Source organism: Phocoena phocoena, chromosome 15 (assembly GCF_963924675.1).
Source record: "Phocoena phocoena chromosome 15, mPhoPho1.1, whole genome shotgun sequence".
Lineage (NCBI taxonomy): Eukaryota > Metazoa > Chordata > Mammalia > Artiodactyla > Phocoenidae > Phocoena > Phocoena phocoena.
Window position 1 is genome coordinate 66,034,700 of NC_089233.1, and position 288,358 is coordinate 66,323,057.

At 44.7% G+C, this 288,358-nt stretch overlaps 2 protein-coding genes across 2 annotated transcripts; both read left to right on the forward strand.

The window, feature by feature from the left end:
* The first annotated feature begins 37,449 nt into the window (after nt 1-37,449).
* Nucleotides 37,450-206,520, forward strand: CTNNBL1 (catenin beta like 1). The gene is made up of 16 exons (XM_065892012.1): nt 37,450-37,572; nt 66,622-66,810; nt 71,085-71,191; nt 79,821-79,960; nt 90,551-90,648; nt 98,434-98,527; nt 101,027-101,118; nt 109,139-109,211; nt 109,450-109,508; nt 110,981-111,129; nt 143,683-143,864; nt 171,671-171,768; nt 173,173-173,253; nt 194,667-194,804; nt 195,034-195,106; nt 206,324-206,520. Exons 1-16 carry the CDS (start codon nt 37,543-37,545, stop codon nt 206,410-206,412), a joined length of 1,692 nt encoding a protein of 563 aa, XP_065748084.1. The 5' UTR covers nt 37,450-37,542; the 3' UTR covers nt 206,413-206,520.
* A 30,462-nt stretch (nt 206,521-236,982) lies between these two features.
* VSTM2L (V-set and transmembrane domain containing 2 like) lies at nt 236,983-271,046 on the forward strand. The gene is made up of 4 exons (XM_065893088.1): nt 236,983-237,337; nt 258,732-258,901; nt 260,529-260,579; nt 269,680-271,046. Exons 1-4 carry the CDS (start codon nt 237,217-237,219, stop codon nt 269,953-269,955), a joined length of 618 nt encoding a protein of 205 aa, XP_065749160.1. The 5' UTR covers nt 236,983-237,216; the 3' UTR covers nt 269,956-271,046.
* Nucleotides 271,047-288,358: the final 17,312 nt, after the last annotated feature.

Consider the following 288,358-nt stretch of genomic DNA (forward strand, 5'->3'; position numbering starts at 1 on the left):
TACATTAAAAACAACAGGAAGACTGAGGAGGGACACAAAAGGACTTTTTTAGGATAATAAAGATGTTCAGTTTCTTGATCACAGTGTGGTTACATGGGTGTATACATTTGTCAAAACTCATGGAAATGTACACTTAAAATGGGTACATTGTATCATTTATAAGTTACACCTCAGTAAAGTTGATTTACAAAAAACCCCACAAAACCTAAGAAACAGAGCAGTGTGAAAATCATGTATTGAATATTTTGGAGGGGTTCAGAGAAGTTCAGTAACTTGCCTAACATCACACAGCTACTGAGGGGAGGGGCAGGAAATGAGACCCAGGTATGCCTGACTCCAGAATTGGTACCATTAACTAGGGTTAATACACGCCCTTTATTTACCCACATGAACAAAAGCACTTTCATATTGAAAGGCAACATTAACAAACAGGACGAAATCTATCCCAGGCATAAAGGTTTCAGAATTAGGAAGGAGTTAAGTGGTCCCAGAGTTCTGCCTCCTTCCTCCTCTGCCCCCTGCCCCATATGGATGCCCTTGTCTTTGGCCCTAGTTAACCTCTGGCTCCTTGAGGGCCTCCTTGGAAACTTCCATCTATTCTTGGGCTGGTCCAGCCTCCCTTACCATCAGCCTGTCTCTCCTGCTTTCTGCTCTGGCCCTGGGGTTTCTGAGGGTCTGCCCACCTTGGCATATCCCAGCTAAACGTCCTTGTGTTGTCCTATTTGTTCTTTACAGTCTGGAAGTTTAAGAAGGAGCCTTTTGATCTGGGTGGGAGGCAGGGACCAAATTAGAGGGCTTACCGTTGACCCATTTTATGGATGAAACAAGAAGACTCAGAGAGGCACAGAACCTGCCTAAGGTCACACAGTATACATGGGTTAGAGCCTGAACCCACTCAGTTCCGTCTGGTTCCAGATCCTGGTCCCTTACCCAAGAAGGCAGGAGGAGGCCAAGTTGTGAGGATGAATGTCAGCAGGAGACACAGAGGGACTGGGAAGTCCCCTCCACATTTCCCCCACTCCAGAACCAGCTCTGCTGTCAATGGCTGAGAAAGCCCCAGTCCCTGAAGGGACAGGGCTGCCAGGGCCTTTTGCCGAGTGACTGCAAACCACATTTTTCTTAATCTAAATTGAAAACTGCTCAAGTAGAAAAATCATTTCACTGCTTCATCTCAGAAAGGAGAAGAAGAAGGGAGAAGGGAGGGGTCAGGTGTGGGGGGAGAGGAAAGGCTGATGGCTGTAGAAAGCTGGGTCCCAGCCCTGCTCCATCTGGCTGTCCACAGCCCTGGGCCCAAAGGGTGTGGGTTGGCCACGTTGCTGATGTAGTCAGTCAGCAATTACTGAGAGCCCTCTTGTATGCCTGGAGACCCTGGGCCAGGCTCTTGGGACAATAAAACACTGTCAGGGGCAGCTCCTGTCCTTAGGGGGCTGCTAATCTCCCCCCTGGCCTCCTTTCCCTTATTCTGTCCTTCAACAAATATTTATTGAAGACCTACCATGTGTCTGTTGCTAGATGCTTGGGATAGAAAAATGGTCCTTGCCCTCCTGGAATGCGCTGTCCAGTGCAGAAGACAAATGAGCATATAAATAGAGAATAACAAACTGGATTCAGCTCTGAAAGACAGTAAAGAGTAGGGTGAGTGATTATTCCTCTGGCAGGGGTGGGAAATGTAATTTAGGCTGAGCAGTCACGGAGGGTCTCCTGCAGGAGGTGATATTTCAGCAAAGGCAGGGTCGGTAGGAGTTATTCCTGCAAAGGCAGAGGAGGGGCCAGTAGTGGGAGTGGGGTAGCACCTTCAGGACAGAGGGAAGTACTATATAGGGTTGACCCTTAAGCCAGGCTGATTGGGTTCAAATCCCAGCTCTGTCACTAACCAGCTGTATGATCTTGGACAAGTTGACTAACCTCTTGTTGTCTCAGTTTCCTCATTTGTAAACATAGGCTTATGGTGAGGATTAAATAAATTAGCATATGTAATATGCTTAGAATGATGCCTGGCAAATGAGTCTTAGCTAAACAAGCAAACAAAAAGCCCCATTATATGCAAAGGCTCTGGGGCAGGGAACTGAAAAGTGAGTCGTGGGAGAAAGGTCAGCAAACACAAACCAAGTACACAGTATGGAAATCCACAGGGTACAGCAGAAAGGGCATAGGCTAAAATCCTATGTAATTTACATTAAAACCCTGTAATTACATCAGCCATGTAATTATAGCAAACATGCCCCGGCACTTTATACCCCTTTCTTTATATCACCTCCATAACTTAGTGGAGTAGCCATGGTTACCCCCACTTTCCAGATGAGCAAACTGAGGCCCGGAGAGGTCAAGTGACTAATCCAAAGTCATATCCCTGGGTTTGAGCCTCAGTTTGGCTAACTCCAGAGCTAAAGTAGATTCTTACCACTGTGCTCTCTGCCTCAGTATTTGTGTGTTGGATCCTGGGCTACGCATGTCACACAGGAAGCAATTGATAAGATGCAGCCTAGGTAGGGTAGTTATATAATATTTGGCTTAAACTGAGTCACTTTGGACAATGAAAGGAGGCATTTTAATACTTAAACTGGGACAGCACGTGTAAATTGGAACCCAGGGTCTCCCCAGGTGTAGGGGAAGGTGACTAAAAGCATGGGGTTGGGTAGAACTAGCTGGCTGAGTGCCCTTGGGCAAGTCACTTAACTTCTCTGAACCTCAGTTTCCGCATATGGGCATAATAATACCTACCTCCTAGAGTTGTGGGGATTAAATGAGACAATGGGATGACAGGTACTTAGCATAGCCTGCAGTGAAAGTTAGATGTTATTATTGAATATGCAGTCAATGGAATTCTTTCTTTGTTTCTTTCAATCTATCTCTTTGTCCATCTTCCTGTTTCTCAGTTTGTCCCCCGGTTCTCCCCACCTCTTTTCAGGACCCAAGTCTAGTCTGATTTGCTGTGTGTCCTTGGGCAAATCCCTTCCAGTCTCTGGGCCTGCTCCCCCATCAGACTAGATTGTGTTGACCAGGCTGTTGGGGTCCCACTTCTCCTCCTTTCCTCCCTTGCTGGCCCTCCTGCCCTGCCATTCATCCCCAGACTCATTTTACAGGTCAGTTCCCTTTAATGAGCGAGGGTCTGAGCCTTTTCCCTCGCAAAATGAAAACTGCAGGTTCATCAAAATCTCATTAACCTCCATTTCCCCCTGTGCCCCTGTGGGGGTCAGACCTGTCTTGGGCTGGGGGAAGCCACCTCCCAGCAAGCCAGGGTCCAGGTTTTGTCTGAGGTTGGGAGTAGGGTGGGCGTTCTGGCTTGCTGGATCCAGACAATATTCTGGCCATAACCCCCAGCCCTGCCCGCCCTCATCGTCTCGGGGTCAGGGGAGACAGGGGAGCGTTGAGCACTTTAATCTGAAAGCTTGCCAGGGGACCAAGGGACATTGGGAGCAGAGGGAAAAGGCTGACTTCAAGTGAATTAATACTTGGCTTGTAGCCAGCAATTTTCTCCGCTTTCATGTCGCCTGGCTCTTCTTTCTTCTTCTTTCATTATTTTCTTTCTTGGAGGGGTTACATGGTCCATTGCCGTCTCTCCTCTGTCACTAATTTTTAGTCTGGAACTTGTCTGAGTTTGGCTCTGGGCAAACCAGCCCTCACCCACTGGCCCTGCTCATGAGAGCGGCCCCTCTGGAGGAGCTTGAGAGCAGGGTTTTCCTGTGTGGGATCTGGGGGCCCAGCACTATCAACTACTTGCTGTGGGGCCTTGGGCAAATTGCTTAGCCTCTCTGGGCCTCACATTCCTCACCCATTCTGAGGAGAAAATGAGATAATGTATTTACTACCTGGAAATCACTTCAAAAAACACTGTGGCAGTGTCTTGCAGCATTAAACATGCGCTTATCATATATCCCAACAATCCCAATCCTAACATATTTCTTCGAGAGAAATGAAAGCCTAGGTCCACCAAAGACCTATCTGCAAGGGTTTATAACAGCTCTATTCATAACCGACCCAGACTGGAAACAGTTCAAAGGCTCATCAGTTGGTGAATGGATAAATAAATTGTGGTACATCCATACATGGCAGATGGCTTGGCAATAAAAAGAAACAAACTACTGATATCCACAACAACATGGATGAATCTCAGAAATATTCTGCTACGTGAAAGAAGCAGTCTCAAAAGGTTAAATGCTGAATGATTCCATTTAATGACAATCTGGAAAAGGCCAGCCTATAAGCACAGAAATGAAACCAGTGGTTGCCAGGAGCTAGGGCTGGGGGTGGGGGTGAGACGGGTGGGAAGCAACTGCAAAGGGGCACAAGGCAGCTTTGGGGGGGGGGATGGAAATGTTCTATATCTTGATTGTGGTGGTGGGTTATGCTGGTGTACACATCTGTCAAAACTCATCCAACTGCATACTTTAAAAGGGGGGATTTTATTGCATGGAAATTATACCTCAATAAATCTTACTTTAAAAAATAATGTTAGCCAGGGCTTCCCTGGTGGCGCAGTGGTTGAGAGTCCGCCTGCTGATGCAGGGGACAGGGGTTCGTGCCCCGGTCCGGGAAGATCCCACATGCCGCGGAGCGGCTGGCCCGTAAGCCATGGCCGCTGAGCCTGCGCGTCCGGAGCCTGTGCTCTGCAATGGGAGAGGCCACAACAACAGTGAGAGGCCCGTGTACCACCAAAAAAAAAAAAAAAAAAAAAAAAAAGTTAGCCAATAAAAATGTTAGCAATTTCACATTTTATTTTGCTTTTCTATTGAGGTATAGCATACAGATAGTATTGTACTCTATGAAGTGCACCAAACTTACGTATATATTGTGACAACTTTTTGCATTTTCTTACTTCCCATCTACATCAAGATATGGGACATTTCCAACCCTTCAGCTCCAAGACCACGACCCTCAAAGTTGACCAGTATTTTGATTTCCATCACTACTGGTTAGTCTGGGGAGATCTCTGGATTTCACATAAATAGAATTATCAAGTATGTAATCTTTTGTGTTTGGCTCCTAGCTAGTTACTGAAGTCATCTTTTAAAATCACAAATCAGATCATGTCATTTCTTGATTAAAAGTCCTCCAGTGTCTTTCCGGTAAGCTTCCAGTAAAACCCCAAACCCTTACCCTGCCCACCCTGTGCACGGTCTGCCCCTGCCATGAACCCCACTCCCTGGCTTGCCCTCTCTGGCCACACAGGCCTCCCTGTGAGCCCACACAGCTGTTTCCAGCTGCGAGGTCTCTGCCATCAAGGACTCCTCTGTCTGAAATGTTGTCCTGCAGGCCCGGCTCCTTCCTGTCCTTTAATTCCCTGCTTCTAAGTCATCTCTCCTGACCCGCCATCCCCATTCCACCTCTTGATTAGTTACCATCTCCAGGCCCGATGGCCTCTCTATAACCCTCATCGTGGGTTGTAATTGTTCGTTTGGGCGTTGGTCGCCTTTATCCTTGCTTAGTCAGAGACTTCCTGCCAGGGCCAGGACTGGGTCTAATCTGCCTGCACGTCCGAGTTGATTAATACATATTGGAGGAGTCAACACACACATCAGTTTTTGATTTAGAAGTTGGTTTCTGACACATCTCCCCAGATTCTCCTCCCAATAACGTGGCAAGGGCAGCAGGCGGCATCAGCCCCTCCCCAGTGGAAGAACCTGAAGCACTTGATCTGGTGGCCCAGTTCACATAGCAAGTCCTGACAAAGCTGGGACCTGTCACTCCCTCTCCCACCTCCCTGGGCCAGCAGAGCCTGCTCCTGGCCGTCACCCATCTTTTTGTTGATGTTGTTGTTAAAACATAACTTATGTGCCATAAAAGCTTAAGCATACTTTTGATGAGTTTTTACTTAGGTATATACTCACAGAACCCCCGCCCAGACTGAGATGTAGCACAGCATCTTAGAAGCCCCCTCACAATGGACCCCTTCCCAGTCAATACCACCCCCTTCCAAGGGGAGCCATTATTCTCATTTCTATCACCATAGTTTACCGGTTTTTGAGCTTCACGTAAACGGACTCATTCAGTATGACCTCTTGTGTCTCAGTCAACACAACATCTGGGAATTCATCCGTGCTGTTGCTTGTAGCAGTAGCTTGTTTTTTTTATTTTATTGCTGTGTAGGATTCCATTGTATGAATATATCATGATTTGCTTATCCATTCTGCTGATAGGCATTTGAGTTGTTTCCAGGTTTTAGTGATTGTGAATAAAACTTATATGAACATCCTTTGGTAGACGTGAGCACTTACTCTGTTGGGTATGTACCTAGTAACAGACTAGGTATGCAGTTAGCTTTCCCAGATACTGTCAGTTTTCCACAATGGTTGTACCTTGTACATTTTAGGAACCCAGCAACTAGAAGGTTCAGCACTGTCTCCCCTGCAGCCCCCAAACTTCCTGAGATTGGGTAAGTCACAGAGCTACTCCTCTGCCGGATGCTGGGCCTCTGAGCCACCCTGCTCCATTAGCAATCATAGCAGAGAAAGGAGGGTCGAGCTGAGTGGCAGTGCAGACCTTTCTGCTGGGAGGCTGGCTGGCTCCCTGAGCCCAGCACAGGTTAGGCTGTCTTCCATTTTCCCCTCCACTGATCTCAGCTCTTAGGGACAATTAGCCATCAGTAGAGCAGAGAGCTCAGAATACTAACTAGAGCTGGTCTATTCTGGGGAGCATTTTTTACCCTCCACCTGGGCTGAGGCCTCGCCTTGCTGATGGGACACCTGAGTGGAGATCCAAGGGAGGGGAGCATCCTTTGTTATTGCCCCTGTGCATTTTGTCAGTCTTCCGGGACACCAGATGCTCTTTGCTGGGGAAGTGGAAATGGCATCTGGTGCCCCTCTACTGTTGTATGCCTCCAGGGACAGGATACTCATCACCACCCCTGGCTGCTGGTTGCTCCTTCAGGCTGCCCTACCCTGTACTTCTTTTTTCATTGTAGTGATATTTGTAACTGCCCTAAATTGAAAATAAGCTAAAAGTCCATTGGAAGGGGACCAATTAAGTAAGTTATATGTTATATCCAATTAAATATATAATGGATACGCTGCAGCCATTATGTACAGGAGTAAGACATGTCTACATCATGTACCCCTGATGTGATGCCTGGAGAAGGTCGCAATATTACTCTTGTGCCATTCTTACCAAAAATGCAAACTCTCCATCTAATTGTGAGAAGATATCAGACAAATCCAAACTGATGGACAGTCTACAAATTAACTGGCCAACACTTTTTAAGAAGTGTCAAGATCATGAAAGACAAGGAAAGACTGAGAAATTATGACAGATTGGAGGAGACCAGGGAGACGTGACAACTATATACAATGTAGGATCTTGGATTAGGTCCTGGAACAGAAAAAAGACATTAGTGGAAAAACGGGTGAAATTCGAATTCAATTTAAAGATTTCTTAATAACATTGTACCAATGTTAATTTCCTGCTTTCAATAATTATTTTATGATTATGTAACATGTTGACATTAGGAGAAGCTGGGTGGGGAGTACATGTACTATTTTTGCAACTTTTCTGTAAATTTAAAATTATTTCAGAATAAAAATTAAGAAAAAATGTGACAGTGTAGATCAAAGTTTCTTAACCTTTGCTGTGCCATGGACCTTTTAGGTGAGGCCTGTGGACCCTTTCTCAAGAATAATGGCTTTAAACATGTAAAATAAGATGTATAAGCTTTCTAAGAAGACCAATTATATTTAAATACAGCTATTTAAATATTTTTAAATTTCTGATATAGTAGTATTCATGTTTCTTTATTACATTCACTAACAAGATCTAGTGGCAGGCGTAATAGCCATTGGCATTTCCAAAGAGTGATGAGAGTAAACAGTATTTCAAGCAACGATGGTAATTTGCTATGAAAACATCTATGATCACTACCTATGGCAAGGATACAGCTAATGCTACTATGTCTTGTTACCTACATTGAAGTTGAAAGAAATGAGAAACTTCAGTTACAGGTTAGTGGAAATAAGGATATAATTTTTTTCCCATTCAAATTCACAGACCTCCTGAACTGTATTTGCAGTCTGGCAGTATCTATTACATCCCTAATGTAAATGCATATTTTTTGAACTGGAAGGAAGCTCATAATATATTGGTAATGGGGGAAGAGAAGATTATAAAGCAATATGTACAGTCAAGTCCCATTTCTGTAAGTTATAAATGTGGGTGTGTGTGTGTGTGCATTATGTATTCATTCAATAAGCATTCCATGATCATCTGCCTACTCTGGGAACATGACAATAAAAGACGGACACAGTTTACCTTCCCAGCAGGTCATCTAGAAGCCTTAATAACTTGCAACAAAATGTTATGTGAATATGTGGGGTTTTTCTTTCTCCTTGCTTAACTGTATTTTCTAATTTTTCTAAGTAAACATGTATTTGGGTGAAACAAAATATTTTTTTAAAACAAAGAAGCAAATTCATCTTCATCTCAAGCTGAACCCTGCCTGTAGGTAACACACTCCATTGTCCCAGGATCTGTCTTCTCATCCCCACTAAACTCATCCCACTTCAGGGGATGATTGCTCACCCAACATCCCAACATCATCTTGAGTCTTTTCACCATCGCAGTGACGTTTCTCTGGACCCACCCTGGTTTTCCCCCGTTCCTCGTCTAGTGTGGCCTTGACAGCTGAGCTCCAGATGCAGTCTGCCTCACTTAGATCGCAAGCAGACCATCACCTTCCTCCTTCTAGACACCATGCTTCTATTTATGTAGCCTAAGATAATAATCATTCTAAAGACAGTTTTACTGAGCTATAACTGACATAGCATATGTATTAGTTTTCTACTGCTGCTGCAACACATTACCACAAATTCAGTGACTTAACAAAAATGTATTATCTTCCACTTCTGTAGATCAGAAGTCTGACACAGATCTCACGGGGCTAAGATTAAGGTGTCAGCAGGGCTGTGTTTCCGAAGGTTCTAGGAGAATCTGTTTCCTTACATTTTCCAGTTTCTGGAGCTTGCCTGCATTCCTTGGATTGTGGTTCCTTTCTTCCATCTTCAAAGTCAGCAACTTTGGGATGAGTCCTTCTCACAATGCCATCTCTCTGGTTCTCTCCTCAGATTCCCTCTTCCAATGTTTAAGGTCCTTTGAGATTACATTGGGCCCACTGGATAATCCAGGATAATCTCCCTGGTTTATTTGTGTTTTATTCTATTCTATTTTAAAGTCAGCTGATCAACAACCTTAATCCCACCTGCATTCTTAATTCTTGTTTGCCATGTAACCTAACTTTCACAGGTTCCAGGGATTAGGACACAGACATCTTTGAGGGGTTACCACACCATACAGTTCACCATTTAAGGAGTGCAACTTAATGGTTTTTAGTATATTGGCAGAGTAATTGGATACCGTCACCACTTCAATTTTAGAATACTTTCATCACCCCCAAAAGAAATACTGTACCTATTAGCAGTCACCCTCATTTCTTCCCAATTCCACACAAACCCTCCCCTGACCCTGACAGAGGCAGCCATTAGTCTACTTTCTGCCTCGATAGATTTGCCAATTCGAAACATTTCATATAAATGGAATCATACAATATGCAGTACTTTGGCTTCTTTCACTTAGCATAATATTGTACATATATCAGTATTTTATTCCTTTTCGTTGCCAAATGATATTCCATTGTATGCATATATCACATTTTATTTATCCATTCACCACTTGATGGACATATGGGTTGTTTCCACTTTTTGACTGTTATGAATAATGCTGCTATAAACATTCGTGAACACTTTTTTTGTGTGAACGTATGTTTACATTTCTCTTAGATGTATACATAGAGTTGGAATGAATGGGTCATATGGTAACTCTGTATTTAACATTTGAGGAACCTCCAGACTGTTTTTCAAAGCAGCTACACCATTTTACATTCCCGCTAGCAGTGAATGAGTGTTCTAATTTCTCCACATCCACACCAACACTTGTTATTATCAGTCTTTTTTTTTCTTTCTTCTTCTTCTTTTTTTTTTTTTTTTTTTTTTTTTTTTTTTTTGCGGTACGCGGGCCTCTCACTGCTGTGGCCTCTCCCGTTGTGGAGCACAGGCTCCGGATGCGCAGGCTCAGCGGCCACGGCTCACGGGCCCAGCCGCTCCACGGCATGTGGGATCTTCCTGGACCGGGGCACGAACCCGTGTCCCCTGCATCAGCAGGCAGACTCTCAACCACTGCGCCACCAGGGAAGCCCTCTTCTTCTTCTTTTATTTTTAGTTACTATCTAGTAGGTATAAAATTGTATCTCTTGGTTTTCATTTGCATTTCTGTAGTGGCTAGTGGTGTTGGGCATCTTTTCATGTGCTTTTAGCCATTTATATATCTTCTTTGGAGAAATGCCTATTTAGATTCTTTGCCCATTTAAAAAATTGAGTTAGTTATCATTTTATTATTGAGTTGTAAGAGTTCTTTATATGTTCTGGATCCAAGTCCCTTATCAGACATATGATTTGCAAATATTTTCTTCCATTCTATGGGCTGTCTTTTCACTTTCTTGATGGTATCATTTACAGCACAAATGTTTTTGGTTTTGATGAAATTTATCTAGTTTTTCTTTTGTCACTTGTGCTTTTGGTGCTCTAAGAGACCAAGCCAAAGTAATGAAGATTTGCTCCTATGGTTGACTTACTCTTAAAGTTTTATAGTTTTTGCTCTTATACTTAGGCCTATAATCCATTTTGAGTTAATTTTTGCATACGGTGTGAGGTAGGGGTCCAACTACACTCTTTGGGATATGGATATCCAGTTGTACCAGCACCATTTGTTGGAAAGACAATTCCTTCCCATTGGCACCTTTGTTGAAAATCAGTTTACATAAATGTAAGGGTTTCTTTCTGGACTCTCAGTTCTGTTCCATTGATCTATCTCTATCCATTACCATGCTGTCTTGATTACTGTAGCTTTATAGTAAGCTTTGAAATCAGAAAGTGTGACTCCTCTAATTTTGCTGCTCTTTTTTAAGATTGTTTTGGCGATTTGAAGTCCCCTGAGATACCATATGATTTTTAGAATCACCTTTCCATTTTCTGCAAAAGAAAGAAAGAAAGCAAGCTGGAATTCTGGTAGAAATTGCCTTGAATCTGTATTTCAGTTTGGGGAGTACTGCCATCTTAAAAATATTGTCTTCTGATCCATGAACATGTGATATGTTTCCATTTATTTAGATCTTCTTTAATTTATTTCAACGATATTTTATAATTTTCAGACTACAAGCTTTGCACTTCTTTTGTTAAAGTTATTCCTAAGCATTTAATTCTTTTTGCTGCTATTGTAAATGGAATTGTTTTATTAATTTCATTTTTGAATTGTTCATTGCCAGTGTATAGAAATAAAATTAACTTTTTAAAATCGATCTTGTATCCTGTGACCTTGCTGAATTCACTTATTAGTTCTAAAAGTTTTTTAAAAATATGGATTTCCTAGGATTTTCTATATATAAGATTATGTAATCTACAATGAGAAATGGTTTCACTTCTCCTTTCCAGTCTAGATGCTTTCGTTTCTTTTTCTTGCCTAATTGCCATGGCTAGAACCTCCAGTATAATCTTGAATAGAAGTGGTGAGAGCAGGCTTCCTTACTTGCTCCTGATCTTAGGAAGAAAACGCATTTGGCCACATTGAGTACATTAGGTGTAATTTTTTAGTCGATGGCCTTTATCAGATTGAGGGAATTCTCTTCTATTCATACTTTGTAGAGTGTTGTTTTTTTTTAATAATGAAAGGGTGTTGGATTTTGTCAAATGCTTTCCCATCATCTATTGAGATGATCATGTGGTTTTTTTCCTTTATTCTATTGCTATGGTGTATTATGTTAATTGATTTTCATGTATTAACCCAACCTTGTACTCCTGGGATAAATCCCACTTGGTCATAGTGTATAATCTTTTTTTTCTATTGCTAGATTTGCTTTGTTAGTATTTTATTGAGGATTTTTACATCTGTATTTATAAAATATATTGTTCTATAGATTTCTTTCCTTGTGATGTCTTTAACAAACAATTTTTAAAAAGTCACATCACATCGTTGACAGCAATTTTGTTGTCAACCATCTCCTCCTGAACCAGCCAGTATGTTTGGAGACCTGGACTGGTCCCAAAGTTGAGAAAAATCACACATTGCAATCTTGAAATTGCCTTTTCTGGACTTCAGTCTCCTCTTCTGTAATTATAAGATTTTAAACACTTCAGAGTCAAAGAGCATGGCTGGAATGGAATCCCAGTCCAGTGCTCTCTCCCTGGGACCAAGTCTTAAAAGGTTTTCATTGCCCCCAGTGATAAACAAGATAGATCAGTGCTTTGAAAACAAAGTATACATGAGCAGGTATATAAATCACCAGAGAATCTTGTTAAAATGTAGATACTGCTTCTGTAGGTCTAGGGAGGGTCTTGAGATTCTGTATTTCTCACACACTCTTAGGTGATGCTGCAGCTGCTAATCCAGGGACCCCCCCCCCCTTGGAGTAATAAAGAACTAGAATATTGTTTCCCAAACTTCAGTCACATAAGTGCCAACTTCATATTTTTTTGCATATTCTTCTTCCATCTATACTATTTTTTAAAATATTTTTTCTTTTAACTGACTGGCAATTAAATGGCTTCTTTGGGTGAGGTTCAGACTCATTCTAGACATCAAGTTTTACGTGCTAGTTATAGGTTTTATGTGCTCGTTATATCTTTTCTAACACACGTGAAACGTCCTTACTCAAATTAAAAAATTATTCACCTGTGTACTGCCAGAAATTACCTCATGTACCACTGTTCCACACATCCTCATGGTACGTGTTGCACTAGAACTTCCAAGGGACTGAGAATGCGGTTCTTGCCCTTTAAACATTATCACACTTTAATTGGATGCCTTTGACTTACGTCTCATGATTTTGCCCTATTTTTCTCTGCTGCAATTTGGCCAGCGATTCCTGTCTTTTCCTCTATTTTCCTCTCTGATTAACTCAGCCGCACCTGTCGGCCTTTATTCCTGCAATCGCATGGAGCGAGGCATGTTGAAGTCGTTAAAATGCGTGAGTTTGATCAGATTCACTCTTTCCTGTGCAGAGCACAGCGTTGGGAGCTGAGTGCTTGGACTCCACATCTGGGCTTTGTTCCACAGGCTTGGGGTTCGTGGCCCTGGGTGAGGACACATTTGGGAACCAAGAGGACCAACCTGCAGGCTTCATCTGGTGGACATTGCTGGGGGCACAGCTCGGCTGTGTCTCTGAGAGCTTTTGAGTTTCCTCTGGAGTGCCGATGCCACTGGCTGTGGGAAGCAGGGACCACCAGGCTGTTCAGTCATTTTACCTGGATTCTCCAGGAATGGTGCTCATGACAATGGAGCAAGCCTGGCTTAAAGAATTTTGATTCCTCTCGTTTCTGCTTGTTTGTTTCTTTCGGGTATTTGTAGGACAAATCACTTCACTGAGCCTCCTTGTCTTCAACTGTAAAATGGGGATAATAATGACTGCCAGGTGATGTGGGAGGTGCAATAGTTAAGAATTCAGATTTCAATGTCCAATAGGCTGGTTCTGTCATTTACAGTGTGTGTGTTGTCTATTTCCTCCTCTGTAAAATGTAGATAACGATACCTACCTCACAGTGACAGTGAGAGGATTAGTGGTGTTAAGCTGGGGGTTGGCATCTATCATCAGTAGATGATAGCAATTACTACAATCATTGTAATCGTCACCATTATTATTAGGTAAGATATTTAGCAAATCCGGAGCATTTGGGTACTTAACACTAGTTTTCTCTTCCTTCCTCTTTCCCTCTCTTCCTTTCTTCCCACCTTCCTTTCTTCTCCTTCCTTTTCACCTTCTCACTTTCCTAGATGCATCTGATTGCAGCTGTGAGGGGTAGTGGGTACTTAAATTGGAAAAGTGGATTTGTGGTCAGATCCTGGAGGGACTTAAACGTCAGAAGAAGGAGTTTAATCTTCAGCCAAACGGCAATAGTGAGCCATTGAAGATTGCAGAGCAGAAACAGAATATAGTGAAAGTGGGGAGATGAACCTGACAGCACAGACTGGGAAGGAATGGTGAGGGCAGAAGCTGGAGCCACAGAGGTGAGACAACCAGAGGGTCCTGGAGGTCAAGCGTTAAGGGTGGGAGGAGAGTCTGCCTCTCTGCTCAAAGCTTGTCTCAGAGACACAGCCCCGTTCCCAACTTGCGCATAGAACCCAGGCGGAGCGCCCTACCTCGCTGTGTGACCTCACACAAGTGCCTAACCTCTCTGAACCAGCAGTAAAGGAGATCCTAGGCCTGGATGACACTTTCTGGTTTCCCAGCAAAGACACCGCTGGATCCTCCAGGCTTCCATCAGCTTCCAGGCTGCTCCCCATTCAGAGATTAATTTGTTTACTCCCTTGCCTGGAGATGAACTGAGAGAACTAATCGTCCATCAGCCACAGCTCCTACAACTCCGCACCACCCCGCCCGAATGTCCATTTTCTGGCAAAATATGTTCTTGCTGCTGCCAACACTGCTTGGAAAATGCTAATTTTATCCTCGAATTAAAACTCGTTCCTTTATCCTCGTTTTAATAAAAATGAAGCATCCGGAAACATGGCCACAGTGCGGAAGAGAAAGATCTGACATAATTTTTAAAATGCCTTCAATCATGCTGCCTTCTGAACAGTCTGTCCTCTGGCCCTGACCGCCCCCCCCATCTTCCCACCCCCTGAGGCAGCATTTACATTTCTTAATAAACCCTCATTAATATTCATGAGAAGGGGTGGATAATAATGGCTGAGCACACTGCACTAATTCAATTTCTACCGCCTCAGTGTGTTTACTTAATCACCAAGGGACCTGGGTTACTCTGTACAATTATTTATTTGGAATTAGATCTGGAGGCATCTGGACTGAAAACAGGGAACCAGGAGCAAAATGGAAATCAAATTCTCTTTGTCTTTTCCTCCCAGACGCCTCCTCCTGACTGTCTGCCAAGGCTCCAGGCGGCCAGCAGGGTCTGGAGAACAAGCTTCAGTGCTGGTCAGGCTGTTCCTGAAGGCACTGGCTTGTGCTGGGCTTGAATGCATTCCAGGTGCTCTAGCCCAGGCAGGAATCTCTCATCAACGGTGGCCTAGGAGGTATCGTTAAGCCCAGTGGTGGGCCAGGCCATCATTTCAGCCAAGAGTGTGTCCATGCATGGATGGCCAGAGGTGGGGTCTCCGAGGGATGCTGGGAGATTGGCCCAAGCTGGACATGCAGGGCCAAGCACTTGATCACAGGCCCCCGTAGAGGTGAGAGTTTGTGATGTGGAATCTAAATAATGCCTGTCCATCATTCACCCTCAGCTTAACCATCACCTCCTCCAGGAAGCCTTCCCTGCCCCCCAGACTAGGTTAGGTTCTCCTATTACACACCTCCTTTTACAACCAGTATGGGCTTGGTCACAGCACCTTGCCCATTATGGGTGTTCACACAATCATTTCTAATACGTTTTTTAGGGTCTGTTTCTCCCAGTAGACCACCAGCTCCATGGGGGCAAGTCCCATGGCCGTCCTCGTCATCCTTGTATCCCCAGCATCTAGCAACGGCCAGCACAGAGGAGATGCTCCACAAATACTTGTTGGCACTTCATCTGCCTTCCGTCCCTCAGGTCCGGGGGTGGTGGCAGCCACCAGCTGTTACTTGTCTTTGGGCTCCTTCACTATGTCCAGTTGGCTTCTCAGCTCTTCCATCGCCTTCCATTTCCTAAAGTTCTTCTTTTGTAAATATTCAAGTGTTTCCTGGTTAGACTCAGACTCAAATACTTCCCTACCAGGCTGCAAGCTCCTGGTGGGAAGGGCTTCATCTTGTATCCCCAGGGCCTGGACACAAAGAAGCAAACAAAAGGAGAGTGAACGAATGAATGAATGAAAGAAATGAATTTCGATTACACGACTTCTCTAGCCAGGCTCTACTCTTCCTTGGCAAGACAAAGGGAATTTCTCCCTGAGGTTAATAAATGTTTGTATTAAAACAACATCAATAATAGTACTAGTGAATTATCTTGTAAACAGAAAAGGCTTTATAAACAGCTCTAAGCCTGTAAAGTTCTTGGTAAACTAGAAAGTTCTGTAGTCACATTGGGCTGTCCTGTTTCAGCCCAGCTCAGTCTTCCTGCTGAGGTGGCTGAGGGCTGGGGAGGCTGAGAGAAGAAAGGGAAGATAATGGATTGGAGGTAACATCTCAGCCAAAGCACAAAAGGCAGGGAGGAGCAGAGGGACAGCAGATGATTTAATCATTACAGACTTGTTTAGAGAGGCCTTTTCCTCCCTGGCTGTCTCCAAAGCATGTGGACCCCCACATGCCGTGCCAAGCCCCTTCATTGAAACTTCTCAGGATGAGGGCCAGGTTGGAAGATGGTCAAGACCTGCCAGCTTGTCTGCTGGATGGGGGAGGGGCAGTGATTCTCTAGATGTCACCTGGCAACAGCAGGGCTGGTGGAACTTGGGGTTCAGAGAGGAGAATGAGCAAAAGGGAAGTTTTGAGATGCAAGGGAGTGACCCAGCTTGTCTTAGACTGGGTTCCCCCAAAGCAGAGCCTGAGACAAGGACTTGGTACATGTAATTTACTTGGGAGGTGAGCACAGCAAGGAGTGAGGGAATGGGGAGACAGGGAAGGAGGTGGTCGCTGCTGTGGACAACTGGGGCTCAGTCCTGGGAAGACCCTCTGAGTACTATATAGAATCATTCACCCCGAGGATGGGAGGCTGGGGCACTTATACACCAACTCCCATTCCCTCTAGGTGTTAAGCATTGCCACAGGGGGCATGAACTCCCTTGTACTTCTGGGCTGTGCCTATGGGTGGGCTGAGCAAGGGATCAGGGCTCCCAAGAAAGCCTTGAGGTGGAAAAGCTAAGAGACTAAGCGGGCACTTGAGGGAGGATGCTGGCAGTGTGCATGGGTGCTGTGCACCATGGCTGAGGCTGAAAGGTACGATGAAAGGCTCTGGCACAGGGTCCCCACAGCATCTTCTACCTTCTACTGCCCCTGATGTTCTCCAGCCTGAGTGTCCAAGCTCCATGGCCTTTCCTTTCTCCCTTCCTCCTTCCTCTCTTCTTTCCTTCCAAAAACACTTCCCCAGCACCCACTATACACTAAAAACTGTGCTAGGTGCTGGGGAGGGTGTGTGAAAAAGGCAGACCTGGCTCCTGACCTGACAGAACGTGCTGCTTACATTCAAATAGAGAAAACACTATAAGTAAGTGTGTGTGCACGTTAATAAGATTCTTGCCAAGAGTAAGTGTTCTGAGTGGAAGAAACAAGGAGGTGGAGCAGAGAGAAAACATGCGGAGAGGGAGAGGAGCCATTTTAGGCAGGATTGCCAGGAAGGGTCAATCTGGGGAGGTGACAGAAGGAAGAGCCCAAATGGTGAGATGGAACCTCCTACCACCAATGGCTTCTGACTCGGCAGTTTTGAAAATCTGCGGTTTGGGGGAGTGGTATGATGTAAGAAAATTTTGTTTTGAGAACCAGTGTAGGGTTATTAACTTTTTATTTTGCCAAGTGAAAACACTAAAAAAATCCAAACTGTGATAATCATTTACTGTCACCTAATTTCATAAATGAAAGGCCAATTTCATAAATGAAAGGCCATTTTCATTTATGAAATTCTTTATTCCAAGATCATGTAGGAAGGACATGATCTTGGAATAAAGAGAGACCTTTAAGTGAAATAAATTTAACTTTATCAAAAATGCCTTCACTTTGGCCCTGACCCTTGAAAATATCTCTCCATTTCAAGGTCTAACTTGGGCTCAGGACACATTGTTATTCCCTCTGTATTCTTGGCTTGGGGATTTTAGAAATAGGAAATAGATGTGAAGATTGCTTGGATATGCCCGTGTCCATCAGTTTTTCCATTTGTAAAGTCAGAGTGGGTATCTGCTTGAATTCATACCTAAGGTATGGATTAGAAAGGGGAGACCTTGCCAATTCATTTAACAGGCACAGAAAGTGCGTGGAATTCCCCTCCTTCCACCACCACCCCCTCTGCCTGGTGAACTCCTCTTTTACTCTCAAAACCCTGTTCAGATATCCCCCTCCTGGGTTTCTTTCTGTGATCAGTCATCAATCCTCCTGTTTCCACAGAAGCATGTCCTGGCCTGTACTGAGCACAGGTCCCCATACATCGTGATAGGTGATTCTTTCTGGGGGGGCGGGGGGAGGGTGGAATCAGTTCAGAGTCTCCCTTCCAGATAACCTTGTATTTTCCCAAAACTCCTCAGTGTGAATGTGGATAATTTGGAAATGTAGAAAACAGAGAATTGTGAGCAAAAGTGAAAGGGAACTGAGGTAACATTTATTACCTACAATGTGCTGGTCAGATGATTTACTTGTGTTGTGTCATCTGAAGCCCTCACTTTCATAAAGACAGTTCCTCATCTCAACCCTACATACCGTTCTTTCCAGCTATGATACCCTCCCTCTTGTCTAAGTTTCCCGCTTCCTGTAGGGTCTGTTTTTTCCTCCTGTGCACCTAGACGAAGGTGGTAAGTGCCTCCAGGCCACACGATTAGGGTCTGCACTCAGAGTTCTCAGAGAGAGAAACACTCAAATGAAGAGCCTTCCTGGCCCCTTTGGCCTCAAAATACCAGGATCCTTTAAACCAGAGATTTTCTTGTTCCAAGACTCTATAGTATTGTTTCCAGTTCTGTGACGGTCCTGGAACACTGAATCTCCAAGAATCTTCCAAGATTCCAGAACTCTTAAGATTCTACAAAAAGAGGAGGGGGCTTCTACTTTAGGACTTGAGTGGTCTCTGCCACCTCTCCAAGGGCCACCAGGCCTCAGGACCCCAGACAGGCCACGTGGGGCTGGGCCCAGCCTGGAGGAGAGCCCTGACTTGCCTGTCTTCAGGCCTGCCAGCATGTGTTAGGCCTCATTCATAATTGATCCAGTTGCTTGGCGAGCAGGGGGCTGCAGATGCATGGGGGTGGAGCAGGTGTCCCTGGAGAGACCCTCCTCTCCTCTCTGAGGAAGCAGCTGCCTCTGCCAGCCCCAGGCCCCTTCCTCCACAACAGCTGCTTAACGCCTGGCAGTCCCCACACCAGCCTCTGTCGCCTGCCTCAACTGTTTTCCGTTTCTCATTCTCCTGAGCAAGGAGCCAGTTTTCACTCCGTAGACCTGTATCAACAGACTACTAAGTGCCGAGCGCTGGGTGAAGCATTGGAAACATCTATCACAGATTGGGATTTCCATAAGCAGAGTTTGGGATGCAAGATATTTATTAGGGATCAACACCTGTGAAAGGAAGGGGAGAAAGCAGGATTGGATGGTGCGGGGGAAGAGGGGAAATCAACTGATGCAGGTTCTACAAAGCCTCAGCCAGCCCAGCAGGCGGCTCTGGAATGAACACTGACTGGCAGAGTGGTTCTTTTTTTTCTTTTTTTAACATCTCTATTGGAGTATAATTGCTTTACAATGTTGTGTTAGTTTCTGCTGTATAACAAAGTGAATCAGCTATACATATCCATATATCCCCATATCCCCTCCCTCTTGAGCCTCCCTCCCACCCACCCTATCCCACCCCTCTATGTGGTCACAAAGCACCGAACTGATCTCCCTGTGCTATGCGGCTGCTTCCCACTAGCTATTTTACATTTGGTAGTATATATAAGTCCATGCCACTCTCTCACTTCATCCCAGCTTCGCCTTCCCCTTCCCCTTCCCCTTCCCCGTGTCCTCAAGTCCATTCTCTACGTCTGCGTCTTTATTCCTGTCCTGCCCCTAGGTTCTTCAGAAACTTTTTTTTTAGATTCCATATTTATGTGTTAGCATACGGTATTTATTTTTCTCTTTCTGACTTACTTCACTCTGCATGACAGTCTCTAGGTCCATCCACCTCACTACAAATAACTCAATTACATTTCTTTTTATGGCTGAGTAATATTCCATTGTATATATGTGCCACATCTTCTTTATCCATTCATCTGTCGATGGACACTTATGCTGCTTCCATGTCCTAGCAATTGTAAATAGTGCTGCAATGAACATTGAGGTACATGTCTCTTTTTGAATTATGGATTTCTCAGGGTATATGCCCATTAGTGGGATTGCTGGGTCATATGGTAGTTCTATTTGTAGTTTTTTAAGGAACCTCCATACTGTTCTCCATAGTGGCTGTATCAATTTACATTCCCACCAACAGTGCAAGAGGGTTCCCTTTTCTCCACACCCTCTCCAGCATTTATTATTTGTAGATTTTTTGATGATGGCCATTCTGCCTGGTGTGAGGTGATACCTCATTGTACTTTTGATTTGCATTTCTCGTGATTAATGATGTTGAGCATTCCTTCATGTGTTTGTTGGCAACCTGTATATCTTCTTTGGAGAAATGTCTGTTTAGGTCTTCTGCCCATTTTTGGATGGGGTTGTTTGTTTTTTTGATATTGAGCTGCATGAGCTGCTTGTAAATTTTGGAGATTAATCCTTTGTCAGTTGCTTCATTTGCAAATATTTTCTCCCGTTCTGAGGGCTGTCTTTTCATCTAGTTTATGGTTTCCTTTGGCAGAGCGGTTCTACATCAAGCATTTAAACCCTGGCTCCCTCACTGACCGAACACAGGCTGCCCTGGGAAGGGTGTGACCTCAGGCCAGGTGGCTGTCTGCGGCTGAGGCAGCCCTGGAAGGGCTGACGGCTGTTTGCTGCCGCCCCCCGCCCCCCACTGGGCAGCAAGCCCTTTCTTGAAGGGGTGTATGGGCAGCCCCTCTCTTTGTCCACCACACCAGCCAGGATCTAATTGAACCCCGCCCTTACCCCCACCACGCATCTGTGCAGGAGTTAACTAACCTATTTTTCAGATGAGTTCACAGAGGTTGAGCACCTTGCCCAAAGCAGCTTCCAAAAAGAAAGTGAGAGAAGCCAGGTCTGTCCATGGCCAGAGTTTTATGGGCTTCTTGTCGCATCATAGCGGATCTTTTACACTTTTGCACTGGGGATCCATTTTTAGCCTTTTTTTTTCTCAGTTGTGCAACGCAGCTTGCGGGACCTCAGTTCCCCAACCAGGGATCGAACCTGGGCCCACAGCAGTAAACGTGCAGAGTCCTAACTACTGGACTGCCAGGGAATTCTCCTATCCGTTTCTTATAGGCACAAATGGTAGCTAGATGGGGAGCACCAAGGATAATCTTCCCCGAGTTTTACCCCCATAAATTGTCCTTAGCAGCCAGCCTCCTGTTCCCTCATCTTCCCTTAGGACTCCCTCCATCCCCCACTCTCAGTCCAGTGGTCCAAGTGTGGCTCCACCTCCTGTTCCGGGATAAAGCATGTGACCCAGACTGAGCCAGTCAGTGTATCATGTTCCCCTGGTCAGGCAATTATTTCAGAGCTGGCACATGACCCAGGGGAAACCAATCAGAGTGATTCCAGGACTTAAGCAGGGGCGCCGGAAAGGGCTCTTTCTAGTTGCCCTTGAACCTGCAACAATGTAGAGCTGGAGCTGCTGGTATGTCTCAGTTACTCATTGCTGTGTAACAAACCACCCCAAAACGTAGTGGCTTAAAGCAGCAATGATTTATTATTTCCCAAGATTCTGTAGGTTGACAGTGGTGCTTCTCCCCACGTGATGTTGGCGGGGGTCAGTCAAGTGGCTGCATCCAGCTGTGGCTGGACTGGAAGGGCCAGGGAGCAATAGAGTTATGTGTGGGGGGCGGGGGCGGGCATGTTCCACCCCAGGTGCTGGCGATAAGGAGAAGCATTTTTTGCAGAAAGGTTAAAAATGATAACAGCACTAACTAAAAGTCAGTCTGCTTTTTATCACTGGGTGTTGGCAATTCTGAATGATGTTAGAGTTAAATACCTCACACTTCTAGGGCAAATCACTGTTCTCCCCTTATTACAAAGGCATCTCTCTTAGGGTCTGGGACCTTTGTGGCCACTATTAGTTGGGGTACCTCAGTTCTCCCCTGTGTTGCCTTTTTCCCCATGTGGCAGATCATCTTCCTGGATCTTTCTGCATGGTGTCTCCTCTTCAGCAAGATACCCTAGTATTCCTTACAGCATGGCGTCAGGATTCCAAAAGGGAGCATTCCAAGACGTCAAGCACAAAGGCACAAGTGCTTCTGAAGCCTCTTCTTGCCTCACCTACGCTAACATTCCAGTGGTCAAAGCGAGTCACGTGGCCAAGTCCAGTGTTCGCCGTAGGAGGGGACTCAGAAGGGCGCAAATACTGGGAGGCACGGTTCACCAGGGCCACCCATGTTACAGTCTACCACATGGGGCTTACTTACCGCCCGGAGAGGAGGATCACACAGAACCGTGAGCTGCCGGGGTGCATCAGGCAGGGTCCTTGAAGGAAACAGAGGCACTCAAGCTGTAATTTCAGGAGAGCGTTTTCAAGGGGCTATTCACAAAGGTGTTTAGGGAATCCAGCAGACGGTGGTACAGTTCCTCTGGGCTAGACAGTGGGGAGCCTTTGGCACCCCTAGGTCTGAAGGTCAAGAACACTGTGTGGTTACTGGAATGCAGGGAGAGTAGCCGTGGCTCCAAGAGGCTTCTGCCTGGCAGGAGCTGGGGCCTTTGGCAGAGGGAGCTGACAGGGAGGAACCCAGGAAAGAGGAACAGTCTGTCTTCTTCTTCTCCCTTCCTCTGATTGCCTGCCATTGTTTCCCATTGGCTGAATCCACGCCACACAGCAGAGTGGACCAGGGTAGAGAGCAGATCTGCAGGGCCCAAGGAAGGTAGCCAGCGCGAAAGGCTGGCCTTGGGAAACCTGAAAATGAAACAAGACAGCAGAAGACAGTGAGGTTAGGTGGAAAGAAACTGGATCCTGAATATGTCTTCTGGGCCCCTGAATCCAGCAGAGCCCGAAGCAGGCATATTCCTGGGCTCTTTAGCTACATAAGCGAATAAGCTCTCTTTGGCTTAGGCCACTGTGGGCTGGCTTCTGTCTTTTACAACCAGAAGGTCCCTTATTGATATACTCCCATTGAGGAGCTGGCCCTTTAATGGAATGACTACATTTCACCCTCACCAGCATCCTGAGAGGTCCGGGGGACAATTCACATTGCAGGTGAGTAAACCGAGGCTCAAAGAGGTTAAGGGACTTTGGTCTAGGTCATCTGGCTCATTAGTGGCAGAGATGGGATCTGAACTTGGCCCAGTCTCAAATGTTCCAGCCACATTTAGCCGCTCTCTGTCTCGTGAATACTCTCTGGCCTCTGGGGCTGTACTGGGTGTCCCCCTAAAATAGATATGTTCAAGTCCTAACCCCGGGTACCGGCAAATGTGAACTTATTTGGAAATAGAGTCTTTGTAGATATAATTAACTTAAGGATCTGAAGATGAGATCATCCTGGATTTGGAGTGGGCTTCAAATCCAGTGACATGTTCTTATAAGAGAAAGGAGAAGGAGATTTGAGACAGAGACACAGAGGGGAAGCCATGTGCAGACAGAGATTGGAATGATACATCTGTAAGCCAAGGAACAGCAAGGCTTGCCTGAAACAGCCTTCAGCTAAGAAAGAGACATGAAACAAATTCTCTCTCAGAGCCTCCAGAAAGTGCCCGCCCTGCCCATCCTTTCGTTTTAGACTTCTGGCCTCTGGAACTGTGAAAGAATAAACTTTGGTCATTTTGGGTCACCAAGCGTGTGGTAATTTATTACGATAGCCCTAAGAAACTGCTACAGAACTTTGTACATGCCATTCCATTTGCCTGCAATATGATTCTCTTCCCCAGATCTCCACTCCACTCTGCCCTTTGGGGTATAAGTAGACAAACCTGCAGAGAAGAAAGAAAGGGAACCTTTTAAGGAGTTGCTCACACTGTACCCTCACATGTCTTTTCTTCTTATCCTGCAGGTCTCAGCTCAAATGCCACCTCCTCCAGGAAGCCTTCCCTATGTTCCTACCCTTCTCTGTGTGCCCATAATCCTTAGACTGCCTTTGCCACAGTTGTGCGGGCACTATCTGTTGAAACGGCTTGTTCTCCACTCCCCCACCACACTGGGCACTGCTCACGAGCAAGGCCTGTGCATAATTTCTCTCTGTGGCTGCAGCTGTGCGTAACACAGGGTCAGGACAGTAGAGATATTCATTAATGTTTGCTAAATAATTTGGATAAATGAATGAATGTTCCCCTCCACTTCTGCTCCACATCTGGACCCCTGCCTCTCTCCCTCCCGGGAGAAACGCTTTCTGAGAGCACGTGTGAAATAGCTCGAGATCACCAGTGGCAGGTGTGGGTGGGACACCCACCCTTGAGTCCAGCCGTACCTTAGCACAGCCCTCCTGCCTGCGATGCCAAGGCCCTGTCAGAGGCGTGACAAACAGCTTGGCTGATGGCTTATAATGTCAGAGATGATGGAAACAGGGAGGCGACGGCTGAAAGATGGGTCGGAGACGCTTGTCATAATTTTATTTGTGGGAGGTGAGTTCCTGTCGGCCAGGTGATGGATGGCGACAGGGCAGGCACAATACAGACCCTGCCACTGCATCTCCCCCTTCTCTCTAAACCAAATGACTTTGGGGATGAAAAACGACTTTCTTGGGAGAACGAGGGGGAGGGGAACTTCAGGGGAAAGGGACCGTGTGGTTGGCAACTTGGAATGAGTTTTGCTTTTCTTGCTGAGAGCTGAGTTTTGCTTAGTCCGGCCTGATAGTTTCTTTTCTTCCTCCCTTTCTTCCTTCCAAGGAGATTACTGAATAATCCCAGACACATTACCTGCCTTCATCCTCAAAACTGCCTAAAAAGGAATGTGTACTTTACAGACAAGGAAGCTGAGGCTTGAAGAGAGGAAGTAATATACCCAAAGTTCCCTGTGAAGGAAGTGGCAGACTTGGGATATGAACTTGGGTCCAGTTGCTCCAAAGCCTGACCTCTCCGCATAAGGATGTAGTAAAGACCACATAAGTAGCATGTGTCAAGTTCCTTGAAAGCATAGTAAAGAGAGCGATTAATCTGATGGGGAAAAGTCAGGGAAGACTGCCGAGAAGAAATATTTGAGTTGCTTCTTGAGGGGTGAATAAAATGTTAACCGGTAGAGAAAGAGAATTTTGGAGATTGGGAAGAAAAAAGAGAGGAGTAGCATACATTTTTGTTTGTTTACCCCAAACTGTGCACTGCCCTCATTCTCCTTTCTAACAGAGCCTTGATTTTGGGGGGTAATCCATCCTCCTACAAATGGCCATGGGCTCTATCAAACCATTCATGAAGTTTCCATTTCCCCTGTGAATGATTGGTTTGGAAACAGGAGTGGGAACAATTCTGGCCAATAAGGTATAAGGGATGTTTTCTCAAGGGCTTCTGGGAGAGGTTTTCTTGCCCAGAAAGAGAAAGTACCTCTTCTTTTGCAGGTTGTGGTCATGTCTGTACGTGATGCCTGGAGGTGTAGCAGCCATCTTGTGACCAGGTGGATGAACCAACACACTAATGGTGACACCATGGGAAGATGGAAGGGACATCATTGAGCTGCTGAATTAATGACTCCTACAGCCATCAAAATTTTGAACTTAATCTTTGAGTTGATGCACTTTTCTCATTGTTAATCAACTAAATTGGTGGTTTCATTTTTGCAGCCCAAAGCGTTCTGACTGACACAAGAAGTAAAAAGGATGTCAAGCCAAGTGGTTGTTTTCACCACTCAGGCTTGGAGCAGCTTAAGGTACAGGCTTTGCAGTCAGATGGAGACAATTCAAGTCCCAGCTTGGCTGCTACCTAGCTGTGTGACCTTGGACCGATCAGTTAATGTCTGTGAGATTCAGTTCCTGGGCAGGAGAATACTCACATCTTAGGACTTTGATGGTAAAATAAAGTAATGCACGAAAAGGGCTGTTTAGCACAAGTGCAGGGTATGTAATAACTATTCGATATTTCATACTGGTGCTGGCTGTCGCTATGGTCGTTACTGAATTTTTTGCCTCTGTGAAAGCCTCTACACTCTCCCCGTACTCATCCTAAGACTAGACTCATCTGATCTCTATTCGCCCAAATCCAGTTCCCATAACACTGGTGGTTATGTAGGTTTTGAGGTCTTAGAATTGCATTCCTGAATCTGGAGGAGGAGAAGGGAGGTACTGGGGTCAGGTCATGGCACTTGCTGGATCAAGACACTCTCTGGCAGGAGTTATAACAGGTGGAATTGAGGTTCTGCGGCCATAGATCAGCCCCAGGTGGACAGCATCTCCATCCCAGCCTGGGCCTTACCCAGCACACAGCCAGCAGACAATAAAGCTAAGCCCTTGGCCTGCCCCACAGTGTTTGGTTCTCTCTGGCTTGGCTTGAGCCTTCGCTTTCCCTCCTTGATCTGTTTGACTCTCTGGCTTCCCCACCCCCGTTGCGGTTTTCATTGCTGAGAGGTACCCCTTGGACTTAATGCTGATGTCACTAGTTCCTGACGTCAAGGATATCCATTGCTATATTGGGCCTACTTTCATCCTGCCATACCTGCTCCCCTTCCCCACACCCCACCCCCGCTTCCCTCCTTCCTCTATCCATCCATATGGTTCCCGAAGGAGTGGGCATATTTTAACTTGGCTCCACCACTCTGGCCATAGTTGATTGGATCATAGGTGGACAGTGGACTAGAGCTAAACCAATCAGAAAACTTCCGTTGGATTTTTAAACCTAGAGGCAAAGCCAATCTCTTCCCAAGGTACAAGTTGTGGGATTTAGATCTGGAGGCTACAGGTAGTCATGCTTCCCATTATATGGAAGGAGTCAGGATGCAATGTGAGAGAACAAGGAAAGCAGAAATGAATGGAGAGACGGTCCTGGCAGCCTCTGAGCCCATGTGTCTGATTTGCTGAGACCCAAGGGCCCACTGCCTGGCCTCAATCTAGAGTAGCCAATCTTTCTTAGATACCAGGAGCCAGCACATTCTCCTTTCTGCCTTGATTAGTTCAAGTTGAATTTCTGTCCCAATGACAAGACTGCTGCCTGACACCTTCCCAAGCCCCTGGGCTGCCCAGGGCCTGGCTTGCCCTTCACATTTCAGGGTCTCTGCCCTGAAGATGGATTTGTGCAACCACCTCCTTCTTTGCATTTCCAACCTTGTCCCTGAGGCCCTGGCAGGGCTTCTGTCCTCTTACTCCACTCGCTGTCCCTGGGAGGCTCCATTCACTTCTATGGCACAGCCTCGACGGCCCCAGTACACTTATAATGTCCAAACCCCTCGCTCCGTTCCGGACCCCATCTGAGCTTCAGGCTTTGAAACATGGTGGAGACACATTGTTCACTGAAACAGTGGGCGTCAGAATTCTTCCTGAAAACAACTATTTGGGTTGGGGAGATACCTTGATAAGCTTCCTTGGAGGCAGGTGAGCCCTCTTAGGGCATGGATGTGAGCAGGCACTAAGATGTCAAGGGAGGTGGCTAGAAGGTGATGATATGGTTATGGGAAACTGCTGGCTAAGGGCCAAGGGGAGGAATTTGTAATTTGGGCTAGTGAAGGGCTGGAGGAGAGAAATGAAGAGTTTAGGAGAGAGAGAGAACATAACAATGTGTGAGACCAGATGCTATATCAAGGACAGAGAGAGAGCCCTCTCCCTCCAGTGGCATGGGGATCCCCCAACACCTTGAAAATAGGAAATTTCTTATCTGAAGGAGAGTAACATGTGATGGTTAACAGGGCATGTGCAAGGTTCACATCGTTTTATCTGAATTCTGGCTACACCTGGCTGTGTGACCCTGGGCAAGTTACTTAACTCCTCTGAGCCTTGGTTCCATCAACTGTAAAATGGGAATAGAGTCGTTGTTAGGATTAAATAAGTGCTAAGCACAGTACCGGCATGTGCTGGGCCTTGAAACACCACCACCAACAAATTGAAGTTCAGAGTATCTAAGGACTTACCCAAGGTCACAGAGTCAAGCAGTATGGTGGAGGCAGGCTGCAAACCCAAGAATGCCTGATCTCAGAGGATCTGAGTTCCTCCCTGAAGGTAGCTTCATGGAGACAGGACCAAGACCAGAGCCTGCAGCTCAGGGCCGGGTTTCTGGCAGCTGACTCCTTGCTCCCGGGTGCTGGCTCATCCAACTGTCGCTAAGAGTTGACTCTACTTCCCCCACCTTCCCTCCTCCTTACTCTCTTGGACAGTATTTCCCTGGGGCTCCCGTTACCAATTCACAGAGCAAAGGCACGCACAGGCAGTTCAAGGGTGGCGCGAGTTCAGCGGCTCTGGTATTGTTTTTAATTCAATATTTTGTCCCTGTGCGCCAGCCTCCTTTATTGGAATGAGAACACTGTTATTGGATCCTGCCCTGAAGGAGAAAACACAGGCTTCCCCCGACGATGGCAGCTAGGTTGTTCTAGAGTCTGATGAGTCAAGGCAGGGCAAGAAGACAGCAGAGAGTTCCAGAAAATCTGATGGTTTCAAGCTGTTCTGCGACGCACACAAAATTATTAACATATGTATTCTCGACCTTTCCCCTTGCCCTCCCTTCTAGGGGCGACAAAGCCCAGGAGGCAGCCTCCCTATCGCTCTCTTCCTTTTCCTGCTCATCCAGTGTATATCTTGGTCCTGCTGATTTCCCCTCCACTTTTCTCCATGCCCAGTGTCACGCAGTCCAAGCCCCAAGCATCTCCTGCCTGTACGACTGGAGTACCCATCCTGCCCTGCTGTGCTCAGTGTCTTTATGACACACTATCTTATTTGGGATCTCTCAAAAGCCTGAGATAAGAATTCAGATATACAGAGTTTATTAGGGGAGTGACTCCAGGAACCACCGGCAGGACCTCTGGGAACCAGTGAAAAACACGTAGCTCAGTTTTCCCACCTGAGGAGTGAGGGAGCTGCGCATTTATCTACTAAGTCCTAGCAGGCTGAGGGCTATTCTGGAGTGGGAGGATGGGGTGGGCTGTTAATTCTCTGGCACCTCTGGCACCTGCTCCACAGAGGTGCGAAGCTTGTTCCAGTGGTCAGAGCAAGGCCACTCAATTGAATTCTTGTAGATAGCACCTTCCCCAAACCTGGCCTTCCCCAACTTTTCCAGATGATAGAGAAATACCTTGAAATCATTGTCCTTCCTGCAAAATATCATGAAATAGTGACAAATTAATGTTTTAAATGAGTAAATATATAATTTTTTGTTTGTTTGTTTGTTTGTTTAAAGGACAGCTTGGATGTTACTTTATTTATTTACTTATTGGCTGCCCTGGGTCTTCACTGCTGCACGCGGCCTTTCTCTAGTTGCCGCAAGCGGGGGCTACTCTTCGTTGCGGTGCGTGGGCTTCTCATTGTGGTGGCTTCTCTTGTCGCGGAGCACGGGCTCTAGGCGTGCGGGCTTCAGTAGTTGTGGTATGTGGGCTCAGTAGTTGTGGCTCACAGGCTTAGTTGCTCCACGGCATGTGGGATCTTCCCAGACCAGGGATTGAACCTGTGTCCCCTGCACTGGCAGGTGGATTCTTAACCACTGGACCACCAGGGAAGTCCAATAATTTTGTGTTAAAATCAAATACCATCTTGTACTGGGCTCTGCCATAAAAAGTAGAAGCAGTTGCTAAAGTTGGAGGACATGCACTGGAGGAAAATTACCAGTGAAGGCAATTCTACCTATTAACCCTTCCCTCCATGAATTGGCCTACAACCAGCAGTTCTCCACAACTGGATTTTAGAACAGCTGGGTCCAGTTCATGGACGTATTCCACAGGAGCAAAATTTGAAAACTGCTAGATGAGCTGGTTGGAGTAGGAGGGACCAATTAATTAATGGACAAGTTTCTGTCTCCATATTTACTAGTTAGCTACTTAAAACCAGCTAGTGACCTCCCTGGATGGAGCAAGCCAGCAGGACTCTGTGTGGTTTTGTATTAGCTTCCTTTCTATCTCCATGGTATGCTCTTCTCCATGTTTTCTTTTTTTCTTACACCTTCTTTTAAGTTATGTTACCTTGATGTGTTTTATGTATCTTCTTAAGCCACCTTAAATCCTTTCTGGAATAAGGTAGTGGTATAAACAAAAACATATAACATAAATATAAATAGAAAATGTAACAAGCTCTCTAAAAACCTATTCCTAAAATACCAACAGTGGTTATTTATCATGGAGAGAAACAGGATGTTTGGAGGTGTGTTGCGGAGAGGGGAACAGTGTGCATCCAAAACGAACAGGTCTATTTAATTTTACAAAGCCCAAGGTGTGGCATTACAAATAACTTTAATAAATAGCATGGAGATTAAAAATGGTTTTATTTTATTACCTTTATAGATACTTATATATCTTATATATTTACTTTATTATTTACTTCTGTAATACTTGTTCGGGATAGAAATTGAGAAAATACAAATAAACCAAAAGAAGAAAATTAAGGCCACTCATAGCCTACTACTCAGAGAGCATCATCATTAACGTCACAAAGCCTCTGCATCTTTTTCATGTAAGGTGCAAAGAAGGGGCGTGTCCCAGCATATCTAATAGGGCTTAGAGTCTGAGGGACTAAATATATATATGGATATGCATAGCTATTTTTCGAAGTAAAAATTTGAGATTTCACTCTGAGTAGAGGATTTTCTGAAACTTCTGAGGAGGTTGACATAGAGCAGTTTTTCTTAAGGTGTGTTTCCACAGATGTTCCGTGAAAAATGGTTTCTGTAGTCAAATAGGCTTGGAAAACATTGAGTAAAACAGTTAAACAGGTTTTCCCCTGCAAGACTTGCTTGGAGCTTTTAATATACTAACGTGCATTGTGATCCTCTAAGAGGAGTTGTAGACTTAGCAGCTGCCCCTCCAGTAGACCTGGGGTGTGGGGCCATTCTCTGCCTTCATTGATATCTGCCAGGAATGGTTTGGGGAGTCTAATGGGTATTAATCAGATGCTCAGTTTATCAATAGGTCACAGTGGCAGTCAATGCTGGGAATGTCACTCTTTGGCACCTAACCTGCTTCAGTTTTGTGTATCTATTTCTGCATAGCAAATTACTGAAAAACTCAGGAGGTTAAAATACCAAAGCACTTATTATCTCACTCTTTCTGTGGATGAGGAACTTAGGACCAGATTAGATGGACAATTCTGGCGCCACACGTCTCATGAGGTTGCAGTGAAGATGTGAGATGCATCATCTGAAAGCTTGACTGACATTGGAGGCTCCACTTCCAAGATGGACCCAATGAGTCTCGCTTCCTGGCATCCATGCCCTGTGTAGTCCCCTCCCACAAAGAATAGTTGTGACTCGTGCAACCCACAGGATATTGCAGAAACGATGAACTATGACTTCTGAGACTAGGTCACAAAAAAACATTGTGGCTTCCACCTTGATCTCTCTTGGATCACTCGCTCTGGGGGACACCAGCCATCATGGTATGAGAACACTTGGGTGGCCAAATAGATTCACGTGGTAGGGAATGGAGGTCTCTGGCCATCAGGCAGCATCAGCCTGCTGGGCATGTGACTGACCCTTCTCGGAAGTGACTGACCTCCTGACCTTAATCTCAAGAGAGACCTTGACTATCCTGCTAAGCTGCTTCCAAAATTCCTGATCCACACCAACTGTGTGAGATAATTAACGTTCGTTGTTTTAAGCCACGACATTTTTAGGTAACGTGTTACACAGCAATAGATAACTAATCCACGTCCTTAGTGCTAAGGCTGGGTAATAAACAGCTGCTTCAGCTCACTGGCAAAGAGTTTGCTTACTTCCTAAGATAGAAGTGGTCTTGACCAATGTCCTTTCACTGACCCCTAATAGCGACTGCAGAAAGAATTCCCTCCAGCCCTTATTATGAAAGCCTCCGTGGAAGGTGTGACTCATTTGTGTGGGGCATTGATGAGGGGATCCCCCTCAGAATTAAGTGTTTATGAGACTCATTACATTCTTACGAACCATTGTGAGTACTGGCATTCGTGGCTTTTCCAGCCCTACATACTTGACTGGAGAATCCTTTTTTGTGCAATAGATGAAGTTGGTCCCTACCAGCATCCTTTCTTCCTTCTCCTTCCTTCCTAAGAGAAAGCCTTAGGAAAAGATAATCCTTTTTATTCTTTTTGATGTTATTGCGCCTGGAACTGCTGCCAACATTCTGTTGCCAGGAGAGTAATAAAATGAGCTCCCGTGCATCCATCACCCAGCTTCAACAATTATCAACTCACCAATAACGCTCTCATCCATGCTTCTACCCACACCCACACCTATCCCACCTCGGATAATTCTGAAGCAAATTCCAGTCATAATATTATTTCCTACATGGATTTCAGTATGTATCTTTAAAATATTAGGACAGTGTGGTTCAATTCTATTATCATACCTCAAAAAAAAAAAACCCAAATAATTCCTTTTCATTGCATATCCTGGACTATTGAGTTCTTACTTGGCTCACGGTGTATCTAAGAACGTAAATTCTCCTTGTGTCTAATTGAGACCAGTGCCTGCTGGGAGAGATAATTACTCTTCAGCATTCAATAATCAGCTGTGCCTGGATCATAAGTGTCAGTGCTGTTTGAAAGGTTAGCTGAGCCCAAATCCCTACTGTGTAGTGCATAGCCAGGCAGGCTTGGATTGGAATATTGCCAATTACTTATACTACGACTGTGGGCAAGTAACTAAACACTCTACATTTCAGTTTTCACTATTTAAAAATATTAGAGAGGACCTGGAGACCTGGATTTGGGGAGTGAGAGGCAGAGGGAACAGGGACTCCTCTTGAACCCCAGAAATTGCATAATTGCATTCTGCTCTCCAGAAAAATATATCTCCCTTTCCACTGCCTACCCTGCAACTCTTCCCCTCCTCAATCGGTGCCTAAATGGAGGAGCCTGGATTTCTTCGGCACTGCCATGTGTTTCCAATCAGTCCATGGCGGCAGTGTAGGAGCTCAATATTGGTGCTAAATATACTTTATGAGTGTTTTTCTGAAGATATTTTCTTAAAGGCTGTTCCCACAAATAATTTACTGGGGCAATGAAAGATGGAGGAAGAGACTCTGATTACATCTTGGAGCATCTAAAGCTTGAAGTTTAAGGAAACTAGGCAGCCCACAGCTATTTAAAATTTTCTAGAAGGGATAATTCTTCCACGTAAGATCTTTTTTAAAAGGTTACAGCCCAGCAGTTGGTCTCTAGGGTGGTGCCCTTCTGCAATCTCTCTCGTGGATGCCACTCTCAAATCATCATCAATAGCACATGTTTTTGGACTACGTGGTGCATAGCACATAGCTCTTCTTTTTTTTCCCTTAGTTTTTTTCAGGCATAATTTACATCACATTATGTTAGCGTTCAGTGTAATGATTCGTTATCTGTATGTGTTACAAAATGATCACCACAATGAGTCCAGGTAACATCCATCATCATACTTTGTTATAAAAATTATTTATTCTTGTGATGAGAACTTTCAAGATCCACTCTTATAGATACTTTCAAATATGCATACAGTATTATTAATTATAACCATCATGCTATACATTACTATCCTATGACTAATTCATTTTAAAACTGGAAATGTATACCTTTTGATCCCTTTCACCCATTTTGCCCACTCCCCACCCTCTGCCTCAGGCAACCATCAATCTGTTCTCTATTTCCATTGTTTTGTTTTGTTTTAGATTCCACATATAAGTGAAATCACATGGTATTTATTTTTTTTCTGTCTGACTTAGCTCACTTAGCATAAACAAAGCTCTTCTGAAATTTCACCCCCTCATCTTTAAAATTGGAATAGCATTTTGTTAGGAGGGGTGAGGATTTAAAGGTATTTGATAATATTATTGCCAGGAATGTATCAATCAGTTAGTAGATTGATTGGCTTATCTATTTTTAAAATTAATGCCCATTATATAGATTAGCTGTTTAGTCATCGGAAGGGAACAGTCTTCCTTCTCAGCCTCTGATTTTTTGTTTGTTTGTTTATTTTTTGTTTTGGCTGCACCACGCAGCTTGCGGGATCTCAGTTCCCTGACCAAGGATCGAAACTGGGCACCCGTCAGTGGAAGCGCGGAGTCCTAACCACTGGACTGCCAGGGATTCCCTGGCTCATCTATTAAATCAACAACTTTAGGGAGTACCAGTTGAGTGCTAGGTGTTGTGTTAGGTTCTAAGGTTACCATGGTGAGCAATGCAGCAATATTGGCTTTCTGGAGCTTAGAATACGGAAGGGAAAACAGACCCTCCCTGAGCGAAAAGAAAATAAATAGAGAAACACAAGTCACAAGTGTTCTGAAGAAAATGGTCAGGAATGTTGATGGAGAACCTTGTGGGGAGGGAGGGACTGTCATAGATCTCATAGTCAACGAAGATGCCTGTGATGTGGTGACATTAAGCTGAGACCTGAAGGATGAGGGCCCCAAGCTTCATCCCCAGGGAGGTTCCCAAGGAATTATTAATAGACCTTTCCCATCAAGATAAAATCGAAATATCTTAATGTGGTATTCAAGATCCTCCATGGTGAGGATTGCTAGATAAAATACAGGATGCCCAGCTAAATCTGGATTTCAGATAAGCAACCAAAGGCTTTCAGTATGTTACTAAATATTGCACGGAACATATTTATACTAAAAATTTTCATTAACTGAAATTCAGACATAACTGGATGTCGTATTTTTATGTGCTAAGTGTGGCAAGTCTATGATCTTCCCCAGCCACCCTCTCCCGCCTTACTTCCCACCATTTCCTCCACGCACCCAATGCCCTGTCCAGCTCCTTGTCTTTGCTCATGCTGTTTCTTCTGCCCAGATCCCCCGTCTTTCCCCATGTCCTATTGGCAAACTCTTCTCATCCTTTAAACCCCAGTCCAAATGGCACCTCCACTGGGAAACCTTCCCTGGCAACTACATTATCCTTATTGCAGGATGCTCCCCAAACCTGGTTCTCATAGGGTTTTGCCTTATGATTGTATATTTTAAGGCCTGGCATCTACAAACACACAGACATGACTGAATGCCTGCTAAGGAAAGGGTATAAGGGTTGAGCTCATTTTTCCCCTCTCTACCCTCCCTCTCCCCCTATTCCCACTCAACTCCTCGTATTATTAAGGTCAAATATTGATTGAGTATTTTTCTGTGCCAGGCACCAAGCTAAGTGCTTTGCATGCAGCATCTCATATAAATTCCCCATAACCTTATGATGTAAATCCAGTTGAATCTCCATTTTGCAGGGGAGGCAATCAGGCACAGTCACTTGCCTCTGTTTCCACATCTGTAAAATGAAGATGACAACAATATCTTCCTCATTAACATCTTCTCCCCAACTAGAGTGTGGGTTCCAAGAGGGCAGAAACTTTTCTCTTTATAAGCTTCGATATCCTCAGAGCCTAGAATTGTGTCTGGCATTGAGTAGGCACTGAGTAAATACTTGTTGCATGAACGAATAAGTCACCTTACATATGAGGAGACTGCAACTTGGAGAGAGAGAAAGTAACTTGCCCGAGGGCACACAGGTAGTTGTGGTGGAACTTTGGCTAGAATCATAATCAGTGGTGTGTTGGTAAATGTTTAACAACCAGCTCTCTGAAAAACCAATAACCCTGATTTGTAGCATATGTTGATTTCCATAATGTAAATACCCCCTCCATGGCAGATTTCAAGCAACCAACCTGATGTCAATTGGCTCGCAAATTTCCTGAAAGTTTAACCATAGGATCTTGCATGCCTGTCTTACAGGCTGGCTCCAGATACCAAGAACTAGGACATAGTTCTAAAGGGTACACAGTTCCAAAGGGTACACTCCCATCATTGGTACTCTAGCCTGCCTCCCTGAATGAGGCACAGTCTACACTCACAGCTCAGTAGGAGGGGAAAAGACACTGAAATAACTCGGTTCAAAGCAGATTGCATGGGTGATTCTTGAAAACCATAAACCCAATCACAAAACTCCCCAGCTTAAAACCTTTCAATATCTTCCTCTTAGCAGAAAATCCAATCTCCTTACCATGACCCATGAGGCCCATTTGTGGAACCTCCCCCTGTACCAGGCACTGTATTAGGGTTTTTGTTGTAGGATATAATGGTGAACATGACATACACAGTTCCTGCTCTCATTGAGCCTATGTCCAGTAAATGAGGCTGTCAATAAACAAGTAATTAACCGTTAAGCACAGACTGAGATACATGTTCAGTAGAGGAGGTGCTAGGAAAGAGAATAATGAGCAGAGTTTCCTTACTTGGACCGAAGATGAGTAGAGGAAGATTACTCTAAGAAAGTGACATTTGAGACCTGAAGGATGAGAAAGAGTTGGTCGAGGTGTGAGGTTAGTGGCTAGGCAGAAGAGGAGAGGATTTGGCAGTTTGAGGAATAAAAGTAATTTCTGTTATCATTGGAGACAGTGGAGGTGGGATGGGGAAGATGATTATAAATATTATGATGGTCTGAATGTTTGTGTTCCCCCCAAATTCATAAACTGAAATCCTAACTCCCAAGGTGATGGTATTAGGAAGTGAGGCTTTGGGGAGGTGAGTAGGTCCTAAGGGTAGAGTCCTCATGAATGGTTTTATATAAGAGGTGGGAGAAAACTCCCTCACCCCCTTCTGCCATATGAGGACACAGTGAGAAGGCACTGTCTGTGAACAGTAAAGCAGACCCTCACCAGACAAGGAAACTGCCAGCGCCTTGATCTAGGACTTCTCAGCCCCTAGAGCTGTGAGAAATAAATTTCTGTTGTTTATAAGCCAGCCAGTGTAGTTTTTTCATAGCAGCCTGAACAGACTAAGACAAATATCATGAACATGTAAAACAGGGGGCTAATGGCCAAGGGGGCTAAGAAGACAGAGACTTATTTAAATCCCAGGAGCTCAGATGCACTCTGAATTGTTCTCTTCCGATGATGGGCAACTTTCTCCTACAGAAAATCTTTTTACATCTCTTGGGTAGAAACAAGATCATCCAGTTTCTGGCCTTTGCACAGATGAATAAACAGAAGTCCAGACAGGGAAGTGTGATCACCAACAGTTTTGAAGGCAGTAATAGTTATATGGACTTGGACAATACATTTTCTGAGCCAGCACTGTCCAACAGAAATACAATGGAAGCTACAAAGGGAGCTACACGTGTAACTTACATTTTCTACTACCCACATTTAAAAAAGTAAAAAGAAATGGGTGAAATTAATTTTATATTTTATTTGACCCAATATACCCCAAATATTATTTCAACATGTAATTAATAGAAGTCTTAGAAATCCGATGGGTATTTTATTTACAATTATAGCACATTTTAATTCAAACTAGCCATAGCTCAAGCCCTCAGTAGCCACACGTGGTTAGTGGGTATAGTACTGGACAGTGCAGTTCAATGCCTCAGTTTCCTTATCTGCGAATTGAGGATAAAATGAGGGATAAAACTGCCTAGTCACTGAATGGATTATGAGAGCGCAAGGGAAACACCCTGCACGCCAGAGGCGCGTGATAAACCTTGGTTCCTTTCATCTTTTCTCTCACCGCACCGCCCTCCATCAAGTCTCCGCCCCCTTTCTCCGCCCCCTTCAGGCTCCGGGAGGAAGTAGTGCTGTCAAATGCAGCGCGCTTTACGGTAGTGTGGCCGTAAAGCCACACGTTTACCGCAGTGTGGCCGGCTCGCGCGACGCGAGCATTTTTACCTCATTGGCTCTGCGGCCCCTGCTCAAGGCGCTTTACAGCCGTGTGGCTGGAGCCGCCCATGTGGGGACCGCGGTTTGGTCGTGAGTGCAGGGAATCAGAGTAGTCGGTGTTGACTGAACCTGGAATCATGGACGTTGGCGAACTTCTGAGCTACCAGGTATGACGGACGAGGAGGGCTGGGGGGACCGTCCTCTAACCCGGGCAGGAGTCGTAGGACCAGAGTCCCTTCATCTCATTTTCTCCCACCTCAGCCCCGGGTCCTAGCCTCTGATTTCACGTAACTCCCTCGAATTTCTCCTGGGCTCTTTCAGTTTATTTCTTCCCAAGGCCCGGGCCCCTTCTCAACTAAAGGCTGGGCTCCTTCTCACCCTGCCCTGGGGCCTGACTCACTTCAACTATTCTGAAGGCCCCAAACTATCTTTACAACCATCCCCCTTAAACTCTCTTCTCCAGTTATTGAGTTGGTGGTCGTGGTGGGAGAGCACTAGCCCTTCTTGCATTTGAGCCCCAGCTTCTCTACTGACCGGCTCTGTGGCTTTGGGACAAGTCCTGTCGCCCTCTTCGAGCCTCAGCTTTTGTATGTATAAAGTGGAGACAGTAATAGCTACCTATTAGGTTTGTTTCAGGACTGTATCAACCAATGGATGTGAAAGCTGATTTTAAAGTGTGGAAAGCCGGACCCATGTTAATTGCAGTTATTGACAGATGTTTGACATTCCAGCATGGGATGGGTACCTCGGAATCTTCTTCTTGTCCCACTTGCTCGGAGTACTTGTGGGGAAACAGTGGCCCAGAAGGTAGAAAGGACTTGTCCAAAGTCACTCAACAAGTAAGAGCTGGGATTAGAGATGAGATCTTTTGGCTCCCAGCTCAACGTTTTTCCCCCACTTATGACTTCCTAAATGTTCAGTATGGTAGCCACTAGCCACATATGGCTATCGAACGCTTGAAATGGGACTAGTCTGCATTGAGAAGTACTCTTAAGTGTCAAGTCACACTGGAATTTGAAGAATCAGTATTAAAAAAGTAAAATTTTTATATTGATTACATGATCATGTCGATTACTTTGATTATTGATCATAGTGATTAATTATATATTTCACCCATTACCCATATATTAATCATATATGGGTAATGGGTGAAATAAAATATATTCAAAATAAGTTTTACCTATTTCTGTTGACTTTTTAATGTAGCTGCTGGCCTTTTTGTGTCACTACTAAAGTTATATGTATAGCAGGCCTTACATTTCCATTGAACAGCTCTGCAGTAGAGAATAAGGGATTAAGAGCCATGAGTCGGAAGCCCTATGGCTTGGAATCTCTGTTTTGCTGCTAACTGGCTACTGTAACCTTGAGCAGAATACTTACCCTCTCTATGCCTCAGTTTTCTCATCTTGTAAATGGAGGCAAGAAGGTAGCTATCATATAAGTCTGTTTTGAAGCTGCTGTGAAATGTAAAGTGTTTAGCCCAATGCTTGTCAAAGAGTAAACGTTTGAAAAACGTTAGCAATTATATTCATGCAGTTCCCTCAGCCGGTATACATAGAACTGACCTTGGAAACTAGACATCGTGGGAAAGAACTTGTAAGCAATGGGAGGTATATAGCCAGGTGATTTCCTTTTTAAGACAGTAATAGGATGTGAAAGAAGAAAGGAAATAGGAGCGTTGTTGAATGACGTTTGGCCTGTTTGACGTAGGCCTGTTTGGCCTACATATGAGCCCACTGACTCATAGAATATTAAAGCTAGAAGAGGTTCATTCATTTGCTCAACAAATATCTATTGAATATGTACTGCATCTACCGAGCATACAACATTGAACAAAACAGACAAGGTTCTTGCTTTTGTGGCGCTTATAATCTGGTGGGGAAGTAACAAGATAAGAAAGTAAACAAATGGGAAATTCAGATCGTGGTAAGTGCTTTGAAGGATACACAGGGTATACTATAGAGCTGTGCTGTTTGGTGTGGTAGCCACTGGTCACATGTTACTCTTGAACACTTGAAATGTGGCTAGTTAGAATTGAGATCCGCTACACCTGTAAAATACACACTGGATTTTCAAGATTTAGTATGAAAAAAGTGACTGTAAAATATATTAATTTTTATATTGATTCCATGCTGAAATGATAATACTTAGGATATGTTGGCTTAAAGAAAATTATTAAAATTAATATCATCTTCTTAAAAACTTTTTAAATGTGGCTACTAGAAAATTTAAAGTTAAATATGTGGCTTGTTTGTGGCCCTCAATATATTTTTATTGGACAGAGCTGCTAAAGATAACCGCTGGGAGCAGGAGACAGGGCCTATTATTTTAGATAATATGGTCTAGGAAGGACTTTGAGGAACGCACATTAAAGGACCAATGGTTGAGAAGGAGCCAATCGTGAAAAGCGCAGAATAATCAAGGCAGAGGGAATGAATAGCAGGTACACAGGCTGTGAGTTGTTAAAATAGAAGCTGGTGCAGCCTGTTAGAGGATCAGGAAGAGGACTGATGTAGCTGGAACTTGGTGAATGAGCAGGGGAATGATAAGCGATAAGGTTGGAGAAGTAGGCAGATGACAGACTATGTAGGCCTTCCTGTGGGCCACGAAAAGGAATTTGAATTTTATTTTGAGAAATCTTATAGATAACCTCATTCAGCCCACATATTTATAAATGAAAAGTGAACTCCATTTCGGTAAGGGACGTCCCTGAGGTTGTGGGCCAAGGTAGTGACAAGAGTCGAAACCAGAATCCTGATCTTATTTCCAGCTCTGTTCATTCCCCACATGCGCTACTCATGCACTTTTCTGTCTGTAAGATCAGTGCCCACTTTTCCTGTTCCTAAAAGATGGTACAGTCTAGAATCTAGTCCATAATAAATGCTCCCATCCTCTTGTAGAAAGTCATGAGGATTACCTGAGTTAATGGACGCAAAAGCTCTTTGAAAACTAACTTTTTATAGACATGAAAGATGCATTGCATGCCTGCATCATTTCTCTAAATCCTTATAACAACCCTATGAAGAAGGTACTGTTTTAAATCCCTGTTGTACAGATGGGGGAACTGAGGTACAAAAAAGTGCCTGCCTCAGAGTTGGAGTTCCTAACCACTGTGCTGTGCTGAACTAAAGTGCTTTCAGATATGTTCTTACATTAATTCTCAAGCATGCCCTTTGAGGTAGGTGGCATGCCTATTTTATAGAAAAGGAAACTCAAACTAGAGAGGTCAGTTACCAGTCCAAGATGAAACAGCCAGTAAGGAGCAGAGCCAGAACTGGAACCAACCGAATACCCAAATCTAGTTTTCCAATTTCAAAAACTTTTAAAGTTGAAGTATGGTATATGTATAGAAGAATGCATAAATCTTAAGTGCTTTTGATTATACTTGTCATTTACCAAGTAGACTCGATATGACCACTAAAGTTCATTTCTCAGGGACAAAGGTGATCTGATTTGAACATCCCCACCCCCAGAGTTTGAGTCAGTAAGTCTCCCATGGGACCTTAGAATTTGCATTTCTAACAAGATTCCAGGTGATGCTTAAGCTGCTGGTCCAGGGACCACACTTTGAGACCTACCCCTGGTCTAGAATGATCTACATTCCTCTTAAAATCTTCTCTGAGACATTCACCTCCCTTCTCATGGCCATTAGTTCGCAGTATTTTGAGCTTAAGTTATACTTTGCCCCGCCATCTCAGATATTGAGAGCAAATCACTTAATCTTTATGGGCCTCAGTTTCCTTATATGCCTAATGAGGGGATTAGGTAAGTTTCTCTGAGGTCCCTTCTAGCTTTAAAATTCTGTGATACTGATTATTTAGGCGAAGAGCTCCAGAGATTTCAAGGGATAAGAAAAGCTTGATGCAGAAGAATGAATTGGGGCTGAAAATCTGGGAGATTTGAGTTTTAATCCTACCTTTATCGTTATTTATCTGGGTGATTCAGGATAAGCCACTTCCCTTCTCTGTACATCATTTTTTTCATCACTGTAAAATGAGGAGATTGAGCTATATGACTTCTGGTTCTTTCTTTTCCTAAAATTCAGAGACTAAGGTAAATAAAGAAAATATGTAATGCCAAAAATGTTTATTAAAAGTATTTGACATTTTTTTGGATGCCTTCTAAATTTCACTTTTGGAGCAACTTGGTGGGAAGATTCCAGTTTTCTGCTGAGATTGGTTCTTCTAGTAAATAGAGTTAGGCAGCAAGTGCCTCAGTATATGCCTTATATCCTTGACATATGTTAACTATTCATTTGAAAAGACAGGAGAATTACAATGTGGACAGGTGGTGGTGGAAAAAGTCTTAAAGAGGAAACCAGTTATGTTCCCAATATGGAAATGTACTTTTTTGATGCCTTTGGGCTTAGACATCTCATCAAGAAGTGTGCCCAGCAGTGCCTTGGCTGAGAAGTTTCTGCTGCGTAGGCACGTATATGAACTCCAGGGCATTCTCATTAATACTGATTCCACAGATGTCTGGAAAAAGTTCTTACCTTTGAAGTTTTGCAATAAAGAATTCACATTTAGTGCAGTTTGGCTCATTGGGAATGACTTATTTTGTGACATGAGAAGTATTCTCTTTGAGGCAGATTGGGGTCAGGGACCCTTGGTTTTGGCAATATTGCAGGCACCCACTCCTCTTGTCACCTATCAGTCAGTAATATAGCATTTCCTTGGATTGCAGGGGCTTATTGGAATCTATAATCTTTCTCCTTTTCCCTTCTTATTTCTTTCTTTTGAAGTAAAAAATTTTGATGACAATAATCTGACAGGAATAGTATTAAAGTATTCAAGAAAAGGGAAACTGCTACCCTAATCCAATAAAATATTTTTATATTCCCACAGCCCTTATGTATTTTGCATGGCTGTAACCATTGTATACATACTGTTTTGTGTTCTGTGCTTTAATTTAACATTGCCAGAAATATTTTGTGTTTCTACATAGTCTTCATGTTGTTTTTAATGTTTACATACTTGTTGCTCAAGTCATAGACCATCCATTTTTCCCTAAATTGCTCCTCTATAATCGAGTACTTAGGTGGTTTCCAGATTTTGTTCTTGGAGATAATATTGCAGTGAACTTCTTTATTCATGTGGCATTTTTCCCCTCACATCTGTCGTTAGTAATTATCACGTGCCATCATCTCCTGTGCGAAGTATTGCATGGGCTAAAATGATTAAGATACGGTCTTGGACCTTAAAGAATTCATAGTTAAGGAGCGAGACAGACCTTTCAACAACTAACTGCATGAATAAAGTATTATGGGAGCACAATGGATGTGCCTGGAGAGGGGATGTATTGCTGGGAATGGATTTGGTTTGGTCATTGAGGAAAAGGAGATGACATTGGAATCTCAGCCCTGATGAATGAATAGAAATTCTGTGGGTACTGAAGGAGGCTGAGGAGAGTCATTCTTGACTAGGATTAGTGACAGCAAAAGCATGGGAGTGAAATGTTCAGAGCATTGAGTGAATGGAGCGGAGTGGCAGGAGATGATGGGGTGGCCTCAGCTGCAGGTATGTCAGACAATACACAGTGCTCATGTGGAAGTAATCCTTTATCAGTTTACAGCGCTAACAATAGTGTGTGTTCCAGTTTTACTGCAAGCTCGATACTACTAGTTGTCATAATTTAATTTTTTCTCATTAATATAGTAGGTATATAAAGTGTTAGTTCATTTGCTTTAATAAGCATTTTTCCCTTGCATGTGTTTATTGTTTGTACTTATTATCTGCTTTTTTTTCTTAGGGTTGTGTTGTAGCTTATAACTGAGCTTTTCTGTTCTGTTTTTTTGTCAATGGTGTGTGTATAAGAAACATTATTGGAAGCCGGGACACTTGTGCTCAAATATATCTTTCATTCTTTGGTAGCCCCATTTTACCTCTAACTCTGTGGATATTGTCATAATCATGATGTCACTTTACAGCATCATGAAATAGGCTCTTTTGGCATGACAGTTTAGTGCTTTCTGAAGTTACTTATTGTTAGTGGGACTATAAGTAACAAATAAATTGCTATTCTTATTGATATTCCCACTTCAGGGTGTTTTCTGTTTCATCTTCTGAGTGACATTTTTTCTTAAGTTCACTTCCTCCCTTTGCAAACTTATCTTCTCTTTTTCCCGTGATGAGTTCTTTTCATACTCGCAAAATACATTGTATTTTTGTGCCCCCTTGCACCCTAGGCAGTGAACTGAGAGGCAGGGACCAGCACCTAGAGAGTGTCTCTCTGCTAGTTGATGCCTAATAAATCATTGTTTAATGATTGAGTGAATGAACCGGTATGTGCCTTCAAATATGCTCTTTTGGAAAGCTTTTGTTCTAATATCTTGTCTGCTTGCTGGCTTGTATCTCTTTGCTTTCATGTTAGACTTCAAGAAAGTTGGATTCAAATCCGTTACCTCAGTTACTGAATTGTCCTTCCCTGTGCTGTACAGAGGACCTTGTTGTGTATCTATTTTATATATAATAGTTTGTATCTGCTAATCCCAAACTTCTTATTTATCCCTTCCCCACACCCTTTCCCCTTTGGTAACCATAATTTGTTTTCTATGTCTGTGAGTCTGTTTCTGTTTTGTAAATAAGTTCATTTGTATCATATTTTATATTCTACATATAAGTGATATCATATAGTATTGTCTTTGATTTACTTCACTTAGTATGATAACCTCTAGAGCCTCATTTTTTTTTTTAACATCTTTCTTGGAGTATAATTGCTTTACAATGGTGTGTTAGTTTCTGCTTTATAACAAAGTGAATCAGCTGTACATATACATATATCCCCATATCTCCTCCTTCTTGCGTCTCCCTCCCACCCTTCCTGTCCCACCCCTCTAGGTGGTCACAAAGCACCAAGCTGATCTCCCTGTGCTATGCGGCTGCTTCCCACTAGCTGGCTATTTTACGTTTGGTAGTGTATATATGTCCGTGCCACTCTCTCACTTCGTCCCAGCTTACCCTTCTCCCTCCCTGTGTCCTCATATCCATTCTCTTCGTCTGCATCTTTATTCTTGTCCTGCCCCTAGGTTCTTCAGAACCTTTTTTTTCTTTTTTAGATTCCATATATATGTGTTAGCATACAGTATTTGTTTTTCTCTTTCTGACTTACTTCACTCTGCATGACAGTCTCTAGGTCCATCCATCCACCTCACTACAAATAACTCAATTACATTTCTCTTTATGGCTGAGTAATATTCCATTGTATATATGTGCCACATCTTCTTTATCCATTCATCTGTCAATGGACACTTAGGTTGCTTCCATGTCCTGACTATTGTAAATAGAACTGCAGTGAACATTGTGGTACATGACTCTTTTTGAATTATGGTTTTCTCAGGGTATATGCCTAGTAGTGGGATTGCTGGGTCGTATTGTAGTTCTATTTTTAGTTTTTTTTTTTTTGCGGTACGCAGGCCTCTAACTGTTGTGGCCTCTCCCGTTGCGGAGCACAGGCTCCGGACGCGCAGGCTCAGTGGCCATGGCTCACGGGCCTAGCTGCTCCGCAGCATGTGGGATCTTCCCAGACCGGGGCGCGAACCCGTGTCCCCTGCATCGGCAGGCAGACTCTCAATCACTGCACCACCAGGGAAGCCCTATTTTTCGTTTTTTAAGGAACCTCCATACTGTTCTCCATAGTGGCTGTATCAACTTACATTCCCACCAACAGTGCAAGAGGTTTCCCTTTTCTCCACACCCTCTCCAGCGTTTGTTGTTCGTAGATTTTTTGATGATGACCATTCTGACTAGTGTGAGGTGATACCTCATTGTAGTTTTGATTTGCATTTCTCTAATGATTAGTGATGTTGAGCATCCTTTCATGTGTTTGTTTAGAGCCTCTTCACTAGAATTTTATTCTATAACCTGGTTCCTCATCTTAGAGGAATCATCCATTCTTTTGTCTTTCAGCATCTTTATGTAAACTCTTAGCTCACTAGTCCTGATTTAGGTTTCATGTGACTACTGAACATTCTGACTGTATGCTCTGGTATAATTCTCTGCATCTCTCCACCCGCCCCCTCATCACCTACCCCCAATTCTGCTTTTTAGTCAAGGGTGTAGCTGTCCAGCAGACTTGAAAAAAGCCCTGGAGCTAGTTCTCAAAGATGAAGGGGCTTAAAGTTGAAAGGCAAAGTTCTTTTCCTCATGGAAAATACAAACTCTTGAGCAAAGGGCTAGCTCTTTTCTCAGGAGTCAGGAGGGTGTTAGGATCTGAAAATGCGTATGTCACAGTTCTTGCTTTCATGGAGCTTACAGTCTAAGGGGGAGCATCCCACAGATTTGAGAATTGATAATCCAGTACACAGTGCCATTGCATGAGCAAGATGTGGTGGCCTAGAGGCAGGAGCAGCCCTGCCGTTGGGAACTTGGGAAGGCTTTGCAGGGGAATTGTTGCTTCTTCAGGAGCCTTTTCTCTATCCCTTCTTTTCTATTTCAGTTGCCGCCATCTTAGTTTAGACTCCTGGGACTTTGTCAAATAATTAGCTTTCTAGTTTGTCTTCATGTTTTTCTTTGTGGATCTCATATTGGCACGATGAATGTGGGTTTATTTCCTCTGTGTGCCAACAGAACACCCTTCTCTGGTCTAGACTCCAGTCCTACCTATTTCAGCTTCCTTGGAGATAGGTCTTATTGAGATGCCTAAATTTGGAGGTGAATTTGAGGAACACAGCCATACCTTTCTTCAGTCTCTCACTAAGTGTCACTGTTTAAATTGGGGGGTTGCATTTATAAGACCCCAGTAGAGAAGTTTTCACATGTATAAATGACTACATTGGAGAATGTGGATGGTTCAAGATAGCTTGTTAGCACTGTTGGAGAAAATAATTCAAAATACATGCCTTTCTGAGTGTGCCCATTTTAGACGTCTTTTAATGTTTAGTGTAGTGGATGAACAATAACTCTGGGTCAGGCAGACTGCTGCCTGTGTTTGAATCCCACCTCTGCTACTTGGTAGCTATGTGACCTTGGGTCACTTAATTAACCTCTTTAAGCCTCAGGCCTTCATCTTTAAAATGCAGATTATATAATAGTGTCTGTCTCTGCCCCACCATCTTTTAAAAAATCTCCACTTTACCATCTTTTTCTTAAAGATGCAGGATTAAATGAGTCAGTGTGGGTAGTGCTAAGTAGTATAGTGCCTGACACATGGTAAGTGCCCAGTACATGCTAGCTGTCAATTTTTATTATTGATATAATTATAAAAACACATATGGTATAGCAAAAGGAAAAAATGTTTTTCTCGAATTCTGCAAAGCTGCCTTAGTATTCCCAAGGTCACTGGTGTCTTGGAGATTAAGGTTTAGAATGCTATAAAAGGAAGTGAGAACAGTTTGTCACGCACACATTCCACAGTATAGAACTGTTCTCAATAGATTAAAGTATAACCGTATTCTACCACAGTTAGCAGACATTGATATCAAGGATTATGTCATCAACACAGTAATTCTTTTCCCCAGGTCGCTTCAATATTACTAAGATATCTCAGTTTTCCTCTTTTCTAGGGCCAGGAATCTCATTTACAAATTGCTCCTTTCTTTTTCTTTTTTTCCTTTAATGTTCCTGAAGGAAGTGATTGGTTTTGGTCTGAGTCTTGTATAGCTGTAGGGAAAATGGAATTAGGAGAAAGTATAGCAGGGATACTCTTAGCTTCTCCAAGGCCAGCCATCTGATTCTAGTATTTCAGCTGAATAGTTCAAGAACATTTTCTTTTCCACAGAGTTCCAGGAGTGAGTGATCTGAAAGTGTGTTGGCCTAAACTTTGGAACCCCAGCTCCACTGTGGGTTGGTGAACAAACTAGATTACCTTCATCCTGAGTTCAGCGAAAGATCTAGTGAGACTACCACAGTGCATTTTCATCTCTTAACTCATTTTAGATGATCAGTTTCCTGTAAGCAGATTGTCTGCTTTGGCTCCTTAGACTTCCCGTCACCTACCCAGCAGTATCCAAAGTCAGTGACTGAACTGAGAAGGATTTGAGGTCAAGCACAGAGTATTACGATGCCTCTCTCTGACTGCGTCTGACTATGTTCCGAAGGCAGGTGTGATCAGTTATTGAACACTTTGGCATTATTCATGTGCTTATTCTGTTAGTACATAAAATTGAGGATTAATTACATTTTTATTTGACACCCCCCCCCCCCCAGTTAAGAGTAACTAAGTTTAAAATTACTTTTGGAATCTTTAATAGACTTAACCATTAATAGTACATCAGTTCTCTGCTGGTGTTTTGTATGTTTCTAGGGCATTATGACACATGCTCACCGTCAGGCTGTGAGCCAATCCAGATTTTCAAGGGCTAGTAAACTTCATTCAGATTAGTAATCCATATCGAGCCTTTCATTTTTAAATTATTCAACAAATTTATTAAATGCCTACTAAATGCAGGATGTTGTACTAGGCATCAGGAATAGAGTGATACACAAGACAGTTGCTATCCCTTGTCTTTATAGAACTTATACCCAGGGAGGCAAGACAGAAAATATACAAGAAATACAAATAAATAAGAACACCTAAACATGCAAACAAATAGTACTAGAGAAACAAAAACAAGATATTTTAAATAGAGATATGAAGGGAAAAATGGGCTGATGTAATTGAATGATTGGGGATCATCAGAAGGTTCCAGAAGGCCTCTCTGAGGAGGTAACATTTGAGCTGAGAATGAATAATGGGAAGGATCCAGCCACATGAAGAGCTGTGGGAACAGCAATGTGAGCCAAGGGGAAAACCACTACAAAAGTCCTAAGGTGGGACCAAGCTTGTCATGTTTGAGGCAGTATGGCCTAGAGCATGACGAGTGAGGCGGGGACCAAGATAAGGACGGAGAGGTCTGCTGTGGGGAGGATGGGAAGCCCTAAAATGTTTAGATGTTATTGTTGGTACATTGGGAAACCATTAGGGGTTTTAAGCTGTGGACTGACACAGTTTGGTTAAGTTTTAAAAGATCACTGCCTCTGCCGAATGGAGAATAGATTGTAGGGGAGCAAATCTGGCCAGCTTAATCGTTCCAAGGGGATAGAATTCACCTTTGTGCTGTGGAAGGCCGCAGCTGAAGCTGTGCTCTCCCTAGAATAATTGCTTTCCCGCCTAGGCTGTTTTCAGAATTTCCCAGTTCTAAACATTTAATCTGGGTTCTGGCTTAATCAAGAAGCAACACTCTCCTAGTGCCAGGCTTGGCACAGAAAATGTGGGCTTGGTGCCTTTTGTTGAGCACCCTGGCCTGGAGAGAATGAAGAAAGCAGCCTCTGGTAGACCTGAGGACAGTGCAGCTGACCCTCAGTACCTGGTAACTTGTAGGAAGCTTTGGAATCCATAAACTTCATGTGCTTCTGCAAAACAGTTGCAGATGGTCTGGACTGATGATTAAATATCACCCACTGTTTTGCCCAGATCTGCTGTGGCCATCCTCTCTATGTCTGGTTTTACATTACAGTGGGTAGGTAATTAAAGGGGCATAGTCATTTCTGGTTACTTCCAGGACATCTTTTTTAGTTGGCTTGGGGGGAATTTCAGTTTCTGCCAGTTGTATAAGTGACTGCAGTGAGCAGTGCCTGTGAATGGCTACTTGTTGTTTTCAAAATTAAAAAAAAAAATTAAAAAGAACTCTCTCTAATGAAGGGGAATACTTGCCTGCCTTTGCTGTCTGCTGATTCTCCCGTGGGAGTTCTGCCATCAGACTTGTCAGAGTTAGTTGGTAGGGACTTTTTTGTCCTGAGTTAGCACATAGAGATCTGAAGGGGCAGAGATTAACACAAATTAGCAGTGGTACAAGCATATCCGCAGAGGAACAGATTTCCTTCTGACCAGAGGTGCCGTTGCTGGGCACCACCTAATTTTCTGTGCATCTCTTACCACTGATGAGAGGAGGATGACAGGACTTCTCAGCAAATAAAAAGAATTACTTAAGCACCACTTGAGTTGGGCAGTTTTTACAAGACTTGAGAGTTTCAAAGGCCCTCAGTCTGCTTAGCCTGCCAATGTAGTCACTGAATATTATCTCCCTGGCTTCTCACTGGGGGATCCTTACACCTCATTCAGCGTAGTGAACTTGGAGAGACAGAAATTCTGATTCTTGTACCTCATTTTTTTCTTTTTCCAAAGATTTCTTCTTCCATCCCCACAGAACTTATAAGGACACAGAAGGCCCAGTGGCGGAAAAAGAGATGGCATTTGCCTTCTGGCTGACATGACTTGTGCTAGTGGTTGGTGGGGATTCCATAATGAAGATTGCAAATCACTTTCCATATTCCTGGAGCCTGTCCCATAATTAGAGGATTAAACATTTTGTTTAAATTAGTAATTTTCCCTCTACTTTTCTGTGTGCTTCAAACCACCATTAGAGCAAGATGGAGACTGGTTGACAGTCTGATATTGGGCTCCACATTCTAGTTGTGCTGAGGTTGAGGAAGTCTTATTTTAATTCAAGAAAGCAATTTTTAGCCATGGTTCATCTTGTGTGAGGCAGAGGCACTTTGATTGCTGAGTGCAGTGAATATAGCTTTTTTTCAGGAGCATGACACCAAGCCTAACAGGATAATATCAGGAGGTAGGTATGCAGCTGGGCTTGAAGTATTGCCTCTGCATTAATGGCAGATACGCCTTCAATCGACAGATCGTGTTTGTGGGAGAAGGGGTTACTTATAGGTTTAGTATGTTCCTGATTTGCAGTGAATGAAAAACACCTCAAAGAGGAGCTTGTAGGAATTGTCATACTTTTAATGAGATAAAAGACTATGTGTTTTCTCCTCCCTATGTCACCAAGCCAAAAGAACAAAATAGAATGCTGGGGACTACCAGGTATTGAAGCCTACTGAGAGCCAGACATTGTGCTATTTGATTTGATATGTTATTCTGTCTCACCCTAAAGGCAACCCTGGGAAGTCAGTATTCTTATTCCCATTGTGTAGGTGAGGAAAGTTAGTTCACAGAGGTTTAGTGACTTCCCCAAAGACACTCAAGAAGTAGGTGGTAGAATCGTTTTCCTAATAGAAGTCTCCAGTGGATGAAGGTAGCTTAAAAAAAGAAACACACTAGAGAGTAGAATGCAGCAGAATGCTACCATCACCCTACCTTGTACTTGCCTCCAGTCTACCATATATATCATTCTTGTCCAGTAGAACACCGTGCCCTGGTTATCAAATCCAGGGAAACAGAACACCGTGCATCAGTTACCAATCCCAGGGGAGCACTTCAAACACTGTCCATTGCATCTTGGTATTGAAGTTGCCAAGGAAAACACAACACAGACAAGCACGGGATGGAACAATGCTTTACTCACATAGAGAAGAGACAGAGCAAGATCAGCTCCAGTAGTGTACTCAGTCCCTTGTGGCTAGCAGGGCCCTCCCCTTCCAATGCTGGACAGTTAGCCTATGTGCACCCCTCTTTCTTGTAGCAGCAGGAGGACCCAGACCTGAAAGCTAGTGGCATGACTAAGGGCCATTGACATACATGCTTAAGCAGAACAAAGGAACACTTGCTGAGCCTGAAACAGGGAAAGATATTCCTATACAAAGTGATAAGCCAGGCATAGGCTGTATGGGCTCCTTATCTCTTGTACAGAAGTATTGAGGTCCAAGGCCCGTTTTTATGTGACGGAGTGGGGTTTGAAATACTGCATGCATGAGACTGCCTTTCCCAACAATTTTGTATTGGAATTGTTTGGTTACATCTCTTTCTTCCCATTGGACTTTGAGTTCCTCTAGGGCAGTGACCAGCTCAGTACCTGCTGTAAATACTCAATGAATGTCTCTTGACTGAAGAAAGGAAAGAACAAAGGATGAATGAATGAAGCAGTGAATCAATGATTAGGTGGCTGAATTTGGGTTTCTTCCAGGTATCTTTTTATGTTAACTCTTAGCACCTCCACAGTTGTCTTCTTTTTCTTGTCTCTTACATCTTGATGGAGAGGAGATTAAGCTGTGTTTGTGAATGATAGTGGCCCTAGTCATAGGATACAGTGGGTTGGGTGAAACTTGTCTTAAATAGCAATTGGTGATCTTGATAAAAGTCCGATTCCAGTACTTTAATAACCCGAGAGTTGACTGGAGTTGTTTTAAAGACCAGAGCTGTCTCTGACTCCAAAACAAGAGATTAATCATTTATTAGCCAGATTTATACCAACTCTATTGTGAGACATAACTGCTGTTTTCTCTTTACCCAACCTTATAGGCAAAAGATAAAACTAACAAGGTTAGTTTTTATTTCATGTTGGTTATATCTGGCACATGCATTTCCATTTGATTTTTTTTCTTAAACATTTATTAAGTACTTTTTCTGGGTTAGGCACTTCCTCGCTGTGAGAGCTTTTTCCAAGGATGATCTCAGTGTGTGGTGATTTGACCAAGGTCACACACTGGTAACAACAAAGTTAAGTGTCTGACCACTAAAATCCATTTTCTCCTCCCTGCACCATGCTCCCCTATAAATGGGACTACTTTACCATCATTTCTTATGGACATTATGTTTTGTACAGGCCTGGGACACATATGGGTTTCTAAAACAGAAAGTGGTAGAGCTGCTAAAAGTACACTTAAGTTTAAGTAGCCTTGGGAAACAGATTAGTAGTAAGCACAGAAACCAGTTAAGGTGGGGTGATTTCCCAATCACATGGTCGTAGGTAGTATGGTACCCTGGAAAGAGCAAGAGCTTTGGGCTTAGATTGACTGTTTGAGTCCTGTCTCCACTATTTGCTAGCTCTTTGACCTTAGGCAGTTCGCTAAGCAAGCCACTACCTGAGCCTTGGTTTCCTCACTTGAAGAAACAGGGAATGGTATTACCTACCTGGCAGAGTTGTGTGAGGATTGAAAAGATAATGAAATGTTAATTTCCAGGTATATAATAAGCACACAGTTAATGGTCATTGTTATAAAGCTTGGATAATTGCTTGGTGAGGAAGCTGTAGGAAGAATTCTTCATGGTTTCTTTAAATCCTGCGATTCTCTGACCTCAGTGCCTCCTGAGAAGCTCTTTGTAAGATTTATATCTGACTTTGCCTATTGAGGCCCATCCTGGCTTATCTATGCAGCTTTGTTTAAAAGAGGTGACCGAATTCCCTTGTGTACAGGGTTTTCAGCCAGTGACTCTCTGATATTTAATATGTTTACCTGAATTCTCAAGTTTCTAAGTAATTTCAGTCTGAGACAAGTGAGTAGGATTGATGTCAGGCTGCTTTAACACAGGTGTTATAAACAAGATTAAGAGGTTGTTGAAAAGATACTGGTGGAGCTCTGGGGCTAGCTTTCTAGAATCATTCTAAATTGACAGCTAATGGGTAGTTTGCCTTGATGGCTCTCTCGAGTTGGTTGTAACCAACTAGAGATTCACCCACAGGGGAAACATGCTTATGAAAATTCACTTTGCTTTCCTTTATAAAAAAAAGTAAAGGTATTATAACCTGTAAGGATGTCTTTGCATGATGCTTTACACTGTTTTAAGGTAATTTTTTTAAAGGCAGTCAATTCTTAAGTTTTTTTGATGCCAAAAGCCTACCAAGCTTCAAAGAAAACTTTCAAAAGGAAAGAGACGGTTCAAAACAATTATTTTATTCTACTATTTATTTAATTTGTTTCTGTATAAGAGACTTACTTAATTATCTTAACCCTTGGTAGAGTTTCTTCCCACCCAGCGAGGTGTGTGTTTTGGCTTATCTGGTCTATTAGATGCTATTGCTAGGAAATTGAGTATCCTAAAATGTTCTTGGAGTGAGCAGTTATTAGTTTGAAATCACTTTGAAGTCAATTTTATAGTCTTCCTGAGAGAGTTGTGGTGGAGATAGAGCTTGTAGAGGGAATTCGTAGCTGGGCAAGAGGCTACCCAGGCTACCAAAGAATTCCTTTTGATCATATTCCACATGGCCAGGTGGTCAGGGTGCCTTCTGTTCTCTGGGAGGAGGAAATATTTCTGACTCTAAGAATAATTCATTTACCATCCTTGTCTTTATTGGGAACAGAGGTATTTTGCTAACTCTAGTGGTTTGTAAAGCTTCTAGAAATAGTAAAACCTTTGGATTGAGGAAAATAAAATGCACCTTAGAAGAAAACAGACATGAAGCCATCTCTTTTCATTGTTTTTGATGGACTCATCAACAGGCATGTACAGATGCCATAACACTAGATACTTCATTCAAGCTGAGAGAGATAGGTAAGTCGGCACTCTAGTGCTGGAAATTGTGTTGTAAAATCGTGCTACATTTTCAGACTTTAAAGTATTACCCATAATGTTGAAAAATACTCTCTTTAACAAGATACTCAGGGTAAAGTTTCATGTGAGTTCTGTCTTCCTTGAAATAAATGTGGCAGCTATTATGTAACAGACTTATGTGGATAAGTTGTAAGCTTTAAAAGGAATAATGGTAATAGCTGATGTCCTAGGCTCTAGAGATCAAAACCATGTTGGAACCCTTAAGGAATTAATAAGCAACTGTGAAAGACCTAGATTTTGTAAATAAATAACATGACTCGTTTCTCACGTATGATCTGGTTCTCACTCATTTATTCCCAGGCCATTCAGTATGCTCTGAATATTCCGCCCCTTCCCATTTTCTCAAAATATCTCCACTTTTTTCTTTCCTGTCTGTCTTCTTGCTAGTATACTCTGCCCTGTCTCCCCACCACAATCACTCCTGCTGTTTGAAAGAGGAATGCAGTTTTGAGTCTTGGCAATGACCTTAGAGGCAACTTATAGAAAAAGTAGTTAAAGATTTTCTTCCCCACTTTAGTGTTAATGGAATTGTGCATTGCTAGAGGCAGTAGTCCACGGGCTGGAGACGTCTCTGTCATCACGATTACATGTAACAGGTGTGCCATGTAACTTGCAAAGCCATTGTATGGGTCTGCTGGTTGCTGAATGCATACTCCACCTCCCCTAGCCTCTGTGACATGCACTTATAAAATATCTAACCTTTGTGTTAGATATTTAAATAATAAAGTGAATTTCTTGTGTCTGAGCCTTTGGAAATAGTTTAAATAATTTAAAATAGCTTTGCCATATTAATTTGTTATTTAATGTTTAAAGATTCAAAGTGGACTGGTGTTCAAGGTGGGTAACCCCTGGGCTCATTGTGGGTTCCCCAGATGATCTGGCGGAGGGAGTTTTACCAAAATCTCCATATAGACAGATGACAGTAAGCGCTTCTGGTCAGTGAGCTTCCAAACAGGCAAGAAGCAACTACAGAAAAGAGCTTTCCTGGCTAACGGCATGGGCAGAAAAGTGGCAGGAGGGATTTTGGTGTTGGTTGAACGATGATGGCAGCAGGGAGAGATGATGCAAATTATGCCTTTAGATGATAGTTTCTGAAGTTGTGACTAGGGAAAGCTGACTGGGGGGTTGTGTATACTGCTGCTGTAAAAGTGAGAGTTAGATTCCAGACCCAGCTCTGTGGCTTCAGGCTCATCCTTGAGTCTTAGTTTATTCATCTGTAAATTACGAGGTTGTATGGATACACTTTGTCTGAATCTGAGTTTTACTCTTCTTACCCTCTGAATATCACTTGGTGCCATCATTAGAAAATTTACTAAGCTATATAGCCCAGGGTGGCATAAAATGATTAAATATGTAGATAGAACACATAGAACAGATGAATTCTGCTTGGTTGCAGTAATCTAATGATCCAAGAAATTCCTAGAATATGCATACATTGTATACATTTGCTAATAGTGAATTACGATTCTTGGATAGTTCATTGGTTTATCTGCCCTCTTCCCTTGTCTCTCATTGATTTAGCAATGTGGGTTAAGTACCTGCTATGAGCTGGGCACTGTGGGGTGCTGAGGTGTTAGCAGCAAGGGTCAGATCTCAGGGCACCTACCCTTGAGGACCTAGCATATGATTTAGTAGAGAAGATGGAGATTTATTAATGCACGTGTTGTGTGTTGATATGATACATTGCTGAGGAAGCGCAGAGGTCTTACTGGAGCATTTGGATGACTCCTAGAGAAGGTGGCCTTTGAGCTGGAGTTTAAGGCTGAGTAGGGTTTTTCTAGCTGGAACAAAAGGGGAAAGGAAGGTGGTCTGCTCTTCATGGTAGCACTATACGTGCTTACTCCATTCCAAGGCATCATTTGAGTAACTGAAGGTGACTCTTGGGTCCCTCCCTAACTCTTCTCTCATTCCCTTATTGGTTTTTTTCTATGGCAAGGTTTCCAGACCCTGTACTCTCCTGCTCATGCAATATTGAGATTGTAATGCCTCTTTTCAAGTGCGGTAGCTAACTCAGTGCTACGGGACTATAGTCGAATTAGATGTTATGCTTCTAATAGTGCACCCTTAATATGCATTAGATTTTTAAAAAATTAAAGTTGGCCATCCTGTTGAAAATGACATTAACTAAAACCATCAGCTGTTTCCTGAATGAATTATTTTTAAGTCATATTTCCTCTGGCAGGGACTTTATTTGCTCTTTTGAATTTAAACAAGGGACTTTATACTGCTCATACTCTTTTGGTTTAACCTATTACGAATCTATCTCTCTATACTACCATTCACCCACATTTCTCCGTCTGCCCACTTGAGTGACTTTGTGAAAGATCTTGTTGAGATAAAGGTACTCTATAGGTATTGTAAACCCTTAACCTTAATCAGCAGTAACAATATCAAGGGACTACAACCAGTTGGGCATGACTTGTTCTGCATGATTCCCTGCTAGCTTCTAGTGGTCTCCTTTTTCTTCCCCCCTAAGTATGTGCATAGCCATACCATTTTGCCAAGTTTATTTCAGATCATTTTTTAAGAAATAAAATATTATAAATACAGTTGAAGTGTCCTGTGTACCCTTCCCTAATCCCATTTCATTGTGTAGCCGTCCTTAATCCAACTTCTTTATTACCCTTCTTAGAAGCGATCACTATCCTGAATTTGGTGATTATTATTCCCAGTCATTTTTTTAAAATGATTACTGCTTATGTATGCATCCAGTGATCATTGAAATTTTTTTTCTTATTACAAATATGCTCCAGTGAACATTCTTTAAATATGTCCTTGTGCATATGTCTGAGAATTTCTCTAATGTGTATACCTAGGAGTAGAACTGCTAGGATAGTCATAGAATATATGCATCTTCAGTGTTACTAGGTATCACCAATTAGCTCTGTACTCATTTACTCTTCTATCAGCATGTTTTAATTTGTTTCTCTATATCCTCACTAACACATGATATTGCCAGCTTTTAATTTTTGCCAACCAGATGATATTTCCTGGTTTTTATATGCATTTCCCTGATTTCTAATGAGACTGGGTCCCTTTTTACATGCTTATGGGCTACTCAGTATTTTTTCTTTTGAAATCATAGTTGTGATTCTATTCCTTGTCAAAAGCTGAAAAGTCTATTGTATATATAGGACTTTGCAGTTAGCTGTCATTAAAAGAAATTGAATCCTAGGCTCTTTTTTCTTTAAAGTGCTGTATCTTTATTTTATTTAATCTTATTCTCCCTTATCTTACTAAAGACAATCCTGGGAGGTAGCAGAGCAAGGGCAGAGCATTTTTTAAATGCAGTGCTGGTAAGTCAAATGACTTATCTAAGGTCATGTGACTTTTAAGTGATTCACTAGCACCCAGATTTTTATGATTATTGGTCCATTGCTCTTTGCATTGTATACTGTGTTGCTTTTTTTAGGTCAGTGCAGTTCTGTTGTTCTTGGTTTGATGTCTAATATTCCCTCCAACACCTAGTAGAGTGATGTTCAGGTTCTGTTAGCTCAGTAAACACTTCCTGAGTGAATGATCATGGTTCTGATGTAGCTCACAAAACATTCATAATATCTGTTAAAATGGAGATAGTTTACCTTACAATGATTTTACAAGTATCTGCCTCTGTTAGGCTTGATAAAGAAACAGAATCAAAAAAAAAAAAAAAAAAAAAAAGAAACAGAATCAATATTCAGCTGATGCAGCTGTAGAATTAAGAGAAAATGTAGAATCAGAGAAAATGTCAAAGTAAATCATGAATGCTAAAGAATAGTTTGTACTTCCAAAAAAGAAATCTACACACCCTTTGGAAATGAGATGGATATATATTCAGGCTTTAACAAGGAGTAAGAATTTTTTTGGTAGGAAAAATTGATTAAGTAGTGTCTTCATGACTAGTGATTTAAATTATAAATCATATTCATGTTACTTGTCAGCCAGTCAGATTACAGATCATAAGTGAGATCTTTGGTAATGTTAATTTTTGATACATTGATTCCCCCTCACCTCCCCCCACACCGTGGACATTGGCAAAACCCACATTCTCCAGTAATTACTGTACTCTTAGTACCTGTAATTTTTTAAATTGGGAATTAATGAGTACATGAGGGTTCTGTTTAATATTTGCAATGACTTTGCTTGGAGATTTTGAGGAATTTTTGGTACCTGTTTTTCTTCCAGAAAAAAAAGGTGGCATATTGCCATGATTCTTGTATAGGCATAATATATAATTATATATGAATATCTGGAATTGCCACTCAGATATTTCTTTTTTTTAATCAATACATATTTATTGAGCATCTGTTTTCTTAACATCTTTATTGGAGTATAATTGCTTTACAATCGTATGTTAGTTTCTGCTTTATAACAAAGTGAATCAGTTATACATATACATATATCCCCATATCTCTTCCCTCTTGCGTCTCCCTCCCTCCCTCCCTATCCCACCCCTCTAGGTAGTCACAAAGCACCGAGCTGATCTCCCTGTGCTATGCGGCTGCTTCCCACTAGCTATCTATTTTACGTTTGGTAGTGTATATATGTCCATGCCACTCTCTCACTTTGTCTCAGCTTACCCTTCCCCCTCCCCATATCCTCAAGTCCATTCTCTAGTAGGTCTACGTCTTTATTCCCATCTTGCCCCTAGGTTCTTCATGACCATTTTTTTCTTTTTTTGTTTTAGATTCCATATATATGTGTTAGCATACGGTGTTTGTTTTTCTCTTTTTTACTTACTTCACTCTGTATGACAGACTCTAGGTCCATCCACCTCACTACAAATAACTCAATTTTGTTTCTTTTTATGGCTGAGTAACATTCCATTGTATATATGTGCCACATCTTCTTTATCCATTCATCTGTTGATGGACACTTAGGTTGCTTCCATGTCCTGGCTATTGTAAATAGAACTGCAGTGAACATTGTGGTACATGACTCTTCTTGAATTACAGCTTTCTCAGGGTATATGCCCAGTAGTGGGATTGCTGGGTCGTATGGTAGTTTTATTTTTAGTTTTTTAAGGAACCTCCATACTGTTTTCCATAGTGGCTGTATCAATTTACATTCCCACCAAGAGTGCAAGAGGGTTCCCTTTTCTCCACACCCTCTCCAGCATTTGTTGTTTGTAGATTTTCTGGTGATGCCCATTCTGACTGGTGTGAGGTGATACCTCATTGTAGTTTTGATTTGCATTTCTCTAATAATTAGTGATGTTGAGCAGCTTTTCATGTGCCTCTTGCCCATCTGTATATCTTCTTTGGAGAAATGTCTATTTAGGTCTTCTGCCCATTTTTGGATTGGGTTGTTTGTTTCTTTAATATTGAGCTGCATGAGCTGTTTATATATTTTGGAGATTAATCCTTTGTCTGTTGATTCGTTTGCAAATATTTTCTCCCATTCTGAGGGTTGTCTTTTTGTCTTGTTTATGGTTTCCTTTGCTGTGCAAAAGCTCTTAAGTTTCATTAGATCCCATTTGTTTATTTTTGTTTTTATTTCCATTCCTCTAGGAGTTGGGTCAAAAAGGATCTTGCTGTGATTTATGTCGTGGAGTGTTCTGCCTATGTTTTCCTTCTAAGAGTTTAATAGTGTCTGGCCTTACATTTAGGTCTTTAATCCATTTTGAGTTTATTTTTGTGTATGGTGTTAGGGAGTGTTCTAATTTCATTCTTTTACATGTAGCTGTCCAGTTTTCCCAGCACCACATATTGAAGAGGCTGTCTTTTCTCCACTGTATATTCTTGCCTCCTTTATCAAAGGTTAAGGTAGCTATATGTGCGTGGGTTTATCTCTGGGCTTACTATCCTGTTCCATTGATCTATATTTCTGTTTTTGTGCCAGTACCATACTGTCTTGATTACTGTAGCTTTGTAGTATAGTCTGAAGTCAGGAGCCTGATTCCTCCAGCTCCGTTTTTCTTTCTCAAGATTGCTTTGGCTATTCGGGGTCTTTTGTGTTTCCATACAAATTGTGCGATTTTTTTGTTCTAGTCACTCAGATATTTCTTAAAAACATGATAATGATATACCCTTACACTGCCATAGCACTTTATAGCTTACACAAAACCTCTTTGTAAGATGTTTTAACCATCACAACAACCCTTTGAGTGGGTAGAATTTTCTGTCTCTGATCCCTAATTATGAACTTTGGCTGATGATAGTTGCAGCATTAGAGATTGTGAGCTTTTTCAGTTCTGATGCCTTAAGCAAATTTGCAAGGGAGCCCTGATGTTAACTTTGGCAGGTTTTGCATGAAGCCTGCAAATATTGATTGAGCCAGAAGCCCTAGTTGTAAAATGTCACCAGTGAATGTGCAGCCAGCAAAGGCAAGGGAAAACTCATTACTGCAGCTCATCTGTAACTTCTGGGTCAGGCCACTCACTACCATCTGGTAAAAATGAATGTTTGAAAACTCCTTTTTATTCTGACTAAATGTAATCAGGTGAGGTTAACAGCAGATGATTTCTGAGCACTTCGTATTGGTTAAAGCAGTCCGTCCACAAGCTTGGGTTTGTGACATTCCATATGTCTAATCACCTGAAGAGGTATCAGAAAGCTTTGAAATTATGAAATCCCCAAATAAAGGTAGGAAGGAATTTAAATATGTGTACACCTCCCTTAACTATGTTGCATACATTCTTCCCATCTCATATTGAAAGTGTTTATTCTGAAAAAGAAAAGGCAATGAGAGAGGAAGAATGAAATAGGATTACTGTCTTAAAATAATATAAAGTGTTTTTCTTTTTAAATGTGAGAGTGAGATTAAACCTATTTTATATTGCTTTAAGGAGAAAGATTATGGACTGGGGAAGAAAATTATTAAGTTGAAATGTTTCCCCTTAATTGAATGAACTCTGAGCGATCCAGAGATGGAGGGAGTGCAGTTTAGGAGGAGGTTAAGTTTCTGGTCACCGAAAGTGTTAGGAAACCCCAGCCTATGCCTAGCAGAAATATTTTAAAGGGTTTTCAAACCTCAGAAGGATAATTGAGTTAGATCAAGGATTCCTAAAGTCTGGATTGTCTCTAGTGACTCAGAATTATTGCAAGAGGTTTTGAATCCAGATATACACAAGCATTTTCTGTAGAATGAATCTCAATCTCTCAAAATCTCTCTCAAAATTAATCAGTCTCTCTTTTTCTGTTTCTCTGTGTCTTCTCTTCTCTCTTGTAAATGTGGGAGTTAAAAACACAAATTCAATGAAAAGTATTACCAAATACATAGAAATGTATTTGTTTGTTGTCATTGTGTATTTTCTCAATTACTGGATACTAAAAAAGTGCAGCTGGGGTGGGATCTGTCAAATATTTTGACGTTAAAAATGGGATCCTTGTTTTAACACCTATTAATGGTCAACACCCTCTCCAACCTTGAGGTTCTTTGATTTTAAGTCAGGTGTGTCCAGGAGAGATACACGTATTGTCTTCTGTGGGCTAAACTGTGTTTAGCACTTTAGAAACATTGGCCTTTATGTACATACATATATATATATATATATATATATATATATATATATAAAATGTCTGTGTGAAAGTGCGGGTTGTTCCTAGTTTATAGATTGAGAAAACTCAAGCCTGGAATGGGTAAGTTACTTCCCAGGGCTGCTAAGTAGAGCGACCAGGATTTGAATTTAGGAAAATCTGACTCCAAAATTCATTCTCCAAACAGGATATCACCATTGCACACAGGTTAGGAATGACTCGTTAGTATAGCGAAGGAGGAGACGAATTATATTGGGAATTAGAAGGCTTATATTATTGCCTACCACAGACAAGGTGCTTAAACCCACCGAGCTCAGGTTTCCCTATTTCTGTAAAAAGAGGGATAAACTAGATTATCTCTTTCAGCTCACATTTGAGTCTTTCCCATTGTTTGATATTTAGGAAACAGCACTTTATGCCCCCATTGGAAGGCCCTTTTCTGAAGATATGTGACCTTCTTGATGCTAGGTGAAGAATTCATGGTTTATTATAAAGTTAATAGAAGATTTCCTTTGAATTTTTCCATTTCCTTAATAAAATGAATATATTTTTCTTCCATTAACATGAAAGTACATTTTATGAAAATTACTCCACTTCTTAGCCAGGTAACCTGGAATATTGAGCTATATTTAGATGTTCCCCCGCAGTATACATCTCCATTGTTATAGCCTGGTACAAATGTGCTCTTCACATTAATAATTGCACTGTGTGTTTTCATAATTTATCATAATGATACCATTATTGCTTATTATAGAAGTCCCCTTTCTTCTCCCCAACCCCCAAGTCTAATTGAGGTCGAGACAGACCATAAATGCGATAATATAGATTGCATGCTCAGAGGAAATGGGGTTGGTTTCATAGTGGAGTTTTAATTTAGGATTCGTTCTGGTGATGTAGCCTCTTCCTATGGTACATTACTTTGAGCCCAATATAACTGCATTTTCCCACAGCCCCTCATTATAGCTACAGCTTCTCACTGCTTTTTAATTAAAAAGAGGAGGAGGGGAGAGAAATGAAACCTAAAGCTTAGATTGGATATTGTCTGGGTATGCAGGGACTAGTCTAGGCAGATTGCTTATTTAATTTTTTAATTCTTTCAAAGCTTTCATGGAGATGTCTTGATTTCTATTTCTAGGGGGATGGGTATATATATCATCCATCATACACACACAAACACACACAAGGCATCAAGATTTTTGGAAAGTAAAGACATATTATATGTATATTCTTGGAGCTTCCTATAAGCTTTGAGCAAGTGGGAATCCTTTGTGTATCCTAGAAAGGGTACCAGCTGTGTGGTTGGATGGTGGCAAATGCTTAGTGAGCATTTATTCCGCTCACCACCTATTGGGAATAAGGCAGGGAATGTAGAAGATTGTAAAAATCCTTAAAAGGCTGATGTTCTACTACATCAGAAGTTAAGAGTTAATCATTTTTCTGCTGTGGGCAGCAGAAGCAGAGAAATGACTTTATTAAGAACAATTTCTTTTGCCGTTCCTTCATCTTGAGGGATTCCAAACACCTTTCAGATACCAAAACAAATTAATCTCCAAAGGTGACTGGTAAGACTGGCTTAATCCTCTTGGGATTGGTTGTGTAAAACGCAAGGAGAGCTCAGGCCTGAGCTGGTGACCTCTCTGACAGGCTGTGAGTGCTGCCTTTCTGGATCCAGAGTCCTTTGTCTCTTCTGTAGTGAAATCAGTTTGGCAGTTCCTAGGTTCTTCCCCACTTACATATTCTTGCTTTGTTTTGTATAACTGATCACTCTCTCAGTGGTGAATACTGGTAAATATAATCTAGAAGTTTATTTCTGGGGCAGGGTGTTGTTAGCTTCACAGATTTTAATGGGGATCTTTTACAAATAGGACTTCAGCTGTGTATGAGTCCCTATTTCATTCAGTGTTGCCAGAAATCCAATTTCATTTTGACATTATCAGGGAACAGGAACCCCTCAGATGAAAATTCCCTAAACCTGGGATGTCTAGTATGGTAGCCACTCGCTGCACATGGCTGTTGGGCACATGAAATAGGGCTGCTTCTGTGTTGAGATACACCACGAGTGTAAAATACATCTACCAAATTCCAAAGACTTAGTATTAAAAAAAAAAAGTAAAATACTTCATTAGTAATTTTTTATATTGATTACATGTTGAAAAGGTAATATTTTAGATATATTGGATTAAATAAAATATATTATTGAAATTAATTTCATCTGTTTCGTTTTTATTTGGCTGCTAAAACAATTTTAAATTATATCTATGGCTTGTATTATATTTTGATTGGACTGCTATGTCCTAGATTGTTAAGCCCCTTGATAGCAAAGCAATGTTTGTCTTTATGCCATGTGTCCCCAGTCCCCAGCACAGTGCCTTATATATAGTTGGCACTTATTATATATTTGTTAAAGAAATGAATTTTAACCTTTATTACTCAGAATGGTCAAATTTCAGAAATGAGTAGGAACTTCTTTATTTGGAGGGTTAGTATCTGAAAAAGAATTGGGAGTTGAGTAGAGAAGTAAAGAACAGAAGTTTTTAAAATTTTGCCTTGGGAGAGAAAAATGCTGAAATAAAATATATCGGGCCTTTGGGAGGCTTATCCATCTGTTGGAGAGGGAGGTGGGAGCTGTTATGTTTGTCAAGGAACCATGTCAAAGCATCCCAGTGGGATGGGTTCTGCTGTGCTCTGCTACAGAGTTGTCCTCCATGAGGGGCGCTAAAGCCGAATACCCTGTATGAGGGGGAAGGAAATTGGAGATACAGTGGCTAAACCTAAAGGATGCCCTCTTAGGAATGTGCTTAGACTATTCATAAAGATTAGCAAAGCTATTCTTGTCTCAAGAATCCGTTCTAGCCCTGTCTATCCCTGTGTCCCTATTTAGACATTACCCTAATGGAGGCCTGGGACTGGTACTAGGCCAGACTGATTACTTGAGGATCCTTCAAGCCTTGGAATTCTTTAATAAATTATTTGTTGAATGAATGGTTTAACAAATATTATTTTAACTCGGCTAACGTCTTGTATGACTTATGTTTATGGGTATATGTTCTTGCCTGAAAGTCCCTCAGATCTGTCTCAGCTAGGGTCCTGGAATCATGGAAATTGGCAAACTTCCCAGAGATCAGTTTCAACTTTTAGAAGGCAGCAGGTTGTCTTTGTAAGAGTTTATTAAAGGATCTCAGGCATCCTGTCTCCCTGCTTATAAAATAGAACTGTTAACTACTTCTCATCCCCAGAGATGGGGTGAAGATTAAAAGGAGTGCTTTAAGTTCTGCAGAAGGAAAGTGCTATTTCAGTGGAAATTATTAGTGGTAAAAATGAAACTCCTCCTGGACCTCTGAAATGTTTGTTTTACAGAAGTGGATTGGAAGATGTGTTCAAAAGAGACATTGCCATTGTTCTCTTTTTTTGCATTTCTTAACTGTGGCAGCATTTAGCTTTCCCCTTTTAATTGTGGTCCACTGCCTTTTCTCTCTGCGCTGAGATAAACAGTCCAGAAATCCCCTCTCCGTGGAGGACTGTGGAGCTCATGCTTTGATTTGGCTGCTGCAGTAGGCTCACACTAATAGAACCGCAGCAGGGCTTGTCTTAGGAGTCTGAAAGAACTAGTGCTCCCAGAGGGCTGAAGTTCCTTACCTGCTGTGGAGCTACCTCGTTTGAAGCCTGCCCTCCTTTAGGAGCAAGCTACCTCCTCTCCTCACATGAAAACCACTACCTCCTTTTTTTGTACTCTTTGGTTACTGGCATGTTGATTTCCTTTTTCTTTTTCTTCTTTTTTTTAACGTGTAGACTAGTAATGATGACAGCAGATTTGTGTAATTTTTATATTTATGGAAATAGAGTGTGGTCATATGAAATTATAATCCATCCCAGGGAGACTCAGGAACAGAGTGAAAAATAGCAGGTGGTACCCCACAAACCGAATTGTCTAATGTGAGTTTTCTAAGCAATGTCATATGCGTAGACTTACTGAAGCACCTGGTATGTGGAATCAGCAGGGTACATGAATATAGAGGGGAATGCCTTTGTACCACTCGGGTAGCAGAGTTCAGTAACAGTGTGGGTTATAAGTCACAGGGTGAGATGTGTATCATGTATAATAGAAATTTGTCTGTTATCACCAAAAGCAACTTAGCAGGCTGGCAGTGAATGTAGCATTTTCTTCACTTTGGTAGTAACATACCACATTGTACCTAGCACACTGTTGGTGTGTGCAGTTATTGTAACAGATAAAGAAAAGCTCGTTGAAGAGCCTAACACAAATGTTTTGTGTTGGGGAAGACAGAATCATTTGGATTAATTAACTCATAGTAATAATTTTATATATTTGTTTAGTATTGTTATAGTTTAGTGTTCTTTCACTACAGTTTGCCACCATTTGGTACAAACTTCCAGTTATAAGGTAAATAAGTTCTGGGGACCTAACGTATAGCAGAGTGACTGTAGTTAATGATACTGTATCGTATACTTGAAAGTTGCTGAGATCTTAAATGTTCTCACCATCAGTGGTGGTGGGGAAAGGTAATTATGTGAGGTGATAGAGGTATTAGCTAACCTTATTGTGGTATCATTTCACAAAATATATATGAATCAAATCATCATGTTGTACACCTTAAACTTGCACAAGTTATATGTCAGTTATATCCCAATAAAGCTGAAAAAAATTTTAAAATACACACAAAAACATCTTTTCTGAAGTTCACAGGGAGAAAAGGGTGATAACCTCCACTTGCAGATGAGGAGAGTAAGGCTTAGAGAGGTTAAATGGTGTGCCCAAAGTTGCACAGTAGTAACTTGAGCTGAATGGAGATATTGGGCTGTTTGATATCTAGTGCGGTGCTCTTTTTCCTCAGTTCTGAGGCCCATTTCAGTTTTATTCCAGCTGAATGGCAAGCAATCGTAAAAACTCCTCCATGGATTGCATTGTCAGAGGGAGAATGAGACCCTAACAGTGCGGTGGGAAAAGCCCTGGACTAGGAGTCAGGAAGTGCCATTCTATTTTCAGTGCTGCTCCTGGCTTTGTGACCTTGGGTAATCCTTGACCTCTGGGCCTTACTCTCCTCTGCTGTAAAGTAGGAATTTAGAATGTTGTAGACCCTTGGAGGTTGTGTATGTAATATTCTCTGTTTGAATTACTTGTGAGTGACTATAATCTTTTCTAAATCTGAATTAAAACCAGGTACCAAGGGATTGGTGTTGGGGACTGAATCCTAACTAGTAAATTGAGCTTAACCCAGCGTTCCCTTCTCAAAGTAGCCTTGTTCCCCGTGATTTCTGTATATACAGGAACTTTTGTGAAGTGCTAAACTTTGCATACTGAAAAATACTTGTAACAAAAACCAGCTACCTTGTAGGTGACTGTAATCATGTGTTTATAGAATCGTTGCAGGTCTGAAAAATAACCACTTAGAGCTTTACTTCATTCTGTGGGAGAAATTGTGTGCTCTGGTGTTTTTCAGTCAGGGAATTCCGAAAACTTTTAGAATGCTTGGTATGTACGCCCTTATACATATTTTCCAGCTCTAAAATCCTGTGTTTCTTTTTTCTCTTTCTTAGCCCAACAGGGGCACAAAACGTCCCCGGGATGATGAAGAGGAAGAGCTGAAGATGCGTCGGAGACAAGCTGGTACTCGAGAGCGTGGCCGCTTTCGGGAGGAGGAAATGACTGTGGTAGAAGAAGCAGATGATGACAAAAAACGGCTGCTTCAAATCATTGACAGAGAGGGTGAGGAGGAAGAGGATGAGGTAAGGTGGCAGAGCTGGGCTTGGAGCTCAGATGCTCGGCCCTGACACAGCATCTGTAGAGTGTAATTCAGCGCTAAATGCTAAATTTCCCTGAACTTCCCAGCTTAATCTGTAAAATGGGGTTAAGAATACTTATTTCACAGTGTTGACATGAAGGTTAAGTGGAATAATGGAGTTGGGAAAGCATCTTACAAACTGTAAAGAACATTACAGATAGAGTTTTTAAATTATTCTGGATTATATATTATAATCGAGGCCCAAGCACTGAACTGTGGGGCAATTAGTATGGACTGAGGAGGGTCAGAGAGGCTTCCTAGCCAGCACTGAGGACACATAGAGGGCACTCATTTTTAAGTACAGTCAATAGTCTTTGAAAGAGGAGTAGAATTTTGTCAAACAAGTGGAGGAAGGACTTATCAGGCAGTTGAGATGGCCTTCGCAAAGCAACAAAGTTGAAGAAATTAAAGGCGCAGTTAGGGGATTAGGTATTTAGATGTGACTGAAAAAATATGGTTTAGGGAAAGATATACCCAAGGCCCTTTCTATTTGCTGTTCCTCAAGGTGCCTTAGGGCCTTTGCAATGACTCCTGTCTCTGAACCTTTTTACTTCTGTGTCCTCTGCTGGCATGCTCTTCTTCCCCTGATGCTTTTTACATGACTGGTTTCTTCTCATTCAGGTCTCAGTTCAGGTGTTTCTTCCTCAGGGAAGTCGTTCCTGTCTCTGAGGTAGCCCTGCAAGTCGTTCTCTTATTCTCTTATCACTTTATTCTGTATACAGTCTTCACAGCACTTATCATGATCTGAAATTCCTGTTTGTATTTTACTCATTTGTTGTCTTCTCCCCAACCTCTGTTGAAAACGGACTGGCTCTGTTTTGTTCACAGCTGTATCTCTAGCATTCAGAGCAATGCCTAGAACTTGGTGTAGGCCCTTAACAAGTATTTATTGAATGAATAAATGAATGAAGCTGAAAAGAATAGAGGTAAAATATCAGTGATTAAAAATAATGTGACCTTACTTTTGTGTCTCTTTAAATCCTTAAGTGTTAACTTGTATGTTATTTCACTCTGGCATTTTGTTCAGTATGAATTAGATTCTTAAGAGCCAGCTGTTTTTTGGTTTCCTCAAAGGCTTGATGCTAAGTTTGGATTTAAAAAATGAAGCTGGAGTGTGAATCTGAGAAGAAAAAAAAATTGATTCATATTCCAAAAAGGTCTTCATTGTGTTATGACAGTAACTCTCTCCTCATTAGGATTTCTACCAGTGGTAATTCGGTGGTCTGCCCCTAAGAGGTGGTGACACTTTGGAAATTTGTGGTGAAAAACAGTCTTGGATTTCCTCTCTGAGGGCAGCAGCCCTGCCAGCCTTAGACAAACAATGTGTGTAGCACATCCTCCCTCCTTACTAGCTTCTGATCAATCTGTTAGCCCTGCAGCAGCAGTTAATTGGCAGGTATAATTCCCGTGTCGGGCAAGGCTGGTACTGGAGGATTAGCATAGTAGCTGTCATGGGTATAAGGTCTCTAGCCTGGAAGACAGAAATGGGATGTGGGACCAGGCCTTCTGTTAAGGGACAGGGAAAAAGAGGTCGCTTTGTAAAAATGACGCATGGAAGGCCACAAGTCCAGGAGTTATTTTCTCACTGCCACCAAAGTCCCATTTGATGAAAAACAAGTGATGTTTGCCCCTGTAAAGTCAGGTGAACTTGTAAAATATTATTGTCCTTTTTGTGCTACATCACCAGCATTCATCTTTCTGAAATCTCCCTCTGGTTTCTGACGTTGAGCTATTGGAGATACTGCTGTGGCTGATGACTAAGACTGATAATTCGGTTTTCCCCCAGTGTTGGAGAGAAATTAAAGGAGGGAAGGCCAAACCCTGGAGAGGCTAAGACTTTGGGAATCCTATGAGAGCTGTATTATTAACACTAATAAAGTTTTTTCCCACAGGGTTGGCAGGATGTTAGCTAAGGGAAAGAAAAGCTGTAGGTACTGAGATTGCCTGAAAGTGATTTAACCCTTTCCTAGCAATTTAAATTATTTTAGTTAAATCCCAGTGATAAGTTGGGTACATTAACAATCATGCTAATAGTTACAATAACAGCTTATATTAATAGAGTGTCATATAGTTTATAAAACAATTTTATGTACCTCATGTCTTCAGGTCATCTCTATGATGACCTAAAGTAGTTTTCCCCTTTCTCCCTGCCTTCCTTCCTTCCTTCCTTCCTTCAACAGATTTTCATTGGATGTCTCCTGTGTGCCAGGCCCTATCATGGGCACTGGAGAGTCAACAGTGAATAAGCACACATGGGCCACTAACAGAGGTTTGGGGTTGGAGAGATTACTGGGCCAAATCCTGCCAGGCCTTCCTTATACAGGTCATGTGAAGGATTTGGGACTTTATTCTAAATGCCAAGTGGATGAATTCACTTATGAGGTAGAATCAGTTAGACTTGGTGAGGGTTTGAAGATTATATTCAGCAAAGTAACATTGCCACGTGGGTAGTAAGTAGTGAAGCTAAGCTCTGAGTCCTGACTGAGTCAGGGCACTGACTTCAGTTTTTTTACCAAGTCAGGGTACCTCTCCTTAAAGCTGTAGACACTGGGGAGCGGGTGGGATTCCAAAAGAGTACCTCAGGGTCCAGGAGTCATTGATAAAATCTAAGAAAGGTGTCACGCCCAAAATGAATGTATAGGTATCTCCCACTTTAAAACTCAATATGTCGGGGCTTCCCTGGTGGCGCAGTGGTTAAGAATCCGCCTGCCAATGCAGGGGACATGGGTTCGAGCCCTGGTCTGAAAAGATCCCACATGCCACGGAGCAACTGGGCCCATGCTCCACAACTGCTGAGCCTGCGCTTTAGAACCCACGAGCCACAACTACTGGGGCCTGTGCACCTAGAGCCTGTGCTCCGCAACAAAGAGTAACCCCCGCTCACCGCAACTGGAGAAAACCCGCACGCAGCAATGAAGACCCAACACAGCCAAAAATAAAATAAGTAAATTTAAAAAAGAACCTCAATATGCCAAAATCTAAATTTAATAGCTAATATTTTTAGGTACTTAAAAAATTATGAGATGATTCAGTGATTTCCAAAAGGATCTATTTCTGGTTCTCCTTTTTTTTTTTTTTTTTTTGCGGTACGCGGGCCTCTCACTGTTTTGGCCTCTCCCGTTGCGGAGCACAGGCTCTGGACGCACAGGCTTAGCGGCCATGGCTCACGGGCCCAGCCGCTCTGTGGCATGTGGGATCTTCCCGGACCAGGGCACAAACCCGCGTCCCCTGCATCGGCAGGCAGACTCTCAACCACTGTGCCACCAGGGAAGCCCTTCTGGTTCTCTTAATAGCAGTTTCTTTATTGGTTTTGGGTGTGAGTTTTGGTCAACGACTACGAAGCTAGGAGTTGGGAGAGTGTTAGAGAGGCAGAGCGCACTGCAGCACATTACTTTAAACTGGGAACTAAACTGAGGAAAAAACGTTTCTGAAACTTTAGTGTAGATTTTTTTGGGGGGGGGGTGAATGATTCTGTTTTCAAAAATTCACTTTATTTACCTTTGTAGGTATTATTCCACTGTATGAAGTAAGAATATTCTGTATGGTCTGCTAGTTTTTTTATGCTTCCTCTGAGCGAGGTTACTAAATTCTTGTTGCTGTATCGGGATTCCAGGTACCTGTCTGATACCCTTCTCAGTAGCTAGTGAGGACTAGATACAGTAATGTATAATATAAGAAACACAAAGCAGTGACTATTGCTAATTAACAACCATTCTTATGGGTGTACAAAAATAGGCTATAAGTTGAATTTGACGTATGGACCATAGTTTGCTGACCCCCGGTGTAGGGAAAAGATTGAGGGGCACTGCCACTGACTCAGGGTTTGACCTTGAACAAGTTCTTTAAACTTCTAAATGTTATCTTACCTGTACAACAGAAGAGAAGGACGAAATAAATATTAAACAATATTCATTTAGTATTGTTGCTACTCCCTGCCATACAGTATGCTCAAGAAATATTTGTTGAATGAGTGAGTCTTTAATACCTCAAGTTGAACTTCCTGTGCTAGATGTGAGACACACAGAGTGATGATACAAAGTAGCATGTGATGTACACCCTTAACCCTCATTCTAATGGGGGAGATAAAGTATTTACTGTATAGTTAATCCAGAAAGGTGAGGGGCAGAATGGCATGTAAGAGCCACGGGAAAGAAGTAGTGATTAGTGAATAAGAAATCCCTTTGGACTGAAATTGTTGCATTTGTCTCTTTACCCCAGGAAGAACCATTGGATGAAAGCTCAGTGAAGAAGATGATCCTTACATTTGAAAAAAGATCATACAAAAACCAAGAGTTGCGGATCAAGTTTCCAGACAATCCAGAGAAGTAAGTCTCTGTTTTGCTGTTTTTGCCCTTTCTCCTCTGAGATGTTTTGTTTGCTATTTTGTTTTGCTCTTTGTGTATTTTGTGTTCCCAGGATGACCCACATGTTTGGGAAATCACTAAAAGTACTCACAGGACTCGGAGTCAGTGGTACTCAAGGATACACAATATGATCAGCAAGGGAAAAAGACACATCAGGCAGTTTGGAGAAATTCATGTACAGGCTTCCTGTGTTTTCTCCCTTCCACTGGGAGGGGTCAACAGACCTGCTCCTTTTTCCAGCAGTGAAATACATCATCACATGTGCAGTGTTTCTGTTAGGAAAGCCCGTTTGAGACTCTGAGACCAGGGTATTTATTGAAGACAGATCATAGCATTCTCTGCCAGCAACAGCTACCAAAATTCCAGACTCACAGAAGGAAAGCAGATGTTCAGTGCCCCAGATGGGCAAAGCAACTTTATCACTTAGGAATCGTTTCAAAAGCCAGGTTCCCAGCTGCCAGCCTAGGACCAGGCCCTTCTAAGGATCAGGCCTGTTATGTTAACTCTTTTTTGCATTACTCTTCTCAAGGCCCCAGGAAGACTGACCATGGCTGCCATTAGTGATAGCTTTACTGTTGAGAAATGTCAAAGGCTTTGGGGTTAGACAAATATGGGTGTGACTCCCACATGACCTTGAGTAAGTCATTTCTCCTTTCTTAGCCTCAGGTGTCTCATCTGTATAAAGAAATAGTACCTTCCTCACAGGGTGGTTGTGAAGAATAAGTGAGAATAATGGCAAGTGTTTAGCTCAGTATCTGGCACATAGTAAGTGCTCATGAAATGATAGTTAATATGGTTGTTACTACACCAGCTCCTCAGTGCGCTGTGAAGTGCTATAATGAGGAGTCTGATAACTTTGCATCAGTTTTGAATCCTAAGTAAATGGATTTTCATATTTATACAGATTTTAATGTCCTAAATCTCTCTTTTCCTCCCTCCCTCCCTCCTAGGACATACACTTTTAATGAATCTTAATATGCCTAAGGTCCCTAGGCAATTAGGAGTTGAATAGTATAGTCTTTGCACTCAAGTTTAAAGGTTACTAGGGAGACTGCCTATAAATGCATGGTAGAAGGAAGTATACTTTAAAAGAAATATAAGCAAAGTACTGTGGGAGCAAAGAGGAAGAAGCAGTGAATACCAAGTCGGGGGCTATTGAAGGCTTCACAGAAGAGGTGGTATTTGAGCTGGGCCTTGAAGAATGATTTTGATTTTAGTTAGGCAGAAAACATGGAAAGGCATGCCAGGCAATGTGACTAGCAGGAACAAAGGCACAGAGGTATCAGAGGGCATCCTGTTGTCATGGCAACTTGGTAAGGCTAATGTGGTCCACTACGTTCTCTCTGTACCGTGGATGAGGAGGTGGAGAGGGGAGAACCCGGTTACTGGACTTGGGCCACAGCCCCCTTTGACAGTAGGAGTAGCTAGATCAGAGCTCAGCTTTCCCCACACCAGAGTCCTGTCAGTTTTTGTGCTGACCTCTGTCATGCAGCAGTAATTGCATTTGTCATACTGCTCTGTGTGTGTGTGTGTGTGTGTGTGTGTGTGTGTGTGTGTGTGTGTGTTTGATTATATAAGTAATACATGAATAGATTGTTATCGTAAAAAATACCAATAGTGCATAGTAGAATGAAAAATGAAAGCTGTCCTTCACTGCACTGATCCCCTTTCCGTTCCTCTACTTAGAGATAGCGCCTGTGAACACTTCTGTAAGTATCCTTTTTGATTGTTTTCTGTACACTTATTTACATATATATAAATATGCAAATATTTTTCTCCTACCTAAATCATACTGTACATACTCTGCACCTTGATTTTTTTGGTCACATAACGGAAGATCTTTCAATGTTGGTGCATGCATATTTACCTTATATTTTGTGCCCGCTGCATAGCATTTCATGGTTTGGAGATACCATGATTTATTTATTATGTTTCTATAGATGGACATTTGGTTATTTTAAATATTGGCTTTTATGAACAATGCTGTAGTGAACCTCTGTGTACATGTGTCTTAGTGTACATGTATTTCTATAGGATACACATCTAAATGTTGAATTCCCAGATTGAAGGCCACGTGCATTTTAAACTTTGATAGCTACTGCCAAATTCCCCACCATATCCTTTAGTTCTGTCACCAGCAGGTCTCTTTCCCTACGTTCTTGCCCACAATGAATCTGATCTCTCAACATCTTTGCCATTTGTTTTATTGTTATTTCTTTACTCAGCAGTCTTCCTGCATTAGACTCTGTGTTCCTTTTAGTTGGTGTGTATTGTTTGTCTCTGTAGTACCTAGCACGGTACCTGCCATACTGTAGGCACTCAGTAAACAAGAGAGATCTTATATAGTTGATGTCATATTTACTACATCCCTATTGCTTGGAACCCGAGGATACATTATGAGGCAGCTATGCCACAGGTTGATGACACTGGAAATTTAAGAAATCCAATTTACTTCTTGGAATGGCAGTATTACCTTTGCCCGCTTAGTAGGTATACTTGTCATTTTAGAGCAGCGAGTTTCTGCAGCTTATGTTCACCATCTACATCTTAGGTACGACAGATGCTGTATTGTTACAATTCATGAACTGGTTTTAAGAAAACGTTGTTTTATTTAAAAATATCAACAGTGTTTTCCATTCACACAAAATTTATATACTATTTTAGTTTTAAAATCTAAACATTTGAAAATTGAAATTATACATAAAGAACATTTTTTTTTTTTTACATCGAAAAGCAGTTAGGAAACTACATTGTGTTTTAACCTTGAGTTCTTGAATTCTTACTGGTGCAGTGTCTTTTATAATTCTCTAGACCAGCAAGGTGCAATTAAAATGAAAATTGCTAGAGCATATTTGAATGAAACTTTCCGGTTGAGATCAGAAACATTCAAATTTATTTTCCCATATATGCAATTGTCATTTTGATTGCATACCAAAAAATGCCTCTCTTCATTTGGCTGCATTTCAGATTCAATTGACACTTCTCTTAGGCAGCCTCTACTTTGCACTGTGTGATCTTTCTCCCAAACATCACATCTGGTAGAGTGTGCTGTTTCCCTAGTAAGTCCTTTAGTAGTTTTTCTCTTCATTTTTGCAGGGGCAGACTTATTTAGTTTAGTGGTCCTCAAATTTTTTAGTCTCGGGATCCCTTTGCACCCTTAAATTATTGAGTACCCCAAAGTACTTATCTAAGAAAATTCTAGAATATTCAAGTACACATTTCATTAGCCGTTAGGGCAGTGGTATCATCACATTGTTGTATAGTTGTCTGAGAAACTCCACCATACACTCCCGAGAGAATGAGAGTGAAAAAGGCAAATAGTGTTTTGGAGTTGTTGTCAAAATAGTTTTGATCTTATAAACCCCTGAAAGGATCTCCAGCCACCCCCTGCAGTCCCAGGGCCACACTTTGAGAACTGCTGATTTAGCCAGGTGAAGGAAGCATCATGTTGTGTGTGCACTTACAGCTGGTTTTGTGATTGCAGGAGGACTCGTTGGTTTCTGTTGTTCTTATAGTGGTTTTGAACATTGCTGATCACTTGCTAAAATTCACTTTTGTGGTTGAGGGAGAACATCCTGCTGGTCTGAAGCAAATGTACGTGGGCAAGCTAGCAGAATATTCTCCATCCTACCAGATGGAATCAGTGACCCCATCTCAGCCTGGGTTACTGTTTTAATGTGTTGCTCTATTGCTTTCCCGTTGACCTCTAGCTTGATCCTCTCCCCCCAGCTGTGAGTCATCTGTTGCTGAAGGTGTACCTAATCCCTAGGCAGCCGTCTGCAAATACTGTAGTGTGTGATTTTAAATGAGTAGGCTTGTACTTTTGTCAGCAAAAAGAGAATTTTCTTTGTTACAGTGTAGCAAACTTGAGGGTATCTAGATTCATTGACTGTCTACTACATGCCAACACTTGTTAGGCGTTTTATTATCTCTTTTAATCCTCACTATAATTCAGATAGGAAGATCAAGGAAGTTGAGTTTTAGAGATAGGTTAGTTAATATTCTGTCTCCCTTGACAAGGCTGGAGCCCAGTGCTCTGTGTTCCAATGGCAATTTTCTTGGGCAACGCTGGATATCCTTACAATGAATTGTATGTAATAGATTATTTATATTTGTGCTAGGCTAGGAGTTCGGTGAGGACGGCAACTGGGATTATTTTGCTATCTGTTATATCCTCAGTACCTAGCACAGTGACTGGCACCTAGTATGTGCCCATAAATACTTATTGACACACTGCTAATGGTTACACAGCCAGTAAATAATGTTGCTGGGGTGTAACCCAGGTCAATTTCATTCCTAGGTCCAGGCATTTCCCACTATATCTCGTTACTCATGTCACATGGGACCCCAGTGGTATTTTTATGCTGTTTCCCTGCTCACAGTTGACTTTCTGCTCGTTTTGTTGTGATAATTTTCTGACTTTCTAAACTTAAAGATAGTTGATTAAGATTGCATATTTGGAAGAAGGATTTTGAAGTTGGAAGGGACTGAAAGGTACAGTCCGTTTCCCCCTTCTCTTCATTGATTTTTTTATATCACCTTTTATTAATTACCCCCAGTGACAAGGATCTAACTTCCCAGAGAAACCTGTTTCATCATTTGGCAGCTCTGACTCTTAAGATTTCAACTCCGAATGAAAAAGAATTTCAACAAATCCTCCTGTGAGAGGATATCTAGACTCCTTATAACCTCAGTTGCTTCCCCAAATTAGTGTCCATATCCCTTCTAAAGTATGGTTCCCATAACAGATGTCACAGACTTTTATGGTCATCTAATCAGCATAACTATCTTGTTTTCTTTTAAGCAGCCTAAAACCATAACAGCATTTGTGGCAGCTACTTTCCTCTGCTCCTTCATTTGGAAGGCATCTGCTGAACTTCTGCAGTGGACCAGGGAGTGTGCCCAGTGCTAGGTGTCCAGAGATGACTGAGAAATAGTCTCTGTCCTGGCAGAACTGTTTGGTGGTCTGATTTGTATTGTGGTTACAGTTGAGTAAAACCATCAGGTCCTTTCTACACATGTCCTCTTACTACACTGTGTCTTTCCTGCCCCATGTATTTGTACTTGACTTTTTGGTTCAATGCGTTCTCCACGTAGACCCTAGGTAATTTTTCTCCTGTTAGATTTGGCCCATCATCATTGCCTGTCAGAAACTTTTTGAATTGATTCTGTCAGCTGCTGTGTTCACTATAAGCTTTGTGTTATATGACATTTGTTAAGTTTGCCTTTTATATATCTTCACCCAAGTTGTTGATCAAAACATAACAATAAAATAATATAGTTGATCTAAACAGACCTAAGGAGGGAGCCCTGCAGGATACCACCAGAAGCTTCTCTCCAGGCTGACATTCATTCACTAATTATCACTCAAGTCCCCAAATCTCTTCCTTGTATGCAAGATGATTTTGTTTATTACTAGTTAGTGCCCAGTCTCCCTTGCTAATTCTTCCCAGTGAGCTGCAAAAATCTTTTGTCAAGTTACTCTCAAGAAATCAGGTTTTTTGTTTTGTTTTGTTTTAAACTACCCATGTAAGGCAAATAAGCCTTAGAGGTTTGCTGAGCCCATTAGATTCAAAGATTAAACAGATCTACTGCCCCGTGGAATATCTGAAGTCTGCACCAGCCCTTCCATGTCATGATTCTGATTGGGTTTCCACACTTTAGGTGATGGGGAACTAGTGATTTAAAAGGTAATCTGTTTGTAAGCACTGTGGAAGGAGACTTTAAAAAAAAAGTGGTATGGGGGGGGGGGTCTGACAAAAATAATTTTGAAGTTTACTTGGAATAATAAGCAGGTGAGAATAGACAAGGAAGCATTCAAAAAGAAAGCTAACATAGGAGTGTTTTGCAGTAACAGATATAAAATATATTGTAACACTATGAAAGTATGGTCCTGGCTCAGGAATTTGCAGACAAATCAATGAAATGGAGTGAAAAGCCCATGAACAGATTAGAGTACACGTTAAAATTTAGTGTATGATAGAGGTGGCATTTCTTCAAATTTGTGGAAAAGAGATAGATTATAGTATTGGAGCAATTGGCCAGACATTTGCAGAGTATAAAGTTAGATCTTTGCCCTATATTATACACTGAAATAAATTTTAGTTTTATTACTCCTAAACATTTAAAAATGTATAAACATAAAAGTACACCATATATCTGATCTTAGCATAGAAAAAACCTTGCTCAGCATACAGGTAAAATAGAGTTCATAAGGCAAAGGTAATTAAAAGCCTTTATGTCAAAAAGCACAATGTACAAGTTAAAGGACAAATATTTTTCTCTGGGTTTTTTTTTTTTTTTGCAATGTATCACAGAGATTAATTTCATTAACATATAAAGTGCTTATAAATCAATAATAAAATGAACACCCTGACATAAAAATGGGCAAAGAAGAAATACAAATAGCTAGTAAACATTAACAAAATTTTTACCATGGTGGTATCAGAAAAGCAAAACTTAAAAAAGTTACATTTCCCATCTCAATTAGGAGATTTTAAGTAGATAATACTTTTTTTGAAGAGGGTGAGGGGAAACAGGGAGTTCATACACTACTGGTGCCTTTCTGGCAGAATATATCAAAACCTGTTAAATTATGCATACTCTTTGACTTGGTACTTTCCTTCCTGGGAATTATCCTCACACGATAGTTATGAATACATGCATCTTAGTGCCATTTGTTATAAAGGAAAAAATTGGAAACCATCTGAATGTCTGACAAAGGGGGATTGGTAAAATAAATTATGGAGTATCTATACAAGGAAACACCATGTAGCTTTTTAAAATGTATTATTTAGAATAGGACTTTCAGATAGGCCTAATCTGTTCCCTCTCCATGATTGATTGGTAGTCTTTTCTTGGAACACTATGTTGAGAAGGATTCTGAAGCCATGTCTGGGCTCAGCGGGGGAGATGCTGTGCTCAGTGAGGGATTTTGCCAAGGGAGAAGAAGGACTGACAGCCCTATTGGATACTGGCTTTTCCTGCTGTAGAAGAATGTTTAATGATAAGAGGAATTGTTCAGACTATGTTAACAACAACAGCAAAAATTGTATATAGAACTGTATACTGTGTAGGCTACTTTTAGGCAGGGGGAAGGCTATGAGTTGAGAAAAATTACTTAAACATACCAGAGTATTATCAATGGTTATTTCTGGTTAATAAGATTATAGATGATTTCGGTTTACTTTTTGAGGGCTCTTCTTTCCTTTTCCCAGTTTTCTACAAAAAGTGGTGTTTTATAATCAGAAAAAACTACATAAATGTTATGATTAAAAATGGTAATGGAGAAAAACAGTGGTAAGATATTGTCTAAATTATGGACATGTTTTAAAAAATTACAGTGTCCAGATTTTGTTCTTACAGAATCTCCAGAGTTCTGGAGATTTGCCCAGCTCCTCAGCATCTGGAGGTTCAGGAGTCCCTGCTTATGTTCCTTTTCTTTGTGGCCTCAATTCAGTTAAGCAGGCATCTGTGGATACATAGAGACAAAAGATGTAATTCCTGTCTTTAAGAAGCTTACATTCTGGAAGGGAAGATAGACATATTATATGTGTTAGTAGTAGTAATAGAAATGAGAGCAAATGTATAGTGCTTTTTGCATGTCAGACATTTTTTAAGTGCTTTATGTGTATTTGTTCATTTACTTTTTACAGTAGCCTATGAGATAGGTAACTTTATTAGCACATTTATTATACAGATGAAGAAACTGAGGCAAAGAGAGGCTAAGTAAGTGGCGAAGTGAGGTTCAGAGCCAGGCAGTCTGGCTCCAGAGTGTGTTTAACCACTGATTCCTCTCCGCCAGTTATTTTTTCAGTTGCTTTACATGGATTAGCTTATTTCCTTTTCAGAACAAACCTTCCTGTCTTGTTCATCAAAGGCTTAGCGGGCATTTCTTCTATGTCAAACACTGGGGGAGGGCATGCAGAGGTGAATGCAAAGCAGTTCTGTTCTTTGTGCCTGGGCATAGGTTTGCAGAAAGGTGCAGGTGTGGAAATGTGAGTGAAGTATCATGCTACTTAAGGTATGGTGGTGATTACAGGATGCCAGACTTTACTTTGGGATCTTTCTCTTAATCAGCTCATTGGAAGGGGTGTGGGGGAGGGGAAGGTTTTTCTGGATGGCAGCGGAATCTCTGTCCTTTCCTTTAGGTAAGGGGAATAATTGGCTCTTGATCTGAAGTGGTAGGTAAGAGAAGCCCTTTTTGGATCAGTAGGATAACTATGTTCAGGACAGCAGAGTGAATTGCCATTCCAAGGGGTTATGGTAGCTAATCCACAGGACTGGTGGGCAGTTAGAGCATCTGATGCTGCAAAATGCTTTCGAAGCCTGTAAAAGGCAACTTGTGACTGCAAGAGTAAGGGGAACCCTGTAGTGAGATCTGAATCCGAGATTGATTTTTGTAATGAGGAAATCGATCTCCCAAGGAAATTGTGTGACAGTATGATTTTTGGACGAGCATACTTCTTGGTTGGTCTGTTGTAGACATTTTGACAGATTGTCTCTCTGTCTGGATTATGTTGCTGTTTGCTCCTCAGTACTGATTGTACCCCTTCCCTTTCAATAATGCTGTCTTGTTTTCCCTTCCTAGGTTTATGGAATCTGAGCTGGACCTAAATGACATCATTCAGGAGATGCACGTGGTGGCCACCATGCCAGACCTGTACCACCTTCTGGTAGAGCTGAATGCTGTTCAGTCTCTCCTCGGGTTGCTTGGACATGATAATACAGATATCCTTTCAGATCTGTCCTCAGTAGGAAGGCAGACGTGGTGGGGGAATGCTGTTTACTCTCTTCTCCTGTCTGTCTCTGCTGATGTCTGCTGTCACGTTTGGTTTTCTATTTCCATTTTAATTTTCTCCCATCTTGAATCACACGCTGCTCTTTACTCATTCGAAAGTCTGGTTTTTATCTATTAATAAATCTTGGGCAGCCCTTAGCTGTCCTACTTGCTCTTATTAGTGTTAGAATTCATCGTGATGTATCCTGTTCATACATTAACAGCATTAATTTTTCAGGATCTTGATTTGGGGGCCCATTATATAGGCAAAACCAGACAGGATTTACATCTGTTGCTCTAGACATCATTTTGCTAACAGATGGCCCAGTGGAGTTGAACCCTCCTCTAGTCTCACATTTGAATGTCCAGGAAGACAGGGATTTTTATCTACTTTGTGTACTGCAATATTCCCAATTCCTTAGAAGAGGCTGGGTGCACAATAACATTTAGTATTTGTTGACAGCGTTAGACCTAAACAGACAGTCTAAGTTTGATTCCCTGTATGAAATTCGGTGCCCCTCCAGCCCTTAGTATTCTCATCTGCAAAAGTAGATGAGTTATGTCACTGGGACGTAACCAGACCTGGATGCCTTAAGGTCTAACAGCCTTAAGGGCATAGAACATTAAATTACCGAAGGATCTAAAAATTGTGAATTCAGTTGCCACCTTGTTTTCAAGACTTAAATGCTATAGACTCTTCTGTGGGAATGATACTGTGTATATTCGTGGATGGCATTTACTGGAAAAAATATAAACATTCATATATATATATATATATATATATAAACTTTTGCCTTTCAGTGTTGCTGAGAGGATCAAAGGAGTTCATGTAAGTGCTAAGCAGTTTCTGATACATAGTTTCAGAAATGTTAAACGTTACTTTTAACTGAAGCTGAATCATGACTTAAAACCTTTTTATACTTTGTCTTTGCTATCAGATATGAAACAGCTTTAGTGGAAAAGGTTTTTGATGTACCTGTGGTTGGGGTTACGGTCATTAAAGCAAATTCTCTTCCAATAGTTTTTCTGTTTGAATACAGATTTCCGAAGGTAAGAGACAAATGTAGTTAGTCTGCTTGAGTGATATTCATGGGAAATCTGCTGCTGCTTCATGTTATTTTCATCTTTCTGGTAATCTCTCTCCTGAGAGCATGTCTGACTAGGTTCTTTCCTGCCTGATAATTCTCATAGGAATAAATCAGTGAATAATCTTAATGCAGGCTTCTTGAAGGGTGATCTTTTAAGCCATTTCTGATAATTCATAGAATGTTAGACAGTATTGAGAATTTCTGTCAGTCCCTAGATTGATGAGTATATTCCCCATACACATCACCGGGAGGTTCTGGGTTGTACGAGGACCCTAGTCAATTAGCTTGTCTCTGGGTGAGCTTGGTATGGGTCTCATGAATTCATTTGGTAGACACGGCTTTGAGTGCTTATCAGGCACTGTGCTAGACCCCCAGGAACCATAGGCTGCACTGATGCTCAAGCAGTATCCGTCAGTAAACATATTGAGTATCTAGCATACAAATAGCCCTATTCAAGGTACTAACTGGTCCTCACAGAGTTAGTAACCAAGAGTTCTAATTGTGACTTCACATTTCAATTCACCTAAGAATGGTAGATTTTCAGAATCCAAACAGACCTTAGAGTTGACTTAGTCCAGGGCCTTATTTGTTTAGTTAGTAACAAGTCTAAGGTCTAGATGTTGGACCACTAGCTGTTGAGGTTGAGGCTGGCACTCCAGGCCCCTGATTTCCAGTCCAGTGTCATTTCTAATGCACCTTGAGTCTTTTCCCTGTAGGATTTACTACATCCCTGACAGAGTTGTATAGTCACCTGTTTACCTTGTGTATTAATACAGCAATCACCTATTTTGTTTCTGGAAACACAACTCTTATTCTTCTTTTATTCTTGCTAACTCAAAATAATAGTGGCAGCTTTCTGAAGATGCTGACACTTTGCTGATTCACCAACCTGGTTCCTGCTGGGGAGAAGACTGATACAAGATGTGTGCTTGACATCGGGATGTTTGGGAAAGACAATGGCACAGATGTTCCAAGTTGTTACGTTCTGGTCTTTAAGAAGGGAAAAAAATAAGTCCCTCCTATAATAACTTTGACAGACTGCCATTTCCCTCCTGTTTTCTGAGAGCTAAACTGTTTTTTCCCCTTCTTGTCTGCTAACCTTCACCCTGCTGCCCTAATGATATTTTTTTAAATCTAATTTTTAAATTATGCCCTACATCAAGTTTAAAGTGCATTTGAAATTTTAAAAATTACCTCATTTTAATTAGATGCAGCAATTAGGGTAAATGTCATCCTCCTCAAAGTACTGTTTTTCTTGAAAGTGGTTTCAAGAAAGGGTAGGCCCTCTTGACTTGCATCTAACATATCCTCTATCAGTTGGAATGTTGATCTCCCAGTAGCATTGCACTCTGCTTCTTGTCGTATCTGTGATCTATAATGGAAATTTTTCTTCGGGAAACGGTTGTTAACAATTTACTGTTGTACAGCTGTAACTGCCTGAAACACCTTACCATGAATAAACAATTTCGTGGCAGTCAGGACTTAAATTTTTAATTTTTTTTAACTCTTCATTTATCAACCAAGACCATACATGGCTGGTTATGGTCCCAGCAAGCACAGGTCATCTTTGCTTTGTCCTTCTCTGAGAAAACATAAACTATAGGGACTTTAATTGGATCAGAGGCTGGTTTGTTGTAACCTTAAGAGGCAGAGGATGTGAGAAAACAGCTTGTGCCTCATCCTTTCAACCGTGAGAAGCAGCTTCAGAGTTTATTCTGGCGCTCTGCATCACTGCTGCTGGTGAGGGCTTGTCAGCGCTTCTGTGCCTCATCTCCCCCCTTGAGAGGCTGGAGCTCAGCCATCAGTTGGCTGTGGAGAGGAATTCTGGTCCGTGAAGAGCACCTCTGGGGGTGAGGGGCAGAGAGGGAGGGGCACACCCCTCACATGGATTGAAGAGTCACTCTGAATGCATTAGGAGGGAACACAAGGTGGGATTCAACAGCTGCTGCCTTTTAGAAATATTGCTTTTTAAAACAATTTTTCCTTTAAAATAAATCACTTAAACATGTTCAGAGCCCTTTTTTCTGTGACCCTTTTGGAGTGTTTCTTCAGAAAAATAAAATCAAAGGTACATTTAAAGGTTTTTTATTTTATTTATTTATTTATTATAAATTAATTTATTTTTATTTTTGGCTGTGTTGTGTCTTCATTGCTGCACGCAGGCTTTCTCTAGTTGCAGTGAGGGGGGACTACCCTTCGTTGCGGTGCGCGGGCTCCTCATTCGGTGTGCGAGCTCCTCATTGCGGTGGCTTCTCTTGTTGTGGAGCACGGGCTCTAGGCACACGGGCTTCAATAGTTGTGGCACGTGGGCTCAGTAGCTGTGGCTTGTGGGCTCTAGAGCGCAGGCTCAGTAGTTGTGGCGCACAGGCTTAGTTGCTCCGTGGCACATGGTATCTTCCCGGACCAGGGCTCGAACCCGTGTCCCCTGCATTGGCAGGTGGATTCTTAACCACTGTGCCACCAGGGAAGCCCTATTTATTTATTTAGGCTGCGTTCAGTCTTCATTGCCGCTCATGGGCTTTCTCTAGCTGTGGCGAGCGGGGGCTACTCTTCGTTGCAGTGCGCGGGCTTCTCATTGCAGTGGCTTCTCTTGTTGCGGAGCAGGGGTTCTAGGCTTGCAGGCTTTAGTAGTTGTGGCATGAGGGCTCAGTAGTGGTGGCGCACGGGCTTAGTTGCACCGCGGCATCTGGGATCTTCCTGGACCAGGGCTCGAACCCATGTCCCCTACATTGGCAGGCGGATTCTTAACCAGTGCGCCACCAGGGAAGTCCCTAAAGATATTTTCTTAAGGTGTTGCTAAACAGTCAGTTCTGTGGCCCAGTTTAAACCAAATTTACTCAATTTGCCTAAAGGACCAAGGAGGAATAAAACAAGAGGAAGATAGAACCCCATTTGGTGGCTAATCACCTCTTCTGCTATCAGCAAAAGAAAAAAAAAATTAGGGCAGCAAATCCATAAATATCTTATTTTTATATGTCATTTGCTGTGTTCTCAATTTGAGGGAAGAGTCAGTGGAATCCTTTCTAAAGTCCTTATGGCAGATCATGGCATTTACTGGGTTTCTCCTTTGTATGATAAGCTCTGTTGGGTGCTATCAGGGAAACAAATAATAACTCTAGTTGAGGACTTCCCTGGTGGTGCAGTGGTTAAGAATCCGCCTGCCAATGCAGGGGACACGGGTTCGAGACCTGGTCCGGGAAGATCCCACATGCTGCGGAGCAACTAAGCCCGTGCACCACAACTACTGAGCCTGCGCTCTAGAGCCCGCAAGCCACAACTGCTGAGGCTGTGTGCCACAACTACTGAAGCCCACGCGCCTAGAGCCTGTGCTCCGCAAGGAGAAGCCACCGCAATGATATGCCCGCGCACCGCAACGAAGAGTAGACCCCTCTCGCCGCAGCTAGAGAAAAGCCTGGGCGCAGCAACGAAGACCCAATGCAGCCAAAAATAAATAATTAATTTAAAAAAAAAAAACTCTAGTTGATACAAAAACACTCACATTACTATGTGTGGTAAGTGCCCTTGGAGTGTTATGCCCAGGAAGTACCATTGGTGTTCCGAGAAGACGTAGGTCATCTCTGGTTTGGCAGTGATTAGGGAATTGGGCATTGGAGATGGGTAAGCTTTTGATAGATGTGGAGATCAGTGTGCATTTCAAGTTTATTTTCATGATTTCTACCGTGGCAATGGAAATTGCCATTCCTCGCGTGCTGGAAGCTGATGTGCTCACGTAGTCACTACAAACTTACAGGAATATCAGGTCCATGGCTTTATTTATTTTTAAAATCATGACCACTGCTTCTCAGCTGAGTGCCCTATTCTTTAATAAAAACTATTGAATAATATAAACCAGATTTTTTCAAATCTGCTTTCTCTCCACCCGTTTGTGATTCAGAAAAATGAGGTCTCATTGTACTGTTAACTTAGGGCATCAGTACAGTTGGTTGCATGCTAATATGCAGGAAGGGAGAGATTTGTTTTGTTAATTACAGAGTAGATCATTGGTCCTGATGGGACAGCTCTGTTTTGTCTGAAATAGGGAGTGGTCGTTAGCACTATTCTTTTCTAAATTACTGCTTAGTTTTCTCAAACTCTAGAAAGCCAGGAGAACTTGCAAAGTTGTCCCGTTGGATTTTGTGAAGAATTATTGTGGAAATTGGAAAATAAAGGGCAGACAGGATTTTTTTAGACCAGCAGGGATCAGTTGCACTTGAGCAGTTTGGGTCTATACGACACACCATATTATCCCAGAGGGTGTGTACAGTAGTCAGGGGTGCCTTGTGTTCGAGCCCCAGGGCTAATGAGCAGGAGTAGGGCTGGGAAGGGTTTGCACCTCCTAAGGGCTTTCTTCTAATTGGACTGGGAGGGAGTTGGCTATTGCTCCAGTGCTTTCCTGCAAGCACTGTCTAACAAGACTTTATATGTCAAGCTGTTGTTCTGCTAGGAGCTATTCTTGTCTTGATATTTCTAGAATCAAAATTACACTGAAGGGACTTCCCTGGTGGTGCAGTGGTTAAGAATCCGCCTGCCAATGCAGGGGACACGGGTTCAAGCCCTGGTCCAGGAGGACCCCACGTGCCGCGGAGCAACTAAACCCGTGTACCACAACTACTGAGCCTGCGCTCTAGAGCCCGGGAGCCCTAACTGCTGAAGCCCACACGCCTAGAGCATGTGCTCCTCAACAGGAGAAGCCACCGCAATGAGAAGCCTGTGCACGGCAATGAAGAGTAGCCCCTGCCCGCTGCAGCTAGAGAAAGCCTGCGTGCAGCAGCAAAGACCCAATGAAGCCAAAAATAAATAAATAAATTTATTTTTTTAAAAAAATTACACTGAAAAGAATTTACTTCTTTTCCTGATTGGTAGTCTAACTTCCCTGATAATCTGTACTGATAAACAACCCATTTTTTTGGAGCCATTTAAGTATGCTCTGAAGTAAGTCAGATTAGGAGAAGAGTGCCAAAATGGCAATCTAGGAAAAGGACCTCTTAATGTAACTTTTGATCTTGCTTATGAGTTTTAGGTGAATTCCATGTCCTTGGAAGGCTAGGGTGGTGGTAGCCTGCTTTGGACATTTCCCCTGTGGCCTAACAGTGCCCACTGACGTTTAGTAGGTACTTAATAAATGTTGAATGAGGACATTTTTTTCCCTCATATTATTTTGATTAAGGATTGGGGTAAAATTAAGAATCTAGATTCATTCTAGGTAGTTCTGTGCCATTATTTTAAAAGGAGAAAAAGACAGTTTTGTCTGTTTAGAAATTCATCAGCATTAATTGAGCTATATCTAATCACTCTTCTAATCTAGGAATAAAAGAAAAAGAGACTTCTAAAAAACCGCAGATTTGTTCCATTAAATCAGTTACGTACTGTGAATCCAAACTGGTCATTTTTCTTAAAGAAGCATTTTTGTAAGGACTTTTAAAAAAAGCCATCTGCTTAATATATTTTGTTCCTCTTTATCTTTTTTTTCTTTTAATAATTTTGTTCCTTGTGGTCACATCTCACTGGAGATTAATGAAATTGATGCCCCGTTTCTGTCCCAAGACTCTACATGAGATGAGGCCAAAAAATCAAATATCTAAAACCAAAATAAAAGCAAACACGCCTCTTTTTCTAAAAGCCATTGTGTTGTGGGCCATTTTGTACCCAGCTGGTCTTTTCTACTTCGCCTCTTATTGTACTGGCTTATTGCCCCAGCAGTGGACAGGTGCAGAGGGAGTGAGTGGGGTGGCCTTTCTACCCGACATGACAAAATAGGCTATCAAAAACTGTGTTTTAGTAATTCGCAAAGACAGGCTCTCTGTTTTCCTATTGCACTTGGATGGGAGAGCCTTTTACCTTGTGAAATGAAATTGTAACTACAGTGGAAAAACCTATCACCCATGCCCCGAGTCTGCTTGTGAAGAAACGCCGGATGGGTGGCAGACCATGCTGAATTTTCTCATTAAGACTGAGAGTTCATCTGTTTATCTTTAGTTTCACTTCTTATTCCTCTTTCTGGTCTTCAAATGACCTCTATCTTCTGGATCATATTTATATTACTCGGGAGTTGATGATTACAATTATGGACTCATTACTGCCTTGCTGAAATGCTATTTGGTGAAAGTTGAGAATTTATGTAAAATCAGTTAATGGTAGGATTGATGAGTTGTTTACCAGACCTGGTAGCTGGTAGGTGATTTCTTGTTTGACTTCTCAACTGAGGCAGGAGTGTAGTAGGCAAGGAGATATCTACTGGACCATTATAAGAAATGACTTTTCTTGGTAAAAGTTAGACATTTATTCTGTTCCTATATAAAACGATCACCATTGTCAAATTTTCTTTTCCTTTTCCCCCCCAGGTTTAATGTGACCCATTTGTGAGCATGGTATAAGAATAATCAAAGAAAAATATGATACTGTCCCATAAGACCTTAGAGGCTGAAGAAGGACTTGGTCAATCTGAATTTCTGTGGCATAGCTGAAATATAAAATTAGATCTTCCAACCCATTGTGACCCAGAAAGGGAGGATCATGCTGTTGTTAGCTTAAATTTTAGATTTTAGAGGTTTTAGAAAAAATGAAGGCAATAGTGAGGGTTTGGCCATTCTGTGGGAAGAATTGACTAACAACAATCTTTATTATAGTGCTTTCTTATTTTCTCAGTACTTGGATTTACTTGCCCTTTGACATACATGATGTCATTTATTCCTTATAGCTACTGGGTGAGATAGGCTGGGCAGAGATCATTATCACCTCTTAACAGATGAGGGAACTAAGCTGTAAGGAAATAAAGGAGCTTGAGCAAGATTCCATAGTATTAACAATTTGGGGACAGTTTGGTTCACTAAAGATACGAAGCAAAGATAAATATGATATGACCCCCGTCCTCGAGTTTGCTCTGACTCTTCATCTGTTGTTCTTTCATATATGCCCCACCTGTCTCTTGAGGCTAATGTTTAATTAATAATCATAGTTATTAAGTCCTTAGTGGGGCATGATGTTATTCAGGGGATGTAATGATAGTACTTACTGCATGCCCAATTCACATCCTTGTCCTATAGACATCTGACTCTGGTGGATGGATGGATGGATGGATAGATGGATGGATGAAATGTCATCATGCATATTAAATAAGCAGGTGGATAAATAATAAGAATTTTACATCTCATATGTAAGAACTTTTCAAGAGAATAAATATGGGAGCTTCTCAGATGAGGAGAATGAGGAGTTGTTAGCATTTTGTTCTTTTTCCTGGGATTTTAATAATTTATGATGAAGTAAGTGACAGTCCTTTTCTCTGTTATTATAGTAGGGTCAATAGCTAGAATTTACCTGAATCTAGCTGTTTTTAAACCTGGTTTATACTCCCCTGTGCATTAATATGAAGAGTACGGGCAAAGGTATTATTTTTGGAATCAGGTGGACCTAACATTCTCCCTTACTATTGCAGTGACCTTTAGATAAGTTACTTAACCACTCTGAGCTTTCGCTTTCTTATCTGTAAAATGGGGATCACACTTATAATGCTGCTGTGAGAATTCAGTAGCACAGTGCTTGGCATAATGATGACTTTTTAAAAATGGTAGTTATTATGATGGCATCTACAGCAGTGTTTAGAGAGGGAGAACTACTAATTCCTACTACTCAGAATTTCTAGAGGTTAGTTTGGTTAGGCTGTTTTGTTTTTTAATTCAAACAATTTACATATTTTAGTTTACTATACATCATGTTTGATACGTGGTCTTTGTGTCAAGAGCTTTCTGGTTACTTTGTTAATAAAGACTATATACTATACGCATGAAGGAGTTTTATCCAAAGACCTTTAATCTCATTATACACATAGAATTTCATAGAACACCCAAGTTTTGCGTATATATTACTTTAAAGTGTGAAAGAATAAGACACGGAAAGCTTAATTACTTATTCATAATGGTCAGCTGGTCAGGTATAGATAAATAAAACAAACCTTTGAATAATTTTTCTTTTAGCAAAAGATGTTCATAAAATACCTGTAACATCAGTTGGCAGTTAGCAGGTCCTATCATTCTTGTTAATATGTCCTGTATCTTTCTTTTTATTTTTTCTTTCCAGTTTGCATTGAAACTGCCCTGATTCTGACCCTTGTCGTCTCACTTCTGGACTCTTTTGTGTGTTGTAGCTTCGGAGCAGGTCTTCCTCCTTCAGGCCTGGCTTTTCCCCAACCCCCCCATCTACCCACCCCCAAACCCAACACTCACAGTGCTTTAGTGCATCCTGCACACAGCTATTAACATTATTCTTTCAAGATATTATTTTCTTCATATGAGTCTAGTTATCATTTTCTCCCCTCCCCCTGTCCCTAATCCTCTTTCTTCTCCTCTTCATATACCTTTGTACATTCTAATCTCTCTGTGTATATTCCTGATGTTTTGCTTTCTAGCCTACCTGCCTTCATCTATTTAGTGGTCTGTTTTCTGACCAGTCATCTTGTAGCAAATCTTTCCTTATTTCCCAGTTCAGTTTGCTCCTTTTTCAGGATGTGCGCAGTTCAAGTTGTCTGTATTCCTCATTTGTTACATGTTGGTAATTGCCTGTGGTATATAATTTTTTTAAATGTCTTCAGTTACCTTAACTTCCTCATTTTATCAATGAGGAAACTGAGGCCCAGAGTGAATAGGTTTGCCTTTGTCACTATCACAGTGCTTTACTCATCATAAGCATTCAGTAAATGCTGGTTGACAGAGCAAGTGGTGTGTGTGTGTGCGTGTGTGTGTGTGTATGTATGCGTCCAAGGTGAGGGAAGGGAAACTTAGTTTAGTTTGGGCTTCCAGTTTCCAAACATAACTCCTTTTTTCTCTCCTTCATGTTTTCTTTCTCCTGTATGTCCCTGTCTCTCTCGTTTTGCCTTGTGTTTAATCATCATTGTTCACCTTCCTTTTATGTCCAAAGCAACATGGTATTTAAGAGGAAGGGAGGTTGGTGGGGTCTAGCACAGTCCAACGAAAATCCTTCCCTCTACATTTTAAACCTATTTTGTCGTGCCCTGATTTCTGAAGACTCCTTGGTGAACACCAGCCATCTTATCTCAGAAGAAATCATTACTGTCTTTGAAGGTGGACGATAGTTAAGATTATACTGAGTTCCAAGAATTTAAATTATGAGGTAAGGTTAAGGGTGTTGACCTTTTTCTCACTGGAAAAGTGACCTCCCAAGTGATCTATTTGAAGTTTTGAAATCTATGAAAATGCACTGAACCTATGGAATAAGTTGCCAGGAAGGCAGCATAAGGAAAGGAACTAAGTGAAGCAGTTACCAACATTTATTGAACACCCACTGTGAGTAAAACCTCGTTGAAGAGATGTTAATAAAACTAGAGTGTATCAAAGGTAAATGGTGATGAAGCGATTGACCAGGAAATGGAAGGGAACCAAATATTTTAATAAAATGTCAGTTGGGTTTTCATATGTATGTGTTACCCTTAACGTTTTTCACATGTGTCCATAGCTGTGGTTGATTTGCTTCAGGAATTAACAGACATAGACACCCTCCATGAGAGTGAAGAAGGAGCAGAAGTACTCATTGACGCTCTGGTAAGTTACGTGTCCCTCTGGGTTTTGCAGGTGTGTGTGCGGTGTTGGCATCCTCCCCACCATTGTCTCTGTGAGTGGCGCTGGCTGGGTGTCAGGAAGAGCTCTGTGGCAAGGCAGTGGTTGAGAGTCCGCCTGCCGATGCAGGGGACATGGGTTCGTGCCCCGGAGCAGGAAGATCCCACATGCCGTGGAGCGGCTGGGCCCGTGAGTGGCAAGGCGGGACTGAATGAGGAGAGTAAGAAAGTGAAGTGCAACATGTGGGGTACTTTATTCTTTGGAACTGTGTTAGGGCAGGGGTTGTAGAGTCCTAGTATTTATTAAATATGTGCTGTAGGCAGGCGTTTTCTTGTTTTTTACACTTTATTTAATCCTCACTGTAACCTCTCAGAAGGGTATTACTGCTATAATTCCCATTTATAGCCATGAAGCTGAGGCTTAGAGAGGCAAAACAACCTGCCCGTGGTCACACGGCTGGGATTTGAACCTGTGTTCTCTTTGATTCCACATTCCTGCACACCTGCCCTCACTGTGTTGCTTCTGACCTTTTTACAAAGAGTTTTTGCAGAAAAGAGTTTCTTTTCTCCTCTGGGCTTTATAATCCCAAGCGCTAGTAAAGACAGGTGTCATTATTATTTGTTGTATGGATAGGGAATCGGAGAATGTTTAAAAACAAGAACAAACCTTCTAGCTCATCCAGGTCCAAGTAGCAGCCACTGACTGCAGAAGACAGGGTCAGCTGATTTCTGTGTTCCTTTTTGTGGAGCCTAGGCAAGGTCTCAGAATCTTCTTCAGGTATTATTCCAGGAAGCAGCCAATCCAAAGAATTTATATGTGAGGTGAAGTGATGTAATCTCTTCAACTCACCCTACCCTTGAGGAAGCCCAGGTGCAGAAGTGAAGCCTTCCACTGCATCACTGTCAGCCAGTCCCTGTAACAGCAAAGATGAGCTTCTGCATGTTGGGATCCCCACTGCAGTCCTGTCCCACAGCACCAGTTTCCCTCCTACCGGGCATGGGAGAGGGCCCCAGGGCCCCACAGCTGGCCAGTGGCAGGAGCGACTCTGCTCCAGCCTCTTACCCTGATACTGCCTGTGGAGCTCTGTCCACCCACCAAGCTATCTCCCTCAAGTTTCTGTTGATTTTCCATTCTTTCTGTTGTCTTCTGCTGTCTGGTCTTTTCTCTCTGGTTAAGAATGTTAATAAGTACTGGTTTTGATGCAGTTTGCAGAGTTTATCAAAGGTCCATGTAGCCACTTGTATTAGAAGCACCTGGGGTGCTTGTTAGGCTGCTTTCTGGCCCCATCCAAGACCTGCTGAATCAGAATGGCTGGGACAAGGACCCCAAATGATTCTGAGACCCCACTGCTACACTCCCCATCACCTCCTCACCCTTTCTGTCTTGAGGTTCTTGACACGAGAAATTTCCCATGTGCCTTGCTCACAGCTACCACTTGGTGTGAATGAAGGGGCTGTGAACCCACTGGATATGAAGGACTGTCTCTTACAGAGAGCGAGGCTGGAGTCCCGCAGGGCCATTTGTGACTGAGTATGATGAAAATTTCTATGGCCGTTTTTCTTTCAAGCTCCTTCCTAGAGCAAACTGCCACTTTTGTAGAATTCAGGACCTTTATTTTTCCTTTGAACCACTGTGCAGACAGAAAAGGGTGATGTCGGGGTGTCCTTTTGTTTGGAGGGGCATCTGAAGGAAGATGCTTGCCCCTTCTGCATGTCCCCACAGTGTCATTTGTGTAGTCTTACCTTTCAGAGGTTAATTACAGTGGTCCTGAGTGAGCCTTCCTGCCTGGACTCTGGGCTGATTTTAATTATCATCCTTTGCCTGTGTGAATAGAGGAAACAAGAGAGGAACAGCTAGCTGGTCTGCTGCCTGTAAAACGTACCCAGAAACAGCAATTCACACAAAAGCCCCCTTTGTGTTTTCTGTGTTGCCAAGCCCACCAATGAAAGCTGGATCTTGCAGATTTTATTGTTTGTTTGGGAAGAGACAGTTCATCCTCAGTCTGGGGAGCCATTAGGTAGCTGCTATACAGGGTCTTCTGTTTGTTTTGTTTAGTTTCTTTCTTATTATATTATTTTAAGATTTTGACTCTTACAGCTTTATACTGGTGGGGCTGGTGTGAATCACAAACGATTGAACATTTCTAGACTCCCATATATTATTTGCTTATCTGCCGCCAGTCAGGAGCCATCAGTAAATATCAGAGAGCGGAACTGGCAGGTGGTCTTCATCTGTTTTTTTTCTACCCTTGTGCTGCGTTCAGGAAGAAGTTTGATAAGTATTCTCATATTACAAGGGTTGACTTGTCTTCGTAGTTTTAATTTGGGGCCAATATTGGAGGCCTGGAATTGAATGAGCAGAGGCTAGAGAACATGTAGTAGAATTTATTGTGATGTTCAGTTTGCAGTTATTGCCTTGGTCATTTTCTCATTTGGAGGTCCTAAGCAATAGAATAGCACATTTGTGGGGAGAGAGTGCTGTCCTGGTATTCTCAGGGATCTTTGGGGTTTGAGGTTTGGTTTATATCCACTGCTATTACTTATGCAAAAGGCAAATATTTGTGCTTTGTAACAAGTTGATTTGGTAGCCTGGAAAATACACTCTTTTCTGAAGAGCGGGAACACAGGGTATTTGCTTTGATGGCAGTCCTCTGGCATGCCTCTCTTAAGAGGACATTGGACTCCTTGAGAGTCATGATTAGATTACAGTCATTTCCCTACTCACTAGTCCCAAAATTTGCCATGCGCTTGGCAAACCCATGCCTTTGCTCACATCTGCCTTCAGCTTGGCAAGGCTTGCTTCCCCTGGGCTATCTGGAATACTACTCATTCTTTAAAGCCTCACTTTAACCTTATCTCTCCTGAGTCTTTTTCAGACTCATCACTTCAGCAGAATTTGTGTCCCCCTACCACTGTGTATATCCTGGCACTGTTTTTAAGTTTGTCTTCCCTGAGATGTGATCCCGATCAGGGGAGTGGCCAAAGTGGTGGCTTTGTCACTTACCATCTGTGTGACCTTGAGAAAGTTACCTATCCTCTCTGCACTCAGTTCATTCTTCTGTAAAATGGGGATAACAGTAGTGCCTATTGCATAGAGCTGAAGTGAGGAATAAATGAGATACTTAGTAGATCTTTAGAACAGTGTCTGGCACAGAGTAAACACCCAATAAATGTTAGCCATTGTCTTAATAAAGGTATAAATGTCTGGGACATATTAAGTACTTAGTAAATGTCAAGTTAAAATGATGTATATCACATGCCACACAGTGAAATGTTTGTGAATGTTTGTTGACTTCAACAAACATTTTTTTTCATTTCAGCAAATGTTCAAAAAACATTTTGAACAAATACCCAAAAACATCTGAAGGGTGTGGACCTAAATGAGACATGGGGGGATAGATGTTTAGTTTAATAAAAAAAAAAGAGGATGAAATAAGTAATGATAATACAAGGCAGAGCATTAAGAATGACTGTGAGAGATGCAAGCTTCTTTGGAAATGAGGAGGAGAGAGCCATCCCTTCTGATGGGGAAGAACCAGGAGGGGCGGCAGAGCTGTAGGTATTCGCCATGGCCCCTGTAGGGAGGCTTCAATGTGAGGGTGCTTGGAGGGGTCACAGCCAGAGGAGGTGGAAATGTGGCTGGGAGCCACCACTTACTATAGTTTCACAATGTGGCTTTGATGTGGAGAGCCAGGAGATTGCCCTATACCCATTCTTGCCCTCAATTAACCCTACGTAAAATTTGAAGCTTGAGCTGGTGGCAATGCATTTGTGCTGCTCAGATGAGGCTGAAGTTGGCAGGTTTTTGGTTGTTCTAAGGGTACTTACGTAAGTTTCAGGATGCTACCACTTTTATCCCTTCCCATTTCTATTCACGTCCTCACCTTCATCTGTATTTGTTCTCAAGCAGAATTCATTTGGTCATTCATTTCACTGACTGTTTACTGAATGCTTAGTGTGTTCTGGGTTCTAAGAATTGCTTATGTAGCAGTGAGCAAGACTGACAAAGTCTGTTTTTGTGGAGCTCGTATTCTAGTGTCGGGAGAAACAGTAAATAAGTAAACGAGAAAACAGGTAATGACTCCTTGTTACATAGAGAATTAACATAGAATGATGTCCTGTAGAGCAACTGGAGAGTCACATCAAATTAGATAGTCAGGAAAGGCCTGAGTTCTGGGTGATGAGAAGAAGCCAGCCATTCAGAATGACCAAGGGCAAGGAATGAGTTTGATATATTCAAGGAACAAAAAAAGGCCGGTATTGTTGGAGCACAGCTGGGGTGAAGGGAGAGAGCACCGTCAGGGCCAGACCACACTGGGCTTTGTAGGCCTTGTAGTAAGTTCGGGTGGGATTGCCAGTGTTCAGGGGAGTAGTAACATAGTCTGACCTAACATTTTAGAAAGACCACTCTTGGGAGCTGTGTCGATAATGGATTGGAGGGGCAAGAGTGGAAGCTAGAATATATTAGGTTGCAGCAGGCCTAAGTTACATTATGGCCATATTACTATGTGTATTTTCAAAACTTATTGCTTGGTCAAGATTCAGTGGGTGTGTGTGTAGGGCAGGGGGAGGGTTTATTATTGTTTTTTAAATATGAAATTTCCAGAACTCATAGTAGGTAGAAAAGCTCCAGTCAAACTCTTGAGAAACCTTGTTGGCAGATTGTGCAAGATAGAAAAGGAATCCTTCAAATGCTCTCATCTCCCCTCTTCTATCCCTTTTTTATTTCCTCATCTTCTCTTGTATCTACTCTCTCTGGTCAAATGGAAAAATATGACTGATCATGCCCTTGAACCCTGTCTCAGTAGGACCCGGTGGAGTATTGTTTGGGAGACCTGGTAACAAGTGGAAAAAGCCAATGACTTATCAGAAAACATCAGACTTAAGACAGTCATGATTTCCAAGGCCAGGGTTACTCTAGCTGATGCTTTAATCCCTATGCAGGATTTGGTTTTAGTTTCAGAGTTAGTCACAGGTCCAAAACAGGCAGGAAGGTGGTAGACCCAAGAGTTTGGAGGGACAGAAAGCTAATTTGTGCTTCTTACTAGATGATATCTGGAGCTATGCACAATACAAATGTTTTCCTGAGGGTTTTCTCAGCTAAATGTATTTTGACTGCTTTGACCCTCCTGCATTCAGATAAAATTGCATTTAACCCAGCTAAACATAAAGTTTCACACTTTGCAAGCTTAAAAAGGCTGTCTGTTAGAAGTTAGATTTTTGTAGCAAGAAAAAAAGATTTCCTCCAGCCAGACACCCATTACCAATAACCATTCAGTTCTGGGATTTGAATGTGTTGCTTACTGCCACTGTCCCCACCACTCGCCAGACAGCAGACCATGGGTAACATAACTAGGAATCAAGGAAAGCGGATGGGGGGATAATGCACATAAAGCATCAATAAGCAGTTGAAACCTGTGAGGCAGTTTGCAGAACCGACAAGCAGTGTGATACCCAACGGAGTTGCAGTGTCCGCTGCTTTAGGATTCAGAGAGATTATAAGTCAGTCAGGGTGATGTAGGGAAAAACAAACTGTGATATGGTTCATGTTTTTCCCCCAGATGTTTTCCTGTTTTCTCTCACATACGCAAATTGTCCAATTAATTAAGGAAAATATTGCAGTGGATTTCTTCGGTGAAGCTTTTTCTGGCTGTGAGATTTGAGAGCAAGACTGTATATCTCCTTGATACGAGAGGGAAACAGCTCTTTCTTGTATTTACAGGAGTTCTCAATTCTGGCATCAGTATCCCCTCCAATCTGCAACTAGTGTCTTTCATTGCTTCTCACACCAGGGCATAAAGGAGAGCCTAGAAGAATCTGCTTCATTCGTGATTCAGGTATCCCAAATTAGTCAACAACTTCAGCTTTTCCCCCATCCAGATGCTTCCCTTAAGTCTCACCCAGAAAGAGTAAAGATCTTCTTTGAAGATCTGTCCCTCTTGCCATTGTTCCATCCTCAGGCTCAGTTTGAATTGTCCATAGAGTGCCTTATACACAAGTGTTCAGGAGGCATCATTTGAATGAGATCATTTCCTTCTCTCTCCTTTCTTTCCTCTCCTTTCTTTTCCCCTCATTGAAGTGACAGGATATGATGGGAAAAAATAGTCTCGGAGTTGGTCACTTCTGCCACAAGCTTTGTGACTTTGACCAGGCTAATTAACCTCTCTGGACCTTTGTTTTTCTCACCTGTAAAAGTTGTGATGATTACATGAGAGCAAATGGAGCAATGTATATAAAAATATGACTACAGGGCTTCCCTGGTGGCGCAGTGGTTGAGAGTCCACCTGCCAATGCAGGGGACACAGGTTCGTGCCCCGGTCCGGGAGGATCCTACATGCCGCGGAGTGGCTGGGCCCGTGAGCCATGGCCGCTGAGCCTGCGCATCCGGAGCCTGTGCTCCGCAACGGGAGAGGCCACAGCAGTGAGAGGCCCGCGTACCACAAAAAGAAAAAAACAAAAGACAAAAATATGACTACAGTACACAAAGTCGAGTGTTTTGTCAGTTTATTTAAATTTAGCAAAATTACTGAATGTATAGTATTGCACTTGACTTTGAGGAGTGTACCAAGATAAATGATGGTGCAGTGCCTGCCTTCAAAGAATTTGAGTTTTTCTTAGCCCGTGGGAGATATGAACAGTGCATAATCAGGTATCAGAAGAAGTAAAGGGCTAGATTCAAACTCTGCTTAATTTTTGAACCAGACCCAGGGTAAAGTATGCCATATAATTTCATTTAATCTTTACAACTTTTTCCCATTTCCTAAGTGAAGAAACTGAGGTGATGAGAGAGAGGATATACCATGGGTATGCAGCAGATCTTATCTTCCAGTATAGGTTTGCTTATTGTCTATGACTTAGAAATGTATTACCAGATAGATAATCACTTCTTGATTATTAGGTGTTTCCTTAGTTATCTTCCTTGGTGTGCCTCAGGGTTCCCCAAGGCAGTCTCTGTAAGGGCACACATTGTGCCAGAAGGTAGTGGGAAGCAGTGTAAACATTATTTCACCTGAGAAGGAAGCTTGGTTTTTGCTTCTGCTGCCACTGCTTAGTAGCTGTTTGGTCTTGGCTAAGTCACTGATCTCTTGAATATCATGTATATGATGTGACTACTAAAATTTTCCTATAAGTGTTATGTGAATCAAATTCAATAAGAGAAATGTAATTGCTTTCTTATGCATCATGTGTAATACAAACATAAGGTATTTTATTCTGTTAATATTCTTTTTGAGAAGGAGTCAGAAGTTCTTCGAAAGTAATAGTTTCATAAAAGCTTGATGTAGAAACTTAGGAATGTTTTGAGTTTAACCCTAAATTTTGATGTTAGTGTAAATATGGCAAGTAAACTTCCCAACTGAATATCTCTTGGTGCTGTGGTCTAGAAATGTGCTTTTGACTTGAATGAACTTGTGACTTGACTTAAGATGGCATTTTTGTAAGGTGTTTAAATACCGCATAGAAGTAGAAAGAGCACAGGACTTGATTTCAGAGGCCTAGGTTCAAGTGCTAGTATGTCACTCAGTTAAATATGTAACCTTGAATTTTACCTTGTTCCCTTAAGCTTCAATCTAAAGTTAGGGCTAGTGATGCCTGCCCCTTTGCCTCAGGGTCACTTCAAGCCTCAAAAGAGGTATTGGGATGGGAGAGCATACTGTAAACCATAAGTGGCAGGTTGTTTACTTTGTTCATTCAGTAGAGGAGTATGGGAATGACAACATTTTGGAGACTGTGACATGTATCCCATTCTCCTTTTGCTCCCCTGTTGCTGAAGGTGGACGGGCAAGTGGTGGCACTGCTTGTGCAGAATCTGGAGCGTCTGGATGAGTCTGTGAAAGAAGAGGCAGATGGCGTCCACAACACTCTCGGTAAGGGGAAGGGTGCCAGCATCTTCTGAGTTTCTTTCTGTTTGTTTTGGGGTTTGGTACTCATTTCCTTCCTCCTTCATTATAGAGTCAACAGCAGGAGGGTTTTCCTTTTTTCTGCTCCCAAATGAAGACCCTTGTGTAGATTTCATATAACTGCTGCTTTGCTTTGGCTTGCGGTAATAAAAGCAGAATCATTCCTGGACAAAAACTGCTGGCTTCTTTGAGCAGGCCTTTGCCTTTGCCTCCAAAAGTTAGGATGAAGTCTATGCAGGATGAATTCTTTTTTTTTTTTGCTTTGGAAAGTGTATATTTTACCATTTTTGAATCCCCTTCTGTTGGTTCTTCTTCACATTTCCCTTCAGTGGAACTACAAACTTTTGAACAGCTGTATACAGGCATACCTCATTTTATTGCACTTTATCGTGCTTTGCAGATATTACATTTTTACAAATTGAAAGTTTATGGCAACTCTGCATTGTCAGATGATAGTTAGCATTATATACTAATACAGTATTTTTAAATTAAGGTATGTACATTCTTTTAGACATAATAAAAAGGGCCTGATGTAATGGAAAAAGCACTGGCCTGGCAGTCTATGAAGATCTGTCTACTTTCAACTTGGTCCCTTACCAACAGCTCAGGAGATTCATCCCTCTTTCCCTTATGAACCATCCGATGTTTGTCAGGCACTGTTCTAGGCACGGGGTAAATTAAAGATGAATTAGGCACAGTTCTTCTTAAGAGGCAGAGTGATGGGAAAGTCTTGAACAGAAAGGAAAGGTAATACAGGGTGACAAATGGTATAATGGTGGGGAGCACTATGGAAGTGAAGAGGAAGGGTCTCCAAGTTGCTGGGTAGGAGCAGGTAGCTGATTAGGGCTGAATATGAAGACAGGTGCATTTTTAAAAGATTATTCATTTATTTATTTATTTTTGGCTGCTTTGGATCTTCATTGCTGTGTGCGGGCTTTCTCTAGTTGCGCCGAGCGGGCGATACTCTTTGTTGCGATGCGCAGGCTTCTCATTGCGGTGGCTTCTCTTGTGGAGCACAGGCTCTAGGCGCACAGGCTCAGTAGTTGTGGCGCACGGGCTTAGTTGCTCCGCAACATGTGGGATCTTCCCAGACCAAGGATCAAACCCGTGTCCCTTGCATTGGCAGGAGGATTCTTAACCACTGCGCCACCAGGGAAGTCCTGACAGGGGCATTTTGACGGAGAAATGTGAGACGGGCAGGGCAGTATCATTTGTAAAGCCATGAATGGGCAAGGACTTTGGGGGAAGACTAGAAATGTACTGTGGCAGTGTGAGGTAGGTGTGGTGGGAGATGGGACCGGAGGAGTAAGTTTGTCCAGATTATGGAAGACCTTCTAAACCCTGGCAGGATGTTTGGATTTTATCCTGGTGGACAATAGAAAGCCACCTAAAGTGTAAGCAGAATAAGATAAAGGCATTGGAGATTAAAATGAATGAGCTGATTTCTTAGAAAATGTGAGAAAGTAATTAAGCTATTAAAATGATCTTCATCTCTCAGGGGTCTCGTTGCTACTCTGCTCCCACAGCTTTGTATCCACTCCCTGAGGGGCTGCCTGGTCATTCTTTAACTTGCCATTGGTGAGGCTGGCATGAGTGAGGAAGCAGATAGGAGGTGTAGTGCTTTCTTCAGCCCTTTCTCTTCAAGACTTAGACCCGCTGGGCGTTGTGCTTAAAGAGCACAGAACTCTGATCTGCTTTATGATAGATGATAACATATCCTGGGATGGGGAGCGGATGGAGCCCTGAAGGAAGGAAAGCACTGGATGCAATAGAATGAGACTACGGGTTTGGGTGGGTTTTTTTTAATGTCCTTTTTTTAGCATGATAATCATACAATCACTTTCTTTTGCCTCCTCATTTAAAAGGTTTCCCTTAAACAGTAATTTGGTTGTTGTAGGAGATAGCAGGACCAGTTATGTTTGCTTCTGAGTACCTGACGGTTACCTCTGCCAGCATGGTCTTTCCCCTCTGTGCACATTATTTTGTTCAGTTAAGATCATGCTTGCGTCCCTTGCAGTATCCAGAGAAAGAGATCTGAAAATGGATGAATCAGGAGAGGAAGAGGCTCTGAATTCATCCCCTGATTTTTCCTTAAGGCTTCTGCCTAGCCCCCTGTTTCTTTAGTCACAGGTCTCAGGGACTCTAGTACAGTGAGATTAAGAGGGCCTTCTTAGGCAGATATTCACACTGCTGTAGTGTTGTTCCCTGTTAACACAGAAAATCTTTCACTATTCCTTTATTGAATTCCATCACATTCAGTTATGAGTTTTACTTGTAACATAACTTGAAGAGAAAAAAAAACACCATAGCATCTCCCTGGTTAATCTGAAAATGACAGCACAGCATCTGGCTGGGAGGAATACAGGGAAGTGGAAAGAGGAATAAAATGTCTGTCATGGGAAGCAAGCTTGTTGAAGATGGAAACAAAGTTGCCCTCCCAAATTACTGGTGTCTGTCTCCCTTCAGCTATTGTGGAGAACATGGCTGAGTTCCGGCCTGAGATGTGCACAGAGGCTGCCCAGCAGGGTCTTCTGCAGTGGCTGCTGAAGAGGCTGAAGGTAAGTTTGGCTTTGTGGGACTGTAGCTCTAACCTCTCTTTGCTCTGGGCACAGCTCATGCTGGGTCATCGGCACAGATTGTTATTCCTAGGTTATGTGATCTAGTTTGGGAATCTTTTGGCAACTCTTGCCTCTTTCTTTGCTTCTCTTCTTTTGTTTGTTTTAAAAGTACCCTTTAATGCCCCTGAAAATAATATAAACATGTTGTCAACACAAATTCATGTGGTACAGAAGGTTTATACTGAAAAGTTCTCCTCTGCTGATTCCTTCTAGTTCCACTTCTCAGAGACAGCCTCTGTTAACAATATTTTATCTATCCTTCCAGAAATTTTCTGTGTAAATAGGAGTATGTGAGTGTGTTTGTGTGTGTTTCACAAATAGAATGATATATTATTTTCTTTTGCAAGCTGATCTTTTCGCTGAACTAATGGCTGCCTAGTATTCCATTTTACGGTTGTACTAAAGTCAGTTTAACCATTCTCCTGTTTATAATAGTTTTTCACTGTTAAAACAATGCTGCAGTGAATATCCCCATGTACACATGCACATTTTTTTTTCCTTGAACGCTAGTGTTAGTTTATTTGTAGGATAAGTTCCTAGAAATAGAATTGATAGGTCAAAGGGTATGCACATTAACATTTTTGGTAGATATTGCAAAATCTAAGAGTTGAGAGGGTCTGTTTCCCTTACCTACATTGGGTGTTACCAAACTTAAAATTTTGTCAAACTGATAAGTGAAAATGGGTATTTCATTTTAATTTGGAATTTTAAAATCGAAGACAGTGTATTGGCTTTCAGTTTTTTATTAGCCATTTGTATTCATCTCTTTTAGCTTCCTATTTATATCCTTTGTTCATATTTCTGTTGGATTATTCATTCTCTTTCCTTCCTAGCATAGTCCTTTTGACCATCTTTTTAACATTTAGTGCTGTCACAGAGAGTAAATGAGGAAAGGGAGAGGTAAGAGCTTCTCTCAGGATAGTGTTAACCAAAGGTATGATGGAAGGCAGTTTGGAACTGCCTATGTGCTACTGAAATAATCTCGGCAAGCAAGGGTTCCCAACTTTTCAGTGAGAAAGAGGAAGACGTGTTTGTAGCTGGTATGATTCTTTAAGTAGTCCTGGCCTTGCTGTGCTTCAGAGTGTCGTAGAGATGCAGAAAGTCTGAGGTGCATCAGGTCCGATTTGTCCCGCACTGTCTTGGTAGGGCTAAGGAAGAAGATTCTGCCTAAGATATCATAGGCCCCCATGGTTCCCTCCCTCTCTGACAGTCTAGGTCTTCCCCAATCCTTCTTATTTAATCCTTTGTTCCCATTAAATCTGTAACATAGACTTACATAACATGACTTGAGGATATTCAGCTAGCCTGCTGTACATTGTCATCAGTGGGTATGGGCACATTTGCTGGCAGAGGATAAACTTAAGGCATAGTTCGGTAGACTGCAACTTCCTACCCACACACACACCCTCGCCCTCGCCTTTCCTTTCAGGAAAAATCAGGTCTGGTTAATTCATTCATTGTCATTTTTGCAGCTTCCTTTTCTCAAGGAAGGTTGCAGCTTCCTTCCAACCTCCTCTCATGAGTTTTGATGTCCTTTGGTTTCCGCATGTAATTACCTTCACATCTCCCTCGGTTTCTTCTTTCCTCATTATTCAACAAATCTTTATTCTCCAAAGCCTTGAGACATTTTGGGGGTGAGGAGTAGGGGAGAGGAAAGTAAAACACGTAGTTAAGGGGGTAGGATAGATGGCAGAGACCTGAATTGTTGATGGGGTGGCCATAGGTTGGGGCCTTAACCTTAAAATATACAAAATAATCCAGTAGTTTTTATCTTTTTGAAATCAGGACCAATTTTTCCCAGTTACTTGAGACTTGATACTGAATCAAGGATTCTTCATTAAACCAGAATGTAAGGCCTCTTCTGCCTTTTGAAAGGTGTTTAAACTTGCCAGTCTTTTTTTGGATTAGTAACAGGAAGGGAAATCGAGACCTTTGGGTGTTTGGCTTGGATACCATTACCCTTATGAGAGTAATAAAGAGGTCCGTTTGGTAGTCTTGCAAGCTTTTGACTCTTGCCTTTTAGGCATAGTGTTTATGCAATCCTCAAGGCATAAATAGCCGTGTTGCTGTCTCTGAAACAGTTTTTCAAGGCTTTGGGGTATCTAAACATTAAAATGCTGTTTGGTTATTTTACTGGTGAGCAAGTACCCTTAGAAAAATCCTGTGCTGCTCAGAACATTAATGACAGAAGGTTCTGCTTAAGGGCGCGGCCAGTAAGAAGGCATGTCTTTAAAACCAATGCCTTGCTCTTATTTCTCATAACCTAGGAAAGTGCTTATTGTAATCTTCACCCTCATAAATATCATGGTGAATCAGAATGAGTGCTGGACCCAGATCCTTACTTTCACCAGCAGAACTTTTAAAAATACAGATTCCCAGACTTACTGTCTCAAGCCTCTGTCTTCGGTGTATTTTAGAGAAGTTCCACGTGTGATTATAAATGTACAACCCTCACTAAGATCCACTGGTCTCTAGAAATGTGAGCATTTTTGTTCCGCACTGCTCCCAAACTAATTTAAGACTCCATTTTCATTATGCCGTTCCCTATTCAAGAACCTTCCTAGAGTGATGCTACTGCCCTCTGCGTCAGATCCCACCATCTCTGCCTACTTTTCAAGGCCCTTTAACGCGGCCTGATCTTTCTTTTCTCTCCTTTTTCCTTTCATTTCTCAGTTTTGAAACACTGGCCTTATTACTGTTCAGACATCTCTTGTACCTACCCCCTTTGCAAAGGTCAACAAGGGTCAACAGTGTTGACCTCTGTGTCTGTCTTTGTTCATGTTCCCCCCATCCCCCAGGAATGACTCCTGCCTATGTAATTCTAAATGATACACCACCTTCATCCCCAGGAATGACTCCTGCCTATGTAATTCTAAATTATACACCACCTTCATTAACCAACTTAAATCCCTACTCTTCCACATTGCCTCCATCATTTTTTGAACTGAAAGGAATTTTATAAGTTCTGTTGCAGATAAAAAATTAAAAATCAAGACCTGTAGAGATTAAGTGCCTTGCCCAAATTCATGCAGCTAGTTAGAGATAGAGCTAGAATTAAAACCCAAGCCTCCAGACTTTCTTCATGCACCCTTTCCATAGCACTACTTGGCCCCCAGCCCATATTGCCCTCTTTCTTTCCTGAATATCAATCATTTTATTTTTTTCTACTGGTTCTCTTCTGGGAGTTAGCAGATCTGGGTTGTAACATATGCCTATAGCTGTGTGACCCTTACCCTCATGGAGCATCTTTTCTTCATCACCTGGCAGACTTTCCTCTTTTTATGTGTGCTCCTTGTCTTTCTCCCAATGTCCTTAAACTCCTTAAGAGCAAGGACTGGGACTCCATCATATGTGTATCTCCTCCGGATTGTTCTCGGGGTGTGGTTCCCAATGGGGAGCATCAAAATTACCTGGCAACTTGTTGGAAATGCAAATTCTTGAACCCACCCCAGACTCATTAAATCTGCCCAGCTTGGGGTGGAGCCAGCAATCTGTGTTTTAACAAGCCTTCCAGGTGATTCTGATGCATGCTGAAGTCTGAGAACCCTCATCCTAGAGTACTTATGTTTACATTGCTTGATAAAACCCTGCTATTTAACTGATCATCCCCTGTTTATTCAGTAGTCCTTGAGTAACTAAGTGAGTGGCACATTGGTGAGTCTCCTTTATGTACTGGTAGCCTAGCAGTATACAGAGATATTCATGGATTTCTTCATTCACTAAATGAAACCTCACTCATTTGTGCTGCTAATAAGGATAAAACCCATTGCGGAGGATTACATTAAATGGTTTAACAGGTAAGCAGATAACAGTAGTATGAGAGACACTGCGCCATAGTTCACTTTTTAATGGGGAATACAAACTTATTAGCGTATTGTGTACTATTGAAAATAACACCAGAACTTTTTTCTTTTTCAAGGAAACAAAATTGAGATTCTTTTTGTTTCCCAGTTAAATCATTGCTTCAAAAACAGTTGCAGTGTTTGGCGCTTGAGCTAATGAATTGAGAATTGGCTATGTTATACTACGTGTACAACTGGTTGATGCTAAGTCCTTAGCCTCTTATGACCAGGAGATGGGATTTTTGTAGGGCACAATCTGCTTTGACTATTGTCCAGGGCTGTAGCTGTGTCTGAACCTGCCCCATGTGTTCCACGTACCGGAGGTGAGCCGCAGAAATAATCTGCAGCTTCTGGCTGTGGGTGGTAGCATAAATGTCTTGTACTTTCCAAAAAAACAGCAGCTCCAAAAAAGGTGAAGTTTAATTTTATTCAAGGCCAGTACATGCTGCGTACAAACCTATGCTTGACTCTGTAATTACTCTGACAGCTGAAAGATTTAGGATCATCAGGCTCCTGGATAGAAGAGAGCCCCTAAAGCTCCAACTCCTGTTGACTAGCTTTGCAAAATCCAAGAGGCTATACCTGCTACATAAATTCTCCTTCCTCCTGATTTTGACTAAATGTCCTTGTAATTTGGCAGTTTGGTATTTTGCAGGCTTGGAGGCTGTCATCTCTGGCTGAGATTTAAACAGAAATAAAACTTCCATGGTGACTTTTGTTTTTGGCTAGGCATGAAAGATTAGTCTCCTGCTTTCCCATCTAGCCCAGTTTCACTCAACGTAAGAGATATCAGTCAGGTTAGAGAGGCAGAGTAGTTTGGCCAAGATCACATAGCTGGTAACTGTTAGAGCTGAGATTCTAACCTGGATATTTCTGATCCCAATTATCAGAAAAACTTATAGCAACTATTATGTATTAGGTACTTCCATATTATTTAATTCTCAGAGTAACTCTCCAAAGAAGATGTTATTTTATTGTTTCCATTTTACAGATAAAGAAACTTGAGACCAGGAAATGTTACTTCGGTCATAGATGACCATTCTTAATTTATGGTGCCATCAGTATCTCAGTAATTTTGTTTTTACAGGGTTCTATGCCAAAGAGGACCTACCAGTCCCATTTAAAGTAGTTAGGTCCAAACAAATTTAATACATATTTATGTCCTAAGACTTCAGTAGCCGTTCAAAAAAATAATATGCATGAATTAAAATAAAATATATTTTTTATTTCATTCTTAAATACCACAATTACTTACCAGTAGATGTGTGTGCCTCTTGTGTAGTTGTACTACACAACTTCTAAAACCTTGGAATCAGATTGAACACAACCATCTTCATTCCTGTTCCACACTGATTTTCACATAGTTCTTTTATCACAGCAACCACTCAAACCCAACTTCACAAAGAAAAGATGTCATCAAAAGAAATGTACATAATTCAAAAAGAGACATGTACCAAAATGTTCATTGCAGCTCTATTTACAATAGCCAGGACATAGAAGCAACCTAAGTGTCCATCAACAGATGAATGGATAAAGAAGACATCGCACATATATACAATGGAATATTACTCAGCCATAAAAAGGAATGAAACTGAGTTATTTGTAGTGAGGTGGATGGACCTAGAGACTGTCATGCAGAGTGAAGTAAGTCAGAAAGAGAAAAACAAATACTGTATGCTAACACATATACATGGAGTCTAAAAAAAAAAAGAAAATGGTCAGAAGAACCTAGGGGCAAGATGGGAATAAAGATGCAGACCTACTAGAGAATGGACTTGAGGATGTGGGGAGGGGGAAGGGTAAGCTGAGACAAAGTGAGAGAGTGGCATGGACATATATACACTACCAAACGTAAAATAGCTAGCTAGTGGGAAGCAGCCACGGAGCACAGGGAGATTAGCTCAGTGCTTTGTGACCACCTAGAGGGGTGGGATAGGGAGGGTGGGAGGGAGGGAGACGCGAGAGGGAAGAGATATGGGGACATACGTATATGTATAACTGATTCACTTTGTTATAAAGCAGAAACTGACACACCATTGTAAAGCAATTATACTCTAATAAAGATGTTAAAAAAAAAAAAAAAAGAAATGTACCTGAAGCTAGTGGTTAACGTGCTCACTAATCAGCAGATGTGAGATGTCACTGTGCTTTCCTTGTAAATCCTGTAAATCCTTGCAATCCCCTCTGAATTCAATATGATGTCCCAGGTACCTTGGCACACAGTTTGGGAACTGCAGACTTAGTGTCATGTAGGTAGTACATGCTTATGAATTAAATCTAGGTATGTCTCATCCCAGGTTCATGTCCTTTTATTTATTTTTTTTAACATAAATGTATTACTTGATAAAATTAACTTTAATTCAGTGTAATTTTTTAAATGACGTAACAATGGACCAGTTTCATGTCAAATTCACCTCTGTTTGCTGTCACGTTCAATTTTGTGTCTTGCACATAGCAGGTGCCCAATAAATATTTGTTGGAAAAAAAGAGGAAACCTCTCTCCTACCTTAGAGACAGGAGTTTATAAAATCAAATAAAAGACAAGAGGCATTGGAACCACAGAAAGGCTATTGCTCTAGTGGCCTGATGTCTTTTGGCTTCTTTCAGTTGAGTGTATCTTGTTTGCAACAAGAATCCTGACCCTTAAAAAGCTGCGTATGAGTTGGTGTGGCTTACATAATTTAAACTAGCAATACTTGAACTTAAATCATTTGAGTAAGTGATTTTATTAGCGAATCCTTCATTCTAATAGACATGCTCACCCCTTGGCTTTTCACTTTTGTATTTTGATTTGTATAAAACTATTTTTCTTAAAGTGAAAAACGCCACAGATTGCATTTAAACCCTGGCTGTTTTACTGAATTTCTTGAAACAAGGCCTTAAGCTTGTTCAGGGAGCATAACTTGCAGTCAGCACACATAAGACCTTGTATTTACAGATCTTTTAACCTAAGATGGGTCATACCCGGTCAGCCTTCTGAAACCCTATGGGGTGCACTTAGGCTTGATGGGGAAGACATGCAGAGAGAACTGAAAAGATGCTGGGTGTTGCTTCATTAGGGGCCACTCTTCCTTCTTAAGTGCAAAATCAGTGTCCAAACAGAACTGTGAATGGCACTAAGGGGATGGAGGTATTAGCTTCAGTATAAACACTTACCCTGTCCTTTCCAGGTACAGTAATTATATGTTAGTTCAAAAACCTGGATAGGTAGCAAGGCTGCTGCTGATTAACAGTCGTGGTCTTTGTGCCTGCATTTTAAGGATCAAGGGTACGGTAAATAAAAACACATCGATGAGGCTTGCGCTCCTCTCTGTGTACCTTTATCCAAGGGGCATTGTTAATGATGAGGCACTTGAGTCGCACTACTGGGGCAACAATGTGGATGATCATGAAAAATAGGCTCTGCAGTAGATGTGTCCCCTCTGCAACTCCAAGTAGCAGAGCATGCAGCAGGGAAAGAATTGTGGGTAATAATTTGGGTGTTAAAATATTAACACATTTCTGCATATTTTATATGGTTTCCTTTTTAAATAGTAGGCAGATTATGGCCCATGAGCAGTTAGGTTTATGATTTCAAATTAAATTTTAAGCATTTAAAAAAAAATCCGAAAGGAACTACTTTGTTATAAAGACATTCAACTAATCAAAACAAGAGCTTGCTTTCTTTTCAGCTTCTCTGATCATCTGTCAGCTAATTTACAGCCTAATTTTATGATTGTAACTTGTGAATGAAGCTTCATGATGGATTTTAGTCTTAAATGTTCAAAACTTTCAATCATTTATCCAGTTCACATTTGAGTATGTATTATGTGCTAGACAGTAGTCTCTAGACTCAAAATGGGGAATCTGGGAAGGCTTCACAGAGGAGGTGACATTTGCACCTGGGCTTTAGGAGTGTGAGAGCTGTTGTGTACATCTGCTGTTTATGGTTTTACTATGCAGTGCTTGAGTCTGGTCTCTTGAGAGCAGAGGCAGACCTTTTTTACCCTTAACCTGCCCTTTCCCTTTCTAACTTCTGCTTCTCTCTAACTCAGATCCTAGTACTTGTGAAAAAATTTGTCCTGGGAAAGGAAGCAAGGCCCCTTAACGTTTTTCTCATTTCTCCTATTTCCCAACAGGCAAAGATGCCTTTTGATGCCAACAAACTGTATTGTAGTGAAGTGCTGGCCATATTGCTCCAGGACAATGATGGTGAGGCTCCCTCTCGGTATTGATATTCTGTTAGGATAGGAGCCAGGCTTGTTTCAGATCATGACAGCAAGCTCTCTTGCCTTTGGCATCCCCTTGCTCTCCCTCTCGCTCTCTGTGCAGCTTTTGTACTCTGTCAAGCTGTATTGATTTTGTTTGCTGATGTATCAGTGTTAGACGGCTGTAAAATCTGACAGTTAGCTTCATTTTTTTTTCTCCTTCTATTTTTTTCCCCTTTTAGAAAACAGGGAATTGCTTGGGGAGCTGGATGGAATCGATGTGCTTCTTCAGCAGTTATCTGTGAGTAATTCTTATGCTTCCTGTCTGCCGTGAAGATCCATGGCTTGCTTTAAATGGGAGGTGGAGCTGGAAATTGTTGGAAGGAATAAGCCATGTGATGCAAGCCATATGGAATGTGTTGGCAGGTTTGAGGTCACATTGGAGGTACATGGTTTGCCTCCTTTTCTTAGTCATTTGCTCTTTATGACCAGATATCACTGTGTATCTGGTATGGACTTTCTCAGTCTTCTGATATTTATCAGTCCAAAAGAGGTGTGCTTCCTGCTTAAGTGTATATTCTTGAGCCAAGAATGCCAAATTATTTTTAGTTGACCCACTCCCAAGATTATTCACTTGCTTTCCCATCAGTCTGCCACTAAATTGGAGTCTGTTCATTTAGGATCCAGATAAGTAAGCTTCAGGAGTACAAGTTCCAATACAGTGGGACAGAGGTCAGAGAGGAGGATAGGGAAGGATGTGGCACTGGAGGCTGGAAAAAGAAATTAGAAATTGCCATTTGCTCGTTGTAAGAAATGTAAGTCCTGTTGAAATGTTGTTCTGCTGGCATTCTGAAAATACTGTTAAGATTTTTTTTTCTAACAAATCTCATCTGTGCTATTCCAAAACCAGGACTGAAAATAGATCATTTGGATAAAATCTTAAGAGTGTTGGGAGTGTCTGAGATGTCAGTTTGCATACAGCTTTCGTCTTGGTGCCAGCAACCTGAGTGGCTTGGCCTCCACCCCAAAAAATAGAGCTTTGAAATGTGAATCTCCCAATTCTGGGAAAGTACTCAGTCCTGTTCCCACAAGATTATTGATCATTTTGTAGTAGACTGTATGGGTATGCATACACTGTTAAAAGGCTTTCCTCTTAACATGCCATGTATTTCTGGCAAAGATAAAACTGCTTTTCGCTGTTCCCATGATTTAGAGCCACAGCTAGTCTATGAGGCAGTTCAGTAGCCCTGATGGTTAGGAAACTGTTCCTTATATTGAGCCAAGATTTGCCCTTCAGGACTGTGGTTTCTTTTAGAAGGGGAAGAAATGTGGTTGGGTAGCGCAAGTGGAGGGCTTTGGGGGGTAGCTGGCAAAGTTGTTTCTTGATCTGAATGCTGGTTTCAGGGGTGTTCACCTTATGCATTTAGCTATACTTGTCTTTTATAGAGTTTTCTACATGTTAATATATTTCACAATGAAAAGGTTTTGTTGGTTTTTATTAAATTGCCTCCTTGGAACTATCAATTATTCATGGACTCAGTGGTCAGTTGAGTGTTCTGGTTTTTTGCATGAACTGATAGCCATTTATTTAACCTGTGCATCAGAAAGCCCAGTTTCTCTATAATGGAAACTGATGAGAATTTTGTTTGGTAAGCGTCTGTTTCCTCAGTTGTAGGGTTTTTGGAGTAGATGGGCTTTGGAAACTGTTGAGTGCTGGTTGATGAAAAGACATTCTCTTATGATTCTGTGCTTTCTGATATCTTTACTTGACAGGTGTTTAAAAGACACAATCCTAGCACAGCCGAGGAGCAGGAGATGATGGAGAATCTGTTTGATTCACTCTGTTCCTGCCTAATGCTCAGTTCCAATCGTGAGCGCTTCCTGAAGGGTGAGGGTCTTCAACTGATGAATCTCATGCTAAGGTATGCTTCTTATCTCCTATTATCTCCTAGCTCTCCATCTTTTTTTGCCGAAGTCCTCACTGTTAGCCTGGATTCAAGAACATGTAGCTATGGCCTTTTATTCCATTGAGTTTCCTAGATATATAAAACAGTAAAGTCTTCAAGTGTGTGTATGGTCTTTTCTAAAGTTAGATTGGATGAATAAAAAGTATATTTCAGTCTGCTTGTGCCCTGTGGTTAGGTCATTTGGGAATAGGACCACTCTATCAAAGGGAAATGGTTTTTTTGCTCCTTCTTATAGTGTGTTGGTTTTGGGAAATCTAGTCATTAACTTCTCAACATATCCTATGTTAATTTCTAAACTTAGCCCAGTTTTCTTTATATTCCACATAGACCTGTCTATGCCATATGTTTGTCTGTATTTTTATTATTGACAGCAGAATATAATTCATATTTTTCACTTATACATATTTTTCATTATGTGTTATTTTCAATAATGCATTGCGCATGTGCTATGTGGCTAGCATAGGAGATATGAAAATGTGCAAGACAGTTCTAGAACTTTTCTTTATAGTGCTTTCTTGTATATCTTATTATTTATGCTTTAATTTCTTAAAATATTTATAGTAAATATCATGTTAGTATAATTCACAGAATCCTAAAGTTGGAAGTAAATGGGAGATAGCTTGTTATGGATAATTCTTTTGAGAAATCTGGCTTGGAAGGGAAATAGAAATGGTGTGAAGGGGTAACCAGAGAAGGAGTTGTATTATCAATGGTCAGTTTTTTCAATTGAGAGATGCGAGAGACTATAATCATGGGATTATTCTTTATGAAATTGAGCCAGAGTCTGCTGTCTTGAAACATATTCAAGTACACTGAAAATTCTGTTAATTTATTTCATTGAAAAAAATTTTTAATAAATTTGATAGCTTAGAATATAAGACATGCAAAACTACTGTTAGTAGTAGGACTGATAAGGTACTATGTTAAGTGCTTGGCTTATACAGAATTGGAAGACAGGATTCCTGCCTCCAAGAAGCTAAAAAACAGCTCTGTCACTTGAACACAGCCCAACTTTGGGTGCATATTCCTTGTAGTCTTTTTTCCCATAATTGTTTTCTCTTTAACAGCTTTTTAGGCCTACCACACATGTAATTTTCTATACTGTTTTTGCTTGTTTGTTTGTTTGAACTTAACATGCTGTTTCCCATGTTTTGACATAACCTTCATGAGAGTTTTCAATAACTGAATAATGCACCCTTAGGGAATATAACTCAGTCTTACTTTGTTATTGATATTGAGGGTATTTCCAATGTTTTGTTGTTATAAAAAATTCTCCAGTGACAAATTCTACAAATTTTTGTGTTTAAACTATTTTTGTATTTAAGATTATCAAGGTATATGTTACTAAAACCTCTCCTCTTTAAAGGCTTGTGTAGGCCCAGGGGCACAGTAGACCTCTTGGTTTGTCCAGCGTGTACTAGACCTTAGATTGATTGAAGAATCTTCCTTTGTGGAATTGTTTTTTAAAATTTATTTTAAAGTGCAGAGAGGGGCATTGGAATTATTCAGAGACCTTTAGTGTTCAGCTGATTTTTGCTAGCTTTACTCTCTTGAGTCTTTTGTTTGTTTATCTCCTTTACCCTTCTAATTGCTTGTCCTTTTGTTGAAATGACCCACCTTCTCTCAAGCAAATAGCATATAAAGAAGATGCATTTGGCTTCCTGGACCTTCTAACCTTAAAACTATACTCTGCAGGGACTTTTCTCTAAGCTTCTTAAAGGTCTGAACTGCCAGTGTCTTTGGATGTTTGAGTGCAAATATGAGGTGATGTATTCCTGTAGCATATGGCTTGTAAATGTGCAGCAGTGGGGAGCTGAATAAATAACCAGAAATATGGATTATTCAAACAGGAATGCTGAGATTCTGGGAGCCTAATTAAAAAGGAGCTCCAAAAGACTTAGAAACTGTACCTTTGTAGGATCTCCTAACTTTTCATATTTGAATGCTGAAGTTACTATTAGATTAATTCTTTCACATTAATTAACTATATTAGCAGATTCAGCATTTCTTTTTTTCTCTTTCCCATGCTCTTTGTTCTGTGTTATTTTTCTTCTTCAGACTCCCAAATGGAAAGTTTAATTGGGAGGGAATTTTTTTTTCCTACTAGATTCATCCTTCTTGATCTTCTAGCAAGAGCTGCCAAATTGCTCTCTGTCTCAAGGGAACCCATTCAAAGACTATGAAGCTGTAACACTAGAAGTTCAGGAAAATTTCTGTACTTCCATTGCCCCTAAATACTAATCTTTATTTTGATTTAGACGTTCATCAAACAGTTATGAAATGCCCACCTGGAGAGGTGGCAGTATGGTGTAGTGTGGAAGAATGGGCTTTGGAGTTGAGGCAAATGTGGGTTTGGAACATAGTTCTTTCACTTACTAGTTCTGGATATTTGGTGAGTTACTCTAAGCTTTCTGTCCTCTGACCCTCACTTTTTTCATATGAAAAATGGGAGTAATAATGCCAAATTTGCAGGGATCTTTGTGGGTATTAGACTATATATATAAATTGGCTGGGACAGTTCTGCAGTTCTTAAAACATTGGTAAAGTGCTATGTTAACTTACTGTGTTAAGTGCTAGGCTTATACGGACATGAACAAGACAGGATTCCTGCCTTCAAGAAACTCAGTTGCTAGTGATGGAGGCCAACATTAAATAACCATAATATAATTAAATGTGTTGACTATTGAGAGGAACAGTTAATTTTGCATGTCCACAGAATTTTTTTTTTATGTTTCTGATTATTGATAAGGAAAGGTCACCAACAAGATAGTCATTTATACATTTATATGCACAAATTATCACACATACATATATATATTGGGTTGGCCAAAAAGTTCGTTGAGGTTTTCTGTAGCATCTTACAGAAAATCCCAAACGAACTTTTTGGTCAACCCAATACTACCCAATTTAATACTTTTATCACCTTTATTGAGGCATAATTTATATGCAATCAAACACTAATTTTAATTTTGACAAATGTATATACCTTTGTTTTCACCACAATGAAGATGCAAGATACTGCCAACTGAAAAGAATGCACAACGTGAGAGTTGTGAGTTAAGTTTTATTTGGGGCAAAATGAGGACTATAGCCTGGGAGACAGCCTCTCAGATAGCTCTGAGGAACTGTTCTGAAGAGGTAAGGGGGGAGGTCAGTACATATATGATTTTGGTGAAGGGGAATGTGTGCAATCAAGCACACATTTCGGCAGAGGGTTGCTGCTAGTTGCAAGGAGCAGATTAATGATTTTACTGTTTTTCTAGATATGAGAGGTTACAAGAAATTAGTCTCATAAAATCTTCTCCTGCCCTTCCACCATACACAAAAATAAACTCAATATGACTTAAAGACTTAAATATAAGACACAACACCGTAAAACTCCTGGAAGAGAACATAGGCAAAACATTCTCTGACATAAATCATAACAATGTTTTCTTAGGTCAGTCTCCCAAGGCAAAAGAAATAAAAGCAAATATAAACAAATGGGGCCTAATCAAGCATATAAGCTTTTGCACAGCAAAGGAAACCATAAATCAAATGAAAAGACAACCTCCGGAATGGGAGAAAATATTTGGAAACAATGTGACAGACAAGGGCTTAATTCCCAAAATATACAAACGGCTCATACTGCTCAATATCAAAAAAACAACCGAATCAGAAATTGGACAGAAGACCTAAATAGACATTTTTCCAAAGAAGACATACAGATAGCCAACAGGCACGTGAAAAGATGTTCAACATTGCTATTATTAGAGAAATGCAAGTCAAAACTACAATGAGGCATCAGCTCACACCAGTCAGAATGGCCATCATCAAGAAGTCTACAAAAATAATAATAAATGCGGAGAGGGTGTGAAGAAAAGGGAACCCTCCTACACTGTTAGTAGGAATGTGAATTGGTGCAGCCACTACGGAGAACAGTATGGAAGTTCCTTAAAAAACTAAAAAGGGTTACCATATGACCCAGTAGTCCCACTCCTGGGCATATATCTAGAAAAGAGGAAAACTGTAATCTGAAAAGATACATGCACTCCAGTGTTCATAGCAGCACTATTTACAGTAGCCAAGACATGCAAGTAACTTAAGTGTCCATCAACAGATGAATGGATAAAGAAGATGCTGTATATATATATACAATGGAATATTATTCAGCCATAAAAGAGAATAAAATATTGCCATTTGCAGCAACATGGATGGACCTAGAGATTATCATACTAAGTGAAGTCAGTCAGACAGAGAAAGACAAATATCATATGATGTCACTTACATGTAGAATCTAAAAAAAATGGTGCCAATGAACTTATTTACAAAACATAAATAGACTCACAGACATAGAAAACAAACTTATGGTTACCAAAGGGGAAAGGGTTGGGAGGAGAGATACATTAGGAGTTTGGGATTAACACATACGCACTACTATATATAAAACAGATAAACAACAAGGATCTAATGTATAGCACAGGGAACTATATTTGATATTTTGGAATGACCTGTAATGGAAAAGAATCTATAATGGAGCTGAATCACTTTGCTGTACACCTGCATCTAACACGACATTGTAAATCAACTGTACTTCAACAGCAACGAAAAATCTTCTGAAAAACTCTGGAGGCCTGTTCTGCCAGTTCTTGCCAGAGCACAGAGTGCCTCATTCCTGATATCTCCCCCCTGAACTCCTTTCACGGTGTGTTGAAGGTCAGCGACTGCTGTGGTTAGTGACCTAATCCTTGTAGAGGTAGATGGCAAGTGACAGCTTTCAGTTGGCAATACATAGTTTTATATTTTGTAGTAGCCACAGTAAAAAGTTTAAAAGAAACAAAATAATAGGTTTTATTTAATGCCGTATATTATAAATCAATTCAACATGTAATCAATAAAAACATTATTAAGCCATTTTGCATTATTTTTTCTACTAAGTCTTTAAAATCCAGTGTGTATTTTACATTAACATCTGAATTCAGTGCTAAATTTTCATTACAGTACTTGATTTGTAGTTAGATTTCATAAAATTTACAGTTGAAAAAGTAGATTCCCATACTTAGGTTTCTGTAAACATACTTAACTGTTTCCCAATAACTGAATCAAATATCAATTTCTAAACTTAAATTTATTTAAATTAAATTTAAATTTTAGCTCCTCAATTTAAATCTGAAATTTAGCTATATTTCAGATGTTCAGTGGCTACATGTGGCTAGTGGCTATGATATCGGACAATGCATGTGTAGATCATTTTTATCACCCTCCAAAATTTCCTTGATCACTTTTGCAATCAGTTCCCACCAATCCACCTTTGACCCCAGTCAGACATTGTCCTTCTAGAATTTCATATAAATAGAGTCATACAGTATGCGTTTTGTTTAGCTTATTTAACTCAACAGGTTGTTTTTGAGGTTCATTTATTTTGCATGTATTAGTAGTGTGATTCTTTTTTTATGCTTAGTAGTATTCGATTATATTTCTGCATTCCAGCATATCAGTTTGTTTATTTATTCACCTATTCTAGACATTTGGGTTGTTTCCATTGTTTTGCTGTTGTGAATAAAGCTGCTTAAAAGTCTTTGGATAAACATATATTTTCATTTCTCTTGGTTAAATACCTGGGAGTGGAATGAGTGAGTCATATATTAAATAAAAATTTACTATTAGAAACTACCAAGTTGTTTCCCAAAATGATTGTATCATTTTATATCCCTACCAGCAAGGCATGAGAACTCCAGTTGCTCTGTATCCTCCTTAATACCTGGTATTGTCAGATTTTAGTTTTAGCCATTTGAGTGAGTATGTATTGTGGCTTTAATCTGCATACAACTGATTACTCAGGTTGTTGAGCATCTTTTCATGTTCATATTGACCTTTCTTATACATTTTGTTAAAGTCAAACCTTTGTTCAGACCTTTTGTCTAAATTTTATTTGGGTTGTCTTATTGAGTTTTAAGTGTTCTTTACTCTAGGTAGAAGTCTTTGTCAGATACATGTTTTAGAAATATTGTTTTCCTAGTCTGTGGCTTGCCTTTTCATTTTTTAGCAGTATCTTTTAAAGAGCAAAAGTTTTACTTTGATAAAGTCTAATTTGTAAAAACTATTTTTTAAATTGTGCTTTTGGTATGGTATATAAACTGTGTTTGTCTAACCCAAGGTCTCAAACTGTTCCTTTCATATTTTCTTTTACAACTTTCAGTTTTAGGCATTTATAGGTCTGTCATCCATTTTAAGTTAATTTTTATATATAGTGTTAGATATGAATTGAGGTTCTTGGTTTTATTTATTATTTTTGTATATAGATGTCCAGTTCTGGCACCATTTATTGCAAAGACTGTCCACATTCCGTTTAATTGCCTTTACACCTTTGTCAGAAATCAATTATATATGTGTGGGTCTATTTCTGTGCTTTCTATTCTGCTCTATTGATCTGTGTATCTGTCTTTTTGCCAACACAACCCTATTTTGACTTTATGGTTAAGTCTTGAAATTACATGGTGTGAATCCTCAGACTTAATGTCTTTTTAAAGACTGTTTTAACTATTCTAGTTCTTTACTTTCTTTGTCTTTCTGTATAAATTTTAGAATCAGCCTGTTAATTTCTAGAAAAACTCTGCTGGGGTTTTGATTGGTATCATATTGAATCTATGGGTTCTTTTGGGGAGGATGGACATCTTTGCAATAATGAGTCTTCCAATCCATGAATGTCGTATATTTCTTCATTTATTTAGGTCTTTGATTTCTTTCATCAATGCTCTGATTTTTAAAGACAATTTGATACTTTATATTTTCCTAGAAATTTTCAATTTCATAGATTTTCAAGTTTATTAACATGTTATCCTTGTATCATTCTTTTCTATATCTTCCATTTCATTTCATCTTTTTCATTTTCACCTCTTTACGTCTCTTTTATAATCCTTTTTTAAAATTTTTAAATTTTATTTATTTTTTTATACAGCAGGTTCTTATTAGTTATCCATTTTATACATATTAGTGTATATATGTCAGTCCCAATCTCCCAATTCATCCCACCACCACCACCCCCACCACTTTCCCCCCTTGGTGTCCATACGTTTGTTCTCTACATCTGTGTCTCTATTTCTGCCCTGCAAACCAGTTCATCTGTACCATTTTTCTAGGCTTCACATACATGCATTAATATACAGTATTTCTTTTTCTCTTTCTGACTTACTTCACTCTGTATGACAGTCTCTAGGTCCATCCATGTCTCTACAAATGACCCAGTTTCATTCCTTTTTATGGCTGAGTAATATTCCATTGTATATATGTACCACAACTTCTTTATGCATTCCTCTGTTGATGGACATTTAGGTTGCATTGCTTCCATGTCTTGGATATTGTAAATAGTGCTGCAATGAACATTGGGGTGCATGTGTCTTTTTGAATTATGGTTTTCTCTGGGTATATGCTGGGTCATGTGGTAGTTCTATTTTTAGTTTTTTAAGGAATCTCCATACTATTCTCCATAGTGGCTGTATCAATTTGCATTCCCACCAACAATGCATGAGGGTTCCCTTTTCTCCACACCCTCTCCAGCATTTATTGTTTGTAGATTTTTTGATGATGGCCATTCTGACAGGTGTGAGGGATACCTCATTGTAGTTTTGATTTGCATTTCTCCAATAATTACTGATGTTGAGCATCTTTTCATGTGTTTGTTGGCCATCTGTATGTCTTCTTTGGAGAAATGTCTCTTTAGGTCTTCTGTCCATTTTTTAACTGGGTTATTTATTTTTTTGCTATTGAGCTCCGTGAGCTGTTTGTATATTTTGGACATTAATCCTTTGTCAGTTGATTCATTTGCAAATATTTTCTCCCATTCTGAGGGTTGTCTTTTTGTATTGTTTATGATTTCCTTCACTGTGCAAAAGCTTTTAAGTTTAATTAGGTCCCATTTGTTTATTTCTATTTTTATTCTCATTACTCTAGGAGGTGGGTCAAAAGAGATCTTGCTGCGATTTATGTCAAGGAGTGTTCTGCCTATATTTTCCTCTAAGAGTTTTATAGTGTTTGGCCTTACATTTAGGTCTTTAATCCATTTTAAGTTTACTTTTGTGTATAGTGTTAGGGAGTGTTCTAATTTCATTCTTTTACATGTAGCTGTCCAGTTTTCCCAACACCACTTATTGAAGAGGCTATCTTTGCTCCATTGTATATTCTGGCTTTCTTTGTCATAGATTAGGTGACCACAGGTGTGTGGGTTTATCTCTGGACTTTCTATCCTGTTCCATTGATCTATAGTTCTTTTTCTGTGCCAGTACTATACTGTCTTGACTGCTATAGCTTTGTAGTATAGTCCGAAGTCGGGGAGCCTGATTCCTCCAGCTCCATTTTTGTTTCTCAAGATTGCTTTTGCTATTTGACGTCTTTTGTGTTTCCATACAAATTGTAACATTTTTTCTTCTAGTTCTGTGAAAAATGCCATTGATAATTTGATAGGGATTGCATCGAATCTGTAGATTGCTTTGGGTAGTATAGTCATTTTCACAATATTGATTCTTCCAATCCAAGAACATGGTATATCTCTCCATCTGTTTATGTCCTCTTTGATTTTGTTCATCAGTATCTTATAGTTTTCTTTTTTTTTTATTTTTTAATTTAATTTAATTTTTTTATACAGCAGGTTCATATTAGTCATCCATTTTATACACATCAGTGTATACATGTCAATCCCAATCTCCCAATTCATCACACCACCACCCCGACCCACCACTGCTTTCCCCGCTCGGTGTCCATACGTTTGTTCTCTACATCTGTGTCTCAATTTCTGCCCTGTAAACCAGTTCATCTGTACCATTTTTCTAAGTTCCACAAATATGCGTTAATATGCAGTATTTGTTTTTCTCTGTCTTACTTACTTCACTCTGTATGACAGTCTCTAGATTCATCCACATCTCTACAAATGCCCCAATTTTGTTTCTTTTGGCTGAGTAATATTCCATTGTATATATGTACCACATCTTCTTTATCCATTCACCTGTCGATGGGCATTTAGGGTGCTTCCATGACTTGGCTGTTGGAAGTAGTGCTGCAGTGAACATTGGGGTGCATGTGTCTTTTTGAATTATGGTTTTCTCTGAGTATATGCCCAGTAATGGGTTTGCTGGGTCATATGGTAATTCTGTTTTTAGTTTTTTAAGGAACCTCCATACTGTTCTCCATAGTGGCTGTATCAATTTACATTCCCACCAACAGTGCAAGAGGGTTCCCTTTTCTCCACACCCTCTCCAGCATTTGTTGTTTATAGATTTTCTAATGATGCCCATTCTTTATTTATTCTTTTAAAATTTTTGAATTTTAATTTATTTTTTTATACAGCAGGTTCTTATTAGTCATCAATTTTATACACATCAGTGTATACATGTCAATCCCAGTCACCCAGTTCAGCACACCACCATCCCCAGATGCCCATTCTAAACGGTGTGAGGTGATACCTCACTGTAGTTTTGATTTGCATTTCTCTAATAATTAGTGATGTTGAGCAGCTTTTCGTGTGATTCTTGGCCATCTGCATGTCTTCTTTGGAGAAATGTCTATATTTAGGTCTTCTGCCCATTTTTCTGATTGGGTTGTTTGTTTTTCTAATATTGAGCTGCATGAGCTGTTTATATATTTTGGAGATTAATCCTTCGTCCGTTGATTCGTTTGCAAATATTTTCTTCCATTCTCAGGGTTGTCTTTTCGTCTTGTTTGTAGTTTCCTTTGCTTTGCAAAAGCTTTTAAGTTTCAGTGGGTCCCATTTGTTTATTTTTGTTTTTATTTCCATTCCTCTAGGAGGTGGATCAAAAAAGATCTTGCTGTGATTTATGTCACAGAATGTTCTTCCTTTGTTTTCCTCTAAGAGTTTTATAGTGTCCGGTCTTACATTTAGGCCTCTGATCCATTTTGAGTTTATTTTTGTGTTTGGTGTTAGGGAGTATTCTAATTTCATTCTTTTACATGTAGCTGTCCAGTTTTCCCAGCATCTCTTATTGAAGAGACTGTCTTTTCTCTATTATATATCCTTGCCTCCTTTGTCATAGATTAGTTGAGCATAGGTGCATGGGCTTATTTCTGGGCTTTCTATCCTGTTCCATTGATCTATATTTCTGTTTTTGTGCCAGTACCATACTGTCTTGATTACTGTAGCTTTGTAGTATAGCCCGAAGTCAGGGAGTCTGATTCCTCCAGCTCCATATTTTTCCCTCATGACTGCTTTGGCTATTCAGGGTCTTTTGTGTCTGCATACAAATTTTAAGATTTTTTTTCTAGTTCTGTAAAAAATGCCATTGGTAATTTGATAGGGATTGCATTGAATCTGTAGATTGCTTTGGGTAGTATTGTCTTTTTCACAATATTGATTCTTCCAATCCAAGAACATGGTATATCTCTCCATCTGTTGGCATCATCTTTAATTTCTTTCAACAGTGTCTTATAGTTTTCTGCATACAGGTCTTTTTTCTTCCTAGGTAGGTTTATTCCTGGGTATTTTATTCTTTTCGTTGTCATGGTAAATGGGAGTGTTCCTTTAATTTCTCTTTCAGGCTTTTCATCATTACTGTAAGGAAGGCAAGAGATTTATGTGCATTAATTTTGTATCCTGCAACTTTACCAAATTCATTGATTAGCTCTAGTAGTTTTCTGGTGGCATCTTTAGGATTCTCTATGTATAGTATCATGTCATCTGCAAACAATGACAGTTTTACTTCTTCTTTTCCAATTTGTATTCCTTTTATTTCTTTTTCTTCTCTGATTGCCATGGCTAGGATTTCCAAAACTCCGTTGAATAATAGTGGCGAAAGTGGACATCCTTGTCTTGTTCCTGATCTTAGAGGAAATGCTTTCAGTTTTTCACCGTTGAAAATTATGTTTGCTGTGGCATTGTTGTATATGGCCTTTATTATGTTGAGGTAGGTCCCCTCTGTGCCCACTTTCTGGAGAGTTTTTATCATAAATGGGTGTTGAATTTTGTCAAAAGCTTTTTCTGCATCTATTGAGATGATCATATGGGTTTTTTCCTTCAGTTTGTTAATATGGTGTATCACATTGATTGATTTGCATATACTGCAGAATGCTTGCATCCCTGGGATAAATGCCACTTGATCATGGTGTATGATCCTTTTAATGTGTTGTTGTTGTCTATTTGCTAATATTTGTTGAGGATTTTTGCATCTGTATTCATCAGTGATATTGGTCTGTAGTTTTCTTTTTTTAGTATGTTTGTCTGGTTTTGGTGTCAGGGTGATGGTGGCCTCATAGAATGAGTTTGGGAGTGTTCCTTTCTCTGCCATTTTTTGGAAGAGTTTGAGAAGGATGGGTGTTAACTCTTCTCTAAATGTTTGATAGAATTCACCTGTGAAGCCATCTGGTCCTGGACTTCTGTTTGTTGGAAGATTTTAAATCAGAGTTTCAATTTCATTACTTGTGATTGGTCTGTTCATATTTTCTATTTCTTCCTGGTTCAGTCTTGGAAGGTTATACCTTTCTAAGAATGTGTCCATTTCTTCCAGGTTGTCCGTTTTATTGGCATAGAGTTTGTTTTAGTAGTGTCTTAAGATGCTTTGAATTTCTGTGGTGTCTGTTGTAACTTCTCCTTCTTCATTTCTAATTTTTTTTTTTTTTTTTTTGTGGTACGTGGGCCTCTCACTGTTGTGGCCTCTCCCATTGCAGAGCACAGGCTCTGGACGCACAGGCTCAGCGGCCATAGCTCACAGGCCCAGCCGCTCCGCGGCATGTGGGATTCTCCCAGACCGGGGCACAGACCTGCGTCCCCTGTATCGACAGGTGGACTCTCAACCACTGCGCCACCAGGGAAGCCCTCATTTCTAATTTTATTGATTTGAGTCCTTTTTCTTGATGAGTCCTTTTTCTTGATGAGTCTGGCTAATGCTTTATCGATTTTGTTTATCTTCTCAAAGAACCAGCTTTTAGTTTTATTGATCTTTGCTGCTGTTTTCTTTGTTTCTATTTCATTTATCTCTGCTCTGATCTTTATGATTTCTTTCCTTCTACTAACTTTGGGTTTTGCTTGTTCTTCTTCCTCTAGTTCCTTTAGGATGTTAGATTCTTTATTTGAGGTTTTTCTTGTTTCTTGAGGTAGGCTTGTATTGCTATAGACTGCCCTCTTGCAGCTGCTTTTGCTGCATCCCATAGATTTTGGATTGTCATGTTTTCGTTGTAATTTATCTCTAGGTATGTTTTGATTTCTTCAGTGATCTTGGTTATTTAGTAACATATTGTTTAGCCTTCATGTGTTTGTGTTTTTTACGTTTTTTTCCCTGTAATTGATTTCTGATCTCTTATTGTTGTGGTCAGAAAAGATGCTTGATGTGATTTCAATTTTCTTAAATTTACTGAGGCTTGATTTGTGACCCAAGATGTGATCTATCCTGGAGACTGTTCCATGGGCACTTGAGAAGAAAGTGTAATCTGCTGTTTTTGGATGGAGTGTCCTATAAATGTCAATTAAATCTATCTGGTCTATTTTGTGATTTAAAGCTTGTGTTTCCTTATTACTTTTCTCTTTGGATGATCTGTCCATTGGTGTTAGTGAGGTGTTAAAGTCCCCCACTATTATTGTGTTACTGTCTATTTCCTCTTTTATAGCTGTTAGCAGTTGCCTTATATATTGAGGTCCTCCTATGTTGGGTACATATATATTTATAATTGTTATATCTTCTTCTTGGATTGATCCCTTGATCATTATGTAGTGTCCTTCTTTGTCTCTTGTAACATTCTTTATTTAAAGTCTATTTCATCTCATATGAGTATTGCTACTGCAGCTTTCATTTGATTTCCATTTGCATGGAATATCTTTTTCCATCCCCTCACTTTCAGTCTGTATGTGTCCCTAGGTCTGAAATGGGTCTCTTGTAGACAGCATATATATGGGTCTTGTTTTTGTATCCATTCAGTGAGCCTGTGTCTTTTGGTTGGAGTATTTAATCCATTCACGTTTAAGGTAATTATTAATATATATGTTCCTATTACCATTTTCTTAATTGTTATGGGTTTGTTTTTGTAGGTCCTTTCCTTCACTTGTGTTTCCCACTTAGAAAAGTTCCTTTAGCATTTGTTGTAGAGCTGGTTTGCTGGTCCTGAATTCTCTTAGCTTTTGCTTCTCTGTAAAGCTTTTGATTTCTCCATCAAATCTGAATGAGATCCTTGCCGGGTAGAGTACTCTTGGTTGTAGGTTCTTCCCTTTCATCACTTTAAATATATCCTGCCAGTCCATTCTGGCTTGTAGAGTTTCTGCTGAGAAATCAAGTGCTAACCTTATGGGAGTTCCCTTGTATGTTATTTGTTGTTTATCCCTTGCTCCTTTCAATAATTTTTCTTTGTCTTCAGTTTTTGCCAATTTGATTACTATGTGTCTTGGCGTGTTTCTCCTTGGGTTTATCCTGTATGGGACGCTCTGCACTTCCTGGACTTGGGTGGCAATCTCCTTTCCCACGTTAGGGAAGTTTTCGACTATAATCTCTTCAAATATTTTCTCGGGTCCTTTCTCTCTCTCTTCTCCTTCTGGACCCCTATAATGTGAATGTTGTTGGGTTTAATGTTGTCCCAGAGGTCTCTTAGGCTGTCTTCATTTCTTTTCTTTCTTTTTTCTTTATTCTGTTCCACAGCAGTGAATTCCACCATTCTGTCTTCCAGGTCACTTATCCATTCTTCTGCCTCAGTTTTTCTGCTACTGATTCCTTCTGGTGTATTTTTCATTTCAGTTATTGTGTTGTTCATCTCTGTTTGTTTGTTCTTTAATTCTTCTAGATCTTTGTTAAACATTTCTTGCGTCTTCTCGATCTTTGCCTCCATTCTTCTTCCGAGGTCCTGGATCATCTTCACTATCATTATTCTGAATTCTTTTTCTGGAAGGTTGCCTATCTCCACTTCATTTAGTTGTTTTTCTGGGGTTTTATTTTGTTCCTTCATCTGGTACAAAGTCCTCTGCCTTTTCATTTTGTCTATCTTTCTGTGAATGTAGTTTTCCTTCCCCAGGCTGCAGAATTGTAGTTCTTCTTGCTTCTGCTGTCTGCCGTCTGGTGGATGAGGCTATCTAAGAGGCTTGTCACTGTCGTAGTTTTCTGTGTACGGATCTTTTGCCTCCTTAGGTAGGTTTATTCCTAGGTATTTTATTCTTTTTGTTGCAGTGGTAAATGGAATTGTTTCCTTAATTTCTCTTTCTGATCTTTTGTTGTTAGTGTATAGGAATGAAGAGATTTCTGTGCCTTAATTTTGTATCCTACGACTTTACTAAATTCATCGATTATCTCTTGTAGTTTTCTGGTAGCATCTTTTTTTTTTTTTTTTTTGCGGTATGCGGGCCTCTCACTGTTGGGGCCTCTCCCGTTGTGGAGCACAGGCTCCGGACACGCAGGCCCAGCCGCCATGGCTCATGGGCCTAGCCGCTCCGCGGCATGTGGGATCTTCCTGGACTGGGGCATGAACCTGTGTCCCCTGCATCGGCAGGTGGACTCTCAACCACTGCGCCACCAGGGAAGCCCTCTGGTAGCATCTTTAGGATTTTCTATGTATAGTATCATGTCATCTGAAAACAGTGACAGTTTTTCTTCTTCTTTGCCAATCTGGATTCCTTTTATTTCTTTTTTTCTCTGATTGCTGTGGCTAAGACTCCAAAACTATGTTAAATAATAGTAGCGAGAGTGGGCACCCCTGTCTTGTTCCTGATTTTAGAGAAAACACTTTCAGTTTTTCACCATTGAGAATGATGTTTGCTGTGGGTTTGTCGTATATGGCCTTTATTATTTTGAGGTAGGGTCCCTCTATGCCCACTTTCTGGAGAGTTTTTATCATAAATTGGTGTTGAATTTTGTTGAAAGCCTTTTCTGCATCTATTGAGATGATTATATGGTTTTTATTCTTCAATTTGTTAATATGGTGTATCACATTGATTGATTGGCATATATTGAAGAATCCTTGCATCCCTGGGAAAAATCACACTTGATCAAGGTTTATGATTTTTTAATGTGTTGTTGGATTCGGTTTGCCTGATTTTTGCCTCTATGTTCATCAGTGATATTGGCCTGTAATTTTCTTTTTTTGTGATAAATTGTCTGGTTTTGCTATTAGGGTGATGGTGGCCTCATAGATGAGTTTGGGAGTGTTCCTCCCTCTAATATTTCGGAAGAGTTTGTGAAGCATCGGTGTTAGCTCTTTTCTAAATGTTTGATAGAATTCTCCTGTGAAGACCCCTGGTCCTGAACTGTTGTTTGTTGGAAGATTTTAAATCATAGTTTCAATTTCATTACTTGTGATTGGTCTATTCATATTTGCTATTTCTCTGAGCTTCCTGGACTTGATTGACTATTTCCTTTCCCATGTTAGGGAAGTTTTTGACTAGTCTCTTCACATATTTTCTCAGACCTGTTCTCTTTGTCTCCTTCTTCTGAGTCCCCTATAATTTGAATGTTGGAACGTTTAATGTTGCCCCAGAGGTCTCTGAGACTGTCTTCAATTCTTTTCATTCTCTTTTCTTTATTCTGCTCTGCAGCAGTTGTTTGCACCATTCTTTCTTCCAGCTCACTTATCCATTCTTGTGCCTCAGTTATTCTGCTATTGATTCCTTCTAGTGTATTTTTAATTTCAGTTATTGTGTTGTTCATCACTGTTTGTTTGTTCTTTAGTTCTTCTAGGTCCTTATTAAATGTTTCTTGTATTTTGTCTGTTCTCTTTCTGAGATTTTGGATTATCTTTACTGTCACTACTCTGAATTCTTTTTCAGGTAGCTTGCCTATTTCCTCTTCATTTCTTTCGTCTTGTGGGTTTTTATCTTGCTCCTTCATCTGCAATATATTTCTCTCTCTTCTTATTTTGTCTAACTTACTGTGTTTGGGGTCTCCTTTCTGCAGGTTGCAGGGTCGTAGTTCCTCTTGCTTCTGGTGTCTGCCCCCAGTGGGCGAGGTTGGTCCAGTGCTTTGTGTAGGCTTCCTTGTAGGAGAGACTGGTGCCTTCATTCTGGTGGGTGGAGCTGGATCTCATCACGCAGATGGGCAGGGCCACATCACTTGGTGTGTTCTTGGGGTGTCTGTGGGCTTAGTACGACTTTATGCAGCCTGTCTGCTGATGCGTGGGTTTGTGTTCCTGTCTTGCTTGTTGTTTGGTGTGGGGCATTCAGCACTGGAGCCTGCAGGCATTTGGGTGCAGCTGGGTCTTGGATTTGAGATGTAGACCTCCAGGAGACCTCTTGCCATTTAATATTGCCTGGGACTGGGAATTCTCTGGCATTCCAGTGTACTGGACTCAGTGCTCCCACACCAGAGGCTCAGGCCCCAAACCTGGCCTGGGAACCAAGACCCCACAAGCCACATGGCTTGGCAGTAAGAGGGTGGGAAAAAAAAAAAGTGCAGGAAGAAAACAAATGAAAACTGAAGACGGATAGCAAAAATAAAAACAAGCAAACAACAACAACAACAACTAAGAACAAACAAACAAATGAAGAAACAGACAAAGCCCCAGACAGATGGTAAAAGCAGAACCAAACAAAAACAAAGAAACAAGCACAAAACGTACAAAAAAAGAAACAAAAACACGGTAAACAAAAAACAAGAGAATAAGCAGACAAACAAAAGAACCCCAAAATGAAATCAAACAATTAAAAACAAAATTGACAAAAAAATAAAAACCAAACAAGAGCAGAATGCAAACTGAAGGAAAAAGTAAAGAAAACAAAACAAGCACACAAAGATCATTTTTAAAAGATAAAGACAAGAACAAATAGAACAAAGCAAAAAAGATTTAAACAAAACTGAACAAAGGAAAAAAAAAAGAAAAGGAAAAAACACAGAACAAAAAAGTAATGTAGAGAGAGAAATATAAAAAAATTAAAATATATTTTAGAAGTTTTTAAAAACTCAAATAAAAATAAAAACAATAATAATAAAACAGCAACAGAACAAAACATTTTAAAAAATAGTAATCATTATATTTTCCTGGGTCTCAGCTTTCAGCATCCTTGCCCCCCACCATGAGTCACAGCCAGCACTTGGCTCCCCAGGAGGCCCTCTACAACCTCTAGTTAGGTCTCTGGTCCCACTGTGGGCACTCTGGGGGCAGCTCAGGCTCTGACCTGGCCCACCTCCTGTACGTACTAGTCTGCAGCTGCTAGAGCTAGACCGGTTTCATTTGTGGGAACACTCATTGTCCATCCAGGTATTCTGTAGATGCAGGGTTTACCAAGCTGATCACAAGGACTTAATCTGAGGCTTGTGCAGCTTCACAGGAAGACTTTTGTTCCTCTTCCTTAGTCACCCTGCCCTGGGGCTCAACTGTGGTTTTAGCCTCACCTCTGCATGTGAACCACCCACAGGAGTCTGCTCCTGAGGCTGCCCTGGAGCACTTGGGTCTGCCCTAGTGAGGACAGGGTGCGGAGGTGGCATGACTGCCTGGGTCACAAGGGCTCTGGTGGTGACAGGTGCATGGGAAAGCCAGAGGCCACGGGAATGATAGATCCAGCCTTAGCGCCTGGCAGCTGGCGTGAGAAGGTCAGCCCTGGAGGGAGCTTTTCTTAGCCCTGGCCACAGGCGTGAGAAGGTCCTCTTTAACTTTTTATGTCATTTTATATTATATGTGACTCTTGTTAAGAGCATATAGCTGTTTCTTGGTTTTTTAGTCCAATGCGGGAGTTTGTTTTTAAGTAGATGAATTTGATGTACTTGTTTCTATTACAATTATGTTTGGCCCTTTTCTTCTGTTTGTGTGTTTATTTATTTATTTTTAAACATAGTGGGTTTTTTGGGCTGTGTTGGGTCTTCATTGCTGTGCGCAGGCTTTCTCTAGTTGCTGTGAGTGGGGGCTACTCTTTTGTTGCGGTGCGCAGGCTTCCCATTGCGGTGGCTTCTCTTGTTGCGGCACACAAGCTCTAGGCACATGGGCTTCAGCAGTTGTGGCACACAGGCTCAGTAGTTGTGGCGCATGGGCCCAAGAGCGCGTGGGCTCAGTAGTTGTGGCTTGCAGGCTCTAGGGCATGCAGGCTTCAGTAGTTGTGGTGCACAGGCTCAGTAGTTGTGACAGGCTCTAGAGCACAGGCTCAGTAGTTGTTGCGCACGGGCTTAGTTGCTCTGCGGCGTGTGGGATCAAACCCGTGTCCCTGCATTGGCAGGCAGATTCTTAACGGGAGTCCCTCTTCTGTTTATTTTGTTCTGATGATTTCCTTCATGGTTTTATTTTATTTTGTCTTGTCTTTTAGTTCTTTCATCCTTTTCCTTCTTCTGTGAAAATGTGGAAATTATTCTGTTTCTTTTCTATTAGTGAAATTTACTTTTTAAAAAATGAAGCTTTATTTATTTGTTTATGAACGTTCAAAATGCTACCAAGTCCCTTCACGATCTGGTCTCTGCCTAATTCTCCTGTGACCATGTCTTCTCATTCTCCCTTTTCCACACATTTACATTCTACTGTCTAAACCAAACTACTTTAGATTCCTTAACACATTGCTGTATTCTCTGGGTGATTCACCCTTGATGTTTAAGCTAAACTTCTTTAAGAAGCTTCTGCCCCTGTATCACTTCTCCTAGGCCTGTCCTTACACCCCTACTCACCCTCTAGATTGTAGAGCTTAGGTTGTGGTATCCCTTACATACCTCTGTGGGAGCACTTACCACTGTGTGTAACATCTGTTTGTCTCTGGCTATACTATAAGACTCTTTTTTTTTATATATATATAAATTTATTTATTTTATTCATTTATTTTTGGCTGCATTGGGTCTTCGCTGCTGCACGTGGGCTTTTTCTAGTTGCGGCGAGCAGGGGCTACTCTTTGTTGCAGTGCACAGGCTTCTCATTGCAGTGGCTTCTCTTGCTGCTGAGCACAGGCTCTAGGTGCACGGGCTTCAGTAGTTGTAGCATGCAGGCTCAGTAGTTGTGGCTCACGGGCTTAGCTGCTCCCCTGCATGTGGGATCTTCCTGGACCAGGGCTTGAACCCATGTCCCCTGCATTGGCAGGTGGATTCTTAACCACTGCGCCACCAGGGAAGCCCACTATAAGACTCTTGAGAGCAGAGACCAGGTTTTCCATTTTATATCCCCAGAATCTAGCAACAGTATACATTAGGCTCCCAGTAAATATTTTCTAAATGAATAAGAAAAATCTGAGAAATATTTTTGCTGTTTAGAGTCATTGGGTCATAGAATTGCTGGCAGACCCCATAGATAGGCCCAAAGAATGAGGAGTGACTTATTAAAAGCCATGTAGCTGAGAACACAATTTTCTGCCAAGAGATATTTAGTCCTATTTTCCCATGTGAAATTTTTTAGTGTGTGAAGAACATAAAACAGTCTACACGATGGTTGTGAGCCTGATCTTCAAGGTTCCAGGGAAGCCAGGCATCAGCTCTAGGCCTGGGCTCACTGCCCTCTTTGGCCTGTGGCCATGCTGGGCTTCAGAGCAGAAGCCAACTCAAGTGCCCGCACTTCAGTTTATCCCCCTTGGGAATACTTCACCCTTTCAACTCTTCTTCCATCATACTCCTAGGTGTTTCAGTGTTATGGTTTGGTTATTCATTTCTTATAACCTTTCTACTCAAGTTTCAAAGAAGTCCTTCATGTAGATTTGTAGTTGAGTTTCAGCTTTTGTTTCTGGGGACTGTTCAGAGGTCTAGTACCCCTTACCTCACAAGCTTTTCCCCTCTGGTTTACCCTTCCACCCCAGTGTCAGTTTAGTTGTCAGGTGACTTCTTTTCATTCCTGTGTTAAGAGTGCCTGGATTTCACAGTGCCTGACAGAATCAATAAGGAAAAAAGGGCTATTTTTTTGTTTGTTTTTTTCTCTCTCTCTGCCAAAGGATAGATGAAGACATTTTGGAAAAGGAGGAAAGATTGCTGAGGTGATATTTTAAAATGGAACTCATGCTGTGGAAAAAGCAGTAGGTATCCGTCCTAGAGCATAGGAACTCAAAAAAAAAAAAAGATTTCTCATTTGGCTGTAGCGTTTTGATAAGGAAAGAGAAAAGATGAGGTGAGGGTGGGACCTGCAGGGCCTCTTAGGCAGTGGAGAACTGTGTACTGAAAGGGAGAGCCAGAGTCCCTGTGTGTGTGTCAGGCATCTTGGTCTCATTCTTTTCGTTTGGTAGTCAGGAGTTAGGGTACAGAGAGGATATTTGGATGGTCTTTGGCTAGCAGCAGGAGAGTTCAGATATGAACATGAACCAAGTGGTATTAATAAGACTAGATTATACCTATGGGGGTATAGCTATTTTAGAATTTGGCAGGAAATGAGGGTGGAGCTATAAAAATGCCCTCATTGCCCCTGGATTGGGACTGGTTTGCCATTTCTTTGTACTTGGTTACAGATGCCTGTCTTTGGTAAGATTTTGCTACAAATAGAAGATTTCAGTATACTGGGCTTAATTATAGACTGTACTCCAAATGTTTGCTTCTTGCCTCCACAAACCACTTTTTAACAGTATGTCCTTGTATCAAATGGTCCAGTGTTCTTTAAGAAACAACAAAGCCAGTGGGAGACAGAAAAACTACATTGTCAGTTTCCTTGGAAATGTTGACATGAAGCTTATTACTTCTGTTGTAAAACCCTGTTCCATTTAGAAAAAGAAGAGATCACCGTGATCCCAAGGGGTGTGTACAATTACAGCTTGGGGTTGTGTAACAGAAATACAGTGAACCCATTCTGGTTATTAACTGTATAGGCAAAAAAAAAAAAAGGAAAGGAAAGAGAAGGGTACATAGATACATCCATTTCAGAAGCCATCAATTCTTTTTTCCTATGAGTTTTTTTTTTTAGTAAGATTTTCCTTAATCTAAAGAAAATTGTCTCTGACAAAGAAAACAAATAAAGTGGTGATGGTATACCATTTGCAAAGTAAGTCTTTGCAGGCCCAATTCTGGGCTGTAAGTTTGTACCAAAGCATATAGGTAGGTAGGCCAGCCTGGGGAATTGTTTTTAACCTTGAAATTTTATTCCCTTGGTTTTGTTCTTTATTGATTTTGTTCCTAATGAACATGTGAAGATCCAAACTCTATCGCAGTTTTATTCTTGTGATTCTTTACAAAAGGTTTTGTTGTTGCTGTGGTGGTGGTGGTGGTGCCTTTAAATTCTAGAACCTTTTCTTCTGACCTTCAGTCTCCAGATTCAACTGCAAGAGCAAAATGATAATGCAGATCTTTTAGAATTCAGCTGTGCTTCCTAATGGGGCTGTAGCCAGTTTTTGCTCCAAGTTGCACACACAGATCTTGCTGTTGTTTGTCCAGCAAACATCCCTTTCCCCACTCACTGAATATTGCCATTCTCACTTAGATGAGTAATAGGAGTCTGTACCTGATCTCTAGGAATCAGAAAGATGCTTCAAAAGTACAAAGTAATGCTTCCAGCGGCCCTCCAGGCTGGTGTTACCTCTATAAATGGGAAAGTGCTGTGGCAGAGAAGGCAGATTAAACTGAACCAAGATTACCTGGCAGGAAATGGTGTAGGACCTATCTTTGAGCCCTTCCATCAGCTTAGACTCATCCTGCCATCATCACAAGCATGATAACAAACATATTTATCATATCCGAATGTTTCCTTGTGCCCCTTAGTAACCCATGACCCCTCTCCCCTATTTCAGTGTTTTCAGGCAACTATTGATTTGCTTTCTGTCCATTATAGGTTAGTTTGCATTTTCAGGAATTTTGTGTGAATGGAATTATAGTATTTACTCTTTTTTTAGTTGGGCCTGTTTAACTCACTATAATTATTTTGAGATTCTGCCATGTGTATCAATAGTTTGTCCCTATTTCTTTGTTGGATAGTATTCCATTTTCTGAATATATCACAGTTTGTTTATTCACTTGTTGATGGCCATTTAGATTTTCAGTTTTTTTGCTTTTAAGAACAAAGCTACTATTAATATTCATGTACAAATCTTTGGGTGGACATTTACTGTGATATTAATATAGCCACCACAGCTTTCTCTTGATTAGTGTTAGTATAGTATATCTTTTAATGTGATTGCTAACATGGTGGTTTATAGTTAAGTTTAAATCTCCCCTCTTGTGGATTGTTTTTATTTTTCCCATCTCTTTTTCTGGTTCCCACTTTTGCTTTGTCTGCCTTCTTTTAGATTCACGGTATTTTTTTATTATTCCATACTATTTTCTTACGTGGCTTATTAGCTCTTCCTCTTTGCCTTTTTAATGGTTGTTTTAAGGTTTATAGGGTACATCTTTAACTCTTCACAGTCTGTCTTCAAGTAGTGTTATATCATTTCAGCTATAGTGTAAGAACCTTACAACTCTACGTTTCCATTTCTCCCTCCTGATTTTTGTGCTCCTGTTGTCACACGTTTTACTTCTACATATGGTATAAACCCCATTATATACTATTGCTCTTTTTCTTTAAGTGGTCAACTATCTTTTGGGTTTTTTTTTTTTTTTTTATTCTTGGCTGCGTTGAGTCTTCATTGCTACACGCGGGCTTTCTCTAGTTGCGGCGAGTGGGGGCTACTTTTTGTTGCGGTGCATGGGCTTCTCATTGTGGTGGCTTCTCTTGTTGTGGAGCGTGGGCTCTAGGCACGTGAGCTTTGGTAGTTGCAGCATGTGGGCTCAGTAGTTGTGGCACATGGGCTTAATTGCTCCGAGGCATGTGGGATCTTCCCGGACCAGGGCTTGAACCCGTGTTCTCTGCATTGGCAGGCGGATTCTTAACCACTGCGCCACCAGGGAAGTCCCCTGGGTTTTTTTAAAATTAGTTAATTAATTAACTACGCTGCGGCATGTGGGATCTTCATTGCAGCACGCGGGATCTTTCATTGTGGCTCACAGGCTCTTCATTGTGGCTCACAGGCTTCTCTCTAATTGTGGTGCACAGGCTCCAGAGTGCACGGGCTCCATAATTGCGACACACGGGCTTAGTTGCCCCGCGGCACGTGGGATCTTAGTTCTCCAACCAGAGATCGAACCCATGTCCCCTGCATCGGAAGGCAGATTCTTAACCACTGGATCACCAGGGAAGTCCATAAGTGGTCAATTATCTTTTAAAGAGATTTTTTTTAAAGTAAGAAGAAAGTCTTTTGTATCTACCCACATATTTGCCATTGCCAGGGCTCTTCATTCCATTGTGTAGATCCAGATTTCCATCTTGTATCAGTTTTTTTCTTCCCAAATGATTTTCTTCAACATCTCTTGTAGTGCTGGTCTATTGGTGATGATTTCTGTCAACTTGTGTATGTCTGAAAAATTACTTGCCTTCACCTTTGAATGATATTTTCACCAGATATAGCATTCTAGGTTAATAGGCTTTTTTTTTTTCTTTCAGTACTCTGAGTGTTGCTGCACTGTCTTCTGGATTGCTTAGTTTGCAATGAGAGGTCTGCTTTCATTCTTATATGTTCTTCTGTATGTAATGTGTCTTTTTTTCTGGATGTTTATAGGATTTTCTCTTTATCATTGATTTTGAATAATTTATGATGTCCCTTGGTGTTGTTTTCTTCATGTCTCTTGTGTTTGGTGTTCATTGAGTTTCTTGGATCTGTGAGTTTATAGTTTTCATCAAATATGGAAAATTTTCAATCATCATATTCTCAAATATTTCTTTTTGCCCCCATCCTCCTTTCAGGAACTCCAGTTACATGTACAGTTGGCCCTTGAACAACACACGTTTGAACTACATGGATCAACTTATACACAGATTTTTTTTCAATAGTAAATACTACAGTACTACATAATCTACTGTCGGTTGAGTCTGTGGATACAGAGGAACTGTGTATGTGGAGGAACCACGGCTATGGGGGGCCAAGTATAAGATACGTAGATCTTTGACTGTGCACAGGGTTGGTGTCCCAATCCCCACGTTGTTCAAGGGTGAACTGTATATTAGGCTAAGTACAGCTCACTGGTGATCTATTCATTTTTTCAGTCTTTTTTTTCTTTCTGTTTTCTTTTAGATAGTTTCTAATGTTATGTATTTGAGCTTACTCTTCTTCTACAGTGTGTAATCTGCAGTTAATCTCATCCAGTGTGTTTTTCATCAGACGTTGTATTTTTCTTCTCTAGATGTTCAGCTTGGGTCTTTTTTTATATCTTCCCTGTTTCTAGTTAACATGCTTAAGCTTTTCTCTATCTTCTTGAACATATCATATGTAGTTATAATAACTGTTTTAACATCCTTGTCTTCTAATTCTGTCATTTCTATTATTTTTACTAATGATTTTTTTTCTCTTTATGGTTAATGTTTTCCTATCTCTTTGAATGTCTGAATGCTTAATATTTTTTTTACTGAAATTTAGATTTTGTGAATTTGGATTTCTTTTTGGTATACTTATAAATATTCCTGTGTGGGTGTGTTGGTGTATGTGTGTGCTTCTTTATTTTTATTTTATTTTTAAATTTTATTGGAGTATAGTTGATTTACAGTGTTGTTAGTAAATATTCTTGAACTTTGTTCTAGGTTCTAGTTAAATTAATTGGAAATAGTTGTTCCTTTTGAGGCTTACTTTTAAGCTTACTATGAAGTGGGACCAGACTAGCATTTAGTCTATGGTAAATTTAACTCATTACTAAAGCAGTACCCTTCTGAGTACTTTACCTGCTGCACTGGGAATTCACCAGGCTTTTCCACTGCAACTGGTGGGAACACAAACTATTCCTGGCCCCTGTGAGCTCTAGGGATTGTTTCCCCTTCTTCTTTAAGGTGCTTCTTTTCTACAGCTTTGGTTAGTTTCCTCATGCATATTCTAATCAATACTGAACTGAAGACTCAGCCGGTACCCTCTGCAGATCTCTGTGCAGCTCTTGTTTCTGGTACCCTGCTCTGTGAACTCCAGCCACAGTGGTCTCCCCAGACTCCTCACTGTGCCTCTTCCCTGCCCTGAGGCATAGAAATTCTCTCCTACCAGCCAACTGGGCTCATTGCACGTGTTTCCCTCTCTCAGGGATTACTTCCTGTGCTACCTGATGTAAAGTGTCTGAAAACCATTGTTTTGCATATTTTATCCTTTCATTTTTTTGTTTTAGGCATGGGAGGGGATGTAAATCCAGGCCCTGTTACTCCATCTTGACCCAAAGTGGAAGTCTAACAGTATATTATATACTAAAAAGAAAAATACATTCTAAACTATATTTTCTTACCATTTATTGCTGGTAGATAGTAATGCAATTAACTTTTGTGTTTTGATATTTTATTAACAACTTTGCTGTGTCATGTATTGGTCAGCTTTTGTTGCAATAACAATCCCCAAATCTCAGGGACTCTCGATGGCAAATGTTTGTTTTTTACTCCTGGTACATCTGTCACTGGCCATCCGAAGCTCTGCTTCACATCTTTATTTGAGGATTCAGGCTGAAGGAGCAGTGTTTAATGGGACATGACTCTCTCATGGCAGAGGGAAAAGACTGGATAATGCAATAAATCTTAAAACTTCTCTAAAGACACATATATTACTTACACTCACATCTAATTGGCCATTAAAAGTCACATGGCCAAACCTGATGTCTGTGGTGGGAGGAGGGTGTATAAGCAGTGATGTGTTAGAGCTGGCTCATATAGGCTCATGAAAACTGCTTGTACACCTCTCTTTCCAACACTGTGTTTAGTGATCATGTTGGTGACTTGAAATATACTATGATGGGAGCATTTACACCACGTAAATTGGCAAACACAACAAATCAGCACCTTTTTTCTGGAGAGCTAGCTGAACTTTTAGTTTCAAACCACTGGGTATATGCCTCTTTTAGAGAGTAGTGGTTAATAGTTGGAAACAAGATTATTTTCTATCATATATCTTTTTAGTAATTTGTTAACTTGTGTGTGTGTTTAAATTTTACTAGCTATGACCTCTAGTGTAGCATTGAGTATGAGTAGTGATAAAGGGCAAACTTGTCTTGTTCCTGGTGTTAAAGGAAATGCATTTTGCCATCGAGTATAATATTTGCTGTAAGTTTTTTGGAGACAGCATTTATCAGATTAAGGAAACTTCTCTAATTGTCACAGATTTCACATAATTGATCAATCAATTTTATCAAATGCTTTTCCTACATTTATTGAAATAATCTTTTAATATTAATATAGTGAAAATTGCATTAATGGATATTCTGATATTGAACTAACCTTGCATTCCTGGAATGAGCCCATCTTTTTTATGTTTTCTAGGATTCTGTATATTATTTATGAATATTATACCTATATGTATGAATGAGCTTGGCCTGTAATTTTACTCTCTCAGAAAAGTTTTGCTGTCAGAGGTTGTTAATTGTTTGTTTTAGCCTTATTAAATGAGTTGAATAATTTTCCTTATTTTTCTGTTTTCTATATGAGTTTAAGTAAAATTGGAACTATTTTGCTCTTGAATGCTTAGTATAACTTGATAGTGATACCTTCTGGACCTTGAGTTTTCTTTGGGAGGAGATTTTTAACTAGCTCTCCATTCAGATTTTTTTGTTTTTCTTGAGCTGGGGAAAATATATTTTCCTAGGAATTGTCCATCTCACCTGTTTTCCAAGTTTATGGCATAGAATTATTCCTTTGTTCTGTTGTTTTTAATGTCTGCTGTATCTGTAGTTTTCTCCCTTTCTATTGATTACCATTATTATTTTTTTGTGCCTTTTCTTTTTTTCTTGATCATTCTTGCTAGAGGTTTGTCAATTTTATTGATCTTTCTAAAGAACCAGATTGGACTGTGTTGATCCTCTTTATTAGAGTTTGGCAATTAAAGACCTGTAGACCAAATCTGGCTGAGACCTGTTTTTTTATGGCCAGTAAGCTAAGAACCTAAGAATGGTTTTTATACCTTAAAAGCGTTAAAAATATTTTAACACACACACAAACACAAAGATGCCACAGAGACCATATGTGGCCCGTGAAACCTAAAATATTTTCTGTCTGACCCTTTTCATAAAATTTGCCAACCTGCCAGCCTGTGCTCTCTAGAGTCTTGGTTTTTCGGTCACTGGTTATTTATCTTACTTCACTGTCTGCTCAGCCATTTTGTGCGAGGTTTCTCTGCATATCTAGCTCACCATAGTGCTAGAAACAAAAATCTTACCTCTGTTTTCTACATATTTGTTTCGTTTTCTGGCATAGGCAGTCAAGTAATGGTTGGTACCAGTAGTTTATAAGAAATGGATGGGAATAGCAATTGAAAAAATGTATCAAGCAATATAGAAGACCACCATTATTCTATTTTAGTGGTGGAATATCTCTTAGCACTGCCATAGCACCAGTGTTCTTTGGCACTGTAGTTTGAGAGCAGCTATGAACTTAGTCATATTGATCTTACTGCCAAATTCATAGAAGTCCTGGACCCCGGAAAGTGATATTATATTTTGGGAGCTAAAAGGAACTTAATCATGTACATTGTAAAGCAAACAAAAATGATCTCATATGTCATTATCCAAATTTTTTACCAGAATAAGTTTATGGTTCACAGTATTTTTTAAAGAATGCCTATCACGTTTTTTCCCTCCTTAATTCCTCAGTCTCTTTTGGCCGGGGAGGGAGTAGACTTTACCTCTTTTACTTGTCCTTCAAATAAGTTTTCCCCAAGGTTTAATCCCTCTTTTCTGCATATTTTCTGCCCCCCTCAGGGTAATCTTCACATCATAGGTTCAATTACTAACCATAGATATAATTATTCTTATATATTTCCTTCTGTTTTTAATCTCGTTCCTGGACTTCAGACCCACAAGTCTAAGCTGAACATCACTGCCATGTCTCACAGGCACCTCAGGTTCAATCTAACTCAACTCTTTTCACTCATAGCCTGTTACTTTGCCTTTCTTATCAGTGTCTCTACCTCTAATGCATTTCCCCTCTTTCTTCTGCTTCTTCCCCTCTCCTCCCCCAATACTGTCCAACCCACGGTGGCAAGTGTGATCTTTCCAATACACAAAATCAGCAGGTTTCTTTTTTTTTTTTTTTTTTTTTTTTGCGGTACGCAGGCCTCTCACTGTTGTGGCCTCTCCCATTGTGGAGCACAGCCTCCGGACCCGCAGGCTCGGCGGCCATGGGTCACGGGCCCAGCCGCTCCGCGGCATGTGGGATCTTCCCGGACCGGGGCACGAACCTGCGTCCCCTGCATCGGCAGGTGGACTCTCAACCAGTGCGCCACCACGGAAGCCCAGCAGGCTTCATTTTTTGCTGCTGCCCCTCGTGCTCTTTATATTCTAGCAGTACCATGCACCACTTCCCTGAATGTTCCATGCTTACTCATGCCTTTGCATGTGCTGCTGTTTCCTTCTGCTTGAAATACCCTTATCTTTTTTGCCTGTCTGGGAAAGACATCCAGTGAAGCTTGGTTCAGGCATCATCTGCTTTGTGAAGCCTCCCTGACTCATAGTCAGCCCTCCTTCCTGCATTCATGTTCTACTTTGTGTACACCTCCATTGTAGTACTTGGCTCTTCATTGTCTGCACGTCTGTCTCCCCTGTGAACTGAGGTCCTCAGAAGCATGAGCTGTGCCCCTCTCTACATCCTCAGCTTAATAACTGGCACCTATTAGATGCCTCATAAATATTATATTTGATGAAAGAGCAAAAAAATTATACTCAGAATGCATGTTCATTACAAAAGTATTTCTGTATAATAAAGAAGAATAAGCTAATTAAAGCAACAACGGAAACTTCCCACTCCTCACCTTCCCTTCTCATCAGAAGGCTCACCTGGGCAGAAGAGGGAGCAGTAGGTGACTCAGTCATTTCCCACAACCACCCATGTTATAGAGGCCAGCGTTCACATTGGTCCTGGCATGATCAACAACCTGATGAACCCAGCCAAGACTAAGATAAACTGCTTGTCCTCGAGTAGAATAAATATTTCAAATAAAGTCAACCCAAGAAAGGCCAAACAGCTATTGATTGCTAAAAGCCTGAACTTGAGCCCAGTGAGTATTCCAACGTTCACCTCCATCCAGCTTACCTGATCAATATGCAATTACTGCCCCCTTTAAACGTGTCTTACACTGCTTACCTGAAGAAGGGTTTTACTTTTAAGATCTTTTGTTTGTTGAATTTGCTTAGGCAGGGAAAAAAAGAGACTTGGCGAAACCAGCGTCATTTACCTTTAGCATTTCAAACAATTCTGTTATATGTGAAATGTTTGAATGTATGCTGCATGCTAACGGAAGGTGCCCTGCTACATGACTGTAATTCATTTCGAGAGGACTTTTTCTGAGTGACTAAACAGTAAGGATATTGTATTTCAGTTTCCTAATTTCTGTTCACATGGTTATCTGCCCTAGCCATAACCTTTGTAAATTTAAGTTTGTAGAGTAGGGTGCTCAAGTCCAGCTGCAGTGAAAACATATATATTATTTGTCTACTCTCCTTTTAGAATTTCATCTTGGTGCAAAAAATACCCTTCCTATTGAATTTAGAAATTTATTTACCCTGCTCCAGATATTTAAGATTTCATGTCTCACAAATATGCCTTTCTCACACCACTGCAGTTATCAGAACTCTGTCGTTTTCACTTATGCTCTTGTCATATTCTCTTACATATGCTTACTGACCCCAAGCTCTGTCACTCCAGTCCCTTCATCACACTACTGCCAGGTTAAGCTTTCTAAAATCTATCTGTGTAGAGTCCTCCTTTTCTTGAACATTTCATGGCTTCTCAATGTCAACAGCATGGAGCCCAGGTTCCCTGGCAGCACATCTAGGGCCTGTCATGACCTGTTCCTGCCCACCTCCCCTTAGTCATCTTCTTAACCCCTGGTCTTTTTTTTTTTTTTTTTTTTGCGGTACGCGGGCCTCTCACTGTTGTGACCTCTCCCGTTGCGGAGCACAGACTCCTGATGCGCAGGCTTAGCGGCCATGGCTCACGGGCCCAGCCGCTCCGCGGCATGTGGGATCCTTCCGGACCGGGGCACGAACCCGTGTCCCCTGCATCGGCAGGCAGACTCTCAACCACTGTGCCATCAGGGAAGCCCAACCCCTGGTCATTGAGAGCTACTTCCAGTTCCCCCAAGTGGCATGTTCTTACAGGCCTCCTATACCTTTGCCCGGGTCGCTTACCCACCACTGCCACCAATGTCATGGCTCTCCCTTCTCTGCCTGACAAACACTCATATTTCAGACTCAGTTCAGATGTCACCTTTCATTTGACACCTTCACAGATTTCTCCTTGATAAAGTTAATTATCTCTACCTCTCACCTCCTTGGAGTTAAATTTTCATTGCTTTGGGCTTTTTTTTTTTTTTTTTTTGCGGTACGCGGACTTCTCACTGTTGTGGCCTCTCCCGTTGCGGAGCACAGGCTCCGGACGCACAGGCTCAGCGGCCATGGGTCACGGGCCCAGCCGCTCCACGGCATGTGGGATCTTCCCAGACCGGGGCACGAACCCGTGTCCCTGCATCAGCAGGTGGACTCTCAACCACTGCGCCACCAGGGAAGCCCCAGCTTTGGGCTTTTGAAATTATTTTTATTTACCTGTTCTTAAATTGGCTAAAGACAGGGAGCTTATAATTCCTAGCAGCTAGTGTAGTGCCTGCTGTATGGAGGCAAGTGCTTAGTAGAAGCCTTTTTTTTTTTTCTGTTAAACTCAGTAGTTGGGTTGAATGTCATTTGTGAGTATCTTGGATTGTTTTGATTGATTTGTTTATTCCCCATAGCAAGGGGAATAAAGTTAGGAATATTCACAATACATCCTTGATCTTTTGAGATTGGCACCAAGTAGGATGGCCAACTATCTCAGTTTGCCCAGGACTGAGGGGTTTCCCAGGATGTTGTACTTTCTTTTCAGTGCTAAAAATGGAACAGTCTCAGGTATACCAGCATGGTCTAGCACCAAAGGGCACTGTCAGCAAGCTTTTTATCTACTCTCCTTTCCTCCACTCACTGGGACCCAATCCTGGCTGGCTGTTCTGACCCAGGATAGCATGCTTTGTCATCATTAACACTTTAATACTGCATACAAAAATTAACTAAAAATAAATTAAAGATCCAAATGTAAGAACTAAAATAGTAAACTCTTAGAAGAAAACATAGGTGTAAATCTTCATGACACTGGGTTTGGCAGTGGTTTCCTTTTTTCTGACTGCACAACATGGCTTCCAGGATCTTAGTTCCCCGACCAGGGATTGAACCCAGGCCACTGCAGTGAAAGCACCAAGTCCTAACCACTGGACCACCAGGGAATTCCCTGGCAATGGTTTCTTAGCTATGACACCAAAAGCACAAACAGCAGAAGAAAAAAATAAGTTTTGTGCTTCAAAGGGCACTGTCAAGAAAGTGAAAAGATATCGCCTAGAATGGAAGAAAGTATTTACAAATCATTTACCTGTTAAGGGACTTGTATCCAGAATAAAGAACTCATACAACTCAATAATAAAGATAGTTAAGCTAATTTAAAAATGGGCAAAGTATCTGAATAGACATTTTTTCAAAGAGGATATACGAATGGCCAATAAGTACATGAAAAGGTGCTTGACATCATTAGTTATCAGGGAAATGCAAATTAAAACCAGAGTGAGGTACCATTTCACACACACTAGGGTGGCTAGAACCAAAAAGTCAGATGATAAGTGTTGATAAAGATGTGGAGAAATCAGAACACTTATATGCTGCCAATGGGAATTTTAAATGATGTAGCCCCACTTTGGAAAGGTCTGATGGTTCCTCAACAGGTTTAAACATAGAGTACCATATTCCCTAGCAGTTTCACTCCTAGGTATACATATACCGAAGAGAAATGAAAACATATATCCATACAAAAACACGTGCATGAATGTTGATAGCAGCATTATTCATAATAGCCAAAAGGTAAAAACACCCCAAATGTCCATGATGGATGAATGGATAGATAAATGGTGACATTTCCATACAGTGGACTATTATTCAAGCATAGAAAAGAATGAACTACTGATACATGCTACAACATAGATGAACCTTGAAAACATTATACTAGGTGAAAGAAGTCAGTCACAAAAGACTAAGTATTGTATGATACCATTTAAGTTGAAAAGTCCAGAGTAGGCAAATCCATAGAGACAGAAAGTAGATCAGTGATTGTTTAGGGCTAGGATGGAATGGGGAAGGTAGAGGGATGGTAGCTTAAGGGTAGAGGATCTCTTGTCAGGGTGATGAAAATGTTCTATAGTTGACTATGGTGATGGTGGCACATATCTGTGAATATTCTAAAATTCACTGAATTGTACATTTTAAATGGGTGAGTTGTATGGTATGTGAATTATATCTTGATAAAGCTGTTAAAAAGAAAGAAAAAGGAAGAATAGGCGATCCATAATCCTACCACCCTGAACATGTTCGTATCTTGATCTGTTTCTTTCCAGTCTCTTTTAATGTATATATTTTACATAATTGAGATAATGCTTCATACAGAATTTTGAATATTATCTTTTGTGCTTATCATTCTGACTGTAAGAACTTGTTCATTCTACCACATACTCTCCTAATTGTTAACAAAGTGTGTAGTATTCCATGTAGATATACTATAATGTAATAATTTTTTTTACTGGTGGACATTGTTTTGTTTTTATTTTTCTTTTTTCCGTTGTAATGAGTATTGCAGTAAATACACTTTCTTTTTTTTTTAAGACTACCACACACTCATGAAAACCTCTTCTGTTCCCAGAGAAAAGAAGATCTCCCGGAGCAGTGCCCTGAAAGTGCTGGACCATGCCATGATCGGACCCGAGGGCACAGACAATTGCCATAAGTTTGTTGATATTCTTGGCTTACGAACCATCTTTCCCCTTTTTATGAAATCTCCCAGGAAGATCAAGAAAGTGGGAACCACTGAGAAGGAGCATGAAGGTAGGGTTCACTGGAGAAGTCAGCCTAATGAAGATACATTAGGAGAAATGGGGGGCAATGAGAGCTACTGTGAAAAACTCTGTCATGCAGCTGAGGAGTTGACTCTTAAGCGGAAGTGTGCTACCTTTTTCTTTTTTATTTGCCTATTTTCTATGCATGGAAAAGCAACCCAGAGACCCCTGATCACTGATGGCCTTTGTTGCACTGGTTCTCTGCTTGTTTGAATCCTAGTGGTTCCATTCCCTTCTGGCCTGTGAATAAGTCTGTGTGTGAAGGTTTTGTTTTCTTCACTATAATTTGTAGCGAGGAGTCTCTCTGATGGAAGACCCTTTTGAAAAGAGTAATGAGGTGGCAACACATGTCACCGCCAGAGTAGTGCTTTCATGTATTTCTGTATTAAAGAGTGATTCAGCCACCATTAGGAATTGCCGAAATAAACTATTTACAGCCCAGGTTCCCCTTTTTATGTTTCTCCTCCCTGATGGTGCATACTCCCAGCAAAATGCCATGAATTGCGGTGCTGTAAGCAGAGTAGTTACTGCTAGGCCATTCTCTTCCTGCTGTTGTCTAGTGGCCTGCTGCATCCCTCTCCCCAGTAAATAGCCGCAGTGCAACCTGGAAGGCCCTGGATTTATGAGCACTGACAGTTCTGTTGGAGGTTAACAGATACTTGCACCAGGGAATTTACGTGGTTGGGTGGTTATTTTAAAGTATGGGGAGGGTGCTAAGAGGGGGACGAGGAGGTGGTGTGTGTGAAGGACAAGGACCTGGGCTGATTGGCTGGCTAATTTGGCTGTCTTGTCAGAAGTTAACATCTGTCCCATGGTTTGATTTTTTTTCATCATGATTAGTAGAACGGCATAGGTATCTGCAGGATCTTTTGCATTCCTTACCCTCCTAGGTAAAAGTCTGGGAGTTCCTGTCTATCACTTCTCAAATTGACTTGACTTAGTCTGTACCAACTTGGAGTGGCTAAAGGTGAAGGTGATGCCTTCAGTGGTCACCTCCAGTGATATCTTCTCTGATGAAAGCAGCTCTCCAGAGATAGCGGGAAGTCTGGCAGGGGAAGAACTATGGACTAGAGATGTGAGAACATGTAGAGAGTTCAGTTCACCTCAAAGCAGATACTGACCAAACACCAGCTCTGAGCATGTTAAGCCTACTGCTGATCTTTTTTCTTTCCTCAATGGAAATTCAGCAAAATGAGGCCATGGGAGAGGGAATGGGTGGTATTGGAGATCGAGGAGGTAAAATTTTGGAGACAGTCACTATTCATTGAAAACCTGCCACATTCCTAGTTCTGCTGCATTATATGCTATCTTAGTTGGGCCTTACCCATGAAGTGGTATCCTTGTTTTTTAAGATAAGGAAGTCAGCTAAGAAAGGAACCAAGCTGCGGTTCTACAGCTAAATAGCTGTGTGACTTTAGACCCTTTGCTTAACTTCTCTCAACTGCGTTTTCCTTCCTGCTCTGTAAGATGCGGAAACTAGACTAGTGAATTAGAAGCTCTGATATCTGTACCTTAAGATCCTGAGGCACAGGCCCTAGTTGTCAAGGCTTTGTCCTATAATCCAGGAAACTCCTTGAGGACTGTGGGTGGCTGACCTGCTGGGTTGTATTGAGAGGCTTGATGGTACATTTTGAGCATGCTTGAAGAAAGTGAAGGGAAACAGCCCTTAGCAGGCTCTTGCTCTGTGTGCATGGCGCTGAGAAGAGAAATGACAGATTCAGTGAGTAGCTGTTTTCCTTCTGAAAAATGTGCCTGGTGGCATGCTGGTAGCAGTACATTTGCTTTAGAGTACCCACATTAGGAATTTGATAACATTATATTAGTGAGGGCAGTGGATTGGGAAGACAGCTCCTGGAAGGCACGTTTGGACTGTAATGGCTGGTGAGGATGAGCTCTGCATCCTGAATACAGCGGCACCCAAAGAGTGACCCCCAAGGAGAAAACACAGCCCTGGCCTTTCTCCCACCCCTGCTCCTGCTCCTGGCCATGGTGGTGGGGTGAGGATGGAGGCAGGGCAAAGCAGGGGCACCTTGTGCAAGGTTTCTTTGTCCTGTCTTCTGGGTTGCTCTCCATGTGCTGACCTTACTGAAGGAAGTAGACCAGGTTTGTGTAGTAAGCTAGAGCACGGTAGCTCAGACCATCAGAAGTATTTGCAAACATGCCCAGCCCCAGGTTTCTACCATGCTCTTGCCTCCATCTGTAACAATTTTCTCTGACCTGTCTGCTTGCCTGCCTTATAGTCATCCTTCAAGTCCTTAGTGTTTGGGGGTTTTTTTGCAGTACGTGGGCCTCTCACTGTTGTGGCCGCTCCCGTTGCGGAGCACAGGCTCCGGACGCGCAGGCCCAGCGGCCATGGCTCACGGGCCCAGCCGCTCCGCGGCATGTGGGATCCTCCCGGACCGGGGCACGAACCCGTGTCCCCTGCACCAGCAGGTGGACTCTCAACCACTGCGCCACCAGGGAAGCCCTAGTACTTAGTTTTGATGTCACTTTCTCAGGGAAACATAACATGAGCTCCTAGGCTTGAATAGAACCTCCTATTAAGTGGACTCTTGGACCCAGGACTTTGACTTCATAGCCCTTAAGATTATAGAACCAATAGTCTTGTCACCTCTGCGTCCCAGGGCCTAGTCCCGTGCTTGGTATGGGGTGGATACACAGTGTATATTTACTGACTGCATGAATGGATAACTACTTCCCTAAAAGACTGCTCATTAAAGACAGACATGGATTTGGGGCTCTCCCCAGAACATTGCAAGGTTGAGTCAATACAGTTGACAGTTGTTGGTCATACACCTGGGGTGACCAGCTTGTTTGGAAGCAAAACAAGTGGGTTCCTAGCCTTAAGTTTTTCCTTGTCTCATGGGCTTAGAAATTATGGCAGAACTCCTCCCCCCTCCTTTAGAGCTATGCCTTTAAGAGACATGTTATGGATGGAACTTCCTTATAGGTGAGGCCACCCTATGACAAGCTTCTTTTGGGAATCCAGCAACTCCTAATAAAGAACTATGGGCTGGGAATCAGCTTGCCCATCCAGAACCTCTGGAGGGCTGCCCTGTAAGCTTCCCTTTCTTGTCAGATTCAGGGGCTTGTCACATATCAGGGTTAAGTTCATCCTGGTCCAGTCTCAGCCCCTGTCATCTCTTAGAATCTTCCCCAAACTCCGATGGTAGCAATATAGCCTGGTGTGGTACAGAATGATCCACTGCTTGTCAACCACGTGATCTTGGGTTAATTCTTAAACTCTCCGAGCCTTACTTGAGCCTTAGGTAAAATGCTAGATCTACCACATAGGGTGGTTGTGAGGGTCAGGTGAGGTGACAGATATTAACTTAGCACAGACTCTAGAATAGAGTAGGCACTTCAAGAAGTGTAAGTTCTCTCCTCTACTAAATCTGTCTCCAGTTCTGCCCACCCTGACCTTAGTCACATATACCCATTCTTCTAAGACGTCACTGGGAAGCCAGGCAAAGAGACTGCCTACACCTTGGGTGTGGGAGGATTGGGAGAGTGTGGGTTTTATTGGCCTGCGGTCTAATCGATCTAATCGCTGAATGATTGCTGCATGAGAATGGGCAAACTCATTCTTGACGGGAATGTCAGGAGTCATGATATGCTAAATAGTGGAGCAGCATAAAAACAACATGTTCCTAAAGCCAAGAAAAGAGCTTTGAGAGAGGACAGTCTCTAGATTAAGCTGACTCTAGAGAGGAGGGAAGAAGCAGAAACCACCCTTATAACCTAGAATTGTGGGTAATGTAGTTCTTCTTTTGTGAGTTGGGGTGGAGAAGGAAAAGAATTAAAATTGAAATCCATTCAGTTTTGCATAGTAAAACCTTCTGAAATAGATCAGGGGAGGCACTTAGCTTGGGGGATGGGTTGGAAGGAAAAAATTTGCCCTTGGGTGCAATAGCATGATTGGCTGCCTCCTTGGTTTTATAAAGAATAGCACAGTATATATTGTCTCCTTGGAATTAACTGCTTCAGAATATGAGGGGGGAAGAAAAGAGCTGGGATCCAGAAATGGCATTTGACCTTTACTTCTTGTCTCTTTTAAAAATTCTTATTAAAATAGGTCCAATTTTCCTTGTATTGCTTCATTAGGTAGGTGAGGTATTGAGTTTATAGCAGTTCTAGTTAATTGCACTGTTTCAGCATGATTCCCCTAGAGGCTATTATGAGCTTTAAGGGGGTGAGCTACCAAGCAGTGTGTAGGTGTGTGTGTGCATGCTAGGCATATGCACACATTTTACCTCATCAACAATGACAGCAGTTGATAACAGGTCACTGCTTTAAAGAATACTTTTCTGTCATCTGCAGACAATTGTAGATGATTCTCGTGGACTCCTCAAGTCAGGAGGTATACAGTTGCCTGGTGCTTCTTGGACTCCTAACAGTGAGGAATTGCAGACCAGAGCTCCCACCACCTACCAGGCTTAGGAGAGGGAAATAGCAAAACCTTTCCTGTAGTCAGAAAAGAAGGGAGTTTAGCCAACATAAGCAAAACAGAAATATTTTTAATGTGTCCATGGTGGGCTGTGGTAATGACATGGCATCGTTTGGGGCCAACTTTTACTGGGGCTCCTACTATGTTCAAAATTTAACAGACCTAACATGTGACAGGAATAAAACTGAATGCCTGTCCTGGGGGGAGCTGCTCTTTCCCAGTGTTCCAAATCTCCAGATCCTTTGCCTCAGCCTGTCCCTCAGGCATTCATTTTTGTCTGTCTGGATTGGCGGTGTCTTCCCCCAGTTCTTTTTTTTACTCCCCATACTCTCCTTGATCTCATCTACTACCTGTAGCTTTAACCTCTATCTCTTTGCCACTGATTCCCAACTCTTCAGCCTTGTCTCTCCTGCAAGCTCTAATCAGCACAACTAATTAACCAGAAGACAACTGCACCGGATACTCAAATTCAGCTCATTCAAAACTTTCCTCATTCCTTCATCACCCAAGTCTCTTCTGCTTTTCCTGTCCTGGTAAATGGCACCCAAGGCAGAAATCAACACACCATGCTTAACTCTAATATTCCCCACATGCACAGGACAAGACTTGGGTTGGTGTCTTGGTTCTGCCATTTACTAGCTCTATGACTTTGGAAAAGTAGCTTAACCTCCCTGAGCCTGTATTTCCTCAATTGTAAATTTGGGATAATATTGGAATCTATTTCATAAGGCTGCTATGTGAGGATTAAATGAAATAATACAGATCAAATGATTAGCATAGTGCCTGCTTCATTAATATTAGTGGCTGGGTTGAGGATAGGTTTCCCTTTTGTGTTCCTCTTCCTTCTACTTTATTGGTAGTTTTCGAAGTACCCACAGAAAAAAATCCTTTTTCTCCCTGGATCTGCCATTCATAGGGGTAGACCATAAACATGCCAGTCTTATGTGGAATGTAAGACAAAAACCTCTCCCAGAGAGGATGTACTAGGAATCCCCAGGTCCTCACTTCTCTACATCATGTAAACAGAGAATTCAAAGATTTCACCCCCTCCTTTTGTATTCCCCAAGCTTAAAAATCCCAAAGAGTCGGCTGTAGTGCTCAGAATAATGAACAAGTGAAGAGTAAATGGTATTTAATTTTAAGAGTAGCATTAAGCCATCTGCTACCAGGGACTTTATGTTAAACAAGGATGGAAATGTCTGGCTGTTGTTTTTTGTTGCTATCTGAAAACCTTATAACTGAATAGTTCCTGGATCAATTTCTTTTTTCTCCCTCCAGCTGCTTGTCTCATTCCTGACCTCAGATGACAAAATATAAGGATGCTGAAATAAGCAATGTGTTTGGACTTAGGGTTCCTCTCATCAGGCTTGAGGGGATGATTTTGAGTGTTACACATCTGGCTTGCTAACTGGTTCCAGCCATATAAGGATTAACCCACGGGCCTTTCCCAAGTAGAGCACAGCATAGTTGTTTGCCACTGAGGAAGACGGTGAAACAAAGGATGTATTTACCATCCTGGAAAACTGCTCTTTTCTTTTGTGGGAGGAGGTTAGTGGCCAACTCACATTTTATTGAGCATCTACGAGTATACTGAGGGCTTTACAGGTGTATATACTTTATGAATTAGGCATTTCTATCGTTTTTTTATAGATGAGTCTCAAAGAGTTTGTTAATTACCAAATACTTTCTAGCAAGTGAGTGACAAAAGCAGAATTTGAGCCTAGGTTTGCTTCTAAAGCTGCTTCTAACACCAAGGTGGCTCCAGCGGTCTTCTGGCTGGTGTCCAGAGGCAGCACAGGGTAGGGGGAGGAGGATTGTCTTTGTGGGAGACAAACCTGGCTTCAGATCCCAGCTCTACCCCCAAAATAGCTGGTGGCCTTAGACAAGTTATTCTTTCTGGACTTTGAATTCCTCTTCAATCAACAAGGCAGATAAAGCCTTTCTCAAATTGTTGTGTGAAGGATAACGATCATGAGCATCCTACATAGTCTCCAGCAAGTGGACATTTAATAAATGTTAAAATAGTTGCTGCATGTCAGCCTCCTTTCAAAAATAGTCATCCTTACCTCTCTCAGTTTTCATGTTTATGTGTAGGGAGCAAAATTCCTTGGCTTTCGTGGGTGTGAAGCCCAGTTGTGCACCAGGACTGCATATGTGGAGAGGCTGGGTCATAACAGGAGCTACCAAGAGATGGGACAGCCAGTTTATCATGATGGCCTACTAATCTGGACCCTCAGTTATAATCCTGATTGTGCTGGTCCTGTCAAAATTCATCACCTTGAGTGAGGTCCTATACCCTTCTATTTCAGTTTGATGCTCTTGCAGAGGGTCTGTTTCTATGGATAAGAGCCCTAAAGGTAGGTCAGTGAGGCTTCATTCATTCTTTCATTAAACAAACCACTAGCCCCTTCTTTGTGCCAGGCTTGGTGTTGTAGATGGAAGGTGAACAAGCTCACAGTGCAGCTAGGGAGACATGGAAACCTGTTTATATTACAAGGTAAAGTGGTGGAAGAGAGCACGGAGCAGGGGCTCCTAATCTAACCTAGGTGGTGAGAGAACAGGTGGAGGTTAGAAACAACTCCACCTTAGAAATGTGGTTCTTGAGCCAAACCTTAAGTCTGAGTTAGCCACGTGAAGGAATATCAAGTGAAAAAAGCAGCGTGTATAAAATAAAAGGTGGGAGGCACAGACCACAGTGAGCCTCAAACTAGTTGCCCCTCAGAACCATCTGGAAATTCGTTTAAAATGTAGCCTTCTGGGACATGTTCTCAGAGTTTCTGGTCCCACCAGTCTGCATAATGCTGGTGGATATGTAGTTTTATTAAGCTTGCCGTGAGTACCCTCTGAGACCAGTCTGGCACCAGCCCTTGGTAAAAAGAGCATGGAGCCAGATTAGATTAGTTAAGCAGGAGCCAGACCTTGAAGGACCCTGCGGAGCTGTTGTGAGGATTGACTGAGTTAATAGATGTACAGTGCTTAGGGCAGTACCTGGCACGTGGTAAGCATTCATTAATGTTACTAGTTATTGCTGTTCTTACAGTTATTTTATTGTGTTATAGTAAAAAAGGACTCCCCCAAATTTTTATAGGTCATAGGTAGAGTACTAATTTCAATTATTTTGACTATTTCAGCTAATTTAGCACAAACTCAATTTTGATATTGAAGGCCTGGGTGGAAAGGATGAAGGAGAAACATCTATCACTGTTTTTCTTTTGCGTTTTTCATTTTTCCAGGTAGAAACTTAGTTCTTTAGTGGTAGCATTAGCTGAATTCTTGTTTTGGATATAGAGTTTTCCACTGTTACATTTATTATTTTGTCAATATAACTCTGTTAGTTTTCATTTATAATCTTGATTAAGTTTTATAGAAATAGTTTAGTGTGCAGTGTATCTCCTTTATAGAAGTAAAACAAATACCAGGAATGTTGAAGCAGCAGTTGAGAAATAGCCAAACCTTTTTAGGTTATTTCTGTAGCATTAGGTGGTGCCAAAATGAGGAAGTAACTTAGGGGCTAGGCAGTAATTAACTGGTTTATTACACTGGTTTATAATAACCTGGTTTATTAAAATTCAACACGTAATCTTTACTATGATATGCTTCCTAATGTTACCACTGGGGGCTTTTTTTTGTTGAGTACTCTGATAGGCAAAAACCTATCAGGTGAAAGCATTCATTATATCATTTCACCTAATCCTCACAAGAACCCTGTGAGCCATGGATTATTACCTACATTTTACAGGTGAGAACACTGAGGCATAAAGAAGTTGTCATTTTCCGAAGACACAGCTAGTGCATGGCCTTACTAGGATTTTAAGCTAAGATTTTTCCATGGTTTCTGAAAATTAAATCATATGCAGTACTCTTCTAATTCTTCTTTTAATCATAAATCAGTGTTGCTTAGTAGTAGTGGGCCTAATTTAAACTGCTTGGTGTCTTTTCCTGTTTGATTTCTTTTAAGTCATCAGTAGTCCTGCACACAGTACTGCGTAAACTCTCTCAATTCCAAACATTTTGCCCTGCCACACTTTGTTCACCTCTTCTTGGCTTCCGACTTTAGGATGTATCTGTCCACTGATAGTCTACTCTCCTCTCGGTGGCCTCTCAGGCCTGAAGCTCAGCACTGCTTCAGCCTTCAATTTCTGTTCCTAAACATTCCCATCTGCTTACTTTGCAGTTGCCTGCCTTTAAACACTTCACTCAGCACTCTGGCCTATTTTCTCCCTCTGTTGGCCCCCTTGAGAATGAGACATGAATCCATAGTTTTCAACCCTCACTGATGAGTATCAGTTGAAGAGCTTTGACAGAATACCCATGCCTGGGCCCCACCTCCAGGAATTCTGAGCATCGGAACGCCAAAATCTGTATTTTTTAAAAGCTCCAGAGCCTGTTGCTCAGCTAGCGCTGAGACCCACTAGCCAGAATGCTCAGAGCATAAGCCTTGGTAAGCATACTTTTTACTTTCTCTCTGGGCCAAGAGAAGACTGTTGACATGGCGGGTCTTAGGGGAAACCTTGTTAAAAATATCTTTATTGCTTTTTCTGAGTGTGAATAATTAACCTAATGTAGAAAAGTCAAGCATTGTGGAAAAGAAGGGTGGGAAAGTTAAAATCGCCCCCAATCTCACCACCCAGAGTTAATGACTAGAAACATCGTGGACACTATCCATTCAAACATCTGTGTTATGGGTGGGGGTTGGATATATGTGCATATAATTTTGTATAAGTGGATCCATGGTGTATATGCTGTTTTGTAACCTGCTGTTTTTACTCAGTGTGTCTTGGGCATATTTGACAGGGATGAGTCTTTCAATACAATTAGGAAACTGGACTGTATATTTTTAGAAGGCAGGATAGATTTCAGGTTAAATGATTAGGTTGTAGAGGTGATAGCAGTTTGGAAAGGTAAGCTGTGCTTGGATGGTGATGTTGCCTCTTCCAAGTATTGTTACTGTGCTGGGACTTCAGGATGGTAAGGAAAGGAGGTGTGGACTGAAGGCTAATACGTCTGAGTTCACTTGGTTATAGCATAAGGGAAGTGAAGATGCCTTTCAAATTTTTTTTTTAATGTGTGAATATTTTAATGTGTTAGACATGTTGGCATCTAACAGTAGATATAAGGTAGAAGGAGATAAACCGAAAATAAACCTGTATACATTTCACTGCTCATAAAGAATACAGTTACATGTGTGAGATATTGGTTAGTGTCCACCTTCCTGGACTTCTGTGATATTGGATGTGATTTTTATACACAGCAGCTTGCAGGTTGCTGGGGAAGTGCTCTGTGTATTTAATCATGTTGCAATCTTACTTGTTTGTTTCTCTTATGGTAAGAAAATGTCTTTGGCTTGCTTTTATAGTCAGATTGATTTTGCTTATGGGTGTCCAGATGCTGATAAAAAATATAATTAGCATGAGAAGGAGGTTGAAAAGATGTTGACTACTCTTCTGGTAGCCAAACAAAGGATCCCCAAACAAATGATTCTCAGGTATCAGGTTAAAGTGAAGCATCTCTTTTCTCTTTAAGATTCAGGTTTATTAAAGGATCTATGTGTTGAGCTGGGGAGGTCACCCTGGGGATGCGGTTGGAGAACCTTGCTGTAACCATCATGGGGTGATTTTCTGCAGCTGAGCACCTCTGTTTGCCAGTAGTAGCTTTAAATCCCTTAAGTAGCCTATTAGAAAGGAGCCCTGGGCTGGGTTCAGAAGGTTTGGATTTGTGTTTCTACCATAGGCTCTGTGACTTCGGTAAGTCATTTACTCTCTGAACCTCAGTTTCCCCACCCTTAAAGAGGGAGATAATAACATTTCACAGTGTGTGAGAATTGGATAAGATGGTGTATGGGGAAGTGTTTTTATATACTATAAGATTATGCACACGTACAGTATGGTTGTGGTGTGTATTACATTCAGTGTTTTTCCCTTGTCTCTTCTACATTCCTTACATTTGTTTCCTTGTAACACTTTTCTTCCTTGTCTCTGGCTCCAAAGTAGAAAGCAAATGATGGTTAATTTGTTCCATATTTGCTGCAGGGTTACCATAAAATAAATTAAGCGTATCATTTTGATAATCACTAAAAACATGCCTACCACTTTCTTAAAAGTATCGATTACTAATAAGTCATGTCTCTGTTAAGTATGCCTGCTGGCTGGCAAACCCGTGGAATAACAGTGTTTGCTTTTCTCGTTAGCAGGCTGATTTTCCTGATGATGTGCCAGCCAGTCTGAGGTTACTGTTGACAATGATGGCTGTGGTGGTGTTTCACATTTACTGAGTATTTGCTGTGTTCCAATATATCCATGATGTCATTATCCCTAACATCAGCCCTTTGTGGAGTATCATTAGCCTGGTTTATTACTGAGGAAACAGCCCCCAAGAATTAAGCACTGTCTCAAATCGTGCACAGATTAAATTAATGTCTGCTAGAACCTAAAGCCTATGTTCTTGATCCTATGCTTTAGTCTCTTAAAGAGACAACTGAAAACCAGAGTTAAATGACTTTTAATCATCACCAAAGCAACCTTTAGTTATTTCTAGAAATAAAACAGGAACATTTATAATACTTGCAAGGCAGGGCAGAAAAGCTCTATTACCAAGTTTTTTTGTATTATGTAAGATGTGAATTTGGCAGGGGGGGCATATTTGTAATGTGGGATGTGAACATTTTTTATAACATCAACCTAAATTTTTGAAATAATGAATCTTGTTATAAAGTTTTTTCTATATGTCTTATATTAAGTTAGATGTGTTTTTCTAAGCTGTAAGCTTGGCATAGTTCTTAATAGTGTAGGGGGAAAAGCTTATAGAACATGCGGACTGGAGTTCAAATCCCAGCTTATACCAGTTGTGTAACTAAATTAGGTGTTCTGAGACTCAGTTTCCAACGTGAAGGTGAGGGTGGTTTCCGCATACCAACAAATAGTTCTCGAACACCAGCAGGCTGTCTTAGAATTCAGTACGATTCTGACATTATAGACCTGGAAGAAGGAGCATTTTCCACAGGTTGAGGGCTCAGTCCTACAACTGCCCCACTCCCACTCCTTTTGGACACCATTCGCAAGTCCAGGTTGTTATCAGTACTTCTGATCAATTAATTGGTTATAAACCAGAAGTTTCCAAGACCTGCGCCTTGGGTTCTGTGCAGCTCACAGAACTCAGAGAAACATTTTACTTATCAGTATATTATAAAAAGATATAATTCAGGAACAGCCAAATGTAAGATATGAATAGGGCAAGGCATGGGGATAGGGTGCAGAGCCTCCATGCCCGCCCTGTAGGCACGCCGCTCTCCCAGCACCTCGATAGCTCTCCACACCCCATCCTTTTGGGGTTTTTATGGAGCCTTCATTACATAGGCGTGATTGATTAAATCATTGGCCATTAGTGATTGATTCGATCTCTAGCCCCTCTCCCCTCCCAGATCTGGGGTTGGGACTGAAAGTTGCAATCCTCCAATCACTCTAATCTCTTGGTTGGCTCTCCTAGCAACATAACATTAACATAACAAGAGACACCGTTGTAGCTTTCATCACTTAGAAAATTCCAAGGGTTTTAGGAACTCTTTGCCAGAAATGGGGACAAGGACCAAATATAATAGTTCTTATTATAAATCACAGCATCACATTTGGCACATTAGTTAACTTCATTGATCTCGGATATACTGCATCTACAACAGTGCTTCTCAGTGTTTATACTGCCGACAGATTATCTGGGGATCTTTTAAAAACACAATCTGCTCCAGTAGGTCTAGGGTGAGGCCTGAAGTTGTGTGTTGATAACCAGCCCCCAGGTGGTGCCGCTGCTGCTGGTCCTCTGACCACACTGAGTAGCAGGGATCTATAAAACTGACAGGGGCCGGGTGAAGGGACAAAGGAGGTGATTAAATAGTTAATCCCACTAGGGGACTGTAAGTAGAGAAAAACTATAGGAGACCCCTTGATCACTCAAGAAATCAGGTTTGCTTACGCACAAAACCGTGCAACAGAAGCGTGAGACATGCCCCGAAACAATAAAACAGTGGTGGAAGGAGACCCACATCCTGCCCAGTGAGCTCAGTAAGTTATCTGTCTCTCAGATTCATTGTGGCATGTAGTAGGTGCTTAGCAAATGTTAGCCCTCTTCCCTTCTCCTTCCGACATGGCATTTATTTAAGAAGTACTTCTGGAAATGTGTATTCAGCATGTCTTATCTCTGTCAAAGTTCCAGGCTACAGAAGACATTTTGCAAGTAGTCAATTCAAGATTAAGCTTTAAAATGAGAGGTGCCCGCATCTGAGCATAGCTTGATGACTTAGGAGGTCATCTTGAGGTGTTTGCCCAGAACTAGGAGTCATTTAGGAAGTCTGTGAAAACCTTTGTAAGGTGGCCTTTCAAAGGAATCCTCGACTGACGTCTTCCATGAGTTCATTCACTCTAAAGTTTTCTTCAGCCATTATTTGTTGAATACCTAATGGTGCCAGAAAGGAAAAGTGCCTTTCTGATTATTACCGTACTTATTCGTGTCACGCTGGAGAATAAAATCTCTGTTTTCCAATCCCTGTGCCAACATATGTCCTACTATCTTACACACAGTTTCCAGGAGCTACCAGGGTGAGGTCTGAGGCTTCCCAGGAGCAGGAAGACTTCCTGTAGTCCTCGTGGGGGTGTCTCACTGAGCAGGGAAAAGCACGAAGCCAGGCTGAGGGGAGTTCTGGGATACCACTGCCAGCAGGGACAGTGATGATGAAGCAGGCTGGGGAATTCTTTCCTTGGGAGTGCATCTTGGATTCCACAGTGGTAAACAAGTAGGATTTGTTTCAGAGAAATTACTTTGAAGTCAGTTTTTTCCAGAAACCATCTGCTTTGTATAAAGCAAGGGGCATTGACATTCAATTTATAGCTATGTTCAAAATGGGCTCCCTGCTTATTTTTTACAGCTCAGTTTTCTAAGAAGTACCCCAGAAATTTGGGTGCTAGTAAATTTAGTTTACCACTAAAAAGGCAGATTTGGGGCAGTGGAGAGAAAACTGGTCAGATCAGTCTCTGGCTCTTACTAGCTCTGAGAACTTGGATAAAACATATAACCTCTCTGGGCCTTACTTTTTCTCATCTGTAAAATGGGGAGAATAATTCACTCCAAGTGTGGTCATGAACATAAAATGAGAAAGAGTATGTGAAGCACCTAGCACAGTAAGCTGGCATGTAACACTAATAAATGGTTATTTTCCTCTTAAGAAAGACCCATTGGGGAGTTCCCTTGTGGCCTAGTGGTTAGGACTTCGGGTTTCACTGCCATGGCCCCGGGTTCAGTCCCTGGTTCGGGAACTGAGATCCCACAAGCTGAGCAGGCAAAAAAGAAGAAAGAGAGAGAGAGAAAGGAAGGAAGGGAGGGAAAGAAGGAAGAAAGGAAGGAAGGAAGGGAGGGAAGAAGGGAGGAAGACCCGTCGGGAAAGGCACGTAAATCTCTCAGACCCTTAGTTCTTTATTTGTACAACTGTAAAATGGTTGCACTGAGTATATGGAAAAATCAGCTTGTGAGAAAATGATGATGGCAAAGTACTCCATATATCTGCCAATTGTTGATTATATCTTGTTCGTAAAACACAATATGGACTCTGTCTTCCCAGATGCCGTGTGTTTTTTAGGATTAGCCAGGTTCCTTTATCTCCTCCCTATTATGAGTCTAATACGTGTTAGAATATGTTCCTGAAGCAACTTCGCAGAGATGACGGCGTGTTTTCCCGGTAGTTTTTGTGTGTGCAAGATTATAGAATGGTTTAGTTCGTTAGTCTCACAATGGAAATGAAAGAACTGTGTTAGTGCAGCACTGAAATTCCTTCTGTACTTTCACTGCTGTATTACTGGCTGATGGAAAAAGGGTTAAGAAGTCAGCCTTCAAGAAAATGAACATAAGGCCGCCTTGGGTCTGCGAGCAGGTTTTTCTGGTTTCTGTGGAAATCAGCGAAGCCCTGGAGTCTGGAGGAAGAGTGTGTGGAGCCCAACAGTTGGTGAGGCTGCAGCAGCTTAAAAGAGGACTTTACTGCTAAATGTGGGAAGAATAGGAGGAGGAGCGGTGGCTGTTTGAAGAGTGCAAAGGCAGGACTGGTGAATAAGATGAAAGTCATGCAGAGGTAGGTTTAGATCATTCCCTGAAGGCCCTGGAAACAGGTTTTTCTTTCTTTCTTTTTTGTTCCCCCTAAACTGAATTTCTGATCTGAAGCAGGCATCCAGGGATGGCTTTCAGAGGAGTGTGAAAATACCTCCCTTGCTTTGGGGCTGTGATGATCAGCTCTCCTGAGCCAAGGCAGGTTGATGCTTGGAAAGTGGGAAATTGGAATAGCGAAGAAATCACTGAGGAAGGGGAGAATGTGGGAGAATTCTGGCACTTAGGTTTAACCTCAAGTATATCCAAATCCATGTTATGACAGGGTTCTGCTGTGCTTTCCTAACCTTTTAGGCTTATTTGAGAATACAGTAAGCTAACCATTGAAAAGGACTCTTTAAAAAAATAAAAGCCACATTACAAATACTCATAGTGATCGTCTCATTTTAGGATCTAAAGATTTTTTAATGTTTTTTGTAGGGCGTGGGTGGGGAGAGGAGTGGTAACTGTATAATTTACCTTTTTAAACCTGAAAGAGCGTCTAGGCCACAGAGTCAGTTTAATTTAGATGAAATACTCCTAAGTGATGTGCTAAAGGAAAGTAAACTCTAACCAGCCACACCTGACATTCAGGTGGCTTCATCAAGGGGGCTTACGAAAGGACTCAGGCTGGTGAGTCGGAAACCACACATCTGAGCCGTCTCGTACCAGTTCTTCAGAATACGGCTGCTGGGTGTGAGTGCTGCTTATGTGAGTGTTGCTGGGAATGCAGAGAGGAAGCAAAGGTGCTGAAACTCCAGGCGTGCACTTCTGCCATTACGAGGATGAGGGTTAATTTTTTTAATTAAAAAAAAAAAAGTTGTATCAGTCCTTCCAGCCAGGTTCTCCAGAATATAATGGAAAAGTGTCCTGAGGAGATCCTTCAAGACAGATGAAAAGAGGGGAATGTACCTTTCACCAGCAGTTACTCCTGGTTCTAGGATTTTCCCCACTGGGTTGTGTGGCTGGTTCCAAAACTGAGTGAGACTGCACACTCAGCTTTCTTGGGGTAAATACCTGACTCTCAGGATGCAGTCTGTCTTTGGACTTCCTGGAAAAGAACTTACTGAATTAGTATATCAGTTAGGAATTGCAGTTGGTTGCTAGTAACAGAGACTCGAAATCACAGTGGTTTAAACAAAATAGAACACATTGAGGGTTATTTCTGTCTCATGTAAAGTCAGCTCAGAGGTCAGCAGGACTGGACTGGCACTTTCACAGTGTCAGCCCGAGCCCGGCTTCCTTCTGTCATTCTCTTCCTTATCACAGGGCCAGGGATATTTGCTTGCTTGTTAATGCGCCCCAGGCACCTATAAAATGCCTGGCTTCCATTTTCAGGATTGCCTCATGGTCTTAGATGGTTCCTAGAGTTTTAGTTACTATGTCTACATTCTAATCCACAGAAGAGCAAAAGGGAAGGGAGCAGGGCAGAAGGGGTCATGGCCGTTCCTGGAAGTCCCAAATACCAGTTCATCTTAAGTCTTGACCCAAAGTTAGTCACACAGTCATACCTAGCTATAAGGGAAGTGGTGGTTTGTTTGTTATTGTTTGTTTTTTTAAGCTGGGCATATTACCAAGTAAATATAGGTTCTATTAGTAAGAAATAAGAAGAGAAATTGGGTAGGTAGCTGGCAGTCTCTACCAGTCAGGATGCTGCCACTTGGTATAGAACACCTTTCTTGTGCAGAGCTTGTCTAGGCCATCTCAGAGTGGTACTCCCCAGAACCAGTATCATTCCCCAATCCACACTGCCTCTGCTGGAGTGATAGGGTTGGTTTCACTGACAAAGCATCTTGTAGGAGCCATAGAAAACTACATATTGGAATCATTTTCCAAGGAGACAGTTGCGTACGCACATGGCAGACACTTAGAGTTCCATGGACCTCTCCTTCAGCCCATCTAAGATATGGGCCTTCCCTGATATATGAACATTAGACTTTTAGGGAACTTCATGCTTTCAGCTCAAGCCCTGAGTTGGGAGAATTAGATGCCACATCCCTCCGTCTTTGTTTTTGTTTTTGTTTTTGTTTCACTCTGAGTTCTTGGAGAATAATTGTGTAGCAGAAAGAAGCATTTCTTGGGCATACATATCCCTTTCTTGCTGTAAGGCCCATTTTCCCACAGATTCAAATCCGTAAATTAGTTAAGCTAGCACTTAAACACTTTCTTAAATCCATAGTGCTACTGGAACTCTGAAAGGAAGGAAAGAAATCCCATGGGGAAGTGGAACTAAATTTTTAAAAAGCAACACCTGTCATACTGCTTTGTAGCCAGTAGATGCTTAGACACTTTGTAGAATCTCACTGCAACGGAAAAATGAGAATACTGAATTAATTTTGGCTGTATTTCAGGTTAAATGGGTTTCAGTGGGCCTGTTTCAATGGAAAATGCATTCAAAATTGCAAACAACAAACATACTAAAAACTACTTTTTGGAAAAATGGCCTTCAGGAGTCTCATCATTTATATTCCAAGTTCACATCTCACTTACCACACTGTTTAGTTAGGATGTCAAATTCAGTATTAGTTGAATCTCTGGCACAAGGCTAGACACTGAGGTGTGTCAGTGAATAAGATGGACCATGCCTTGGAGGAGCTTACCATCTGTTGGGGAGGTTCACATAGCAAAAGCAGTTTCAGTACTGCGTCATCAGTACTCATAGGGCCAGCAGTGTAGGAGAGTTTACGGGAGCTCCCCACAGCCTTCCAGGCGTCAGGTATTTTGAAAACTTTTATCAAATGAAACTATCTCATGATTTTATTTGTATTACTACTGAGGCTGAATGCTTTTTTGATATGCTTATTGGGTATTTTTTAACTCTTGAGGAAAATAATCAAGTTTTATTATAGTGGAACTAATGAGGTTACTTCCTAATTAGCTGTGAAACCCTGGGAGGCAAATTTCTTTTCCTAGCTGAGTCTCTAGTCTCTTATCTGTAAAATGGGGAGGATAATAAACATGGTTCAAAGGATTGTTGTGAGAATTAAATAAAGTAATACATGCAGAGCACACATAGGCACATAATAGGTTTACAATAAATTTTGCCTCTTTATGTCCCCAGTCTCTAGCCCAGTGCCTGCCAGGGTTCAGTAAATGTTTGTGAAGAATAGGAATATATGTATTTTGTGTGTGTGTTAAAAGGGACTATATATAGATGCTTAACACAGATCCATCTGTCTTTTTTTTTTTTTTTTTTCTTTTTTTTTTTTTTTTTTGCGGTATGCGAGCCTCTAACTGTTGTGGCCTCTCCCATTGCAGAGCACAGGCTCCGGACGCGCAGGCCCAGCGGCCATGGCTCACGGGCCCAACCGCTCCGCGGCATGTGGCATCTTCCCAGACCGGGGCACAAACCCGTGTCCCCTGCATCGGCAGGCGGACTCTCAACCACTGCGCCACCAGGGAAGCCCCCATCTGTCTTGAAAAGAGTGTTTGACTTGCATCAATATTCAACTGGAGTGGCTGAGTGCACATGCATGACTCTTCTTGGGTTACCACATCCCCTGCTAGGCAGATGTCCATTATAATGAAATGTAAAAAGGGAAAAAATAATAGTAAAGGGAGAGCAGTGTGATGTTATGGCTTTATTTGACAGGGCCTCCTGCTGCTTCAGCTGCGGTGCCAGGCATGGAACAGATTAATCTGTATTCCAACACACCAGTGCTGGAGTCAAGATCGATCTAATTAGGGTATTTTAAACATCCTGTTTGCATCTAGAGTCTTACCAGAAAGCAGGATGTCTCTCCATCTGGGGGAGCTCAGGGGGAGGTGGGCAGCAAGGTTCAGCAATACAACAGAGATGGCTTTCATTTCAGAAATGAGGGAAGATCACTTCTGTGTGATTTCATTAAAACAAAAGAGCTAATGGCCTTAAACAAAGGCAGCTCTTCAGCATGGCCTTGAATTTTAAAGTGGCCCTGCAAGATCTTGCCGTGACATGGGCTGCTGGTTGAAGTACAGGGACCATTTCCATCCCGAGAATAGAACTCTGGCTGACCCATATCTTTCTTAACCATTTGGGCTGCTGGAAGGAGGTGCAGGCTCTGAAGCTGGGTGGGCAGATCAGCCCTGAATTCATTCCCCAGTGAGCCATGCTGGGCCAGTATTTAAATGCCAGGCCATTGGGGTGTTGGTTAGGGTCCACTCTCCGTAGTCCAGCACGTACATTTATCCATTATCTGCACCCCTCCCCCACCTTTCCAACCTAATCACCTTTTGTCCCCCTTCCCTCCCACCACACTGGTCTCCCAGTTCATTGCCTGTACCCTGTACGTTTCAACTCAATGCCTTTGCTGCACGCTTGTCCATCTGTTTGGAGTACTGTCGTTCCCGTTGCCCCTTCTCCTGCCGAGGCTCTTCTCTTACCTGCTTCTGTTCTTCAAGGCTCCGCTCAAGTGCCATCTTGCCTACCAGCCTTCCCAGATATCCTCACTGGAAGAGTATTTGCCTCATTAGTAGTTTCTGCCCCTTCCCCATTCACTATCACTTTCTGTCCAGTAATTTTAGACATAGTATACCTCAGTCACCTAGCGGGCAGGATTGTCTCATTGTCTCAGTCCCCAAACACTGTATCTTATATGTTGTAGGATTCTATCTTATGAATAAATGAATAAATCAGTGTCAGTTCCTGTCCCAAAGATAGTCCTGTGGCCCAGCTCAGCTGGTTAATGCCTCCTTTTCCTTTCTGGTAAATATAATCTTCCCCTGCCTCATGGGACCAAAACTCCAACAGAGATGCAAGTGGGACAGCTCTGAAATCCAGAGGCACAGAAGGATGAGGAAGTCACATTTGGGGATTATTACTGTGCACCTTGTCACCTTCTTCCCTCTGTTCCCTACCTCCACCCCAGTCCTCACCTTGGGAGACTTGCTAATATAAATAGTAGTCCATTTGTCCCAGGATTGGAGAATGTGGTCCAAATATGTGCTTCAAGAATTAAGTGTGCTCCTAGAACCCAAAATTCTAGCTTCTGTCTACCAGCTTTGCCATAGAAAACTTGGGGTTGTGAGCTCACAGACGTTTACTTGCCAGTGTAACACCTCCAGCCCTGCCCATAAGATGATGAGGATGAGCTTCTCTAGAGTGGACCATCTTCTTTCATCTCTACGGTCCCAGTACTTAGTACATTGCCTGGCACACAGTAGGTACTCAGAAGTTTGAGTAAAGGAATGGCTGGTGTATGTACCACTTGGTGCCCTGTAATTTCTTGTCCTGTGGTTACAAAGCTCATAAAGGAGAGTGTCTTTTTCATTTCCTCTGCAGATCATGTGTTGTGTTTTCAGTTCTTGCAGCAAGATCAAAAGGCAAGGACCATCTCTGCTTAGATGTGCTGTGTCCTTCAGCTTACTGATAAATAGCCACTGCCCACCTCAGGGCTGTTTGCAGGTCTCCCAGAATCTTGTATTATTCGGCTTTATAGGCAACCACACATAAGGTCTTTATTTTAATTTATTGTGGGATTAAAGAGTCTGAGTGAAGTTGGCCTTGTTCCATTTTAGAGTTAGAACAAATCTCGAGTTGTAGAAAATAGCCCTACCAGCTGAGAAAGTCAAGCCATCTAAGTTCCTATTTATCTCAGCGGGGCTAGTTAGAATAGCCCAGGCCGACTGAAACATGTTCAGTTGCCAACATGTGATCAGGATGCAGTACGGAAGGAGTGAGGTGGCGATCTCTGGCAGGTGCCTCAGTGAGAGAATCTCTTGTGATGCTCTTTTTCAATGCAGCAGATCTCAAACTAATGTCTGTTGAGTGCCTGCTGTGTACATATCTCATTTGATACAATGGATTTAATAGATAGAAGGGACAGCCGCGTTTTACAAATAAGAGAACTGAGGCTCAGAGATTAAACAGTATGCCAGTGGTTTAGCTTAACCAGCTAGCGAGTGTCAGAGGCAAGATTTGAATCCAAGTCTGTCTGATCCTGAAGCCCCACATAATTAATTAATTCACTTGGCGTTTCTGGAGGAGGTCCCTGGAGTTAGTCCTCTCAGTGTACCTCTCAGCAGTAGGACACTGATAGGCCTAGTTGTTTATAGGCCCGTCTGGATGAATAACTCTCCTCACAGGGAGAGGTGACGTTAGCCTATTGGGGTTTGGACCATACTTCTTTAAGGATGAGGATGGGAAATGCACTTCCATCTCATTCTTTACAAAAGTGGCACATACTGCAGGAGGCTGGTTAGAGTGATTGCCACAGTCTGGTTGTGCCATTCTGGAAAGACCTCTGATCTATACTAGATCTTGGGTTCTTAACCCAAGAGCCATCCCTAAGAGATGGGAACGCTCTGAAACTTCATGGAAATGTGGCATTTGTATCTATATATACGGGAGGGAATAGCATGCATAAGGGTTCATCAGATTCTCAAAAGTGTTTGTCATGATTTTAAGAAGGAAAAAATAAGGAGTGGGGGGACAAATTGCAGATCTAGATTTCAGTGGCCTAGAAAGGTACTTTTGACTGGAAGCAGCAAATCACATCCTTTATCAGGGCTTTTGTTTCTATACGCGAAATCTCAGAGGAGTTGAACCAAAGATTTCTAATTCTCCTTTCAGCTCTGAAAATTACAGAATTCTGATTGACCCTAGAGAATCAAACTTTTAGCCCCCATTGCATATATCCAGGGGGGTCTAACCCATTGCTAATCACTCTGGAGAGGCCCTGAAGCTGGGGGAAGGTTTGAGCTGGGGGAAGAATGGGCCAGAGCCACTCCTCTAGGCAGTTTCACTAATTAGTGTCTGAGGCAGTCAGTTGTCTGACTGTTGAGCAAGGCACCCAGCAGGAAGGGACTCACACTGGCACACAGTTTCAATACTGGCTCTCTAATTCTCCACCAAGACCCCTGCCTCCTTACCTAGTGACTTCAAAGTGTAGATTTGCGTGACCTTCCCCTGTGGATTCCTTTAATGTGTGTGCGCGTGCGTGCATATGTTCTGCTCTTCCTGGGTCCTGCCTTAGAGCTTGTTCTCTGCAGTGGGGCCACCACATCCACCCTGTCTATATTGACAGCTCCATAGCCATCCTTCGCCTCCATTTTATCCTGTCGAAATGACAGAGCAGCTGAGCGGTGTTGGCCAGCAGATAAACCTGTTATCTCCCCTGCTCTCTGTGCCAGCAGCTCTCGCCATCTCCTTGGTGCATGAGAAATTGACACCACCTTGGGCTGAAATCTGTTCCTAGGGAAGCTCAGAGAGAGAGATGCAAAGAATATAGGCAGATTCAGGTCTGCCTATGACAACCTGTCCTTTACTTAAAATCCCAAACTAATAGGTATATGTCATTGTTCTTAGTATACCACTGCAATTGATCAAGGTATCTCCTGTTCCAGGCTGGGATGAGCTGTGGAAATACATGCTAATATGATCTAGTTCCAGAAAAAATGATTCTCCTCTATATTATATTTTCCTCTTGGAAAATCACAGCTCCTGACACTCTCTCTGTGCCACCAGCACCCCACATCCCATCTTGTTGAGGTATATAAAGAACATTCTCTTGGGAATTCCCTGATGGTCCAGTGGTTAGGACTCTGCGCTCTCACTGCCAGAGCCTGGCTTCAATCCTTGGCCGGGGAACTAAGATTGCGCAAGCCGCACAGCATGGCCCCCCCACCCCCCCCAAAAAAATAAAGGAACATTCTCTTGCAACTCATCCATTTTAATCAGGAAGATTAAGTGGGAGAATTATTGAGAAGTTTTGGTTTAGTATTTGTGGAACTGCCCAGAACTCAAAGTCACTTCTTTATTTGGACTCTGCTAGAAATTGCTTCTGGAAAGGGTAATTCAGTAAGAGAGAAAAGAAGGGTGTTATTCGTGTCTTACCTCCATATGGCCTTTCGCTTCACTTTCCTCTCGTTAAAACTATTGACTTTTTTGTTAATCCACATTTACATAGTGCCTGTCTTTTGGACACAGTGAGCCCCCCCATGAAGCACATTTTCAGGTTTTACATGGTTTAGTTTCTGATCTCTTTTATCATAGAAGTTTCTTCTTTAAAAGCTTTGATGGTTACCTTTTATATGTGGGAGCCTGTAACCTAGTAGGAAAAGCTTCCATTTTGGAGCCAGACAACATGGGTTCAAATCTAAGTTCCCACCACTCTCTCGAGGACATGACCTACTAAGTAAATTGATTAACCTCTCTGACACTTGGATTCTGCATAATAAATCAGAAATGAGAATAGTACCTTTTGCATAGCTTAGTAGTGAAGATTCAATGAGAAAATTGTGTACAGACTCAAGCCTACTGTTATTGATACACAATAAATTGGTGGCAGTTATTATTGTACCCTGCTTACTTTCATACCAGAATTTGAAGCAACTTACAGCAAAACAATATGGTGATACTAAATCTTAGCTTTGAGTAAGAATTTGTCAAAAGACAGATGTCAAACTGGGGGAAATATTTGCAGTGTAGAAGACAAAAAGGTAATATTCTTAATTTACAAAGAGCTCATAGAAATCAAAATGGGCAAAGGATAAGGCCAGGCAGTTCACACAGAGAGCAATACAAATGGTCAGTAAACATCAGAAAAGGTGTTTGATCTTATTCATAATAAAAATAAAAACATGCTAACCGAAAGAAGATCCCATTTTTCACCTACAAGGTTGTCATAATTTCTAAGTTGGATAATATCCAATCTGAGTGAGGATATGGGAAAACAGATATTCTTTTACACTATGTATGTAAAATTATACTTCCACTCTCAGTGTGTATGTATGATATATGTGTATGTGCATGTAAGTATTTCCCAGCACATTCTGGTTAATTAACTTACTTAAGGTCATGCCCTTGAGCAAGTACTTAAGGTCATGCCCTTGAGCAAGTGGTAGGAGCTTAGATTTGAACCTATGTTGTCTGACTCCAAAATGTAAGCTTTTCCTACTAAGTTACATGCTTCCCACATATAAAAGGTAATCATCAAAGCTTTTTGTATGTACAAAACACAGAGATACACACACATACACATACTGAGAGTGGAAGTTAATTGGTACAACCTTCTTGGAAGACAATTTGTCAATGTCTTTCAACATTTTATATGTCAATAGCTTTTGATTCACCACTTCCACTTCTAGGAATATGCCATAAGAATATATGTGCAAAAGTGTATCCATGCCAGAAATAAAGGTATACGTGCCAGGATACGTGTACATGGACGTTCATTGCAGCATTGTTTCTAATAGCAAAAACAACAAACAACCCCAAACTGGAACCCACCTAATATCCATGACTGGGGCATTAGTTAAATTATGATAAATAAGTTCAGTGGAATTCCTGACAGCCATTAAAAAAAAAAGTATGTGCTGATATGGAAAAATATAGTAGAGAATATATGTGTGTATATATTTACACACATGTATGTATATATACATACGTGTGTGTGTGTATATATATTGTTTTTCCCCTCCTGTAAGTGTACACAAGATACTAGTAGTTTTTTGTCCTTTGGGAGAGGTGAACAGGGTAGTGAGAGGAGTATGGGAAAAGAAATATTAGTACGTGCTCAATAAATATTTGTTGAGGACATTCATACCTATTTGTATAGTTTGGTTTTTACCATATGCATCCATTCCTTTTATTTTAAAATCCATTGGTGGAGGATGGAGAGAGTCAATAATAAAGTAGTGAAAGAAATTGACTCCTGTGGTTGAGCATGGACTCACCTTTGAGCTTCTTAACAGCCAAGGCAAAGAGGTAACTCAGGTAAAAAGCACAAAAAATTTATCAGGAAAGAGAAACATTATCTTGATCTCTAAAAGGAATCTAGCAGCCAAGGATTGGTCTAAACTCATATCTAGTCTTATCTGTCTACAGCTTAAAATTCATTGGTGGATCCTTGTCTCTTTTTTCTCCAGCCTTTCCCCACCTGACTGGCCTCTCCTCCTGCATGTGTATGTGATACGCCATCCAAACTGGCCTTTGCGTATATTGTTCCTTCTGCCTGGAGTGCTCTATCTTCTCTATCTAGTTGTCAGCCATGGCTTTTTAGTTTTGTTTTGTTTTAAGATTTTCAGTTGTTTGTTACCTCCAGTGGGAATTCCTCTAGGTCAGCTATACCTTGTCTGTGCTCCCCAGATCCCCTCTGCCTACCTCAGTGATGGAACTTGTCACACTGCACTTTAATTATTGTTTTGTTTTCCCCACTAAACACAGAGCTCCTTAAGGTTAGGGATACTATGTTGTTTGGAGGCCCTGATAACCAGGTGCTTGCCAGGCACAGAGGTAAGTGGTCAGTGAATGATTGAGTGAGTAATCTGAAATTTGGGTTCTACCTCTTTCACCAGTTAGCTGTGTGGACAAGTCACTTCTCTCTGGGCCTTGATTTTTCTATAGGTACAGTAAGAGATTTGGCCTAGATAATCTATGAGAACTCTCTGGCTGATTTTTTTTTTTCTTCCTCTATGGTTGTCAGATTGTCATATATATACATGGAAGTTGTTAGCAGTTGTCATGCTGAGTAATTTCAAAGTTTCAAAACTAAGCTTGTTAAAATTCACTGCATTTTTTATGGCCTGTCCCACATCTGTTCACCAGCTTGAAGAGATCAGAGCCACATCCAGTTGCTTGGCCCAAGATTGCAGAACTGATTATGTCCCCCACTCTTCCTTCCTCTAATCTTCTCTCCTTGACATACACAGAAGTTTGTTCTTTTTGTTGTTTTTGCCTGATGTGAACCTCCAAAGACGTCCCTTCTTATTATACTTTGTCACCCTGAGCTGAGCTGTCTTGGTTCCTTACCCTAGGTTCATGATGGTTTTTGCCTTCCTGTGAAGGCAGGTCCTATTCTGTCCACTCGCCACTTTCTGCCCTCATCTCACCCTACTCCTGTTCCGTGCCCCTTCCTTTTTATGAAGGTGGAGCTTATACCAGCTCAATCCCAGCTTTACATCGGAAGTTAGAAGAAAGATATTGGGGAGAACTTGGGGTCTTGAGAAGGTATAATACCTCTCTCCACAGCATATTTTAAGAAAAATTTATACTTAAAAAAGCGAATCTACTGACTAGAGGTATTTTATTCAAACTGATGGCTCCCTAAGAAAAAGTCATCCACTTACTCCCAAATGCAAAATATCTTTAAGGACCATTTTGTAACTGATGGTTTGAGAGCATATTACCAATGCAAGGGTGCTATTACTCTGAACTTGGGATAGGCACTATATACAAAAGGTGAAAGCTGTTCAAAGGCATTTGAAAAATACCCAGAGTTCAAGAGTGGTTTGTTTGTCTGGTCCCACCACCACCACCACCACCACCACCAAAAACTTGTATTGAGAGCCTGCTTTCTTCCCATTTATTCAGCAGGTATTTCTAAAGCACCTACTATGTGCTAGACATTGTTGTGGGACCAGGGATATACCAATGAACAAAGCAGACTAAAATCCCTTCCTTCAAGGAGCTTATATTCTAATTGAAGGGTGGCAGTGAACAAAACAAATAATTATACAGTATTTTAGAAGATAATGCATGCTGAAGAGAAAAATAAAGCAGTTAAGACTTGGAAATCGGTGGTGTTGGAGCACTGCATTTTTAAATAGGGTGGTCAAGAAAAAGCCTCATTGAGAAGATGACAGTTGAGTAAAACTAGATTTGAAGATTGAGCCATGCAGATAGTCTGGTGAGGAGCATCTCAGGCAAGGAAAACAGTAAGTACAGAGGCCCCAGGGCAGAAGCCTGTCTGACGTTAGAAACAGCATTTAGTCTGAGTGAGTGGGGAGCCATTAGAGGGTTTTACACAGAAGAACGATAGGGTCTGACTTAGGTTTTAACCTGAAGGATCATTCTGACTGCTCTATGGAGATCAGGCCAAAGCCGGCAAGGGTGGAAGCAGAGAGCCCCACAAGCAGGCTGCTGCGTATTCCAAGCACGAGGTGATGGTGCTGTGGACCAGTGTAATGGCAGTGGGGGTAGCAGTAGGAAGACATGGAGTCCTGGGTGTAATTTGAAACTACAGCTGACAAGGTTTCTGTGGGACGTGTGAGAAAGAAGAGAATCAAGGTTATCGCCACTGTTTTTGGCTTGAGAAACTGGAGGACCTGGTTGCCATTAACTCAGTGGAACAAACTGGGGACAGGCCTGAGGAGGGAGGTCAGGAGCTTGGTTCCAAAACCATGTTCAGTCCTGCTAGACAACCAAGTGGAGAGAGCAGGTAGACAGGTGAATTCATGAGCCTGTATTCAGAAAACAGGACTGGCCTATAGACACAAGTTTGGGAGTTGTCAGCACGTAAATGGTCTCTAAAGCTGTGGGACTAGATGAGATCCCCAGGGAGGTGAAAGTAGATAGAAGAAGGAGTAGGAGGTAGAAATAGAAGTCTAAAGACTGAGTAACTCTAGCATTAAGAGATTGGGGAAATGAAGTAGTGAGGAATGCTTCTCTGATATAAGTGAGGAAAATGACTTTTTGAGAACTCAAACTTTGGCATTTGAAGATGTTCAGTCAGTTTTCAAACAGAATATTTGTTGCCCGCCTGTGCCTGTGAGCACTTTATTTCAAAACAAACTTTACTCTGCCATCTCCTTTTCAACGTCATTATCCTTGGTTTTTTAAAATCCTTTTTAAAGAAAAGAACCTCTTTACAGCTGAAGCCTATGATATACCCTTCAACTACCCTTTTCTTCCCTGGCTAGAAGAATAGTATCTCATAATAGAAGCCTATAGGTTATGTGGACTGAAAAAACATTGTTATCCTTTTGAAGTCCTTACTGTCCTGCTGTCTTTAAACTTGAGGTAGGGATTTTAGGTGCACCAGAATGTAAGTGATAGCACTGGGACCCTTTCATATTTCTTATTTAATTCTCAGATATTTACCTGGGAAAGTTATACGGTAATTTGAGAATATGGTAGAACATGTCTTATTTGTTCGTTATGTGCTCACCTCATGGTTAGTATTCATACTCTATTTACCGGTTATTTCTGTACATGGGGGGATTAGTTTGAGGTTCTGTTGCAGACAATAAAACTCAATTAATTATAGGCAGAACAGAAATTCTAACTTAGTTTTGATTCACTTGCTCAAGTTGTCTTTGGGGATATAATCCCTTTTGAATATGTTTCTTGCACCGTATGTGAAAATCAGTTCCGTTTTCCATTGACACAATTTAGGTTCTTGTCTTATTAAGCAATAGCAGCAGTCAGGGAAGACCTACTTATTCCTCCTTCAGTAGAACCAGACCAGGCTTGAAGAGAGGTAATGATTACTGCTCTGATCACAGCATGTTCTCTTTTCTCCTTCCCAACCCAGAGCATGTCTGTTCGATCCTGGCTTCCCTCCTGCGGAACCTGAGAGGGCAGCAGCGGACCCGGCTTCTGAATAAATTCACTGAAAATGACAGTGAGAAGGTGGGTGCTTGTTGGACTGTAAAGATGGGACTGGGACCAATGGGAATAGAATCACTATCTCCCTGATGCGATCTGAGGAGTGCTGGGTTAAGTGTTCCTGCCCCAAAATATCTTCTCCAGCATCTGGGCTCCATTGGTTTGGATGTCAAAAGTTTTTCTGCCTCTCATCTCCTAATGCATCACCCTTGACCCCAAATATTTTGAAACCATTTCTGTACGCAACAGTGTACCATTATGGATCATTAAGATGAGGAGGAAAAGATCAGGTCAGTGCTTTAAAAATTCTTAATATGCAATGAAACCATTTGTTACCATGTAAGTAATACAAATAAGTGCAATTGTTGTTTGCAAAAAAGAAAGAAGCGGCCATTGGGTTAGGACACAGAACATCTTAGCAATCATGTCACCCTGGTGACATTACCTAATGTCTGTGCATCAGCTTCCTCATCTTTAAAATTAGGGTTGCTCTCTATCTTCCCTGCCTGCCTTATCACGTTTTCCTAATGTTTAAGGAAATAGTGGATATGAGAATACTTCGTAAACTGAAATATATAAGATCTTAGGGTCATCATCGTTAACCAGGGAAGGTTTGGGCACAGTCTTCCTGTCTGATGCTGTGTTGAAGCAACATCTACTATTAATCAATACAAGCTCCTGGGTAAATACCAGGGTTGCCAAGAACCATAGTGGTGCCAACCCAGTAAAAAGAGAGGTTAGAAGTTTAGGCTGGCTTCACAGTGTTCCTTCAATCTTTCGGAAGTCTTAGGGAAAAAATGAAACTTTCAAGCCCACTCAGTATTCCTCAGGCCATGTTTGAAGCATGACTTTTGCTAAGTTTGAAACTGATTTTTAGGTTATTGCTAAGCAAAAGTCAGGGGCTTCTTTTAAGTTGTGAAGGAGTTTTTCTTGCACTCTCTTCTGACTGAAAAGCAACGAAAGAGATTTTACTTAGACCGTTTTTAAAAAAAGATCAGCTCTGGGGCAGAATATGAACATGAAAGGTTTCAGTTTGAAAAAAGAAATTTCTGTATAGTTCTAAGTGAATATCAAGTATGTAACTTCATGCTTCTTCTCTGTGCAAGATGGGACTTGAATTTTTATTTATTTGTTTGTTTTTAACAATGTGAATTCAGGGGAGACCTAGAAGGGCTGGGAATGCATAGTGTCCTTCGGGAATGGCCTGTGTTCAAACTGCATCCATGCTAAGTGTTTGCTTTGTTCTGCCCGAGCCGTTTGATCCCTTCCTGATGTGTTCCGCAGCAAAGCTCATATCCAGAGTGAGAAGTGGTAGAGTGGCTCTCCCTTTGTGGGGAGTGACAGTAAGACGAATAGGAGCTCCCGTGTTCGCTTGCCTTGGTATGCTCTTTCTTTCTCACTCATGCCTGTGAAGTATCTCTCTTTCAGGTTGACAGGCTAATGGAATTGCATTTTAAATATCTGGATGCAATGCAGGTGGCCGACAAGAAGATTGAAGGGGAAAAACACGTATGTATCCCTGCCTGTCTTTTGCCAGCTATTGACTTGCACTCCATTGGGTCCCTTGTGCACCTCGTATCTCCCCACAGGACAGGCAAGGGCAAAGGTGCCATCTACCTTTGTGTGCCACCTAACATGTCGTAAGAGCTGAGCAGATGACAGTCCGCCAGTGATTATAACTGCCCTTTTAACAGGAGTGAAGTCCCTGAAGAGGATGGATGTGTATAATTGATCCCGGTCTGACCTGGGAGTCTGGGTGGTAGCACAAGTACCCTTGATAAGAGCTTCTCTTCGAAAATCTGACCAAAGCACAGTGCTGTGACTTGGTACCACAGTGGCAGAGTGTGTCTTGGCACACACACTTGCTGGCTTCTGTAGTCATAGGGAGGCACTGGAAGGAAACTGTGAGGTCATTGAATATACAGTTCCCTCATTTGCAGATGAAACCTGGAGACCTAGAGAAGGGAGCTCAAAGCTCTGCAGCACGGCCTGCAAACCGGGTCAGAGTGACTGAGCCGCATTGTCTGATGAGGTGGTTGCTGAGGGAGATGAAACCTGCTAGATGTTTTTTCTTGACAAGCCATACTTACCTAGGGTGTTATCCTACCTCCTGTATTTTTCATCTGCTTCTATTTTGTTCTCTGCTATCTCTGTCCTCAGCTGATTTCTCATCTGTCCCTTTAATCGGGGCAGGTTTTCATATTGGTTAATGTCTGATTTGTATTCTCTCTTTTTGTTTTTGGCTGCGTTGGGTCTTTGTTGCTGCGTGTGGACTTTCTCTAGTTGCGGCGAGCAGGGGCTACTCTTCGTTGTGGTGCGCGGGCTTCTCATTGCGGTGGCTTCTCTTGTGGAGGAGCACGGGCTTCAGTAGTTGCAGCACGTGGGCTCAGTAGTTGCAGCACGTGGGCTCTAGGGCGCTCGGGCTCAGTAGTTGTGGCACACAGGCTCAGTAGTTGTGGCTCGTGGGCTCTAGAGCACAGGCTCAGTAGTTGTGGTGCACGGGCTTAGTTGCTCTATGGCATGTGGGATCTTCCTGGACCAGGGATCAAACCTATGTCCCCTGCATTGGCAGGCAGATTCTTAACCACTGCACCACCAGGAAAGTACCCTCAGTCTATGGTCACGTTGCACAATGATCCTTTCTTTTGCTTTTTTCAAAGTCTGTAGTAGAGCCCATTTTCTTCGTGATCTGGATTTGCTATATCACTCTATTTTCTTTTCACTCTTCTTGCCTTAAAGACACACTGGAGGCTTTTGAGCCTCCCTGGTCGGAGAGCCTGCTTCAGCACCCCTCCCATCTGTGTTGGGGCAGGCCAGCCATGAGGCAGAGCTGTGTACATTGGGAATTACACTAGCATCTTCCCTCAAGTTGTGCCTCAGGCCAGGGTGAGAGACTAGAGCTTGGGGAAAACAGTGACCTTGTTGTCTGTGCCCTTCTAAGCCACCCATTCCCTTTCACAAACTATACCTTCATTTATGAATACCAGCAGATAGGTAACCATATGTATCATTCTTGTGATTTCCCTGTGCTCTCTAAACCTAGTAAGTCCTCAGATGTTCGTTGATTGATTGACTGGGACTTTCTTCTTTAATGTGGTGATACTATTACAGGGTAAATGGCAGAGACTCTGAATTCTGAGGCTGGACTTCAGATACCAGCATGTTCCACACACAGTCCTTTCATTCCACACACCTCACCCCCTTTATTTTATTCTTTGATTAAACTTTCCTCTTCCCTTTTTTTCTCCATTCACAGTAACTTGTACATGGTCGACACTTAGTGATTGTTAAAGTGCCAAAGTATATATTCTTCATCTTTGACTGAATGATAATCAGAAACAAATTGAACTTTCCCTAGACTTTTGTAGGGAAACAGCCATGGGACAGTTAGAACTCCTGCTCTGACGGAATTCCCCAAGTTATCTGCTGAAGGAGATTTTTAGGGCTGGTTGAAGGCGCACCTGGGAGTCCGAGGGCTAGGATTTTAGTGCGGGCATGCACCTCACAATCACTGCCTCGCCACACCTTGTCACTGCGCCTTGTGTAGCCCCAGATTCTTAGCCATAATGTGGCATCAGCAAAGGCGGTCTCTCAAATCCCCTCCAACTTAACGTTTTCCCTCAGATTCAGGTGAGCATACTGTGGTAACTGCCATTTTTTGAAAATGAAATGGGTTAAAAGCACAATGAGAGGTTGATCAGCGACTGTCTTCATGGAGTGCCAGCAGCAGCCTAGTAGAAAGGTGTGCATGAGGTAAGGGGTCAGATAAGCCTGGATTTGAATTTGAGCTCTGCTGCTTCCTAGCTCTGAGACCTTGGGCAAATGAGTTGACCTCTCCGAGCTGTGATTTTCTCATCTGTAAAATGGTCATAACACCTCCCTTTCAGTGCTATCATAAACTATGTATTTACTTTGCTCAATAAGTAGAAGCTACTGCTGTTGTTAGATTTTCCTAGCTTCCCTTGGAATTCCCATGTAACTTTTAAGTATGCCAGGCAGTCCTTTTCCTAAGAGCATCCTCCTTACCAGATAACCCAGAAGGAGTTGTCCTAGCAGACCAGAGCATTGGCACCATCAGATGCTTCATCTGAGGTGAACCTGGAATAGACTTTGGTTTTTGTTTGGTTTTTTTTGGGGGGGAGGGTGTTGTTTTCTTTTGTTTTGTTTTTTGAGAGAGACCAGAGGAAGCTGTTGGGCATCAGGGAGCAGGAATCTAAGAAAAAAAAAAAAAAGGTCATGAAGAACCTAGGGGTAAGAGGGGAATAAAGACACAGACCTACTACAGAATGGACTTGAGGATACGGGGAGGGGGAAGGGTAAGCTGGGACGAAGTGAGAGAGAGGCATGGACATATATACACTACCAAACGTAAGACAGATAGCTAGTGGGAAGCAGCCGCATAGCACAGGGAGATCAGCTCGGTGCTTTGTGACCACCTAGAGGGGTGGGATAGGGAGGGTGGGAGGGAGACGCAAGAGGGAAGAGATATGGGGACATATGTATATGTATAACTGATTCACTTTGTTATAAAGCAGAAACTAACACACCATTGTAAAGCAATTATACTTCAATAAAGATGTTAAGAAAAAAAGAAACTTGAGCTGCTTCCTACAAGATTATCTATTATCAGCATTGAAGAGGGTGTGAAATTGATTAGCACTGACAGAGAGTAATGGCTGCAGCCACTCGCCAGCATTCACGGTGCTTCTGTGTGCCACAGGCGCAGGGCCCCGCCATTCCCTGACAAACACCTGTCTCCTTGATGCCAAGGCTGTTTTGCTGGGCACTGGCAAACGTTCCAACGCTATTAGCGCTCAGCAGCCTCAGTGTTGCTGGGAGAGTCGTGGCGGGGGGCGGGGTGCGGGGGGGGAGGGACGTGTGTGTGAGCAGCGCTCTCTGCCAGCACTCAGGCTCATCCTGCCAGATGAAGCCACCTCACAGGTATGAAGTGACCTGGAACAAACCACCTCATTTCGTCTCTCCTTCATGCAGCCTACTCTCTTAAGTCTCTCTTAAACGATTTGTTGCCTCACCCCACCCCACCCCCGTTAAACTTGGATGTCCTACACCTACTGGGAATTCAGCAAATATTTGTTGACCTGAATTGAATACTTTTTTCTCAGGCATTTGATAACGTTGACTGTCATATCCATAATGAATAAATATCTCATATACTCTGCCAAGTCTGCAACAAAAAACACCTTAAATAATAGGGTCAGGTATTGACCAAGAGAAAGGGGATCAAGTATTGACATTTTTAGTGTCTCGGAGCCACTATCTTCCCTGCAAACTTCAGATTCCCATGGGCACGGTGCAAGTGTCCATGGTTTGCAGTTGACCAAAATTCACTGAAAAGAATCCAGTCATTTGGCAGATGTTTCTCAGGCACCTGCTCTGTGCAAGGCACTAAGCTAGGCACTGGCTGGGGGTGAACACAGGTGGAAGTGTCAAAAGAAGAATGGGCCCCAGGAGTACTGCTGCTGCTGCTGAGGGCTGGAAGAATCCAAGGAGCAGGGGGGAAGCCATCTGCACCTCGAGTCACCCCTAACAGTTTTGTGGATGAGGCAGAATTCAAGCTGAACCTTAAAAGGAGGAGACATATAAGCCATTTCCAGACTAGAGACGAACAGGAGCAAAGGAGGGGCAGTGGGAAGCCAAGTTAAGTTTTGGGGCGAGTGGTAAGTTATACTCCAGGGCAGAAGGTGTGAGGGGGGAGCATGGGCTTTAGAGCCAGGCTTCTTCTGGGTCTCCAACTGCGGACAAATAGCCTAACTTCCCCAGCTTTATTTTCTTCCTTTCTGGTGTTTTGTTTTTAAGGTATACGTCCCAACCTCTGGGTCTGTGAGGAATTACATATTTAGGAATTTGGTGACATAGCTATAACACACGTGAAAGCTGCTTCCACAGGTCCTGGCCTGTAGAGGTGGCCAGAGAACCTTTAGTTTTCTTTTCTCTGTGAGCGCTGTTGCTACCACCGCCTCTCTGCACACATGATTTTCTTCCTTCCCTAATACTGCAAGATTTTGTGTGATCTGAGTCCCCTCTACTTCTCCCACTTCCTCTCCTGCTGCTGTGCGTTAAGTTCCAGCTGTATAGCCTTTGCATTTGCTTCTCCCCCTGTCCTGCCTCTTCTCACACTGGTGCCTCCTTCTACTTTCAGGTCTCAGCCTAAATGTCGCCCCGCAGAGAGCTTTTCAGTGACACCCATATGTAAAGTAGTGTCCCCATGCCAGTGCTTCTTCGTAACCTGTAATTATTTTATATGTTCGTTTACTCTCTGTCTCTACGACTCTAATCTCTTGTTCATCATATTCTTAGGACCTACATAGTGATTAACATGCAGTAAATGAAGGACAACTACTCATGAGATAAAATTAATATTTGTCCATGGGTATTAAGGAAGATAGAGGGTCCTGAGTTTTCTACATTACATCTAAACTCTCATTTTAACCCTAATTTTTGTTTTCTCTGAATAGCCCCATCATCAAAAAAATATTTTTTACAACTGTGTAAATTCTGTGGCATACCTGTAGCTATATTAAACGCAGAAAGATACTCCTATTTAGAAGAGTCTACAGGACAAACTGATAATTGTATACATACTCAGTTCAAGTCGCATTACCTCCAGTAATCTGTAACTAGGAAAGAGTTTCACGTCTTGGGCAGTTGCCCAATGCTTTCACGTTATATTCAGTGTCCATGCGACTTCAGGGCCACAGTGTATCTGAACATACCCTTGGGCTTCCTGGTTAACCTTTTAAAGGTCATGTAATTCTTCAGACTCTTCTAGTGAGCAGCAGTTCTCTGTGATCTATAAATACCCAGGGTGCTTGTCTCAGCAGCTTTCACCTGACTCCCCAAGCAACAAAAAGCCCAGAAAATGCCAAGGTCCCTGTTGTTGGGAAGATATCCTGACTTCTCATGGGTTCCTTCTGGCTTCTGTTGGTTAAATGTACAGAAATGCCAGGCTTCTGAGTGTCAGAAGTAAGGCATAATTATATAGATACTGGCAGGGATTTTAAAAGAAGGAGGAGAGCCTTGAAGAGAGGTTTTCCTTTTTTTAGTTCCTAGGAAAATTATTCTCAGCACGTTTATTCAATAAAGTGTTCTCGCCACATACTTTGCACCATAATGACTTACAAATTGTATGCTAATTTTGCCACAGTTAAATCATCCCAGGCTTTATCCTGGAAAGAGAAAGAGGGACTCCTTGTAATGAAACAGTATCCACAGGCCTGTGATGTCTGAAACAGACTTTGACTATTTCCTTAGCATTTGAAACTCATTTAAGGATTTGTACAAAGGGGGTAAAGCGCAGGAATGAATGAGTGGGATTGGTGATCGTAAAGCACTGGTAGGTGTGTAGACAGTGGAAGTGTGAGACTGCTGTCAAGTCTTCTGCTGACTGCTGGAAACTCCTGGGCAAGCCTAAGAAAAGGGAGTCCTGCTGAGAGTCCCTCTCAGCTGTTCTTGAAACAGTGGTTCCCAAACTTCTCAGTCTATAAACTTGGCAGAACACAGCTGACAGTCAGTAGAAGCCAGAGGTGGTGGGGCAGGGGATGCTATGGTGTTTTTCCCTGTCCTGCTTGCCTCTTTCCTAGATGCAGATTTAGCCATATGCCCCTTCACCCGCTCTCTCCTGCCTCCCTGCCCGCGCCCTTCCCGATCACAGTCATCCTTCCTACCATTGGAGGAGAAGTTCTGGCCCCCTACCTCTGACTCTTACCTTGCAGTGTAGCCTTGAGCACTCTGTTTTGCTTTTCTCATCCTCTCTGTCCTCTCTCAGTGGGGTCCATAGTCTCCCAACTTCACAGAAGCCCTGGTTCTCTCAAGGCTGGCTTATATGTTGTGAAAATTCAGATGAATAGTCTAGTAGTCTAGTTTGTTTATTTTTAGTGAATTTGGAAATGGATGGCCTACCTGTGACGGAGGCATCATGGTACCATAGAAGGAACATGAACCCAGGGGTCATACAGCCAAAGGTTAAATCCCAGCTCTGCCACACACAAATTCTGTCCTTTGGGGAAATGCCTTGCCCTGTGTGTGTATGTGTATTAGTTTTCATGATAGTTTTATTAGAGGGTCATTTTGAAGATTAATGAGATTGTTTGTAAAAACCTGGCACATGCTCATGTGTTAAGGCTGGCCTAACACCTAGTTTTCCCTTTGTGGGCAAACTCTGGCCTGATATCCTTGGATTCTTATTAGAACTGCTATCAGTTAGCTGTATATTCTCAAAAAAAAAAAATCCCTTTTACTAATCCTCCAGCCTCTGTTTCCCCTGCTGAAAGTGACGTGCAGTCCTAGGATCTTCTCTAACAGTCTGCCCTATTTCAGAAGCTCTTGGAGGAAGATTCTGTTTTGCTGTTGCTTGTGCCTCCCCCAACTCCACATACCTATCTCTCCCTTTGCTTTGGAAGAAAAAAGGAAATTGGCCTTTTCTCAATGGTGGGGCAATTCCTGCCCATGACTACAGACAGTAACTGTGACCCCTGCTGGGTTTCTGAGTCATGTCCTCTCTCATTAAGAAAAGAGGGATTCCTATTGGCTTCATAGCAGATTCTTTTATGGCTGTCTCCTTCCATCAGCGAGGGGCAGCTCGCTGCCTGTCAGGGGCAGATTAGGAGTAGCATCCACACGCTCATTTGGAGGCTTGCGACTTGCCTGCGGAGAGAGATAGAGGCACCTGGAAAGGTAGTGATTTGGTAGTGCTCCGGAAGACAGATGAACATTTAAAGTGAGGATGTGGCTGGAGGAGGGTTAGAACACACACACACACAGCCCTGCAGAAATGGCACCTTGATGCCACACGTACCACCTCCTTGTATGTCTTTGGAGACGAAGCTGTTTATTTTAGCAGCCCCCAAACAGGCTTATGCTGCTGTGAATTGCAATCTGTTCTATTTAATGAGCTATTCACTGAATTACCATCTAAGTTTTTTATTCTAGCCCTCTCTTATGGAATGAACAAAATAAAACCTTTCAGAGTGGCTTTTTTTTTTTTTTGATTTAACTCTCCCAAGTTGCATGTGGAATTTGCTGGTCTAGCTATAGATTCCCACCCCCCTCTTTTTTTTTTTTTTTAAAGTTTCTTCAATTTATAAGGAAAAGACAGGCAAAGGAGCCAGACGACCTTACATTTAATGCTGCTGGTTTGCAGTAGTTCACAGATATGGCATAAAGAACTCATATGCTCATATGCTAATACTAGAAAAAGTCTATAAAACAAAGACTTTTTCCTTCTTTGAACTATGGAAGTGCTCATAGGCTTGGAGCCAGACTTGTGTGGGTTTTTATCCTGTCTCCAGCACTTAGCTCTGAGCTTTGTGACCTTTGGAGAGTTCTCCAACTCTTCTAAGCCTCAGTTTCTCATTTGAAAGTGAAAATCGTAACGATTCTTACCTCTTGGGGTTTAAGGAAAAATGAGAAATCCATGAAAGTGCTTATTAGCACAGTGCCTGGCAGACAGTAAGGACTCAGGAAATTGTGCTGTTTTTATTCAATTTTTGCTGCCCATCCCTTGTCAGACTGAAGGGACTAACAGAAAAAGGTTTTGGAGTAGGAAATCATGTTCCAGTCAAGTCTCTAACTGAAACTCAGTGACAGTCATTTGACATCTATCTCAATTTTTCCATCTGTAAGATCTGAAAATGGTGTTTGCTGTACATACCCAACACCAGGCATATACAACAAGTGAGGTTAATGCAGATCCGCAGCTTTGAAAAGTAAAAAATCCTGTATGTGGAGTTGTCATTGCTTCACAGAGAAAACGGTCACCTTCACTCTTCTCAAATGTGAGAGTTGAATGAATTGATTTGTGGAAGACATCCTTTAAATCTTAACTCTCCTGTCATATTTCAAATACAATTCAATGTATATATAGATTTTCACTTTGAAATTTTGTAAAGTACGGCATCTCTACAATACTTAAGGAGGTTACTGATTTTTTGGAATTTCTCTTTAATCTCTATTAATCATATTCCCATTTTTTTTTACATCTTTATTGGAGTATAATTGCTTTACAATGGTGTGTTAGTTTCTGCTTTATAACAAAGTGAATCAGTTATACATATACATATGTTCCCATATCTCTTCCCTTTTGCGTCTCCCTCCCTCCCACCCTCCCTATCCCACCTCTCCAGGCGGTCACAAAGCACCGAGCTGATCTCCCTGTGCTATGTGGCTGCTTCCCACTAGCTATCTATTTTACGTTTGGTAGTGTATATATGTCCATGCCACTCTCTCACTTTGTCACAGCTTACCGTTCCCCCTCCCCATATCCTCAAGTCCATTCTCTAGTAGCTTTGTGTCTTTATTCCTGTCTTACTCCTAGGTTCTTCATGACATTTTTTTTCTTAAATTCCATATATATGTGTTAGCATACGGTATTTGTCTTTCTCTTTCTGACTCACTTCACTCTGTATGACAGAGTCTAGGTCCATCCACCTCATTACAAATAGCTCAATTTCATTTATTTTTATGGCTGAGTAATATTCCATTGTATGTATGTGCCACATCTTCTTTATCCATTCATCCGATGATGGACACTTAGGTTGTTTCCATCTCCAGGCTATTGTAAATAGAGCTGCAATGAACATTTTGGTACATGACTCTTTTTGAATTTTGGTTTTCTCAGGGTATATGCCCAGTAGTGGGATTGCTGGGTCATATGGTAGTTCTATTTGTCGTTTTTTAAGGAACCTCCATACTGTTCTCCATAGTGGCTGTACCAATTCACATTCCCACCAGCAGTGCAAGAGTGTTCCCTTTTCTGCACACCCTCTCCAGCATTTATTGTTGCTAGATTTTTTGCTGATGGCCACTCTGACTGGTGTGAGATGATATCTCATTGTAGTTTTGATTTGCATTTCTCTAATGATTAATGATGTTGAGCATTCTTCCGTGTGTTTGTTGGCAACCTGCATATCTTCTTTGGAGAAATGTCTGTTTAGCTCTTCTGCCCATTTTTGGATTGGGTTGTTTGTTTCTTTGTTATTGAGCTGCATGAGCTGCTTGTAAATTTTGGAGATTAATCCTTTGTCAGTTGCTTCATTTGCAAATATTTTCTCCCATTCTGAGGGTTGTCTTTTGGTCTTGTTTATGGTTTCCTTTGCTGTACAAAAGCTTTGAAGTTTCATTAGGTCCCATTTGTTTATTTTTGGTTTTATTTCCATTTCTCTAGGAGGTGGGTCAAAAAGGATCTTGCTGTGATTTATGTCATAGAGTGTTTTGCCTATGTTTTCCTCTAAGAGTTTGATAGTTTCTGGCCTTACATTTAGGTCTGTAATCCATTTTGAGCTTATTTTTATGTATGGTGTTAAGGAGTGATCTAATCTCATACTTTTATATGTACCTGTCCAGTTTTCCCAGCATCACCTATTGAAGAGGCTGTCCTTTCTCCACTGTACATTCCTGCCTCCTTCATCAAAGATAAGGTGACCAATATGTGCGTGGGTTTATCTCTGGCCTTTCTATCCTGTTCCATTGATCTATATTTCTGTTTTTGTGCCAGTACCATACTGTCTTGATTACTGTAGCTTTGTAGTATAGTCTGAAGTCAGGGAGCCTGATTCCTCCAGCTCCATTTTTCGTTCTCAAGATTGCTTTGGCTACTCGGGGTCTTTTGTGTTTCCATACAAATTGTGAAATTTTTTGTTCTAGTTCTGTGAAAAATGCCAGTGGTAGTTTGATAGGGATTGCATTGAATCTGTAGATTGCTTTTGGTAGTAGAGTCATTTTCACAATGTTGATTCTTCCAATCCAAGAACATGGTATATCTCTCCATCTATTTGTATCATCTTTAATTTCTTTCATCAGTGTCTTATAATTTTCTGCATAGAGGTCCTTTGTCTCCTTAGGTAGGTTTATTCCTAGATATTTTATTCTTTTTGTTGCAATGGTAAATGGGAGTGTTTTTCTTGATTTCACTTTCAGATTTTTCATCATTAGTGTATAGGAATGCCAGAGATTTCTGTGCATTAATTTTGTATCCTGCTACTTTACCAAATTCATTGATTAGCTCTAATAGTTTTCTGGTAGCATCTTTAGGATTCTCTATGTATAGTATCATGTCATCTGCAAACAGTGACAGCTTTACTTCTTTTCCGATTTGGATTCCTTTTATTTCCTTTTCTTCTCTGATTGCTGTGGCTAAAACTTCCAAAACTATGTTGAATAAGAGTGGTGAGAGTGGGCAACCTTGTCTTGTTCCTGATCTTAGTGGAAATGCTTTCAGTTTTTCACCATTGAGGATGATGTTGGCTGTGGGTTTGTCATATGTGGCCTTTATTATGTTGAGGAAAGTTCCCTCTATGCCTACTTTCTGGAGGGTTTTTATCATAAATGGGTGTTGAATTTTCTCGAAAGCTTTCTCTGCATCTATTGAGATGATCATATGGTTTTTCTCCTTCAATTTGTTAATATGGTGTATCATGTTGATTGATTTGCGTATATTGAAGAATCCTTGCATTCCTGGAATAAACCCCACTTGATCATGGTGTATGATCCTTTTAATGTGCTGTTGGATTCTGTTTGCTAGTATTTTGTTGAGGATTTTTGCATCTATGTTCATCAGTGATCTATTTTTGCATCTATGTTCATCAGTGATATTGGCCTGTAGTTTTCCTTGTCTGGTTTTGGTATCAGAGTGATGGTGGCCTCGTAGAATGAGTTTGGGAGTGTTCCTCCCTCTGCTGTATTTGGAAGAGTTTGAGAAGGACAGGTGTTAGCTCTTCGCTAAATGTTTGATAGAATTCGCCTGTGAAGCCATTTGGTCCTGGCCTTTTGTTTGTTTGTTTCCTTGTCTGGTTTTGGTATCAGGGTGATGGTGGCCTCCTAGAATGAGTTTGGGAGTGTTCCTCCCTCTGCTGTATTTTGGAAGAGTTTGAGAAGGACAGGTATTAGCTCTTCTCTAAATGTTTGATAGAATTCACCTGTGAAGCCATTTGGTCCTGGCCTTTTGTTTGTTGGAAGATTTTTAATCACAGTTTCAATTTCAGTGGTTGTGATTCATCTGTTCATATTTTCTATTTCTTCCTGATTCAGTCTTGGCAGGTTGTGCATTTCTAAGAATTTGTCCATTTCTTCCAGGTTTTCCATTTTATTGGCATAGAGTTGCTTGTAGTAATCTCTCATGATCTTGTGTATTTCTGCAGTGTCAGTTGTTACTTCTCCTTTTTCATTTCTAATTCTATTGATTTGAGTCTACTCCCTTTTTTTCTTGATGAGTCTGGCTAATGGTTTATCAATTTTGTTTATCTTCTCAAAGAACCAGCTTTTAGTTTTATTGATCTTTGCTATCGTTTCCTTCATTTCTTTTTCATTTATTTCTGATCTGATTTTTATGATTTCTTTCCTTCTCCTAACTTCGGGGTTTTTTGGTTCTTCTTTCTCTAATTGCTTTAGGTGCAAGGTTAGGTTGTTTATTCGAGATGTTTCCTGTTTCTTAAGGTAGGCTTGTATTGCTATCAACTTCCCTCTTAGAACTGCTTTTGCTGCATCCCATAGGTTTTGGGTCGTTGTGTCTCCATTGTCATTTGTTTCTAGGTATTTTTTGATTTCCTCTTTGATTTCTTTAGGGATCACTTTGTTATTAAGTAGTGTATTGTTTAGCTTCCACGTGTTTGTATTTTTTACAGATCTTTTCCCGTAATTGATATCTAGTCTCATAGCGTTGTGGTCGGAAAAGATACTTGATACAATTTCAGTTTTCTTAAATTTACCAAGGCTTGATTTGTCACCTAAGATATGATCTATCCTGGAGAATGTTCCATGAGCACTTGAGAAAAATGTGTATTCTGTTGTTTTGGGATGGAATGTCCTATAAATATCAATTAAGTCCATCTTGTTTAATGTATCATTTAAAGCTTGTGTTTCCTTATTTATTTTCATTTTGGATGATCTGTCCATTGGTGAAAGTGGGGTGTTAAAGTCCCCTACTATGAATGTGTTACTGTTGATTTCCCCTTTTATGGCTGTTAGTATTTGCCTTATGTATTGAGGTGCTCCTATGCTGGGTGAATAAATATTTACAATTGTTATATCTTCTTGGATCAATCCATTGATCATTATGTAGTGTCCTTCTTTGTCTCTTCTAATAGTCTTTATTTTAAAGTCTATTTTGTCTGATATGAGAATTGCTACTCCAGCTTTCTTTTGGTTTCCATTTGCATGGAATATCTTTTTCCATCCCCTCACTTTCAGTCTGTATGTGTCTCTAGGTCTGAAGTGGATCTCTTGTAGACAGCATATATATGGGTCTTGTTTTTGTATCCATTCAGCCAGTCTGTGTCTTTTGGTGGGAGCATTTAATCCATTTACATTTAAGGTAATTATCGATATGGATGTTCCTATTCCCATTTTCTTAATTGTTTTGGGTTTGTTATTGTAGGTCTTTTCCTTCTCTTGTGTTTCTTGCCTAGAGAAGATCCTTTAGCATTTGTTGTAAAGCTGGTCTGATGGTGCTGAACTCTCTCAGCTTTTGCTTGTCTGTAAAGGTTTTAATTTCTCCATCAAATCTGAATGAGATCCTTGCTGGGTAGAGTAATCTTGGTTGTAGGTTTTTCTCCTTCATCACTTTAAATATGTCCTGCCAGTCTCTTCTGGCTTGCAGAGTTTCTGCTGAAAGATCAGGTGTTAACCTTATGGGGATTCCCTTGTGTGTTATTTGTTGTTTTTCCCTTGCTGCTTTTAATATGTTTTCTTTGTATTTAATTTTTGACAGTTTGATTACTATGTGTCTTGGCGTGTTTCTCCTTGGATTTATCCTGTATGGGACTCTCTGTGCTTCCTGGACTTGATTAACTATTTCCTTTCCCATATTAGGGAAGTTTTCAACTATAATCTCTTCAAATATTTTCTCAGTCCCTTTCTTTTTCTCTTCTTCTTCTGGAACCCCTATAATTTGAATGTTGGTGTGTTTAATGTTGTCCCAGAGATCTCTGAGACTGTCCTCAGTTCTTTTCATTCTTTTTTCTGCTCTGCAGTAGTTATTTCCACTATTTTATCTTCCAGGTCACTTCTCCGTTCTTCTGCCTCAGTTATTCTGCTATTGATCCCATCTAGAGTATTTTTAATTTCATTTATTGTGTTGTTCACCGTTGCTTGTTTCATCTTTAGTTCTTCTAGGTCCTTGTTAAATGTTTCTTGTATTTTCTCCATTCTATTTCAAAGATTTTGGATCATCTTTACTATCATTATTCTGAATTCTTTTTCAGGTACACTGCCTATTTCCTCTTCATTTGTTAGGTCTGGTGGGTTTTTATCTTGCTCCTTCATCTGCTGTGTGTTTTTCTGTCTTCTCATTTTGCTTATCTTACTGTGTCTGGGGTCTCCTTTTTGCAGGCTGCAGGTTGGTAGTTCCCATTGTTTTTGGTGTCTGTCCCCAGTGGCTAAGGTTGGTTCAGTGGGGTGTGTAGGCTTCCTGGTGGAGGGGACTAGTGCCTGTGTTCTGGTGGATGAGGCTGGATCTTGTCTTTCTGGTGGGCAGGTCCACGTCTGGTGGTGTGTTTTGGGGTGTCTGTGGACTTATGATTTCAGGCAGCCTCTCTGATAATGGGTGGGTTTGTGTTCCTGTCTTGCTAGTTGTTTGGCATAGGGTGTCCAGCGCTGTAGCTTGCTTGTCGTTGAGTGAAGCTGGGTGTTAGTGTTGAGATGGAGAGCTCTGGGAGATATTCGCCGTTTGATATTACGTGGAGCTGGCAGGTCTCTTGTGGACCAGTGTCCTGAAGTTGGCTCTCCCACCTCAGAGGCACAGCACTGACTCCTGGCTGCAGCACCAAGAGCCTTTCATCCACACGGCTCAGAATAAAAGGGAGAAAAAATAGAAAGAAAGAAAGAAAGAGGATAAAATAAAGTAAGGTAAAATAAAATAAAGTTATTAAAATAAAAAATAATTATTAAGAAAAAAATTTTTGTTTAAAGTAAAAAAAAAAAAAAAAAAGACAGACAGAACCCTAGGACAAATGGTGAAAGCAAAGCTATACAGACAAAATCTCACACAGAAGCATACACAATACACACTCACAAAAAGAGGAAAAGGGGAAAAAATAATATATCTTGCTCCCAAAATCCACCTCCTCCATTTGGGATGATTCCTTGTCTATTCAGGTATTCCACAGATGCAGGGTACATCAAGTTGATTGTGGAGCTTTAATCCGCTGCTTCTGAGGCTGCTGGGAGAAATTTCCCTTTCTCTTCTTGGTTCGCACAGCTCCCGGGGTTCAGCTTTGGATTTGGCCCCACCTCTGCGTGTAGGTCGCTGGAGGGCATCTGTTCTTCGCTCAGACAGGACAGGGTTAAAGGAGCAGCTGATTCCGGGGCTCTGGCTCACTCAGGCGCAGGAGAGGGAGGGGTATGGAGTGCGGGGCGAGCCTGTGGCGGCAGAGGCCGGCGTGACGTTGCGGCAGCCTGAGGCGCGCCATGCATTCTCTCGAGGGAGTTGTCCCTGGATCCCGGGACCTTGGCAGTGGCGGGTGGCACAGGCTCCCCGGAAGCGGGGTGTGGATAGTGACCTGTGCTCGCACACAGGCATCTTGGTGGCGGCAACAGCAGCCTTAGCATCTCCTGCCCGTCTCCGGGGTCCGTGCTGATAACCGCGGCTCGAGCCCGTCTCTGGAGCTCCTTTAAGCAGCGCTCATAATCCCCTCTCCTCACGCACCAGGAAACAGAGAGGGAAGAAAAAGTCTCTTGCCTCTTCGGCAGGTCCAGACTTTTTCCCGGACTCCCTCCCCACTAGCCGTGGTGCACTAACCCCTTCAGGCTGTGTTCACGCCGCAAGTCCTCTCCCTGCGCTCTGACCCCGACCTACCGAAGCCCGAGCCTCAGCTCCCAGCCCCGCCTGCCCGGGCTGGTGAGTGCCGGTCGGCACCGATCCTCTGTGCGGGAATCTCTCCACTTTGCCCTCTGCACCCCTGTGGCTGCACTCTCCTCCGCAGCGCCGAAGTTTCTCCCCTCCGCCACCCGCAGTCTCCGCCCGCGAAGGGGCTGTCTAGTGTGTGGAAACCTTTCCTCCTTCACAGCTCCCTCCCACTGGTGCAGGACCCGTCCCTATCCTTTTGTCTCTGTTTATTCTATTTTCTTTTGCCCTACCCAGGTACGTGGGGGGGTTTCTTGCCTTTTGGGAGGTCTGAGGTCCTCTGCCCGCGTTCAGTAGGTGTTCTGTAGGAGTTGTTCCACGTGTAGATGTATTTCTGATGTATCTGTGGGGAGGAAGGTGATCTCCACGTCTTACTCTTCTGCCATCTTCCCAATCCTCTCCCATATTCCCAATTTAAGAGCACTTGATTTGCCTGCCCAAATTGTTTTAAAATAGCCTGTCTAATATAATAGCAGATCCAGGGGTTGTCTCTTTCTTATAGGGAAGTTTAATTTATTGATGAGAGGACGAGCTAATTGTCAGTACTAAACATGTCCTGTTGAGGTGACAGTTTGTGTCTTCTACTTGAGGCATGTCTCCCAGTGGCTCTTCTGACTGTCTAGGAGCACTGTCAGTCAACAGCTCCCGTCTGTCCATTTACCCATATGCAGGCAGAAACTCACTGCATCTGGTTATGAAGGTGCTTCAGTCCTAGATTTGCCACAGGTTATCAAAGCTAAAAGGAACCTTCAAGAAGACCTGATCAGGGAAGACAGAGGTCAGCCCCCCTACACTCTCCAACCTGTGATTGGTGTAAATAGTGCTGACTGATTGCAGTGTTCTTCCTCTGCTAAGCTCCAACTTGGCTGCACAACGCTTTTCCGATATGGTAATCTACAGCCATGACAGGCACTCATGGCACTCAGGAACCCTATTTCCCTTCCCTGACCCAGCTTAGGCTTCTAATTTCCAAGCAAAGAAGCCAAGGCCAAGAAAAGTTAAATGACTTGCCTACAGACACTAGTAAGTTAGTATTAGAGTCGGGATCTGTTCCCATTTGCTTAGTTCTTTAAGATGTCTAGGTCTTCCTCACGCACAGAAATCCAAAGAACCATATCAAGTCCTTATCTCAAGATCAAATTTTTATCTAGTGTCTTAGAAACGGAGAAAAAGAGCCAAAAATGCATTAATCCATTTATAAGAAGTTGACTCTGTTCACACATTGTGAGACGGGTGGATAATATAGGTGACGTACCATCCTGCTTCTTTCTGAAACAGACCAGAACTTGAGAAGCCTAAAAGAACTGTACGCAAACTTCCTTATTTTCCATCAGAATAATACATAATCACCCTGCTTTCTTAAATTTCCCTTTCAACATGGAGTAAACATTTGTGCTCAGCTTCCGTGAATCCACTCAGCAGTAAATATTCCATGCCTCAGAGTTGTAACAGGCTAGATTAGGGGCTATCCTGACAGCAGTCACCTTCTCTGTGTGCTGGTTTCTGTGATGCTTCTAAATCTGTCAGGGCACAAACTTTGTCTTAGAAGCCAGTCTGTGTTTCATCTTTGTGCCTGTTCAGTGCGGTGATGGTGACACCTCTCTTGGAGATGAACTGTAGTCATATCTCAGATCTACACTGGAAAATTTCACTTTCAAATCGTGTGGCCTTGTGTCTAAAAGTAGAATGTCGAATTGCACGTTGTTAGTCTTGAAGTTCTGAGGAAAGAGGAAAAAATAGGATTTGTCAGTGTTCTCTTGGGTCCAATCCTTTCCACGTGACAGTATTTAGAGAAATTGGAAGGTACATTATGTCTGGTTAAAAGAAGATCAGATTGTGGGGAAGAGTATGAAAAAGAAAAAATCACCGGGGGCACTTCTGATGTAATTGGAGAAATTTAATTTTGCTAAACTCTATTTCTTAAGCCTTTCTGTTATTTAGTATCTTCCTTTGTTCTCCAAACAGCTCTAAAACGTATACCTACACAACCATGGTAGTAGGAAAAGAGCACATTCTTGGATTTGAATCCCAGTTCTCCTACCCACTAGCCTTAGGCAGGTTGCTCTGCCTGAGTCAGTTTCCTCATCTGAAATGGGGGTAACAATCCCCACCGCGTAATATTTGTGAGAAGTAAAGGAATCAGTATAGGTAAAGCACTTGGCACTATAATAAGCCCCCAGTAAACATTAGCTGCTCCTCCAAGGTGGGCAGATGGTGGTAGCAATGGCTATTATTCAGACTGCGTCACACAACGCCTGGTATGTAGTAATCAATCAAAAACTATGATCTGCCAGTAGCTAGGATCTAATAAGCAAAGAAGCACTCCCTTCTTTCTCTTCTTTCTGTCTCTTAATGACAGTGATATTCCGCTCTTGTTCTCTTCCACCCTAGCCGAGTTGACCCATGCTATTGTTCCCTCTGTTTAGAATGTTCTTTCCAGCTTGTCAAATTCCTTCAGAATCCAGCTCAAATGTTACATTTCCCTTGAACTCTCCTGATTCCTCAAAACAAACTTAGTCTGTCCTTCCTCTGGAGTCCCGTGGCACTCAGTACAGTTTGAGAGGTCCTTCATAATAGCCATTACTACATTTTAAAAAGAAGTTTGTTCATATTTGTTAACCTCATTAGACTTTAATCTCCTTGATTATGTAGACTGTCTTATTCCTTGATTATGTAGACTATCTTATTTATCTTTGCCGCCCCTGGTACATCATGTAATACCTGGCCCATAGTTAGGTGTTCAGGCAATCTTTACCAGGTAGATGACTGCATATGTCTCTCTCCAACTTCCCATGTTTGGAAACCTCTCAGGGTTTGGTCTCTGTCCTCTCCTGCTCCCCTCCCCTCCCCTCTTCTCTTCCCCATCTGATATACTTCTCACACAGGCTGATACTGTGGCCTCCGAGCTGTGCACTCTGCCTGCCTCTCAACACTTGAAGCCGGTGTGTCCATCACAGAGGTGTTGGCACATTCTCATTCACTTTCCTGCACAGTGTAGTCTGCAGCTCATCATATCTCACTTCTCTGGCCAGCATTCAAGCCTCCCACCAGCTAGCCCTCCAAGGCACTGTCCCTCCCCATTTCCTAATGTTTCCCCTCCTACCCCATCCTCAGAAGTCTTAGCACACACAGCTCATTAATCCAGCTGAACTTCTACCTGCATTTTTCCAATCCTGTTTCACAAATGCTTTTCAAGAGTCTGCTATGCAAAAAAGTACCATGCAAGGTGCTTTCTAGGGTACAAAGATAATTTAAAACTTTACAACCCTTGCTTTCAAGGAACCTACGCAGGAAAGAGGCACACATCTGAATAACTATTGCAGGACAGGGCATGGGAGGTGCCATAAAAGAGGTACAAATCCAAAACTTGGGGGGTTTGAGGATTGAAAAATCATAGCAAGTTAGAAAACACTGAGACTTTTTAAAGATCTCAGGAGAAGTTTTGTAAGGAGTATCACGTTTTAGACTTTAAATACATTATGATAGAGATTGGGGATTGGGAAGAGTACCAACATTACAAGCAAAAGTGAAGGGGCCAGAAAAGGGAGGGCAGGCCTGTTTGTGCTGTGTGTATGGGTCGGGGGCTAGTGAGCAGAAAGTATGAACTGCATAAGGCAGTTTGCATAAGGCTTCGGACCACAGGAAAGCCTTCATTCTTAGGGCGTTCGTCCTGCTATGTCTGACAGTCAGGATCCTTGAAACCTTATCTAAAAGTCACTTCTTCCCAATGCCCTAACATCTTAACCAGCCCTGATTAGCACCCACCACTTGTAATTACTTTAAATTTGTGGGCGCACTGTATCCCTTTACTTTTTGGTCATTTTCTGTGTTACTGTGACCTTCCCGGATAGACAGTCAGCTTCTTGGTGACTAAGACCAGGGCATCCCCTTACCTCCATTTTCATTCCTTTTCTGCCTTAACTCAATGCTTAGAAAGGTGTTCTTGCCACTAGGCACTTAGCAGGGTCCGGATCTGAACACTGTGCTTCATGTTATTCATTTCCACCTCAGAGGTGAATTAGACAGGATTCCTGCCCCCGGGGAGTCCATATTCTAGTAACTGGTAATTATGAGCAACTTACTTAACCTCTGTGTGCCTTGGGTTCTAATTTGTACAGTGGGATTAATAATCCCTTCCCTGCTCTCTTTAAATTTGGTAATAAGGACCATATACATAATAACACTTTAAACTCTGCAGCATTATAGAAATGTGAAGTATTAACGGCAAATGCTTTTTGCATGAGTGACGGTCAAGAGTAATTTTCCTTCCTGGGCCCCCAGCTTCTGAACACTTAAGAGTTCTGGAGGAGGAAGTTATGATTATGAGCAAATGAGAAACTAAAGAGGCCCATCTACTTGTAAACTCCTTGGACGTCAGTCCAGTGCTCCATGACTACCTCATGAACGTTAGCACTATTACCAGCAAGGAATTTGCTACTAAACAAAGCTATGAATTAGTGGTGGTGATTTACTGGGCAGTACAAGGCCTGGCAAATCTAGAACCCTCTTTTGCCTCTCAGACAGAGGCCTTTGGGAGTGAGATGAAAAGTAGCCTTGTGTAGCTGCAGGCTGGCCCCCTGGGCAAATAAAGAAGCATGTTATCTGCATCTAAATAGTCTCTGAAGGATGCTGGTTGGAGATTGATGACCACAGTGGTAAGTCCTTCGAGTTTGGGAGAGTGGAAAGCAGGGTCCCAAGGGCTTCTGTCAGTGACAGGAGCCTGAGTTGTCAGAGGGAACCATGGCCATAAAACCACTGACGGAATTAAGAAATGCATTGTTGTCATCAAAAGCATGTATTCAAGCACCTGTCTTCTTAGACCAGTCGCTAGTCGTGTAGAATGAGTCCCTCATCCAGTTCTGACCCCTGAGAGCTGACAGCCTAAAACGGAGATGTCTTTTTCCTTTCATTCACTGCATGGATGTTTACTGAGCTGGGGATGTAAAGACAAAATTCAGTCCCCACTTTCACAGAGCTCACAGATCACCCTCATGAAATAAAGGGAGTTATAGAAACAGGGAGCTGATGATAACTGAAATCAGTGTGAATATGATGTGCCAGAAGAGGTCGTGTCATGGAGTGACCTGCAAGGGTGCTGTCAGGAATTTTGGAAAGGAGGAGTTTTTAGCTTTAAGTAATCAGGGAAGGCTCTGTAGGAGAGGTAGCTTAAAAATAGCATTGGCTTGAGAGATACCCCAGAATCCCTAGGAAGGAAGGCCCTAAAGTCCCTGAGTTGGGAAGAAGAGCCCTCTTGGCAAAGGTGGTGATAATCCACTGGATGAGGGACTTTGGAGGTGGAGGGGAATGAAAATACTCTACAATGATTGTGATGGTGGTTACACAACTCTGACTATACTAATTGTATGGTATGTCAATTGTATCTCAATAAAGCTGCTTTTGTTTTCTTTAAAGAATCTACTAGAGAGGAATAGATATGGGGACAGCAAGTCTGATAGGTCTGGGGTTACAAAAGTTTAGGAAAGAGACTCCCATCACTCATTAGGACTTTGGCCTTGAGGGAGTATTGAACTTGTGGAATGAAATGGAAAGATGGGCAGCATATTGCATCTAACAAAATGTAAGCCAAAAGGGACACACAGATTGGGTACCTGTGCCATCACCAGGATACCAAGACAGAATTGTAGAGAAAGCAGCTCTCTTCCCTAGGTTAACTTGATTTGGAAGGGAAGGAGAGTTAAGTATACCTGTAGAGAGGTTATTTATGGAGGCTGGAACGAAAGAGTAAAGAATGAGTAGAAGCAGATGAATAGATTTGTGTCCCCATCAGCTTATTTTTTCAGGTTGAATATGTTGATGAGATCATTTTGGCCCTGAGTAACTGTATAGGAAAAATGGACTTTAATCTTGACTCCCTGGACCAACAAGAGAACATAAGATACTTTAGAGTAATGGGAGAAGCAGGAGGCAAATCGAGGCAGAGTGGTTTTCTTTTGTTGTTGTAGTTGTAATTACTACTCTTCTGTGTATTATGGGTGGACTAGAAACCTATTCTTTCCTCCTTCACTCACTGTGTGGCTTGTATTCCCAAACGTTCATTCATTTCTAGGACATGGTCCGGCGTGGAGAAATCATAGACAATGACATTGAGGATGAGTTCTACCTCCGGCGCTTGGATGCAGGGCTTTTTGTTCTCCAGCACATCTGCTACATCATGGCAGAGATCTGCAATGCCAACGTGCCCCAGGTAGGAGGGGGCTGCCCCTGGATGGGCCCTTCCTTCCCTGACTCCTTGCTTGCCACCTGCTTAGGTAGAATGGAGTGAATCACACTCTCCTTGAATTCCTTCACTCTGTGTGGGCCCTCTCTTTTACGGATGGGGGTGAGGTGAATACTTTCAAAATGACGTATTCTGATGTCTACCAGGGCAAATGATGCTTTTTCTTTCTCTTTCCACTCTTCCCCTTCCTTATTAGATTCGCCAGAGGGTTCACCAAATCCTAAACATGCGTGGAAGCTCCATCAAAATTGTCAGGCACATCATCAAGGGTGAGTTGCACGGCTTGTGTCTGGGGCTCCAGGGAAATTAGACGATGCTTTCTGTCTCTGTCAATATCCCTGGAATTTGGTGCATGACATTCTCTGCACTGAAGGCTTAAGTGTGTTGTCCAGTTCAGTGTGTGTCCAGGTCATCTTGTCAGAATACCGAAGACTAACCTAGTTACTCTCTGCCTCTAACCCTCTAGTTCCAGAATTTTAAAAACACATAACAAACAAGGAGCACTAGGTGTTGGAAATTTAAAAACAAAACAGAAAAACACCAAACAAATAAAAAAATCTAGTTCCAAGCTGCATGTAGTGGAAGGAAATTGCTTTCTTAGGGGAAAAAAACAAGGAACTAACAAGAACTACTTGGAATTAAGGCAGAAGGAAGTGAATCGGAGGCAGTGTGGTGTAGTAGAAAAAGCATGCCTGCTTTCCAGTGCTAGCTCTGCCTTCCGCCAGCTGTGTGAGCATGATCTAGAAGAAATTTTGCAAAGGTTCACAAGATACTTACATGATAGCATCCAGTGTAGTGCCTGGCACACAGAAAGTGCTTGGGCGAATTTCCTTCACCTACCCCAACGGGTCTCTCAAATGCTGTTGTATCTTTGGCTGGGCCTGACTCAGCTGGAGTGGCTCCCAAGGGGCCTCCAGTCGGTGAACATGCTCTCAGTCAGCTCAGTGGTGCAGTTCCACCCTCGAGCCACTTAGCACAGACTAACACACATGGCGGCTAGAAGCCTGTATTGGCTTCTACAGTACTGATAATGCCAGAGTTCAGAGAGAGAGTCGTGATGGACCTAACTGCAGGCACATCATCTCTCTCTCTCTGACCCTTGTCCTGCCCACTTCTAAGATGAGAGATTAGGCTAGATTTACTCAGAGGGTTTGCCTGTAAGTGGCTTATAACTCCTGTTACATGTGGGAGATGAAATGTGGAGATAAATGATACATATAATAAAGTGAAGAGAAGTTAAGAGCCATGGGCTCTGGGGTCTGGCTCCTGAAACAGAATCCTGGCTCTGCTGTTTACTGTGATACCTTGGGCAAGGTATCCAACTGCTCTGGGACCTCATAGATTAGGTAAAAGGATTAAATGAGATGATATAGGGAAAATATCTCAAGTTAATAAGTTCTTGGCAAATGTTAGCTATTATGAGTATTATGAACTATTATGATGATGATTACCATTGGCAGCATTATAAGTGAGGCACGGCTAAAACCCCACGGGAAGCCTTGTGGGAATAGTAACATTGAGCTGGGTCTTAGACATTCCAAAACAAAGGAACAGTGTGAGTGAAAACATAGGACTGGAAATCTCATGATCAGCACAGCCCTCCCAGGAGGGTGGGGATGGTAAATCCGTCGTGCCCATTTTGTAGATGGAGCCTTCAAGGCATTGGAATTTATTGTCTTCTCCCTCAGAAAGAGGAAAGGGGGAACTTGTTCATGAGCCTGGCCTAGCATCTTCCACAGTGGCATCATGGGTGCTCCCTCTTTCTCAGTGTCACATTCACATGAGTTACTGCTCAGAGTGTCATGCCACCTCCTCCCTAATGTGCAGCTGTGGTGATTGGCAACCCCAGCCTTTAAATGGCATTTACTTTCAACGCCCACATGTTCAATTAGAACTTTTTATTACTCTCAGCTCTACTCTCCTGCATTTAGGCTTCTCCCTGCACCTCCATTCCTGTGATCAAAACAGTGATCTGAGAAAGGAAAAGTGTTTTTAACAGGTGCTGACACGTAGTAGGTGGATGCTTTTCTTTCAGAGATCCTAACACATATACCTGAGGTTATTCAGGATTTTCAGTTGCTGTGAGCCAGCCTCTGTCTCTCTCAGATCCCAGTTTATTCCCCAAGTGCCTGTTAAAGCACTGGGTGCATACTGGGTGCTGAATAGACATTTGTTGATTGTCTGGGCAGGTGAGCAGGTGAGCAGCCTGCACAGATGCTGTGTTCATTCCCACCACTCTTGTTCCTCTCCCCTGTTGCTTTCTTTTCCCGCTCTGTCCAGACTCTCAGATCCCTCCTCCCAGACCCAGGTCCGGCCCTTCAGCTCTCTCGCCATCACCCTTCACAGCCAATCCATTAGTAAAGCTGCCACGTCTGCCTCCAGTCTCCATCCTGAATCAATCCACTTCTCTCCATGTGTTATTTCCCATCATAGCACCCAGTTTATTTCCTTCCTAGCCCTTATCACAGTCTGTTATTACTTTTATTTATGTCTTTGTTTCCTTGGTTTGTGTGTCTCATACATTAAAATGTAAGCTCCGTGACGTAGGGACATTGGCTCGTTCTCCGTGTCTCCTCAGCACCTAGAGCAATGCCAGGCACATAATGGACACCCGGTGAATATTTTAAACATTGTTGAATTAAACCCTACCCTTGCGTGAATTTAAACTGGCAAACGTTTACTGCGACTCCCCTCAGGGCTCGGCACAGTGCTAATACTGTGCTACTAAGGTGTCACACGGCACCTGCCCTCATGGAGCTTATAGTCTTCTGGGGAGCATAGATGTAGAAATGACCAACCATAATCAAGCTAAGTGAAATGCACACTCCAACAGCTACTCAGCTGGCATTGCTGGGTGCCAAGCTCTGTATCCAGTACTAGAGATACAAGGAAGAATAAATAAGCAAGATCCCTATTCTTGAGGGTTCATGGTCTAGCTGGGAGAGATACTCGAAACTAACTATGATGTGCAGGTGCTGTGTTAAAGTTGTGAACAGCGTTAAGGGAGTGATAAGGGGGCAGTAATGGAGGCACAGGCCATACCAAGGAATCCCAGGGGAGGAGAGGCTGGTCCCAGGACTGGGAATGGTGTCCCAGAGGGAAAGGCACGTCCCAGGCAGAAGGAGCAAAGGTCCAACACAGGACATCAATGGCCTTCATACGGACTCTGCCACATCAGTGGAGGCCAAGCAGGGGTGAGGGAGGCTGGAGCATTGGGTGGGGTTGGGAGTATTGCTGGGCAAGTCTCTCGAGTTCTGTTGGGTACACGGTGAGTTTGGGTTACGGGTAGCGCCTGCATCCCTTTGTTGGCTAGCAGAGAGTAGACATTCTCATTGGGGCGGGAGAGGTGCTTGTTTGGACAATTTGAAGTCAGTAGTATGGAGGTGATATTTAAAGCCAGGAAATTAGATGTCATTGCCCAGGTCAAAGAAGTCCTCACAGGACGCTGACCACTGAAAACAAACAAAAGAAAGTGTTCTCTCCAGATGGAAGGTTAAGGTTATAATAAAGGGCTCACGCTGGCCCCAGGAAGCCCATCTGCCTGCGGTGTTGGGCGGTGGAGCTGTGCCACAGGCTGCCTCTCAGCAGCCCCTGAAAGTGGTGCAGTGAGCAAGCTCCGAGCAGTGCTGAGGCTGAAAAGGGGTGAGGCTACCGCAGGGCTGGATAGGGGTGGCGTCTGGGCTCTGTTCAGGCCCACCTCTTAAAAGCCTTCACACCCTCCCCCTCCTGCCTCCACCCTTCATTCCATCACAATGCATGACAAAACAAAGCCTCACAAAGAAAGCCAGCTCATCAGTCTGTCCTCTTTGATTTTAATTTGGTTTTTCAGTTTGAGTTGCTTCCTTTTTTTTTTTTTTAACGTGCTAACTAGATGCAAGCTTCTTTCTTTGATTTTATGTCCTATATATGTCCTAAGTTTTGCCGGCAGGATGGCAGCTGACGTATCCCTTGAGGTCCCAGGAAAACGCTGATGAGGCAAGCCCGGCAGGGGACCCTTCCCGTTATATTTCAGTCCCCTTTCTCACGATCTGCCTCCTTCCTTTTCTGTTGGGGGTGCCAAGAGAGCTGGGAAAAATTGATGGCTCATTGAAGTCCCTTGGTTTGCAGACTGCTTACTCAGTGCTCCCAAAGTCCAGCTTTCCCTGAACTGACAGCAGCTCTGGCCTAAGGCCTCTGGTGCCCGCCTAGGGGACGGTGGTCTCTGTGCCAGAGAAGGACCACGCGCTCTGAAAGGGCAGTGACAGTCGTCCTGGCTTTTACTTTCTGGTGCCTGGCCCACGCCTGGCGCAGAGAAGGGGCTCAGCTAATGCTTATTGAGGGTACTGCTGAGGTGGTGCTTCAGGCTTCTTTGTGCTGTTCCAGAAATCCGGGACCAGTAGGTAGAGTGGTCTTTCCTGAGCACGTCCTCTGTGCCAGGCTTTTAATGTATGTTCTCTGGTTCTCACGACGGTCCTAAAAGCAGGATTACAGTCTCCATTTTGCAGATAAGGTAACCAAGACTTGTGGTTAAGGTTAAGGGATGTTACCCAAGTCACTGTTAATGCTGGAAACTGGATCCAGACTCAGTCGGTCTTCCATCTGGCAGAAAGGAGAGCTCTAACTGTACCAATTGGCTGATACACTCCTACTGCATTTTAAGAAAGAAAATTCAGGGCTTCCCTGGTGGCGCAGTGGTTGAGAGTCCGCCTGCCGATGCAGGGGACGCGGGTTTGTGCCCCAGTCCGGGAAGATCCCACATGCCGCGAAGCGGCTGGGCTCGTGAGCCATGGCCGCTGAGCCTGCGCATCCTGAGTCTGTGCTCCGCAACGGGAGAAGCCACAACAGTGAGAGGCCCGCGTACCACAAAAAAAAAAAAAAAAAAAAGAAAGAAAGAAAATTCAGGGCATCCACCTTTACAGAGTACCCACTGGCATCACAGGGCACTAGGTGGGCTCCTTAGATGAGTGAGACACTTAGGAGGCCCTGTCCCCAGGGCAATTCAGTGCCATCACATGTGAAATAAATAAGCACAACACAAAGCAGATTGAAGTCAGTGCTAAGATGTGGAGCGAGACTCAAAGCACGGTTAATTCTGCTGCAGATTAAAAAGGAGCTTGAAGATCCAGAGAGGCTGCACAGAGGAGGAGGTGCTTGGGGTTTTTTTTTTTAATTGTGCTAAAATATGCATAGGAGTTACCATTTTAACCATTGCAGCTATCACCACCCCCTGTCCATAGAACTTATTTTCATCTTGCAAAACTGAAACTCTGTACCCATGAAACACTTACTCCCCATTCCGTCCTCCCCCAGCCCCTGGCAACCACCCTTGTATATTCCGTTCCCGGGAGGTTGATGACTGTAAGTAAGGAGATGGCTTCCTGAAGCCTGTGAAGGACCTCCGTATGCAGATGCAGAGGTACACTGAGTGGTTCTCTCCTTGGATATGGAGTAGGCACTGTGACCTGGGAATACTTCTTCGTATAAATACTTGTGCCAGGGGTTAGCATGGAAGCCTCTGGTGAGTCTCCTGGATGCTTTAGTCACTGGTGAAAATTGTTAGAAGATCAGGTGGTGCTGGGCTGTTTGGCAGAGGAAAGCTTGAGGATTACTGACTCAAAACTCTTGTCACTGGTGGCCAAAAGACTGAGCCAAAGACTTCAGAATGCTTTCAGAGATTGGCTCCCGGCCCTTTGATTTGCTTGTGTTCTTTATGGCTTGAAGTCTTCTCTCAGAAGCTCATAAACATGTATTTCCATATTGATTTCAGCTCTTGGTAAGCTGAGCTTTGCCTCTGTGATTTGAAAGCCGCAGAAGCTGATAGGGTTTCTCTTCCGGTGACACGTTGATGTGTGTGACTTGCACCAGGCCATGGCTGCTATGGCCTCTAGGGTTGGGAGGCAGGAAAGGACCCCGGAGGGGCTGTTTAACCTTAGGCAGCTACTTGCCCTCTCCCTAAGCCACAGTGTCTGTAAGATGAGCGTAATCTGCCTCAAAAGGTTGCTGTGGGAATTAGATGAGGTGCTGCAGGTAAAGTGCCTACATGTTGGCACGTAATAAGTGCCTGATAATGGTAGCTACCGTCACCGTTGTGATTCACATCCCAGCTCACGCAGGAATAAGCAGAGCTGAGAGGCACAGGCCAGCAAGAATTCTGGCTCTCTGTAACTTGGGGTAAGTTAGTAGATAACCGGTTTGAGCCTTCCTTTACTCCTCTGTAAGAAACAAACCGAAAGTGAATACTGCCCCAAGGAAGGCTGAGGTTGAGATGCAGTTGGGGGCCTGGGACAGAATACTTGATCAGTAAATGCAGGTTCCTTCCTTCCCTTCCTTGGCCTAATCCTTTCACCGGTGCTGGCAGGAAAGCCCATGGACCAGCACCCAGGCCATACTCCTCAGGGCCTGGTGGGGGTGGAAGGGGTAGGTGGTGCTTTTTCAAGCAGCTGAAAGGTCTGTGGGAAAATGGTCTATAGGGATGTGACCCTGTTAGCGCTGTAAGCAAAGGGTAAGTTTCCTTCTCCTCCTCCTTTAAGTAGGTTTCATTTTAATCAGATCTCTGATGAAGCTTATGTCCCCAGTTGCAGCCCCAGCACAACATCCTCCTCCTAGAGAAGTGACATTAGTCCCTCCACACTCATCCTTGTCGTTAAGGACTCTCTGTTAGACCTCAAGGATTTTACTTTCCCAGTTTCTATTTTATGATTATTTCTATGTCTTCAAGGGTTTTCAGTGTAAAAATATTGGCGTTCCTCTTCTCCCCACTCACCCTTCCTCCTGCACTTTTTCAAGGGTGAGTGTTTAAGGCTTAAGGTCCAGGGATCTGAACCAGGCTTGTGAGCGCTGGTCCCAGTCTCCGTCCTCAAAGACAGTCCTTCCCCATCCGCCAGCCCGGGTGTCCCTCCCTCTTCCTCTTACCAAAAACAGAACAGCTTGTATTCCATGTCTGAATAGTAAACCTGCTGTCTAAAGTTTGCTTTAATATTTATGCGTTCAGCACTGCTGCCTGTTTTTGATCTCCATCAAAGCCTTTATTGTAAGAGCATTTGAAAATGCTGGGGAAGTCGAGAAGGGAGTCTATGTGTACACCGTCTTTCTCACTCTCCAGCCCGACTCATGCTCTTCCTGTCTCCCCTCTCCCTCTCCCCTACCCTGAAGTTCTCCCTTCATCTGGCATCTCTCTTTTTCCTGCATTCTCTCCCTTTCTTACACACACACACACACACACGTGCGCGCGTGTGCGCACAGAGCAAAGAGGACTCTTTCCCAAGACCTCTGGGAGGAATCTGTTCAATATTTATAAACTGCTGCAGCAGCTTTAATAACCAGAGGTAGCTGGCGCCACCAAGGTTTGCTCCAAATAGGATTCTACTCTGGAAACAAAGAATGAGTTGGGGTAAGGGGTAGAGGGTGAGAGGTGAGGTACACAGTTGGTACCAGCTGCCACGGCCAGTGGGAGAGCACTCGGGGCTTGTCAGACCCGGTGGGCCTGGCCCTGTGGCTGGCTTGCTGCGGGACCCTGGCCGGTCACCTGTCCATCCAGTTGCAGTAGATTTCTGAGAGGCCTGCCAGCCCTGACACTCAGTGACCTGGCATGAGGGAGCATGGCCCCAGTAGCCCACTCCACATCTGTTCTGGCTGCTGAGGCCCCTTTACTCCAGGACATTCCCTCCAGAGCCTTACCTTTTTTTTTTTTTAAACATCTTTATTGGAGTATAATTGCTTTACAATGGTGTGTTAGTTTCTGCTTTATAACAAAGTGAATCATCTATACATATACATATATCCGCATATCTCCTCCCTCTTTCGTCTCCCTCTCACCCTCCCTATCCCACCCCTCTAGGTGGTCACAAAGCACTGAAGAGCCTTACCTTTTATGAGGATGTTGTAGCCAGGTGCCCGGCCACGGCTGGGCTGCTTTGGAGGTTTTTTCCCCAAAGGATGGGGAACAGGCAGGGTAAGATAACTGCCTAGGTAAGAGGATGCCACTTTGGGGACCGGCTCCCCAGCCACACCCCCATGGCTTTTGACGTGCCTTTTTCACTTCTGACACATGTTCTTGGTTTGAATATCAGTTCCTCTACCACCCTAGACTTGGGCAGGTTGCTTCAGTTCTCTAATATGCCTCAGTTTCCTCATCTCTAAACAGAGATGGTGCTCTTTGCCTTATAGGATTGCTGCAAAGATTATATGAGATAATATAGATAAATGCCTGGCACGTAAACAGTGTTCACCACATGTGAGGTCCCATTCCACTCTGTACAGGATAGCCCCTCTTCCAGATCCTACTAACTTCCTTCACCGCCCATCTCCAGAGAGCAGGTAATCTGACTGTTTCCTCCTTCCCCACATGTGGAGCAACAGAGGAGACTTGTCCATTGGGTGGGTGCTCTGTGTACAGCGGTGGCATGTGTTTTTCTAAGGCCTTTGGAGGGGTGATTCAGCAGGGGCTTGATACAGACTTTGGTCCTCTACTCTGTGCATCCCTAGAAAGAGATTAGGTCCCTCCAGGGAAGTTGGCTTTACTTGGAAAAAAATCACTGCCCCAGAGGATCAGACTGTTTCTCCACTTCCCTCTCTCCTGGGTCTGAGAATACATTAGGAGAACAAAGTGTTAGTTCAGTCCATTAAGACTCTTGCTTTCAGACCATGCCTCTGAGGGTATTAAATGCTATAATGGTCATTTCTCTCTCTCCTGGGGCAGAGACTAGATCGTTCACATGTGAGTAAGAGATACCACTTACATACAGCCCCTAGCCTTCTCCCGCAGCCCAGTTTCTGTTCTCCCATCACCCCAGCCCTCCCTTTAAGGAGACTTAATAGAAGGGATCACAGCCATTTGCTGTTGGAGGTGATGGATGGGGCTAACAGAAGAGGATGATTTCCAGGGAGAGACACACAGCTGGCACATGTCTGAATCCCAAGTCCCGTTTTCCGGCACATGTCCAAAGTAATAAAGAGGATGGAGGAAAAATGAAGAAGTGGCAGGGGCAAGGTATTTCTCCATCATGGTGGGGGATGGGGGGTAGGGGAGGGTTTGCAGGCTTTCTTCCCTTTCCCCACTCTTTGTCTGATTTGGATGAGCAGATGTTTTATTTTGCAGAAGCCTCTTGCAAGAGAGTTTTCTATTATTCCATTTCAGGCCACCCGAGGCAGGGAGCTGGGGGCAGACCCGCGGGCACTCATTCCTGAGCCTCTGCTTTGAGAGCTTATTCACAGCACCAGAGTGGTAGTTGGCTCTCAGCCAAGCTCTGCTGGGAATTTAGCTGAAAGTAAGGCGAAAGCCCCTACCTTCATGAAGCTGTCAGTCTAGAGGGAGAGAGGGGACAAGTAGAAGATGATCTAGAAGTCAGGCCTGCGGTGGAGACAGAGGCCTGAGGACAGGAACAGGAGTCAGAGGTGAGCGGGCGGGGCTTTGCGGAGAAGTTGTCCTTGAAGGATGTGTGGTGTTTCCCTGAGAGAGATGTTGCTGGCCTGAGCAAAGCAGGCTCAGGGAGGGAGCTAGCGTATCTTGAACATCTGTTATTATAGGTTCTTTACATGCATTTGCTGAGGGGGAGACCACGCAAGGCCACCTAGGATTGTGAGTCAGAGTCAGGATACAAACACAGCCCACAGTGTTGCACCATCTCCTGTCTGAGGGCGGGGGCAGGGCACGGTCAGCACACAGAGGATTTGGCTCTCCGTCCCCCGTCCCCGTCCACTGTGCTCTGGGAGCCACCACAGGAAACCCAGGGCCCCACTCACTACACAGGCCCTGCACTCTCATCCCTAAGCTCCACACATCATTTCTGTGCCATATCGCACCCTTTCCCGCCTCCTAAAACCAGCTGACCACATAATCTGGGGGGGCCAGGACACTTTTGAGAATAAAATGGAGGTGTGTTAAGTACTCTGTTGGGATAACAGGGGAAACGGGACCATATGTTTACCCACCTTAAAACTCTTCGACTATGTTCTGTCATCAACATCATGTCCTGTATTCCCATCCTCTTTAGGCGTATTTCCTTTATCTTCCTGCTCTAACTAAAACTGTCTCTACCGGGGATGGATCCTCTCAAGTGGTACCTACTTTCTCCCACATGCCTTTTACCACTGGAGACGGAGGAGGGGCCTTCCACGCTCCTCCTGGGCGTCTCTAGACCATTCTTTCTCCCTCCCTCTTTCCAAAAAACACCCATTTGTTTCAATCTCATGTCAGTGGACTGTACCCCAGCCCCCCTCCTTGGTGGTGCAGACACCTGTTCCCCTTATTCCCTGGAGGAATTCCAAGCTCCCTGTCACCCTCTCCACTACCCTGTCGTATTTCTTAGCAACTTCACTATCCACATCTTTCTCTCACGCCCCATTTCCAGTCTCTCAGTAAATCCTGCTGGATCCACCTTCAGAATGCATCTAAAATCTGAAGACTTCTCACTTCTACCATGACCTCCTTGGACCAAACCAATCAAATCACATCTCCTTCCTTCTGCCCTTGCCACCTTAAGGGTATCTTCCACACAGCAGCTAGAGTGAGCTGGCTAAAGTCAAATCATGTCATTCCTCTGCTTAAAACTCTCTTATAACTTCTCATCTCAGGGGAAAGTCCAGAGTCCTTACAGTGGCCCGACACGACCTGTGCCCCGCCCCTCCCCAGCTCTGAGCTCCTTGCTCACCGCAGAGGGTCCAGGCATACTCCCCTCTCAGCCCCTGCTCTGCTTGCCCCTCTGCCACTCGCTCCCAGATATTCCCCCACACACCTGCTTCAGGTCTTTAATCAAATCCCCCATCTCTGTGAGGCCTTCTGACAGCCACCGTATATATTTTATTTACCTTTCGGTTTGTCTCCCCCACTAGAAAGTAGACTCCGCAAGTGCAGAGATTTTCACCTGTCCTGTTTTGATCAGGACTTTATCCCCGTTGCCTCAGATAGTGGTTCTCAAATGTGAGCAGCATAAGCACCGCCTGGAGGGCTTGTTCACGCAGACTGCTGGGCCCCGTCCTCAGAGCTTCCTAATAAGTAGGTCTGAATTGGGCCCCCAACTCTACATTTCTTTTTTTTTGGCCGCGCCACGCAGCTTGTGAGATCTTAATTCCCCGACCAGGGATTGAACCCAGGCCCCGGCAGTGAAAGTGCCAAGTTCTCACCACTTCCCGCCGGGGAAGTCCCCAGCTCTGCGTTTCTAACAAGTTCCTGCGTGATGTCGCTGCTGTTGGTTGGGGTTCCCGCTCTGAGAACCACTGGGTCTGGGCAGCACCTGCCCGTAATAGCATCCACTGTGTGTGTTAAGTGAAGAAAGGCTGCAGCTAGGAGGGGAATGCGGGCAGGGACAGGGGAGTTGGGCCCTTTCCCCCGTGGGCCTTGAATGCAAGACCAAGGAGTTTGCACACAACTGCCACCGTGGCTGCCACTGGAGGCATTAGAGCAGCACACACCCCACGGGAGCTGGGGTTCAGGGAGAGGCATGATGTGACCCGGCCACGAAGGACCCCACGCCTCAGATTCATGCCTAACCCTGCCTTTGTCTCCCCAGAGTATGCGGAGAACATCGGGGATGGCCGGAGCCCGGAGTTCCGGGACAGCGAGCAGAAGCGCATCCTGGGCTTGCTGGAGAACTTCTAGCGGCCCCTGGCCCTGGGCAGCAGGGACTCTCTCTGGGCCTCCCCCAGAAACAGTTTTTACGGAGCTCGATGTGACTTTTGGACAAATAAAAGCTAGTTTTGGTATTCCTGGGCTGGTGTTCTCTGTACCTTCTAACCTTTACCCAACACCTTTCCCAGCAGTGCTCACAGAACGCGTCTGAGGAAGCTTAGTGGTTGGCCTCCCCCTTCCAGTGAGCAAACTGAGGCTCTGAGAGCAGATGAGTGATAAAGTGGCCACTGTGGCCGCCCGGGGGGTTGCGGTGAGGCTGCCCATCTGCAGCTGGGAAGGGGAAGGCATGGACTGGGGACCTCTCTGGGGCTTCCGGCCCTGACACGAAGAGCCTGGGTGTGTAACGCGAGGTACGTGGCTCGTGCAAAAGCACCCTGGGGAGGGCTTCCTGGCACTGCGAGGCCGCCCACAGAGCACACAGTCCTCAGAGCAGCGGTCTGAACCCCGGCCACATGTCAGAGTCACTCTGGTTGGAAGGGGGCTTAAAAATAGATATCAGTGTTGAGCCCTACCCCAGAATGATGAAATCGGAATGTCCAGTGAGGCCCAGGTCCTGGTACTGTCCTAAGCCCCCAGGTGGTTCCTAGTGTCAGGGTGAGAGCTACCACTTTAGAGTAGACAGGGCGTCCAAATCCAGCTGCATTGTTTACCAGCTGTGGCAGTTTGGATAAGTGACTTCACCTTCTTGAATCTCACTTCCTTCATCTGCAGAATGGGGGTAATAATACCCATTTGGTGATTTCTTTTGTCCTTCCCTCACATGTCTGTGGCTTCAGAATTGCAGTCTCACCCCTTTTACAGGGACTGTGAGAAAGCTGGTCTCCTCCTCTACAGAAGTCAGCGGTCCTTTAGTGTGTTTTTATTCTGTCACAGAACATAGAGTCCTCGTTGAGTGAGGAGTGGGAGGACAACCGACTTAGAATGAAGTGTTTAGCCAGGGTCAGCAGGCCAGCTGCGAGGGACGCCGCCTGCTCTGTGCTGTGCCCGTGGCCACCATTCAGTCAGAGCAGCTCTGGCTGCTCAGTGAGCCCCCAGGGACAGGGCTCCAGGTGGCCACTACCATCTGGCCAGAGTTGACATGCCAGGAGAAACTGTTCGCCATCCCAGGCAGCGCCCCAGGGGGACTCGTATTAAGGTGGCACCTGTATCACCCCGTATTGGGCTGGTGACGGAGCAGTGAGTGAGGCAGGCCCTACCCTCTCGGTGCTCACGTCCAGCCTGGCGGGAAGATGGACAGTGTGCCTGTTATTACCATGAGGTAAGCACTCCCCAGGGAGGCATCTTGAGCCTGCTCCAGGGCCCATTACAGAATCAGAGTTGCCCTACAGTCACATATGGATTTAGTTATTTTTTAATTTCACTTTTCTGTAATTATAATAGCGACCAAGTATCAAACACCTGCTATGTGTACTCACTTTACGTCCGTTCTCTCTAACCTGCACAGCAGCCCTGCTGGCATCATTATCCCCGGTTTACTGAAGCCAAAAGAGAGGTCCCAGAGAGTAAGTAACTTGTGCTAAGGCCCTGGGACCGGTACGCACGGAGCCGGCATTCAAAGCGAGGTCTGACTCCACAGCCCGTGCTCTGCCCTCCCTTGAGCTGCCTCTGTTCAGGAGACAATCACAGGTCCCTGACTGATACAGTCCACTTCGATCTGTTCCACTGTCCATATGGGATTTAATGAATTCACAACGAATGTAACCTATAGAATCTTAAATTTTTTTTAATTTATTTTTTATTGAAATATAGTTGATTTACAACGTTGTGTTAGTTTCTGGTATACAGCAAAATGATTGTTCCCTGTGCTATGCAGTCGGACCTTGTTTATCCATCCTATATATAATAGTGAGCTTCTGCTAATCCCCAACTCCCAACCCATCCCTCCCCCACCCCTCCTCCCCCTCGGCAACCACAAGTCTGTTTCTGTTTCATAAATAAGTTCAGAATCTTAAATTTTTTGAACTAAGGTTTGTACTTAGATCATTAGTCCTTCAGCTTTATTTTCTTTTTAAATTTTGTTTTTACCCAGGTAATGCTTGTACATGGTACAGAAGTTCAAATTTTAACAATAGGTATGCAGAGAGGAGTCTCCCTTCCCATCTCGCACCTGCCCCCAGGCCTCCCTATCCCCGGAAGAAACTGCTGTCACCTGATTATCCATCCAGAGAAGTTCTGTCCAGCAGTTTTCCAGCTGTGTTCCACCTGAGCCCCAGGCTTCCCACAAGTGCATCAGAAGCCAACATAGAAGAGAAGGTGGGTAGGGCTTCCGGCCACTGACCTCCTCAACTACAGTCCCCCCCACTTTGTTTGTTTTTTTTTTCAAAATGTGAGACAAGGTAGTATTATATAATTGCAAGCAATATAGTATTAATTAATTTATTTTTGCTGTGTTGGGTCTTCGTTTCTGTGCGAGGGCTTTCTCTAGTTGTGGCAAGCGGGGGCCACTCTTCATCGCGGTGCACGGGCCTCTGACTATCGCGGCCTCTCTTGTTGCGGAGCACAGGCTCCAGACACACAGGCTCAGTAGTTGTGGCTCACGGGCCTAGTTGCTCCATGGCACGTGGGATCTTCCCAGACCAGGGCTCGAACCCGTGTCCCCTGCATTGGCAGGCAGATTCCCAACCACTGCGCCACCAGGGAAGCCCCCCCCACACTTTGCCCTGCTTCCTATGTTAGACTGCCTCCTGAGAGTTTGTTTTTCCAATAAGTCCCTGTACTAAAAGCAAGTTTGAACTCACACCTTCACTTTCAAATGAGGATGAGGTCCCCTTTTCCATCAGTTTTGTGATGGGAGGGTTTGGGGGGAATGTGAGGTACAATCCCTTAGGATTCAGAAAGAGCGTACGGTTCCAGGGGTTGGGAGACCAAGGAGACGGGACGAGGAGAAATCTCTAAACTCAGCTAACTTTAACAACCCGCCACTCAAGGCTGAGAAAAGCTTTAAGAACAAGTGAAAGATCCTCATCGTTAATCTTGCTCACCCTCAGGCTCGAGGGGTGTGGTCCTACCTCTTGTGTCTGCTCAGGGCTGAGATTCTGCCTTACCCAGCAGCCCCACCCCTCCAGGAGGACTTCTTGGGCTCAAATAAAGGCCCCATTTGCCCTGTGGTTCTGAACGCGACTTCTGCGTCCGCCACTCATGGGCTTCCCAAGCTCTCCCCTTCAAACAAAGCCCCTTCGTGTCCATCCTTGTGTCCATAGCTGAGTCCGGGACATGGCACCCCAGCCAGGCGGTATTCCTTTTCCTATCTAAACACGACACTAAAATAGTCTTTCAGCACTGTTAGCCAGAATTTCTTCCTGAGGGAAATGAGGATTTCATTTTCCTCCTCCTCTGCAGCTTGCTGCTCTGCTCACGGTGGTCGGCCTGAATTCAGCGGCGTCAAGATGGGCCGTGTCTAATTTAGAGAAATTTGCATGCAGGCTGCATTCCTTCTTTATCTGGGGGAAATGCAGCGTCAGGGAAGCTGGAAGGCAACGTTCAGTCACCCTCACAGCAGCACCAGTGCCCAGGTGGCATCTCCTGCCGTTACCAAAGCGTCAATTTAGTGCCAACAGGGAGACCAGACTCGCTTTCCTAAAGGCAAAAACTTCTTGATTAGATTTTCTTACTCCACAGTAGAGATAAAAGTGGAGCCACATTTTTCAATCTGTCTTGCTCCCCGGTACACATGGAAGGTGGTTGGTATCACAGAGGTGGGCCTTCGTTATCTGTGCCGAGAAAATGGCAAGCGCTCCTCCAGTCACCTTTCCCTTGTTAGGTAACACATGCCCTTGGCATAAACCTCAGAAGGTACATAAGGAGATTCAGTGCATAAGTCTCCCTGCCAGCTGCGTCTCCGGCCCACCCAGGCCCCTCCCCAGAAGCAGCCAGTGCTAATGAGCTGGAGTATCCTTTCGGAGGCAGTCTTCAGTGTCTTCAAGTGAATAAAATATAGTCAGTACAAACGGTGGCATCTCCTGGTCTCTGGTCTGCACCTTGCTTTTCACTCTACATCTACCCAACGCACAGAGTCCCCCCCCTACTCCTTTAATAGCCGAGCTCCATTGCAGAGCGGTACCATGATTCGGTTAATCCCGTTAATGGACATTTAGGTTGTCTTCGATCTTTGGCTATTACAATGCCGCAGTGAACATCCTTGTATAGAACGTCATTTCACACATGTGTGAGTTTAAATTCCCAAGCAGAATTGCTAAGTCAGAGGGGATATGCCGTTTTCACCGTGATGCATATTGTCACGTTGCCCTCCTTCCATCAGTGGTGTATGTGAGGGCTGCCCCACACCCTCCGTGGCCGTGTTAGCCGTCTTCATCTCTGCCTCCCTGATCGGGGAATGGAGTTTACTGTCTTAATTTGCATTTCTCTTATGAGTGAAGTCATTCGGTGTTTCGGAAGAATGGATTTATTGAGTGTGTGCCATATTAGCTGATACTCATTGAAGCTCTTGCTATAAGCTCGTCAAATTAGCACATTTAACCCTCGTTCGTGAGGTGTAGGTACTTTTATTATCAATCCATTTCACAGATGAGGAAAGCAGATCGAGAGGGTCAGTGGCTTACAAAGTGACAGAGCTGGGAGGGGAACAGCAAAGTGGTTTCAAAGCCCACACTCTTGACCCCAGAGCCACACTGTCCCCCAACTACATGGCCGAGGAGGGGCTCCGCCCTATCGCACTGGAAGCAGAAGCCCCAGAGAAGCAGCCGGCTCAGCCTCATAACTGAAGCCCCCAGCGGCCCTGCAGGGTCCCTGCTTTCTCCCTGTGTCTCTCACGCCACATCTGAGCAGTGGCTGCAACACTCACCTGCGTGAGGGCCCCGGGGCCAGGCTACCTGGCTGCTCTTCCCTGGAAGAAGGTTAGGCTTTCCCACCGCAGCAGCGAGGAGGAGAAGCCACTTACAGGCACGCTTGGAGCGAGGCTCCTTGCCTGCCGTTCACATCATCGCCTCCTCTGCCCACCCACCAGTTCACACCCCTCACCCAGCACTTCCCTGCTCCTCGCTCCGCGTCCCACGTTGCCTCCTGCCATTCACCTCCCGGGAAGCGTTTGCTGAGCGCCCACTCTGTGCCAGGCCCCATTCTGGGCTCTGGAACTGTGCCCCCCAGATTGAAAGACAGTGTGAACCACCCCCCACGGTAGCCGAACAGGGTGTCACGTGAGAGCGATGATGGGCTTCAAGAGAGGTGAGGGGCAGAGAGGGGCCCCCAAACCTAGCAGGAGAGATTGGGAGAGATGGGACCCAGCACCATAACTGTGTCTTGAGTGACTTTCACGGACTTTCAGGGTCCTTAGGATGGCCGTGAGTCTCAACACCCAAGAGGTATCAATAGAAAGTCATTGGAGGCAGAGGGAACTGTGCAGGTAAAGGAGTGGGGCCATGACAATGCAGGGGGCCTTTGGAGATGAGGGGGTTTTCACAGTTACCTCACTGGATGGGCCCTGGCTACCCTGAGGTCAGCGAGGCCGGGGTTGAGTGAGCTTCTGGCTGTGGCAGAACCTGACAGAACCACATACGTGGTGATTTCCTAGGAGTTCGGGGGTCAGGTTTGTCCAGAGTCACAGCTTGTTCTAGTTAAATCTCCACAGTCCCTGAGTGATGGAGAAACAGATTCCATTGGATGGTGATGAAGCCTCCATTCTGACCCCTCAAGCAAGATCTGGCCTCGCATGTCATGCAGAAAGTGCCCAGGACCCAGATACACTGATATTAGCTGAGCAAGGAGCAAGGCCACCACCCCTAAGGCAGCGGGAAGGCTGCAGGAGTCTTCCCACAGCCCCTGGGAAGAGGCTCTGCTCTAAAGCCCTAGAGAGCAGCTGGGGAAGAGCCACCAGAGGCAGGTCTTCAGAAACCAGGCCGTGATCTGGCCACAGCTGAGGAAGGTTCCAGCCCGGCTCCAGCCCCTGAGGCCTCAGTAAGCCCACCCATCCAGGAAACACCCAGATGGAGGACAGCAGGGGACCAGGGGCAGGAGCCTCCAGCCCACCCTCTGTGAGACATGAGCCTCACCCTCTCGGAATCTCAGCTCTCCTTCATCTGGGGACTGAGAGGGTCTCTGAGGGCCCAGCCCGGGGAACTCCACACCTGTGACCACCTCATGGTGCCTGGGAGTTCATCACCCACCTCCCCCGCACCATTTACTGAACACCCACCAGAGCTGGAAACGAAACAGACATTGTCCCTGCTCTCCAGGAGCTCACGTCCTCGTCCTCGTCCTCGTGGGACAGACTGAAGGACAATAAACAAGTAAACAAATACGTAGAGTGATTACTGTCAAGGAGCAAACTCAGTGCAAAATGATAGAGACTAGTTAATGGGGGACCCTGAGGATGGGTGGTCTGCGAAGTTCTCCTCAATGAGGTGCCTTTGAGCTAAGCTCTGAATGATGTCAAGGAGCTGGGCAGCCCAAGAGCTGGAAAGAGGGTTCTAAGCAAAGGCACAGGTGCAAAGGTCCTGAGGCAGAGAGAGAGCACCGTCATTCTCCAGAAAATAGCCGAAAGAAGCCACTTTGGACCCATGCGTGAGGCAGGGCTGGTGGAGGATAAGGCCAGAGAGGTGGGCAGGGGCCAGGTCTTGCCAGGCCTGGAGGGCCACTGAGGGGTTTTGAGCATGGAAGGGATGCGATCTGGTTTTGAAAAGATCCCTTTGACGGCTTGATGGAGCTCACACTGTGGAGCCCAGCATGGAAGCAGGAGACCCAAGAAGAGGAGATACTGGCGCTTTGGACCGGGAAGAGGTAGTGGGTTAGAGACAGGGGGTTAGGGATGTGGCTGAGGCAGAGCCAGCCCGTCACTCTATAGGGAGGGGCCCCCTGCCCTGTGGAGGCTTCCTCCAGCACTGAGGAGTGGGAGCAAGTTCACGGCCCGGCAGGGGTCAGGTGGGGCCGCCACAGGGCTGCTCAGTAACAAATATCTTTAATGAATAAATAGAAGTGCTCTTAGGGCTGACGGAGTCATATCATTTCTACCTGCCGTAAAATTTCATCAGAAGCAGGCGCTGCAGGGAGAGAGGAATGGCTGCAATCAATGTGCCCACCCACCCTCAGGCCCTGCCTCCACTCTGAGCTGACGCAGCCCCACGCCCTGGAGAATCCAGACCCAGACCCCTCTCCCCAGGCCTTCCTGGGGCCCAGGAGAGTCTGGTCCTTCCCTGCGCCAGCCCCACAGCTTGAACAGACAAGAGGGAGCAGTGGGCAGGGACATATGTCTTGCCATTAAAATCCAGGGGCTTCACTCTCCTTAGCTGGGAAATGGGCACAAAAATTCCGGCCCCCACTTTTCCCCCCTCCCCTGGACACGAGGACTTTACTCTCTCCTCATCTAAAGCAGATTAGGTGGGTTTCAGAGGAAGCAGTGATCAACACTGCTGAACTCCTGGAACGACAGAGCTGGGGGGAAGCAGAACTTGGGGTCAGATGTTTTACAAATGAGAGAACGGAGGCCCCAAGAAAGTAGGTGACTGTCCTAAAATCACACAGGATCTGCAGAGCCAGCCATCCAAAACTACCCTAGTGCCAGCTACATTATAGTGCCAGCGAAATGCCTGCCTCCTCGAATCTTCCCCACATTCGTGCGATGTGGAAGCTATCGTTATACCATTTTGCAGATGAGAACACTGAGGCCCAGAGAGAGCTAGGGTCCAGGTCACCCCTTCAGTTAGAGACAGCCAGATGAGAGTCCAGTTCTCCAGCCTCTCACCACAGGCTTTTTCTGCTTTATTCAAGCGTGGTAGGGCTGAGATTGTTTTCTTGAGGCCTTTGAAGGACTGGGGTGGAAATTTTGCTGAGTGCCTACTACATGCCGGGTAGTCCCTGAACTGAAGGCCACTGTCCCCAGCACCTTGCTGCATCCCTGTAGCATCCTCCAAGGTGCCACGCTCACCTCCATTTTACAAATAAGAAAAGGAAGTACAGAGAGATCGAGGAATTTGCCCAAGGTCACACAGCCGTGTCACTGATGCTGGCCATGGCTGCCAGCACTTAAACAACTGGAGATCCTCAGGCCCCTCCTTTGGCCCCAATGCCACCCTCCCCCAGCCAGTGGGTGTAAGGCCAGGAAGCCTGGCCAAATGAACAGACTCAGCCGGCAGCCTGCCTGGGCCTGTGGTTATCAGTTAAGCTCATTCAGTGGCCATGGCAGGACATGGCCTGTGCCAGCTGCCTTCCTCCCTACCCCCAACCTTGCTCCGGCCCTCTTGGGAGCAAGGCCTGAGGACAGGTTCTTGCTTTTAGCAGCTGCAAGCAAAAGTCTCTCTGTAATTGGGAAAGATTAAAAGATGCACAAACAAGTTTCACCAGGCTGGCCTCGTGGACCCACAAGGGCAGTGAACACAGGGCATGGATGCTGGAGACAGGCTACCTGGGTTCAAATCTAATCCTGCTTCTCCCCAGCTGTGTGACCCTGGGTGAGTCACTTCACCTGCCTAACTCAGTTTCCTCATCTATAAAATGGGGCGATCATACTATACAATACTACTCACTGTCTAGACCAGCAACAAGCTGATACACAGGAAGCGCTTGAGCACCTATCATGTGCTAATCAGTGGTCATATCATCCTCCCTGATATCCTTATCTTATTGGGTGTTCTTGTTCACCTTCCCCACTGGACTGGGAGCTGACTCATCTTTGTTTATACCTTCCAGAATGAAGGAGAAAACCCATGAGGGCATCAATCCATCCATCAGCGAACACCCAAGCCAAGGAAGGTCCTTTAGGAACAAAGAGTGAGCAATGTATTTTATACAAGTGCTTTTTTTTTTTTTTTTTGGCTGCTTTGGGTCTTCATTTCTGCTTGCAGACTTTCTCTAGTTGCGGCAAGCGGGGGCTACTCTTCATTGCCATGTGTGAGCTTCTCCTTGCGGTGGCTTCTCTTGTTGCGGAGCACGGGCTCTAGGTGCATAGGCTTCAGTAGTTGTGGCTCGCAGGCTCTAGAGCACAGGCTCAGTAGTTGCGGCGCATGGGCTTGGTTGCTCCGCAACATGTGGGATCTTCCCGGACCAGGGCTCGAACCCGTGTCCCCTGCATTGGCAGACAGATTCTTTTTATTTTTTTTTAATTTTATTTTATTTATTTTTTATACAGCAGGTTCTTATTAGTTGTCTATTTTATACATACTGGTGTATATATGTCAATCCCAATCTCCCAATTCATCCCAGCACCACCACCCACCGCTTCCCCCCTTGGTGTCCATACGTTTGTTCTCTACATCTGTGTCTCTATTTCTGTCCTGCAAACCGGTTCATCTGTACCATTTTTCTAGGTTGGCAGGTGGATTCTTAACCACTGCGCCACCAGGGAAGTCCCAACAAGTGCTCTTCAAGGGGTTGGGGAATTGAACCGAAGTGCCACGGGTGGGCCTGAGCTACTGTCCAGCCACTGCTTACAGCCCGCACTGATGTCCCCGACCCCAGGCCCTTGTCCATGCCCTTCCTTCTCTGTAACCTGCCCCACTTCCCACTTCCCCAAACTCCTGTTGACCCTACTCATTCCTTGAGACTGGCTCCCTATCTGGGAAGCAGGAGCACAGGTCCTGCCCTTGGGGGACTCCCAGTCTCATGGGAGAGACAGAGGCAGATATAACCCCCATCAGCCAGAGCGTGATAAGCAGAGGGGCCAAGAACCCCACACACTCTGCCCTCAGCCCTGAGCCCCGCCAGCGCCTCGCCCACCCCCTCTCTGCCCTCCCCAGACCCCCCGTGAGCTTTCCCTGAGCCCCCTTCTCCCCACCTGCCCTATGGACTGACTGAGGGTGGGAGCCGCGTTTCATCCATTTCTGCTCTGCTGTGCCCAGCGCAGGGCCTGCCACCCAGGTAGTGCTCCTGCAACATTTCTTCAGCAAATAATTTCTGAGCACTTACTCTGTGCTGGACCCCGTGGGAATAGAGAGCAAACAGGCAGACATGCTCCTTGCCCTGCTGCCTTCCAAGCAGGGGAGACAGAAGTAAACAAGCAAGAGATAAACCAGCAAGGCAGCCTGAGATGGTGCTTGGGAGCTATAAAGAAAATAAAAGAGTGACTGGAAGGAAGGGTAGCTCCTCTGGTCTGGATGGTCAGCCTTTCTGAGGAGGTAATGTTGGAGTTGAGACAGGACTGCTGAACACAGCAGCTGCCAGGGGAAATTGGGAATAAGATTCTAGACAGAGGAAATAGCAGGCGCAAAGGCCGTGGGGCAGGAGTGTGGTTTACCTATTGAGGAACGGCCAGATGTGCCATGAGAATGAGGAGGAGAGCGGGAGGAGATGAGTTTGCAGAGCAGGGCTGGGACCAGACCGTACAGGGCCTTGTCAGCCACAGTAAGGAGTTTGGATTGTCTCCCGCATGCAACGGGAAGCCATCGGAGGATTTTACGCAGAGAAGAGAAATGCGTGGAATACAATGACTGAGTCAAGGAGGGAGGGAGGGAATGGTTGAGGGGAGGGAGGATGAGAGGATGAATGATGGAGTGAAGGGTGGAGACTGAGACTCTGGCCGCCTGCATGGAGGAAGCGCCACCGTGTGGGACAGGATCTGTTCCCCTCCTGTCCCTCTGGCCTACTGTCGGGAGGGGCCGGCGCCCAGCCTGGGCTCACAGTGGTCAGAGCGGCAGCCACAAAAGCGTCTTGAGTCAGGGTGGGAAGCAGTGGGAACATCTGAACTGAATTGTGTCTGGGAGGGTCCCCGCCACTTCCTGGAGCCGCGTTTCATCCATTTCTGCTCTGCTGTGCCCAGCGCAGGGCCTGCCACCCAGGCTGCTCTGGCCCAGGAATAAAAGGGAGAGTGGAAATTCCGCAGGTAAGAAGACAGGAGGGGCTTCCAGGAACAGAAATGAGCAGGCAGAGGTGGGGAGGCAGGAAAGAGTCCAGCTCTGAGCTGGGGACCTTACAGACCCAAATCCAGTTAGTTGTCACCACAGCCCTGTGAAGGGCAAGCTGCTGTCCCCGTTTTATAGATGGGAAAATCAAGTGTCAGAAAGAGGAAGAGGCTGGACGGTCACAGGCTATCACGGGTGAGAGCTGAGACTTGAACTCAAAGCCCAAGAAGGGTTAATAAAATACATCCCCACATTCTTGTGGGAAATGGGGATTCTACCTGGAAAACAAATGGGGAGTAGGGGGAGGATACTTTCAAAGACCCACAAAAACACTTGTGGGCAAGCAGAGTAGCTCATTCTCCCTGGGGCATCGTGGAGGGCTTCGTGGAGGAGGTGGCATCTGAATTCAACTGTGAAGGGTGGAGAATTGGGTGGAGAGGAGGGAGCGGGGCAGGAGGGGAGAGGTTGCCGAGGGAAGAGCATGGCAAAGACCCAGAGAGGGAAAGCGTGTTGGAGGAAGTGTGCCCGCTCCAGGGTGGCCAGAGCAGCGGGCAGGGAGGCGGGCGGGGCAGTAGTAGAGACGGCGACAGGGAGGTGGGCAGGAGCCAGATTAGGAATGCTCCAATGCCAAGGCCAAGCGTTTGTACTCTTTTCGGAAGGCCCAGAGGGGCCCTGGAAGTGTTCTGAACCAGAGAGAGGCAGGTCACATATGCATATGAGTCCGAAAGACGCGCCGGTCTTGCACATAATGGATAGAAAGGGGTAGATCAGGAGGCTGTGAGAGCCAGGCAGCGGCTGGTACTGCGGTCTAGGCAAGCGTGCTGGTGGCTTCAGCCAGGGCCATGACCTTGAGGATGGAGAGGAGGAGATGTATCTGAGAGCTATTATGGAGTTCTAGCGGGCCGGGCTCGGTCAGGGAGAAGGGGGCTGAGAGCAGAGGTGGGTCCCCTCTGGGGGTCGGATAGCACTGTCACCTCCCTGGCCCGAGACTAAAGCCATTCATTAATGCATTTATCCATCTTTCCAACCATCCATCCACACACCCGCCCACTTACTCTTCCTGCCATCCAGTAGGTATCAGTCCCCTCTCTGGGAGGATTCCTCTATGTTTTGCGGGGTGGAGCGGGGCATGAGATGCCTGGACCGGTCCCCAGCTCTCTGGAGCACTTTGTGGTCTAATAGGGAGACCATCGTGACAAGCGATGGTCACAACCCAGTGTGCCGAGCACGGGTGAAAAGGGAGACAAAGTTGGAGAAAGAGGGTTGGGGGGGAGAGAAGAGGAGGAGAGAGGTTCAATGCAGCCCAGCTCCACTTTGGGACGGTGGGTCTGCAATGTCATTGTCCCAGACAAAGGACAGTACATTATTAGTATTATTAATTATCATTAATCTAATTAAATGGCAATTACAATTAAGAACACAGCGATCAAAATGCCACCTTGGGTTTAAATGCCTCTTCTCCTCCGGCATCCAAGTGAGGGTGCTCCATGAACTCAGCCCACCCTCCACTGTGGCACCACCTCCAACCCTTGCGTCTCAAAGTCCCAGCTGAGGGGTCACAGAGTCTGACTCCCCTCGTTTTACGGATGGGCAAACTGAGGTCCAGGGACAGGAAGTGACAGGCAGCGGGGTCGCCCACAAATCTGTGGCTAAGGTGAACTTAAGCCAAGAGGCCCCATTCTTGCTGCTTCCCAACTCACCCCATCCCTAATAGCATTGTTTTTTCTGGGAAAAACAGCTGTCAGAGGCAGCCATCCTGTTACTGATTAAACAAGGCAAATTCTATCGGAGCAGAATCAGAGACACCCCTGGACACCTACTTACATGGGCCGAAACGAGGAACACAGGCAGGGAATAGAAATATGAACAAACAGTGCAGGGAGACAGCTGAGGTGCCCTCTCCGTCACCCGAAGCCATCACATCCCTGAGGCTTCCGGACAGGATGCATCTCCCAGTCCTTGAATAAGATGCCTGCTCCCGAGGAAGGAGCTCCCCAGCCGGGGTTCACACACACACACCCCAAAAGACAAAGAGACAAACGGGAGCTTGTGCACGCTGGACTGGAGCCGTTCCCCCTCTCAGAGCTTCCTTCAGAGCCTCACGGACAGCCGGTGTCATTTCAGGTCTCCAGCCAGGGCCATCGGGGCCGGGTGAGATTGGGCAGAGCTGGACTGGAGCCCACACTGGCCTGGCCCCAGTGCTCTGACCTAGACAGGACCCAGGGCTCTGTCTGGATGCTGCCCCAGGCGCACTGCCCCTCGTCTGGCCAACCCCCCCAAGAGGGCTGCGCCAGGAGGTTTTATCCCCTCAGTAGTGTTAGGTACAAGGGGCTGGGCTTTGCTGAGATCCTGCAGTTACATACTGGGCAGGATTGTGAGCATGTGAGGGCAGAACATCGGTCTAATTCCATTTCTGCATCCCCCACATGGACAGGCACAAGGCAGATATTAACGAACAGGTGAATTCAAAGTTCATTCCACCATATTTGTTGAGCTTTGTGTTTCTGCCGGGCTCTGGGGAGATGGAAAGGAGCAAAACAAAGCTCTCTACTCTTTTATTTATTTTTGGCCACACAGCATGTGGGATCTTAGTTCCTCAACCAGGGACCGAATCTGTGCCTCCTGCAGTCGAAGCGGAAAGTCTTAACCACTGGACCACCGGGGAAGCCCAAAGATCCCTGCTCTCAAGGAACTCATGAGTGGAAGGAGACAGGCACAGAGCAAGCTAAACCAATCAAAAGAAGAATGAAGTGATATAATTTCAGATAGAAATAGGTGAGATGAAGAAAATAAGGTAATGAGGTAAAGAGCAAATTAGAGGGACTTTCCTGGTGGCGCAGTTGTTAAGAATCCGCCTGCCAATGCAGGGGATATGGGTTCGAGCCCTGGTCCAGGAAGATCCCACATGCCGTGGAGCAACTAAGCCCATGCGCCACAACTACTGAGCCTGCGCTCTAGAGCCCGTGAGCCATAACTACTGAGCCCGAGTGCCACAACTACTGAAGCCCGCACGCCTAGAGCCCATGCTCTGCAGCAAGAGAAGCGACCACAGTGAGAAGCCCGCACACTGCAACGAAGAGCAGCCCCCGCTCGCCACAACTAGAGAAAGTCCGCGTGCAGCAACGACGACCCAACGCCGCCAAAAATAAATAAATAAATTTATTTTTTAAAAAAAAAGAGCAAATTAGAGAGTGTGTTGTATGGGAGTGGCGAGGTTCTACTTGAGATAAGATGGTTCTGGAGGGCCTTTCATAGGAGGTGATGTTCCAGCTGAGACGTGAAAGGTGAGCAGGGCAGCCAAGGGCAGAGCTGGAGGAATGTTCCAGTCAGAGAGAACAGCGAGTGTGAACAGAATGAACCCCTGAGTGGGTGTACATGTGAATGAGGAGGAGGGGGTCTCCTGTGAGAAGACAGGCTGGGAGCCAGGGCCAAGCAGGTGTCCCCCCATCGGCCCCCGCATCCTCGATGGCTCACAGGCCTCTCCGAGAGTCCCATGTACTGGCCTGGTGCACCGTCAGGGCATCCTCACTCTGCCCTCCATCTCCCGCAGCCCCCATGAGAGGCCTCCTCCAAGGTGACTCGTTCATTGGTTACTGTTAGTATTATTGGTGCACCATTAATAATCATCAACTCTCAACTGCCTCCCTGCTGTCCACATTCTACCTTTTTTTTTTGGCTGTGCCATGCGGCTTGTGGGATCTTAGTTCCCCGATTAGGGATGGAACCCGAGCCCCAGCAGGGAAAGCGCTGAGTCCTAGCCGCTGGACCACCAGGGAATTCCCTACTTTCCACCTTAACGTAGGTCAAAGGGCCTAAGTCACTGGGCTGTCTGAGTCTTGGGTCCCCCATCCCAGGGTTCAGCCTCTTCCAGGCCAGGCTCTTCCAGGGCTCTGACTCTGGCCTTCATGTCGTGTGACCTAGAACAGGTTACAGGTCCCCCTTAGCCTCCCTTTCCACCTTGAACACGGAGAGAGGGGCAGTACCCGCACCCCCTCTACCACATTGCTTCCCACCCATCACCCAGCGACTCGTTGAATCCACACCGACAGCAACCCTGCAAGATAGAGATAAGATTGTTACCTTGACCGCCTGCTTTATATGTGGAAGCGGGGCCTAGGAGGGGCCCTGTGGCTTGGCCGGAGTCACACAGCCAGCAAGTGATGCAGTGGGCTTAAAACTCAGGCCCTGGCTGAGATTAGACACAGTGATATTTCCACACGAATGTCCCTATCCCTGTGGTTATATTGTGGTTATGTAAGAATACGTCTTTGTTTTAGAAAATGCACACTGAAATTTGGAGGTAATAGCATATCACCTACCATGCTTGCAACTTTTCTGTAAGTTGGACATTAGTTCAAATTTTTTTTAATTTAAAACATCCAAAATACAGAAACAAAAACCAAACAAACAAGGCCTGTGTTCCTTCCACCCGGAGCTCGGTGTCTAGGCACGGCTGGCCAGGCTGCCGCCAGCAAGTTGGGTGATGTGACTTTACCCCTTACTTTGCAAACCTGGAAACAGAAGCTCAGAGTTGTCCAGTCATTTTCTGAGGCCACACAGCCAGCGAGGGGCAGGATGCATGCCCATGGGGCGCTCCCCACCTAGTGAGGCAGAAAAACCAGAGAGAGGGGAACACAAGGGTGGGGAGGGCAGGTGGTGGCTGGCGATCTGCGGCCGGGGGCCCCAGCAGGAAAGCCCTCTGGTGGATGCGGGGCTGGTGTTGGATGCCAGGCTGCTGGGGGCCGGGGCACTGGGCCAAGTGGTACCCCTGCCCCTGCCTTGTAGACCCCTTACTGGGCTCCCACCCCGGTCAAGGGCTGATTGATCCTCTACCTCCCTGGAGCTGGTCCCACGTCCGCACCTGGAGCTGCTGCATGTTTTCTTGTCTCTGATTGTAAACAGATTTGACTAAAGAGGTAAATTAGAAGTTAATTAGAGAGAACATGATTGATGAGGCAGTTTGCCGTGATTGGGAGGCGTGGAAAGGTTGGGCCTCCCTGCACGGAGGCGACGGGAGAGGCGGGTAGAGGAAAAAACTCACAGGCCCATGGATCTGGAGGGGGCACCCAGCATGGTGAGGGGCCCACTCAAGGCTGCCCTTTCTGCTAGGCTCCAGGGTCAAGGCCAGGGCCACCTGGGCACGAGGGCCCAGGTGAGCACTCCGTGAGACCCTGTAAATGGGGCCCAGGCCCTTGCTGGGCTTGGAATGAAGCAGCTAGTTTGTCCTGTGAACGGCCAGAAGTTGCATCCTCGGTGTGCAGGCTGGGCTGGGGAAGATGCTGGCACTTACCAAACACTTACATGGTTCCAGGCCCTGTGCAGCTTCTCAAAACCTTGCAAGGTCAAGGCTGTATCTCTGTTGTCTAGATTAGGTGCCCTTGGAGATTCAGAGCTAAACCAGCTTGCCCAAGGTCACACAGCTAATAAGGATGGAGCTAAGACTGACCTCTAGAGTCTGTGTCTTTACCAATTCCAGGCTGTGTGCCTGGTCATGTGTCCAACTGCCCAGGCAGTGCGGGGGTCTTTCCCCACAGCGCCCCCTGCTTACATACCTCCAGCAATGGCGAGCTCACTTCCTCATGAGGCAGCCGGTCCAGCAGCAGGACAGCTCTGACTGTGGGAACATTTGTCCTTATGTGGACCTGGTCAAACTCCCTCCAGTCCTACCTCCAGGCCCCAGCTCGGCCACTTGCCTGCTTCCTTCATAACCCCCTGCTACTCTCCACGTTAGAGGTCACCTCACCCAACTGCCTCATTCTTCTGGGGAAACTGAGGTGCAGAGAGGGAGCAAAACTCCAGAGTGACACAGTGAGGGGGTGTCAGTGCAGGGCCCGGGCTCCCCTGTGGCTGCAATACCATCCCCCACCCCGTGCCCCACATCTTTTGCTCCCCAGGCTGAAGAGTCAGCTCTTCATTTACTTATCCATTATTTCCCTCACTCATTCAATCGGCGAGATTCACCGAGGCCCCCCTACATGCTAAGCTGAGGCTGATCAGGAGATGTTCACTCTGGGGTGGGGCAGGGCAGGGGGCTTGGGCATGGATCCCATCTCAGGGACAGGATAGGTGGATGGAGGGGAGCCGCTCCTGAGATGGGAAGCCCAGACGAGAGCCAGACTGGAGGGGAAAGATAGAACTTCGGGTGGGGATGGGGCGTGTTGGGTTTGAAGAGCCATTCAAGAGGAGATGGGCTCTAGGCAGGGGAATACCGGAGGGCTGACCAGAACCAGAGCCAGACTTGAGTCCCCCAGAAGCTGATGAACTCACCCAGGTGAAAATATGCGGTCCTGCAGGCCCGCCCGGCCCTGACACCCCCTTCCCTGCCAGTGGGTCAGTGTCCCTCTTAAAAGGGGTGGGAGGGTTGGGGGAAGGCGGGGGGAGACCAGGGCTGGACAGAGCAGGGCAGGCCATCCCTTCCCTTGTTCTAGGCTGTACCTTCCTGTCAATGCTATCAGTGGCCACGTGGCCTGGTCACTGGCCTCACCCTACTGGTATCAGTGGAGCTGGAAGCCTCCCGAGGGCCTTGAGGCCTGACTGTCAGCTTTCCTCACTCCTCAGACTCCTCCAGACCCGAGCTGAGCCCCTCGGGAGAACGTCCACTGAACCAGACCAGCGACACGGGAAGTCGGGCCTCACAGCTACCTTTCCTGAGCCTGAGCCACCATCCACCAGGTGCTGCAATGAGTGGTGGGTGTTTAGCTAGACAACGATCCTATGTGCTAAGCTTGGTTTTTATTCCCATTTTTCAGATGAGGAAACAGAGGCTCAGAGAGGGAAAGGGCCCAAGGTCACACAGCCCAGAAGAGGCAGAGTCGGGATCCAAACCCAGAGCCAGCCGCCTCTTGAGAGATCAACGGGGCCTTCCCAGCCTCATTGGGGTGGGTGTGGGGAGTGGGACGGAGCCCCTGCTTAGAGGCAGTGGGGCCTTGCACACCACATCTGGTTGAGGGGACAGGAGCACAGGAGAAAAGAACAGTGATCCTTAGAAACTACCTTTCCAGGGACCAGGGAAGCAGGAACAGCAATTGAATATTGGACACTGAGACCAAGGTGGAATGGGGGCCCAAAGGACACACACTTGACCCATGGCCAGAGGTGGCCTCCTTGAGGACACAGGCCTTCCAGCCTGGTCAGTGCTGGGGCTTCCGCTTCCTCCAGGCATGAATGGCCAGTGGGGCACAGGGTGGAGGATTGTGATGGAGGGGAGTGGCGCCCCGGATGCAGGCCTCTTTCTCCCTATTCATGGGATGTGTGGTCTCAGAAGTCTCTGCCCTTCCCTGGGCCTCAGTCTCCCCATCTGTACAATGAAGTAGGGCAATAAGATGACATCCAGAGACCCTGGCAGCTATAGATTATCCTAGAGAGAGTGAGGACAGACGAATCAAGAGCTAACGTTAATTGCGCCCCTACTGTGCGCTGAAGAAGGGCTTTTCATGCTTATCTCACTTAATTTTTATGAAACCCAGTAAGATAGGGATCACTATCTCCACTCTAGAGATCAGGAATCTGAGGCCCAGAGAGGTTGAGTAGCTTTCTCAGGATCACATAGCTGGGATGGAGTGAGACCAACTTCAAGCCTGCCTCTGTCTGGCTTCAAACGAGCCCAGTGTTTGTTCTGCTACACACAGCCCTGCACGTGGGTTGTGAGAATGTGTCCCTTCGGAGCTCCACCCTCAAGGGTGTTGAAACAGGTGGGGTTTGGGGGAAAGGGGTGGACGGGAGTATGGAAAGAAAAGTGCGGTGAACGTGGGTAGAAGTTAGCAAGAATAAGTCAGCGTGTGGCTCTGGGCAAGTTTCTTTACCCCCTCCAGTCTCCATTTCTCCATCGTGAAATGGGGGTAATCCTGGCCTCCCTCCCTGGGTGGTTTAAATGCGATGATATATTTAAAGCCATAGGCACAGTGCCTGTTGGTAAAATGAATGCTGAGATTCTGTCTCATCTGCTCTTGCAACAGCCCTACGGTTGGGGGAGGGGAGGTACACAGACGAGGAAACTGAGGCTCAGAGACGTGAAGAGACCCTCCCAAGGTCACACAGGGTGGGATTTGAAGCCAGTGGGTGACCTTTCACCACTGCACACACCGCACTAGCAAAGAGGAGATATTGGCTAGATGATCAAAATTGGATGGATGGATAGATGGACAGAAAAACGAAAACATGCACAGAGTCCTGGGAACTCTTCAGAGCCTCTGAAGCTGCCCTGTGGCTCTTAACCAGGTTTCTCTTGCGGGGGTGGGAGGGCTGCACCTCCAGGATCATGGGCTTCTGCTCAGCCTCCTGTGTCCCTCGCCTACTTCTGCTCCTGGAAGGCTGCCTTCCCCTGGGGGTGGGGAGGCTCTGAAAGCCACACACACCCCCAAGGTGCTGTGCGGCATTCAAGATCACAGCTGGAGGTGTTCCTGAATTAGAGGGGAATTTATCCCCTCCCTGAGCTGCTGTGGCATGATTTACAGGCCTTGGCAAGTGGTATGAAACTCTGGAGCAAGTTCCAGCTGTTTAAATATAATTACCCAGCAGCTCCATCCGGATTCTCCCAATAGATCATTAATATGAGAGACCCAGGATGCCCGATGATGTGTTCACTTCAGCAGGGACCCCTGGGGAAAACCCTCTCCCCCCACCCAGGCCCAGCAGCTTGGGTCAAGTTGGTCAAGACTTGTCCCTACCCCCAACCTTGCCTGAAATTTCACCATTAGAATGTCATTCCTTTGGTTTAACACTACAGCTCTGGCTTTAAAGGGCATTTTCTTCAGGGCGGAGAACAATGGCCCAGGTGTCTAAAGATCTATGTTGGAAACCTTGTATATCTTGGTCAAGTCATTATCCCTCATTTCCTTCTATGGTATTGAGCTGGAAGGGCTCTGCAGTGATGATCAAGCTATACCCTCCCATTTTCGAGATGGGAAAAGCTGTAGTGCAGAGAGAGGATGGCTACTAGGGGTGACTTAGAATGCAGGGGAAGAGGGCCTGATTAGGGCCTGGCGTGCCTGACTCCCAGGTCCACCTGATGGGGGACAAAATCCCAACATCATCAGGAGTGGGCCAGGCTGACCCTCTCCCCTCCAGTCAACAGAGATTTTGGCCCCAAACAACACCCTTCTTGCGATTAAGAGCTCAGGCCCTAGAGACAGGTCACCCGGTGGCCACAAGCTGGGTCATCTTCAGCACACGTCTGATCCCTCTAAGTCTCAGGCTGCTCATCATTAAACAAGGATGTCAGTGGTGGGACCTCATGGGGCCACTGTGGCTGCGAGGAGGACAGTGAACATCGCACTCAGCTCAGTGCCCAGAGGGGCCAACGCAGGGAGTGTTATTTCCTATTTGGAGTCAGGAGGAGCCAAGCTGGACCCCGGATCTGCACTTGCCAGCTAGAAGACCTTGGGTACCTCTCGGGACTCAGTTTCCTCATCTGTAAAATGGGCACGAAATATCTACCTTTCAGTGTTGTGAGGATTTAATGAAAAAACAGGTAAGCGCTTGACGTATGACCTGGCACATTCCAGACCCTCAGCAAACGACGGCTGCCAGTCATGGTAACACAGAAGTCATAACCCTTCCCGGAGTGTGGTGTGTCCAGTTCCACACGGCCAGTAGCAGCTGAGGGCCCACTGTGTGCTTGGCCCTGCAGGAGCGAAGTGATGAGCAAAACCAGCTCGGCCCCTCCCTCGAGGACATCCCAGTCCCCGGGGGAGACCGGCACAAGCAAGTTTCAAAAACCACATTTGTGTGTTCATTCAATAGTTAGTTCTTGAGCACCCACTCTGGGCCAGGATTCAGGCTGGAGAATGAGACAGCCACTGCCCTTGTTCTCATGGGGCTTCCATTGTAGTGAGGGCAACAGAGAGTCAAGAAATAAACACGCAGTGTGGCAGATAACGGTCAGAGTTCAGAAAAACAGAAATGTAAGGGGCTTCAGAGGGGCGAGGACCGCAGTGTTCTATTACATGGTCAGGACAACATTTGATCAGAGGCTGGGGGTCTGAAAGGACCGCGTTCCGCGGAACACGAACATCAAATGCAAAGGGCCTGAGGCAGGAGTGTTCCTGGAATATTTGAGGAGCAGCAAGGAGGCCAGTGTGACTGGAGCAGGGGAGGCGAGGGGACAGCAAGGAAGATAAGGGCAGAGAGGTGACGAGTGATGGGCCCAGATCATGGTGGGTCCTGTGAGGTGTGGTGAGCACCCGGTCTCGGCCTGAGTGACAAGATGCGCACTGTGAAGAGAGTCACCAGCCTCGGGACCCCTCAGGTCTAGCTCTGGTACAGAGCACATGGCAGGCACTCCAGACACACTTGAAAGGAAAGAAGGAAAGAAAACGAGCAAAGGCACTCAGGCGGTAGAGGGGGCTGGGGACACCTGGGCACAGAGGAGAAAACATGCGGGCCTGGTCCCTGTCTTCAAACATCTAAGAGGCACAGAGCCCTCTTCTCTGGCCCAGAGAGTCCACTGAGGGCCCGCCTGTGGTTGTGATGTAAGTCCCATGATATTAATAAAGGCACCAGTGGTAACTGACACAGACACAGCAGAGAACAAAGTGCGTCCCATGTGCCTTTCCCTCTGGTCCTAAAACAACCCCATGAAATGGGCTCTTTTATTCCCATTTTACAGGTGAGGAAATTGAGATTCAGGAGGCTGAAGTGACTTGTCCAAAGCCACATGTAAGTAAACTGCCCCGCAGGAGCTTGAGCCCAGGCCTGGGGCTGCCTTTTCAAACAGATCATGCCCTTCAGAGGTGGAAGGAGCCTCCCCTGGAGCTCCTTGTGATGGAGGAGGTTGCAGAAGAAGTGCACTCAGAGCCTACCAGGTGCAGCTGGCTGGGGCAGGCTGTTTGGCCTTGATGATATAGTGGGGAATAAAGATCACACTGTTTTTTCCTTATAAGAGCTCACAGTCGACGAGGGGAGACAGACACTAAACAGCTAGTTGTACAACTAATTAGTTAATTTAAATCGTGATACGGGTTCTGTCGTTGCTGCCACCCTGGCGCTGGTGCCCTGCTCCCTCTCCAAAGCTCAGGACGAGGCTGGCCAAACCCCTTCCACAGGCTCCCTTTGCTCGGCAGCCAGAAATCTCAAAGAGATGTTTGAGGGGGAAACGAGAGGGAAATAACTCCTGAGGATTCAGGCTCATGTCAGGCCACCTCACTGAGCCTCAGCAGAAGTCTCGGGCAGCGGACCTTAGTCCCAGCCACTGTGTGACTTCAGCCCAGTCACTTCACCTCTCTGAGCCTCCGTTGTCCCAGCTATAAGATAGGGTGAACACCACCTACATTCCAGATTCGTCGTGGGGATTTAGTGACATCAGTCCCAGTGCCTGGCATATAGTATGTGCTCACTAGGTTCCTGTTCCCTCCCTCTGTGTGGGGTCTGTGGAGACACCCCAGCCTCCCCCTGGAGTGGTTCAGCTCCTTGTTGTCTGCTAGGGTAGTCAAGAACCACGTGTGGCTACCGAACACTGGAAATGCGGCCAGTCCGAATTGAGATGTGCCATCAGTGTGAGATACACACCAGATTCTGATGACTTATACATAAAAGGAATGTAAAATAGCTCATGAATAATGTTTTACATTGATTATGTGTTGAAATGACAATATTTGGGGGTTACATCAAATATATTATTAAATTAACTTCACCTGTTTCTTTTTACTGTTCTTTATTGTGGCTACTAGAAGCTTTTTTTTTTTTTTTTTTTGCGGTACGCGGGCCTCTCACTGTTGTGGCCTCTCCTGTTGCGGAGCACAGGCTCCGGACACGCAGGGTCAGCGGCCATGGCTCACGGGCCCAGCCGCTCCGCGGCATGTGGGATCTTCCCGGACCGGGGCACGAACCCGTGTCCCCTGCATCGGCAGGCGGACTCTCAAACACTGCGCCACCAGGGAAGCCCCTAGAAGCTATTTTTATTTATTTATTTTTTTGGCTGCGCCACGTGGCTTACAGAATCTTAGTTCCCCAACCAGGGATTGAACCGGGCCCTCGGCAGTGAAAGCGAGGAATCCTAGCCACTGGGCCACCAGGGAATTCCCGAAAAATTTAAATTACACATGCAGGCTCGCATTTGATTTCTACTGGACAGTGTTGGTCTAGCTAATTACTCACAGCCATGGAATATTTAGACTGGCATTAACCACACCATTAACGTCATTTCAGGATTTTAAAAACACTCCCACAAGCAGAGCCTCGAAATTGGCAGAGACCCTGCTGTCCTGTCGTGTTTAATAAGCACCCGGTTGGCAGGGTGAAGGGCCCTAGGAACCCCGTCTTTCTGATGCAGTTAATTGCCCTTGATGGGGCTTATCGTTAGGCTCCTTGCTGGGACAACACAAATACACAGCTCGTGCACGTTTCACTGGCCTTGGTAGAGTGCAATTTATGGGCTTGGGTTCAAACCTGAGAGCCAAGGCCTGGGGGGTTCTCTGGACCTCAGACAGGTGCCCGCTTTGGGAAACCCCAGAGTGGGATGCCTCTGGAGTAGCTGCCTGGCTGCAAAGTTGATGATGGGTTCTGTCTGCTCTCCTCACGACATGTGGAGGGAAGACTCCAGCTGGAGTCAGGAGACCTGGGTCCTTGGCCTGGCTCTGCCATTTCCTCCCTGTGAGACTCTAGGCTTGTCCTCACCCCTCTCTGGTCCTCAGTTTCCCCATCTATACAATGGGGCAACCGTGGTTGATCCTTGATGACCCTTCTCTGTTAAAAAACAGAGTTATTTTAAATTCTAGGTTTTAGATGATGTCTTCACTTTACGTGGTCCACCCAGGCTGCAATCCAGAAAGAAAACCTCAGAGTGGCCCCACAGGTCTTCATGGGATTACTCAGCCTAGAAGGGACAGGGGCCAGCCTGGATGACCTCCCCCTGTCCCTGGCTTCTGGCCCAGGCATGGCCCTCAGCCTAGCTAGGGGCTTCCTAATTGCCCCATGAGTTCTGAGGGAGGCAGAGTGCAGATGAAGTTTCAGAATCCACGAAGATGGGAGGATCTGGGTCTGCCTCATGGGTGAGCCACCTGGGCAGAAGGAAACCTGGAGGCTCACGTGACAGAGACATGGCCTGACTGTAGAGGGCACTCACGGCTCCTGCCCAGCTTGTGGGAGAACGGATAAAGAAATCAGTCATCAGAGGAGAAGAGCGTCCCAGACCTGGGAGGGAGGGGGGTCACAGCTCGGCCCTCCATGCTGCACCGCACATGAGAGCTGGTGGCCTCCTTGCCCCAAGAGGCTGGCTGGACCCAATTCAAGGACCAGAAGAGGAGGAGCCCCTGTCCTCCCATCCTGTCGGGGTCCTCACTGTGGCCCACTGGATCCCTGCACGAGGTACACCTGAGAGCTTGGTAAGCCGGCAGATTCCCTGATATCTCCCCCAGCCATACTGGAAGAGACCCCCAGGAGTGGGGCCTGGGACTCTGCAGACACAACCAGCCTCCCCAGAGAGTCTGAAGTCCACTAACATCTCATAACTCTGTGTCTAGGCCAGTGGTGCTCAACCCCAGCTGTGCACTGGGATCACCTGGGGAATTTCGAAAAAGCCTGATACCAGGCCTAGCCTCACCCAAAGCAGTTGGGTCAGAATCTCTGGGGTGTGGTCTGAACATTATTAGTTTTTTAAAGCTCCCTAAGTCACCCCAGTGTGCATTCAAAAGGGTACCCCAGACCCCAATCAACTCTAAAAGCCTCCAGATGAATGTTTGCAGAAAAAGGGAACTCATCGAGCCCAAAGAGGGGAAGTAACTTGCCCAAGGTCACACAGCAAGATGATAGCAAAGTCAGTCCCAGAACCCAGGCCTCTTTTCTGAGCCTGGGCCAATTTTTCTCCTGAGGCTGCATCTCCTTTTACAAACCAGAGCCCAGGCAGGCAATGCCCACAGTATTTCAGTTTAATAATATTGGATCCTGGTATAGTCAGGGCCACCACAATGATGGGATGGGAGCCGTGATGGAGATTAGGAGAGCTGTAAGTCTTTTGCTTTATCCAAATTTTGGGCAGTAATTTAGGAAATTTAATTAAAGGGGGAGAAATGGGGACACCTCAAGCTCCTTGCCTCCTGTTATAATGAGTGAAATACATCAGGCTGTAAAAGGAAATGCTGTCTGAGACACAGCTCCGATGTTTTATTGCCAAGTTTTATTCGCTGATGTAAACATAATCGCTGGAAACCAGAGCTCTATTAACGCACATATTTTTACCCATGCAGGGCCCCGCCTGCCCCCTCTTCCCCTCTGGGTTTGCTCACCACCTCCCAGGGTCAGCCCTAGTCCTTTCTGGGCATGTCTCTGCTAAGTCTGGATTTCCCCGCAGGTTTCATACCCTCCCATGACAGATAAGAGTTTAATAGAATTCCATTGCTCCTCTGAGCTCAGTAATGCATTCTGGAAATTAGGCGGTTACACACTGAAGCCATTGTTCCCCCTTATAAATGGGCTCCCTCCCAGCCAGCGACCGTGGGGTCTCCGATAAGCTCTCACGAAGCCGCGCTGCCCATGTTATTGGTGTGTTAAAAGGGGCAACTCGGGGCTCAGTTGCTCATTGTTAGGAGATGATACATTCAGGTAGTTTCTCCATGAATCAGGCAGCTTAGGTATTTCCCCCCTCTTGGCATTGATAGATGAGCAGAAGGGGGCCATTTAGACGGTGCTGTATAGCGCCCTGGCCCACGTGGTGAGTGATTCCCAATGCCTGGTTTAATTTATTTTTAAATGGAATTTGCTATTGATTCTGGATTAAAAGGACAAATCTTATGGCTGTTACCACTGACAAAGCCATGATGCTCAAGTGACACCTCTCAAGGAGGAAAGGGAGGCTGGCCTCCCTGGGTCAAGGGGAGGCTGGGGACTCTCCAGGGAGCTTGGGTCAGAGGCAAGGGACAGTGCGAGATCCCCTGCTTGAGGGGAAGTTTTAAAAGATCGTCTTTCTTGACTGAAATCCTTAACATGATTTCACCTTCTGAGCCTCATTTGGGTCATGGAAATAACAGTGATATTTGCCTCTTGGCATCCACGTGATCACTAGATGCTTGTTTAATTGCCTCCAGGGATGGGAAGCTCACTACCTCCTAGAGTGTTCCCAGAGTGAAATGAGTGACAGCAGCCACCTGCCCTGGTGAATTCCTAGAGACTATTTCCTGGAATAGTTTTTGTTTACCTTGTGCCTCCACTAAGCTCTTAGCTCCCACAGTGTCTGCTGTTCGCACTTGGATCGCAAAGCAGAAAAGAGGCAGAATTACACAGAGGAGAAATATGGGCTGAGGATTCGTCCTTTCACATCCAGCTTTTGCCCTGCTTCCCTGTGCCGTGTTGAACAGGTTACTTCATCTCTCTGAGCTTCAGTTTCCTATGTGTAAAAGAAGGAAGGTAATAATAGTGGCCTCGGGCTTCCCTGGTGGCTTAGTGGTTACGAATCCGCCTGCCAATGCTGGGGACACGGGTTCAAGCCCCGGTCCAGGAAGATTCCTCATGCCGTGGAGCAACTAAGCCCGTGTACCACAACTACTGAGCCTGTGCTCTACAGCCCACAAGCCACAACTACTGAGCCCGCAAAGCACCTAGAGCCTGTGCTCCACAACAAGAGAAGCCGTAATGAGAGGCCCATGCACCACAAAGAAGAGTAGCCCCTGCTCGCTGCAACTAGAGAAAACACGCACACAGGAACGAAGACCCAATGCAGCCAGAAATAAAATAAATTAATTAAATAAATAAATAGAAAATAATAGCGGCCTCAGGGGTTGTTGCGTGAATTATATGAGACATGGATGTAAATGTGGTTCATAAACTATAAAGTACATTTTAGGTGCTGTAAGAAATACAAATGGGACTGGGTATTTTGGGAGAGCCCTGAGCTGGGAGTCAGAGGTCCTGGATCTAGTTCTGTCATGGTTGGCTCTGTGACTGAGGAACTCACTCATCCTCTCTGGGTCTTAGTTTCCTAAGCTGGGTGGGTTGAACTAGATGTGCTTAGGTATTATGCCAAGAGCATCGGCTCTGGAGTCAAACATATCACGGCTCTACCACTATCTTGTGAGACAGTGGGGAAGATACTTAACCTCTCAGAGCATCTGTTTACTTATCTGTAAATAATCATAACAGTAATAATAATAGCCAACATGTATATGGCTATGTATTTACTGTGTATTACTATTTACTATGTGCTAGGCAATGTTCTAAGTGATTTCCATATAGCAAGTCATTTAATCCTCACAATAATCTTGTGATGGAGGTATTATCTTTAGTTTACAGATAAGGAAGCTCAGGCACAGAAAAGTTAAGTAACTTATCTAAGGTCACACAGCTAGCAGTTGGCAGGATTCAAAATGAGAGCCCATACTTATAACCACACTATTCTACCCTATAGGGCTTGGTAGTTCTGAGGATTAAGTGCGATAAGTAAAGCTCTTAGCACAGCGCTGGGTAGACAGTAATGGGCCAACAGAGGCTCAGAGATCGGGAGAAGGCAGCAGGCATTTCTTCCTGTGGGGGATGCAGACTGGACCTTGGCCAATGGAAGACTCAGCTAGATGGAGGGGAAGGCATGCATCTGGAGGGGGAAGCACTGAGAAGGGTAAGGACGGGATGAAGCTAGGGCATGTTCAGGGAGAGAACATGGGGCGAATGATGTCTGGCATGTGCAGGAGGTGAGGCTGGGACCTTGAATGCAAACCAGAGACGTCAAGATTTCTGTGATAAACAAGGCCATTAGAGGGTTTTGAGCAGAGCTATTACAGCATGAGCCTTTTCAAACTCATTAAATCCCTGGAGGTCTGTCCTTGAAGGAACCTCAGAGGTTACAGAGTTTAACCCTGTCCCAGACTATGAGAAAAAAGGATTCCTCAAGGTCAGTCAGTGGGTTAGTGGCAGAGTTGCTGTCCCACCCTGACCTCGTTCCTCTGCAGCCCGCAAGCAGAGTCTCTTGTTTTCTCCTGTCTCTTCTAGTCTCCGATCTCTCCCTGTCCCCTTGCCTCTGCCCCCTTCCCTCCAATCTGAGGTTTAAGAGGAGAAAGCCCTGGGTTTGGGCCCCATTTCTGCCATTACATTCTCCTGGAGAGGCTTCAGCCTGGGATTGAAAGAATCCTGGGTTCCACTCCTGGTGCTGTTATGTGATCAATTTTTTTTTGACGATTTATTTATTTATTATTTATTTTTAAAATTTTTGGCTGTGTCGGGTCTTAGCTGCAGCACGTGGGACCTTCGTCGAGGCATGCGGGATCTTTGGTTGTGGCGTGCAGGCTTCTCTCTTGTTGTGGCCTGCGGGTTTTCTCTCTCTGGCTGTTGTGCGCAGGCTCCAGGGCGCATGCGCTCTGTAGCTGTGGCACGTGGGTTCCAGAGCGCGTGGGCTCTGTAGTTTGTGGCGTGGGTTCTAGTTGAGGCAGGCGAGCTCAGTAGTTGTGGCAGGTGGCCTTAGTTGCCCTGCTGCATGTGGGATCTTAGTTCCCTGACCAGGGATCAAACCCACGTTCCCTGAATTGTAAGGCAGATTCTTTACCACTAGACCACCAGGGAAGTCCCTGCTATGTGTTCTTGAAGATTCTCAGTTTCTCCATCTTTATAGTGGGGGCAATGAAGCCCATTTCACTGGGAGTGAGAGTCAATCGAATTAATGAATGAGGAAATACTTCGTACCCAAGACAGCTGGTCAACCCAGGATAGCCTAAATACCACCTCTGAGTGGGAAGGAAGTGAGAAGTAAATTAATCAGGCAATAAATAAATAAATAAAAGGCCACTTCCTCCAGATAATATAGGCGGGAATGAGCTAGGACGGGGTTTCGTCCTTCTGCCGTGCTGAAGGCAGTGCCGCAGGTCCTGTGAGGGCTGTCAGTTGTGCAGAAACAGTATTTGTAAGTGCGCGACACTTCAGGGTGCTGAGCATAGTTTCAAATAAACTGTATTGTTGCTGGTGACCACAGGCCCCAACTGGTGTGCTGCCCGCCATACTATTGTAAAGGGGTGTGCAGGACGGAGTAAAGACAGGGGTGGAGGGGTGGAGGGAGAAGCTGTCCTTCGGGCTCTAACTTCATTCTCAAAGTTGGGGTGCTGTCCACAATGCGGGATCCACCTGTGTGTGGTCTGGAGACGGATGTGGGCCGTCTCAGGCGCTGACTCCCATTCGGCAGGGGCGAGGGAGGAAATCAGAAGGTCAGTCCTTGGTGCTGAACCTGCCCATCTAAGAGCCCGCGGAGGTGCGGTCGGTGAGCTTGAAAAGATGGGTGTCCGTGGGGCTTCCCTTGTGGCGCAGTGGTTGAGAATCCGCCTGCCAATGCAGGGGACACGGGTTCGACCCCTGGTCCGGGAAGATCCCACATGCCGCGGAGCAACTAATCCCGTGCACCACAACTACTGAGCCTGTGCTCTAGAGCCCGTAAGCCACAACTACTGAGCCCGCGGGCCACAGCTACTGAAGCCCGCGCGCCTGGAGCCCGTGCTCCACGAGAGAAGCCACCGCAATGAGAAACCCGCGCACCGCAACAAAGAGTAGTCCCCGCTCACCACAACTAGAGAAAGCCTGTGTGCAGCAACGAAGACCCAACACAGCCAAAAACAAATAAATAAATTTATTTTAAAAAAAAAAATGGGTGTCGGGGTTAACGCTGTCCTCCTCCGTGGTGCTGAAACAGCGGCGGACACGGCCGTCGGGAATGATGCCTGGCAAAGCACAAGGGATGAGAGCAGGAGGGACCCTGTCCGGGAATCAGGGACTTAGCCCCAGACTCGCTGTGGGGCCTCAGAGAAGCTACTTCTCTGATTTAATGTGCTTAATCTTCTTTTAAATGGGGCCACAGTAGGTCCGCCTTGTGTCTGTACTGAAGGTCTGTCCCAGCAGCCCCAGTGAAGCAGTTGGAGAAGGAATCGGAGTATCTCGTTGCATTCCTGCTCTTGGGAATGAAAATGGCTTCATTCACCACCACCTCCTTCCCCCTCACCACCCGCCCAACATTCCACTATGCCCATCTGTCCGAGGAAGGGAACCCTACAGTCCAGAAGGGGGCGATCCAATCCACTGTGCAGGGCCCAGCATCTCTAAGCTAGAAGAAGACCCAGCAACTAGCCTGCCTTACGCCCACTATTACAGACACGAAAACTGAGTCCCAGAGAGGGGAACAGCAACAGTAATAACTATTGAGCTCCTACCACGAAGGCGGCATTATGCTTACCGCTTTACCCTAACCCTAACCCTAACCCTACACACACGATTTTGTAAATCCTCACCAGGATCCCTGAAGGCAGCTATTATTCCCACTTCTCAGCTGAAGACCTTGAAGCTCAGACAGGGGTAGACACCCGGACACGATCACACTGGGAGCCAAAGGCAGGCAGGTCTAACCAGGTCTCCTGTGCCTCAGCCCAGGTTCCCATCCTACCTCAACCTCACCTCCACCCCACCCCCACGTGCCTCCCTGACTCCGGCACCGCCCTGCTAGCAAAGTTGAGGAGACCCTCCTGAGCGCGCTGGGTCTGGCGGCTGGTCGACTGGTTTTTCTCCTTTTCCCGATGGAGAGCATTTCTGTTTCTGAAGCCAGCGGTGTTATGCTTTGCAGGAACCGGGTCCCTGGGGTGGCTTCCTCCACCCCATCTCCCCCCCCCCCCCGCCTGCTCTCTCCAGCCGGGGAAGTTGCGGGTACCGCTTTAAAAATCCCAGCCTGGGCAAAACTTTGATGATAAATCAAGAGACAGATCCCTCCGCCGCCGCCTCCTCTGGGCGGGCGGGAGGGAGTGGGAGGGAGGGGGTACGGCGGCAGCGGCACCGAGCTAAGTGGCCTTCCGCGGAAGGGAAGAGTCCCGCAGTCGGAGACGGCCGGTAGGGCGTGCGCTTGCTAACCGCAGCCGGGGCTGGGCCGGGGCTGGGCCGGAGCCGGGCGAGGACTGGAGCCGGGGCCAGACCGGGTTCATCGGGCGAGGGGCAGCAGCCGCAGCGGGGCAACCAGGCCGCACAGGGCAGGGGACGGCGGGCGTGGTGTCTGCGGTCTCCTGAGCCCCGATGTGAGGCGGCGGCGCCCCCGGCCCGAGCGCGCACCATGGGGGCCCTGCTCGGCGTGGCGCTGGGCGCCCTCCACTACCTGGCACTTTTCCTGCAACTCGGCGGCGCCACGCGGCCCGCCGGCCACGCGCCCTGGGACAACCACATCTCCGGCCACGGTGAGTTGGGTCGCCGCCCTCGCGGACTTCCACGCCAAACCCCACCCTGGGCCGCGCGGCTCCAACTTGGCCGTCCCCGGGCTCGAACCCGTGCTGACGGTGGCGGGAGTCCCGGGGCGCCCCCTGCCGGGTCTATGGACCGGCCCTGGCTCCCTGGCCACCCCTGCGGAGGAGGGGGTACCCCCTATGCCCCTCTCGCGGAGGGCTCTCTCCAACCCCCCCCCCCCCAACTCCCTGCGATACACACACCTCCACGACCACACACATATTCACAGCCACGGACACACAGCCACACTCACTGCTTTCTCACACTCACAACTCCTTCCCTCACACATCTCCAGACACCATCTCAGATCCCCCTTCTCACTCATATGCTCACTACACACACAGCAGGCACTAGGGCTGGAGCACTCAGACCCTGCCAGCTGGCACCCAAGCGCACAACTCCTGCCTGCCCGCCTGCCTGCAGACACACTGGCATATACAAACACTTTGTGAACACACTTTGCTCACCCACCGCTCTCCGCCCATCTGCCTTTCCCCTTTGTGGGTTTAACCCCACAGCTGTCCTTGTCCCTTCCTTCTCCACACCTCCCCCACTGGGAAAGGTCCTGGGGGACAGAAGACCCCACCTCTTGAGAACTGGTAGCCTGGGCTGCAGCCACCCCTGTCAGGTGGGTGGCATCTCGGGGACGAAGGCTTGGTGGGAGCCCCTCGAAGACATTGGAATAGTTGGCATTGTTGCTTCCAGCCAGAGGCATGGAAGGGGAAGAGGGAAGCCAGGAGCTTTTGTCTGCCTCTGGGGAGGCGGGGGGACAGGAAGCCCCTGCCATCCCTCAACAGGGTACCCACCCGTCCTCATCTTTGACCCTGGAGGACTGAAAGGTGGGAAATCTCAACTCAGCCACTGTGAGAGCCAGGGAGCAAGAGAACATTCCCAGCACTGGTTGCCTGAGTGTCAGAAGCTCCTTCTAGCCCCAGAGGAGCCCAAGTTGGCAGTAGAGTTGGATTGTCTGAAGCTGGCAGCTCTGGGGGCGCCCCTTGCCCCCATGAGCCAGGCTCCTTCTGGTATGGGGACCAGGGCATAGATGAAAATGGAGACGCTTTGTCCATCCATCTCTTCCCTGCAAAGGCTTCCAATCTGGTAGGAGAGGCTGCAGCACCAGTGCTGGGCACTGTATGCCCAGGGCTGGGGAGAGGTTTGCACAAATGGCAGAGAACTGGGTGATTTATTCTGATGGAAAAGAGTGAGGGCCATGGTAGTAGGTAATCAGAGAAGGCTGCTGGGGCATGATGTATGAGTGGAATTGCTTCGGAAGGTAGGGGGCGCTTCCAAAGCCCTTCTCAGGGACTCTGCTTTTGGGAACCATGACTCCCTGCACCCTTCTTCCTTACCATGTTAAACAGAAACCGCTCTGTGTACCATTTACGTACCCTTCTTATCCTTCATCTAATTTCTACCGACCTGGCTGCAGTGGTGGTAAATAGGGGAAGGCTTATTTTGATCTCTAGTTTACAGATGGAAAAATCAAGGCTCAGAGAGGTAAAGGGACTCGCCCAAGGTCACACAGTGAGTGAGTGGTTGAGCTGAGACTGGCCCCAGGGTCTGTCGGGCAAAGACACTGCTTTTTCCAGGACATTCATCTCCCTGTCAGATTCCCTCCCGTTCAAGGGAGACTGGGAATTCCTCCTTCCGCTCCCCTTCTGGCTCTGCTCAGTTCGCTCAGTTCCTTGGCACAGTTGGAACTTACACTAGGAGGGTTTTCCAAGGAAGGGCTTTCCTGAGTTTGTGGTCCCGAGACATACAAGGACTGGGTCTCTGAGGCTTACCATCATCCTGTCGCTGAATCACCAGACCCCTAGGATCTGGGTGCCACTCTGTCATTCCTGAGGCCCCAAGGTGACCCCCCCCATAGGAAAGCAGGGTTTGCCCTTTGTGTGCCTGCCCCCTGGTGCCAGGCGTGCTTAGGGCACAGCTCTGCCCCACTAGCTGTAACGTCCCTGCTGAACCCTGGGGAGGGCCAGCAGAGGCCCAGAGGAGGGGTTGGATGTCAAGGACACAGCACTGGCTGCGGGGGAACCTGGCTTCTCTTAGTGACCCACCATGCAGTTCTGGGCCAGTGAGTCACCCCTCTAGGGCTCGTTCTGTCCCCCAAGAAGCAAGGAGGCCAGGCTGCTCTGCAGGGACCAGACTGCCATCTCCCAACACTGCCACGTTCAGAGTCACCAGGTAGTAGATGCCGAGGAGCCCCCGTGCTGCCCCTTTGCCAGGCCAAACGCCCGAAACCACGGGAAGGGTTTGGAGCCACTCACTTAATCACAAAAAGAAACCGTTATTAATGATAGTGAGACACGGCGGATAAGTGGGTCATGTCTAATAGCCGTGTGTGTTCACGAGGAGAATACCAATTTAATAAAAGCTATGTGTGCCGGAAAAGCCCAGAAATTGCTGTTTAGCAGATTGGAGCCTCATCATTTCATTATTCCTGGGCTCCGCGTGTCCTCCGCTGATGCAGGAAACGTGCCGGGGTTAGGCAGGTGTCTCTGCGTCTCGGGTAGGGGTAGGAGGCTGGCAGCGGGGGTCCCGGGGAGGAGTCCATTGACCCCAGCCGCCTGGTGGCTGCTCACCTCTCCAGCTAGGTCCCAGCCCAGCCGCCAGGCTAACGCCTTCCGCCTGCTCGCCCCGGGGCTTGTCACAGGGAAAGCCCGGGGTCAGATGGGTCCGCAAGGACATCTATCTCGCTTCCCCTCTCCCTGCTACCTCCACTCAGTCTGCTTCGCAGAGGGCTTTTTAAAGGCATGAGGAGTGAATGGGGAGTGAGTGGTACCTGCCTCTTAGGGAGCCCTCAGGGAAGTGGGAGGCGGGGGTGGTGATGGTCAGTGTCTATGCCCAGTAGGTATTCAATTAATGGCAGCTACTTTGATTTTTCCTCATCAGACAGGGTTAGCTCATTGCCATGAGCACAGCGGGTGGGAGGAAAGAGAGCTGACATTTATGAACTGCCTACTGTGTGCCGGGTGCTACCAAACCCCTTGCCAGTGTTAACTCACTAAGGCTGACATTATTCGTGCAAGGCTGGTGCTGGACATATGAGGAAACAGGTTAGAGAGGGCCAGTGACTTGCCCAAGGTCACTGAGTCTGTACAGAGAGCTGGGGAGCTGTGCCTACACTGAAGGTGTGTCTGGCAGTTATGCTCTGGGCCTTCCTCCTCCGGGACAGCCTTGAGGCAGGCTTGGCCAGTTGTGTGATGGGTCTCCTTCCTCTGCCCAGCTCTGCCCAAGGGACTCCCTTCCACTTCCCCAGAGAACTGGTAAGGCAGTGGGTTCCACCAGGAGGAGCCAGTAGCTCAGAAAGGTGATGGGATCTTGCTGAGGCCACATGCAAGTCAGAAGCAGGAAGCTGGATTAGCCTCCTTCTCCAGGACTCTTTCTAGATCTTGTCCACGGCAGGCAGGATCTTGTCTTCTTTTTTTCTGGCCGCATTGCACGGCGTGTGGGGTCTTACTTTCCCCAGACCGGGGATCAAAGCCATCCTCCCCTGTGGTGGAAGCTCCGAGTCTTAACCACTGGACTGCCAGGGAAGTCCCCGGAAGGCAGGATCTTTATGAAGATCTCTGTGCACCTCTTGCATTGCAATCACCCAGGGAGCTTGTTAAAATGCAGATCCTGGGGTCCTCCCCAGACCCATTGGCCAAAATGATTGTTGATGGGACCCTGGAATTTGCATTTTAACAAGCTCCCGAGATGATTACCAAGCAGTCTGGAGTCTGGGGGCCACTGCCTTAAGTATTCACTCAAACCTGATGCGACGTGTAGGGATGGGAAGTTGTCTGGTGCCAGGGGCTGCTGGATTGGTCTGGTTTTGCAAGGGAGGAAGAAGTCCAGGCTGGAGCAGGTATGTGGACCCTCAGAGGAGCCCCAGGAAGCCTTACACTGCAGCAAACATGCATCCTCCCGCCCCTGCACTGACACACACACACACACACACACACACACACTCACACCCTAAATTATTAATACACCCTGCAGCAGACAAAGATCCTGGTTTGGCCTGGCGCTTTGTCCATTGAGTGATTCACTGTCCTGAGGTTTTCTCTGTTGCCAGGAGGGAGCAGCGGGGCGCTGGGGGAGGGGACGGGGGCCGCCGGGCCATTTGGCAAACAGCCTGCGCACTGAAAAATGACTCTGGCTTTCTCGCGTTCCTCAACGAACTATAGGTATCTCCCTATCAGTAAGCTGGCTAGTTTGGTGGCTGGGAGATGGAGAAAACTGAGTGCTGTCTTCTGAAGGTTATGATGTTAAAAATGTGTTCGCCGTTGTCTCCGGTGATTATTCTATCAATTACGCCCGTAGACACTCCGCCTTGGGCTGAGGGTTTCCCGGCCTCCGGTAGGGAATTGACCCTCGCAAGCGGTTTTCCCCAAGTCCTTCACACCAATTGCTTTTGACACTTTGCCTATCAGCGGCTCCCTCAGCCTTTTCCCCAAGCAAGGGGAGCCACAGGCAGCCGGCAGGACGGGGAATTTGGCTCGCTGCCACCCTGACAGCAGGGGTGTTGGGGAAAGTCTCCTGTTGACAAACAAGTGGGCAGGATGGGGGGGTGCCAGGAGAGTGGTCCCTTCCCACCCACCAGCCACCGAGGCAGGAGATAGAGCGCTTGGAATGAATCACTAAGGCTCAGGCCAAGCCAGCAGGACCTCTGGGACCATCTCCTTCTACCCGTCTAACAGAGGGGAAGACCAAGGCCACGGGCAAAAGAGCGTGTGCCCAAATTGCATGGGAGGTTAGTGCTTGGCTTTTGGGATCACCTGACCCAACTCGATACAAAGAGAGTGAAAATTATACGCAAGCAAATGTTTATTGTCATGCCAGGGCCGTAAATGGCATTGTCTCATTTGATCCTCATAAGAACCCTAAGGGGAGGGGACTTTCCCTGGCCCGATGTTTTCATGAGGAAACTGAGACGTGGTGAGGTTGAAGGCTTGCCCAAGGTCACGCACCTAGCAAGTGTTGGAGCCCAGAGCGGAGCCCAGAATGTGGCTCCAGGGCCCACACTCACAGTGCTGTTGTGTCCCAGAGAGGACGAGGGAGAGGCCCAAGGTCACGAGACTTCCTGTGGTGGAAGGAGTGAGCATGGTGACCTCCACATTCCATGCCCCAGCTGTGCAGCAGGAGACATGGCAACCCCCAGACCAGGACCCTGCCTCAGTGACTTTCCAGCTTCCTTTGGAGGTTGAGAAAAATCATATGCGTAAGGAGAGGAAGTACGTGGTGTGAACAGTGATGTTGGCACCCACGTGAGGGGCAGGTGTCAGAAAGAGGGGAAAGGGAACATGAAGCAACCCCACCTCCTGGTGCCTGGCCATGACCTTGGACTTCAGGGACTGAACCGGCTGTTGAGGGGGTCGTGGGAAGAGTCTCTCGGCCCCTAAGGGGATTTGGGGCCAGCTGGCTATACAGTGGCCGGCATCCGGCCACTCTCACCACTCCCATTGTAATGACTGGGGGTACAGGTCAGATTCCCTTGTGTCCTGGTACCCTCCACAATGCCCAGCCTAGGGAGGTGGCAGGGAATGACTGAATGGGTGGCAAGGAGGATAAGGCAGAGGTCTAAGGTCTGAAATTCTTCAACTTTTGCTCATTCCAAGTCAGTATTGTTTTAAACATTCACGTAATTTTAATTTCATTAGAAATCCATGTTATTAGTAGAAAAATCACAAAACTGGAACCCCTCCTCATCCTTATTGACCACAACAAGGACATCTGGGGTGGGTAAGGCTGATTTCACCTTGCAGTGGGTGGACTCAGGCCCAGTCCCTTGGGGTGCATATGAGATGCTGCAGCCTTGAGGGTAATGGGGTCCCAGGATGTATCTTCTTCTCCCAGACCCCAGTGAGATTCTTCCAACAGGAAAAGGGGCAGTGATCTCACTGGGGGAATAAATCCGCTCCTTTCCCAGCTGGTGATCCTGGGATCCCTCTGGTACCTGCTGCTGTGGAGAAGGGAAGTGGGGATGGGGGGGCAGAGGGGCTGCTCCTCCTCCGGGTCCCCCTGCCCACCGCTGTGTCCCCTCCCCTTTCTCGAAGCCAGCAGAGGACTCAGCTCCACCATACCCAGTTGAAACCCTTCTTTAAGAAGCCCCCGGGGCTTCCCTGGTGGCACAGTGGTTGGGAGTCCGCCTGCCGATGCAGGGGACACGGGTTCGTGCCCCGGTCCGGGAAGATCCCACATGCCGCGGAGCGGCTGGACCCGTGAGCCATGGCCGCTGAGCCTGCGCGTCCAGAGCCTGTGCTCCGCAACGGGAGAGGCCACGACGGTGAGAGGTCCGTGTACCGCAAAAAAAAAAAAACACATAGTGGGTTAGTTTATAGAAAAACACAAACGACATACTAGTACGGTTGGTACCCAGGCCCATCTGTGTGCGGGGATGACTGGACTTGGGGGCTGCTGGCCTGCAGGCCAGCCCCTCCCATCTCATGCTCCGTACTCCTCACACTGGGAACTGCTGGCCTAACAGGGGCTGCTGCCATTTATTGGAAGCTTGATCATTCCTTCCTTCCTTCATTCCTTCAACGAATATCAGTTGAGAACCTGCCATGGACCAGGCTCTTTTAGCCACTGAGGACATATCAGTGAAGAAGACAGTTAAGGCTCTTGCTCAGACAACTAAATTTATAAGATACATATAAGTATAAATTGTGATGAGTTAAGAAGCAGGGATGATGTTCAGCCTGGAGAAAGGCGCTCACTCCTGGAGCAGTTAAGGTACCCAGTGGTGAGCTCCCCATCACAGAAGGTATGTAAGCTGGACCAGTTATTAGCTGGGGATGTCATGGGGGTTTTCCTGCCTTCTTTCCCAAAGGAGCAAAGACTGGTGAAGTGGCCAGAGAAGGCAGAACACAGTGGGCGGTTAATAAGGATGTTTTACCCAGCAGTTTAGTGGTGGGGCTGGGACAAGGGCTTAGGTGGGCGGAGCTCCGGACTCCAGGGATGCCTGGTCCCACACAGGGAACGGACGTGGTGGGAGTGGGGCCTTTGCTGCTCCCCATGTTGAGGGGTGGGGCTAGTGACTCCTTTGTCATTTCAGCCCCCAGTTAAAGTGCCAGAATTGGGGCAGGGAATGGAACCTGGGTTTTTATCCACCCTCCCACTGCCTCCACCTTCTGGGTGGCTTGGCACGTCCCTGCCCCTCTCAATTTCCCCACCTGAACAGTGCCGAGTTCTCCTAAGCTCTAAGCATCTAGAATACCTCCATCTGTATCCTCCCAAGCGCTATTCTTTGTCCTCCAATCAACAGGTGAGGATGGAGCCGACGGTGGCGTGGGATTCCGTCCAGCACACGGTGCTTCGCTCTCAGTGGCCTTTCGGGCTATGAACCAAAACACCAGCCAGCACTCATGGGGGATTTTCTCTGTGCCTGCCACTTCCCCCTCCTCCTCTCATCTAATCCTCACCCGGCCTGTGAGGAGGGCGCTCCCATTTTACAGATGAGGACACTGAGGCTTGGGGGATGATGCAGTTTGCCTGAGGACACACAGATGTTAGATGGCAGAGCCAGGCCTGAACCCAGCTTGTGGCTCTTCACCCGCTCATCTGTCCTTTCCCGGCTGCCAAACCACCTGGGCTCGTGGGCAGGTGCTTTGTTCCGCAGCGGCGCCCTGGATTCGTCAGATTCTCTCAGGGTCCGTGATGCCAGAATGCTGAGAAGGCCCGGGTCTGGATGAAAGAGCCCAGGGCTGAGAGTCTAAGCTCCTGGATCCAAGTCCAGCATTGTCAGTGGGGAGCAGCGGGGGTGTGGGCGCGCCTGCCCGAGTGTTCTACTGGGGGGCTGCTGTTTTTGTCTGAGCCGGAGTCTAGAGTGAATGTTCGGGTAGGGTATTTGCTCACATGCAGTTGGAGGAGCTGTGGCAGTGGGGGAAGGGGCCTGGGAGGTCCTTTAGCGGGCTGGCCTAAGGGGCCAGGCAGGTGCCCTCTGCCTTTGCATCAGTACCAGCCTCCCCCTCCAAGCTGGTGCCCTTGGGATGCGAGGCGTGGAGGCTCTGGGAGCATCTGGAAGGTTAGAGCCGGAGCCGGGAGGGGGGCCTCGCTCAGAGCCATCAATTAGGGGGGCTGGCATTGCCCATCGGTGGTACATGCTTGCCTTCCCCTCTTCCTCCAGATCTCTCTCCGTGGGTTTCTCTCTCTTTCGATCTCTATCTCTGTTGTTCAGTCTCTCTCCATCTTTCTTTGTCCCTTTCCCTGTGTCTGCTCTATCCCTCTCCCTCCCTCTTCTCATCTCTCCCACCTTGGTCCTCCCTTTCCCTCTCTCTGTAGACACACACACACACACACACACACACGCATGCTCCTCTCTTCAGGGGACATCTCAGGATTACACACACACAGATTCTGTGCATGATGACGACACCCACGCCGAGCAGGCACCCAAGAAATGTTGGTTGAATGCATGAAGCGAATAAACGAGTGAATGACCACGTGGGGAAGCTACAAGGGACGCTGGATATTGTCTAGACTAGTGGTTCCTAATTTTTTTGGAGGTCGTGATCTTCTTGAGAGCTGGAATGTTGATGAAACCTGGATTGTTTCCTCAGAAAAATGCCACATGGTTTTGTCCAGCATCGGAGGGTGTGTTGCCCCCAAAGCCCACCTGTGGGACTCCAGGGAAGCAGCCTGCATTTCACTGGGGAGGTAACTGAGGTCCAGACAGGAGCCAGGCTGGCCCTAGGACACAGGGCCGGTGTGCAGTAGAGCCAGGCTCTGGAGTCCTCCCCCCACTCCCCCACACAGTGCTCTCGTGACCTGGAAGAAGCTTCATTCACTTTCCTGGCAAGTTCTTGGTGAGTGTCTTCAGGGGGTGAGTACTGGGAGAGATAATGGAGGACAGTCAGCCAGAGGTGGGAGCCCAGGAAACAGGGCAGGTGAGCCATTGGAGGGAGGTCTCTGGAGGTTTCCAGCGAGAGTGGTTGCTGTGTCCTGGTGCAGTCAGGGACGACTTCCTGGGGGAGGCGGACTCCTTTTCTGCCTGTATCGGGGACCATCAGGGCTGAGAGGAGACTGGTGGTCAGTAGGGAGCCTTGCCTGACTGCCTGGGTCTGGGAGGGGCTTCATTTGGAGAGTCGTGTGCGCATATCCGGAAAAGCAGGCTGCAGCTGGAGGTACTGAGAACAGGCTGGGAAGCTTGGTTTTGATTCCCGGGGCAGGGGCAGCCCTGGAGGGTTTCTGAGTGGGGAAGGCACAGGGCGTGGCTGGCGTTTGGGTGGGGATGGCCCTGTGAGTTGAAATGGGGGCTCAAACAGGACTTGGAGGCTGGAGGGGCTAGCGGAGAGGAGAGACTGTTTGCCGGGGGCTGGGGGGCTGAGTTTCTGGGCTCATAGGATGATGGGGCTGGTCCAGGTGTCCAGGGCATGATGGGAATGTGGGCTCGAAAGGAGATGGAAGCCCGTGTGTGTGTGTGTGTGTGTGTGTGTGTGTGTGTGTGTGAAGGTACACTCGCTTCCTTTCTTGAACACCCAAGTTCCTCCCTCCTCAGAACCTATTCCTGAGCAATTTTCTCCCCTTGGCAGGCTCTCTTCCTGCCTCTCCTGCATTCTGGTTCTCTGCATCATGTACGTCCTCAGAGAGGCCCGTGACCTCCTGTCAGAAGCTCGTCATGGGCACCCCAGCAGGCACCCCAGGCACCCATCAACACGCCCATCTTGACCAGGAGGAAACTGGGGCTTAGAGAGGTGTCTGGGGCCCCCCACCTAGTTCAAAGCAAGGGAGCAGAGCCCAAACTTTGTTTTCCCCCAGCCTGGCATGTTAAGGGTGTCTCTGGGGTTGGGGGGGTCTTAACTGAACCCCCCTTTCTTGGACATCTCAGGCTTGGTTCCCGGCTGAGGGCGGAGAAGGCGAGAGCAGACGGCAGGGTGTCTGTTTTGCTTTGTGAGGTTTTAAAAAAATCGTTTCCGACCTTCAAGGCGGCAGCAATTACGGCTGGCTCGCTGGGGAGCTGTTGGCTGCCTGTCAGCGGCCCCAGGAAAGGGTCCCTAATGGAGGCCCGGCGGCCAGAGCACATGGTAGTGGAAATAGTGCTCAAAACAAAGCCACACTAATGGTCTCAGGCAGGCAGAGGAGAGGGAGGGGGAGGGCGGGCTGGCTGACAGCTGACAGGAGGGCCTGGGGGGGCAGGGGCCCTGAGACTCACCAGCTGGTCTCCTTATGCCCCCCAGAGAGCCCCAGCAGTGGTCACTGAACTCCAGCTAGGTTCTGGGTGCCCCAAGCCCCATCCCAGCTCTGCTGCTTTCTGTCAAGTCCCCTTCCAGGCAGAGGGAACAGTAAGTTCAAAGGCCCTGGGGTAGGGCAGAACCCCTTCAACTAGGGCTTGTTTGGTTCTAGAATAGTCCTTGTGTTTAAAAGGCCAGGTCAGGCTAGTCTTCTAGGTGAGGAAAAGGGAGGTGGGAGCCTTGGGGAGGCAGGAGGTGGACCAAGACCCCCTGAGAGAGGAATAGCAGCCTGGTCATTGCCGTCATGATAATACTCCATGGTATGTATGATCCTGTTGAGTGCCCACGATCCCCATTCTACAGATGAGGAAACTGGTGCTCGGAGATTTGCCTACCTCGAGGAAGTGCCGTTGCGGTTCAAAGCCAGGCCAGCTTGACTCCAGAGCCCACGTGTTTACAGCTGCATTCTTGGATTTCTCAAACACAGTTGGACAGGAGTAGGAGGGTCTGGGACGGGGGCAGGAACGAGGTCCCACGTGGGGCCAGGTGTAACCCAGGCCAGGCCCTGGCGGGGAGGGTGTGGAGGAGGGGCAGCACGGCCACTCTGCTCTCTGCCCCTGCCTGCTGGGCACCCTGAGAAGCTCTGCTCTGGAGCATCCCAGGGGGCTGCCTCAGTTTTACCTCTCCAGTTGGTCTCTGCACCTGGCTTTCAGATGCCCTTGTCTCTGCCTCTCCCCTTCTGCTCTGTTCTGCATGGCCCTGACATTGCTCGCTCTTCTCTCCTCTTCTCAGTGGATCTGGGGATGCTCCTTTCTGGGGTTCTGGGGTAACCGCTCATACTATGGCTGATGCAATCTCCCTATGCTTCCTCCATTCGCCCCCTCTCTGCCTGTGACAGGCATTAGGGATGGGTACACGCCTGGGCTTTGAGATCAGACACTGTTGGGCTCAAGTTCTGGCCCCCACTCAACCTCTCGGAGCCTCACTAGCCATCGGTGCAATGGGCTTACCCCACCGGCTTTGCAGGATGTACAGATGAGGATGAAAAGAAATGGCACCTGCACAGACATCAGGATGCCTATTTGCATTCTCCCGTCCCTGGCTGCCCGACCCTGTCCCCGCCTCCCTGCACATTCCCACACTTGCCTTTCTCCCTCCCAAACCCTTTCATCCCCTGTGGCCCAGATGTGTGGGAAGAGGCGGCAGGAATTCCACTGGGGGAACCTGCTCAACTCCCACAATCCTGCAAGTGCCAGAATATTTTCACTCTCCTTAAATCTCCCTAGATTTGTAATTCCACTGCTGTCTCCTTCAATGTGCGCTGGTGACCTGGGGAGGCACTCTGCCCGCGGCCTTAGGTGTCAGCACTGCCCACCTGGCTGTGTTGGGGCTGCCTGGCAGGGGACCTGGGCAAGTCCCCACCTTCTCTGTGCCTCAGTTTCCTCATCTGTAAGAAGACGAGGGTGATAGTGGCTACTTCCCAGGTCGTATTGGGGATTCAGTGAGATATTTTATTAAAGAAACACCTCTACAAAATGGAGTGAAATCTGATATACGCTACAATGTGGATGAACCTCGAAAACATTATGTTAAGTGAAAAGAGCCAGTCCCCAAAGACCACATATTCTATTATTCCATGCATGTGAAATACCCAGAACAGACAAATCTATAGAGACAGAATGCAGATTGGTGGTTGCCAGAGGCTGGGGGAAGGGGGAGTGGCTGCTTAGTGGGTAAAGAGTTTCCTTTCGGGGAGATGGAAATGTCTTGGGACTCGTTAGAGGTGGGGGTCTTACCGCATTGTGACTGCACCAAACGCCACTGACTTGCACACTTTAAAATGGTTAATTTTCTGTTGCGTGAATTTCACTTCAATTACAACTAAATGAATAAATAAATAAAAAGGGAACATCTTTATAAGCACATTCTTGGTGTCAGGCAGTCACTTTATAAATGTTAACGCGTTTAATCCTTACAGCAGCCTTATGAGGTGGTGGTTATTATTACCCCCATTCCAGAGATGAGGAGACTGAGGCACAGCATCTCCAGGCACTCCGCACATAGTCAGTGCTCAGAAGTGTTAGCTGTTTTAATTGTTATTGGGTGGGTCATCAGCCAGGGCTGGGCAGGGGCCCCACCTGGGTGAATGTGCTTGTGTGTCCCTAACACTCAGCAGTGAGTGGGCGTTGAGGCCCTATTGTGTCCCGAACACTGAAACAGGCTCTTCACCTGCGTGAGTTCATTTAATCCTCAAAAAATAAGCCTTTAAACAATGACACATGTGGGAACCGAAGCCCAGAGAAGCGCAGCAACTTACACGAAGCCACACAACAAGTCAGGGTGGAGCTGCAACTTGGCATCTGCACCTGTAAATCCTGGGCTTCACCCCCCCCCCCAGCCCCTCTCTTTCCTCTTGGTCCCCTGCCCCTTTCGCCAACACATCAACACTCCAGCGTGCAGAGCATGGTCTGAGGAGCCTGAGGCTGCAGAGGTGAAAGCATCTTCTGATTGGATCGGATGGAGGCCCTTGATGAGGGGTTCTCCCCATGCAGGAGAGTAAACAGCTCCCAACCAAGGACAGTATTTCTTTGATGTCTCCTATTTCATTCAAAATGCATGAATTCCGTATTCTATGCCATAATATATTCATGTTTGTTTTAATACAAAAACAGTGCTCTGTCCCCACTTGGGGGGAGGGAAACCAATGCCTCAGGAAGTCACTGCCCTGGTCTGAGCAGCACAGCACAGAAGGGAGCCCTCCATTCATTTCTTTGGTCATTCATTCTACTAGCGTGCATCCGGGCCTCCTCATTCCTGAAATGGGTGTTAGCCCTCCCCATGCGCAAGGCACACGGAAACTGACAGTGAATCAGACAGGATGCGGCCCCGTATAGGTGAGTGGCAGGAAAGGCTTCCAGGTCTATGGGCCAGAGTGAGCAAGGTCTTGGAGGTGCCAGCTAAAGGTGAATCGTGGGGGACTGGGCCAGCGGCCAAGGAAGCCAGAGCCGGGGACGGTGGTGGCGGTGGTTGCCCACTGATGCCCACTGGTGTCAGCTGGACCTGCATCCCAGGCCCTTCTGATCAAGAAGAAAGTTTCTGCTCGGTGCTGCTCTGAATTTAACGCCTAACTCTCGCCGGTCTCCCCTGTTAATGAGAGGAATGGGGACTGAGGCTCGTAGCCTTCAGCAGGCAACCTCCCCTGGCTAGAATTTACGAACGCTGTTTGGTTTTCGTAGTGTTTATTTGTACTGTTACCCTCTCTTTATGGCACGTGTTGCTGATTTTCCATTTATGGCAGTAATAAAAGTCTCCTTTTAAGCTGAATTTATTTAGTAAAAAGGGAAAGATGCTTTCGAAAATAAATATTAAGTAAATGATAGTGCAGGTGGTACCAGGATCCTACAGAAATGGTAAAGGTGGTCCCCCAAAGGTTGGACTTGGGAAACTCTACTTCTGGTATGCCCTTTCCTGTCCTGAACACCCCCAGCTGTGCAAACCCCATCAGTGTTTAAGTCCAGTCATGTCCCCACTTCCCAGAAGCCTGACTCTCCAGGCAGACATGGGCCTGCCCTTTCCTCTCTTAGCACATGCATCTCCATCCAGAGCTTCTGCGTGCAGCTGTGCCCTGCACATCTCTGTGCACTATGATTCATGGCTCTGTGAATGGTGCACACCCTGAACAACTGTATGTGCCGATCCAGGCTCAGTCCCAGCGCTCGTCCAGACTGTTTTGTGTGTTTGTCACTCCTGCAGAGTGTGGGCCCCTTGAGAGTCAGGGCGTGACCTAAGCCTCTTAAGAAGCCCAGCACAGGGCCTAGCTCAGGGTAGGAGTCCATGAAATTTGATCTCTTTCATTCCTTCTGCAGGGAGCACTTGAGCCCCTGCTGTGTGCCCAGCTCCCCCCCATCTTCCCAATAAGGCATACTGCAGTTCCTCAAGCTTTGGTACAAAATGCATTCCCTGTCACTTCTTGAGAAGGGGAAACCTGTCTACTACAAGATGAAACAGCCTTCGTTGACTCACACCTCGATCCCTATTGCTGCAGGCCTCCTGCCAGAAGCTGGGGGCTGCCCAGGAGGAAACAAAGAGAACCTCAGGTGCCTCCCCTGGGTCCATCCCAGGGCAGGTGCCCTGCACCCATCCCTTCCAGCCTCCTCATTCCCTGGAGGCTTTTCCATCCCACTTATTTAGGTTTTCCTCTTACGGACATTTTACATCCCCTGATTTCAGGAGCTCTGTGAGACTCGCCTGTGAGCTGGGGCTTCCTTGTAAACACTCCCTCTGCAACCCTTTTCCCTATTCTGCCTCCCAGCTGGGAGTTCCGGGGGCTGCAGGCCTTCCTGACCCTGTGTCACACACCCTTTTGGCCCTGGCACCCTGCTGAGCTGGGTACAGAGCAGCCTTTCTGGAAATGGCCCTCAGTGAGTCACACTTTTTATTTTTTAAATTTAATTTAATTTTTAAAATAAATCTATTTATTTTATTTTTGGCTGCGTTGGGTCTTCGTTGCTGCGTGCGGGCTTTCCCTTGTTGCGGCGAGCAGGGGCTGCTCTTCATTGAAGGCTTCTCATTGCGGTGGCTTCTCTTGTTGTGGAGCACGGGCTCTAGGCGTGTGGGCTCAGCAGTTGTGGCTCGCGGGCTCTAGAGCGCAGGCTCAGTAGTTGTGGCGCACGGGCTTAGTTGCTCCGCATGTGGGATCTTCCCGGACCAGGGCTCGAACCCATGTCCCCTGCATTGGCAGGCGGATTCTTAACCACTGCACCACCAGGGAAGCCCTATTGATACATTCTTATGTTTATACTACCTTCTAAATTGAGTGTGGACCTAACTGAACAGCCATCTCAGTTTGGACTGGCTGTGTTTCAACTCTCCATAGCCACATGTGGCTCAGGGCCACCCTACTGGACAGCTCAGATTTAGTGGAAAGTTGCCTTGTGGCACAGATCCCTGAAAACACCGCTGCAGGGCTGGGAAGCCACGGGAGGTGTTTTTTCAAAAGTTGTGGTTAAGATACGCATAATGTAAATTTCACTATTTTAACTATTTTTCAGCAGACAGTTCAGTGGCATCAGATATAATCAGGTTGCAGTGCTGCCGTCACCACTATCCACATCTGGGAATGTTTCATCGTCCCAAAGTGTAACTCTGTACCCATTAAACAATGACTCCCCCATCCACCCTCTTCCAGCCCAAACATTCTGCTTTCTGTCTCTGTGAGTCTGACTACTTTAGGAACCTCATGGAATCAAACAGTATTTATCCTTTTGTGCCTGGATTATTTCACTTAGCCTAATGTCCTCAGGGTCCATGCATGTTGGAGCATGTGTCAGAATCTCCTTGCTTTTTTTTAAGACTGAATAATATTCCACTGTATGGAGGGGCCACATTTTGCTTATCCATTCATCATTGGAGGTTTTGAGTAAGCGGATGCCATGTCCTCGTCACAAAGTTAGGAGAGGGAGCAAGAACCTCTTGCCGATTAGGGCTGCCCACTTTCAGTGGATGCAGGAGAAACTGAGTTCCCCATCTCTGGAGGTGTACAAGTGGGATACAGACGTGTGGAGCCTGGTGACTGAACTCAACCTGATAATTCAGAACAAATTCTGATGGGAGCTGATGGACCCCTGGGTCTTGGTAATGCCCGCTGGTCAGACCCAGGTTCAAATTCCAGCTGTGTGTGTGTCTAGGGCAAATGATGTCACCTTTCTGAGCCTCATTTTCCTCATCTGTCTAATGGGAGTGAGTGGGTTAGAGACTGTTAGAGACGATGTCTGCACCGTGCTAGGTGTGAAGTAGGTGCTCCGTAAATGGTGGACGACGATGATGATGACTTGTGGCTGCACCACGCGGCACGCAGGGTCTTAGTTCCCCGACCAGGGGTTGAACCCATGCCCTCTGCGGTGGAAGCTGAGTCTTAACCACTGGACCACCAGGGAAGTCCCTATTATTATCATTTTTAAACAAGGCTCCCTGGGTTTCCCTCCTTTCCTCCTTGGTTCACACCATCCCTTTTATCCTCCTTGGCTTGTCAGTATCCACGCCTCCTTCGGGGCCTGGCTGAATGACCAGGCCACCTCCTCCTCCCTCCAGAGTCCCCTTCTCCCCCAAGTAGGAGGGACCTCTCCCCTTCCAATGCCCAAACCATGGCTCTTAGGACATACATCACTTTCTCCCTCAGGCCGTCTGAGCTGGTGGGGGTCTCAGACCATGAGGTACAACCCCCATGGTATACAGGAGCAATCTGAGGCTCAGAGAGGGGGAGAAATTCTCCCAAGGTCACACAGCAAGTCTGTTGGCAGAAACAGGCTCAGTCCCTCTTCCCCAGCTCAGTCCTGTGCTCCTGGCAGTTATCTGCACACAGCTTCTCCCTGGGGGGAAGGGGCTTCCTTGGGGTGGAGCCCAGACAAACCTTCGTGTTGCTGCCTCTGGAACAAGAAGACTCAGATATGCCATCAAATGTCTAGAGCCTCGGTTTCCCCACTTGTCCTGAGGATGCATTGCCCCCATCACCACTGAGGTTGGAGTCAATGGGATCCTGAGGGTGCCTCCCCCAACCCATTCCACCAAGTGCCTCCAGGCAGGGTCTGAGGGGATCAGAGCCCACCGTGGCGAGGAAGAGCTGGTGGCTACACCTGCAGACAACTCTCCTGGCTCCCGGGAGTTCTTGGAGCTGGGTTCTCCCTCCATTCTCCCAGCCAGTGCCCCTCCCCACTCCAGCTCAGGACCATCTGGCCCACCTGGGGATGGGGGGAGCAACACCCCCTCTGGAAAGCCTCCCTTGATTGCCTCAGCCTGGGTGAAATGCCTCCTCTGTACCCACCCAGGCCTTTACGCTCAGAATAAAACAGACTCCCCACCCTGTCCCAGAGGAAGGGTCCTCTCCAGGACCTTCCAAGGCAGGGTTGGCCATTTGGGACTGTTCCTTTTTAAGAAAGAGCCCTACCACCAAAAAGAGTTAGAATTCTCTGGGAGTAGCATGGTCTTGGGAGTCAAACAGTCCTGGATTCAAATCCAAGCTCGGCCGCATGGCCTTGGAAGGGTTACCACCCTGTGCTGGGCCTGGGCCGCCTCCTCTGAGCAATTGGGACGTATGAGGGAGAGGGGAGCTGAGGCTGGCACGGCGTCACCACCTGCCAGCACACCCGCCATACGTGGCAACTGGGCAGTGGGAATGTGGCTAGCCTAAATTGAGATGTGTCTGTAATCATGTAAAATACATGCTGGATATCCAAGACTTAGCACAAAAAAGAATGTAAAATATCTCAAATAATTTTATACCTGTTGAAATAATTTTTTGATATCTTGGGTTAAATAAAATAAACGATTAAAATTAATTTCATCTGTTTAAAAAAATTGTTACTTTTTAAAATACGGCTATAGAAAATTTTAAATGCCGTGTGTCTTGCCTGCATGGCTTGCATTTGGTGTCTGTTGGACAGTGCCCTCTAGAGGACAGTTATCGGGATCCGGGTTGGGGGATAAGGGCTGTGTGTTGGGGGTGAGAGGGCCTGAAGCCTGACCTTACTGACTCCTGGCTGCTGGGTAGGCCCAGGCCAGATACTGCCCGCTCTGAACCTCATTTTCTGCATCAGTAAGAAGAGCTGGTGGGCCAGGGTCAGGGTTTTTCAGTCAACTGGGGGAGCTTATGGGCAGGGGGAGGCTGAGTGAGGGTAGACGGAGGCTGGCCCTTCCCCGGCTCACCCTCACGGAAACCCCACCCAAGGACATCCCATCTCTGCCCTTCCTTCCACCCGTGAGACCCAGATGTACCATTTCCCATCCTCCTGTCGGACAGATGTGCTTCCTCCACTCAGCCATCTCTGGGAGGAGAAGGGCCGTGGCTGAGTCACGCAGGCCCAGGCTCCAGGGCTGGCTTCGCCCTTCCTAGCTCTGTGATCCTGAGATGAGCAAACCCCCCACCCCCCAGTAGCTCTGGACCCCCTTTCTCCATTTGCAGGAGGGAGAAGTGTGGGTACTTTCTGAATCCCATTGCTCAGGCAGTGGCACCTGGAGAGGGTCACAGCTGTGTCCCTCCCACTGTCTCTTGGTCAGCAGGGTCACACTGCCGGTTACCTTGGATCCAACTAGGGGGCCTCACCACTCTCCTTCCTCTGTTTGCAAAGGGTACCGGGTGGGCAGGGGCCCGGATCAAAGCTGAATCTGGCTGTCCCAGAACCGGGGGCCAATGGCTCGCTCTGATCACCTCCCAGCCCTCCTGGTGGCTCGGTCCTCGGCGGCCCCCTTCAGTCCTGCTTGAGTTGGCAAGTCAGCATCAGAGCAGGCATGGAGGGCTGAGCCTGGCCTGGGACCCTCGGACAGGGCCCCTCCTGCCTGTGGACGCTGCTCCACCACTGACCAGCCAGGTCTGCTCATTTGTTTATTCAAGAAGTATTTATTGAGCACCTACTATGTGCCAAGCTGGGGATATATCAGTAGACAAGACAGGCACCGCCCCTGCCTCCTAGAAGGGAAAGCAGACCATAAACATAAATATTAGCTGTGCTGTCCAATACAGTAGCCGTTACCTACAAGTGACCATTTACATTTAAATTTAAATGAATTTAAAGGGAATAAAACTTAAAAATCAGTTCCTCATTCACACTGGTCATATTTCAGATGCTCAATAGATACATGTGGCTGGTGGCTACTGTATTAGCTCAGATATAGAACATTTTCCTTGTCACAGAACGTTCTAGTGGACAGCACTATTAGTATGTGGGAAGGGAAGAGGGATTTGAAGCACTGGGTTGGGGCAAGGGATGCAGTTTTTTGTTTTAAATACGAATTCAATTTTGCAATTTTCATTTTAAAAAATTTTATTTATTTGTTTATTTTGGCCGTGCGGCTTGTGGGATCTTATTTCCCCAACCAGGGATCGAACCCGGGCCCTTGCAGTGAATGCGCCCGAGTCCTAACCACTGGACTGCCAGGGAATTCCCAGGGATGCAGTTTTAAGTGAGGTGGTCAGGGTAGGCCTTGCTGAGGAGGTGACATTTGAGCAGAGTCCTGAAGCAGGGGAAGGAGGGAGCCATGTGAGAATCTGGGGGAAGAGCCTTCTAGGCAAAGGGAACAGCACGCGCAAAGGCCCTGAGGTAGGATCTCAGCTGGAACGTTGGAGAAGCAGCAAGGAGGCCATCGTGTCAGGAATGGAATGAGCAAGTGGAAAAGTAGCTTGAGGACAGAAAAGACAGGGATTGATCTGTGTTTTGCCAAATTACCTCTGGCTGCTGTGTTGAAAATAATTTGTCGGGGAGCGGGCAGGGAGGTCAGTGAGGAGGCTCCCCCACTGTTACGGGTGAGAGGTGGTGACGGCTGGCCCAGCGTGGGGCAGTCGGAGTGGGCAGAAGGGACCAGATTCAGGAGATGTTCTGGAGGCAGAACCCATGGGATTCCCCAGAGGTCGAAAGGGGGTGTAAGAGGAAGAACGAGGGAGGCAAGGGCAACTCTACAGCTTGGGGCCTGGGCACCTGGAAGGCAGAGGCGGGTGGGCGGGTACCTTCTTCCAGGAGCCTGCTGCCCAGCTCTCAGCTGACCGCACACCACGCCTGGCTTGTGTTCAGTAACTCCAACAACACCCATTCTTATTAAATGGGCCTTGTTATGCAACAGCGGCCAGTCCCTCCCGAACCTCAGAGGATGTGGGCAGCCTGAACGCATGACCCTGGAGGTCAGGGATGTCACAGACTTTCTCTTAGCCCAGAGACTCGTTGCTGGAGTCAGGCTCCACTTGGAAACCCTGTGTGCAGAGCAGAAAAAGCAACTTATCAATCCTGAACCTCCCAAAGCCCTCGGGATCATGGGGAGGGGGTGGAGGGAGGTGGCCCCAGAGCAGGACCCCCGCCCCCAGTCAGACTCTGTCCTCCTCCTGCCCTGAGCTGAGCGGTGCCTTGAGGGACCACCGGGGCTGCAAGGTGGGCTTGTCTGCCCGCTGGGTCGGGGTGTCTGGCGGGCTGCAGCAGCAAGGTGGGCATGGGATGGGGGCACTGATGGATGCAGCATTCCCTGGGTGACCTGCCTGTTGCCAGGTGTCTTTCCAGGGTGAGAAAATCTCTCCTGAGAAGATGAAAGGATTCTAATTACATCTCAGGACAGTATTTGTTTGGAGAGATGAGTGTCAGAACATATGGTGGGGAGCGGTGCTGGGCCGCACTGAGCGGGGATTTGTTTTCTCTTACCTGCCAGCCTGGTGGGCATGGCAGTGGGTGGGGCTCCTGCTGGGTCCCAGGTACCACCTGCTCTGGGATTTGGTGGGCGAGCTGGACCCTGTTGGAGGGATGGGAGGCACATGTGTCTCCCACCGCCTCCTGGGGCTCTTGAGAGAATGGAGGATATATCACACCTACGAGGTGCCAGGAGATGTGTAGCCACAGGAGAGCTGGTCCCTGTTCTCATGCAGCTTGCACAGGCAGTGCAGGCAGTGAACCGATACAAGACCGTGACCATTCCCCAGGCAGGTGGGAGGTGGGGGGTTGAGGGGAACCTACCCACGTGGAGAGGGAAGGCCTCTCTGAGGGGACCAAGTTTCAGCTGAGCTTTGAGTGACTTGCTGGATGAAGAGGGACCAGGGGAAGAACATTCCAGGCATTGGGAACAGCGAGGGCAAAAGTGAGGTGAGAAAGTGAGGCATGTTTACAGGACAGAATGGAGACCAGGGGGAGGTGGGCAGGGCTTGCCCCCCAACCTGGTGCAGAGGGGACCCGAGGAAGGGTTCCGAGGGGGCCGGCGGGGGGTAGGGCTGATTTGGTTTTGCAAAGACGGTGCTGAACGCTGTGCCCTGGGGTGGGGAATGATCCAGGATGGGGGCAACTGGAGAAATCGGGGAAGAACTGATGAAAACAGCAGCTTCCTCCCTGGCCTCCTTGCTCACACCTTCCAACCAAGCCCTCCTCGGATCCATCGCTCCCTTCCCGAGAATCTGGTGCCCGCGGGCTCCGGGATCAAGGCCCAGCTGTGTGGGGCCTTCGGGGCCCCGGGCCTACGCCTTCATCCCCAGGTCTGGCCAGCTGCCGCCGCACAGGCCTCTGCGCAGCCTCGCGGAGCTCGTCTAGGTGCCCCACCTGCAGCCAGGCCACACCCGCCCGCAGGCGCGGCCGCTCCCTCTCTCTCAGCTCCAGCCCCCGCACCAGCCCCGGGCCGCCGGCCCCGCCGTTTCCTGAGCCCCGGCCACCCCTCCCCCGGTTTCTCCGCACAGCCCTGTTCACAGAGACGCCCCACGACATGACGGCGCGGACGGGCGAGGACGTGGAGATGGCCTGCTCCTTCCGCGGGAGCGGCTCCCCCTCCTACTCGCTGGAGATCCAGTGGTGGTACGTGCGGAGCCACAGGGACTGGACGGACAAGCAGGGATGGGCCTCGAACCAGGTACCGCCCCTGGGGAGACTTCCGAGTGGGGCTGGGAGAGCCCTGGCCCACCCACCCCCGGGGAGGAGTGTGTCTCTGCCCCTCATCTCCTCGGAGGGGCGTGGGCCCCGGCTATGTTCGTCCTCTGAAGCCCCCAGCTGTCTCCTTCCCTTTTTCCCGGAACGGAGGCCTGTTTGTGGGGAGGGGCAGGGGGCGGAGCCAGGCTGAGCACTTGGGATGGGCCCAGTAAGAAGGGCCTTCCAAGGAGTAGAGTCCCTCCCTTCGTGTACAGGTGGGGAAGCAGGCCAGAGGGACAGAAGCTGTCACACACACGTGTACATGCATGCCTTTCCACATACGTGCAGGCACACGAGGCCGCCCAGTCACGGCACACACGTTCACCTCTGCACCCGTACACGCTCCCACGCACACACTGTGCCAGCCTGCGGCGGGGAGCGGGGGGAGGGGGTGGCGGAGTGCAGACGCTATTGGTGTCCCCGCCCACGTGCCGGGTAAGCACCATCCCCTGCCACCAGTCCCGCTGCCAACACTGCTGAGGGTTTTCTCTGGACAACAGAGCCTGCTGGCCAGCAAGGCAGGCTGGAGGAGCGCCCTATCAATGACTGACGGGAGTTGGAGGGTAAATACCCCAGCTCCCTTGCTCCTCGGTTGGGATAACTGAAGAGCATCCCTTTCCCCCAGGTGCCCAGTGGGAGTAAGTTCCAGTTGCCCAGGGGGGTAACTGGCTTGATGACATACCCATCATTGACTTCCTTCCCTCTTTTGTCTCACTCACTCATTCCTCTCCTGATGTTTCCTGGGATCACCTACCAAATAAACCACTTGCACCTGAATCTTTGTCTTAGGGTCTGCTTCTGGGGGAACAAACTAAGACACTCTCATTCTTACGCTTGTGTATATGTAAATGTTATGCAAACACATATGTGTCTGCCCACCTGTTCACTTATGAGCACTTACATGACGCACCTTCGTATGCACATACGGGCATGCTCACACATTCTTGCATGTTTCATGAAATGGCCTCTAACATATTCACAAATATATATTAAACTCACCTAGCTCCTGGAGGTGTCAACCCCCCAGCACACAGGCTCAGAGGACTCCAGAGGTCAGAGAAAGCCCTTAGGCAAAGAGTTGCAGGCTTTGTAGTTGGATGCCTCTGGGGTCAGCTTGCCGGGGGGGGGGGGGGGGGGGGGGGGGGGGGGGGAGGGGGGGGGGATAGTATGTGGGCAGGGCTCCGACAGCGTCTGCTGCAAACACTCCTGAAAACACAACACATTCACAGATAGAGAGATGCAAGTGTACAGACAGACACTCCTACAGACACACCAAGCCCGAATACCGTTTTTGCCTGTTCACACGTACCCTCCCTGTATATCTCTAAATACCGTATATATCAGAATGTGTAGCACATGCACAGTCAGTTTTATAGGCACCTCCTTTATCTTCCTTTGCTCTGACTCACCTCCATGCCCTGAGTGGACATAGAGCTGAAGGATCCCAACCTCTAGACCCGTAGTCCTCAGAGCATCGCTTGCGGTTATGAGAATCTTAGCCATTGCTCGTATCCCCACCCCGTGATCCTAACACATTGTCTCTGTTTTCTCCACCCTCCCGCTCCCAACAGCTAAAAGCATCTCAGCAGGAAGACGCAGGGAAGGACGAGACCAAAATAAGTGTGAGTTTTGGTAATGACTTCTCACAAGGGCTCTAATGGAGGACACAGCTGTAATTAAAAAAAAAAAAAAAAAAAAATCCAGTTCAGCAGGGAACTTGGGCAAGAAGATGGAGGAGAAGGAAAAAAGAAGGGGGAAAAATTGGCCTGGCTCTGTTTTTTAAAAGCCAGAGGTTTTTCAAGTTCATTGAATGACAGGCACAAACAAATGACAGGGGGAGAGAAGACGCATTCTCTCCTGTTGGGGCCAAGGCTGTGTGCATCCCTGATGCTTCATGTCTGTCTCAGCAGCATTTTTTATTTGGGGAACCAACAGGGTATAATGAGACTGAGCCGGCTTTTTTTGGCCCATCACGAATGACTGCTGTGGCATCTCATGGTCACTTGGGTCATCTGGCTCCAGATGTGAGGCAGGACAGGGGGACTACAGCTGAAGGATTTCAAGACTGGCCGGGCCTTCTAATGCATTGACTTATTTTATCGTTGCTCCATCTCTATGGGGAAGGGCAAGCTTTCACCCATTTTACAGGTGAGGCAACTGAGGCTTAGAGGGGTCAAAGCCTTGCTGGAGGTCGTGACTTGGCTGAGCTGCCTCCAGCTTTTTGTCTTCAGGCTACGCTGGAGCCCAGTGAGGTGGGGCACCCAGGGGACTCAGGGATTGACAGTTTTTGTAGAGGAGGGCACCCAAAGCAGGGCCTGAAAGAGGCAGGCAGGATCGAGAAAAGAGACTGTATAGAGGGGACCGGCCTGGTGACACATGTGGCCATGGGACCAGGTTGGGTTTGTGCACGGGGCATGTGGTCAGCCTGGCAGGAGGTTAGAAGTCCACTGGACACATAGAAGATGCAGGTGCCCGCCGGGGTATGAATGTGCATGTGTGGGAGTGACCTCCAAAATCACTCTTTTCTGTTGCTCCTTCTGAAGTCCTTCAAGGACCTGCGGGGGAGCTCGGGACCCCAAGACCAGTTAGATGCAGAGGAGCTCCCTGAGCGGAAGTCACAGTGTAAAGAGTGGGCATTGGGAGGCATGAGGTGCTGTGCCAGGCACTGGAGGTGGCAGAACGGAGGCAGGGAGGCCAGGAGGGAGGCTCCCACAGAAGCTCAAGTAGGAGGTAGGCAGATGACAGACAAGGGCCTTCGAAGCATCATTTGTGCAGTCTGCCCCGGGGCCTTTCTGAGTTGCGATCTGGAAATTTGAGCCATTTCCAGCTCAGGGCAGCTGCTGGTCCACCCTCTCTAAATCCCTAGCCCTCACCCTAACCCTCACTCTCTGCCAAGGGCACACCCATACGTAATACCCCATTTCTTGCCCAAACACCCATCAGTTAAGCCCAGGAAGGTAGAAATCTGTGTGTGTATTAATATACCCCGTTCATGGCAACTCTCTCGCCGATGATTTTGTTTGGGGTTTAAGGAGCGTCTCAGGCACAGGAGAGAATAATCTAATTGACTTAGAGGATTAGAATTCAAGGCTGTTGGGCCCCACGTGAGGGGAATGCGAAGGTGCTAACTAGTTAAATAAAATAAATGTGCTCAGCGTGACTGTGCAATCCCCCCCACCCCATCCTAGCCCCGGCGATTCTTGCACCAGCGGGGGCTCTGGGGCTCTGGGGCTCTGGCTAGGAAACTCACAGACAAGCACAGACCCAGTTCCTTGTGCAGACAGCGTCTTGCACGTGACCGTTCTTAAATACACAGACGCGCAGTTAGTGGACACCTGTAAGCAGAGGCACACCCCGGTTTCCTGCAGCTTAGGAGAAGGCTCAGACTTTTCTCTGCGGGCTTCGAGGTTCTGTGCAACTTGCTCTGCTCACCCTCTGGGCTATCTCACCTCGCTTGACCCGGCTCACACTGCCCCCTTCCACCCGCTGCCTTCCAGCCTCCCATTCCTTCCACCTCTGGGCCTTTGCACAGGCCAGTCCCTCTGCCTAGAAAACTGTTCCTCTCTCTTCCTTCAGAGCTCAGCTCAGCAAGCCTCCCTGGACCCTGGAACTCAGCCGGCATCCCTCCCTTCTCCCTGCTGGCTGCATTTCTGTCTGCACTTATCCATGCCTGTGAGCATTTGTCTCAGGCCTGTCTTCCCCGGAGACAGTGGGGCTGGGACTGTGCTTGCCTGATTGACTGGTACATTTCCAGAGCCTGGCACAGCGCCTGGCAGGTAGTTAGTGCTCAATAAATGTTTATCAGGTGACTGTCACACGTACCCACACACCCCCAGGCCAGTGGCAGTGTAAAGCCAGACACAGATTTTTTTTTTTTTTTTTTTTTGCGGTACGCGGGCCTCTCACTGTTGTGGCCTCTCCCATTGCGGAACACAGGCTCCGGACACGCAGGCTCAGCGGTCACGGCTCACGGGCCCAGCCGCTCCGCGGCATGTGGGATCTTCCCGGACCGGGGCACGAACCCGCGTCCCCTGCATCGGCAGGCGGACTCTCAACCACTGCGCCACCAGGGAAGCCCCCAGACACAGATTTTGATAAACGGACATGCCAACACTATGTGCATCATGCCTGTGCATGGATGTGTACAGGGGACGTGCAGCCATGAAGGGGCTTGTGTGAAACTATGGGACCTGGGGACCGCAGGCCCTGTATCTGTAGGAGCTAGATGAGCCAGGCAGGAATTCCGGCCCCATAGCCCCATGTCACCTAAAAATCCCGAGTTCCATGGAATAATCTCCCAACTTTTAACTGTTGGGACCTAATTTGATTTTTGAAAAACTGTGAAAACCAAACGGCTCAGTCTCCCCGCTGGTAGCGTCAGCACCTGGGGGGCCTCAGGTTCGGAGGAGGAAGTACAGTGAGTTTCTGGGAGTTTGGTGTGGGCAGGGCTCCATGATGGGCTCTGTATCCCATTGGGGCCGCCATGGTGGCCCTAGGCAGGTTGAGATATGGCAGTGCTGAGTGCGGGGGTGCGACAGTGAGGACACAGTGGAGCCAGCCCTGAATGTCACAGGACCTGAGTCCTGGTCCAGCTCTGCCAGTCCCCTGGGCCTCTCTTTCCCCCCTTCACAGCTGTCTAATGAATATATGAAAACACTCTGGCAACTGTGAAACTCCTCCGGATTTGGCCATGTGAATGACAGTGGGTAGTAGAGTAGAAACTTAATATGAGTATTCGAATCACGTGACTCCTATTCCTAGCATGTGTGGAGCAGGGAAAGGAGGCCCAGCTTCTCTACAGGAAATGGGAGGGAATGAAAAGAGCTCAGAGAGATCATTTATATGGGAGGACAGGCATCTGTGATGATGATGATGGTAATCATAATAGTAATGATAAAGCAGCTAACATTTATTGAGTGCCCGCCATATGTCAGGAACCATGACGAGTACTTTACATGAATTATCTCATTTAACTTGGGGCCTGGGAAAGGACCCCCTGGCCTTAAAAGTTTCTCCCTTGGGAGCTTGTATATGCTGAGGATTCTACCATCAGGGCCTTATTCCTGTGGCTCAGGTAAATTTTGCTATGTCCATTTTCAAGTTCTGGAAACTTTTCTTTTGACCTAACTGAAGTTCTGTCTTTTGGAATTTAGGTTAATTTCCCCTTAACCCGTTTTGCAAGTTGAGATGGCCCCCGACTTCCTAGTTGTAAAATAAGGTGAAATTCTCCACACACCTTTTTTCCCAGGGGGCTTACCTGCCTTCATTACTGTTAGTTCCTCCTTTGGTCTAACCAAAGTCATTTGTGCTGTAGATTCAGTTCATGTAACCTGTTTCAGTCCAAAATAGCCGTGGGCAGCCTGGGTCTCCATATACGTGTGGCCTCGTGCTCCAGCCCACTTATCCTAAGCCCCGCCTCCTCTCCAGCTAAGCCCCAAAAGTCAGGTACATCCAAAGTGGCCTCAGGAAGCATACTGCAGCCCCCTGTCCCCAAATCTCCATAAATGGTTAAAAGGCAGCTTCATTGGTCAGATCAATCTTGACCCTATAGGTCAAGCCCCTGTTTACCCCGCTTGGCTGCCCCACAGATATGATACACATATGGATACCGCATCTTTTCTGGTGTGGGGGATGGGGGCTGGGACCACTGGAGCAGCACATGAGGTCTGCATCCTTCACTAAGGATTAACAGGCCAAGCGGCAGGTCATGGTATATTATGACTTTATTTTCTGCAGTAGACGTTTCTGTATTTTCTTGAAATTCCTGCCATGATCCACAATATACAAAGGGCATGGAACTCTGAAGTCTGAAAGGGAGGCAAGATTCATGTGGAGTCAAAAATCACTCCATCCATCTTGGAAATCCCTTGAGACATCCATAGAGCAGCCGGCCTCTGGCTGGGACTGAAAAGATTCCTCTGTGAAGGCCGCGGTCACACACTCCCAGTCCCTGCTCTCACGGTACTCCCAGTCACTGTGGGGGATGGATGTTAATCCAATAATCCCTCATGATAAAAAGTAAAATTACAACTATGACCATCAAAATGAGAAGGAGCGCAGCCAATAACAGAGGACCTGACCTAGTCTGGTGGGTCTGGAGGGCTTCCTGGAGGAGGTGGAGTGAGGTGAAGTGAGCACTGAAGTGTAGAGAGGTTGACTAGAAGTAGGAGGAACTTCTCTGGGTGTGTGTGTTGGAGGAACTGCAGGAGGCTGTTGTGGCTGAGGGAAAGATGGGGATGAGACCCCAAAGGTCCCCCCAGCAGCCACTGCTGGGAGCCATCAAAGGAAGCGTCCTCAGTTGGGGGCGTTTTGGGAAGATCTGTCTGGCTGTCACGGGAAGACGGATTGGAAGGAGCCAGAGTGGTTTTGGGGAGACCCTGGAGGAGGCTGCGATGTCCTGGCCGGTGCCTGGGGATCTGGATTCTGGAGAGAAGGGGAGGGGGCCCAGTGATGTTTAGAGGGAAGGTCAGTGGGATTCAGAGATGGATTGTGCCAGAGTGTGAAAGGAGCAGTGGGGATGACGACTTGGGAAGGTCTAGCTGGAATGGGTGAAGCCTTCTGGGGCCCAGATTTGGGGAGACTCTGGGTTGGGTTCTGGACATGCCAAGGGGCTGGCGGCTGGGTGTCGCTGACGGAGGCACAGGAGTGGCGGAGATCAGGGCAAGCCCTGGCCTGGGGCAGGGGCCCACTGACCCCTCTTCCCCACCCAGCACCTTCCCAGGGCCACCACGTCACTCTGAGGCTGAGACCACGTGGAGGAAAGGTCTGGCACCATGGTCGCAAATTAGCATCACCCATTCTTCCTGGCTCAGCTCGGGAGAAAGATCCCAGCCTGCCCACCTGATGGTCTGTGGGCTCCTGCCGTGTCCAGAAGGGCCTGGGCCGTGGGCAAGCAGGGAGGAGGCTGAGCTTGGTCCTGGTGTGGACTGGCCTTGCCTCTTTCAGCATAATTAGGTGCTTAATTGCACTGCTAAGGCCTGTCGATGCCTGTGCCGAGGTGATTACGGTTTACAGCCAGGCTGCCGCCTGGGGGTCTCTTCCCCTCATAGCCTCTCCGGCTGTGTTGGAGGCCTGGGCCGCAGGATTTTTCTGCCCAGTCTGTGAATGTTGAAATCCAACAGGCTGCTCCACCACCCACAACAAGCCTGGGTAGGATGATGGGCCCCCTCCCACAGGAGATGCTTCTGAGGCGGGACTGGGCTCCCCCAAGACATGGAGGGCTGGGAGCCTATGGAATGACGGGGGAAGGGGTAGAAAGACCTGTGGTTTACTGGTTCCGGGAGGCTCCCCAGAGATGTGGTTAAGGCCTGGTCTCTGTCACCAGCTGGGTGGCCTTGGGCAAATCACTTCACCTCTCCGAGCCTCCGTTTTCTGACCCATACAGTGGGTATCCCAGCAGTGCCTACATCATGGGGTTATTATGAGGTTTAAATAAGGTGTAGACTATTTAGCGCATCATTTCACAGGGATCAAGCGCTCCATAAACACTAGCTACCAGCAATACCGTTACTGTTTTTATTACTTGCCTTCTCCGGATGGTGCTTAAAGGCGCAGACCCCTGGGGCTGGGAGGGAGCAGCCTCTGATGTGTGTCCTCTCCCTTCGTCCTGTTGGAAACCAGCTCCCCAGGGTGCTCGGTTGCGGGTGTGAGGTCTGGGTTTTCCGTTAGACCTGGAGCCCGCGCGGATGTTGCTGGGGTCTGGCTGATTCACAGCGGTATCCCCAGCGCCCAGCTCGGAGTGGGCGCTTGCTAATCGTCAGCTGGATGTATGGATGGATGGATCTAGCCCAAGAAAACCGAGGCCAGGGTGCTGGTGACTTGTCAGGGTCAGAATCAGCCTCCCAGCACTGTCTGCTGTGCTCCCTGTCTCCCTCCTCCTCCCTGAGGGGGGAGGCCACACAGGGGCGACAGGGCAGGAGGGAGCTGGTGCCCAGGCCTTGGCCTCTGGGCCGGGGCTGGGCGGAGGAGGGGGCTGGGCTCGGTGCTCCCTCCCTAGCGCTGCTCCCACCCTTCACATTATTACTCCATTAGCGCCTTGTAGGGCTGACAAATGAAGGATAATTAATATCCGTGAGGGAAACAGATGTTGAGGTAATTCACTCCCCGCTGTGCATTTGCAGCAGCATCTCCTAACTCTCCTGAGAGCTTGGCAGGGCCGCAGGACCTCTCCGTGCCCTTGGCCAGAGGTGATGGAATCAGCAGGGCTGACGGCCTCCAGCTGGGTCCAGCCCCGGTACCGGAGAGGAGGGGTCCCCTGCCCAGGCGGGCAGCTGGAAGAGTCTCCCGCTGCTTGCTCTGGTGGGAAGGTGGGAAGTTCTGCCTCTGTCCCACCTCCTGCTTCCTGCCGTGCCGTAAGCCCATGCTTTCCTGCCTCGTGGGGGGATGACGACCAGCCAGGAAGGCTCAGAATAAGGGAGGACGGGCCAGGTTCCTTGTGGCTGCCCACTGCTCTCTTCCCTTCTGGAGCCTGGGAAACCCCCCTTGGCCCTGCCAGCTCTGCGTGACCCTCTGTGGGCCTCTGTCATGCCTTTGGAGGGTTAGAGTGCATGGACTCAGGCCTGGGGTCAGTTCCCGGCTCTGCCGTTCACTGACTCAGTGCCCATGGGAAAGTCGCTTCTTTCAGAGCCGTAGCTTCACTATCTGTAAAGTGGGTAGGATCATATATACATGACCTAAAATCAAAAAGCGTAATATCTGGGTACCACTTCATTTGGAGAAAGAAGGAGCTAGAGTGAGACCATTCATTTAACAAATGTTTTTATCGTTATTATTTGCAGGGTACCAGCCTCTGCGATGGTCACTAAGATGAACAAAATAGGTATCATCCCTGCCCTCGTGGAGTTTATAGTTTAGCCAGAGAGAGAAACAAAAATCAAGTAAACAAAATGGTTCTCAAATTGTGATGACTGCTAGGAAGGAAATAGACAGGGAGATGTGACTGAAGGCTTTTTGGAGGAGGTGATGTTTGAGAATGAATGGGAGTCAAGGAGACAGCACCCAGGCAGAGACCAGAAGGCTGTGAGGCCAGAAGGAGCTTGGCATCTGGGAGGAAGGGGCCAGAGAAGCCGGAGCAGATTAGAAGTCATGTGCGTGAGTGCCCAGCCGCACAGTGAATGCACTCCCTCAGAGACCATCCTCTTCCTCATCCTGGCCTCCTCACTGCAAGGGTGATCGGCAGGGGTGTCCTCCTCCAGAATTTGGGGTGTGGCAAGAATAGGCAGGCTGGTTGTCTGTCCCCATTGCCCCCCCACCCCAAGGGGAGAGGGACCAGATGGGCTCAGAACTGGGGCCACAGGTCTGAATCCCACTCAGCTCCATCCTGGCCCTGGCGAGCCTGCAGTGCCAACTGGTGGTGAAATCATTGGGCAGGGGGCCCATGGCTGGCGGTTGAGGACTTTTCTCCCCTGTTCTGTGTAGGTGGGGCAGGGGCTACAGGAGGTGGGACAAGGCTCATTTTGGTTGTAAGAAATAAGGGGACAAGGAAGGATGGAAGCCCCCTCCCACTACCACCACCCCCACTCTATAGGCCCAGCTGTTCTCTTTTTTTTCCCAGCTTTTCATTTTGAATTGCAGACTCATAGAAAGTTGCAAAAAGAGATCACAGAGTCCCCTGTCTCCTTCACCCAGCTTCCCCAACGATTTATCTTACATGACCGTCCTTTTCTTTCTTAATTGAAAAAAAACTCACAGTAGCTTTATGTTTGTGACAGATTTATTCATAAGAGCTGTAATCTGAAAACTACCCAAATGTCCATCAACAGGGACTGGATAAACAGACTGTGGTATATCCATATGATGGAATACTACACTGCAATAAAAAAGAACACACTGAGCCGTGCAACATGAAGGAATCTCACTGATATTATGTTGTGTGAAAGAAGCCACACATGGAGGAGTTCAAGAACAGGGAAAACTAATCTATGCTGATAGAAATCAGACTAGTGGGTAACCCCTCGGGGGTGAGTATTGACAAGGAGGGGCCACAAGGGTGCGCTCCAGAGGGTTGTAAGTGTCCCATGCCTTGCTCTGGATGGTGGTCACACTGGTGTACACGCAAGTAAAATTTCATTAAGCTGTGTGTGCCTTACTCTATATAAATTACATTTTAATTTTAAGTAAAATTTTAAAAACCATATCAAATAAATAAGCAAAAAGCCAAAGTACACAGACAGATGTACTCTCTTGCTCCCCCCCAAGTGAACAGTTGTTAGCATCCTGATATATTTGTGATCAGCATTTATTTATTTGTTTGTTTGTTTGAGAAACAAAGCTAAGAATTCACTTTGCAGTCTACCCCGGGTCCTCGGCCCTTCCCTGGGCTTCACTCCAGAGACAACCATGGCTGTGAGGCCACTGTGTTCCCTCCCATCTGTTTTCAAACTTGCACACACACAAGTCATCAAAACCAGTGTAGAGTATTTTCCCGTGTTTCTTTCCAGAAATGGCATCACACTGTATGTAGGAGTTTTGCAATGAGATCTTTTCACTTCCTGCATGTCCCTGAGCTCTAACACGCCTAGTTCTAGCTCATTCTTTTTCACTGCTGTGCAACAGTTCACTGAATGAACTGACTACTGCCTATTTATCTGATCTGTTGATGGCCATTGAAGTTGCTTCTACTCTTTTGCTGTTAACTCCTCGTGCCCTCCTGGGAGTGTGTCTGGGGCCCCACCCACGGAGTCGGCTCCTGTGGCCAGGTCACCGTCTCTCTGTCGCCCCCAGGTGGTCAAGGTGGTGGGCAGCAACATCTCCCACAAGCTGCGCCTGTCGCGGGTGAAGCCCACGGACGAAGGCACCTACGAGTGCCGTGTCATCGACTTCAGTGACGGCAAGGCCCGGCACCACAAGGTCAAGGCCTACCTGCGGGTGCAGCCGGGAGAGAACTCCGTCCTGCACCTGCCCAAGGCCCCGCCCGCAGCGCCCGCCCCGCCGCCGCCCCCCAAGCCCGGTAAGGAGCTGCGGAAGCGCTCGGTGGATGAGGAGGCCTGCAGCCTCTAGACTGATGCCCAGCCCGCCGCCGGCCCGCCCTGCGCCCCTACGGCTGTACCGAGTGCATGAGGAGCCGCTGGACCGCTGGGGACGGGACTGCCCGGGTCCAGCTGCCTCCCCATCCCGAGACCGCCCGTGGCCCCCACGTCGGCCCTCCTCCCACCACCCCTTGGCTCAGCATGTAAGGCCCGCCCAACCCTTCCCCTTCAGACCCTCCCTGTGACCTGGCTCAGAGACGGTGGCCCGGGCACCGAGGGGACAACCGCCCCGGAACGCTGGGGTGGGGCACCAGGCCGGGGCCGGGCTGCCCCCTTGTGTCACCAGCTTCAGTAGAGTCCAGTGTTTCGCTTTGCTTGCTTGTCCCCCATCCCGTCCCAAGCCGGGGCCTCCCAGCCTCACTCCCCCTCCTTCCAACCATCCCCTGCTTGGACCTGGAGGTGTGGACAGTGACCTCTCCCCAAATTCGGACTTGAATCTTCTGAGCAGAACTGGGGCCTCTCCTCTGGCAAAGAACTGGGAGCAGAGCGCCCAGGAGAGCTGTGGCCAGTTGCCAGGGTGGCTTACAGGGGCCCTGGGAGGAGAGGGAGACCCCACTGCCTCCAGGTAGGTCCTTCATGTTCAGCCTCCTTATACTAAGAAACAGCTCCCTGCCCGCCCCGGGGCAGGAATCTGCCCCTTCACATGGCAAGTCGGAAGGAGGGCCTTTCCTTTCTGACCCCACGGCCCCATGCAGAGTTCTGCACCAGCAGGACCCCTTCGAGGGGCTTCAAGGCTCTCCAGGAGCCCCCTCTGCCAGCTCCTAGTGTCCCAGCCGCCTCCCAGGACCCATGCCGAATCCACCCAAGGGCCTGGGGCTGTTGGGAGCCGAGGGCCCCCCAATACCAATCCCCTCACAATTCCTGATCAGGGGGCACCCACCCCCTGGTGACTTGTAAATATTTCTATTGGGCCCAACACCCCTTCAGAACTGGCTCAAACCTCTGGCCGCACCTCAGCGATGGAGTCAGGGGACGTGGGAGAGGCTTTGCCTAGGGGTGTGTGGGTTACCCTGTACACATGATCCAGTCCGTGACTACCGGCCAACCTGAATAAAGCGATTTTAAAAAGCCTCTGGGCAGTGTCTTTCTGGGGCATTTGTATCTGGGAGCAGCGCCACCAGAGAGGGGCAGGTGGGAAGGGCTTGGCCAGCCCACACCCCTGCCTCACTCAGCATCTTCTCGCTCCTGCTGTCTGCCCCTCAAGCACAGAAGAAGCACTGGAGGGGGCACAAGAAGTCAAAGGAAAACCAGCCTTTGTCCAGGGCCAATCCAATTACCAGGCACTTGAATTATTCTCAGATTTTGAGATAACTACACATACAGAAGAGAGCATAAAATATGTGTACACTGTTCTGTGGATAAATAAATTATAAAGCAAGTAGGGGTGAGCTACCAGCTTATTAAGCAGCACCCCGTAACTGAACCCTCTGCCCAGCCCATGCCTTCCAGATTACCCCCCTCCCTCTTAGAGGTCACCACCACCCTGATTTTTAAGGTCATCCCATTCTCAATGTTCTTTTTACACGTTTACTACCTATATGTATATCATCTTAATATAGTTGAGTTTTGTCTACATTTTTTGAACTTTATATGCATGGAATCATACCATATCTATTCCTTAATGCACTGCTGTATTTGTGAGATTCATCCATGTTGTTTCATGTGTCTGTAATTTGTCCATTTTTATTACTGCATGACTATGTACAACTTATCAACTTATTTATCCATTATACTGTTGACAAAAGTTTGTGGTCCTATCTGGGCGCACGATAATGAACAGCACTGCCCCGAGCACGTGAGCATGAGGGTGGACTGGCTAGGTTGGAGTTTAGGCACTGCACTTTAGGGGTCTCATTTCCTCCTCAGGTATCACCATCCCCATACTACAGTTGAAGAAATGGGCTCAGAGAGGTTAAGTGGCTCACCCAAGGTCACAAGGTCACAGCTATCGAACCCTGCTCTGCCAAGCTGAGCCCCTGCTCCCACTATGCCCTGGGCTCTGGACTCTCCGGGGCTCATCCCAGCCTAGAGTCCCACCGCCGTGGTCCCGCTGAGAATCTGCCTGAGGGCATGTCAGTTAAGCCTCGGTAGCCACTATGGCTAGCTGGTGCCTCCTTTGTGCATCTACAGAAATCACGAGCATCACCCACACTGAGCCTGGGGCATCTGCCTGTCCCTGAGCTCCCCTGCCAGCCAGACTGAGTGAGCCTCCCTCAAGGGCAGGGACTGGGAACTGTTGAAATGATGACTGACATTGGCTGAGCACCAAGTGTGTCCCAGGCACTGTGCTGACCGTCACAGCAGCCCCAAAGGGAGGCATGTAGCCTGTTTTGAGATGAAGAAATTGAAGTTCAGAGAAGAGTGGGTTGGAGGCTGGCTGGCTGGCTGGATGAGGACATGGATAAACCAGGCTATGAAGCAGGCAGGGCTCTGGACCGGTTGCAGAATCCTTGGGCTGGATGGTCTATGACCTGTGGTCCTTTCAGGCCAGCAGCCAGTCTTTATTCCATGAACATGGTCCCTTCTAGAAATGCTCAAATGCAAGGCAGACTCTGAAAAGCCCAGGTCCCTCTGGGAAGGTCTGGAGGGTACAGGCTCATGCTAGAGTGATAATAATACTTACAGGTCTTGAGCACCTCCTATGAACTAGTGAAAGGCTTTCCACAGGAAATCCTAAGCCTCCACAGGATCTCATTTCACCCTCCCCAGGGCTTGTGTCTCATCTCCAGTCCCCTCCCCCTTTAGAGGGGTCCCCACCTCCTTGGAGGGATTTTTCTTGCTCTATTAGGAATGCAGCTCAGGGGAAAGAACAGTGTCTGGGTTAGAATCCTGCCTCTGCCCACCCTTGTTTCAGGACCCGGGGCAAAGCTCTTCATCTCTCTGAGCCTTAGTTTCCTTTTCTGTAAAATGGGAATGCTCCCAGGGAAATGCAAATCAAAATCATAAAGAAATACTACTTTGTACACACTGAGATGGCAAGAATCAAAAAGACAGAGAATAACAAGTGTTGGCAACGATGTGGAGAAATTGGAACCCTCATACACTGCTGGTAGGATTATAAAATGATGCAGCCTCTTGGGAAAACAGTCTGGCAGTTTCTCAGAATGTTAAACATAGAGTTACCATATGACCCAGCAATTCCACTCCTAGGTATATACCCAAGAGAACTGAAAACATATGTCCACACAAAAACTTGTACATGAATACTCACTCATAGCAGTGTTATTCATAAATAACAGCCCCAAAGTGGAAACAACCCAAATATTCATCAACTGATGAGTGGATGAATAAAATGTGTGTCCAGACAATGGAATATTATTTGGCAATAAAAAAAATGAAGTACTGATAACATGCTATACTGTGGATTATTCTAAGGGATAATCAAAACGCTATTCTAAGTGAAAGAAGCCAGATGCAAAAGGTTATGTATTGCAGGATTCCATTTATATGAAATGTCTAGAAGAGAAAAAAATCTATAGAAACAGAAAGCTCAGGATTTCCCTGGTGGCACAGTGGTTAAGAATCTGCCTGCCAATGCAGGGGACACGGGTTCGAGCCCTGGTCCGGGAAGATCCCACATGCCACAGAGCAACTAAGCCTGTGCGCCACAACTACTGAGCCCGTGTGCCACAACTACTGAAGCCTGCATGCCTAGAGCCTGTGCTCCGCAACAAGGGAAGCCACCGCAATGAGAAGACCGTGCACCACAACGAAGGGTAGCAGCTAAAAATAAATAAAAAATTTAAAAAAGACCCCTCCTCCTTTAAAAAAAAAGAAAGCAGACTAGTGGTTGCCAGGGCTGGGGGAAAGGAAAATGGGGAGTGACTACTAGCGGGTATGTGGTTCTTTTTGGGGTGATGGAAATGTTCTAAAATTGATCGGGGATGTTCTAAAATTGATTTATACAACCTGTAAATAAACAAAAAACCAATGAAATGTTAATATAGTACATTTTACATGGGTGAATTGAATGGGATGTGAATCATATCTCAGTAAAGCTGTTGAGGGAAATGGGACCCTCTTAACGACAGCCCAGTGCCCACGTGCCCACAGCAGGCACATGGGAGGCACTTGGAAAATTCTGGCCGCTATTAATATTGCTGTGATTTTTATGTGGAAGCCAAAGCCAAGGTGTGCTGACCTCAGAGCAGAGCTGGAGGTGGCAGCCTGGGGGGTGGGGCCAGGGGGCAGCAGAGAAACAGGAGACCTGGGAGAGGGAAGTTCTTAAAGGGGGTCCCCAGGCCCTGCCCTGAAAGCTCAGAAAACCCCCCTCACACCCCCAGGTTAGTTGTCCCCCAGTATAAGAATAACCCAGGGGAGGTGTTTTTCTAAATTCAGATGTGCAGGCCTCCTCTTGGCCTTCATACCCACACGCAACCACATCTACAGCTAGTGCCCCTGGCAGTTCTCATGCTTCTGAGTGACTCCAGCCCCCCAGCTCCCTTGGTCTTCAAGGCCCCGAATTCTGACCCAAACCCTACCCACGCTGCCTGCCCAGCTGCCCTCAGGTGTGGACCCTCACAGGGCTCCCCTTTCAACTCTACCCCAGAACCTCCCCTTCCATCCCCTGCTGGGTGAGAATGGGGGAAACTGACAGCAAGGATCAGGCCTCTGCCCCCTCATTCTTTTTTCATTAATATTTATTTATTTATTTGGCTGCACTGGGTCTCACGCGGGATCTTCGTTGTGACATGTGGGATCTTTAGTTGCGGCATGTGGGATCTAGTTCCCTGACCAGGGATTGAACTCAGGGCCGCTGCACTGGGAGCATGGAGTCTTAACCACTGGACCACCAGGGAAGTCCCATCTGCCCCACCCCCTATTCTTGATCCTTCATCCTAGGATTCAGAATGTGAGGCAGGGACGCCCCATTTCAGAAGGTGAGAGAGGGTCAAGTAAGTTTCAACCCAGGGGCTGGACCCTCCCAGCACAGGGCAGGACTGACTGTGCTCCGAGCCGCTAGTAAGCACTAGCTTATGATTAGCTAACCAGAAGGGCAGGGACCGTGCAGAATCATCCCAGCAGTTCAGTAAGAAGCCAGCTTGGGGCAGGGGATAACGGAGGCCTGGTCCAGGGAAAGGGGGAAGGAACTCAGGAGCCCCATCAGGATCCCTGGAAATGGGTGAGGCCCGCTGCCCTCTTGGGCCCCACACATCACCTAATCCGGGGGCCATCTGAGTCATGGCAGCTTGTGAGCAGCTCAGGTTTGGGACTCTATCCCCAAAGATTCTGACCCAGTAATTCTAAAGTGGAGCCCAGGAATCTACATGTCCAACTGGATTCTGATGGAGGTGGCCAGTGCAGTATAGTTGGAGAAATATTGTACTATATGATTCTTTAAAGAAAAAGACACAGATAACTTAAAAAAAATACTTTTTTATAAAAGTGGGTGTTTGTTTCACTTAACCACATGCCACATATAGACCTATCTCATTTTTGCTGCTAACTGGAGAGCATTTCAGCAGAGGATGCGCCACAATTACCCTCCCCACTTGCCTCCTGATGGACACCTAAGTTATTTCTAATGATTTGCTATTACAGGTAATGATTATCTGAGTATGGCTCTATGAACAGCGTGGCACTCTTGGGGTATTTCAGAGTGTGTGGGAAATCCTTAAACATGGAATTGCTAGCACCAGATATTCTATCAAATTGCTCTCCTCAAGCAACCTTGACTATCATCTTAAAAAAAATTTTTTTTCAAATAAGTTAATGTTAAAAGTTCAAGAGTATTTATAGAGAATTACATTCTGTTCCCACCCATCCACCATTTCCCAGTTCTTCCAGGAGGCAATTACCATTAGGAAGTTCTTAACTCTCCTTCCCGTTATAGTGTGTGTGTGTGTGTGTGTGTGTGTGTGTGTGTGTGTGTGTGTGTGTGTGTTTGTATGTGTTTAAATACCCAGATGATAGTGTGATATACACAGTTCTGCATCTTGCTTTTTCCACCTAACAATCTACCTTGGCGATGGTTCCACATGTTTATTGGCTGTAGAATAGCCCGTTATATGGATGAGCCATGATTTATGTAGCCAGTCCCCTAGTGATGAACACTGAGGTTGTTTTCAATCTTGTGCTATCATAAACAATGTTTATTGTGAATTTCCTAGAGTATAAATCTGCGCGTACATGTGCAAATATGTCTGTAGGATAGTTATTTAGAAGTTAGAATTGCTGAGTCAAAGAGTTTGTGCATTTTTAATTTTGGTAAATATTGCGAAATTGATCTCCACAGAAGTTGGACCAACTTACACTCCTGCAAGCTGTGTTTATGAGAGAGCAATCTGTTTCCTGATTCCCCCACTCTCATGTTTTGATCCTGGTCAAACTGTTGGCTAAAATGGGATCTCATGGTGGTTTCAATTTGCACTTTTCTTATGAGTGAAACTGAGCATCGTTTTGCTTATTTAAGAACTGTTTGGGGACTTCCCTGGTGGCACAGTGGTCGAGCATCCGTCTGCCAATGCAGGGGACACGGGTTTGAACTCTGATCTGGGAAGATCCCACATGCCACGGAGCAACTAAGCCCGTGCACCACAACTACTGAGCCTGTGCTCTAGAGCCTGCGAGCCACAACTACTGAAGCCTGCACACCACAACTACTGAAGCCCGTGTGCCTAGAGCCCGAGCTCCACAACAAGAGAAGCCACCACAGTGAGAAGCCCGTGCACTGCAAAATGAAGAGTAGCCCCCGCTCGCTGCAACTAGAGAAAGCCCACATGCAGCAACAAAGACCCAACGCAGCCTAAATAAATAAACAAAACAAAACAAGAAAAAGAACTATTTGTACTCCCTTTTCTGTGAACTGACAGCTCATAATCTTTGCCCATTTTTCTATGGGTTTGTTGGTTGTCAATCTTATTGATTTGTAGGAGCTCTTTGTGAGATGAATTGAAATATTTTTCTCAGTCTTTTGTTTGTCATTTGGCTTTGTTTTTGGTGTTTATTTTTTTCTCCCAGGTAAATTTTTAAAAATTGTTAAGTACTTTATATCTATTAATCTCTTATTTTATCATTTCCGTATTATGTTTCATTTCTATAAATGTAAATTTTACTCTTCAGGGATTTAAGTTGCTTCAAAGTATGAGATAAGGTTCCCATTTTATTTTTTTCTAGATAGCTATTGCTTATCTCATCACTATTTTTCCTCCACTGATTTGAAATGTCATCATTATCATATTGCAAACTCCCACATATATATGGACCACTTCTCAACTTTCTTTTCTACCCCCCCTCCCCAATTCATGGGTCAGTACTATACTGTTTCAATCATTATGGCTTTATAACATATTTTAGCATATTCTAAGGCTGTTTTCTACTTCCCTTTCTGTTTAATTTTTGTTTCTAGAACTTGCCTGGATTCTTCTTTGCTTTTCCATGTGAACTTTAGAATCAACTTCTCTAGTTAAAAAGAATTTGATTGTTATTGTAGTTGGGATCAGTAAAACTCATAAATTAACATAGCCAGAACTTGCATTTCATGACAATGCCTTCCTATCATATCTCAACACTCCCCTCCCTGGTAATGCCCTCTCATTTTGTCTGAGACTTATTTTGTGTGCTTCTAAAAAGAGTACTTAAAAAATAACGGATTTTTGAATGAACAGAAGGATTATATATGGACTGATATGTGTAATACATGTGAAATACAAAAGATGTTAACTGGAGAATCTAGGTGGTGGGTATATGGGTGTTCTCTGTATAATTATTTAAACTTTTATGTATTTTTAAAATTTTAATAATAAGATGTTGAGGGAGAAGAGAGCATTTAGATGTTTCCTTCCTATAGACTTTGCATTTAAAAAAATTAATTCCAAAACACTTGTGTTGCTGCTATTGTGATGTAATCTTTTCTTCTGTATGTCTTCTAACTAGATGCAGCTGGCATAAACATGAGTGCTATCAGTTTCTGTATTTTAACTTTTGTATCCAGCCACCTTATTGAATTTTTATTGCTTATAATAGTTTTTCATCTGATTACTTATCTCCCCAAGTAAGATTATCTTTCTCATTTCTTTCCGGTCTATATAAGCTTTATTTTTTTTTCTCTTGTCTAACAGCATCGGCCAGTGCCTCCAAGATAATGTTAAATTACGGAACTCATAGAGGACATCTTTGCATTGCTTTTTAGCTTTAATGTGAATGCTTCTCATGTTTCCAATGCTGCCTTTTGAATATACATCGAGTCTCCTGTGAATGATTTAGGAGACTCAAGTCTTATTGATGAGACACCCAAACACTTCAATGATTGGAATGCCCATTTCAAGTTGGCACCATCCAAGCCAGGTTCCAGGAATATGCCCACCCCACTCCTTAAAAAAAAAAAGGGAAAAAATGACTGGACCATCAGGTACAGCTCTGCAAACCAACAGGTATGGCATTTAGAGAATGGACTTTGGGGTCTGATAGACATGGGTTCAAATCTCAGCTCTGCCATTTCTGAGTTATGTGGTGTGAGGGCCACCTCCCCTCCCTGAACCTCAAGTGTCTTTGGGGAATTGAAGGGGACACTGTGAACTCAGCATCTAGCACACTGAGGCTGTTCTCATTGACCAGCATGGGGGAGGGCAGGACCTGGGACTCTGCATTGCTAACACAAGAAAGTTTGTAAGCTGGTGGGATATCACATGTGCATAGCAAGTAGTCTGAAAAGACATCCATTAAGCTGAGAGCTGTGGTCACTTCTAAGGAGTGGGATAGAAGGGATATATTCCAGTAGGCTGAATATTTGTAAAAGGCAAGTTTTATATCTGTACCTTGAAATGCATACAGATGTTTAAAGAAAACCAACCAAGAAACAAAAGTAAATAAAATGGGGGTGGGGGCGGTATGTAAGATGCCAAGGTTGGCAGGAATCCTAGTATGTCTGAGTCCCCTTGACAAGGTCTCTTCCTCCAGTGATGAGAAGTGTTCTCCCTCTGAAGGAAGCCCTTGCTGACCCTACACAGAGCAGACCCTGGAGTCAAGTTCACCCCACTCCTCCTCTACCCTACTCTCCCACCCTCTTGACACTCTTACTTCTTTTTTTGCTTGAGTTAGTCTGATTTAGTTTAGATATCCACACTCCTTTGAAGCCACTTGTCTCAGTAAAGAGCTGCCCACTCCCAGACTCAATGTGTGAATCGCAATTAATCTAAGCTATGGGCTTTTAATGAAGTCCACAGACCACCCCTACCGAGGGTCTGTGGATGGAATGCATGGGATTCACAATCATGCATTGGGAAAAAAGAAAAAAAAAAATATGTCTTTCTTTTCATTAAACTCCAACTGAAATTTATCATTTCCTTCTATTACGAACGTAAGTAACAAACCTCAGTATCATTAGCAGTAACCTGTGACTTTGTCACCAATGGAAATCACAAATATTTTCATATCACAAAACAGTTATTACAGGTATCTCAGAACATTGTTTACCTTTATCACTACTTAAAAATTATGGTTGTTATTAGATCTGCCGCTAGATTTTGTTATTTAGTGCACTAATAAAGAAGCAAGTTTATTCCTGTATCGCTTAAAAAAATTTTTTTTTGATATAGTTGGTTTCTTTTGTAATCCGGTCATTTTATTCTATGCAATTAAATAGAGTATTCTGGGAAGGGGTCCCTAGGTTTCACCAGACTGCCAAATGGGCCCATGGCACAGAAAAGGTGAATAAACCCTGGTCTAAGCCAATGCTGGCAATTCCATTATCCGAGCTGGAGACTACTTAGGAAGTGTCATGTGACCTAGTGTGTCACATTCACAATGAGACGCAATGGGACATCTGTTGGAGGGAGAGTGGAGTCCCTCTTGGGAAAGGTTTCTTAAGAGGAGACACGAGGAAGTCATACTTTCTTCCTCTGCTTCTTAGTGTCTGAGCATGTGAGCTGGGAATTTCTTCCACCATTGGGCAGCCATGTGAAGAGCAGCTGATCCACTTGAGATGCAGAAAACACTGATGGGAGAAGCCTGGTTTTTGAGGATGTGGTTGATCTGGTGAATTAGCCAGATAGGAACCTCTCTACTTCTAGACTCCTGTAATCAATCAATAAATTCCTTAAGATTTAGGCCGTTAGGTCAGTTTTCTTTTACTTGCAGACAAGAGCACTTTCTCTAATCCACCATGCTATTTTTGTTCCCCCATGCTTTCCACACTTGGTCCTAACAATCAGTGGGGTGACATGGAAAAGAAGTCAGCTCCTTGTTCCATCTGAGTCTTATGATTGGTCAGATCTTCTTTCCTCAAGGCTGAACATCTTCAGGTCCTTCAACTGGACTCATGTGAGATGGTTTTGAGACCTTTTTCTACCACTAACACATATGTCTATCCAGATCACTGGTTCTCAAACTTTAGCGTACATCAGAATCATGCTAATGTTTGTTAGCATAGGTTTTTTAAAATAAATTTATTTATTTTATTTTTAAACTTATTTTTGGCTGCGTTGGGTCTTTGTTGCTGCACGCGGTCTTTCTCTAGTTGCGGCGAGCGGGGGCTACTCTTCGTTGCGGTGTGTGGGTTTCTCATTGTGGTGGCTTCTCGTTGTGGAGCACGGGCTCTAGGCACGTGAGCTTCAGTAGTTGTGGCAGGTGGGCTCAGTAGTTGTGGCTCGCGGGCTCTAGAGCGCAGGCTCAGTAGTTGTGGCGCATGGGCTTAGTTGCTCCGTGGCATGTGGGATCTTCCCGGACCAGGGCTTGAACCCGTGTCCCCTGCATTGGCAGGCGGATTCTTAACCACTGCGCCACCAGGGAAGCCCCAGCATTAGGTTGTTAAAACACGAATTTCTTGGGTCCCACTCCTGGAGTTTCAGATTCAGTGGGGCTGGAGTGGATCCCAATACTTTGCATTTTCTAACAAATTCCCAGATGCTGCTGCTGCTGCTGCACTTGGGGACCACAGTTTGAGAACCACTGGTCTAGGTCCGTTTAAAAACATGGCTTTCAAAAATGAAACCACTACTCAAGGCGGGGGTCTGGCTAGTGCTAAGCAGAGCAGAACTATTACCTCCCTCAATACCAATAGCACGCTCTTATTATTGCAGCCCAAATTACAAACTGCTTTTTCATGCTGTTGAACCCTATGTCACCAAGACTCTGAAACCTGTATCACACATCTGGCTCCCAAACTCTCTCCCTGTTTTTGTTGAGTGCCTAATGTGTGCCAAGTGCTTTAAGGAATTATCACATTTAATTCTCATGACAACCCTTGAAATGCGCAGCGATTTCTTTGGGGGAGGCTGATGCCCAGAGAAACAAAGAAAAACAATTCCCAGGTAAATAAGTGAAGGACCCAAGATTCGAGCCTGGGTTATAGAACTCTACAATTAAGAACTCTCCTCCGTCATAACAGCATCAATTATTCAGCTGCCCTTTGGGGCCCAAGACAAATTTACCTAATTGTGCCTCATCTAGCTCATTTCTCTTTCTTGTCTACAAGGTCATCTAATGTGATTTTTTTCAAATGCCCCAGGTTTCTTGAGTATCTCCTTCACCCACAACTCAGCCCTTTCACTGCCCTCACTGCTGCCGTAAAGAGAAGGAGGTTAAGTTTGCTGAGTTGCATTTAGAGCCATATGAGTTTAGTCTCTGAAAGTGTTAACTGTGGGCACATTTTAATAAAGGCCATTTTCTAGGCTACAGCTACATAAATGTTCCAATTTAATATGCAAATGTACCACAAGTTATTTAGGATGTGCTGGGCCTTTATTGTTCTAGTTGCCGTTATGTTGATTTAGCCCAGAGCTGTATAGTTAATAATTTAGTAGACAACCTTATTTTTTAATCTCCCTTTGTCCTCATGCCTCACCCTTTTTTACATTAAGGCACTTAGGCCTGTCTGAAGATTCAGTTTAATGAACGATCAATCCTTGAATAAGTGTAGTGGCCAAAGGACTCCCTTGAAATCTAGGAAAAGCTTTAGGCTCATGAGTTTTCACCTTCTTGATGGGATTCTTGGTTTCATCATAAATATCATGACTCAGTTTATCCCTAGTAGTCCGTTTTGTATTATATTCTGCTTTGCCCAATATTAACATCGTTAGATGAGTTTTCTTTGGTTAGTATTTGCCTGGTATATCTTTTTCTATTTTCATCATTTCTGTGTCATTGTCTTAGGTATATCTCTTATACATAGCTTATGCTGAATTTTGAGTTTTTAAAAATCTTATCTTATAGTCTCTGACTTTAATAGGTAGGTTTAATCCACTTACGTTTCTTGTGATCACTGATTTATTTGGACTTATTTTCTACCATCTTATTTTGAGTGTATGTTTGTGTGTGTTTTCTATTATCATGAGATTTTGTTTTTTGTTGGGGGAGCACATATGGTTACTTTAATTTTTTTCTTCTTTTTTGACTTTTGATGGATAGCATTCTTTAGCACCCCATCCTTTTTCCTCCCCACTGATTTAAAAGCTGTGTATCACATTTCTTTTAGTGTTTTCATTTTAATTTTTAACATACTTAAGTATATATTTTCCTAACAGTATAAAGTTTTTCAGTATCTATTTTCCTCTTAACAAGACAATCCCTCTAACACCATGTAACTGCCAACTGAATTGCCCCCCTCCCATCATTCTTGTTATTGTCTAGAATCTTAGTTCCACTGTTTATCACAGAAATTAATGTTCATATTATCAGAAATTATTTAGATCCATCAATATATTTGACTAATTTCTGTACTTAATGTCTTCCTTCTTTCACTTTCCCCTTTGCTGAAGTACTTGCTTTAGTAATCCTTTCAGTGAGGGTACAGGTGGTAAACTCTCTTAATCTATGAAAGTCTGAAAATACCTGTAATTTGATTTCCTTTTTCAATGTCCATCTAGCTGTGTACTGAGGTAGGCTGATCGTATTTTACCCTCTGCATGATCAACATATTATTTCTCTGTCTCTGTCATCCATTGCTGTTGACGAGAAATCTGCTGTCAGCTCAACTGGATTTCCTTTCCTTTGTAGGCAATTTGTCTTTATTCTCTGCAAATCTTAAGATTTTTCCCTTTATCTTTGATATTCTACTCTACCATTACAATGTTTCCGGTTGAGATTTTATTAATTTATTTATTTTAAATTTTATTTTTTTGGCCACAATGCGTGACTTGCGGGATCTTAGTTCCCCAACCAGGGATCGAACCCAGGTCCCAGGAGTGAAAGCATCAAGCCCTAACCCACTGGACCACCAGGGAATTCCCGAGATTTATTTTTAACCATTCTATCAATATTTTGCACACGGTATGTGTTTTTCATCTGAGGACTTTCATTTTGATTCTGAAATATTCTCAGTCACCGTCTCTTAAATATTGTGTCTCCATTACATCCTTTATTCTATCCTTCTGGAATTCCTATTACACATATGTTGGACTCTTTCCATATGCTCACTATGTCTTAACTGCTCTTTCATATTTTCCATTTCTTTATCTCTCTGTGCTGGGTGAATTACTCAGGAATATCTTTCAATTCATTAATTGTCTCTTCAACTGTGTTTTATTTAGAATTTATTCCATTTGAATTCACTTCAATAATGATACTTTTCAATTTTAGGATTTCTAATTGTTTCTTTTTCACAGCAACAGTCAAATCTGTTTGTCTTTGTTTCATAATTTTTTTTTTCTTTTTACAGGTTGTTCATTCCTTTACCTTTGTTAGGATCCTAAACCTGTAACGAAATTTTCAGATTGCTCTATTATTTGCATTTATCATGAGCAAATTCATCTGTTAAGAGTTGAGTTTGTTGGCCATCTCTCTGTCAGTTTACTTCAAGTGCTTTAGAATTTTGGTTTGCAAGCTTATTTTGAACAGGAATCTTTCTGTCCATTTTCTTTCTTGGCACTTGTCTAAATCCTCAGGACCCTAGTCCCAAACTGTTCTTCCTATTGGCAGCTCAGGATTCCCAGTTTTGGGTGCTATCAGAGATGTCACAGATGCAGTTAATGAGTCAAGGTGGCATAGCTCAGGTCCCAATTGCTAGACCTGCATCTGCTCCTCCCTGTTACCTAAGTTATGGTTTCAAGCAAGAGGCTGATGCTAGACCTCCACTTCTTGACCTCCACTTCCCCCTGCCTTTTTTTCCCCCTCCTCTTCTTCTTTACTATTGTGGTACTGTTGTACCTTCCAGTTGTTGATTCATCAATATTTTTATTTTTATAACCTTCCTAAAATATCTGTTAGTTTCCTAGTCTAATTTTATTTTTTACTTTGCTATTTTTATTTTATTTTATTTTATTTTGCCCTGGGTGGCTTGCAGGATCTTGGTTCACGAGGCTGGGGTCAGGCTGGAGCTCCTGCGGTGGGAGATCTGAGTCCAAACCATTGGACTAACAGAGAACCTCAGACCCCAGGCAATATTCATTGGAGTGAGGTCTCACGGAGTTCCTCATCTCAGCACCAAGACCCAGCTCTACCCAATAGCCTACAAACTCCAGAGTTGGAAACCTCAGGCCAAACAACCAGTAAGACAGGAACACAATCCCACTCATTAAAAAAAAAAAAAAAATGAGACAGCAAAAAAATATGTCACAGATGAAAGAGCAAGGTAAAAATCTACATGACCAAATAAATGAAGAGGAAATAGGCAATCTACCTGAAAAAGAACTCAAGAGTAATGATAGTAAAGATGATCCAGAATCTCGGAAATAGAATGGAGACATGGATTGAGAAAATACAAGAAATGTTTAACAAAGATCTAGAAGAACTAAAGAACAAACAAACAGAGAAGAGCAACATAATAACTGAAATGAAAAATACACTAGAAGGAATCAATAACTGAGGCAGAAGAACGAATAAGTGAGCTGGAAGACAAAATGGTGGAAATAACTGCTGAGGAGCAGCATAAAGAAAAAAGAATGAAAAGAATTGAAGACAATCTCAGAGACCTCTAGGACAACAATAAATGCACCAACATTCGAATTATAGGGGTCCCAGAAGAAAAAGAGAAAAAGAAAGGGTCTGAGAAATTATTTGAAGAGATTATAGTTGAAAACTTCCCTAACATGGGAAAGGAAATAGTCACCCAATTCCAGGAAGCACAGAGACTCCCATAAAGGATAAACCCTAGGAAAAACACACCAAGACACATATTAATCAAACTAACAAAAATTAAATTCAAAGAAAAAATATTAAAAGCAGCAATGGAAAAACAAAAAATAACATACAAAGGAATCCCCATAAGGTTATCAGCTGATCTTTCAGTGGAAACTCTGCAGGCCAGAAGGGAGTGGCAGGATATAATTAAAGTGATGAAAGAGAAAAACCTACAACCAAGATTACTCTACCCAGCAAGGATCTCATTCAGATTCAATGGAGAAGCAAAAGCTTTTCAGACAAGCAAAAGCTAAGAGAATTCAGCACCACCAAACCAGCTTTACAACAAATGCTAAAGAAACTTCTCTAAGTGGGACACACAAGAGAAGAAAAAGACCCACAAAAACAAACCCAAAACAATTAAGAAAATAGTAATAGGAACACACATATCGATAATAACCTTGAACGTAAATGGATTTAATGCCCCAACCAAAAGACACAGACTGGCTGAATGAATACAAAAACAAGACCCATATATATGCTGGCTGCAAGAGACCCACTTCAGACCTAGCGACACATACAGACTGAAAGTGAGGGGATGGAAAAAGATATTCCACGCAAATGGAAATCAAAAGAAAGCTGGAGTAGCAGTACTCGTATCAGATAAAATAGACTTTAAAATAAAGACTGTTACAAGAGAAGGAGGGACACTACATAATGATCAAAGGAGCAATCCAAGAAGAAGATATAACAATTATAAATGTTTATGTACCCAACATAGGAGCACCTCAATACATAAGGCAAATGCTAACAACCATGAAAGGAGAAATCGACAGTAACACAATAATAGTAGGGGACTTTAACACCCCACTTACACCAATGGACAGATCATCCAAACAGAAAATAAATAAGGAAACAAAACTTTAAATGATACAATAGACCAGATAGATCTAATTGATATTCATAGAACATTCCACCCAAAAGTGGCAGAATACACTTTCTTCTCAAGTGTGCAAGGAACATTCACCAGGATAGATCACATCTTGGGTCACAAATCAAGCCTCAGAAAATTTAAGAAAATTGAAATTGAAATCGTATCAAGCATCTTTTCTGACCACAACACTATGAGACTGGAAATCAATTACAGGAGAAAAACTATAAAAGACACAAATACATAGAGGTTAAACAGTGAGCTACTAAATAATGAAGAGATAACTGAAGAGATCAAAGAAGTAATAAAAAAAATACATAGAAAAAAATGACAATGAAAAACATGATAACCCAAAACCTATGGGACACAGCAAAAGCAGTTCTAAGAGGGAAGTTTATAGCAATACAATCTCACCTCAAGAAACAAGAAAAATCTCAAATAAGCAATCTAACCCTACACTTAAAACAACTAGAGAAAGAAGAACAAAGAAAACCCAAAGTCAGTAGGAGGAAAGAAATCATAAAGATAGAGCAGAAATAAATGAAATAGAAACAAACAAAACAATAGCAAAGATCAGTAAAACTAAAAGCTGGTTCTTTGAGAAGATAAACAAAAATGATAAACCCTTACCAGACTCATCAAGAAAAAAAGGGCGCAAATCAATAAAATTAGAAATGAAAAAGGAGAAATCACAACTGACACTGCAGAAATACAAAGGATTATAAGAGACTACTACAACTCTATGCCAATAAAATGGACAACCATGAAGAAATGGACAAATTCTTGGAAAGGTACAATCTTCCAATACTGAACCAGGAAGAATTAGAAAATATAAACAGACCTATCACAAGTAATGAAATTGAAACCATAATTAAAAACCTTCCAACAAACAAAAGTCCAGGACCAGATGGTTTCACAGGCAAATTCTATCAAACATTTAGAGAAGAGCTAGCACCAATCCTTCTCAAACTCTTCCAAAAAATTGCAGAGGGAGAAACACTCCTAAATTCATTCTACGAAGTCACCATCACCCTGATACCAAAATCAGAAAAAGATATCATAAAAAAGGAAAATTATAGACCAGTATCACCGATGAACATAGATGCAAAAATCCTGAACAAAATACTAGCAAACAGAATCCAACAGCACCTTAAAAGGATCATACACCATGATCAAGTGGCATTTATCCCAGGGATACAAGGATTCTTCAATATATGTAAATCAATCAATGTGATACACCACATTAACAAATTAAGGAATAAAAACCATATGATCATCTCAATAGATGCAGAAAAAGCTTTTGACAAAATTCAACACCCATTTATGATAAAAACTCTCCAGAAAATGGGCATAGAGGGAACCTACCTATATGACAAACTCACAGCAAGCATCATACTCAATGGTGAAAAACTGAAAGCATTTCCTCTAAGATCAGGAACAAGACAAGGATGTCCACTCTCACCACTCTTATTCAACACAGTTTTGGAAGTCCTAGCCATGGCAATCAGAGAAGAAATAGAAATAAAAGGAATAAAAATTGGCAAAGAAGAAGTAAAACTGTCACTGTTTGCCTATGACATGATACTATACATAGAAAATCCTGAAGATGCTACCAGAAAACTATTAGAATTAATCAATGAATTTGGTAAGTTTGCAGGATACAAAATTAATGCACAGAAATCTCTGGCATTCCTATACACCAACAATGAAAAATCAGAAAGAGAATTTAAGGAAACACTCCCATTTACCATTGCAACAAAAAGAATAAAATACCTAGGAATAAACCTGCCTAAGGAGGTGAAAGACTTGTACTCAGAAAACTATAAAACACTGATGAAAGAAATCAAAGATGACATAAACAGATGAAGAAATATACCATGTTCTTGGATTGGAAGAATCAATATTGTGAAAAATGACTATACTGCTCAAAGCAATCTACAGATTCAATGCAATCCCTATCAAACTACCAATGGCATTCTTCACAGAATTAGAAAAAATTTTTTACAATTCGTATGGAAATGCAAAAGATCCCAAATAGCCAAAGCAATCTTGAGAAAGAAAAATGGAGTTGGAGGAATCAGGCTCCTCGACTTCAAACTATACCACAAAGCTGCAGTAATCAAGACAGTATGGTACTGGCACAAAAGCAGAAATATAGATCAATGGTACGAGATAGAATGCCCAGAGATAAACCCACGCACATATGGGCACCTAATTTATGACAAAGGAGGCAAGAACATACAATGGAGAAAAGACAGCCTCTTCAGTAAGTGGTGCTGGGAAAACTGGATAGCTACATGTAAAAGAATGAAATTAGAACACTACCTAACACCATACACAAAAATAAACTCCAAATGGATTAAAGACTTAAATGTAAGACCAGACACTATAAAACTCGTAGAGGAAAACATAGGAAAAACACTCTTTGACATAAACCACAGTAAGATCT

What these genes read in the sequence shown, in the direction of transcription:
- CTNNBL1 (XM_065892012.1), top strand. Translation starts at nt 37,543, where the DNA reads ATGGACGTTGGCGAACTTCTGAGCTACCAG. An exon ending in GCTTGGACATGATAATACAG is followed by an intron (nt 79,961 to 90,550) that starts ATATCCTTTCAG and finishes AACGTTTTTCAC; the next exon opens with ATGTGTCCATAGCTGTGGTT. An exon ending in GGCTGCTGAAGAGGCTGAAG is followed by an intron (nt 101,119 to 109,138) that starts GTAAGTTTGGCT and finishes ATTTCCCAACAG; the next exon opens with GCAAAGATGCCTTTTGATGC.
- VSTM2L (XM_065893088.1), top strand. Translation starts at nt 237,217, where the DNA reads ATGGGGGCCCTGCTCGGCGTGGCGCTGGGCGCCCTCCACTACCTGGCA. An exon ending in CAACCACATCTCCGGCCACG is followed by an intron (nt 237,338 to 258,731) that starts GTGAGTTGGGTC and finishes TTCTCCGCACAG; the next exon opens with CCCTGTTCACAGAGACGCCC. An exon ending in AGGACGAGACCAAAATAAGT is followed by an intron (nt 260,580 to 269,679) that starts GTGAGTTTTGGT and finishes TGTCGCCCCCAG; the next exon opens with GTGGTCAAGGTGGTGGGCAG.